Source organism: Rhipicephalus microplus, chromosome 2, assembly GCF_043290135.1.
Source record: "Rhipicephalus microplus isolate Deutch F79 chromosome 2, USDA_Rmic, whole genome shotgun sequence".
Lineage (NCBI taxonomy): Eukaryota > Metazoa > Arthropoda > Arachnida > Ixodida > Ixodidae > Rhipicephalus > Rhipicephalus microplus.
In genome coordinates, this window is record NC_134701.1 from 255,380,318 (window position 1) to 255,668,675 (window position 288,358).

General features: G+C 44.9%; 3 protein-coding genes and 1 long non-coding RNA gene across 10 annotated transcripts in view; 3 read left to right on the forward strand and 1 right to left on the reverse strand.

Annotated features, from left to right (window-relative positions):
* The window catches only part of LOC119169266 (cell adhesion molecule Dscam1-like), a 276,122-nt gene extending 273,238 nt beyond the window's left edge, over nt 1-2,884 (forward strand). For 2 of the 3 annotated variants that reach the window (XM_075880054.1, XM_075880057.1), the window contains exons 27-29: nt 568-672; nt 839-897; nt 2,514-2,884. In XM_075880054.1, coding sequence (XP_075736169.1) covers nt 568-672; nt 839-885 — 152 coding nt within the window. In that variant the 3' untranslated portion in view covers nt 886-897; nt 2,514-2,884. Of the gene's footprint in view, nt 1-567; nt 673-838; nt 898-2,513 lie in introns of those variants that run through there. The other variant, XR_012887527.1, reaches the window with a different exon arrangement.
* A 20,144-nt stretch (nt 2,885-23,028) lies between these two features.
* LOC119170081 (serine protease 27) lies at nt 23,029-33,718 on the forward strand. Of its 2 annotated transcripts, XM_037421118.2 has the most exons (7): nt 23,029-23,222; nt 24,468-24,648; nt 26,604-26,691; nt 26,788-26,968; nt 27,636-27,781; nt 29,199-29,366; nt 32,532-33,718. In XM_037421118.2, exons 1-6 carry the CDS (start codon nt 23,171-23,173, stop codon nt 29,355-29,357), a joined length of 807 nt encoding a protein of 268 aa, XP_037277015.2. In that variant the 5' UTR covers nt 23,029-23,170; the 3' UTR covers nt 29,358-29,366; nt 32,532-33,718. The 2 variants fall into 2 exon arrangements, with proteins under 2 accessions (XP_037277015.2, XP_037277014.2); XM_037421117.2 differs by lacking the exon at nt 32,532-33,718 and having other exon boundaries at nt 23,030-23,222; nt 29,199-29,649.
* Nucleotides 30,456-190,045, reverse strand: LOC119170080 (solute carrier family 35 member F3-like). 3 transcript variants are annotated; one of them, XM_075880063.1, is made up of 9 exons: nt 189,843-190,045; nt 187,224-187,417; nt 49,909-50,123; nt 48,783-48,910; nt 46,711-46,930; nt 43,226-43,354; nt 39,846-40,035; nt 33,804-33,893; nt 30,456-32,800 (listed from the first exon to the last, which is right to left on the reverse strand). In XM_075880063.1, exons 1-9 carry the CDS (start codon nt 190,043-190,045, stop codon nt 32,559-32,561), a joined length of 1,611 nt encoding a protein of 536 aa, XP_075736178.1. In that variant the 3' UTR covers nt 30,456-32,558. The 3 variants fall into 3 exon arrangements, with proteins under 3 accessions (XP_075736178.1, XP_075736192.1, XP_075736185.1); XM_075880077.1 differs by lacking the exons at nt 187,224-187,417; nt 189,843-190,045 and adding an exon at nt 71,169-71,685; XM_075880070.1 differs by lacking the exons at nt 187,224-187,417; nt 189,843-190,045 and adding an exon at nt 60,767-61,282.
* On the forward strand, nt 182,989-191,216 carry LOC119169264 (uncharacterized). 2 transcript variants are annotated; one of them, XR_012887535.1, is made up of 3 exons: nt 182,989-183,299; nt 187,237-187,476; nt 189,851-191,216. It is a non-coding gene; the product is annotated as an uncharacterized LOC119169264 (long non-coding RNA). The 2 variants fall into 2 exon arrangements; XR_012887534.1 differs by having other exon boundaries at nt 182,994-183,299; nt 187,237-187,322.
* Nucleotides 191,217-288,358: the final 97,142 nt, after the last annotated feature.

Below are 288,358 nucleotides of genomic sequence, written 5' to 3' on the forward strand. Positions count from 1 at the left end.
GTCGCGATGAGAGAAACTTCTACTGTGCGACAGACATGTTTTTGTCGCGTGTGTGTTCCATCAAGAGATAGCTGAATGGCTGCAACAGAAACTAGGGTTAATACAAAAAGAAAAAAAACTATTGTAACAATGGCCACTTGGTCGTCTCAAGGTAATCATCCTTGCGATAATGGGAGAAATCATGTGTAACACTACAGATACCTACTCACACAACAGACCTCACAGCAGAGCCTTGTGATAGACAACTGAGTAACAACATGTCGTGTCCCAAAAGAGGACATTACATTAGAATTTTACGTCCCCGTATTCTGGGGCATTTTTTCAACTTGCATTTCCCTTTTCTTCTTGCGCATATGGATGGCGCTTGGGATATGCACGCCTATTAATTGGCTTATGGATAAAGAGTTGATACTCCGTGCTTGGCCTTGCACTTTTTATTACTTTCTGTCCGCGCCGCATGTCAACATTTATATATGATTCAACTAGTCTGAAGGAAGTATTGTAGAAGTGGCTTAAGTATTTCTGCTTAAATTATTTTATTTTAATTACCGCTGTTGTTTTTTTCAGTGTTAAGTTCTTCAGCCGACGTGGGTGACAGGCGGGCATCGTCTAGTCATTGGAAAATGGCGACAGCGGTGGTTAAGCTCGACGACGGTCCTGAAGGTTTAGAGGGTGAGTTCTGTATCTATGAATCCTGTTTATCACCTTTACTGTTTTCGCTGCGTCTTCTGGAAGCGCTAAGCTTGCGATAAAAGAAGTGCCAATCAGCTTTGATGAAAGCTAATTCTGATTTCGTAACTGCCTCACACCTCATTCCCATCCTGTTTTTTTTTTGCAGTTAACCACTCGCCGTCAAAGCGGTCCCATAGAATGTCCCATAGGTGAAATGAAAACTAGGTGAGCATTTCTTCAAGCTACGTTTTTTTAAATTAAATTATAATCCAAACAGTGACTTTTTTACTCGTTTAGAGTGGTTGCATTAGGATTATTGGCTCGAAGTGAACAGCAGAGATTGGGAAGCAAAGAAGCCTCGTGTCACCATTGTTACAGGGCCTACTGGTTTTTGAGCACAGCTCTTGCGCGCCCGTTTTTTCGTTAGGTGGTGTCATGCTCAGTGTCACCGTGGGTGGCGTAACCACGTAAACGAGTACATGACACAGGAATACGGTGAGCCAACTATCATGTACAGCAGATCCAAATGGCTAACGAAAACAAAGTATGCGCCACTTCAATTGGGCAAGCAAAAGTAACACTGGTATAGGTGGCACTAAGACGTGCTACGAAAATTAACAGGCTCTGTGACCCAATGGGGACGACTTCAGGTTCTCCTACAAGAAACCCAATCCGGATACGATGCTAGCCGATGGGGTTCGTCGGTTGCAGTCTCACAAGCTCAAAACCGTCACTTCTAAGGCTGTCGCCATGATTGAGCAGCCATACTTGTATTGGTTTATGTGCTCAACGTTCGCTTATTCACCTCACATGCCAAGGACAGACATCACGATTCCTTTCTTCGGCATGCCTCTCTACTTTGCATTGCTGAAACCAGGACGAATTCCAACAAGCCACCGTAGTCGTAGACTACCAGTACTGGGGCACCGCTCGCCGAGACCCCAACCGATTGGCGAGTGTGGCTATGTTATACTTGCGTACGGGTATGTCTGCAGTACCCATCAAAATATTTGGTACCTCGGATGTAGTTGTTGAATTCTTGAACGTTGGAATATTGGCCACCGATTTGGACAACAACCAGCTGGTAGTGGCTGGGTACTACTCAGCCTCCGTGCTTACCATGGGCGTTGTGCACGTATCGCAAAATCAAAATACCTGATTAGCAGTGCTCCGAATTCTAATTAGACAGCACCATAATCGTCGGTGACTTCATTTGTTTAATTTCTTTGAAAGCACTGACACGAGTGAGCTGAGTTATTGCAACACTGTGTAGTTTGAGAAAACAATCAGCCTACATTCCTACATGGTTTTTCAACGTATGGGGTGCTTCTTCCTTATTGTGTACTAGGTACGGGATGCAGACCAGTAGTCATCTGGCGCTGTAAGCACTGTTGCTCAGAAAAGGAGAAACTAATGGACAGTATGAAGTAAAGAGGGCTTCCCACAGATTCTCTGAAGATATTGGGTTCCCGGAACGTGTGTGTATATTGCACAAGTGCAAGATGGTATCTGGCGTTTCTTGCGCTTTCTGTGAATTTCCGGTTCAATTGATTCATGTTGACATATATACTGCATGAAAAGAGTCGCTCGAGTGGAGTTACTGCCGGCAAGGTCTTCCATACCAACCATGCCCGAGGCAACACTGCCGCTACCTATCTTCACCCACTGCTCATAGCTTATACAGCGTCGATGTTCATTTACCATGCTGGCTTGTGTTACAATACACACCTCAAAACAAAGTTGTTTCCAGGAATTTTTTATGCAGAATTGATTGTTTTCCATCCAAAAAGACCACTCAGCTGAACTGATTCCGGCATTTTGTTGACATTATTTCTTTTCAGACCACGGACACAACGCTGTTCCTACTGCACCACAGAAGGCCAAAGGAAAAACAAAACGATACAGAACACTATTTTTCTCGACCAACGCCCATTTTGCGCGCCATGCTCAGAGACACTTTGTAAACGGCGTGTTCGGCGAAGGTCGTCACCGAAGGCAGGACGCGTGCTCACTGCGAACTCGTGCGCCTTTTTTCGGACTGAGCACGGGGAGCGAGTCTTGCTCGTGCCTCATTGCGTTCTGACGCCTCGCGATCCTCTCATCGTCATTATCATCGTCCACAATATTGAACATCGATGTGAAAGCAGCCTCCCCTTGCATACATATCTAATTGTGCAGTGTGATATAAAAACTCTTGTCAGCGCGAAAGCAATGTTGAACGCGTTGATCGTGCTTTCATTTTACACGTTGCCATGTTGTGCATGTCAGGTTCCCATCCGCTGTTGTTTTTTTTTCTTGAAAAACTGCCAAATGTGGTGTTTCAAATGTTAAATAGGCGTAACTGTCGCTAGACTTCATGCAAACATTGCTAATTATATACGAGCCCATCAGTTGAAAAACTGTAGAAGCCAAATGCTTCGATGTCACTGGTGTGAATACTCTAAGATAATACTGATTCTAAATGGCCCACCTTTACAGAATTGTCACAATAACATTACGCCAGAATAACTCGAGCGAAAATTCTATCGACTTTTCTACGCGTTTATAAGAGATAATTTTTAGCACTCAGGTGGTTAAACTGAAGAGGGTGATAAACTATCCCTGTCGTTAGGTTTAGAAGCGCTGTGCGTGGGACCGCACGTCACGTTTGTATGCTGGTAAAGGAATTTGGGGGATAAAACCGACCTATAGTTTAGGAGACAGATACAACCACTGAGAGAGCACACATGTTCGGGACTTTTCAGATAAACACGGTGGCTTGACCCTTCACTGAAAGGAACAACTGAGACTCGTGCTATCATTGCCAGAACCTTAATTTTTACCTCATGGTATCTACCTAAGATCTCCTTTCTTGTTTTCATCTGTGGCAGAGCCTACTGAAAACTGCCTTGCAACCTTTTATTCATCATCATCATCATCAATTAGATTTTTAACCTACCCAGAACGCGGCAGCAAATTTTTTCACCTTGATGCATAAGAGAGTAAAAAAAATTAAACTGGTGTTACAGTTTGGTAATGTAGTTTATGTTGTTGCCGTGATGAACATGTGATACAGTAAAGAGAGCGAAAATGCTTTAGAGTGGGCAGTGTGGGTGCCGAGCTGTGTTCTATTGGGCCAAGTGTGAAGCCCACTCACTGCCATATCGAATCGCCGTTGGAGGAAGACACAGGTTTACGTTTTCGAATGTGTGCATTATAGCATTTTCCTGACCCCTCTATGAACATTTTCATCTATGTATAGTTCCACATTTTGTTAAGCGAACATTCGCACTGCATCGACCACGCGTGTACATATGGCAAAGTTGTTACGATGTAGTGTGATGCTGTGTCTATGCATAAAGTGTTCATACGAAAACTTCCTTCTAGGAATTTACTTGTCTTGGCTCCTGCCTGTAAAGAACTCACTAGAAGAAGAATACGGACGCCTGCTACTAAGCGCTCCTCCTCCACGCCTTGTTGTAATCATTCTACTTAACTTCCTCTAACCAACATGACGTCAGCAAGATTTTCAAAAGGGTATGAAACTGAACTACTGAGTCTAGCTTTATGACTACAAAACAGCATGACAAACTACGACACAGAAAGAACAGACAGGCCCAACTACCTGTAGTTTCTCGTGCTGTTTTCCAGTCATAGGCAAGATCAACTTAAGAGAGGGGTGGTCACTTATACAGGCAATGAGCGCTATCTTCTTCTCATTGGAAGAAGATGCGAATGTGGTAGACAAACTTCTGCTCGATAAGCACACGTAAGTACACGCTCAATGGTGAACAAACACAGTCCTTCATACTATGTCGACGAGTTGTCGAACAAGAAATGAAGCTGCAAAATTTCGACTGTAGGACTCGTTTTAGTAAGGTACGCAACTGCCCTGACCAAGACAACTGCTTTTGTTAAAACGTTTACTTCACAAATACATTTCCTGTTTGATGGTTTTGTCACTCCAAGTCTTCATTCCTTCCTGCCTTATTGGGCGACCTTCATCAATTGGTACTAAATAAAAATAAAATTTGAGCTATGGTTTGTCAATCAAAAGGAATCGGGCATAACCAGCATTTACTTCGGAAAAGTGAAGAGCGTGTCTTCTGCTTCCTGTGCTGTTCAGGGTCGACCGTATCTAAGCTGAGCTCCTTAGTGGTATTCAATACATTGACGTAGAGACCTCAGTTTCACGCTTGTAGGCGCATATATATCACCTTCAAACCGTTTTGAACCTGAAAGACTACGTGCACTGTTAACAGCCACACCTGGACCATGGATCATCACCAGAGATTTCAACGCTCACCACCCACTATGGGGAAGTCAGAAGACAGACAGTCGCGGAAGGCAAGTATTCTCCTTTGCTCTGGAGCAGCAGCTGCTTTGTGTAAACGACGGAAGCCCAACGTTTTTACGGGGAACGACATACAGCAGCTGCCTTGACTTGACATTTGTGTCACGAAGCCTAAATGGAAAGGTCAAGTGGTTCGAAGACTATGAAACTCATGGAAGCGACCACATACCAACTTATTTGAAGATCAAGGGCCTGGAAAAATCGCCAAACTACGACACTTCAACTCGCATCGACTGGACAAAGTTCAGGTCACTGACGGAAAGAAGGTGTCAAGAAAATAAAGCGCCTCCTCTTGACACCCTCGAGGATATGATTAGAGGTGCTACTCAAGAAGCGACCTATCATATTCAACATACTTCAGATTATTGTCAATATCAAGCGGAATTGGAACGGCTCAGAGCGATCCGTCGTCGCGCAGAAAGAAGATATAGGCGCACTAAGTCCATTCACGACTTGAGGGAGGCAAGGCGCCTACAGAAAAAAATTCAGCGGCGAATCATTTCACTTCAATCCTTTCGCTGGAAACAACTGTGTGAATTTTTGGATCCACACAAGCCTTTGACGCAGACATGGAGGATTGTCCGTGGCCTACGAACATCGCCCCTTCAAGTGTCTTTCTCTCTACCAAGGACGCACCGAAATTGAAGTAGCAGAAGATTTCTGCATGAAAGTTGCCGGTCATGCGTCCGCGTGCACCACGCGCCACCTAGAAAACGTTCCAGTTTCCAGAGATTCAAGAATGGACACCTTTTTCTCTCTAGAGGAACTACAAGCGGCCTTGACGGCATGCAAACGATCTTCATCGCCTGGTCCGGATGGGATCACGTACATGGCTCTTTGCAACCTCGGAGAAGCAGCTCGACGGGCCCTTCTTTCCGTGTACAACGACTCGTGGAGCAGCGGATTTATCCCTCATTCATGGAAATCCAGCCGCCTCGTCCCTGTGCTTAAACCAGGTAAATCTCCTCTGCACTTGACCTCTTATCGCCCCATCGCGCTTCCCAGCTGTTTCGGGAAAGTGATGGAGAGGATGATTTTGACTCGCCTGGAGTGGTACCTGGAGCACCATGAGGTATACCCTCATGCTATGACGGGCTTTCGGCGTGGGAGGTCCGCAATTGATAACGTTATAGACCTGGTCTCATCTGTTCAGCATCAAAAAAGACTGAAACGTTTATCTGCGGCGTTGTTCTTGGACGTGAAAGGTGCATACGATAACGTATCACATGAAGCTATTCTGGATGTCATGGAAAATGTTGTATTAGGGGGTCGGGTTTACCAATGGATCCACAGCTATCTGAAAGGCAGAACTTTCTTTGTACAGACGGAGAATGGCACAACAACGCACCATTGCAACCACCGAGGTGTGCCTCAAGGCGGCGTTCTTAGCCCCACACTTTTCAATCTAGCGCTACTCGGCCTGGTTGATGCACTTCCAGAATCTGTCCATCTATCAATATATGCAGATGACATCTGCATCTGGGCGTCAGGCGTAACACGCCTTCATTTGCGTGCCCGGCTTCAGAGAGCGGCAAAAATAGCGACAAAGTACCTGGAAGAACGGGGACTAGAGCCGTCATCAGAGAAATGCTCGCTTATAGCATTCACGCATAAGGTTATGAGCCCATATGTTATTAAAATCAACGGACACACGATCAACTACGTGAAGACCCACCGATTCCTCGGAGTCATAGTTGATCGCGACCTCTCCTGGAGCCCTCACATCGCCCATATGAAAACTAAACTCACCATGATCACCCACGTACTGAGGTTTCTTGCTGGAAAAACGTGGGGTACATCGGTAAAAGCAAAGCTCCAACTCTACACTGTTTTGTTCCTCGGTTATATGCGATACAGCTTGCCCGTGCTTTGCGGGATCCGAAGAACAAACTTGCGCGTCCTCCAGTCGATCCAAGCCCAAGCCCTGAGAATATGCCTTGGTCTCCCGAGATGCGCGTCTACAGCAGCGACAGTCATCATTGCGCGTGATTATCCAGTCAACGCATACATCCGCGTAGACGCTTTGAGAATGCACATAAGACATTTCGCTCGGCTTCCATCTCATCACCTCGCCTCACTTCGAACTTCCAGGCCCGACTCAGCGTTCAGCGCAACTGTAGCTCAGCATTGCGCAGTGCTTCCATTGCACTTCACGCATGCAGCACAGCCGCCGATACCATTATGGTGCCTACACCCGCTCAAAGCCCTTCTTACAATTCCTGGCATCCAAAATAAGAAAAAGTCGTCGCATCTAGCCCTGAAACAGGCCACATTACTTTTCCTGCAAGAGAAGCACAACGGACGCCTTCACATTTACACGGATGGCTCGGTGTCTTCAGTAAGCTCTGCAGGGGCGGTGGTTATTCCCGCGAGGCGCATCACAATTAAATTCATGACATCGCATTTGACGTCGTCGACAGCTGCAGAACTTGCAGCCATTCGTGCAGCCCTGGAGTTTATAGTGAAAGAACCTTCGGGAATTTGGTCGATCTTCTCGGACTCGAAGGCATCTCTTCAATGTCTTGTATCACCCTTTCGCCATGGACCTAATGAACAGTTAGTAGCTGAAATAAGGCTTCTTCATCACCAAGCAACCGAAAAACAGCACAGCATAGTGTATCAGTGGATACCAGGTCATTGCGGTATATATGGCAATGACCGCGCAGATGAGGCCACTAGATCTGCACACGATGGTACCCAATACACAGCCACCCCGTTCTCAAGAACCGACGCAGCTACAAGACTTCGTTCACTTGCACGTGACCTCACACTGGTACAGTGGAACTCGACAGACTTCACAAACGCGCGCCTGCATAACTTGGATCCCGATCTGCAGCTTCGTCTTCCCCCAAGGATATCTCGAGCTGAGGAGACTCTTCTATGCCGCCTGTGGCTTGGAGTGGCCTTCACGAACGCATACTCTTATCTCATCGGGATGGCCAGCTCTCCTACATGCACTTACTGAACTTGCGAAGAAACCATCGCGCACCTTCTATGTGAGTGCACCTATTTCAACGTGCAAAGACAAGAACTCACTGCAGGTCTGGATAGACTAGACAATCGGCCTTTGTCGGAACAAAGGATTCTGGGTCATTGGCCGAGCCCATCCTCAGCCCAGGAGGCTTTGAAAGCTTTGCTGCGCTTTTTGCGGACAACTGGCCTCAGAGACAGACTTTAGTGTCTTATACTCATTGATGTTGCCTTTCCTCTGTCGCAATTTTTTTTGTAATTTCTCCCTCTCTTCGCAACATTTCTTTTTAACATCTTTCATTCCCCTCACCCCTTTCCCCAGCACAGGGTAGCCAGCCGGTCTAAGAGCTGGCTAACCTCCCTGTCTTTCCACTTAAACTTTCTTCCTCCTCCTCCTTGAACTAGAACGTTCATTATATTTCACGGTGTAAATGTTCGTTATATGACGTCCAATCAAAGTGTCAATAAATACCACACTGAAATCTTGCATTGTGCATTACACGTCAGAGTCTACGAGGTCCGAAATACCTAAAATGTGGGTGATCCTGTTCATTAGTAAGCGCAGAAGAGCAAACATTTAGATGCGTTGGAATTTTAACAGTTTGAATGGATTGGGCGTGATCGACGAGGACCGAGGTAAACAAGGCAAAGAACACCAAAAGCAACAAGTATCGTTCAGTTGAACTATGTTCAACTTCTCAATGTGGTCACTCCTAAAAAAGCAGGCTACGCTGCGGTCTCATCTACTGCGACATCTCCTATCTGTATCTTTATTACAGGCCGCATCTTTTACTGTGTGCACGCCCACATGCATGTGTATGCCCATAGAAGTCGTCGAAAATTTCAAACAACGAAGTACGAGCTACTATCATCTTGATTTTAAGACGAGACGGGTAAATGGGGTATACCGTGAGACCTCTAAACTAAAAAATATGTTGTTCTCTAGCAAAATGCATAGTCCTGTCTGTCAGGGCTTGAAACATTATAAGCTTCTACATAAAGCGCTTTCTCAAAGGCCAAACATGGAAAACTATTTGCAAGGTCAACCATCACGCGATGACAGACATAAAACAGTGGCAGAAATACAAGCATTCCTGACCATTGCTCAATAACAGACAGATTAGTACTGATTTTTTGTGAGCTTGCTGCTATAGTGTTTGTTGTATTCTTCTCGTCAATGTTGAATTATGTGACACCAACTATAGCTAAAAGCAAAGCACTGCTGGGAAAGAACGTTCCGCAGAAGAAAAAGAGAGGGAGACATCAGGTAGGTCAACCCGTTCAAATTTTCGTTGTACCACTGCACAATGAGAAATTTTGTAATTTAAGAGTGCAAAAAAAGTACAGACATGAAGCACATAATCCACGCCACGATCACTCACTGACAAGAATGTTAAAGTGACTCGCATGACGAATGTACTCGGCCTGCTAATTCTTCATATTTTTATTTCAGTACAAAAAATTTAAATGCCACCTAAGAAATTATTTTTACGTGTCAATTTATGAGGGTTATTGTCGCGAAGTGTGGTACTTGAAGTGCGTCGCGTCCCCGACAACGCGTAGGACGGAGCCAACGGCTGCACAGCGACACTTTGCACGGTCAGCTGCAGGGCCATCTAGTGAACGGGCCAGTAGTGAAAGTCCAATCACGGACCCAGCCATTCATCACTGTTGCCTGTTGGGACGGTGGCACTTGTAACCCTAGCATAAAGAGCGCAGTAGAAGGAGCTCCTGGGCACCACTATATCCGGTAGATTCACGTGACCTCAGCCAAACGCCAGGCTGAGGTCACGTCACTGGTCTCTACGGTGACCGCTTCTGGAACTAGTGACACTGACAAAGAAATTGGGAGTTCCGAACCTGATTGTAAGCGATGAGAAACCCCTGATCTCGCTGCTGACATTCATATAGAAAGTTCGGGGAGCGTCTGCTGCGCTAAGTGGCGAAAAGGACTGGTGGAGTGAGTGTGCGACACGCGCCGCGCAGCGCGAGCCAGGCCAGCCAAGTGGCCATTCATTATGCGGTCAAGATGGTGAAGCGATCGTTTCATTTGCCACTTTGACGGGAAAGGGCAGGGACAAATAAGGAGTGTGCGCACTCCCGGCCGGGAGCACGCACATGTTGTTCTCCACAGCTCTTCTTTACAGCTTCTCTTCATAAGCTCCTCTCCTTTTCAGCTCGTGAAGCGGCCAGTACCGTAGTCCCCTTCGTCTGGACAATTTATAGCGCTCAACTTCTCATGCGCTTCATGGCCACTCAACGAACATGACATACAGAGTGAGAAATGCCCATGAATTACCCGCAACCATCTCGCAAGGGCGGCTTGCCTTGTTCCCTCTATTCACTTCTTCTTTCATTTGCGCCTACTCCCCACGGTCATTCGAGTGACCTACCCGATTTTCCTTCTCCTCTTTCACCCTGTTGACGTCACCATCTATGTGACTAATTCAAGAACTTCCCATGAATGCAGCAACCCCCCCCCTTAATAATTTCATAATAGCCCAGTGATTACACCTCTTGTCGTCGCTCTATGTTGTCTTTGGACTGTGAAGCCCCGGGTTCGAGACCCATCTCACCAAGGCGGCTCCTTCTGTTTTTTTTTTATGTTATTCTCCTTTCACTTACGCTTACACTTCCTCTTAGCTGTCGATCAAGTAACCCATCTTATTTCTTCTCCACTCACGAAGCTTCTCCTTCTCCCATGTTCACGTCATCGTCCATGCGACGCATTCATGTGCTTCCCATGAATTCACGCACCCCTTAATCGTGGCTGTATAGCCTAGTGGTTATGGCTGTTGTCTCAGAACTGTGAGGTTCCGAGTTCAAGCTTGCTTAGCCATGTCTCCTTTCTTTTGTATGTGTGTGTGTCCTTTACTAACTTCTCCTTTCACTTACACCTCCACTCCATGGCCAATCAAGTGACCTATCCTACTTTTTCTCCACTCACGAAGCTCCTCTTTCTCCCATGTTCACGTCATCGTCCATGCGACGAATTCATTTGCTTCCCATGGATTCGCACACCCCTTAATTGTGGCTGTATATCCTACTGGTTGCTTGGACGTAAAAGGATGTTATTTGTCTTGGGGCACGCATTGCTTAATTTGTAAGATCGCCGAATCCATAGACCACGTGCTTTCACACTGCTAGGAAGGGGTTTATTTTTGTGATGTGCTACAAAGGGCTCCTAAGAAAGAATTCCCGTTGAAACCATACGGGATTCAGTTATTGAGTGTAGAAAATGAAGATGGGCTGCCATTCGACACAATTATGCTCATGGGCCTCCACTCGTTGTGGCGTTCAAGGATGGCAGGCTATCATTTTGATAAATATGCATGGCCTGCTCGAGCCTATTTTAGAGAGAGCGTTCATTGTTTTGTTGAGATTCACAAAGCAGGGCTGGAACCACCTGACTAGCTCTCAAGAATAAAGCCACTGGTCACGTTACCAGAATTTTATCCCGACGATACCAGTACCAGGCTGGTTGTCTGCAATTTCACCGTATGTATATGGTTCATGGAGTGGTTTTACCCCCAGTGTTGTTTGCGTTGTACGTTATGTACCAAATACAGGTATTAAAGAAAAAAAGTATAGCCTAGTGGTTATGGCTCTTGTCATCGAACTGTGAGATGCCGAGTTCAAAGCTTGCTTAGCCATGGCTGCTTTCTTTTATGTGTGTGTTCTTCTTACGTCTCCTTTCACTTACACTTCCTCTCCACGGCCGATCAAGTGACCTATCCTAGTTTTCTCCACTCAAGAAGCTCCTCCTTCTCCCAAGTTCTCGTCATCATCTATGCGACGCATTCAGTGCATCCCATGAATCAACGCACCCCCTAATCGTGGCTGTATAGCCTAGTTGTTATGGCTGCTGTCTTCCAGCTGTGAGGTCCTGAGTTCGAAGCTTGCTAAGCCATGGCTGCTGTTTATGTGTGTGTTCTTTATTTATTTCTCCTTTCACTTACACCTCCTCTCCATGGCCAATCAAGTGATCTAACGTACTCTTTTGCTCACACGAAGCTCTTCCTTTTCCCATGGTCACGTCATCGTCCATGCGACGCATTCATGTGCTTTTCATGAATTCACGCACCCCTTAATCGTGGGTGTGTAGCCCACTCAAGGGGACATAAGACCAGTGGCCGATGGTTAGCTAAGGGTCGGTAACCAGTCGGTGGCCACTTTAGTCGGTGACACAACCAAAAAAAGTGGTCGCCCCGTGACTGGCCATTGACCGGGTTGGCAGTAGGTTGGCCTGCGTGCTTGAGCCGAAGTTAGTCAGTATAGCATCTCTCAACGCCACTTGGGTTTAGTCGTAATTTTTAGGTCGTTCACATATGCAAGCGCAGATGATCACGCCTGTCTATTTTCCCGTCGTGTAAGCAGAAACGCACATCTTTAGTGCAATTGCCTCATTATTTTTTTTTAATATGGGCATTCACATTATTTTATTTCGGCCTAAATTGAAGCGTATGTTCATAAACATGAAGTCTTTTTAATGTACAGTATGCTGGCTAAGATTTTATTTTATGCATATATTTCAAGGATTGTACCAAAAGAAGGTAGTATAACTGCTCCACAACCATTCTTTTTTTTCGCTTTTTTTTACTACGCAACTGCGGCCTAGAAAAGGATACGCATCCGTGGAATATTAGTGGCGGCTGCAACCACCTGGACGGGTTGTGGTGTGACAGGTGACGGCAGCCAGCGTGTGAAATGCATGGTTCCCAATTTGGTGAGCATATATTCCAGATTCTTCGTAAAAGAAACGTTAAGACGACACAGAAAGCACAATGCCGTGTCCTGTGAACGACGTTAACCATCCATCACTGCAAAAGAAGCACGGCCGAGCCATTCCTCGTCCAGCGATCGTGTGAGGCATGAAGGCTTAAGGCTTAGAATGGCGCGTAGCGAAAATCTTCAACAGTAAAGGGTACAATATGCCGGCCATGCTTCCGTTCCTTTTTACTGCTAATGAGAGGTGCAAGCTTGGTCGTTTAACAGTCGAACTTAATACGAAACCACAGTTTGATTACTAACACCCTAACACCAACCTCGTGGTGTTTGTTCTCTAAAGAATAGCGCAGTTTTGTGTCGCAGTATCATTGCTCCCCTATTCGCGCTTGCGAAACGTGTACCACTGCACACAAAGCTAAATATGGGCACTACCTTTGAATGAGGGATCATCTTACCTTTTCGCGTGCTATACAACAAATTACCTTATTTTCAGGATGAATATGTTGCTGCGTCTGCTTCCACTCAATTGAGAGTTCCATTGCTTATATACTCTGTTCCAGAAGTTCCGTGCAGCAGAGCCAAGGCTACGCGATCCTCAAACGCAGGTTGTTTGCGAAGCGACATGTAGTGCCTCGTATACGTAGCCCGTTGTTTGTCCTCGTGACTTTTGCAAGCGGTGTCGTCAGAAAATGTTTACTTGAAGGCTTCTCTGCGTGTTGTAGCTGTAATTTGTATGACGATTTTGTCGCATTTTTTGTAGAAAACATTTTTTGTGGCTTCATGATACTGAAGAAAGAGTTCTTGCTTGTACGTGTCATAACATCCAAATGGCGAAAGAAATAACGCGGTTGTGGCTCGTATGTGTTGTGTTGTTACTTATATAGTACGAAGGAATGGTACCACACTGTCTAAACTTCTATCAGTAGTCCACACAGCAGGAGCATCCAGAGCGCTGCGGAGGACCCAGTCTTGGGTTGTGATTAGTCCGCGGTGGCAGACTCGGCCACTCCTGTCAAAATGGCGGCACCTGGTTTACCTGTGCGATATCGTTCCCGGATCAGCTTTTACGACAAAGGAGCGAAGCAGTTGGCTCCAAATGTGTTCGTAAGGAGGGTGGCAGAAAAGCAAGCATGAGCACTCTCATTAAGCTAACGGCTGCGTTCACCAACGTCAGTGAGCGTGCACTATACAAGTGGGTAGCAGAGCACGATAAGCACGGCGAGGCACCAGGAATAGAGCCATTATTTTGTATCGAACGCGAGCGGCACTTCGCATGCCCATAGGCATGCGTATACGAAATCTGATGAAGCGTGGTACTTTCATATTCAATTTGGCTAGTGCGGCGCTTTCCAGCGAAACATGAGCCACTGAACCCTATCCCTCAAATGTCTACGCGCAAGTATCTCAAAGACGCGCGCTTTTATGGTACCGAGAAAAATATTTAACTGCTTTCACTATTACTGCTCATCTCACTGCGCAGTTGCACACTGTCCCGAGACGCTCTTGCCACTTTCGCTGCAGCGCACGTCGCTAGCAGACGACAGGGCGCGGAAGGATACACTTAGATGTGCTCGTTCTCCTAATTGGTTGAGAAGGCTTGTAGCTTCCACAGTGCTGCACGGAACTTCTGGAACAGAGTATAGCTTGTAGAGCATCAGACATTTCTTTCCAAGGCTGGTGAGTAGTAATCCCACTGACGAAAAGCCCTATTTTTTAACCAATTTAGCTCTCTTCAGCTAAGGTAATAACTTTTACATTAGTGTTTAAAAAAACTAAACAGCTTCACCTGTGTTTTGCTTGGCTGTATTGACTGTTAGATTAATTGCTAAAGTAAGGAAACGAGCCTTTCAAAGTACTATTCACCTCCTGTCGTACCTATTGACTTGGCAGCATGTCACCTTCTTTTCCAAGAAATCTTTGAGGGGTGCTTCATAGCGTTGATGGCTGATCTCATCGCGAATTTTTCTTGTATTTGCAGGCTGTCTCATGGTAAACCACAATGGTGCAACAGTGCAGGACGTCTGCAATGTCGTCACAAAATGACTGGTTGAAGCCGAAGGATAAAGTACATGGCCGACCGTGCAGGCAGAGAGCATCTACGAGTCGTCATGAGAGTTCGCACGAATAATTTTTGTAAATAAAGACGTTTTAGGTCCACGTACCCGTGACGTGAGCTTCATTGATGCTCTTATAGTTCATAGTATGTATTAACTACAGTGGCTGCTGGTGGCGTGACCTGTAATTTTATTTGCAGGGGGAGGGGGTGAAATCATGCCTTATGCTTTTTCGTGCGTGTGTTTGTAGGTACCTACATATGTATACGATACAGTACACATGCATATAATAAAAAAATTCTGGAGGGGTTAAACCTCCACCCTCCCCGCTGGACTACGCCCTGGTAGCGGGCGGCTGGCCACGTACTAATTTTGTCAGGACCGAATGTGGCCTTGGAGAGGTTGGCACTCGGCCAGGTCGGCCCAACGTCGGTAACCATAACAGCGGTCAACGTGAGGCCAGTGACAATACCCATACGTGGGCGGACCTCGGCAGGGGACCTTTGGCCAACGTCGGCCAACTAGTCTAGTGACTTTAGGCCAGCGTTGTTCTGAGCACTTTGGTTCCATTGGGCAGTTGTTGTGGCTGTTGTCTTCGAACTGTGAGGTCCTGAGTTCGAAGCTTGCTTCGCCATGGCTTATTTATTTTGTGTGTGTGTGTTCTTTATTTACTTATTTCACTTGCACCTCCTCTCCAAGGCCAATCAAGTGATCTAACGCACTTTTTTCTCTCACGAAACTCCTCCTTCTCTCATGTTCACGTCATCGCCCATGCGACGTATTCATGTGCTTCCCGTAAATTCACGCAACCTTTAAGCGTGGCTCTATATCCCAGTGGTTAAAGCTCTTGTCTTCAGACTGGGTGGTCCCGAGTTCAAGCCTTGCTTTGCCATAGCCAGTTCCTTTTTGTGTGCGTGCTTTTTTATTAATGTGATAGCGTTAAAGAGGTCGTTTCGTGAAAATTCCGGCGTTGGTGTCGGCGTTGTTGGTTGTGAGGGAAAAATCATCTGATGCGTGACCGAAAAATTGAGAGTGATTCAATGAAATAAATAAATGATAAAAAATGCTATAGCAGAGCGGGCATGGAACCAGGGTTGTTAGGGTCGAAGTGGCGATCGAACCCCGGTCAACTGCGTGGCAAGCACATGTTATACCACAGATTCACGCCTCTGCTCGCAAAGTGAGAGAAATGAACTTCCTCTGCTTGGAAATGCAGTGAAAGTAGCTTTCATGCTTCACAAATATACGCGGCCTGTATACCTGCTTCATAATGCAACATGAAACACATGGTAGAATGGTAATTAGGCATGGTACAAGCGTCCATTGCCAATAGCCGTCAGAATATGCGATTATTACAATGGCTCCATGGTTGAAAGCCGATATCCCACTACAAAAGACACACACACTACTGCACCTACTCCCACGTAGTGAGTGTATAGCAAATTCTAAAAGGTTTCCCACAATAAATATTTGAGGTACGCACAGGAACAGGAAGTCGCTATGGCGTTCAACTCCTAAAGGCGTAGCTTTAGGGTCCTCTAATTTTTTTCACGGCTATAAGTTTTCTTGGAATGTTGGCTTCATCTCACTAGTTGAGAAGCCATCGGACATACCATGCTGAATGCGACGGTTCTCGTCACTAGTTGAGAAAAAGCAGTCGAAAAAGTTGAGGCCCTTATCAAACCTGATAAGGCTCAACTTTTGTCTGACGTCACAACTTGCATCGATGTGTCTGCTATACGTTTCTTTCAGAGCTGTAAGTTCCCCTGCAATGTTGACTTCACCTCACTAGTTGACCAAAATCAGCCGAAAAACTAGAGGCCCTTATCACGCCAGATAAGGCTCAGCTTTTGTCTGACGTCACAGCTTGCTGCGTTGTGCCTGCTATGCGTCCTTTGTGAAATGATGTTCCCCTCATACGTTAGCCTCACCTCACCAGTCACCAAATACTGTCGAAAATGTTTAGGCTGTTATCGCTTCCGATAAGGCTCGACCTTTATTTTACGTCACACCTTGCAGCGATGTGTGTGCTACACTTTTTTTTTTCAGGGCTATATGTTCCCATGGTGCGTTGGCTTCACCTCACTAGTAGACCAAAAGCGGCCGAAAAAGCTGAGGCCCTTATCATCCCCGATAAGGCTCAACTTTTGTCTGACGTCACAACTTGCAGTGTTGTGCCTGCTATGCTTTCTTTGTGAACTAATGTTCCCCTGATACGTTAGCTTCGCCTCACTTGTTGCCAAATGGTGTCGAAAAAAGTTTAAACTCTTATCGCTTCCGATAAAGGTAAACTTTTGTCGGACGTCACCCCTTACAGCGATGTGCCTGCTATACGTTTTTTTTTTTTTTTTCAGAGCTAACAGACCCTGGTACGGTGGCTTCCCCTCACTAGTTACACCAAAAGCACTAAAAAAAGTTCAGGTCCTTATCATCCCTGATAACTCAAATTAGTTCTGACATCACACCTTGCGTCGACGTGCCTGCTTAGCGGTTTTTTTTTTTTTTACTTCTCCTTTCATATACACTTCCTCTCCACGGACGATCAAGTGACCTACCCAACTTTTTCTCCATTCGCGAAGCTCCTCCTTCCCCCCCCCCCCGTTCACGTCATCGTCCACGCGATGCATTCATGTGCATCCCAGGAATTCACGCACCCCGTAGTCGTGGCTCTATATCTCAGTGGTTGCAGCTGTTGCCTTCGGGCTGGGTGGTCCCGAGATCGAGTCTTGCTTCTCCATGGCAGCTTCCTTTTTGTGGGCGTGTGTGTTCTTTATATACTTATCTTTTCACTTACACCTCATTTGCATGGCTGATCAAGTGACCTACCATACTTTTTTCTCCTATCACGAAGCTCTTCCTTCTCCCATATTCGCGTCATCGTCCATGAAATGCATGAATGTGCAACTAATAATTTCATGCCCCTCAAGCGTAGCTGTATGCCCCGTTGCTTAACAATGCTTATCCTCGAACTGAGAGAGCCCTTGTTTGAACCCGATCTTACGTATTTCTTTTTTTATTCATTTCTCGTTTCATTCACCCGTTCTCACCACGGTCAATCAAGTGAACTCGTTCATCTGCTCCCATTAAGAGGCTCTTCATTTTCCCCTGTGCCCGTAATCGTCAATACAACCCACTCGAGTGCTTCTCACACTACTTCTGGGGTCGGCACCCTCCGACAGCCACCTGAAATCAACGTTCCGCATTCTATATTCACCATGATCCCCCAAAAGTTCACTGGGTTTTTTATTGATTGATTGATACGTGGGGTTTAACGTCCCAAAACCACTATATTATTATGAGAGACGCCGTAGTGGAGGGCTCCGAAAATTTAGACCACCTGGGGTTCTTTAAACCGGGTTTTTAATGCAGCTTGAAAAATACTCATAGTGCCATATTCTACATATAATCAGACTCCTCAGTGAGCTCAACGTAACTAATGTAATATTGAGCACAGTTAATTTGCCAAGTTGGCCGCTGCATGGTCCTTTTTTGGTGTTTCCGGCTTGGTCAGCCTTCATGTTCATCCCCAAGAAAGTCTTACGTGTTTTAACCCTTTTAGACGCTATATACACAATTGTGTGCAACACTCGTTCTTGCTATTTGCAGCAAGTAGATGCTAAGGAAGAGAAAAATATGTAGTACTTTGGTATATATATTACTTGGTACTAGGTAGTTATTGTCACGGGGTCGTACATGGATGAATTGAGCAGACTGCTGGTGGAATAATTGTTTATTTTTACGTGGCCACAAGTTAGACTCGAATAAAGTCAGCTTACACCAAGACACTGGTACTGACAGCGGCGAGCAGAGCGTCGGCCGTCGATCAACTGACTAGAGCCGAAGCGTGTCGGCATTTACACACTCGTTATCGAACGTTCTAGCGTTATCGGTAGTGGTTACGTAGATTCCAGAATAATCTCTAATGCTCAAGACGTGGGCGTAATTTCAACAAAATTATCTACGGCAGCCGTGAAGCTTCTCGAACACTGTAGGCGCGGTTTGCGCTGAGAATCGCGCACAGCGTAACGGGGTGATAAGAAAAACTCGAGGAAGGAACGTGGCAATACATAGTACATCCTGCAAAATAAATGTGTCCTTATTCGATTTCGCTTTGCAGTGTGGCGATACATATTATCACTTTTCATAAAGCTACCACGTTGGACAAGTCGTGCGACATGCCACTTCTTGCAACCAACGTGAAAAGCATAATTTTTCTTTGTTAAAAATGGACATAACCAAAAATTAATTTGGCGCTATATTCCTAGCCTGACATTTTATTTTGTTAATGTGAAAAGTAAGCCGCATTGACTTCAGGGTAAAGAAATATTTAATGGCAACCTAATTAGTATGAGTCCTTACAGCATCCATGAATGCTACAATTATCTCATTATTCTTTTTGCAATAAAATATTGAGTGCCTTGAAGTAACGTTGTAGTGATTTGACGCATTTATAGACAGTTTTTAATAGGTTGCGCCTGAAAGGGCTAATAGGAGCCTTTCAAGCTCCGACATCCCCTGATGTGTTTGCTTTACCGCAGCAGTTGCCGAAAACCGGTGGAAAAAGCTGAGGCCCTTATTCCACGTGGTAAGGCTCAACGTTTTTCTGACGTCTTACTAAATGTCGTGTTCTGCATGAGCTATCGCAACCCGCGATATGCTTCCAGTACGCTCCCAGTGATAAAAATGGTGGTAGAGTCCCTCTAACAGCAACGGTGAGCCCCTCTCCACCAGTCATGACAGGAAGTTGGCTTCCCAACATTGCGAAACGTGGGAAGAAGTTGTGCGCTGTTTCCAATGCATTTGGAACGATAAATACGTGCACAAGGTTCATCATACCGAAATATGACGTCATGCAAAAGTTGAGAATTATCATGCGCGATAAGAGCCTGAACTTTTTTGACTCGTTTTCGACATGCATTGCGGGGAGGCAAGCTTACTTGGGTAGGCGAAGGTACAGAACACGTGTTCTTCATGTCCGCTTGCTGCAGTCACTAAAAACTTAATCAATAAACTTTATTGGTATAATTATTAACGCATTAGAGTTAAGGAGCTAGTTTCACAGAACATGATCGTCTTGTGCGTGACCGAAAAATAAAGATACAAATAAGGTAAACATAAACAATTCCGCGTCCGTGTGATTATCGAACCCAGGTCGATTGCGTAACAACCAGGTGCTCTACAGTTAAAATATACAGTTAAAATAACAATCATGTTTTACAGACACAGGCGTCCTTATACAGACTTCACAATACAAAATGTAGGGCAGGATGGAGTAAAATGCGGCAAAATTTTTTAAATAGTGGATATTTCTTTTGATTTCACCCCTTTACATGTAAACAACAATGCAGAAACTTTCCTTTGATTGCAAGGTATATGTGGTCCATAAACATTACCTAGTTGCCACCATTAAAAACATTATTTTGAAAATAAATAAAAAATGCTACAGATGTCTCATTTTCCCCAACCGGTGGCGCCAACAAGACACTGCGTGGGGCCAAACAATACAGCGTGGAAAAAAAATCAATACTTCAGTTTTTTGCACTAGAAAGACTTGAAATTTCCTCTGTGGGCTCTTACAGTCTTGAGGAGCCCTGTCCTTGAACTCCACACATTGAATCTAGAGAGAACGTGGTGTTGTGTACGTGCGAAACACCCTGTAGATCAAACACCGCCAGTCTTTCTTTGCGCCAATGTTGTCTTTTGGTGAACGATTGTACCTCATTGAATTATTCAACGATTCGGGGCTTGCTATGTTTTGACGTATCCTTTTCCCTCTTTCTGCTCTTTTGATGCAGAAGGCGTTTCATGGCTTTTAACTTCGTGCACCGGGCTATATGGGGAAATGAATGAACTGTGCTATATTCAGCTTTTTAGCGCTTGTTTTTTTAATTATAGTATTGGAGAAACGTGCCTAAGACTCAGTCCCAATACGTGTTTGTCACTGACTTGACTTGGAGGTTCCACCATTTTTATGCATCTCTTGAGAGCATCTTTAGGAAGACAGAAAATCTTTGATGCAGCGCGAATGAAATGAATCATGTCCTGAACGGCAATCAGTGCTTTGTCATCTGGTTTTCTTTTCAGGAAGCTCTATATGATATTTTTTTTTTAAGTACAAGCCCTCCTAAACAAATAAATATAGTATATAATGAGTATAGGTTTATAGTTCAAGTAAAAAGACACTCTCCAAGGCAGTTAGTCCTTTTTGTCGCGTTCTGCCCCTCTCACATGCCAGAATTAAAAAAAAATTACAGCTTTGTCCCCGGGCACCAAATAAACTAAAACTTCGTGTTATATAGCTTGTAGCATAAAGTAACAAGATAAATATTTACGGTGTTGTACTGACGCAGGAGTAACTTCATGCACAGATTCAAAAATTTGGCCGAGAAGAATTTCGCCCTTTTTTTATAGGTCACGAACACACTGTCACCTCGCAATTTTTCCCGCCCGAACGCTGTGAGCAATCATCAACTTTTGCACATGAGAATGTAAAAAAGGACCAGCACATATCGCTGAAAAAAATGGATATAAGTAGTTTTTGTGTTACCTACAGAGGCCGGCAAAATCAAAATGTTGCGTTTTGACCCGTGTTTCATTTTAGCCCACCCTACCCTAATGCCGCAATAATATTGAGTGGTGCAAGCGTATATTGTCATCGGGCTTCATAACATGTGACTACTATACTACATGGTTTCAAGCCAGCCACCCATTACAAAACTCACACACGTTACTGCGCGTACTGCCTTTAACACATATTTAGACAGTTGTCAATCAAGTGTGGTCAAGTACAAACATAGAGCGTGCATATACAATGACTGTCTGGCAGCCGTATTCGAAGCAGCGAAGTCCCGTAGCCGATGTTGAAGCCCCACACCACTGCGCAATGGCCACTAGCGAATTCGCAGTTCGTACTTTTGGACAAGCAAAGATCTGCCACCCGCATGTCACACTGCAAATAGTGGAGAAGGAGGAATAAACTTAATCATTCAGAAATGGGACTTGGAATGGGGGAAACCAAGTTAAATACGGGCTTGTGTTCCAGAGGACCGGGAACAGCGGTGTCGGCTCCTTGGCAATGGCGCGCCATCTGTGAACACTCAACGGAGCTGACTGGCGCTTAAAACAAAGAGAAAAGATGTATTGCACTCCCTGCACTCATCACAGATGTCGCTGAGAATTGAAGATTCGTATAGTGCGCAGTGCTGCTGTTCTGCAGACGCATGGTTAATATCAGCTCCACTGCGAAGCTTGTTAAAGATCTTAGGAGGCAGTAAACACGGTATTCAAATATTCACAAATTCAAGCAGCGATATTGAATGAGATTGCAAACGTAAACATGTCTGCCCCTTGGAGAAGTTTCTCAGAAAGAAAATGTCATGCTACACAGGAAACTGTTTTTCGAAAAAAGCTTGAAATAAAACACACTCATGACGGGAACATGCTCTGTTTAGCACTGACGTGTTTTTGTACATGATGTGTAAAGTGAAGCAATAAGAATACTTGCGAAATACACGCACAAATGTTGAAATATTCACAAGACCATGACTACGCTTGCAGTCTGCAGTGATTTCCTTATATAATGTTCAATCAATGTTGGCACCATTAGATGGTGCCAGCTACTCCTCTGTCAATGAATCTTGTGTGCACATATGTGTAATAAATCCCACATACATTACCTCTACAAACAAGCATGCATACATATATGTATGGCTTTAGCGCACGCTTGCGTGAGCGCCCACACGCACGTGTGTGTGTGTGTGTGTGTGTGTGTGTGTGTGTGTGTGTGTGTGTGTGTGTGTGTGTGTGTGTGTGTGTGTGTGTGTGTGTGTGTGTGTGTGTGTGTCGCACGCCCGCGCTCGGAGTAATCTGAGTTTAGGATCTCCAGTTATTACGCATCTAATTCTTCTACGGAGAGAGCCCTTTCTCAATCAACTAATATCAGTACCAACCACGATACTTGCGTGATACGCATGATAGCCAGGACGCTATCGTAACGAAACGATAGCTGATGTAGCCAAGTTTTCTTTTGGGCTAATATTGAGGATGCAATGCTCGAAAAGATAAGTAGTGTTACGAGAACTGAGCTCGTGCTCTTATGCGTGTAACCGTAAGGGGAAGGGACAAGGTTTATGACCCTGCCTATAAGACCTGAGATACGGGCACCGGCCGAAATGCCGGATTGCAGATTGGGCTCGCTGAAAGACTCTGCCTGCGTAAAGATAAGCAGGTTCCCCAGGGCTCTCATACATTGCTAGATTGCCTTGACGTTGTGTAAGACGTCTGCAGACGAGAAACGTGAACTCTTTCACATCCTGTTTGTGTCACATTTGTGTCACATTTGTGTCCAAGTAATGCCTCCAAACTAAGTCGGCAGGTACTGTAGCTCACCAGCTGTTCGGTGGCTGCACTTGCAATGGAAGCTGGATTACTCCTACTTGCTATTGTGCTTTGGACCACGGAAGCCAGTAAGTACACCTTGCGGTGTTCAAATTTAATGATTACAGCAGGCAGTTTTGAAACTGCTTTGGCTTTTACGCGTTAACGCATTATTTAGGTATGCAATTCTCGCAAGCATCTGCACCTCGAGTCCCCGTTATGAAGTGAAGTAAGGCTGCTTCCCCTTCCATTCATTCAACGACATATTCAATGTCAGCACATTCGTTTCGGATTTATCAACTAGTGAATGCTCTATAATTCGCGAGTCAGGGCTCGTTGGAATTACCAGAACCTGGCATAAATACCTCGTTGGCATGGCTTCAATCTATCTTTGTCGTTCTCACCGTTTCTCTAATTGTGCGCACAATGTTTCAAAACATGCTTACTAAGAGTATAAAAGGAAAAGCATGAGAACTTGTTGATAAGGCGTAGTAATAAACATATAGCACAGAAACAACACCAGAACGAAAAGAAGGGGCGCCTTTTTTCGACCTTGTGTCGCTTCAGCGCTAAATATCCATTGCGAGACTTCCCTCATTGGTTATTCACGTGACACGGTGTGCTATTCTTACCTGTCGATATCCCCGTCATAAGGGCACCACTTCCGTGTAGAACTTACGAAGGCAATGGAAGGGTAGCTTACATTCACCGTAACACCTGCACACCACCTTTTCTGTGCAAGTGCAGTTCATACATAATGTCACAAGTGTGCTATGGATCCAGACACGAGGTTAGTGGCCGCGGGTACAGCTATCCAACCACGGTGGCGCACGGTGCCATGACAGTAAACAGGCCTGTATGTTTATCGACAGCTTTTTGCACCTATTGCAAGGCTACTGTATTTTGTGACATATTTCATATGCAGAAATTGATTTAAGAACAGTGGCACGTCGTTCTTAATCTATAAAAAGCATTACTATGTTATGATTGATCGTCGAAACCGGCTCCAGCCCATAATAAACGTTGACGGACTATTACTGACAGAGCCAGACCTTCGGTAAGTACAGCTTACGGCAGAAAAAGGTTTAACAAAACTTGTCTTGATATAGCTAATTTACCGAATGTTCATAGGATCGATCTTTCAAGGGACCCATAGAGCGTACTTCAGACAGTCGATATTCCGAAAGCACTGTCTGTGAAATGTCGTGTACGAGCAGAAAATATATAAAAAAAACAAAAACTTTGTGAACTCGGCCTGATACTTGATTTCCTTTCAGCCTGCTGATAGCTGATAGCGGCAAATGCTTAACATGAATATATTTACTCGGCCCAAGCGTGGGCAGTGCAGTGTGGTCACCGGAACCTGCTGTACGACACCGAGCGCATCGTAGGCGGAAGCGACGCTGGTCCCTTGGAGTTTCCTTGGCAAGTGTCCGTGCAGGTGTTCAGCAGTCACCAGTGCGGGGGTGTCATTATTGACAAGTACTGGATCCTCACCGCTGCGCACTGCATGAAGTGAGCTTGGGTTTTATTTCATATGTCACTATTGCATGTTGCCTAAAGAGCATTGACGTATTACTAAAAAGAAAAAAAATTGGCAGCATATCCACTTAGTGAATGATGGAGAGTGGGGCGAAGCATTCGTCCGTCCATTCGTTCTTGCTTCCGTCCGTCCATGCGTCCGTCAGTGTGACGTCCATGCGTCCATCAGCCCGTCCGTGCGTGCGTCTGTTCGTGCGTCCGTCCCTGCGTTCGTCCATGCATCCGCCCCTGCGTCCGTTCATGCGTCCATCCATGCATCTGTCTGTGTGTCCGTTCGTCCATCTATTCAACACTCCGAGTACCCCCATCTCGAGTCTTTTCATCATATATTCCCCATATAGAAGCACCGCCATCCAGCGCACATTCCAAGGACTAAACGAGAGGTGGCACACGCACACTTTCTTACGGCTTGCGCTTCGGGTCTACTTCCCGCCTTTAACCACCTCGAGTTCATGGTATATACTAGTTCAATGTATTCATGGCACTGCGGCCCAACGCTCGCTAAACCTTTCTAAAACCAAGGAGGTTACACCCAGCGAGTATAACGTAGCAACCCTTTATTGTCAGAAAGTGCTCAATGTACATGCCAAAGGCTGCTAATGGGGATCGCAGCGTGCGCGTTAACTAAAAGCCGAATGCTCTTGTCTCTCATTCCCCATTAACAGCCATTGGCATGTACATGGAGCACTATTTTTTATTGTTCAACAACGCACAGAAGAAATCTCTTACCGGCACCACCTTGGAGGTCAAAATGTTATAGTTGTTACATACTACGAGGGACGAACGGGTGCCGCTATAAGGAGCTTCGCCCCTAAAAATAAATAAATAAATATACATGAACGCTGTCCTACCGTATCACTGCTGCATGTTGCTTGAAAAACATACATTCACTACTTGAGTCAAATAAAAACTAATGGCTTGACCAGCGCAACACTCTCCTGAAAGCCTCAGTCGCCCCGCCGCGGTGTTCTAGTGGCTAAGGTACTCGGCTGCTGACCCGCAGGTCACGGGATCGAATCCCGGCTGCGGTGGCTGCATTTCCGATGGAGGCGGAAATGTTGTAGGCCCGTGTGCTCAGATTTGGGTGCACGTTAAAGAACCCCAGGTGGTCGAAATTTCCGGACCCCTCCACTACGGCGTCTCTCATAATCATGTGGTGGTTTTGGGACGTCAAACCTCACATATCAATCAAAACTTCAGTCACTGAGTTCGTGCAGAACGCAAAGAAAACTAGTTAAGTGGTAGGTGGCTACTTAAACTGCTTGCAGGCAGCAGTATACAACTGAAGAAAGAGACCAATACCAAATATGCTGCTGTTTAAAAGAACAAGATGACTCCGTGTCTTATTCCTCTTATTTACAGTAGCTTTAGCCAATTTTTAACTGTTGTCAATAAAGACACCTTATTGCATCTTCTTCTATGCAACCATGCGCACACGATCCAATATGTTAGTGAGGAAAGTGCCACGTATTCTTATTGGAAAAATAATAAATGGTCTGTCTTACTTCAACGAAAATCAAAACAGAGAAGACTTTTTCAAGTTGCGCATTGTTAGACAATAACTTATCTGTGCAATGTTGATCCGTTAAATATTTTTACAAAACGAGTATTCTAAAAATTAGCAACAAATGTTTGCTGTTAATTACGTACTTTCTTCATATTTGGTACTTATAACTCATTTTCAAACATAAAACCAAGTACTGCCACCAGTTATCCCTTTTTTTTGCATAAGCTCCTTTATCGTCCCATCGAAAAATATTTCCTCACTTCTGCCTGACCATACACACTATGAACAGCGTGCCAATATCACTAGGGCGTGTTTCTTGAGGCTTACTGGTTGCGTCTGCTTTGCGCAAATTTTCGACTATTTCCAGTTTCACCTTCTACTGATATTGTGCCATTTGTTTTACGCTGTGCTTTTACTTCAGATACTCGCCGTTTTTTTACAAGGTCTACGTGGGCAAGGACCACTTGTTTCGAAAGGAATTGACGGAACGCTATTATTACGTATCTGAGGTGAGAAACGTTGCTAGCCTCGGCATATAAATGTTGTTTCTATAGTTCATGTTGAACGCTGAATGCTGCCGATACTCTCGTGTCATTTCTTCTCAGATTATAAAGCACCCGTACTACAGCGAATCTACAGTTGATTACGACATTGCTCTCGCAAGGCTCGACTTGCCGCTGGATTTCGTTCTTGACGATTACCTCAGCCCCATTTGTCTGCCAAAGCCATCCGCATATTTCACCGGCCAAACTTGCATCGTAACGGGATGGGGCTACCCAAGAATCGGTGAGTGCGAAATACGAGAAATTAGTTCACCTATGCAAGATAAGGCCTCTCTTGTGCAGTCAACTGCACGCATAAGGTCGTGTTTCTTGGTATTTTTCCCACACACACTTGACAAGCTAAGCAAGAGTTCACTACAATTTTATTTGCGCAGATTTTTTTTTTCATGTTAAGCTTGCATTTTATTTTGCCACCGACATACTAGGCATTTTTCAGCAGTACTTTTAAATATTTTTGTTATGAACAGTGATGTAGTAAGTTTCCTTGTACGGGATGCAACACAAAATTATGAAATACACTTTTGTACAACAATGATTTAAGTTTCCAAAACTACTGTAGAAACTATTGAACAGACCCAAGTAAATCACCTCATAAACAATAACGTAATAGCTAATGGTGCAGCATTTTCATGGTGGTATCACTACGTTTCTATCTTTTAGCTCCTTTTATATTTTTGTCAATTGCATTGCCTTGTGCGAAAATAAGCACGTCTGTTCTGTTGTTAAAAAAGTCTACTTTTTGAACACTTCTCTCGCATAATGTACAATTTTAGTGTTTTGTTATTGAATATTACGAAATGAATACAAAATTTGTCTTCCGAAAAAAGCCAAATCACTGATAAGTGCAGCATCTCTCCTCGACCTGAGTTGGTATCTTTATGTCTCTAAAGATGGATCAACGACGGACGTGTTGCAAAAGACGAGCCTCGACGTCTGGAAAGATGGCGACTGTCGAAAAGCTTACGAAGATGTGAACAACGTGACCGACAGAATGTTGTGCGCCGGCTACGAGGAAGGTGGCAAGGGACCGTGCAAGGTGACTCATCACCTGTTATTTTGACCGGGCCAAGTTGTGAATGCTTATACATGTGACAGTCATGCGAAATGTGAGAAACGCAGCTTTATCAAATGCTATGTACGCTGTGTCCTTAAAGACAAGGGTGCGCTTCTTACTGGTCACAGGAAGGTAACGACAAGATATGAATATAAAATGTTGATCAAATGAAAACTCCACAAGTTTTCTTAGTAGGATGTTCAAAGTTGTGTGCATCATACGCTGCACCGCGAAATGTGCAGCAGTGGATCAGTCCGTCCTCACGGCAAGCAACATGTGCGAGGTGCAAAGGAACGTTGAGTGCGTTCAGTTGGTTGCTAAATTCTGACGCCATCAGACTTCTATTGGTGACGTTGCGTGAGGCATCATGCGTACTGTGGAGGTATAGATGGCATTAATCATATTCAACAGGAAATAAAACACCTTATTCGTTTTGTTACACAAAAAATGTTCTTGACCGAGTGTGAGACTCACTTGCGTATCACACGCGTAGAGTAACAAATGGGGGCCCTGACAAACTGCACAGAAAACGTATAAAACTTGGAGTGTCTTTCTTTCTGTTTGGTGCAAACTTCAAACGTGTATCTTGTTCTGTTGATTTCCTGCGGCTGCTGAAAAATGCACATGCACTCCAGGAACACAGTGTAGCGTTAATCAGCATCGATCAGGTCGAACGTTTTTCTGACGACACGTTATCGTGAAGCAAATTCATACGAAGATAATCGGGGTTTATAGAACAATAGTTTAGTTAGTAACTCGGCCAATATTAAAAAAGAAAGCATTTTGGAGGGTTGGGCAGGACTCAATGCCCTCTTCCCCCGGCTTCGTCCGAATGAAACTCGCAGACTAATTTTTGATAATGCTTATTCATGCCAAAATATTTTCCTTAGAATAAATTTCTGGTAACATAAATAAAAGATATACAAGCATAACTTACAAACTATCATACGAAAATGTAATTGAGACCAATCCCACAATGAAACAATAATGATTTTCCCCCAAAATCAAACGGAGTTTGGTAAATGATACCCTGCTTTCTCGCATAAGAGTCGCACCTATTAATGTTGACTAACTATTCGTTAATGTTGCTGGGCGAATTAGCCAACACCTGTTCCTTGAGGAAACTGCTGCATTGCAATGTTCTTTTTTTTCTGATTTACTTGTTTCAGCTACCTATGCGTTTTCCTTTACTTCTTCATTTTTGTTTTCGGGTAACCCCATTATTTTCGCTGCATAACGTACAAAAATCACGTACCGAGGTTACATAAGACTCAATCTTTCCACAGAAAGTAATTAGAACATAACGGAACTGCCGCAACGTTTGTTGCATTAGTTTTTCTGATTAATTATGCCACTACGCATAGCTTCCTTGTGCTAACACGTAGCATTCTCTCCGCAGGGAGACTCCGGAGGTCCCCTTCAGTGCGTCCGAGATGATGGATCCTGGGTCTTGGCTGGAATCACTTCGTGGGGAATATCCTGCGCAGCACCGCACAGGCCGGGAGTTTTTACACGTGTTTCAGCCGTGCTTGACTTCATCTACCTCTTCACGTACTGAACGTTTTGCGTACGTAAGGATTACGTTTGCATGCACTCTTCATTTACGAACAGGGCATAAAGGAGGAAACGTCAAAGTCAGCTGCCACGAAACCAACGACCCAAAGGCTTGTCAGTACGCCCAGTTTGACTGAAGTAAACCCATCACTCCCATGAAGTGGATTCGATACGAAGGCAAATAAGACTGACCAATCATATATGTCGCAATACTCGCTACGCCGCCTTCTATTGCAGTGAGCTAGAAGCCGAAAATAAAATATACGCTAATAAAGACCAGTTTCACTGTTGACAAATGACACGTTTCTCATTTGCTCGTTGTAAGGTGTTTTTTCTCATTACCTTTTTTTCGTTTTGATTTGTTCGTTGAAAAGCAACTTTATCTCTCTGTGTCAACGACATTGAGTAGCCTGAGGCATGCTTATTTAAGTATATGCAATTTGGCCCTCCCTAAATATATAAACAATTGAAACTAAGAAAGTGTGCAGAGTTGCATAGCAATAGAATTGCTTTGCTGCTAACATTCATCACATGAAGTTCTAGTTTCTCAACTTCGTCATCACCTATAACCTTGTCCGCACCAAACCATGAGCATAATATGGTGTTTGTGTTGAAATACTACCCCTTATGTAACACCCTCTTCAGAGGACCTTTTATAAGGACAATAAACAGAGTTGGATTGTGGTTGATGACATAAACCGATAACTCAATTGTCTCTTTTCGCAACGACAAAGTCGTGCCACTGGCCTTGCATGGAAATAAAACAAGGTCGTTGTTTCTGTAAAACGACTATGTTACATGTAGGTGAACAAGATTTGCCTGTCACAGAAGCTACTGGGAAGTAATGTAGGTTGCTTTGGGGACTTGTATTGTTGAGTATTCTAAACAAAAACGCATTGAAGCTTTCTTACACTTACTGACGCTCTTCATTCAGCAAGTCCATGCAAACTAGGACTACGACCCTAGAGCGATTCAAAATACACAAAAGAAAACGTTATTTTCTTGTGTAAAAAGTACTTACAATATCAAAGCCCTTATTTTTCGTGCAGACAAGGGCAGCAATATAGGAATGTGGAATAAATATTGCACTTATTTTCAGTGCTTTAAGAATACTCTTTTTTTATTAAAAAGTAATATACTCCAAAGCAGACGAAAACAGATCGCGTACTATTTACGGCATCAACAAGCTGACGATATGTCTTCAGACCGATGAAAGAAATGTAGCAAAATTATATTTGCTTCGAATCCTAACAAGAAGACCAACAGGTAGCAGGTCACTTATAGTTAAGTGCGTAATCAGGGAATGGGAGTGTAAAGCAAGCTTCCAAGGTTCTTTGTGTAGAACTCAGACTCCGAGCTCGTCTGGACATGCATTTCAAGTCATGATACGTAATAATGTAGTGGGCAGACACAAAATATGTAACAGGACACCGGGAACAACTTTAGTCATGCTTTGCTAAACTGGTTGTGACTTGACCACTTACTTAATTTCCAACTGTGATGCTTCAAATCCAAACATTTATACTTCAACAGAGCACGCCGATTAGCTTCTGAGCTCGTCGATAAAGAAAAATTGTGAACTCTAGTGTCACACGGTTGATCACCTACTCTAAAGCGAAGATGCAACAGACATCATCACAATCGTTAGCACCTCATTTTTACGTCTCTGCTCCGCCCTTCCTCGCCATGGTCATTACGCCGTCGCTGTCGGGTATTGTGTTAATTTATACGAGGTTCCTTTCTTTGAATATATGGGTTGGCATTCAACGTGACGAGTAAATACCAGGAGGCTATTTTTATCACACATACTTGACCTATAGTTTTTACTTCAGCCGTGACAAATGAAACGTTATCACACACCTTGCTATGTGCACGAGTTCACTTCTGCCAACGTTCGGTGAACAAAGGAGTGTGAATCGTGAAAGCGGGTGAATCAAGCGTTATGAAAAAAAAATACATGAACCTAACCAGCTCCGAGTGTTTCTTACCATATCTGTCAACATTTCTGTGCTAGGTGATACAGTATGTTTTATTTAGAGTCATTCATTTCGTGAGAATGTGTCAGATTCATTCACCCAGTGACTAGCCGTAGAAAGCACTCACAGCCAATGATGTAGTTGAAGCCAGTTTTACTTTAAATGGTGATAGTAGGGTTCAATAAGGACGAACTGTCAACTCGGTGCAGGCACGATAAATAATAGCGTTGAACCATACTTCTAACTTTTGTGTCAAGTATCACCACTTCGACAAGAAAACTCTTTCAGCCACACAAATTTAAAGCGACAGACTAGGACATCAAACAAAGCGCTTCAGAGGTACAAGAAAAATCTTGTTGTGAGTGATGAGGCAGCACCAAAAGTGGCGTACAATGAATCAACTGACGCTGTTACGTTAACTTCTGCAAAAAATGCCAAGATGTAACTTGACTGAATCGACTCAGATGTGGGTGCCTTCGTGACATAAGTGTTACAATCACATTCCCGGAACTCTTCCACGGGTAGCAAAATAAAAGTGCCAGACGTTAGTGCTCGTGCCAAACACATCCCACTGCAAACCGACTTACTTGAACGCTGTGCGTTACGATGTGTGAAGACAAAATATGAAACCAGAACATCGCCATCGCTGCACACGCTCAACTATCTGTACTCACACTATCTCGTACTACTGATGCAACAACAAATGATCCAGCGTCAAAACTGGATCACCACGGCACGGACAAGATCTTATACCGTGCTGCTCGCTACAGAAACAGAAACAAGTCTAACATTCCCGTCCTTCGAGCCAAAGTTAGTACTTATACTATCAGCACATCAAGAGGGTATGGTCGTGATTGTGAAGTAGGCGCAACAAACACCTCTCAAGCGAAGTTCAGTGGCAGTAGCAACAGCCCCACAATTCCTTGTCAGCGTGATTGGCAACCGATGCGCTTTCTGCACAGAACTAGTTCGAGACAGCACTATCAGTACTATCGCATCCATCGCAGCAAACAACGTTGTTGTGTTCAAACGAAGAGAACTTCGCGTGTTTGCGCGCACCTTTCACTGTGCCCTCCCTAAAATATGTATTCGTGGGCTTCGCTGTCCGGAGTCCTCTGGCCACCGTACACTGTGTTGGCCATGTCGACGCTGAAGTGCGCCGTCTGCTCTAATCGCCTGTTCTGGATTTGAACTCTGAGCAGATCCCCGAGCTCAAACCCGTCCAAGCGCTACTTGATGCGACCGGACGGTGTCCTGAGGCGGGAGCGGTGTCCCGTGGCGGTGTCCTGCGGCGTGGGTTTCTTGGCGACGGTGCGGCGCCGGCGACTGCTCCGTCGATAGCGCAGGATCATGGTCAGGTAGTCGGGCCAGTCCTCCGGCAGCAGCACGAGCATGAAGCCGATTAGGATGAGCAAGATTCCGGCCAGCTTCATGCCTTCGAACAACACTTCGTAGATGTACACGTCTACGACTGCGCAGAGGAAGATAAAACGGAGATGACGTGTCAGACAGGATACCACGTGATGGAAAGAGGAAATTCTTAGCAACGTGAGCATAAGTTCATAGGCGTTATTCCGCAGGTTGTCGCTTATGTCATAAACATGGGTCCGCATAATACCTAGGATAGTTTTATCAAGTATTTTCAGTAGCCCCTAGTGTCGCTTTTGTAGTAAGTTGTTTGCCTAGCGACAATAGCAACAAAGTAAATTCATCTGAAAAAGGTCCCCCTGTGGGCAATATCAATATTTTAGCAGTGAAAAAGCCCATTTGAGCGTTATGAAATTACCGAAGCTTGGACATACTATTTGATTAAGACGGCCATTCATAGCGTTGTACTTTGACGTAGAAATCAATAGGCGCTGAATTTATCAGTCAAAAGCAGCCGTGCAAAGAACACAATCATTCTCCATTTTGTTTGAATTTATGTTGCTCTTGCACGTAACGGCCATAACTTTAGAGAATGGGTGCACATTTGTCATAACCGAGTCACCGCCATCTATTATCGATCGATTGACCTGTACTGGATCTGAGCCCGATTTCAATGGCAGTATGGCCGTCACATCTTACGTTTTACGAGCCAAAAGCTGAATATTAATATGCAGCACACCATAGCGGAGAACTCCCTACTCCTTTCCATGAGCTAGAGTTAATCACCTCATAACTTAAGCATATAAAGCTTTTCGCGAGGTTGCAAGACCCAAATCGCATAGCACAGCATCATTCACATATGAAGAACAGCTCCTGGCAATTCTGCGCTTGAAATGAGCCAAGTATATAACATGTGCCTCAAGTGAGCATCATTCAGCGAATAGCGCTGTATCAAAAAACACCAATCAGCCTCAATGTTAATAATGAAAAACATTTCTACAAGTATAAAGTCACACTCAAACGCCTTTGCATGTGTTCTTGATTGTTTTCATTTGAAATTATCGCTTATCCTCGATACAGCAAACGTTTAATAAAAGTTTACTTACTCGCAGAAATTGGCACAGCAAACGCAAGTCCTAATGTGAGGAATATTTCGAAAGTCCAGACGATGCCGAAATTTCCCAGCAAATTTGATACTGCAAAAGAAGAAAGCAGATCCATATCAACATTCACGCCCACGTCATAAATTGCAGATTAGCGAGCAAGAAATAAGCGATAGTTTCGGGCCAAGATAAAGCCAACAAAAAAGTATGAAAGATGGGCACAGACTTACGCGATCTGTTTTTTTTTATTACTTTGTGCGAGTACCACAAGATATCCTTCAACAAATACATACATATGAAATTTTGTCCAGGGCTCGAGGGCCGGCCAACAGCCTTCTATTAGGCAGATAACATGTACCAGGGAAATCGGTGTTAAGAGTTGCAACCATTGCACTTGCGCGACGCGTTAAGATTCACCAGAGTCCTTGAAGAACTCTGGAATGTCCACAACTTCTCACTAGATGCATCAGTAACCAAAAAAGCACGCTTTTATTGCGAGTATATCTTACAGTGGAACCAGCACGCGTTCGTTGCCGTTGAATTTCTAGCTTCAAGGCCTCATTCGACGCTAAAATTCACTCTATTAGAGCTACCCTAAATATAATTGAAGCTAACATCACTCTGAAGACGTAATCGATCTTAACGGATACGTTTATTCGGGTTTTACAGTTCCGGCGCGCACGGTTGAATTACGGGGCCGAGGCCGCTTCGATGTCCTCGTGCGGGTGACGGCGGCGCTTTTAGCGGTCGCACTTGTCCCTATATCAAACTTTCGCCGAAACTTCATGACCAGTAAAAGTATTGAAGGATTCTGGCATAACATCGATGTTGTGTTCTGAAATTTACGGGCCAAGACCACGACATAACTATGAGGCTCGCCGTTGCGGAGGGCTCCGGAAATTTTGACCGTCTAGTGTTTTTTAACGTGCGCTGACATGGCGCAACACACGGGCTTCTAGCATCCCGCCTCCATCGAAATGCGACTACCGCGGCCGGGATCCATCCAGTGACATGAATTCCTGCCAACTGGGTCAAGGAGAGAGAGAAGAAAAAATATCAGAAAGGTAGGAAGCTTAACTAGATCAAGTTCAGTTTGCTACCCAAGACGGGGGAGAGAGGAATGAGGGAGAAGAAGAGGGAGTGGAGGAGGTACACATCGTACATAACACGCACACCACACACACAATTAAGGTTTCATGGGCCGTCGCACAGTGACGTTGCCCTCGAGAATTGTAGAAGTGCTCGTGTGGCTTTCTGGGCTGACGTACGTGAAGGCCACGCTCCCAAGATCTTCTCCAGAGTAAACGGTCGATCATCCAGCCTCCTTAAGGCAGACTAGGTAGTTCGGCGATCTTCTTCAACGTCTGGACAATGGTACCGGAAATGGTCGAGAGTTTCTACACAACGGCAGTTATCACAGTTGGAGAATCATCTATACCAATGCGATGGCTTAATGAATTCGTCAAGGCAACACCGACCCACGAGCGATACAGCATTGTAGCGTCCTGTCGCAAAGTCTTTGATGGCAGCTATAATTGAAGTAATGAAGCCATGTTCGGTGGGCGTCGAGTGAAGATTAGTGAAAGATTCCAATGCATAAGTGTGGTATTATACACGATTTGGCAAAGTTATTTGGCGGAATCAATGCTTGACAAGGGTATGAGCAGTGTGGGTGCTCTGTCATGGGTACAACGGGCAGCGTTGTCGGCAAGGTGGTTACCACCAATCACACAGTGACCAGGCAGACATTGAAATATTATGTCATGTCCTTTGTTGGTGGCGCGATGACAGATTTCATTGATTTGAGATACCATTTGATGGTAGTTCCCATGTCGTAGACTTCGCACACATTGAAGGGCCCCCTTGGAGTCGCAGAAGATAGCCAAATTAGCAGGGGATTCTCACATAACAAATCTGATTGCGGCTAGAAGGGCGGCGAGCTTGGAGCCCGTAGATGTTGTGACGTGTGAAGTCTTGAACTTGACGGTGATTGACCGATATTTAATCACAAAAGTGCCCGTCGAAATTCCCGAGACTGAACCCCCCATATAGATATGAGTTCGTTTTTCATAAGATATGCAAAAGGTCCAATGATATCTGCATGAAGGCTGCAGATGACAGGTAAGCCTTTTTGGTAATCCCCGGAAAGAAGTGTATATTTTAAGGGCTCGTTTTTTTTTTTTTGGTTAGGCATAATACTAATGAGGTCTAAGAGACAATCATGCCAAGGAAAGTACGGGGGATCTTATTAGCTGCTGGCGGCGCTGAGTCACGCTCCCACGTTCAATGCAAATCATCATCATCAACCTGAATACGTCCACTGCAGGACAAAGGCCTCTCCCAATGTTCCGCCAGTTAACCTGGTCCTGTGCTTGCTACTGCCAATTTATACCCGCAAACTTCTTAATCTCATCTGCCCATATAAACTTCTGTCTCCCCCTAACCCACTTGCCTTCTTAGATAATCCTGTTAGTTACAATTAATGACCAGCGGTTATCCTTTCTACGCGCTGCATGCCCTGCCCATGTCCATTTTTTCTTCTTGATTTCAACTATGATATCCTCACCCCCCGTTTGCTCCCTTATCCTCTTTGCTCTCTTATTGTCTCCTAAGGTTACACCTTCCATTTTTCTTTCAATTACTCACTGCATCGTCCTCAATTTAAGCTGAACCCTCTTTGTAAGTCTCCAGGTTTCTGCTCCGTAGTTAAGTACTGGCAAGATACAGCTGTTATATACCTTCCTCTTGAGGTATAGTGGCCATCTACCTGTCATAACTTGAGAGTGCTTGCCAATTGTGCTCCACCTCATTCTTATTCTAGATACTTCAATCTCGTGGTTAGGCTCCGCGTTTATTACCTGCCCTAAGTAGACATTGTCTTTTACAAATTGAAGTGCACTATTAACTATCTCGAAGCGCTGCTCTCTTCCAAAGTTGTTGTACAATACTTTCGTTTTATGTAAATTAATTTTAAGACCCACCTTTCTGCTCTCGTTGTCTAACTCCGTAATCATGAGTTGCAATTCGTCCCCTGAGTTACTTCGCTATGCAATATCATCGGCGAAGCGCAGGTTACTAAGGTACTGTCCATTAACTTTTCTCCCTAACTGTTCCCTTTCTATGCTTCTGAAAAGCTCCTGTAAGCACGCGGTAAACAGCATTGGGGAGATTGTGTCCCCCTGCCTTACACCCTTCTTGATTGGTATTCTGTTGCTTTCTTTATGAAGCATTACGGTAGCAGTTAATCCCCTGTAGATTTCTTGCAGGATGTCTATATATACTTCATCGACGCCCTGGTTCCTCAGTGTCTCCATGATGGCTGATATTTCTACTGAATCAATAGCCTTCTCGTAATCTATGAAGGGTATGTATAGTGGTTGGTTAGATTCTGAGCATTTCTCTATAACCTGATTGACAGTATGACCATGGTCAATTGTTGAGTAGCCTGTTTGAAATCCTTCTTGTTCCTTTGGTTGATTGAATTCTAATGTTTTCTTTACTGTGTTAGCAATTACCTTTGTAAATAGCTTGTATAGTGTAGAGAGCAAGCTGATCGGCCTGTAATTCTTCAAGTCCTTGTCATCTCATTTCGTATGTATTAAGATGATGTTAGCATTCTTCTAAGAATCTGGTACTCTTCCCGTCAGGAGACACCTCGTAAACAGGGTGGCTAGTTTTCATAACACAATTTGTCCTCCGTCTTTAAGCAGATCTCATGTTACCTGATCCTCACCAGCAGCTTTGCCTCTTTGCATGCTCTCCAAAGCTTTTGTGGCTTGTTCTATCATTACTGGTAGGGTGTCATTTGGGTTACTGCGAGTTCTTAATAGTATTAAGGTCGTGCTCGTCCCGGCTACTGTACAGATCTCTGTAAAACTCCTCTGCTATTTTAACAATGTTATCCATATTGGTAGTTATTTTGCCTTCTTTGTCCCTTAGTGCATACATCCAATTTTTGCCTATCCCAAGTTTCCTCTTCACTGCTTTGACGCTTCCTCCGTTTTTTCAGATCGTGTTCATTTCTCTCCATGTTACACCTTCTTACATCGCATACTTTACGCCTATTAATCAGCTTCAAAAGCTCTGCCAGTTCTATTTTGTCTGTTGTATTTGACACTTTCATGCTTTGACGCTTCTTAATTAGGTTCTTCGTTTCCTGGGAAAGCTTGCCAGTGTCCTGTCTAACTACCTTGCCTCCAACTTCCACTGCACACTCCGTAATGATACTCGTCAGATTATCATTCATTTTATTTATGCTGAGGTTGGTTTCGTTACTAAGAGCCGAGTACCTGTCTTGAAGCGAGACTCTGAATTCCTGTACTTTCCCTCTCAGTGCTAGCTCATTGATTGGCTTCTTGCATATCAGTTTCTGTCATTCCTTCTTCAAGTCTAGGTGAACTCGAGACCGTACCATTCTATGGTCACTGCATCGTACCTTGCCAACCACTTCCACATCCTGCACGATGCCTGGAAGTGTACTCATTATAAAGTCTATTTCTTTCTTATTTTCGTCATTAGGACTCCTCCATGTCCACTTGCGGTTTTCTCGTTTTCGGTAGACGGTATTCAAAATCCGTAAATTATTGCGTTCTGCAAATTCTACTAGTAGCTCTCCTCTGGCGTTTCTAGTACCGACGCCATAATCTCCTACTGCCTGGTCTCCAGCCTGCTTTTTCCCTACCTTTGCATTAAGGTCGCCCACCACTATAGTATATAGTGTTTTTACCTTACTCATTGCCAATTCCATGTCTTCATAGAAGCTTTCAACTGAAGCGTCATCATGGCTGGATGTAGACGCGTAAGCCTCCCAGTTCTCCCACTCCCAGTTCTCTTCTGTCTGTCAAGCCCCTATAGCAAAGGACGTGCCCATTCTGTAGCACCGTATAGGTCTCATCTGTCCTCCCAACCTCACTGAGCCCTATCAATGCACATACGTACCCCATAACGGTGGGATCGTCGCCGTGGTAGCTCAGTTGTTAGAGCATCGGACGCGTTATTCAAAGGTCGCCAGCTTGGTCCCCGTCCACGACAAGTTATTTCTTATTTCTTCACAATCACATTACAATCACTTCTAATAAAATCCCTATGCTTTCTTTGGCACAATTGTCTGTTAGATCTCATTATTATTGTGTTAACAAAGTGCCCGCACAAACGTGGTGAGTTAGTGACACTAGTATGTTAAAAAAATTGGCCCGAATCTGCATGTTACACTGCAAATGTCGTGGAAAGATGATAGTATTGCGTCTGGAGAGAGTGAACAAAACGTTTATTTGATGTTCTGCGCAAGAAAATCGCTGAATGGTATTCTGGAGGCGCCGCGTTATAGCGCCTCGAGCCTGTAGCGGAGGCGAATGAGCGCATCGAGCCACGCTAGACACGAGCGCCATCTGGCAGTTATCTTCGAAAACGAAGGCGTGCGCGCCCGCGGAGAAAGGTCTCGGAGGTGATAATGTGTAGAACGCGAAGCAGCGGGCAGGTGCCACCACCATGTCGTCGTAGCAAAGCGTTTGAAACACTTACTTTTTTGAGCATCGCGTTGCACTGTCAGCGCAGCGCGATAAACGCTACAGTCCTTAGAGTTACTTGTGTGTGCCTCTTCTAGTATAAAGGCAGACATACAAAACATCGACGTGTTGTTATGGCGCCTCAGATGTGTGCAATAATAGTTTTTTTTATTGACAATCGCACAACTATGAACGCTAAACCTTGAGCAATGTTGGTGGGCGCTGCGGATGGGGTTGGCCGTTTGGCGCCATTTGAGGTATCGTTGGGACGTACAAACAGACAAATGTACAGAGAGACAGACAGACAGACAGGCAGACCAAACTTTTTTTGTCGAAGGTCCCCAAGAAAGACTATCGTCTTTAAGAACCAAGGTGCAATATTTGAACGAACCATTGCGACAATGTAGCCGAAATGATTTCTCTGGACATCTATGTCACCTCATGAGCATCGTCTCCTAAGTTGATCTGAAAATCAATCACCTTGTTTACCAGAGCTCCCGTTGCCACCCTATGGAAAGGTACGAAGCGGCACATGACTCACGCAATGAAAGAGCACCGGCGCCAGCCAGCATTCCCCACGGCATGCGGCTCCACACGATGGTCTCGAAGCGCAGCAGGTACAGCGCCAGCAGCACTGGCCACATGAGCAGAAGGTTCAGGAAGCCGATAAGGCTGAAGAACAGCGACAGCTGACCGAAAGTCACGTCGCCTATTAGCTTCTTGAACGTCACCTGCGCGAAAGGCGTCCCAATAAAACATTGCTTGCAGCAGCAATGCCTTTCGCTCATCTTTTGCATTGCTTACTAGTCCCATGAAACACTAGAAAAAAACGGGACAGAATATGGCAAGCCTACCTGTTGATGTGATACAAGGGACGAAAGTGGCGCGAAGTACGCCAGACAGTTTTGGCGCAGAAACGCACGAACAAGGCACACATTTAAAGCTGTGCTGACATGCCGAAATAAAAAAGAAACACTCCCAACTAGAGCTTACATGTCTGCTCATGCACGAAATAAAAGTGCGTGACTCATTAAGCTAACGGGCTGAAGTTGATGAAACGCGAGCTAATAAAAATCAAAAGAAAAACTTTGGAGTAGAAATGATAAAACTTAGAACTTAGTGAAGATATATTCTCAAACAGCGCTGTGATTGAAGAAATCTGCCCTTTTTATTCATATAACTGCACAAGAGACAATCTGACTGCATCCGTTCCATGCCTCACCTTCTCTGCAGCACCCTTTGTTGTGCCGCTAGTACCCCCCCCCCTTTTTTTTACACATGTAATAACTTCCGCTGCTGACATAAGCGTTATACGTACGCGCAATTTTAAAGTATAATATTTCATGTCTCATCTGTACACAACATTTTTTTTTATTTCCTGAATGTGACAATGCCATATTCAAAGTGTCATTTCTTAAGGTGTTTCGAATTTCTGTGCATTAAGTGGTCAAATTATGTTACCCTATAAATACAGACGGTATCGCAACAATAAGTTTGTTAGACGTAGCAACTTTTTGTCTCCGTGTGACTTTTTTTGTGTGTATGTGTGTTTTCCATGTGCTATTACTTCTCATTATATGGATTACCAATATACCCAACTGCCGCAAAGTTATGCTTATTAGCTTCTCATCAACATCAACCGAACATTCAAGCTTCCCTTGGTGTTTAGAATACGCCCACGTTCTCATATCAATCTTAAAACGTTCATTATTAAGTGGAATGCTTGCATATCTGTTGCTGATAATACTGCTCACGGCAGCGTCAAGTTTCGTATAGCTGCCAGGGCTGCCTTGCTAAATCTGCTGAGCTGCATTTTATTTGCTTACTGCGTTGCGCAAAGGGCAAAAACACCGAGAACAGATCATTACGGCATAAATGAAATGAACTTTTAAAGCTTTGTGACGACGTTCATGCTCACCGACTGCATTACTGCAAGGACTATGGGCAAATCTCTGCGCACTTCTTCCGTTTTAATCCTAAAAACTGCGGACCCATAAAAGCGATAACATCACCAAGCGAACCAGCTTTCAACACTAAACCGAGGTGGTAGGCTCAGTGTTTTCCGAAATGCATCGATCTGCCAACAGGAGCCAGGGTATCTGCTCTATCCACACGCTTCTATTGATTATTGATCATTGCAACGAAACTCATCTTTTGTGCAAATGCACGTTCAATTACTCTATGTGGCAACGCTGTCACAACCTTGGCCGCACTTTTCGCTTTCGTTAGCTTCAGAGTTGAAAAAAAAAGAGTGCTGGTTATGAAATCACGCGTGTAAGGCAACATGCAAAGGTATTAGAGAAAAATTGCCATGCATCGCAACGTATTCTGACACACGCCAAAAGAAAGCATATTCATCTGTTCTTTGTGTAAAAATTGGAAGATTTCCTGTACCTTGGGAATTGATGTTATGCGAACCCTACGGAGAGAAGGTGACCATGTTGTAATTTTTTATGGAACGACACATAGTGAAATGACGGTAAATATATTTACAAATGCTGCACGAACAGAGACATGTTAAACAGCTGCAGATGTTTATATAACCAGTCGTTGCGACTTCCGCAACAGTTTCAGTGGGAAAATAAGTTTTAGGAACGTTAGAAGTGATCACCTGATGTAAAGTGCTGCTGCTCGCGAAGATGGTAGCCCTGGAAACTGCTGCATAAATAAACTACAGTGAATTACGCCTAACTACAATTAACAGTAACCAGACGTGACGGCTGTATCACATGAGTACATACGTAATGTTTATAAAACTGGATAGCCAGTCATGCAACAAAAATTGGCGTTCCACATACACTAAGGTCTATTTCAAACGTAGTTTCGAGCCCTGGCGTAGCTGTGTGGTCGAATACCTCATTGTTACGCAAAATGCTGGGGTTTGATTTTTCTGGGACCCTGACATTTATTTTCGGCATTTGTCGGGTAAACTCTGACGATGTCGGTAGCGTTTTCTCTACAAATGCCGATGCCGATGAATAGATACTAAGTGTCAGTCACCTGTGGCAGCATCAGGCAGCATCTTCTTGCACGAAAACAGAAAACAATAAACAATCTGCCCCGTTAATAATTTCTACCATTTCACCAGGATGCGAAGCTTCATCTTACAAATATTGATATTTTGAAATGTATAGTCATATCAGCATTAACCACTAAAATGTGATGCTTTGATACCTAGTTTCCATGCGAAAGAAAAAAATTTCCTTTTAAAAAATGAAACGCATGTGCCGGTATCCTTTTGTATTTACTTACCCTAACAGCAACTGAACCGTAACGTAAAACACACACTCCCGTTTCTTACACTATAACTTACCAAAGAACGCCTGGATTAAACTTCTAATTTATCAAAACAGTTTGTGATTTGCACTTTCGCTAACCTTTTCCCAGAGTTATGCGCGGCAAAATATCTTTAAGAAATCAATACTGCCTTATTATATTACGGCCTATACATATATTCACTTAGTAGTAAATGTACGCTTACAGTCGCGACATCGCACGCCGGAACTGACGTTTCGTATGCCGGGCAACACAGGAAGAAAACGCGAATTCTTTCCACCCCTCATCTTTCTAAGTGCCATCGCTATCATACTCTCAGCTTTCGGAACACTTTAGAGACCGTGCCACCACGTTCCGAAGACAATACCGGCGCTATCTATAGATGCCATCAACCTCGCCGACAGAGTCTCTGAGTTGGCCTCAAAGGCTAATTTTATGAATAAAGGTGAAGCATTTGCACATTCTGATAAAACAGTGGCAAAGCTTGATGAATACCTGCCCTCGGTTATGAAGTCTTCCTCAGTTTTCCAGTGGCGTCACCAAACTCAACGTTACAGTAAGAAGAGAAAACATAACCTTAGCTGTAGAACGCGCATGCCGATCTAACAGATGCCAGAGGCGCCTGATGCACCTCAGTGTACTCACTTTGTACACTCCGGAGCCAGCAGCCGCGGCTGCCGAGAGCACCACGCCGCCGAGCGTTATGGTTCTCGTGACTCCGTCCATGTACGCCAGCAGCGCGATGCCCGTGTTGCACAGGATCACCGCCACAATCTGGTAAGCAAACAAAAGTGCATTTAAAACGCTTGCTGTGTTTACGAAATGTCACAATTTCTTGCTCGGAGAGCCAGAGTTGAAGAAGTCTACATGGGCCGGCGAACTCTTTGTCGCCACTAATAATGTTCACATATCTATACAGAGGCATAAACTTCTGATCTGATGCCTCTTCTATCTGACACGTGGGGTATTGTAAGAGCACCCAGTCACCTAATAGCTAAGAGCACCCAGTCACCTAATAGTTTATGTTATCAGAATTCTGTAACAGAATAATGGTATCCACCTAAATCAAATATGCGCTCTATGAAAACACGACGAAATGTGCCTAAATACTGTGAAAAAGCAGCGGTGGAATTTTCAGTAATTTAAATTTTCTTTGGCTTGTGGTTTGTACTATGTATTCATCTATTTGTTTCTAAATTTGCTTTACATAAAGCACCTTCCTCTTGAGCCAAATCATTGGTTTGCAGTATTTCGAAATGAAAAAAAAAATATTCGGCAGATCCCACAGACCTTGAGAATGGACGTTATGCGAAGCATGCGGTGGGAAGTGGGCCGTGTAGTAATTTCTTGTTGAGCCACACGTCATGAAATGACGCTGAATATCCTGAATATCTGTATCAATGAATATCTGTATATGAATATCTGAAATGAATACCTGTATATCTGTATAAATGAATATCTGTATAAACACCGATACAGTGGGTACACCAACAAATCTACCTGGGCGTAATCATCGATGATCGCCTTTCTTGGCGCACCTCTGTTAAATCTGGGAGGTGAAAATAGCTGTTTCTGTTCAAGTATGTATCTGCTTTGACAGCTAGGGGTGACGGAATCGATCAGAAGACGGCGCTACAGGTTTACCAATCAGCTGTACTCTCTTGCGTGATGTATGCCTTGCCAGTCTTGAATGTACCGCCGGCTTTAATGTCTCAGCTGGAACAGCATCATCGTGTTGCCCTCTGAGTACTGTTTGGCTTACCTTGTGAAGCACAATCCATCTCACTACTGACTGAAGCACACCAGTTGCTGCTAAGGCTGCAAGCTGACCAGAGAGCGCTACACCATTTTGAGCGTATGAACCGAGCCCCAGATGGCAAGACACTCGTCAACAGGCTGTTCCAGCGCCCACTTTCTCGGATGGGTAAAATGGCAGCTTTGTTCAATGACATTGCTGGCAATTCCGGCGAAACACCGACAGAGCACAGAGCATGTGCCTTTTTACCCATCTGTCAATTCCAGAAATACACAAAAAGTGTGACCAACGTGTTTCGGAACTATACCAATTAGCCCATTCACACTTATTTGAAAACTTCGAAGACTATGCAAAAGTATTTACGGACGCTTCTGTACGCAGCGATGGCCTGAGCACTTCTGCAGCTTTCTTCTGCCCTTCAACCGATATCAGGCGTTTTAAAATACCGGCCCCCTCTTTGCGGTGACGGCCGACAACTGATGTCGCCCTAATTACGTACAAGGGTTACCAGCATCGAAAGTTGTCATCCTCACCAACTCTCATGGTGCCGTTAGCAGACTCACCAGCAAGGAGACTATTCTAAACAACGTCATGGAATCCGTCAATAAAATTCTGTCACGTGGGGTATGCCTAGCTGCAAAGTGTGTACCTTCGCACATGGGCTTGGATCGTCTTGCTTCGTCCTGCAATCATGATGATTGTGACTGTCCGGGAATTCCATGTACGATGGACAATGCTCGCCTGCTTATACGCCGACACCTCCTAAAGTAGCACTCAGACCAGCGTGGGGCGAACGCACCGTTCCCTCCCCGTGTTCGTGGCCCTGGCTTGCCTCGCCGTTCCAGGGCACTGTTGTACAAACTAAGGATAGGCGCTGTGCTGGTGCGTGAAAGATTACGTCGTCGAGGGCGTGTGGAAAGTCCATTGTGCGCAGGTTGTGGCTCCTACGAAACACTTGAGCATCTTGTAGTTCACTGTCCCACGTTTGCTACGCAGCAGCCTTTGCTAATTAAGGATTGTAAATTCCTAGGACTTAAGTGCATGACCCTAGACGACTATCTCTTTCCGAGAGGTTGTGCTTCTCGACGCGACCAGGCCCACCGAGCTCTCCTTACATTTATGAACCAGCGGACCTGGCCACTCGTTTATAGAAGTTTTATTATTATTTTTAATTTTTATTTTACTATACTTGTACAAGTCTTTGTCGTTTTCTTTGTTACTTCCCTCTCTTTTTTCTCCTTTCTCCCAACTTATGTTTGTTTCCTCTGTTTCTTCCCTCCTCCCGAAAGATTGAGCAGGCGTTGTGCCCCTCCAGGTGGCAGTTGCCAGCTTGCTCTCTCCTTCTTTCCTCCGTGTCCTTATGTATGTGTATGCAAACCAAATAAATGAATAAAGAGATAGATACTGTCAGCCACCTGTGGCACATGCCCGCCCACAGGTAGGCGCCATTGTCCAGCGGGAAGTGTTTGACAATGTACGCGACGAGATTGTGACATTATTCACGTCTTACCAGCTCGTCATATTCGTCAAACCATCTTACCCTCCCATTCTAAGTTTTATTTACGCCAAGTTAAGGGGGTGATCTAGAGAACACCTAGAAGAAAGCGGATATATATACAAGTAGATAGCCGCCAAAAGTGCTTGCAGTACACAAATGAATGCTACACATTTAAATAAATAAACATTTCATTGAATTATGGCAAATATCAGAAAAAATGGAGTGAGAATGAAGTAATTAAAGAAAAAACTTGCAGCTGGTGAGGACCTAACCCATAACCTCCCCATTATAATTACGGGGCACTGTTAGGACATTGTTACTGAGCTGGATTTATCCTGTCCACTTTTTTAGAGAAACGTTTACGTCTTAATGAAACCATCACGTTGAAAGAATGGCCAAAAGTTGTGCGGGGGAGGTCCCATATACGTAAACACACACAAAAAATCTGGGATGAGGAACAGCCAACGACGTAGCATAATTGGCAGCGCACCGTCCATGTAGTGTGGAGATTGAGGTTTCGCTTTACGCTGACGGCAAGTTGTTCTTTGTTCATCGTCATTTCCCAATAATTCATATTTACTAAACTTCACTTAAAAGTCATAAATAACATGCTATGCGTATTCTTGGCTTCACCATTTGTTAGCTTCGTGAGGAATCGATGTTTATAAAAGTATTACGACGAGAAACTTGACATTTCATTTAAAGTAGCTTTAAATCGGCGTGGTTGCTTCGGGGGCAAGTTGTTTTTGTTAATTTATTTCTTCATCGCTTTAACTAAACGTGATTCATAAGTTCCCTGCAGCTTATCTGGCTTTGAGTCCTGTCAGCTTACTGTGATTGCAGGGACAGCACCGAGCGAAGTGAGTTATGTCTCACCCTGATACCGACGAACTGCTCGTGAAGGATGACCCAGGAGAGGAGGTACACGAAGGACACGTTTGAGGCATACAGTGCCAGCACGTCCGTAGTGTCTAGGATGCGTAGCGAGTGAACCAGTGCGTAGTTGGTCACCACCCAGAGGAGGCAGAAGAGACCGCACCGGGAGAAGAATTGGGAGAAGGTGAACTGCTTCTCCTGCAGCTGTGCAAGGGTCTCGCTGCAGCAAAGAAAAAGGGTGTAAAACAACCGAGGCACACACATGTGTTATGAATTATCGTAACATTTTTATATGCAAGAAGGTAGATAGCATTTTTTAAATGTGAAGCAGCTTAAGGTCGAGCTCAATCCGGTGTGCGGTGTGAGCACTCTTGCTGCGCATGCTCGCCCGCTGCCCTTCTCCCTTTCCACTTCTATTCTCCCCCCCCTCCCTCGCCTTGCAACGCCGACGCACACAGCGTGTGCTAGCGAGCTGTTTGATTGAAAAACCGACCGCTTGCGCTACCCAATCATTCACTGGCCACGCCGTATATATAGGCACTAGATCTGGACCTCTAAGGTATACAGTGCCGGTGGGAGATTTCTCCTGTTCGTTGTTCAACAGTAAAAAGTAGCAGCATGCGCGTTAACTAAAAGTGGACTGCGAGTGTCCGTGACAATCGGAGTCATCTGTCTCTCACTGCCGGGTAGCAGCGATTGGGATGTTCCAGTAGAAAACACCAGTCTATCACAGCGTGCTTTGCACCTCCCCAGGTTTCTTTCCTGCGCAACGCCAGCGTCAACGTCGCCTCCAGTGTAACCGTGTGTAGATTCGAAGCAGTACAAGCGTTAGCGCCTACTGCTTCGGATCTACACATGGTTACTTTTATCAGAATATTGTGTAATTCTTTTTCATTATTACCCGGGAAATGTTAACACGGCTTATTGCCTGGCTGGCTATTCCAGGTGCCGAGTGTTGATTTTGGTACACACAATGATCACATATAAACACATATAACACGTACAGTAACGAAACAAAGAAAAGAGCTATTCATAAAGTTTTGTTAAGGTGTGCAGTCTTCTAAAACAGCAACATCGCTTTTGTATTGCACGTCAGACCAAATTTGCTTTGCCACGATTTGTGCAAAAGCCGAAGCTCCCTCCAGCAAGTATCTTTTATTTGTGTTGATACGTGATGCTAAATTATCATCGCTTATGATCATCAAGCCATGCTTCAAATGAGATGCTGTCTTAAGTATCTGTCACTAGTGAACTTTATAGATATATTGTGTAGAACCATTACGAGCAGTTAGGATTGCGCGTTGTCATGAGCAAAAAAAAAACATGTACGGCTGATTACATGGATCTACAATTTACAGATGTTGATTTCGATGCTCATTAGTATTTTTATGTCAAAAGAAATATACACTAGGTGAGTCAAACAATGACAACAAAACAAAGAAGTTTAACGTGGACACGTGAAAGGAAACTACACGTACTGCTCGAAATCGATCACAGGTCATCACTATCGCCTTTGACAATCGCATCACTAACGTCTCTTTTCCCGTGCTTAGTATTTATACTGATGGCACTTAAGCAGCCTAAATGTTGCCTCAAAAATGTGCACCAACTAGCACAACAACAAGTTTTTCTATTTTGATTTGGTATATACTCCGTCTAGGTACGTGTCCGAGACCCTTTATTTAGAAGAACTTGTCCTTTCAGGATTCAAGAAAACTGGATGGCATGGCTTAAATTTTTAAGATAGATCAGTAAAGCAGAGTGCCGGGCCAGAGGGCATGTGCACTTTTTGGTAACCGGTATAGAACTAGTGGAAGAGTGGTTCACAACCCATGACCTGTCACTGCATAGGTGGCCTAATTGATGTGTACTTGATGTGTAATTGAAGTGTACGTGGCCACACTTAGCTTCACTATTCAGTATCTTTTAAAAGCTGACACTACGAGGTGGCCCCATGCAGTATCAAAATAAGACAGAGCCCTACCTAAAAGAACGAGAGAGCTTTCCAACGACAAGCTCTGTTAGCAAACCACGCTACAAACCAAGAACAGCCTCAAAACAGATGACCTTACATGAGCACATTCTTGGCACTTGTTTTCTCTGTCCGGGAACAGAGTCGCCCCATTAGAAAGATGGGAAAGAAGAACGTGTTGAAGCTTGCACAGACCCAAGTGGTGAAGAAAGGTGCATCGAATGTGACCTGCGAGCAATTCAATAAACATGGTTGAGCTCCGTTGTTGTGAATTTGTCCGAACGTAATGCATCAAGCTGTCCCAGCGGGCCCCACCAACTTCTCAAGGCCTTCCACAACATTGTTCTGTCTGCATTTTCCGTTGAGTGGTATCTGTGAACTCATACGGCTATCACAGTGTAGCGGCTGAACGACCACAGTGGCGCAGTGCAAATGTGAAGATGCCACCGATTAGCCGCTGTTACAAGCCTTGTTAACAACGTCGTACTCTCAAATGCTCTCATACTATAAACTGGACTGTTGGCTTATTACGCAAACGAACGTCCGGTAGCATTACATCACATCTACTAAGGCCAGAAATCTTGACAAAAGCAACAGCAATTAGTTACATGATGTTACCTGATTTTCGTGATTTGAATAGAATATACGTGATCTCACCTAACGTTTAGTCACGTAACAGACGCGTGCGTCATCATAATGTATTTCCCGCCGGACGAATCGGCACACGTCTTGTGGGAGAAAAGCGAAAGTTGATCAGGACGAAACGAGTGCGAAGCAATTCATTATAATGATCACTTCTGTTCGCACCACCTGGTAAAACAAGTGCTGAAAACTCCATTCTAAGCTAAGCTAAGAGCTTGCCTGTTGAAAAAAAAGCAAGCCTGGCCATTCAGAGTTTAGTAGAATAGTAAAGCAAGGGGTGAGGAAAAAAAAGGGCTGCGGCGCGAAATCCTGGTCAAGGCCCGAATAGCTAGGTACCCACGAGCTCTGTTGTGAGTAAGCCTTGCGCAACTTAGTGCAAACTGGGCACTTTTCTTTTTCAGTTGTGTATCAGTATTCCAATATTATTTAGTGCACAAAATCAGTTATAGATACGCGTAAACAGGTAACTAGCTACATCGAGCAGAAATTGATTATCTATTTTCAGCCTTTTCATCGAGCCCCAACCCGGGTAAAAATAAATGGGGATCGAGGTAGACTCATCCAGTCATCATACTGTCGTATACCTCGGTTACATTGAGTCGGCCCTCCCTGGTGAGCCTCTGGTTAGCCGGACTGTTGCTCTCAGCGAACGTGGCCTTGAGCATGTGCGCCGCCCCGACCCACGAGGCGGCGATGAGTAGCGTCATCACCAGACCCAGAGACACCTTGCGGCTGTTCTCGTTGCAACAGCGCCGGTCCGTCTTCGTTCCCGGCGGCACTCCATCCGCCGGGCCATCACCTGCGCACCATTCATACTTTATTGCTACTCCCTGCATTTCCTCTCGATGGGTCTTTCTCTACTACAATGTTTTTTGTTTGTTTGTTGTTGTTGAGAGCGCATATACAGCGGACCAAGAGAAAAATAGTGCAACGAATAGACTGGGCATTATCATCGAAAGAGACACGACACCTGCGTAGTGCTTTCAAAAATTACACCATGCAAACATGGAACATTCAATTTAAATATGTGGCTAGAAAAGATATAAGAAACAGGCAAATTCCTTGCGCAAAAATACATCATTTATAAAGCTATAGCGCACCACGACAAGGACACAAAAATAGAGACGCACACAGACACAGCGCCAGCTTGCAACTATTGTTTTATTTGCGATCACACATGCTAGTTATACAGTAACAGTGGACCGATAAAACCTGGAACATATCATGCTAAGATTTTTAACATATCATGTTAAGACTTTGGACAAATACAAAAAGCTCTAATTATTTATTAGCGCACCATATTTTGAATAAATGGTTGGTCACATTGGTAAGAGAAAGAGGGGACGACGGAGGTGTAAAAACGGGGAGGTTAGGCAGTCCTTAGCCAGCCTGGTTGTCCTGTATTTGGATATTATCCTAAAGCCAACAAAAACACGGCGAAAAGAGACATCACCGACAAGACAAAAAAACAAAAACGAAGAACAATCTAAATTATATGAATGCGGTGTAACGCAAAACAAACAGCCTGTAAAGCGTGACTCTAAATGCAATTACTCGTAAAAACTGCGACAAAGCGTCGTACGTTTTTTGTGCTGAAGGCGGCCTCGAGTAGTGTCCCTATATTTTTTCTCCACGTGGGGTGATCTTTAATATTGTCGAAAACCGTCCAAAGTTCTTTTTCGGTGCGCTTAAAGCGTGACAGTCAGTAAGATTGGAGATCATTCCTTCGCAAACACGATTGCCACATGAGGTGTGTTCACACCATAGAGAATGCCTGAGATTAATTTTGAACGCCTTGGACTTTGACACCTGGGACAACGCAGAAGTCTTCCATTACAGCGTTGAGCACACGTCATTCTCGAGTGGGCACTTTATTACATTATACGGGTGTTTTAAAGATCCTGTGTTTGTGGCAATAGCCAGACGTTCTAAAGAAACTCCATTTTCAAACACTCAGTACTCGCGAGAAATCGGGTCACGAATGTGGCTTCTCCGCAATAAGGCACAATAGGTGGAAAAGCCTGCTTCAGTCACTTTCTTTTTTTTTTTTTGTCGATATTAAGTTAGGCAGAACGCATTAGCGAGACACGAGTTTAACATGGTCATGACGACGCTAAGCTTTGAAATTGTGGAGGGAAGAAACAAAGTAGGAAGCAGCGTAATGACACGCTTTTTGAAGCCAGTAGCGCCGCCGTCTTGGTGACCCTTCACCTTTACCGCTTCCCATCAATTAGCCGGAACACATGGGCGCCAGTCAAACTTTCACTGCGATGACCCGCTACACATCCGACGCTCCTGAGAACTAAACTCATAAGGCTTCTGTGAGCCTTCCGCAGCCTGCACTTTTGCGTGGCTTGTTAAAGAATGTGAATACTGCTCTTGCAATGCGTGCATGACAAGAACTGCCGTAACCAAGAAGTGGCGAAGGTGTTCGACCCCTCCAAGATGCTCCAAATTTGCCTGTGTGAAAATACACGCACACGTACAAATTCACGGACAAACACGCCTAAACTGTGGTTTATCCCCTGCCCCGCAAAAGATTTCTGGCTAGGCCACTGTTGAGATGATACATGCACTACTCACTCACACTCACTCTGTTCGCTTATAGAATCCAAACACAATTGTCAAGGTTACTCACTCCCCTGAAAACAGTCTGTGTCGTAATTTGACATGCTGTGAGGAATGGCTGGGGAAACAAATATGTCCTAATCTTGTTTTCGGAAACCGTGAGAAAAGAGAGCATCGCAGGCCTGTTTACTACGAAGACATGCACGCTTGGGTCAGTATTCTAGTAGTCCTTTTCGACAAGATGATGTCCTTTGAGCTACACTTTTTTCAGCCCTGTTGCCCAGCACATGGTAGCCAGCCGGTCTGAGAACTGGCTACCACCCTGTCTTTCCTTTCTTTCTCCTCCTCCTCTCTCCATGACTGTAATGAACGCTAGGTTAGCCTAAAACTTTCCTGTCTGAAGGAAAGAAGTGTCCTATCAATCTAAAATGCAGATCTCAGAATTGCGTTGGAGAAAATATGAGACACTGGCATTGCCTTTATGATGAAGGTGGGACAAAATCATGACACAAATGTACACCTGTAGGTGTAAAACTAATAGCGTCATAGTAAAGACTACGAAATTACGGATATTATATTTAAAACAATACTGAAAGCTCTTCTCTTCTTTGTCACTGTCTCTTTTTCGTTTTTTCAAATATGGCATCATTATTACTTTAGTTTACCCTCCTTTGAGATACAGTGCCTGAAGCAAAAATAATGCGAGCTTTACCTAGATGACCTGGTTAACACTATTTTTAGTTACACGATCAGTAAATTCTTGTGCACTTCATACATGCATTTGTGTAGAAATACGATAAATTGCACAATAAGTGGAAACGCACTCTTCATGTCAAAATGTTTTACCTAACGCATTTGGCGACTAAGCATAACAGAGCCGAACTACGATATTGAACTAAGAAAAAAAGAATGGGGGAGAGCACATCAAATCATGGCTGGTAGATTGCTGATTTGATTGATTTGTGGGGTTTAACGTCCCAAAACCACCATATGATTATGAGAGACGCCGTAGTGGAGGACTCCGGAAATTTTGACCACCTGGGGTTCTTTAACGTGCACCCAAATCTGAAAGGCTGGTAGATTGCTACTATCCCTCAAGATGAAAGTACATAACAGCTGCATCTTGCTGGTACTTACCTACAAAGCAGAAACCTGGAGACTTACAAAAAGGGTCCTGCTTAAATTGAGGACGATGCTACGAGCGATGGAAAGAAAAATGATAGGTGTAAGCTTAAGAGACAAGAAGAGAGCAGAGTCGATCAGAGAGCAAACTGGGGTTAAGGATATCATAGTGTAAGTCAAGAAGAAAAAATTAGCATGGGCTGGGCGTCTAGCGCGTAGGCTGGATAACCACTGGTCATTAAGGGTAACTGACTGGATTTCCAGAGACGGCAAGCGGGTTAGGGGGAGACAGAAAGTTAAGGGGGCAGAAGATGTTAAGAGGTTTGCGGGTATGAGGTGGCAGCAGCAAGCACAGGACCGAGTTGACTGGCGGAACATGGGAGAGGCCTTTGTCCTTCAGTGGACGTAGTTATGATGATGATGATGATGATGATGACGATGCATAGTGGAGCGGTTTCTTACCATCACAAACGTTTTTTTCCCGCCGCGGTAGTCTAGTAGTAGTAGTAGTAGTAGTAGTAGTAGTAGTAGTAGTAGTAGTAGTAGTAGTAGTAGTATTTTTATTTACAGTAAGCCGGATAGAGAGCTCACTGCAGGGGCAAAGGGCTAAAGGCGAACAGCCTGACAAAGGCCCTTGTCCCTCCGCAGTCCGTGACAGTGCAAAGCTTAAACAATATATATATTCAATACATTGGTTTCAAGCAACCTGAAATTGTAAACACAAAATTCAAACATAAATAGCATAAGAAGTTTACATAACACATTTTAAGAGTTAGAGGTCACTCTCGTTATAATTCACAACTAAATATTATCAATGAAACTACTCAAAAACAGACACAAAATGCATGCGGATACAATGAATTCCGCTGTATACACTCGTATAGTTGACATAGAAGTTTATGAACAATTTAAGCATTTGCAGAGGCATGAGACTCCATTACGAAGTTTCGATAGTGTAGACCGGTGGTTATGAATAAGTTCTTTATTTGTTTCTTGAAAGTCGCACTACTATCCCTAAAGTTCAATTGATCTGCAAGGGTATTTAAAACCTGAGGTACCTGGTAAGCAATACTTTGTTTTCCATACTTGGTTCTTGTTCTAGGATCTCGTTTCTTTTGTTCTCGCAGACTGTAGTGTGGTCTTTCGGTGCAACTTTCTTCATATAGCTTAGTCTTTTGTATTAACTGAAGTAATTTAAAATGATATAATTGATCAATTCTGAGTATGGAATGTTTAATGAATAGTGGAGCAGTGCGCAAGTCTTGTAGATTCCCCCTGTAATTTTCAAAGCAGCGCAATATTTTCTTTTGTATAGTTATTAACTTATGGTAATTCCCTTGTGATGTCGTTCCCCAGACTAACATCCCATAACTTACTTTGGCTAAGGTACTTGGCTGCTGACTCGCAGGTCGCGGGTTCGATTCCAGGCTGCGGCGGCTGCATTTCCGATGGAGGCGGAAATGTTGTAGGCCCGTGTGCTCAGATTTGAGTGCACGTTAAAGAACCCCAGGTGGTCGAAATTTCTGGAGCCTTCCACTACGGCGTCTCTCATAATCATATGGCGGTTTTGGGACGTTAAACCCCACATATCAATCAATCAATCAACGTTTTTGTTTCTTGCACTGTACTGATGACAACTTATAGTAAATTGTACGAAGAACAGCTGTGCTGCTCTGTGTGTTTTCATAGAATGTAGGAGGTATTCTATAAGCACGAAAGTGCAGGTAGATTTGGCATAGGAGGCGTCACACCTAGGGAACGCTGCCGTTTTTTGTAAATTTTACGACGGTATAACAAAACTACACAAAAGTGTTTGTACTACTAAGCGGACTGCGTGATTCGGTTGAGCTTGTTGCTCAAACAATCAGACTGCTTTTCAGCGAAACGCCCATAGGGCAGTTAAAAAAAAGTCCTTGACATTCTTAACGAGTGGCGTACCATGCGCGAACAACGCGAACAATGCAAAACGTCCATGTAAACCAAAACGTCCTCGGAACGATAGTTATTCAGGCCGGGATAACCACTGGCTAAAACATGACCGTCAAACAATAAAAAAAAAGAAACCTAGATCAATTCAAGCACTCGGTCACGGCCAACCGCGTCTGCGTCCCTGGACCTAGTTTCGTATTTTAACGAGAATGTGTCCTTCTGTCGAAAGCCTCGTGTACTAGGGCACTCCTGGAAAGATGGATGCCCCGCGTATATTTTCGATGCATAAAAAGTAGCACTTGCTCAACGTCAGCGCATGCGAAAAGGAAAAAGGCGCGACGGCAAACACAACCACTAGCGAAGCAAGAAACGCTACGGGCGTTCTTCGGTTGGGCCAAGGTCAATCGATGCCGAAAAAAGCTGCACAGAAGCGTCCCTCGAATCGCCGTACTTCCAGCAGCCTGCCAGACAGACGAGCATCGGAGTCCTATATTTCGAATTGCGGGCCACTGGTCGATGCACGAGCTGAGTGGTGGGTCGGGTGTGCTTCGGCTCAAGGTCCCCCCGACGACGTCTAATATCTCGCGTGGCGTGCTTGAGTGCTACCACTTCGAGTTTATATATGGAAGCGAACGAAGGACCCCAATGTATCGAGCCCGGGAAACAAAAGCCCCCATATAGCGTTACAGCCATTCACTTATCCGTGGCCTTGCGACCCACAGGTACAATCGAATAATGACGACGCGAGCCCAGTCTTTAATTGCACGGTACTGACACCGCGTGCTGCTGTCACGCGTAAAGAACCGTATAGGCAAAGTTATCCGTATCTCAGTGATAGCTTGCATTACTGCGATGGCTATAACTGTGTCGTTGGAAAACACCCGACTGAATTTTATGAATGTGGTCACTCGTAAATGCAATTAGTGATTGGCAGAGAGTCACTGTGCTTGTCAGTGGTGAAGGAAAATACTATAACCGAGTGATCGGTCGATCAGAAGCGGTCGTTTCTGTGAACAGCCTAAGGAACTTAATTCTGGAGAGTGGATGCCACATCTGGCCGGTTCTCTCAGCATGGCGGTATAGAGTCGCACAACAGAGAACGTGCGCGTACAACGCTAAGCGACCGCGTCACGTTGTACTAACGCAATGTGTGTTACGACACGCTGCACAGAACGTGACTTGACTAATTAAAAAAACACTCAGAGGACGGGTTCTACCATGTGACCAAAAGAGGCAAGCTGCACACGTCTCCGCGAGGTTAATTTTATCTCATCGACTTAGTGAGGTGCAGTAGTGAGGTGAGTTGCTCGCACGGGAATGAGCTCGCGCTCACAAGATGTTTATACGCTAGAGTTGTTCGTAACTGCAGATAAAGAAGAGTAATCTTGGTGCCATAGGCGAAGAAAGCATGTCAAAATAGCGCCAACAAATAATGTCATCGCAGACCTAACTCTCGAATAACAGGATGCAGTCCTATCAAGAACGCAGTTTAGGACCAAGATGAATTGCCTTATCTCTGCGCAACCGCTAATTACAGTTCAAATCAAGTAAAACAACTATATAAGGTCATACAGCAGGCAACCCGTGCCTTTTTTTTAACAAAATGTTACAGAGAATGTATCCGACTTTTACGTTAATTGTAGAGCCTACAATTATTTGGCTCCGTTTGTTAATATATTGGTTTCATTAGTGCCGGTAGCCAGTAGTATGAACTGTTTCGTGAGCCCAGGCTCAGATAAATTATCTTCTATTTCTCGCTTTCTAGTGGAATTAGTTTATATTTCCTATATTTATTATTAATATGGTGCGTGAGACAGCAACAGCGCTATGTTGTCACGGGTGGAGATGGCACATTTGGCCTTTTAAAAAGCGAAATCTTGATGAATCAATTTGAAGGTTGGTGGTCAGGAAAACATCACGTATAGTGAAAGTCGAGTGAGATTATTTTCAAAGGAAGTGGAAAAAACAATAACACTATTCATATACTAAAAACAGATGCACTATACTTGATGACTAGAAAGAGAGAGCCCATAATTCACTCGAAAGTCACCGAATCTTTGTATAAGCCAATGGATATAACATAAGTCAGGAGCCATGAAGGCAGTCTTCTGTCTGTCTTAGCCATCCACAGTGATCTGCCAGTACCCTGAGCACAGTTCTATTGAATAGGAGTATCTGGCAGCGTGCAGGCGATCAAAAGCGTCGTCTGTATGCAGCACAGGACACACATTCTTCTTGGTAGTATGGTTGAGATTGCGGTAGTCGAGACAGAATATCCAGCTATCATCCTTCTCCCGACTCTACTTCAAACAAGTGCGAGAGGTCCCTCAGAAGCGAACATCTCGCAGACCAGCAATGGGCCGTTCAGCAGACCCACGAAGTGGCCGCCAGGTACTCCCTGTCGGTTCCTACATAGGAGACGCCCGCTAAGCGCTAAGTGCGTCTTGCGGGGCTAAAGTCAAGTTTTTTTTCATTTCATCATTCTTGTTAACCAGAATACTTGGAAAGGACCAGAGACTGGAACACTTTTTATTATGCCCTCATAAAGCATCTTATCTACCTCTATTTTTATAATACCACGCCCCGGAGTTGACACGATATGGCCGTTTGTGAGGGGGTACATGATCATCGTTATCAATTCGACGGGTTACCAGTTATGTCTCGCCCAAATTATTGTCACCTAAGTCAATGATGTTTTGATTCAAAACGAGGGTAGAAACTCGTTCCGAAGTGAACTCGTATGATGATAATCTGTGAAGTGGTTGGAGTAGGAACGTGACGATACTCACAATGGATCCCCATGAATGTTTCTTTTTTTTCAGTTAACTTCTCTTACAGTTATACTCGCCAGACAGCACAATGAGAGGCCCTTCAGCCACATCCAGCAGAATGTGCCCGAACGGTTAGGCTATAGTGCGCTGGATCTAGCGAAATTCTTGCACAGGGTAACTATTGTTGACACTGATTTTTTTAGCTAATGTACAAGAAACTCCGCATCACGTTGAAACAAATTAACATGATCTACTCTAACAGAATAAGGTGGTTTATATTTGTGGTATAGAAACATCGAGATTCAGGAATATGACCAACTCCGTTCTGTTGGCTGGTAGGTTGCTATCCTAAAGGTAAAAGATAAAAAATGGCAGCATATCCACGGGGTGAATGATGGAGAGTAGAGCGAAGCATTCGTCCGTCCATTCGTTATTACTTCCGTCCGTCCATGCGTCCCTCTGTCTGACCGTCCGTGCGTCCATCCGCCCGTCCGTGCGTCTGTTCATGCGTCCGCACGTCCATTCGTGCGTCCATCCCTGCGTTCGTCCATGCATTCGCCCCTGCGTCCGTCCATGCGTCCATTCGTCCGTGCAGCCATCCGTGCGTTCGTCCATGCATCTGTCTTTGTGTCTATTCGTCCATCTAGTCAACACTACAAAAACCACACCATTGCGCATCTTTTCATCATATATTCCCTATATAGAAGCACCGCCATCCAGCGGACATTCCAAGGACTAAACGAGAGGTGCCACACGCACACTTTCTTACGGCTAGCGCTTCGTGTGTACTTCCCACTTTTAACAACCTCGAGTTCATGGTATGTACTGGTTCACTGTATTCATGGCACTGCCGCCCAACGCTCGCTAAACCTTTATAAAACCCAAGAGGTTACGCCCAGCGAGTATAACGTAGCAACCTTTTCTTGTCAGATAGTGCCCAATGTACATGCCAATGGCTGCTAATGTGGAGTGAGAAACAGGAGAACTCGGCTTTTAGTTAACGCACACACTGCGAATTTTTTATTGTTCAACAACGCAAATGAGAAATCTCCCACCGGGACCACCTTGCAGGTAAAAGTGTAACACATGTTACGTACTACGACGAGGGACGAACGGGTGCCGCTTTAAGGAGCTTCGCCCCTAAAAAATTCCTAAACAGAGAGCCTGTTATATCTGAAGTTTATACAAGCAGGCTTGTCTTCTTGAAGCCTGCAATCTTGAAGAAGACAAAGTCTATTTCTCAAAACATTGCTTCCAGTTGATCACCTGTTTAAAAATTTTAATCTCTTCAGGCTTTCATTTTTTTCTGACAGCTGTGTTTTATGAATTGTGGTGAAGCCATACGGGTGGTATGGAAAGAAACGCCAACAGTGCGGAGCATGTGCTCTGACCTTCGTGGCAATAACAAGATGCTAGAATTCTCCTTGATTGTATGAACGGTGACTCTTCAGGTTTTATATTGATATCCAAGCTACGGCCGCTTGTAAGAAAATCACAAATGGCAGAGAATGTAGATGCCACACTGTTGCTGTTTCTTCCCGCTCTCTGTAGGTGGTTTGCAGAAACTGTCAGAGGATGGAACAACTGTTCTCTCTCTGTGTCGCACACGGTTACATTTAATTACTCGTATAAACACTTCTCCTACATAATGTATGCATGCATGCGCCGAGACCCCACCAGGAATCGTGTTGAACTTGCACGAACACTGCTAGTGTTCATCAACCAAACATAAACCTTGCGTTCATTTAATGACTAGCTCCCGTAAGGACTGACCAAACTGCATCTCCTTGGTTGAATACAACTACACTCACTATGGTATGTAGCTAAAAAACTACGTAGACTTGTTGGCAGAAAACAATGTCCCTCTTCGAGCAAAGCGTTCAAGCTACGTTATACATAGCCCCGCCGCAGTGGCCTGGGGGCTAAGGTACTCGCCTGCTGACCCGCAAGTCGTGGGATCGAATCCCGGCTGCGGCGGCTGCATTTCCGATGGAGGCGGAAATGCTGTAGGCCCATGTGCTCAGATTTGGGCGCACGTTAAAGAACCCCAGGTGGTCAAAATTTCCGGGGCCCTCCACTACGGCGTCTCTCATAATTTCATAATCATATGGTGGTTTTGGGACGTTAAACCCCACATATCAATCACTGAATTACGTCATACATATAATAACAGCCTGATTGGTGAAGCTATCGCACCAAAAGTGGATTGAGTGATTGATTGATTGATATGTGGAGCTGAATGTCCCAAAACCACCATATGATTATGAGAGACGCCATAGTGAAGAGCTCCGAAAATTTTGACCACGTGGGGTTCTTTAACGTGCGCCCAAATGTGAACACACGGGCCTACAGCATTTCCGCCTCCATCAAAAATGCAGGCGCCACCGCCGGGATTCGAACCCACGACCTGCGGGTCAGCAGCCGAGTACCTTAGCCACTAGACCATCACGGCGGGGCACCGAACGCGCAGAGCATGCAGTGAGCTCCGAGCAGTGCAGGAAATGTTTCTTTTTTAACTTGCATTGTTTCAACAAAAGTAATAATTTATGATTGTTGTAGTGCTGCTCTAAGGACTTAATAGTAGAGAGTTCAGATTACAACACACAAAGAATGTAGTGCGCATTTTCTCGTCGTGTGTATCGTTGATGCAGCCAGGGAAAAAATCTCTATCTCCCCCGACCACCCCCCTCCCCTAAAAAAAAACAGTTTGGGGCGATATATGCAGCAATATATAGACAAACATGTGCAAGCATGCGCACATAAATACATAAAGGTTGGTTGAATCTCCCTCTTCTCCTCCAAAAAAATTGTGGCGACGCCCTTGGTAACCATCCTAATTCGCTAAAGCTTAGCGAGGTGTGGACTGCTTGAAGTGCACCCTTAGTCGAAATACACAAAGTTTTTCTCTTTGTGACCCACACAAATATAAACCAGCTGGACAATCAAACCCGCAGTTCAATCGAACCCATATTCATAGCGTGAGAATGTCACGGGCCCACTCATAAATCGCGTCCCACTAGACCATTATTGCCAGAAAAGCACCCCATTTTACCTTCGTGTAGAAGCGGCAGCACGGAGAGCGAGAACTCCTCGCTAAGCCTGGACTCGTGCTTGCGACGACAACACTTGGGCCAGCTCGACCTCTTGGCCCCATGGTACGCAGCGGCTGCCGAGGACTCGGCCCCGATGGGTGCCAGCAAAGCACCCCTGCTACCGCGCGGTGAGTGACGACGACAGCACAGCAGTGGTTCGCTGACCGAGCACAGCTCTGTCTCGGAGCAGCTGCCTTCGGCGCACTGGGTCAGCGACAAGCTGAGCATGCTGCTCTCCAGAAGCACGGCTGCTGGCACGCACATCCCACCACAGTGCCAATACATGCAATGCCTCCTGGCACTGCTGCTGCTACTACTTCTACTACTACTACTACTACTACTACTACTACTACTACTACTACTACTACTAGCGCTTCACTTCCTGTACTACCACCTGGTCACGGTTGACACTTTCCCACCTAGCGTGGTCCTGAATTTTACCAGCGCAGACTGGGGCTCTGCAACGGCGCGCCACTTCCCTAACACTGCGGCGTACCGCAGAGACCCGCGCCGTGAGTCGAGTATCGACGGTTTCGCGGCGCCGTGAGAAGTGAGTTGATGAGAGGGGCGGGAAATAAAAAGAGGAGAAAGTGGACTCTGACGCGTGACGTGGCTTCCTGTTTCCGGTTCAGCCCTCGTCTCACCAGGTGAACCGCACGGTCATGCCACGCTTATCATCGAATAGTTCAGGTAAAGAGAGAGAGAGAGATAGGTGAGGGAGGAGAACGGCTGTCCCTTTGCTTAGCAACGTTGTTGTTCGCGAAAGACCGGTTGCAGCGAAAGCCGGCGAATGGCCAATCGCCTCAAGTTGCTGACCAGCTCGCCGTCGCTATGGACGCTGCGTGGTTTATATTGCCGAATGCGCGTTTGTTGCCTATCTGACTTCGTTTCGCCAAGCATTTTGTCGTGTTAATTTTCTCCGTTAACTTCATTCTCAGAGATCAGATAGATTATCGAGCGTGGTACAATGAAACGTAGTCTTCGCCGAGCGCGTATTTTCGCCTGTCATCGATGTGGAGCGACATTTGAGAGAAAGCCGAGCAAAGTGCACCGTTGTACAATGCGCGCACGCAACGATCCCTGCAGCAAAACCCCACTGTCTCTTAGCTGGGCAGAAACTCACAGGTCCCCTTATTTCTTCTCCCAAGACGGCTCTAAGTTGAATGTATTGATCCGTCCCTGGCTTTCCGCACCTAATAACTTTGTGCTGCATTTTAGATCAGAGGAATTGCGTACGATTGCTTCTGTGCGTGGAAAAGACAGACGCAATGTACACTGCTGGGCAGAAGCCAGGAATTTTTTTTTCGGGGAGGGTCAATTGCTGAAGAACTTGACTATTTTAGAAAAACACCTGTTTTCATTAATTGTTTTCGACAAAACACCCACTCTATCGCAATTTCTGGAGAAGGGAGGGAGGGGGTCTTTGTGGCAACTCCTGGCTGCGGGCCTGGTACCATGACGGTGCTTTCTTCCCTGTCCTTTTTTTATTTCCTGTAATTGATTCTTTTTTTCCACCTGTGTAGGGTAGCAAGCTAGTACTGGGCGTGCGTCTAGTTGATCGCACCGCCTTTCATTCATTTTTTTAGGGGCGAAGCTCCTTAGGGCGTGGGCTGTGCGTCCCCTGTAGCCTGTATGTAGCCACCTCTAGTTTAGTTCTTACAGTGTTCACTAGATGGCGGTACCGTCCCCTGTATGTAGCCACCTCTAGTTTAGTTCTTGCAGTGTTCACTATATGGCGGTACCGCCTCCTGTATGTAGCCACCTCTCGTTTAGTTCTTGTAGTGTTTACTAGATGGTGGTACTTGTAGCTGATGATGAAAAGATGCAAGATGTTATAAACTAGAAAGCGGTACTTGTAGTTGATGAAAGACGCGAGATCTTATAAAATAGGAATGATGTCACATATGGCGCGTGTCATTGGTTGAAGGCAATCGTTCGATTTAGTGCGGCGACGTACGCTCGGGGGAGCGATGTAATAAAATCGAGTGGGCAAAATGTACAGAGGATTCATGGTTTACCAGGTTTACCTCCGGAGCTTCGCCCACTCATCATCATTCACTTCGTGGATATGGCGGAATTTTTTTTTCCTCTTCGTCCTCTTAATGCCCCTAACCTTGTTTCGCATGGCCTCTCTGATCGGCCCATTTTAGACAAGCGACAATGTGACGTGATGTCAGTATGATGTCAGAAAATTTGGCCATTTGTGACGTCATGATGGCGTCAGGTGGTAACGTCAAGTGACAACTTCTTGCATCGCTCGTGTTGACGCCACCGACGATCAGTTTTCATGTTTGATGAGGAATGCAAGGCTTTCGCCTGAATAAAAGTGAACGTCTAGGTTCTCCGATCTTCGAAGGTGGAAGGATGGCTGTGAGACACACTGCGGAATCAATACAAGCATGTTTTTTTTTTATGTTGACGTTGTAAGGAACGTTGGAATAAAGAGTGCTCAACTCATAAGGGAGGGCGAGCACGCAAAAGGCTTACTTATATAGATACGCATTTATTCATTTATTTATTATTTATTTATTTGTGCAACCTACATCGCCTAAGTGGGCATTATTATAGGGGGGTTAGGGGAAAAAAGCAGTATTACAGTCGAACAAAGCGCACGTTCGTGCCGTCGAAAATGGGATACATTTGCGCAGCATTCACAAAAAGCACAAATCTTGTAGTGACAAACGAAAAGCATCGGATGGAAGATCAGCAACACACGGAACCAAATTGCTCCATTCGCGAATGGTAAAAGGAAAAAAAAGAATTGGCAAAGGCATCGGTACGACAGATGACCTTTCGGATTTTTTTAGTGATCATTTCTATATATGTGACACGTAGTGTGGGCTCATCATGTGTAAACTTTTGTTAATGCGAATTTCATTACAGAATATAGAATCGAAAAACATTATTCGCATGAATTTCCTGCGCTGCTCAAGAGGCTTCTATCCTAAGTTATTCTTAATGCAGGTAACACTGGCGTTAAAATTGTAATTATTACTGACAAACTGCACTGCGTGGTTTGTATGCGTCCAGGTTCATAGATTAGAGTTTGACCATGAGGATCCCACACTGTGTAGGCATATTCAAGGATAGGTCGGACATTTGCAACATACAAAGCCTTTTCAGACTTTTTGGGGCAGTCTTGAAATTGCGTTTAATAAAGTGTAACCCAACGTTGGCCTTGCCAGTTACGTAACCTATATGCTTATTCCAAGATAAATCAGCAGACAAGTATACACCAAGGTATTTAAAATGTTGAACGCGGTCAAGTTGTGCTCCTGACAAGCTGCGTGTTGAGTAAAAGGTTTGAGCTATCTGGCAAAGCTAAAGAAGCAACATTTTTTTTTTTACATTCAAACGCATCTTCCATTTCATACACCACCTTACCACAGTGTCAAGATCACGTTGTAAAGGACAAATGTCGTCCATACTGTGCATTGATCTATAAATGACACAATTGTCCACGTACGGCCTCACGTTTGATGTTAGCGTCTCTGACAAGTCATTAACATAGGCCAAAGGAGTAAAGGACCCAATACTGTGCCCTGTGGCACCCAGAAAGTTACGCTGACGTATGAAGAAGATGAACCATTTACTCTGACGTACTGTTTTCTAGAAGCTGAACAATCCCACAACCAACCAAGAACAGATGCAGGCAGACCTAAAAAACATAATTTATCTATATACTTCTGTGTTAAACTAACATCAATGCGTTTATATATTTTGCAACAAATAAAGAGTTGATTGATTGATTGATTGATTGATTGATTGATTGATTGATTGATTGATTGATTGATTGATTGATTGATTGATTGATTGAAAGGAGCGTGTAGAACGGTGTCAAACACTTTCTGAAAGTCTAGAAATACCGAATCGACTTGATTACCCTTATCTTATGAACTTAAAACATCATGAGAAAATTCGTACAGTTGTGTAACACATGACAGACCAGACATAAAACCATGCTGAAATGTACAGAAAAAAATATTTCTTTTCAAGTGCTTTAAACTACCAGTATATATAACGTGTTCAAGAGTTTTACAACATACACTGGTCGAAAAAATTGGCCGGTAGTTGGCAACATTATTTTTGTTTCCAGACTTTGGTTGGCACAACATTCACTAGCTTCCATTCAGACGGCAGTTTCTGACCTTCAAAGTGATTTTGTAAATAAGACGGCTAAAAATGGTGCTAGAACACTTGCACACCTCTTCAATACGTGAATGGCATCTGGTCCCGGAGCCGAGTTTGCTTGAAGTCGTTCAAGAAGAGTGCACACACCACTAGCCGAAATAACAATGTTATCCATAGATTCAAATTGTTGGGTTGTCGTATATGACATTTCACCTTGATATGGTTCGAAAAACACAGATTGATTGAAAATACTGGTTTAAGCAGACCACCTTCTCTGCATCTTCAGAAAAAGTTGTTTCACCGTCATTTATATCCGGAATGCCAACAGTGTCTATTCTATTTGATTTCACATATTTTCAAACTTCCTTGGGATTAGTAATCAGCTTTTTTTTTTTTCAGGAAAGCAAAAGAAGCTCTTTTGCTTGTCTTCTTTTTTTAACAGTAGACTTAACTCAGCGAGTTTTTTTTTTTTTGAACATTAGCTGTTCCTAATGAACGAAAACACTTGAAAGTGTGTTTTTTTTTTATTTACCTTCTTAGGCCTGCGGCAATTCAGGGTTTGTCAGCTCTCCGTTTCCCGGAAATAACCTTGGAAGGTACATGACTACTGACAAAACTAGCAAGGTCGGTTTCAAAAAGTTCCCACATACTGGTGATATTCATGATCGAATAACACTCTTGGAACTCAGTAAAAACGAAGTAAGCTTGGAGGATGTTGCTTCATAGTTACCATTTTCATCAAAATGAATGCTTCGCGGCGACATTTCTTTAACTTTAGGTTTGGGCAAACCAAGCTTCCAACTACTACCTCATGATCACTAATCAAATTCATAGTTGTAACTCACCATATGAAGGCGGCATGATTACAAAAAACAAGATCTAGTATGTTGGCACATTGCCCAGTGCACCTTGTAGGATATGCAACGAACTGATGCAATGCGTGTTCCCTAATGAGCTGTTCCAGTGCTAAGTACGGACTAGACAGTGAGCGCAAGACGGGAGAATAACTTATCCAGTCAATATCCAGAAAGTTATAATCGCCTCCTAGTAAAATATATTCAGTTCCTAACGTAGCCAATGCTTCAGACAAAGCTTCGAACGGCTGCGCACTGTTGGAGTAGCGCGGCCGGTAAAAACAGCCCACCGCAACGTGCTGTGCTTGTGTGCTGCGCTCGTTACACGTTCTAACGTAGGTTACCAGCCACGCACTCGCCGAGCTAATGCTGTCACGAGATGCATCGATTTTTACCTGGACGACATCATCTTCAACCAAAGTGAATCAACAACCAAAATTTTGAAACAATTTATTCATACCATCACGCATGCTCTGTAGCAATGGTACATACACCACGACTGAGCTTTCGAATTCGATTGCTGATAATGTAATTACCATTGCGTTGTTTTAATAATACATAAATTCATTTGAAGTGGGCTAAAGATGCGTTCAAACGAAAACCAGGAGATGAAGATAGCCCGGCGGGTGCCATCCAACAGAACGCTCCCTCTTTTCGCCTTATTTTACGGCATCTTGTAGTATATGTATCTTTGTTTGGAACGACTTAATGTATCAATCAAATAACTTAGATATCACTCCAATACATAATCTGTTGCTGTGATAAACCTAGGATGTTTCGTTTTAGTTGTTCTCTTGTAACCATGATTGATTCTTCAATATAAAAAAATACGAAAATCGACTACATAAATAAACACGTCCACGGACATTGACACTTTGCCGGCCACCATGCAGGTCGATCATCGCATTTCATGTGTTCGTCACTGTGCATTAACTCGCATCTCCTGTGGCACATACCCGCTCTAGAGCGGGGATGTGCCACCGGTGGCACGTACAAACAAACCCTGTTTCTGTACCTTTATCTATAGGATTGACTCGGCTAGATACCTAAGTAAGCGGGTGCAGAACATGACAATCCACAAGTGGCAGTCATCACAGTTCGCACATCATCGACTGTATTCTCTCGACCCATCTCTACGACAGCGGCTACCCACTGGTCTCTGCAGGGAGGAAGGTGCAGTGCTGTGCCGTCTTCGTCTGGATGTAGCCTTCACCAATGCCTACTCATTTAAGATTGGGATGGCCGACAGTGCGGAGTGCAACGACTGCGCCATCAACTTGTTGCACTACTGAACAACTCTTATGTTACTGCCCGGCATACACAAACGAGAGGCTTCACCTGCGCAGTATTTTAAATCAACTAGACAGAGCTGATTTCACGGTCGAGAAAGTATTGGGACCATGGCACTGCCCATCCCAATTCCGAAAGGGGACGAAAGCGCTGTTGCTTTTTCTCAAAGACACCGGCCTGTTTCTTTGTTTGTGATGTGAACCTGTTACGCGTTGACCCAGTCAGTGACTTTTTTCTCTTCCTCTATAACTTTTCTTCCCCTCTCCCCAGGATAGCCTACCGAGGCTCAGCCCTTGTTAACCTCCCCGCCCTTTTCCTTATTTTCTCTCTCTCTCTCTCTTTCTTTCTCAACAAGTGCAAACGAACACACAAAAAAAACCTGCTACCTGATTATTTGTTCATGAAGTCCCCAGTGTCAATTGGCATTACAGAGGAAAGTGGGTTGTGCAAAAGAAGGTAGCAAGTGCAGTAAACTCATCTAAGTAGACTCTCAATGAACTTTTGAGTACCATTAATAGTAATACCGTCAATTATTATTACGTTCCTTTCCTCTAATGTACGAGGTAAACATGAGTTAAATAAGGCGGTTGTGCTGCATAGTGAGATAATCACTTTGTGACAGCGATCAATGCCATGGTATACATGTCATGAACGAAGAAATAGTTGGCCGCATAGAAAAGAAGAGGGATTCAACTCGAGAAACAGGATTAAGCAACTTTTGTTTTTTCGAGATGCTAAAAAATGGAGTGCAACAAAGTTTTCATAGTGTAGACGCTCACAGTTATGCTATACTTAAACAGGGCAAAACAAATAAAGTTATTCTGGAAATGTTTTAGGAGAAGTCACTAGTTTGTCTAATATAGGGTTCCACACAACTTCACCAGAATACTCTAGTATTTACTCTATGGGCATGATACTCTTTAGCATAATGCTCCAGAATCTGTAATCTTAATACAAATAAGACAGTTGAAAAGTTGTAGCACAAATAGCCAAGCATGTGGTTGGTACGATTTCTTGCAAATTTTATTTGTAGCGACCATGTTAAATTGGTGGTGTTATAGCACATCTAAATGTTGTCACATTACAATGCATCATTGTTGTTGTACCTCGAAAGATAACACTTTCATGGGCAAACATACTAACAATAAAAGCGAAAATTGCTTGGAAATCCTTAATACAAATTAGAAACAACAGAATTGCTGAAACAGAACCATGCGGTTTGCAGCGCCCATAAATAATACTAAAATACAAGATCATTCTCACACAGCATTCCACATTCAAGCTGTTATGAGACCACAACTCAGGTCACGCGCAGTTGTCCACCACCGACGCCGGTGTCCGTAACAACAGCGCGCGAAGTTTGAGAGAAAAAAACGTAGCACCAATGACACAGTGTGGCTCAAACTGGGGTGTGCTAGGTGCCAGCCCAGTATTCTACCAGTGAGCTATCCCGGTGCTTGTGACATGTTGGCAAACTTGCCATGGTCAGGCTTGATGTCGAGGAAGCAATCGCGTTAATACGACGTATAAAGCGTATTAAAACAGTGAAAGAACTACCAGTCGTCGCACAATGTGAATAGCGTAACGAGTGGGCCGTCCAATGCTCGAATTTATTACAAAATTTTTGTTCTTGATCTTGATTACCTGTGGCGCATACCAATTTCATCCATAATTCCTCATCGTCATCAGCCACTGCATGAACAATTGGCACAAAGTTTTTTGCAAGTGTTTAGCGGATACCACGCTTCTCAGAAAAATGACGAAAAATGGCATATCGAATGCCGGCCTACTACCCCCCCCCAAAAATTATTATTAATTCTTTAGCGGATATAAAGCAAGTGTGCTTGCAATAGTTACCCAATGAGTGTTTTGAAAAGGCTCTGAAAGGTCGCTCTTCTAGCTTTCGCTGTGACTGTGCTGGACCTTTCACGCCGGCCTAGCGTTTTTTTTTTCGTAGTTGCCCCGAAAAAGCTGTTTGTTGTAGGGCTTTCCGTTGGCCACCCATGCTTTGGAAAATGGGACGCGCTTGGCACTCTCGATATCAGCGTGCATGGGTGAAACAGTGAAGCGTGTCGCAATCTTGCCGCTCCGACAGCCAGTCACTTGTGTCAATCTTTTTCCGTCGAGACTGTAAGCGCGACAACTTATCAAATCTTATACCTCTAAACCGAGACACTTATGATGTTATCTGCCATGTTCACATTATGCTTCCAGTCATGGTTGCAGACCCCACATATCGTCAACTTAATTCAGACTTCATTCACCAGCGCCAAGTGTGGCTTGAGATCACACGTTCAAGGAGCACATATCGCGAGACTGGTTTTCGAAATCACAACTGAAAGGGTGCACGTACCCGATAAGTTTCTGGGCCCACCAGGGAAGCGCCGTGGCATGACTATAGACATAACGATTTTCTCAGCACTACGGAAGGCCACAATCACAGAAGCCGTCAAGTGGAGGGCATTGACGTTATTTATTATATGACTGCGCAGATTAAGACACAAAATTGCTTTGAACGGGAACAAGCTATATCTGGTAACCACCATTACATAACTGATATTAGCTAGCCAAGCGTGGCCGAAGCCTATTATTAACATCTGGGGTTTAACGCCCCGAGCCACGATATGATTATGAGAGACGTCATAGTGGAGGGAACCGGAAATTTGGACCATCTAGTGTACTTTAACGTGCACCGACAGCGCACAGTACACGGGTCTCAACCATTTTGTGTCTATCAGAATGCGGCCGTCGCGGCCGGCCTCGAACCAACTACCTTCGGGTCGTCAGCCAAACTACGTAGCTGCTACACCACCGGGGCGGACGTAAGACAAAGTCTAGGATACGAACAAATTAATTTGTCCTGCCGGATAAGAACGCGCATGGACGTTATCCCATGCGCAGCAGGGCATCGGCTCTGAATCGATACGCGCCACCTGACACCACTCGGAGCAAAATAAAGCGGTTGGGTTCAATAGCCTGGGATATACGATCGTTGCTCACGTTATAAAATTCAACACGTGTGGTATATAAGGTAGGCGAGTGGCTAATAATGTGGATAGTTGGCAGACATGTAGTACACCGCTTTCTTACTAAGTCGCAGCGAGAGGGCGACGAGTGCACTCAGAGGACACCGATCGATAGTGGAAACAAGAAATGCTTCTCACGAGGGGAAGCCAGCTGATGAGGGCCTACATTAGGGCAACGGTGTCGCTTTTTTCCCCTCTTTATCACACGTATTTCTTTGTCTCGTGATCATGGCCTCTCTTTATTGCTATCGAGAACATCAGCGATCATCGCGTACCAACTAAACGGGGTTTTATGGCAGCGACTGCAGCATTTTTGTTACATAACTACTCTCTTTTCTTTTGCCAAACCAGAGGCTGCTTTGTGCGCCTTGAGAACCAGTTGGACGTAGATCTATCAACCATATTCGAAATTTTCTGGAAAGCAGAAGACAGTCATTCAAGCTGAAATTTATCGATTAATTTTGGGTACACAGCCCTTCGCCGTCAGTTTTGCGTCTCGGCGGTATCTTGCGCACTTAGATTTAGGTACATTTCCAATAAACTTACCAGTTGCTCGAGAATGTCGGAGCCCAGCACTACGGTGTCTTTCATAAGTATATCGTGGTTTTGGTAATTAAAGTCCTTAACAATGTTAGTAATAAACAGTACCTTTAATAATCTTGCAGAACATCTTCAATAATATATTCTGCCTGCTTTTAGTGATATGCGTTTGACACTTTTTTTATGCACAACAAGAATGTTCTCGAACAAGTATGCCCGGTGGGAAAAACGAGTTATTTTCAGTCACTTCGTAACAATGCCCCACGTGACAATCCGATGCCCAATGAACCTTTATGTCGCCGAATTCCCGGCTGACTAATTCGGCTTCAGCACGATAAGACGTTCATGTAGTGTGCGTAACATTGAGTGACCTGTTGTGCAATGCAGTGGGTCACAACTTCAGCCACCATCCAGTGCTTCCGCTATCGTGATGCGAGGCCCACAAATAGTAGTACACGCTCCAAAGTCTACCGGGGAGCTGCCGGACAGACTGTGACCGGGAGAAAGCATACCGCACTCACCGGTCGGCGTGTAGAAGCCAAAGCGGTTCACGATGCTAAGCAGCATCATCTAGCTAGGCCTCGCTGACGGGCTTCCCGCTGGGAGAGTCAGCAGCCCAGCCCCACCGGGAAGGCATCCCGGCTCCGATGGCTCTCGATGTATCCGCGTTCTCACAGCGGCCGCCGCCATTTATACTTCCTCCTTCTTCTCTGCCGGTTATCTGGCAGATAGCGGCACAATCGCGAGCAAATGATGACCATGCACCATTTCGATTCCGACATAGCGCACTGCTCAGACTCGGGGGCATTCTTCTCTAGAAAAGGGCAACGGCTCGCGGAGCTCAGACCGGGAAGCTCGCAGCTTCGACATGGTGGCGGGCCACCGAAAACGAGGGAGGGCGGGAGGTGGTTGCCACGGCAACGGCTGTTGCCGGGCAACCCGTGCGGGTAAAAAGGGGCAAAGAAAGGCGTGGTACGGGCGAATAAAAAAAAACAGAGGGAGAGGACATTGCCGCTTGATGGGACCATTGGCCTCTAGCGCGTGTCGGGCCGCGTGGTCACCGACTGAATTACGTGGATGGCTGAGACACCGTGTTGAAGGGTGTCGCGTGTGGTGGCGCTTCGCACTCTGCAGGCGGGCTCGATGAGACTGAATGCTTCCGGGTGTGAATTAACGGGTTCAAAAGGTAGCGGGCACTGCTCAACACTGCGATGCCGAGGGCGAGAAAATCAGCGTACGGTTTGCTTGGTTTCATGTCTTTTTTTTTTGCTTATGTAAAAGCGCATGAAATTCATAATTTCGTATCTCTATGCAGGTGATACTTCATTTAACTTGTTGATAATCACGTTTCTTGTGTCGCTACCGAGCATTTCACTTCAGCCGAAGAAGTTTCAGTGGGCTTAACTACAAGATGACAGATCGACGTCATGTGAGGACGGGAAGGAATAAATTGAAAAAAAAAGGGGGGGGGGGGGGGTCACGTGGCATTAGATAAATGCTGCGGTGTCTATAAGTTTTGCCAACCATGACCTTGGTAAATGACGCACATGCAGACTTACGTTGCGAAGTTTGTGACATGATGACATCTTATCATAACGATTCCGGCGAGGCAATGAAGCCTTTTCTTTTTCTATGCGGTGTTGGTGGATGCCTCAATGCGCCGTTCCAACCGCTGTAGTAAAGCAACACCTTTTAGCGCTCCATTAGCCAAGTCATACCACCATGTTCTCACCGTGCCATACTCATGCGCACTTGCTGTTTCTAAGAAATTGATTTGATTGATTTGTGGGGTTTAACGTCCCAAAACCACCATATGATTATGAGAGACGCCGTAGTGGAGGGCTCCGGAAATTTTGACCACCTGGGGTTCTTTAACGTGCACCCAAATCTGAGCACACGGGCCTCGACATTTCCGCCTCCATCGGAAATGCAGCCGCCACAGACGGGATTTGAACCCGCGACCTGCGGGTCAGCAGCCGAGTACCTTAGCCACTAAACCACCGCGGCGGGGCTCTCTAAGAAATCGAATGACTCGATTTCATCTATTTCTAGCTGATATATCTCAGCACATAGCACCCCTTCCCCCCCCCCCCCCCCCCCCCCCGTTTACTTAACGTGCACTGAACCACCTTATTTGATTTGATTTGTGGGGTTTCACGTCTCAAAACCACTATACGATTATGAGAGACGCCGTAGTGGAGGGCTCCGGAAGTTTCGACCACCTGGGGTTCTTTAACGTGCACCCAAATCTGAGCACACGGGCCTACAATATTTCCGCCTCCATCGGAAATGCAGCCGTCACAGCCGCGATTTGATCCCGCGACCTGTGGTTCAGCAGCCGAGTGCCATAGCCACTGGACCACCGTGGCGGGGCTGAATCACCTAGAGAAATACGAGTACGGGCATAGCTAACTCTGAGTTCTAAGGGACGTTCCTAATGCCCATGATTTCTCAGTGGGTCAAAAAGCACTTTGAGTGTTTCCATCTATCTATCTATCTATCTATCTATCTATCTATCTATCTATCTATCTATCTATCTATCTATCTATCTATCTATCTATCTATCTATCTATCTATCTATCTATCTATCTATCTATGTAGCCGCCTTTTTCTGGGCGCTGTCGCGATCGCCTTAATAACTTGGTGTAGACCGTAACTGGCATGAAAGCGTAAAAGTATTTCAAGAATATGGCTGTCTGGTCAAGACTTGAGCAACGTGAAAATTCTATACCGTACGTCGTCAAACCATTTTGTATACAAGGGCGTCATATACCCCTTTATGACCACGTCAAGTGGGCATAAACCGCAATTGATTGACAGACTACATCTACCCAGGAATGACGGGAGCGGATATTGATTCATAAAGTAGGAAAGTGTTAACAAAGACCTACGTCGCCAGCCTTGACTTAACGAATATAAAGAACCAAAATAAAGTTCCTAGCAGGAATCAAAAGCAAGCGTCAGGGCCATGCCAAGTTTAGAAACTACGTTTTAAAAAGACCCTATGCAGGTGTAATTGGTTGCAATGTCAATTGTGGTTGTAATGCTAAGATGTATTTTTTAACACAGCAACCTATGTATTTCTTTGATATAGGTGTCATGTCGGCTAAACGTAAACTGTGGTTCCAGTGTGTGCTCCGTAATTGTAGCAGTCTAATCAACATTACGTTTTATTGCTGTGATTCATCAAGCTGTGTGTGTTGCTCAATCACGCAAGATTACTCCACTGAAAGTTACGTATAATATTTTCATATACACACCGTAAGGTAAACTTCGTCTCGAGAGAGAGAGAGAGAGAGAGAGAGAGAAAATTTATTGCGGAAAGGCAGGGAGGTTAACCAGAAAACATATCCGGTTTGCTACCCTGCACTGGGGAAAGGGTAAGGGGAAAGGGAGGAAGAGAAGTACAAACACACATACACACACTCGCACACAGTAGTGTCACAATCGTTCAACGAGGCGGGTCGCTCGCAGAAACTTCATCAGCGCCTTCGTTGCTTTCTGGCGTGAAGCTCGATCTTTCCGACATTCCAAGATTGACTGCTCAGAAAATGGCTGGTCGTCGAGGCGAGCAAACACTGCTGAGAGGGACTGTCGCTGAGAGCTGTACTGGGGGCACTGACATAAAATATGTTCAATTGTTTCGTCATTGTCGCAATGGTCGCATGTAGCGCTGTCTCTCATTCCGATGCGGCAGGCAAAAGCGTTCGTGAAAGACACCCCAAGCCACATACGGCAGAGAAGGGTCGTCTCGGATCGGGGTAGGCCAGATGGAATAGTAAGTCGTAGGCATGGGTCCAGGCGGTGAAGACGGGTGTGGAGAAAACCGGGCGTATTCCGCATAGACCTTGCGACATCCTGCGCAAGCGTATTAATCTTTGCTGCTGCGTCGCTTCTTGATAGTGGAATAGGTTCCATCACTCCATTTTCGTGAGCATTCTTAGCTGCATTGTCGGCATGCTCGTTACCGATGATGCCGCAATGGCCTGGTAACCACTGAAAAGATATGTCATGCCCTTCGTCTATTAGGTGATGGTACAGTTGTCGTATTTCGAGCGCCAATTGATCTTGAGGTCCACGACGTAGAGTATTGTGTAGACATTGGAGAGCTGGTTTCGAATCAGTAAAAATGCTCCATTTTTGTGGTGTCTCTTGGTCAATCCTGCGGAGTGCGCTGCGGAGTGCCGCGAGCTCCACGGCTGTCGATGTCGTCTTGTGTGACGTTCTGAACTGGATGGTTTCGGCTCTTGCTGGGAAGATCACAGCTCCTGCAGATCCTCCAACAGTTGTCGAGCCATCCGTGTAAAGTTTGACATGATCTTTGTATTCTTCGTGTAGCATGAGTAGAATCATCTGCTTTAAAGCTGGCGCCGAGAGCTCCGCCTTCTTGCGAATCCCCGGCACTGTCAAGCGCAGTTTTGGTCGGTCCAAGCACCAAGGAGGTGTTAGTATCCATTCCGGAGGTGTGTAGACTGTTGGAAGGCACTCACGGAAAGTCTCGAAATTACAGATGTCTGTGCTGTAACGTGAGTGCTGATGTTACGACTGTAGGTTACCCTCTAAACGCCAGTCTAGTCGACGTTTCTGGTTAGCCCATGATGTTCACCATACTACACTTATACGAAAACAGGTCGATCCACCCCGTAATACTTGGCTCGAAGCCAAAAAATGCAGTATAAACAACTACTTGTCGACTGCTTTCCAAGAAACGGATTCTTACAATGCGTGGGATCTGCCGAATTTGATTTTTTATTATTTTTGTGAGTTCTTGACCTCTGCTTGTACTTTCTTGGTCATCTTTCTCTCTGACACACACACACACACACACACACACTCTCTCCCCTCTCTCACCTTAACGATTGTACTTCCCAACAACACGCTCACGTTTTCTATGTTTTTACAGCGACGTTTTTCTCTTGTCCAATATTTCCTTCTCCCTCCCGCATCTCCAATGCGGGGTATTCTACCAGCCTTATTCCCAGTTAACCTCCTCGCATTTTTTTCTATTCTTATTCTCTCTCTCTCTCCTCTAAATCTTTTTTTATTCATCAGCTGAAGATTCTCACGGTGTTACCCGTCAGCGCAAAACCAGCCTTGATGTATCGCAGAGAAAGAAAGATAACTTCCTCACTTACTTTACAACCTCGGTTAAAAACGCATTGTATGAGCGACAAAAAAAATACGTTTAACAATATATTATATTGATTGTAGTGGCGTACAAAAAAATAGAGCTTCGAGACGTTAAAATCCACATATCAATCAGCCTTCGTATGATATCGTAAATACTGGTGTGCAGTTTCAGCTTGGCCATATAGGACCATATCGGTGTGCAGCAGCAAAAGCGCTGGTAGCGACATTTTTTGTGGAGTAATGACTATGTAGGCCTACGCATAGCGCGTAAAGCTTCTATAACTTTTCTCGTACTTCTTATCTGCTGGCGCAATCTGTTCGTTATCTGCATACGATGTCAGCACTCTTTAAGGTTCTACAACGGTGACCCTTATATTATTGTCGTGTGGTTTCGGCACGTAAAACGCCAGACATTGTTGTTAATAAAATCTCCTTAAACACATTTCGTAAAAAAAAACAAGCACGCAACTGCACGAGCTACGAGTTTTCATCTTTATTCAGGAAAAATTTAATAAAACCTCTCTTATGAGTTTAAAAGGTCTTTAAAATATGAAGAGGAATAACAATTCCTGACCATTCCATGCTGGTTAAAATCAAAAGCCTAAAATTGCCTTCTTCAAAAGCATTCGCTGCAGCCTGGAATAAGAGTAGGACTCTACCCCTTCTTTTGTTTATTTATTGCTCTTTATCGCACGTCTACCTTTCTCTCCTCTTTAGTTTCCATATATCTTTCCCCTCCTCTCCCACCATATGCTATAATTCTGGTTGGCTTCGCTTCATTTGTCTTATTTTGTTATCTCTCTGCCTCTCTCTCTCTCTCTAGGTTCAAACCAGTACTTCTTTAGCTGATCAATCAGTTAAAAAAACAATGCGGTAAAACGCGAGAGTCAAGATAGGAAAGACCGCAAAAATAAGGTATTATTTGCCAACAGAAAGCGCTATCTACCATATAAGCAGCGATGATCACTTCTGCCCAAGAAGCACTTTTGTGCTCATATGCCGTGATGAATATCGGAAAATCGTACTGGTGCGAGGAAAGCTAAGTATTAAATTATTTGATTGGTATGCGTGGTTTATCGTCCCAAAATCACCATATCATTATGAGAGAAGATGCCGTAGTGAAGGGCTCTAGAAATTTCGACTACCTGTGGTTCTTTAACGTGCACCCAAATCTGAGCCCACGGGCCTACAGCATTTGCGCCTCCATCAAAAATGCAGCCGCCGCAGACGAGTTTTCATCCCGTGACTTGTGGGTCAGCAGCCGAATACCTTAGCCACCATACCACCACAGCGGGACGTAAGATATAGTAATAATAATAATAATAATAATAATAATAATAATAATAATAATAATAATAATAATAATAATAATAATAATAATAATAATAATAAAGTCACAGTTTTGCCACAAAGGCGAAGCAATCAATGCTTTAGCAACAAATTAGAAGGTCACGCAAAGAATACCAAGCAGATGGAAACGTGCCCCGCGTTTCTCACGCACACATGACGCACGAAACGTACTCACAGGTACAGATGAACGCGAATAAGCGTCACCGTTGTTGCTTAGCCTTGTCTGAGAAGCGCGCCTTTTTCGCAAACGGAGAATGCGCAACGATTGCAGTGACCTTTGGGCACCCGGTAACTACAACAGAATACGTACGAGACGTACGATCCTCCCCACTGCAAGATAAGGGTGCGCAATCGAGCATACACCCCCTTATTCTCTATGCGGGCCAAAATACGCGTGAGAGATGAGAGCCGCCGCGCGCTCACTGCGCCATCTTGCCGATAATGCTGACACCACGATAGTTCCCCTCCGAGATGCCTGCCAACAGCGGTAAGGGGTAGATATAAATAGCTTGCCGTTTGAACGTCCAAGCAGGAATCCCACGGTGGCTCAAACTAATAACGCCTCGCATTTACGACGTGGAGGTCCCACGTTCAATCACGCGCGCCGTAGTCTTCTTTCTAGATTTCTTTCTTTCTTGCGTTTCCTTATATATATAGATACGTATATGGTGCATGACATTGACGCCGACGCCGGCGGCTAAATCCAGTCGACAGTGTCCATATAATTGCTATCACAATAATAATAATAATAATAATAATAATAATAATAACAATAATAATAATAATAATAATAATAGCTGCACGACAAAGCTCTCACTTTTATGCAATGAGCGGTAGAAATAATTAAAAATAAAGAACGCCGTACAGAGATAGGAAGCTGAGGGAAGTGTCTGGGTGCACCAAGTTTAATACTATTTACAGCTTGGTAAGTTAACGGTAGAAAGCTATACATTCCAGATGGCAGTAGTGAAAAAAAAAGATGTCTGAAACCATTCCTCTCCCCCAACTTCCACAGTGCCGGTCTTGTCTGCACAGTTAGCGCATAATACCGGCGTATACATGAGCATGTAAAAATAATTCGCTGTTAATCCTCTATTATTTGTCATCAATCACGTTTCCGGTTAATCAGGACCAACTAGGACAGTTACCAGTCATCTGATTTTTGTTTCCTTGATATACAATGTACCAGTGCGCATGCGTTGTGCCTCTTGTTCAGCCCTAGTGGCTGTGTGGTCATATTGCTCTAAATGTATACATATAACTTCATTCATAAATACACGCCTACTGCGGTGGCAACCCCCAGAGTATAGTGTACTAGAACCTGGAGCGAAGAAGGACATTTCCAGCATTAAGCCGCGCGCACATCGATACACCCCGCGTTCCGTGGCTTGGTGCCGCCATCTATCGTCGAGGGAGTGAAAAGATCTCATTTTTCTGTTTTCTGAATCGCAACCGCTCCATTCTCTGAAGAGAGTGTGTGACAAGTCTTCAGTATACCATATAGACGGCTCTGGATGTTAGAGTGAACTCGATAACCATTTAGGCCACAATAGACAGACAGACAAAGAATTTTATTGGGTCCTGAGAAACGATACTCCTTTAGAGCAACGTCGCGGGCCGCTTTCGCGTAGGAACGGGGAGGCCTAGCCTCATCGCCGCATCGTGGGCTCTCTGGACAGCCCGTAGTTGTGGGAGCAACTCTGAACTTCTTAAGGCACAGTTTGAATCTTCTTCTGTGAGCCGACTTGGGTAACGTAACGAGGGGGCACTGCCAGAGCAAATGTGCTAAGTCATTAACCTCACCACACTTAGGACAAGTAGAGTCAAAAGCCTCTGAGGAGACTATGCTGAGGTAAAATAGGCTTGGATAGGACTTGGTCTGGAGCATTCTAAACGTGATGGCCTGAGGTCTATACAACTTGTTGTGTGGAGGAGCAAATGACCGCCTACTCAACTGATAGTGTTTAGCCACTTCACTGAATGTAAGTAAAGCGTCCCTCAACATCTCACTGCCAACCTGTGGACCTACGTCGCCCCCAGCGCGGAGGGTTAGTGAGTGCGCCCGGGAGTGAGCAGTGTCATTCAGATTTACTAGAGAGTCCTGTAGGGGTTCCAGATGTGCAGGAAACTAGGTAATGGTATGTTGAGAAAGTCTCCTATTTTCAAGTAGTTTAAATACTTCAGTACCGACGGAACCAGAGGCGAAAGCCTGACCACTGACCTTGAGTAGGAGAAGATTTGCGATCTACTGTCATCCAAAAGGGCAAGGGCTACAGCCAACTGTTCGGATGTTGAGGGAGTAGAGTACCTAAGTGACGCCGCATTGATAATAGAACCCGTATGATTGACGGAAATAACAGAAAAATTAGCTGAGCGACCGTACTGAGCGGCATCGACAAAACACACTGAATGAGGATCGTTCCTGAAGCTCTTTAGAAGCGTAATGGCCCTAGCCCAGCGCCTTCCCGCGTTGTTCTGAGGATGGACGTTTCGCGGAAACGGAGAGGCCAGGATGGCAGTACGCTGTTCATCCGGCAGTTGAAGACGGTGATCCTCTACGAGCGCCGGACTGAAACCTAGGCGGACAGAATCTTCCTACCAGCCGGCGTAGACGACAGGCGCATTAGATGTGCAGTCTCTTGGGCTTCATTGATCTCATCTAGGGTGTTATGAACTCCTTGCTGCATAAGCCGTTCAGTGCTTGTTCGCACGGGGATGCCCAACATCCTCTTTACGCTTTTTCTGATCAGAGTTTCCAGCTTCTTTTCGAATCCATACCAAGAGTGCCTGACAGTAACGTACGTTGTATGACTCATGAGGAATGCATGAAAGAGCCTCAGTAAATTGCCCTCTCTGAGTCCCCCCCCCCCCTTCTGTTCGCAACCCTATTAATCAACCTGATCATGTTCTCGCTCTCGGTTGAAGTCTTGACGATGGTTTGTTCGTTGTACCCGTGCGACTCGATAATCATGCCCAACACTCTAATAGGACATTTCTCGTTTTGATCCGCGCGCACATCGATACACCTTGCATTCCGCGGCTTGGTGCCGCCATCTATCGTCGAGGGAGTGAAAAGATGTCATTTTTCGGTTTCCTGAGTCGCAACCACTTCATTCTCTGAAGAGAATGTGCGACAAGTTTTCAGTGTGCTATATAGAGGGCTCAAGATGTGAGAGTGAACCCGATAACCATTTAGGCCACAATACTTTTTTTGTCATCGGCAAACCATCTTCAGTAACATTAACGGCAACTTTAATTACTAGCGCAGCCTCTTACAAACAGATTTAGGGTAATTTGTGAAAATTCGGCAGTTCCCACGTACCTTGGAAATCAATGTTATGCGAAGCATGTGGATGGAAGGTGACTTAGTTGTAATGTTTTTATTGAGCGAAACGTTCCGATATGGCTCCGAAGACATGTACAAATGCACGCACAGACACATGTGGACCAGCCGCATATGTTTCATTTCAGCAGTTGTTTACAATTGCGTAACGATGCCAAACAACATGGTTATTAGCAACACCAGAAGCGGTAAGCTGATACGAAGCGATGGGGCTCACTCGTATGGTAGCCCTGGACAATGCTACATAAATAAACTTCAGCAGATGGCACCTAACTACAACTGACGCTAACCCGACGTGATGGCTGTATCGTAGAAGTACTTATGTAATGTTCATAAAGTTGGATAGCCAGCACTGACCACAATTAGCGTTTTACGAAAAATAGGGTCTATTTGAAAAGTAGTTCTGAAACCGGGCGTGGCTCTGTGGTGGAATTATTGTTTGCCACGAACACTGCTGGCGTTCGATTCAATTCCTGCTGGAACCCTGACATTTATTACTTGCATTCGTTGGACCAACGCTGCCCATGCCAGCTTTTTCTTAACGCCCACGCGTTAAAATTCCCCATGTCTGTTCTCGCCGTTTTTGAATAAATATAATCTGTCAATAACCTATGGCACATACCCACCCACGGGTATGTGTCACACGGGTCTCGTGGAAATGGTTTGACGACATACACGACGGGATTGTGGCATTATTCATATCATGACCATCCAGTCATATCAAGCCATCTTTCCCTCCCATACTAATATTGTTTTATTCAAAACAGAAGAATATACATGCACCAATAAAAATCAACGCATGCGTGTGAAGGCAAAAAAGACCACCATGGCAACACCAGAAACCAGAACAGCGCGCTAAAACCACCGCAGCTGTACAATAAATGAATGAATGAATGAATGAATGAATGCATGAATGAATGAATTAATGAACGAACGAACGAACGACCGGACGGACGGACGGACGGATGTATGTATGGATGGATGGATGAATGGATGGATGGATGGATGGATGGATGGATGGATGGATGGATGGATGGATGGATGGATGGATGGATGGATGGATGGATGGATGGATGGATGGATGGATGGATGGATGGATGGATGGATGGATGGATGGATGGATGGGTGGATGCCCAAAGTGCCCGCAGTACGCAAAGAAATCCTTCGCATTTAATAAGCGCTACTGTGGCCTAAGGGTTGCGGTGCTCGGCTACTTAGCCGATGATGATGATGAATAAACTTTATTTTCGTATCCGGTATGTTTGTGGTCCGGGCTAGACCGCACAGGGAGGTACCGGGAGACCTTGTCTCTGTACAGCCTCCCTGGCCTGCTGGATGGCCCATTTTTGGTCTTGAACCTCCGAGCTGAGCAGCACAAGCCGCCACTGCTCCCGGAGGACCTCAGGAGAACTTTTTGATAAGTTGGAGCATGTTCATATTGTATGTTTGTGAGACGCCTCTTCTGTTACACATAGCTTACATTTATTGTCCGGGTATAAGTGTAGGTAGCTCCTGTGGAGGTGCGCGGGGTTCGGGTAGCAGTTCGTCTGTATCTGTCGGTATTCCGATGCTTCTTGCCTGTTTAGACTCAGGCGAGGTGCGGGAAAGACGCTCCTTGCTTCTCTGTAGTGTTGCATGTATTCTGTGTAGCTTCTAAATTGGTCCTGGTGTGGTATATCGGCGGTGCCAGGGGTGAACACCGAGTGGTGTGGTCGGGTTGTGCGGTGGGTTAATTCTCGCGACAGCTCATAAGCCAACTCGCTCGTATTGGATGTATCTATCTTTGTGTGCGCCGGGAACCATACGAGGTATTTGGGTTCATCTACTTTGAGTGGTTCTTGATTATTAACGAGGATTCGTTAATAGCCAAGAACCACGTTAATAACCAAGAATAATACTGAACGAGAATCGCTCAGTATGAATGAGTGTTTGTTGGAGGTGATAGCCATGGCTATGGCTACCTCCTCAGCCTCCTCTATATTGTTTGTTATGACAGAGCACGCATTAATACAAATGCCGGACGTGTCAATCACGACAGCAGTGTGAAGAAGAAAGTTTAAGCGGAAAGACAGGGAGGTTAGCCATTTCTAAGACCGGCTGGCTACCCTGTGCTGGGGAAAAGGGGGAGGGGAATGAAAGATGGTAAAAGCAAATGTTGCGAAGAGAGAGAGAAATAACAAAAAAAAATTGCGACAGAGGAAAGGAAACATCATAGAGTATAAGACACTAAAGTCTGTCTCTGAGGCCAGTTGCCCGCAAATAGCGCAGCAAAGGTTTCAAAGCCTTCTGGGCTGAGGATGGGCTCGGCCAATGACCCAGAATCCTTTGTTCCGACAAAGGCCGATCGTCTAGTCTATCCAGAGCTGCAGTGAGTTCTTGTCTTTGCGCGTTGAAATGGGTGCACTCACACAGAAGGTGCGCGATGGTTTCTTCGCAACTGCAGCAAGTGCATGTAGGAGAGCTGGCCATCCCAATGAGATACGAGTATGCGTTCGTGAAGGCCACTCCAAGCCACAGGCGGCATAGAAGAGTCTCCTCAGCTCGAGATATCCTTGGGGGAAGGCGAAGCTGCAGATCGGGATCCAAGTTATGCAGGCGCGCGTTTGTGAAGTCTGTTGAGTTCCACTGTACCAGTGTGAGGTCACGTGCAAGCGAACGAAGTCTTGTAGCTGCGTCGGTTCTTGAGAAAGGGATGGCTGTGTATCGGGTACCATCGTGTGCAGATCTAGCGGCCTCATCTGCGAGGTCATTGCCATATATACCGCAATGACGTGGTATCCACTGATACACTATGCTGTGCTGTTTTTCGATTGCTTGGTGATGAAGAAGCCTTATTTCAGCCACTAACTGTTCATTAGGTCCATGGCAAAAGGGTGACTTAAGACATTGAAGAGATGCCTTCGAGTCCGAGAAGATAGACCGAATTCCCGAAGGTTCTTTCACTATAAACTCCAGAGCTGCACGTATGGCGGCGAGTTCTGCAGCTGTCAACGACGTCAAATGCGATGTCATGAATTTAATTGTGATGTGCCTCGCGGGAATAACCACCGCCGCTGCAGAGCTTACTGAAGACACTGAGCCATCCGCGTAAATGTGAAGGCGTCCGTTGTGCTTCTCTTGCAGGAAGAGTAATGTGGCCTGTTTCAGGGCTAGATGCGACGACTTTTTCTTATTTTGGATGCCAGGAATTGTAAGAAGGGCTTTGAGTGGGTGTAGGCACCATAATGGTATCGGCGGCTGTGCTGCATGCGTGAAGTGCAATGGAAGCACTGCGCAATGCTGAGCTACCGTTGCGCTGAACGCTGAGTGGGCCTGGAAGTTCGAAGTGAGGCGAGGTGATGAGATGGAAGCCGAGCGAAATGCCTTATGTGCATTGTCAAAGCGTCTACGCGGATGTATGCGTTGACTGGATAATAACGCGCAATGATGACTGTCGCTGCTGAGCTTTTCGTTCAAGGTATAGGCTAGCATCTACAAAAAGAGATTTACTGTTTTTGCCGAGTGCTTAGAGCAGTGCTTTTGCTCGGTGTTTTCTGCGGTCCGTGTTAATAATGGGGTTCATGTTTTTTGGTATCGGGTTATACAAATGATATCGCGTCACTATAAATCTGTTTCGCTGCCTTCTACTGAACGCGGATGATACTGTTCTTTTCGTGGCTAAATATATTTCGCATTATATCTGCCAGTTAAACCTTCTGTTAGAAAACTGAATTCTTATTCAAGTTTTAAACCTTACAACATACGGCCTGCTTTCAAGGTGGCCTCACTAATGCATGCATTGCCTCTTTAGGGAATGGAGAACCACAGACATCACTGTCATGACTAGTTAACACGTGTAGCATTCCATGCACTGACGAACTCGATTCGATGCGTCGTTGTACAGTGTTGAAGCGACCATCAAACCAATTTTGGGTCAGAATTTGTGTTATGTACAATAATTCTTGTGCGTCAACAAATAATCTGGAGAAATTCTAGCATGCTTTATTTATATTTTAACTAGAGAAAGAGAAAATAATGATAAAAAAAGACAGGGATACTGACCAGGGCTGAGCCTGGTAGGCTACCCTGCAATGGAAAAAAGAGGGAAGGAAACTTAGATTGATTAATATGTGGGGTTTAACGTCCCAAACCCACACAATATGAGAGATGCCGTAGTGAAGGGCTCCGGAAATTTCGACCACCTGGGGTTCTTTAACGTGCTCCCAAATCTGAGCACACGGACCTACAGCATTTTCGCCTTTATCGAAAATGCAGCCGCCGAGTACCTTATCCACTAGACCACCACGGCGGGGCGATGAGGTGAGATGGTGGGGGCCCGTATACTAGCTGTGCGATGTCAGTACGCGTTAAAGGTCTCCGGGTATCAAAATTATCTAAATCCCTCCGTGCACGTTGGCGCCTCTTGGAGCCTCTGTCACGTGGTTACGTTAAGTTAATCAAATCAACCAACAAAATTATTCATACCCCAAAAGACGAACTTTATTGGCAAGAAATTTAACTCTAATTGTCGCTGTCATGATATAATCTCTCTACAAGAATCGCTACCATTGTGAGCACTGTCTGGAAGTGTTCATCATCCCCATGCATGTATGCTTACAAACGATCGTAGTCGTCCTCATTGTTTACGTCACCGGGTGTTTCGTCTTTGGCTCGCACGCCTGTTTTGTAAGTAAAAGCACCGTGCCATCGTACCGGACATCGACTTGTAAGAGTCAGTTGCCGCGCTAACAACTTTGTATATTTCTTCGGAGGCCGTAACTGACATGGCGACTGCGTCATTCATACTGACCACCGTTCACATTACGCACAATTGTAATATATCCCCTATGATAAAAGATCTTTGGTACTTATGCCACGTCAGCTTTTGAATGCATCTTTACTTGTGTATATATTTTCGTTTTTCTTCGCATAACTTGCTGAATCTCACACAGAATAAATGATTGCGTGTTCGATTCTAGCTCATGTGTGCTCAGGGGAACAATTTGGCTTGTGGCTTGCCAGCCAGTAAGCGCATTCGGCAGTAATTGGTTGCGGAGCAAAATAACGCCATTCGAATCACTCGCTGATGAGTCAAGCATAGTTTTGAAATGCGAAGCATTTCTTAGTGAACTTTGGCGACATTGAGCGTATCTATCTATCTATCTATCTATCTATCTATCTATCTATCTATCTATCTATCTATCTATCTATCTATCTATCTATCTATCTATCTATCTATCTATTCATCTATCTATCTATCTATCTATCTATCTAGCCACCTACGACTTTTAGCTCTCCTGGTCGTTTCCATAATGGTATCGATACGAAACTTGGTATGGCATAACATGACCGCAGGAAGAACAAATTTGACAAGTCCTACAATGAAAATCATGATATGTATGTCATGAATATCATAATTTACGTTTCTTGTTCCTGCGGCTCTTGCGGAGGTTTTGTTCGCATGTCATGTTGCAAAACTGGTATGCGAACATGATTGCATGGAGAAAACAAGCGACAGACCCTAACATGAAAATCATGACATGCGTGTCATGTAATAACATAACTACGTTCCAGGCTCAAGATGCGCTCGCGGTCGTTTCGCTAGCGTCACACATATCAAAATTGATATTACGGTACATGAATGGATGACGAAGGTATGTGACTGGTGCAAACATGATAATCATGAGATGTGTGTCATGTAACAACATGGCTACATGCCTCGCTCATGATGCGCTGGTGGTCGTTTCGCTAGATTCACTAATACCAAATTTGGTATTAGTGGACGCGAATGAATGACGAAGATATGATACTGGTGCAACACATGACAAACATGAGATGCGTGTCATGTAGCAACATGGCTACATGCTAAACTTATGATGCGCTTGCGGACGTTTCGCTAGCTTCACATGTACCAAACACGGTATTATGTGACGCCAATGGGTGACGAAGGTATGTGACTGATGCAAACATGATAATCATGAGATGCGTGTCATGTGAGATCATGACTACACCAATTCATTTCGACGTGACGCAGTGCACGTGCTCTCCGGCGTTCATTTCGTCGCGTCACACCGACGTTGCCACGCCAAGCACCGGTCCTGCCATATACTCGCAGGCGCCGCCACACTGCGTAGCGTTGACACATGCGCGTTTCAGTGCGTCCGGCGTCCCTATGTCACGAAAAGAGGGAGACGCAGTGTTGTCTGGGTAACGCACCAGCGCAAAATCGCGCCGGTTGCCGTGGGGTCGCGCCGATGGACACTAGTCACATTTGGCGTCCGACTATAGAGTGCTCGCATTTTTCCTAAAGTAGCGTCGCTTTTCCCAGCGTGCGCGCGTGTCAACGCTACATTGGTGTACATAGTGCCCTTCATGATGCGCTCGCGGCCGTTTTTTCTAGCTCCACATATGCCAAGTTTGGTGTTACGTGACGTCCATGGATGAAAATATATGACTGGTGCAAACATGATAACCCTGACACGCGCGTCATGTAGGAACATGACAACATACCACGCTCATAGCAGGCTCGCTGACGTTTCTTTTGCTAGCTCCGCATTAATTAAGTTTGGTATCAGGTGACGTGAATAGAAGACTAAGGTAAAGGAAACATCCAATAATGATAATCATGTACTGCATCATTTACCTCCACTTCGTAGCATTGTGCTGATTTTAAAGTGACATATCAACATTTCTCATTCGTGCTTCGCATATCAGCGATTCCCACTGTACGTAGGATCTGTTAATTTTTTTCGATTTCCGCTGCTCGATGCAAAGAAAAAGGAACTAAAACGGTGACAAGCATGACTACGCTGTTTATCGTTATCGTCCAACGCAGTCCAGACGAGGTCATTTCCGACGACATTTCCAACATGCAACCTTTCGAACTTCAGTAGACTAGATGGCTGATGGCGCAGAGGTGATTGTGCTGCCTAACGTTATGAATTTTCTAGATACGAGGGTCCTTCTTTCATGACTGCTGTGTTAGGCTGTACTGTCCAAGGCGATAATGTGTTCGTATTGCTTCTATATTTCGGTCTATTGCTTTAATATTTTTCTGGATTAAGCTACGCAGATATTGTGCCTCGTATGGAAGCCCAATAGACAGGGGTGTTTAAAAGGAAAACTGAGGAAACACTTCAAGGCATTAGTTGTGTGGCGTCTGGTTTTTAGATGCGGAGCATCTTATACTCGCGCCTTGTAGTGCGCCGTCCGCGCCGTCCGCGCCGTCCGCACCGCTTCTCGAACATTCGACAGCTGACGCGCGCGCATGCGCCGTCGCGCCGTCGCCCACTCTTCCACCATCTGTGCATCCCTTCCTCCTCTACACACCGCGCGCGCTTCACTCCTCCACCATCTGTGCACCCTTCCTCCTCTACACACCGCGTTCGACATCTACAATTCTCCTGATTCTTCAGTGGACGCGCATGTGGCGTCGCGCTTCGAGAACATTCAACAGCTGACAGTGCATGCGCCGTCGTGCTGTATATATACTCAAGGTCGGCGCTCGCTCGCTCAGTTGCCGCTCGTCGGTTGGTTTGTACGGCGCGTCGACGTCCAAGGTCGCGGTGAAATGAATTCCAACGAATCCACAAACACAATGATCAACGTCCCTTCGACCAGCGCCGCCCTTTCTCATACGTGTGTACGTGTTCACTCATTTAACACCCCCTCCTACAACCACGTTAACCAATTTAGCCATCGACCCAAGTAAGTCGCAATTTAACACCCCATTTCACAACCACGTTAACCAATTTAGCCATCGACCCAAGTAAGTCGCACTTTAACACCCCGTTAACCAATTATATGGTCCGCATCCTCCTCAGTGTTCCCCCGAGGGAAGCTGCGGGCAATTTTTTTTATTACGCTTCCCTTCGATGGCCTACAAAAACTGTGTATGTCGTGAGTCTATATACAAAATGGCTGTTTCGCACACATGATTATCTTCTCATTCACATAATTTAAAGTACATTGACCGATGTTATGGTTAAAACTAACAGACCCAAACCGCCCACTTAACATTCTCGCCATATCTAGGCGTAGCCTTGACATGACCTTTGAAAACCGCCTGGAATGGCTGACAGTGCTGCCTGTAGGAACTGTGGTTTCAGAACTTTGCGTGTGTGTGTGTGTGTGTGTGTGTGTGTGTGTGTGTGTGTGTGTGTGTGTGCGTGTGCGTGTGCGTGTGCGTGCGTGTGTGTGTGTGTGTGTGTGTGTGTGTGTGTGTGTGTGTGTGTGTGTGTGTGTGTGTGTGTGTGTGTGTGTGTGTGTGTGTGTGTGTGTGTGTGTGTGTGTGTGTGTCAGAGACAAAAGCTTGCGACTACGCCGATACGTATTGTTGAAGAGGCCATTTTAGAATGCTGACTTTGTATGCGTAATCAGTTTCGGCAGAGAGCTCTAGTAATGCTTTCGTGTGGTTCTCAAAACAAACGTGCGTTGACGAGCGCTTGGAAGGCTTATTGTGAGCTCTCTTGAGCAGTGTTTGTGCGCATGTGTTGCGTTTGCGCGTATTATGCTTTCCTTACCTGTCTTTCTAGTTCATTGTGCCACTGCAGATTGACAAAGTAGATTATAGTTCTGGTCAGCCTTTCCGTTTTCTCCTCGCTGTTTTGCTCTCTCTTTTTTAAGGGTTAGAAAGTTAGTTGGTTCAAACTTTGTTGGTTTCATTTGTACGAAGCGAGCATAAAAGAGGAGGTGAGTGAATTTTTATTTGTGGCACCAATTAAGAACAAGAAACAATGTGTAACTGGAAGGTGGGATAAAAAGTCAGGATAAAATCTGACATTTGCAACTTTGTCTTCCGCTTGTTTTTTCTCTTCGTTCTCAGTTTGCGGCACCAATCTTTCCTTCAGCAATGCACTCATTCGTCCAAGGCTATGTGCTAAACAACTGAGAGCATTGGGGAAATCGCATATTAATCGAAAGGTAGAACTGATAACAAAATAATATAAATATATAAAGAAAGAAAGCCAGACATTCGTCACATTTGAGTAAGATTACATTTACAACGAGCTTTATACCACTACTCACTATTTTTTTAAAGCGTCAGGCTCATCAGCCAAGCAGCTCTACGTGGCCGAGAGTGATACCTGTTCTTTGGGACTGACCCGAATAATCATAGTACTAGCGGTTTCTGAGCATAAACATGCGCGATTTTGAGAGCGCCAAGGCCGGTATTCAATCCCGCGATGTTTGGGTCACTGGTGACCGCCATGACCATTGAACCACCCTGCGTGCTGTGCACACACACATTGTTTCGCCACCATGGGCTGGCTAGATTGTTCGCAGCATTTCCTACTAGGATTTGAAAAGATTCGAAATCTAATGTGGTGGCAGTGATGGTGTTTCTGCAGGCGAAGTTAGCCTGGCAGACCTGGTCGGCAATAGCTCCGCCTGAGAATCCTTTCCTAAGGATTCTGTTTTACCAAGTGTCACTTACTCCCGTATTGAGAAATGCTGCTTGACTTGACTTGCCACCAACTTCAATGCAGCACAAGCAAGTTTCGAACGCGCTGCTTTTAAGTGGCACGAACGCACAGACGCGTTTCAAACGCGCTGCATTGAAGGTGGTTTCAAGTCAAGTTCAAGTCAAAGAGCGTTTCTAAATACGGGGTATAAGCTAGTCTCCCTCGGATACGTTCAAAAAATAGCAAGCACTTCTTTGCGATCCATCCGCCGATATTTTATAAAGCGCGATACGTTCAGGGCACTCATGCGGGAACCCTCGTTTTTAGGGGCGAAGCTCCTTAAAGCGGCACCCGTTCGTCCCTCATAGTCGTAGTCGTAGTGTGTAACAAGTGTTACATTTTGACCTGCAAGGTGGTGACGGTGGGAGATTTCTCCTGTGCTTTGTTGAACAATAAAAAGTTCGCGGCGTGCGCGTTAACTAGAAGCCGAATGCTTCTGTCTTTCATTCCCCATTAGCAGCCATTGAAATGTTCCAGTAGGAAACGTTAGCATAAGTGGTAAAACCCGACTTCAGCTGTATCAAATTCCCAGTAGCAGCCATTGTTTACATCCAAGGTAGTGCCTGGTGCGATTTCTCTTTTGCGTGATTAAACAATAAAAATTTTTTGTTCAAAACGCCGTTGATTGATGAAATAAACCAACGAAAGACGCCAGATGTTTTCTAAAAGCAAAACGAAAAGACGCCAGATGTTTCTAAAGCAAAACAAAAAGAAGACGCCAGCTGCTTAACGAAAGACGCCAGGTGTTTTCTAAAGCAATGGTTTTGTTTTATCGGGCGAATTAACGAAAGAAAATTTCACGGTACTACTTCCAGGAGCTTCGCCCAATCTCATCATCACTCACCTCGTGAATGTGCCGTCAATTTTTTGTATTTTTGTTTTGTTTTCTACTTGAGCTTCCACCATTCAGGGCAAAAGAGATTGCAGAGTCATGCTTAGGAGCTCATATCTTTCACTTCATTGAAATCGGTGCATAACAAAGCAGCAGCACCCCACACTTTGAACATCCAAGCAAAATGCTAAAACTCTCACCCTAAATATCAGAGTTGACAAGGAGCGGTTCGTCCTCTTATAACGCAGGACTCATGCGGCAAATTCCATCAGCAATCTCATAACTTCTCGATCTTGGAGACTTCATTTACCTTATGTATCGTGAATATCACCGTTACAGACCGATCAATTATTATTGCCGTGAATGTTTGTAGGGTTGGCGCGCTATATTTTATGATTGCTAGTGCAGAAAAGTCCGACCAGTATAAAAAATGATAGTCTACTAACAAAGAAATTTCAACAATTTTTTTTGTTTACTTACCATTCCTATCGCTCCAAATTAATTTCACTTTCCATTTGAATGAATTTGTATTTCTTTAACAATCATAAATACATTCGTAATAATAAGAGTAATTTATGAGGCTTAAAGTCCCAAAACAACTATATGATAGTGAGAAACACGCCAGGGGAGGGCTCCAGATGTTATTACCACCTGTGGTTCCCCGACGTGCACCTCAATCTAAGTGCCGGGCCTCAAGCATTTTTGCTTCCATAAAAAATGCGGCCACCCCACCCGGGTTCCAAAATACTCAGCTGCTAGCCTTACTTCACGGACACATATATAACAATACAATGTGTTGTAATCGCATGCACTGTTTTGTTCTTGAAGTGAAATTTGCACAGACCGTATACAGGGTCTCCCACGTAACTTCAGTCAGAGTTTGAAATTTGCCAGAACACGTAATTACGACGTGACCAAATGCATGTTGCTCACCATTGTCTAGAGATAAACTATTGTTTATATTCTCAAATATTGTTTATTGGATATGTTTAATTAAATAACTATTGAAGGAACGAACACGGATTAAAAAAATTGGCAGCATATCCACGCAGTGAATGATGGAGAGTGGGGCGAAGCATTCGTCCGTCCACTCGTTCTTGCTTCCGTCCGTCCATGCGTCCGTCTGTGTGACCGTCCAGGCGTCCATCCGCCCGTCCGTGCGTCCGTCCCTGCGTTCGTCCTTGCATCCGCCCCTGCGTCCCTTTATGCGTCCATCCATGCATCTGTCTCTGTGTCCGTTCGTCCATCTATTCAACACTCCAAGTACCACCATCTTGCATCTTCTCATCATATATTCCCCATATAGAAGCACCGCCATTCAGCGGACACTCCAAGGACTAAACGAGAGGTGGCACACGCACATTTTCTTACGGCTTGCGTTTCGGGTCTACTTCCCACCTTTAACCACCTCGAGTTCATGGTATATACTAGTTCACTGTATTCATGGCACTGCAGCCCAACACTCACTAAACCTTTCTAAGACCTAAGAGGTTACGCCCAGCGAGTATAACGTAGCAACCCTTTCTTGTCTTCTGTGCGTTGTTGAACAATGAAAAATTCGCAGCATGCGCGCTAACTAAAAGCCGAATTCTCCTGTCTCTCATTCCCCCTTAGCAGCCATTGGCATGTACATTGAGCTCTATCTTTTGTTGTTCAACAACGCACAGAAGAAATCTCTCACCGGCACCACGTTGGAGGTCAAAACGTTATACTTGTTACACACTACTACAACGGCTACGAGGGACGAACAGGTGCCGCTATAAAAAGCTTCGCCCCTAAAATTACTCTTCGATGCTCGCGTGGCTGTCCCATTGCGTTCTCCGCACTCTGTAGTAGGAAATTACGGCTAGAACTGAAGTATACGTGCCAATTTTCCCTTAGCAGCCATTGGCATGTACAGTGAGCTCTTTTATTGTTCAACAACGCACAGAAGAAATCTCTCACAGGCACCACCTTGGAGGTCAAAATGTTATACTTGTTACACACTACTACAACGGCTACGAGGGACGAACGGGTGCCGCTATAAAAAGCTTCGCCCCTAGAATTACTCTTCGATGCTCGCGTGGCTGTCCCATTGCGTTCTCCGCACTCTGTAGTAGGAAATCACGGCTAGAACTGAAGTATACGTGCCAATTTTCCCTTAGCAGCCATTGGCATGTACAGTGAGCTCTTTTATTGTTCAACAACGCACAGAAGAAATCTCTCACAGGCACCACCTTGGAGGTCAAAATGTTATACTTGTTACACACTACTACAACGGCTACGAGGGACGAACAGGTGCCGCTATAAAAAGCTTCGCCCCTAGAATTACTCTTCGATGCTCGCGTGGCTGTCCCATTGCGTTCTGCGCACTCTGTAGTAGGAAATCACGGCTAGAACTGAAGTATACGTGCCAATTTTCCCTTAGCAGCCATTGGCATGTACAGTGAGCTCTTTTATTGTTCAACAACGCACAGAAGAAATCTCTCACAGGCACCACGTTGGAGGTCAAAATGTTATACTTGTTACACACTACTACAACGGCTACGAGGGACGAACAGGTGCCGCTATAAAAAGCTTCGCCCCTAAAATTACTCTTCGATGCTCGCGTGGCTGTCCCATTGCGTTCTCCGCACTCTGTAGTAGGAAATCACGGCTAGAACTGAAGTATACGTGCCAATTTTCCCTTAGCAGCCATTGGCATGTACAGTGAGCTCTTTTATTGTTCAACAACGCACAGAAGAAATCTCTCACAGGCACCACGTTGGAGGTCAAAATGTTATACTTGTTACACACTACTACAACGGCTACGAGGGACGAACAGGTGCCGCTATAAAAAGCTTCGCCCCTAAAATTACTCTTCGATGCTCGCGTGGCTGTCCCATTGCGTTCTGCGCACTCTGTAGTAGGAAATTACGGCTAGAACTGAAGTATACGTGCCAATTTTCCCTTAGCAGCCATTGGCATGTACAGTGAGCTCTTTTATTGTTCAACAACGCACAGAAGAAATCTCTCACAGGCACCACGTTGGAGGTCAAAATGTTATACTTGTTACACACTACTACAACGGCTACGAGGGACGAACAGGTGCCGCTATAAAAAGCTTCGCCCCTAGAATTACTCTTCGATGCTCGCGTGGCTGTCCCATTGCGTTCTGCGCACTCTGTAGTAGGAAATTACGGCTAGAACTGAAGTATACGTGCCAATTTTCCCTTAGCAGCCATTGGCATGTACAGTGAGCTCTTTTATTGTTCAACAACGCACAGAAGAAATCTCTCACAGGCACCACGTTGGAGGTCAAAATGTTATACTTGTTACACACTACTACAACGGCTACGAGGGACGAACAGGTGCCGCTATAAAAAGCTTCGCCCCTAAAATTACTCTTCGATGCTCGCGTGGCTGTCCCATTGCGTTCTCCGCACTCTGTAGTAGGAAATCACGGCTAGAACTGAAGTATACGTGCCAATTTTCCCTTAGCAGCCATTGGCATGTACAGTGAGCTCTTTTATTGTTCAACAACGCACAGAAGAAATCTCTCACAGGCACCACGTTGGAGGTCAAAATGTTATACTTGTTACACACTACTACAACGGCTACGAGGGACGAACAGGTGCCGCTATAAAAAGCTTCGCCCCTAGAATTACTCTTCGATGCTCGCGTGGCTGTCCCATTGCGTTCTCCGCACTCTGTAGTAGGAAATCACGGCTAGAACTGAAGTATACGTGCCAATTTTCCCTTAGCAGCCATTGGCATGTACAGTGAGCTCTTTTATTGTTCAACAACGCACAGAAGAAATCTCTCACCGGCACCACGTTGGAGGTCAAAATGTTATACTTGTTACACACTACTACAACGGCTACGAGGGACGAACAGGTGCCGCTATAAAAAGCTTCGCCCCTAGAATTACTCTTCGATGCTCGCGTGGCTGTCCCATTGCGTTCTCCGCACTCTGTAGTAGGAAATCACGGCTAGAACTGAAGTATACGTGCCAATTTTCCCTTAGCAGCCATTGGCATGTACAGTGAGCTCTTTTATTGTTCAACAACGCACAGAAGAAATCTCTCACAGGCACCACGTTGGAGGTCAAAATGTTATACTTGTTACACACTACTACAACGGCTACGAGGGACGAACAGGTGCCGCTATAAAAAGCTTCGCCCCTAGAATTACTCTTCGATGCTCGCGTGGCTGTCCCATTGCGTTCTCCGCACTCTGTAGTAGGAAATCCCGGCTAGAACTGAAGTATACGTGCCAATTTTCCCTTAGCAGCCATTGGCATGTACAGTGAGCTCTTTTATTGTTCAACAACGCACAGAAGAAATCTCTCACAGGCACCACGTTGGAGGTCAAAATGTTATACTTGTTACACACTACTACAACGGCTACGAGGGACGAACAGGTGCCGCTATAAAAAGCTTCGCCCCTAAAATTACTCTTCGATGCTCGCGTGGCTGTCCCATTGCGTTCTCCGCACTCTGTAGTAGGAAATCCCGGCTAGAACTGAAGTATACGTGCCAATTTTCCCTTAGCAGCCATTGGCATGTACAGTGAGCTCTTTTATTGTTCAACAACGCACAGAAGAAATCTCTCACAGGCACCACGTTGGAGGTCAAAATGTTATACTTGTTACACACTACTACAACGGCTACGAGGGACGAACAGGTGCCGCTATAAAAAGCTTCGCCCCTAAAATTACTCTTCGATGCTCGCGTGGCTGTCCCATTGCGTACTCCGCACTCTGTAGTAGGAAATCACGGCTAGAACTGAAGTATACGTGCCAATTTTCCCTTAGCAGCCATTGGCATCTACAGTGAGCTATTTTATTGTTCAACAACGCACAGAAGAAATCTCTCACAGGCACCACGTTGGAGGTCAAAATGTTATACTTGTTACACACTACTACAACGGCTACGAGGGACGAACAGGTGCCGCTATAAAAAGCTTCGCCCCTAGAATTACTCTTCGATGCTCGCGTGGCTGTCCCATTGCGTTCTCCGCACTCTGTAGTAGGAAATCACGGCTAGAACTGAAGTATACGTGCCAATTTTCCCTTAGCAGCCATTGGCATGTACAGTGAGCTATTTTATTGTTCAACAACGCACAGAAGAAATCTCTCACCGGCACCACGTTGGAGGTCAAAATGTTATACTTGTTACACACTACTACAACGGCTACGAGGGACGAACAGGTGCCGCTATAAAAAGCTTCGCCCCTAAAATTACTCTTCGATGCTCGCGTGGCTGTCCCATTGCGTTCTCCGCACTCTGTAGTAGGAAATCACGGCTAGAACTGAAGTATACGTGCCAATGCACGTGTACTTCAGTTGAGCATTTTAGGAGCTGACAGTGTAAACCCTTTATACAGAATTTGTGGACAAATGTATCTTCGCTTTCCTAGTTTCGATGGGCTGATAAAGAATAATTTGATCAATACTCGTTTCTTTGTTCAAGGAATCCACCTGTGATGATGACCTTGAAGAAATGACACGTCGGCCCTTCATATTTGCTAATTGTATGCTTTTTCCTCCATCTAGACATGAGTAAGTTTTAAACCTAAATTTTCAACTTGCAGGTGGAGGTTTTCCAACAGCGAAGTCCTTCACCATTTGAATTGACAACGTTCCTCTAATGCACGCATCGAGTCCGACAGCGGCGTTTTAAGTGTTGTTCCTGGCACTCTACGCATTCAACGTTGCCTATCCAAAACGGAGAAGTCTTACCCTGGGGACAAAACTCAGAGGGGAATTGAAGCTAAATCTTTTACATAGTACTTTAGTCAATAACTCTAAGTTTGCGATAATATTTTTTTTATTTTTTTTTCATTTTGTTGCATTAGTCACTTAAACTGCCTTCATTCATTGAGATGGCTTCATTTGGTTAAAAGGAAAACAAAGCATTTCGGAACAAAATTACTAGCATTGAACCACGATCCGTTTAATGATGTGCTTTCTGTTTTAAGGTATACTGGCTACGAGAAACGCCAGTATACTGGCTATCAGAGCATCAGAAGCTTCAAGTTCAACTTTTAGTGCTAGAGAGGTTAGGAGCAATTTTACACCAATGTTGCGATATCATAATTAAAGTGAATGTAATTAAAGAGAAGATCCATTTATGCAAAAAGGTATATTCTTAATGAAGAGCAAGAGGCTGTATTTGTAGGTACACCGCATCTAACAATATTCTGGTAAATCTGCACCGATAAGCGCAAGCCTCTTCATTTTAGGTCAGCTTCCACTGTCAATACAGGAAGGGGCACAAAGGTTGAGCGGGCACGTAGGAAACAACACAACCTGAACCCGAAAGTGGCTTCATTGATTAGCACCCTCAAGGATTACGACTTTTGACCAACTTTTCACCATCCGTGCCGGCCAACTTGCTTAGTGTCTCTGATTGATGTCTGCATCTGGGTTCCTTGGGATAGTGAAGGAATATGCCACAAATGTGCCAAAAAAAAACCCTACCAGCCATTATGTTTTTGTTTCGTTTTGTTTGTCGTGGACCGAACGTCTCAGCACACATAGCACAAATTTCTCGTTCTCCAAGATCTGCACGTTCGCAAGTGCCTGAATTTTTATGGTGTACTTCAATAAGCATGTTTGCATTTCCCTTTATGCTGTGCTGAATTAACGAATTTGCGAGAGAACAAACACGCTATATAAAGGGGAAAGTGCTGATGCAAAAAATGGTTCTTTCGACATTTTCTGTTCTTGCACCACAAACACTTTAATTTTGCATAATCTATAACATTACGGAATACTAGAAAACTGACGTTGCTGCATGCGAAGAGTAATATAATTTCTAAAAGTTCTTGCTACATATTAGAACAGAAAACTTATTTTATTGACAGATACTTCCTGCACTAAAAACAAATAACTTTTGAAAGCATGAAAGATATCTGTACTGCAAATACAGAAGTGCAGTTATATTACAGCATATCGCTGTTAGTCAGAACAAAAAGTTAATTTAAAGTAACAAAAGATTTCTATTACTTATAACAAAAAATATGCGAAATCACAGACATTTTCTGCTACTGGTAACAGCAAAAATTAGTGAAATCACAAAAATTATCTGTTACTGAGAGAAAAGAACTATGCCAAATTACCGAAATTTTGGGGATTGAAAACAAAGTGGAAACAAAAAAACAAATTTTCTGTTGGCAGAAACAGAACAGCTATGTAAAAATACAGAAACCTAAAAACAGAAAACAGAAGCAAACAGAAATTTTCTGGCAGGCTAGCTGCCAGAAAATTTGTTTTTTTTTTCAGGAAAACTTTTTCACAGTGTAATTAGCAGAAAAACACTGATACCTAACAAATATAAAGTTCAAAACTGTCTAATCGGAGATTTAGCAAACCGGTCTACAACTTTCTCATTGAATTTTTTCATCTATGTTCTTTTCTCGAAAAGTTAGTTAATTAAACATATCTAATTAAAGAATATTTGAGAACACAAAAACTAGTCGAACTCCTGGCAACGGTGAGCAACGCGTTTGGCCACGTGGTAATTACGTGTTCCGGCATATTTTTAAACTCGTGCTAAAGTTACGTGGGACACCCTGTAGCCAAGTTCCTAAGCACGCTGAGATTCCTGGGAAAGATCTCGCTTTAAGAATGCTGGCTTCATTCACTATTAAGGAACACATTACCCGAGTCGGCTGCAGTCTTAGTAAGCGCAACTCGACAGCGCGTATGGCTCTATCACAATACGAAATGCTGTTTCTCTGCATACCAGCAGGAAGAAATGAGCAATCTGCGCACAGCTGCTCCCCGATAAAGGCGACAAAAATAAAAGAAAAACGTAATTACATACCCGCGATCCGGGTAGCTTTCACTCGCACCACCACAAAGGCCTGAAAGACCACGCAAAAGAAATCGATTTCGTCTGCGTGTGACGTCAAAGAAGCGATCTCGGTTTCCCTCCGAACGACGAAAGTGGAAGCTTTCGACGCGAGGCTGAAGTGTTGATAACCCAGTGGTTTATATTACGCCCAGGCATTGCAACTGACTCGCAATAACCCCTAGGCAAAAACGACTCACGTTGGTATTTCAAATTAATTCGCCGGTGAGACTCTCTTTACAGGAATTCAGACGGGTTTCCTGGTGTACTCTGTGCGTTCTCGTCGCTTCGTTTTTAGCTTCGGAAAATCTGTATGGATTATCAAACAACGCACTGTTTCTGCATCGACCCGAAGGTGTACACTGTTTTCATGCAAAAACTGAGCTAAAAGCAAAAACTAAACAAGATAAAGAAATGAGGAAGGGAGGCCCAGTTGGTCATTATTCTGGAAGATTGTCGGCCGTTTTTGTTGGTGTTTGTGTTCCTGAACATAGTTGCGAGTTGGGCTATTTCAATTGAGCTATTTATAATGGTTCTGAGCGCGAACGTGAGGCAGAGGGAGTGAGAACGAGGACATTCCTAATAAACTTTTGTTGGAATAAATCACTGTGCTCATGTTCCCTTGTCCTTTGTCTCGTGTTTGCGCTCAAGACCAATGAAAAAGCTTTTGCTCAAGCTTTGTTTTTTTATTTATTATTGTAAAAAGTGGCCTTTATCTTTTCACTGGATACAAGCATAGAAGGCATCGCGCATATTTCTGGCATGTGTCCTCAGTTTAAAAACTTGGCATTCGAGGTATTTATATGCACTGCACGCTTCCACACAGAGGCAAGATCATAAATATACTCCACACGGCCGCTGGCGTGAAAGTGCAATAAAAGGGCTCAGTGTTCTTGTTTATTCATGTAGAGTACGGTTTCAACGGAAGGGAACTACGGAAAGCGCTGTATGTAGCTCCATCACAGGGATGTAAAACCATTTTTATTTTTCATTTTTACGCGTTTTACGTGCCTTTTACGTTAGTGCGTAGCCATTCATGGTTAGCGCCAGAGAACGGCTTGTGGGAAAATGTCAGCTACCCAGAATGTTTGCGTTAGTATAACCTGTTTGTACGATCACCCAGGACACACGAACTAAATCTGAGCGCACCCAGAGTCGCATGCTTTTTTACGACTTGTTTGATATTACGACAGCCGAAATGGCTTCCATGGCTGTGGCGCTTCAACGTCGAAAACACCAGGCGTAAATCGTGAAGTGCCACGGTAGTAAGGTAAGAGTAATAATAACTGTAGGACGTTTACGTTTGAAAACCGCGATATGATTATGAGGGACGCCGAGATGGGAGGTTTCGGAAACTTGAACTTCCGCGAGTTCCTTAAAGGGCAGCTGAATCCAAGCACATGCATGAGTGTAGCAATATGTTCCCGTCAAATGCGGCTGCCGAGGCCGGGATTCAATCCCGCGACCTTAGGGTCAGCAGTCAAGACCACAACCAGTAGATCAACTCGGAAGGTTTACGGTAAGATCAAGGTAGTTCTACTTAGGAATTTTACTCATATTCTCGTGCGAAACGCTTCGAGGCTTTTTTTCTGCCAACTTAAGGTTGTATCATTGCATAGATTCAGCGCCCAATGTGGACTATGAAAATTGTTTCTTTTTATGTCTTCAGTAATTTGCTGCAACCAGTCATCATAACACTTATATATTAGAGGCCACAGTTACATATACCTCTGGTTTTCGTTTAAAATCAGCGCAGTTTAAGTGTGAAAAAACGCGCAGCATCACCGACTTACCGATGGTTCTGAGCTTATGTATGAGCGAAAACGTTTGAGCACACGCGGTTACAGTCCAGTATTTCTCTTTCGTTCGTGATAAAATGCTTGATAGTGGAGCTTCCTGCTGTACGTTGCCGTAAAAACGTCCGAGCACAGCCAATACGCTGAGAAACTTCCACTACTTCACTTTCTCGCGCTGAATTTCATATTTACATACAATGTGAGAACACCTTAAATATGAGCTGCGCTCACTCGAGAAGCATCGTGAAGCCGCAATCAGTATTTAACATATATGATGCGGTAGGATATAGTGCTTCACACAAGCGATAAGTGCTCGGCAGTAACGGATCTTACCATCAAACAAGATAAGCACAGTGACACCCAGGCATTCCCGACAAGGTTTGTGTGAAGCTTCTTCAAAAATTTGAAAGCGATACTAACAAAGCTATGTCACGCAGCGAGTAATCTTCATTTATTATAAATATATCATGTATTCTTGAGGCTACGACCAATTGAACACAGTACCTGCGGTACGCGAATAGCGTGCTTATTTAGTAGACAACGACTGTGACTGAATCTGAGTAATTATAAGGTATAGTATGATCCACTTATATAAATCGAGCGCGCGATACGTGCTTCCTGTATAGGTCAGAGGTCAGTACTGCATTAACGGGAAACTTGTGGCCATTATTATGTTGATCAGGTCATTATACTAGTTGAAAAGCTCGAACCATGTCACAAGATAACTTTTGTGGTAGCTGTGGTAGCTGAAGTTGTTAACATATAGCTGCACACTACATATGGTTAATCCCGCGCAAATATGATATCAACAAAATAATTCATTGATATGGGGGTTTAACGTTTCAAAACCACCATATGGTTATGAGAGACGCTGTAGTGGAAAGCTCCAGAACTTTCGACCGCCCGGGGATCTTTATCGTGCACCCAAATCTTAGCACATGGACGGGCCGACAGCCTTCTCGCCTCCATCGGAAATACAGCCCCCGGAACTGGGATTCCATTTTGCGACCTGCGGGTCAGCAGCCGAGTGCCTTAGCCACGAGACCACCGCGGCGGGGCTATCAACAAGTAATAAACACCGGTACTTGATAAGCACTCTTTCGAAGCGTCGTGAAACTCCGAGAAACGCAACGTGTGTCGTGTCTCCCCTCTATTCTAGCCGTGATTTCCTACTACAGAGAGCGGAGAACGCAATGGGACAGCCACGCGAGCGTCGAAGAGTAATTTTTTATATGTATGAATGCTGTGATCGGGAATCGAGCTAAAGCCGCTGCCTCGTGGTATGTTGAAAACTTAAAAAAAAAACTACGCTTCTATTGGAAACACGCCGAATCGGATGGTTGTAGCAACGGCTCACTGCCGGAGCTGATCGCGGAGGCCTGGCATTACATTACTCTACCACTTCCAGATGCCGACCTCATCCTGTGGACCAAGAGCACTGCCTGGGGAAAGTGGGAAATATAAAAGGCGCATTCATGTATCCTCCTTTGTGTGTGTAGGGAAAGTGGACGTCACACCTGGAGTGAAATCATTTTTCTTCAAATTGCACACAAGAACATTACCTGCCAAGTCATGGATGCAGGAAAAGGCTTATTCGTTCCTTAGCGAGATCATTGTTTTCTCTGCAGGAAGCCTGAGACAATCAAACATGTTTTTCTTGACTACTGGCATGGGGTATTTTTAGGGGGGGAGGGGCATTCTTTAACAAACTTCAAGAAAGTATTTGCCAAGCCATTGACGCCATAAAAATTAAGTATCATTCGTTGCAAATGAGCAAGAGATGGCATTCAATCTAGCTATTCAAGAAAGTATTTGCCAAGCCATTGACGCCATAAAAATTAATTTTCATTCGTTGCAAATGAGCAAGGGATGGCATTCTATCTAGCTATTCAAGAAAGTATTTGCCTAGCCATTGACGCCATAAAAATTAATTTTCATTCGTTGCAAATGAGCAAGGGATGGCATTCTATCTAGCTTTTCAAGAAAGTATTTGCCAAGCCATTGACGCCATAAAAATTAAGTATCATTCGTTGCAAATAAGCAAGAGATGGCATTCTATCTAGCTATTCAAAAAAGTATTTGCCAAGCCATTGACGCCATAAAAATTAATTTTCATTCGTTGCAAATGAGCAAGGGATGGCATTCTATCTAGATATTCAAGAAAGTATTTGCCTAGCCATTGACGCCATAAAAATTAATTTTCATTCGTTGCAAATGACCAAGGGATGGCATTCTATCTAGCTATTCAAGAAAGTATTTGCCTAGCCATTGACGCCATAAAAATTAATTTTCATTCGTTGCAAATGAGCAAGAGATGGCATTATATCTAGCTATTCAAGAAAGTATTTGCCCAGTCATTGACGCCATAAAAATTAATTTTCATTCGTTGCAAATGAGCAAGGGATGGCACTCTATCTAGCTATTCAAGAAAGTATTTGCCTAGCCATTGACGCCATAAAAATTATTTTTCATTCGTTGCAAATGAGCAAGGGATGGCATTCTATCTAGCTATTCAAGAAAGTATTTGCCTAGCCATTGACGCCATAAAAATTAATTTTCATTCGTTGCAAATAAGCAAGGGATGGCATTCTATCTAGCTATTCAAGAAAGTATTTGCCTAGCCATTGACGCCATAAAAATTAATTTTCATTCGTTGCAAATGAGCAAGGGATGGCATTCTATCTAGCTATTCAAGAAAGTATTTGCCTAGCCATTGACGCCATAAAAATTAATTTTCATTCGTTGCAAATGAGCAAGGGATGGCATTCTATCTAGCTATTCAAGAAAGTATTTGCCTAGCCATTGACGCCATAAAAATTAATTTTCATTCGTTGCAAATGAGCAAGGGATGGCATTCTATCTAGCTATTCAAGAAAGTATTTGCCAAGCCATTGACGCCATAAAAATTAATTTTCATTCGTTGCAAATGAGCAAGGTATGGCATTCTATCTAGCTATTCAAGAAAGTATTTGCCTAGCCATTGACGCCATAAAAATTAATTTTCATTCGTTGCAAATGAGCAAGGGATGGCATTCTATCTAGCTATTGTACTGGGCCCGCACAGTATATACGGGGATCCAGAATGGTCGTGGACCATACTGATGTTAATGCACGTCTATTTCGGCAATATTTCTTTTAATCTATACGTTCGTTTGTGAAAACACATAAAGGCAAGAGCGTCACAACCGCAGTTCGAGATGTGCTGACTTGCATGGAGTTTGGACTACTCTATGCCCTCCCATAGTAGAGTACTATGTTCTCTAACTCGTTAAACACTTTCGAAAGACAAGATGTATATCAAGTAGAGAACCTTCGTCAGTTGATGGTATTTTGAAGGGCCTGTAAACTCTGATACTTGCGTAGCTTTTCTTTTTGTTAGTACATTCTTTGGTGCATATGTGTTTGTCAATACCACAAGTATTTACAGGCAAATAAAAAAAAGAAAATCTGCCGGTGGCGCCGTTGGTTGAGCATCTGCCAACCACCACCTTCAACCGAGAGGTCATGGGTTCGACCCCTGTCACCAGAAATACGCCCTGAAGGTCGTGATGAAACAAGACATTACAAAGCTTGTGTTGAAGTGTTATTCTGTAGTGGTTGGCGTGGTTAGACCACCCCAAACTTCATCTACAACGGTCATTTCCAATTAAGAAATATACACTCATTAGACTCAAGTATGCGATCATCAATGGTTGTCTTTTCCCAAGAGGATGTGCTGCTTGACGTCGGCAACCTCACAGAGCTCTGCTGACTTTCTTGAATGAAACGTATAAACAATTTACCCGCTCTTGTACCAATTGATGCTCAAGTCCAATTTTATTTACTTTCACTTTATCTTATTTTTCTTTCCTCGTACCTTCATATTCTCGGTTTATTCACGCCTCTCGAAAGAAAAGGCAGGCTATAAGCCCCATTTCGATGCATTTGTCAGCCCACACTCTCACTTCCACCGTGCCCTCAAGTGTTTTTCTTATACAAGTTAAATAATAACGATAACTTGGACATTCGAGAGCTTGCCTCGTGAGAAACGCTTCACTTTTTTTCTTAAATAGAGCGTCTCGTTCCCTTTTCTGAAGCATTGCGGTTTTCGAGCAAGACATCGAAAATGCCGCTACCAAATTCGCTGCGCGAAGGCACGACGTACGTTTCCGCCAACTTCGACCCGTATTTTATAGGCAGGGTGTCTTTGCCATGAAAGTATGCGGCGCGGAAATTCCGCGAAGCTAACGACCCATTAGAGGCAGCCGGCTCCGTGCTTTGCATACTGTCCAGCACGAGGAGAGGCACGCCCTCGTTGCACAACAAGGCTTGGTCTGCACACCAGCACCGGGTTCGCACACTGCTCATTTATACCTCCGTACGCAGAGAGGCTTTGCAGGCCCCGAGGCAAGTTCGCTACAAATCTGGCTCACATTCAATTTAGATTATCATCCTCTTACTGTGAATGTGGTGGTGATGACAGCGCGGCTAATCTGCGGCTCTTGTTGAGCAAAGCTAGTCAAACGACTCACGTCAAGAACAACTTGCGCTATAACGATCACAGCGCAGGCTCAGTTATAGGGCGGTGCACGGTGTTTTTATCGCGTGTGCACTCTCGTTCAACGATGAAGCAACTGCGTGTCTTTGCGAGTTTGCCTATGAACAAAAAAACTGTACGAATAAACGCCAAACACGCGTCGTTAAAGATTTCGTGACGTAAAAGGCCGTGGCCTGGTTGTTAGCATTAAAGCGTGAACTGCAATGTATCTGAAGATGTCACTGCGAAAACTGGAATTGGTTAGGGTATAAGATGTTCTTTCGAATACTTGTGTTTTGCGAGGCTTGGTATGTAGCTGATATTTCACGGTAGGTGTTACTGACGTGGACCGTAGTGAATAGCCGAGTCCACCTCGGTGCAAAAGTGGCTACGGGCCTCGGCTACTCACCCGGAGTTCACGGTTTCAATCCCTGCCGCCACGGTCGCATTTCGATAGAGGGAAATGGCGGAGACCCGTGTACTGCTCTATCCTGTCTCCTTCTTTTTTCCTTGCTAATATCCGTTGCGCCACCATCATTTTATTAAGCTGTGCACACACTTGTTCAACGTCGCACTCTGTTAATGCGCCATGTCCGACGTTAAAGAACACTAGATGGTCAACTTTGCTGGTGTCTTCCACTACGGCGTCTCTCATAATCATATCGTGTTATTGGAACGTAAAACTCCAGGCATTATTATTTGTAATGAATGGTTGGAGCATCGTGTGCAGTTCCAAGACGTTTACAAGAACCTATCCAGCCTGGACGCTTTTTTTTCTCTTAACATTGTTATCCCGCAGGAATTATACCGGTGTTGATGATTATTTGAACATCGCTGCTTAACGCATTTTACTATGCACCTGATGTGAAGTAATCACGCAGTTATGAATACCGTGTTGCCACTGCTTTCGGTTTCACACCAAGCACAAACCAGCAGGTTTGAGCAAGTGGGCCACCATGGTCTAGTGGCTATGGCACTCGGCTGCTGACCTGCACGTCGCGGGATCAAATCCCGGCTGCAACGCCTGCATTTTCGATGAAGGCGGAAATGGTGTAGGCCCGTGTGCTCAGATTTGGGTGCACGTTAAAGAACCCCAGGTGGTCGAAATTTCTGGAGCCCTCCACTACGGCGTCTCTCATAATCATAAGGTTGTTTTGGAACGTTAAACCCCACATATCAATGATCGATTGAGCAAGCGGTGTACTAGTGGCTGTGGTGCTCAAATGCTGACTCGAAGGTTTTGGGACCTAATCCCGACCACGACAGCCGCATTTCGGCCGAGCTTCGTGTGCTTAGACTTTTGGGCAAGTGGAATTATCCGAGGCGATCAAAGTTTCCGGAGCCCTGTGTATTATACTGCGTATCTCACATTGATAGCGCGGTTTTGTGATTTAAGATACCACCAATTATTCTTTCTATAAGCTGCGGAAAATGCTGCGCTTTTTTTAGTGGAGCTTACGTTCAGTTTATGCCATCTTTCCACGCACGGACTCGGTTGCAGGTTCTACAGCGCGTGGACGCGTGTATTGACTCACTTAGAGAAGGACACGTGCATGCGTTCAACTTATCGTTCTTTTGGTTTATCCGCTACAGTCAAACATTTCTAGCCTTTAAAAAGGTTTTAAACACACACTTGAAGCATGAATGGGGCAGCGCAAGCTTTCCAGTAAAACAGAATATTGTAGGATAAAAAATTTAGCAGCGAGTCAGGAGCTCGGTATTGGGGAGTGCCCTCCCGTGAAGGAATTTTTCTAGCGACCTTTCGCAAGTATTTAGTACGTATCTTCTGAAACAAGTGCTCTGAAGGAATGATTCATTAAATTTTCACTATTGATACATGCCTGTATCAGGCATGTTTTCAAACGCAGCAACGCAGCAACAGCAACGTTTTCAAAGGACAAACAGTAAGCTTAATATCGATCAACTGTGCTAAAATACTAATAGTCGCGATATGCCACTACGCAACAAATAATAGTCATTATAAGATACTTCTTAGAAATGAACTGCTGAAATTAACAACGTTTGGTCTTATAACGAGAATAATATATTTTAGGGGTTTTACCTGACTTGATAGTAACGTGCGCCATTGCGAGGGGCTCTGAAAATTTTCGCCATCTGTTGTTATTTACTGTGCACTTATATGGCGCAGTAAACGGGACTATAACACTTCGCCTCCATCAAAATGTGACCCGTCGTAGCCGGGATCGAATCCGCGACCTTTGGGTTAGCAGATGTGCATCGCAACCACTACACCACCGCGGTGAGCTTGCCACGTGAACAAAACTGCTCTTTTTTTAGGTGGACAATCTCATGACTACAGTGCCAGCATGTTTCCTCGTTCTCGCCTTGTATTGCTGAGGACGATTTCTGAGCAACATAACTGATTTTAAAAAAAGTGACAGAAACAGAAGCCAATAAAGGGTGTCTGAGAAAAACGAAATTGTCAGGAATTATTTGACACCCCAAACGCAATGCAGTGCTACCCCCGACGTAGCTCTCTGGTTCGTTAACATTGCCGTCCACCGAGTCACTCAAACGTCCACGACATTTCATCAGCGCAAGTAAACAAGTATTCCCAAAGTGTAGTTCCACGTGATTCAAGTTCGGTCACCTTTAAGTACCTATCAACGTCTAAATCGGTTAATCTCTTCCTCCAATCTTCAATTCAAATGCTTTTTTAGCCCCAAAGTTCCAACTTGGTTTTCTCACTCACCGTAACGGCTGTCAAAAGAGTCACCTCCGAACAGGTAGCTGATCTCGGACGGGCCTCGTGACAGCGGCGGTGCTCGACTCTGTCCGCTTTCCATGCCTTATAGACCCGGGTCGACAGCGTGAGGCCAGCGTACGACAACGACGCTAGGAATGAAAGAAGCACTTGGACAGCGTCGAGCGAATTTTCCCGCGAAGTCGCCGCCGGTCAGACAGCGGGCCGGCGTTCCGGCCGCGCACGCCTCACACCGCGTTGTACGGTGCGCGCGCGTTCTGGGCTCCCCGCACGCATGATTAACAGCGACAACGGCGGCACAGCCGAAAAGGAGGAGACGACACGACGTCAACGACGCGCTGGCGCATCGATTCGGGAAGTTGTCGCCCCCGTCGCTGTTTCTCCCTTCCTCTTTCTTTCCCCAAGTCCGGGCGTTGGAGGGAAGGATCACCATTGTACAGCCGTTCGTCCTTCGCGGGCTGTGCGCATGCGGTGTGCCTACCTGAAGGCTCCGCTTGTGTGCCGCACGACGGACGGGCGGAGAGCGAGCAGCGCACCGCGACGCGACGTCAGCGCGTTCGGGATAAAGTAAGGAGAGAGCGAGAGGCAGCTGGGGAAGTCTGTAGGGGAGAGGAGGCTGAGTCTAGACCCCTGTTCTGACCACGAGAGAAACTAACGCACCGCTAGGGAACGATGGGGGGAGGAGAGAGTTCTAGAGAAAGAAAAGACACGCTTGTACTCAAGTCTGGTTCCTGTGCTGGCGTGAAGGTGTGTTTCCTTCGTTTTTTTTTCTTTACTCCTCAGCGCCAGCGTATGAGTCCATAGTTGGGCCTTTCGCCGCGTGCTTCTTAAGTAAAAGTGCATCGCAGACGTCACTCTAGATCAGAGCTGCGATTCATTTCATTTACATTTGTTTCTTTATTATTTGTTCTTTTTGGTGGCAGGAAACAGTTCAAAGCGCCATGGGAAGAACCGGAATGCGCCGGCGACGTGCGCTAAGCAAGAATGAATGGAATTCCCAGTCTGGTGCCCGGCCATATAGGAAGGCAGGGTACTTGCAAAAAAATTTTAAAAATAGGAGACTGAGATTTCAAATGTCTTGTTACTGTTTGAAATATTCGCCTCGCATTACGCCGCCTAGGCAATGATTGCTTTTTGATCCACAGAATTATGTTGAAGCGTGATCAAAGCCATGGTTCCAATCTGTCAAGCGTTATGCGAGGATCACAATTACCATAGTTAATTAGTAAGCGAAACTTATTTATGTTTTTACGCAATTATTCACATTCGATGTTATATTTCATCATTTTCGCCCATTTTGTGTAAAATATGCATGTGCTTTTTAATGAAGCATCAAGAACTCAAGCTTATAGTAGTCGGTGCTTTCGAATAATAATTATTCTTGAATTTCTTATTTTTTTCTTCTTAGTTATGATGCATAAACGTACGTCTGTGGAGTGTTAAAGCTTGCAACTAGCTTAAAACATGGGCTTTTAAAAGTTGCGACTAATTTCAAAATATGCGACTAGCTATCATGGGCGAAGCAGGAAGTGGACGCCTACTGCAGAAAGCAATATTACAAGAATGCAGTTATAGACACATCGTTACGACATCAAATCAAAGCCTTTTTTTTTTGTTACGGCACCCCTGAATTACTCCAGCAGTGCCCCGAACGGCGCTAGTTATTCATATTCATAGTTTTCTTGTATAGCGTTTTGTTCGAAAAAACAAACACGCATGTGAAATACTTATATAGTAATTGTGGAAAACTTTTTTTAGAAAAGGCAGAGAAAATTATCGCTCAAGCAAGGCTATAAATAATGTGTAACAGCATGTATACGCCTTTTTACGCGTTCCAGATTTTCCGCAAGCTTCACGTTTCACTCATATGACTGGCCATTCAGCAAGATATTACAAGAACTCGTATTACTGAAAGGAAGACGAGCCAACACGGAAGCAAGAAAAAAAATCACTGCATATCCACGGAGTGAATTATGATGAGGGGGGCGAAGCGCTAGAGGGTTTCATCGCTAAACTGTGAACCATTCACGAATATACATCATCAAAGACACAAGAAATTTTATTATCCGTAAGTGGTAGCTATGCTTCGCTTCCATTCTTCCTTCATTATCACGGCTTTATGATCGGTGAAGTGGTGGATGGGTGATGGGGCGTGGTGGGATGTTTGCAAGGGCGAAGTAGTGGACAGTTTGCAAAGGTGAATCTAAAAGCACTCACGTACAATCAAGCGATGGACACAGTGGGACAATATATGGTTCTTTAACGCACACCAAGCTGTATACAAGTACACGACCATCTTGCATTCAATATTGGCTACTTCTCAAAAGTATTTGCTTTACGGTCGGTGAAGTGTTGGTTCGGTGATGGGGCGTGGTGGGATGTTTGCATAGACGAAGTAGTGGGCAGTTGGTAAAAGAGGAATTATAGGCACTCACGTACAAACAAGGGATAGACACAGTGGGACAATCTTTGGTTCTTTAATGCGCACCTGGATACAAGTACACGACCATCTTGCATTTCATATTGGCTAATTCTTAACAATATTTGTTTTATGGTCGTTGAAGTGGTGGATAGCTGATGGGGCGTGGTGGGATGCTTGCAAGGACGAAGTAATGGGGAGTTGGTAAAGGAGGAACTATAAGCACTCACGTACAAACAAGAGATGGACACAGCGGGACAATCTGTGGTTCTTTAATGCGCACCTGGATAAAAGTACACAACCATCTTGCATTTTATAATGGCTACTTCTTAACAATATTTTTTTTGTGGTCGGTGAAGTGGTGGATCGATGATGGGGCGTAGTAAGATGTTTGCAAGAACGAAGTAGTGGGCAGCTGGCAAAGGAGGAACTATAAGCACTCACGTACAAACTAGGGATGGACACAGTGGGACAATCTATGGTTCTTTAACGCGCACCTCGATACAAGTACACGACCATCTTGCATTTCATAGTGGCTACTTCTCAACAGTATTTGATTTATGGTCGGTGAAGTGGTGGATCGTTGGTGGGGCGTAGTGGGATGTTTGCAAGGACGAAGTAATGGGCACTTGGCAAAAGTGGAACTATAGGCGGTCACGTACATACATACAAGGGATGGACAGATCCATGCCTATAGGAGATTTGCCCTAAAAAACACTATGAACACCTGCTATATGGACCGCATGGTAGTGGAAAAGGAAAAATGCAAGAACCTCGTTTGACGTGGTATTGATATCCGCATGTTGGTTTCATTCAAGCTATCTTTTTGCCGCAGAACACTCACGCAACGCAGTACACTCTGGCGAAGCACACAAACAGCGAAAAGAAGAAGACACAGTTTTACAATGTGGATACTTATTCGAGCATTCTCGATAACATACTGCAATGAACCGTTAGTCACACTATAGCGTGCCAGCACTCGCGAAACTTTGCGGACATCGCGTGAACAGAATTCAACTTATGGCATATCATCAATAACGACAGTGCAATCGATTATTTTTATCGAATAGGATTATCCATGCTCGAACGATTTTATCTCGTGAGTACACGCTCTCGTGTATGACAAATGGCTTGTAGCTGCTTTCTCTTGCGCATGCTCAGATCAGCTTCGTGTCTTCATTTACTCTATCGAGCAATATTTTTATATTTATTCGATGTTTTCTTTTTTTTTCTTCATTTTGTCTCTATAAGCATACCTGCATCTGCACCCTTTATCAAGAACCATCAAACCCCGCTAACTTTATTAATTGTACAAAATCGATTTAACCTCGTGTTTGTAGACATTTTTACATGTGGCCACTTATTTCTGCTCAAGTACGCGTTATTTCTTGTTCTTATTCTTCTTGTTCTCTCCTGTTCTTTCCTCCTATCTTAGTTTGCACTGTATCTCTCCTTCCCGCATGAGCAGGCCGGCGTTATTCTCCTTTAAGTGGCAGTTTTGACTGTTCCCTTCGTATTTCTTGTGTGTCTTCGTATAGCTACGTATCCAAACTAAAGGAAAATGAGTGAACGAATCAATCAACGAAGTCGTCGAAAGAAATACATTCAACATGCATTACATGTCCTTAATTAACGTGATAGCGTTGTAGGTATTGCCACCGAATATTATTGGTGACGCGTACAGAACTACGTAGATGACTGCACGTTGATAGTCTTTCGAGTGTGGTGATAGGTCACTGCTGGAGTTGAAGCCAATAAAGAGGAGCCTTTGGGCTCGACAAAAATATTCAAGGAAGATGTCTCGGTTTCAAGCCTATCCATGACGTTACTCTTCGTTCCATGCGTCTTCCACATGCCGTATGCTCCACTTCCCTCTCGTGCTAAGCAAGAAACAGCTCCATCTACTCAGATCATGAAACGCTACGTCAAGAGAAATTTTTCTGCTAAAAAAAGGGGGGGGGGGGCACTTCTTTTTCTAAGCTCAGGTTTTAGAGCGAGCCCAGAAGAGATATCCAGGCTTCGTTGCTTCGCTGTTTCAGTGTCTGGGAACATCGTTCCTTTGTAACTCCCTCTAGCCTTTCAAATGCAATGATATAAAAAAAGTGATAACAATAAGTGGCGAACAGGTAGAACATTTGCCTATATCACCAGCAGCACCAAGCATGGGCCCGCATCCTACAACATTCAGCCTCTTTCTCTTCTTGCTCATACAATTTGAAGATCTAAACAGAGCTTAGTATTTAACACGTCTGGGCACGATATCACCATGAGGCGTGGCTACACGGGCTCCCCGAATAAACTCTGTCAAAGTGTGTTGACGTGCACGTGAGAATGTGCAGGTGCACGCGAGCCGGCAGAAAAATGCAATTGCGGCGGTCGGCAGGCCACCCGCGAGATCCGAGTACGGCGGCGCTACGCCTTAGCAATTGGGTAGCAGGTGCGTGTTTATTCTCAAAGCGCGAAAACATATAAAGCCTAATGAGGTAATTGTGCACACGTATCGGTTATTGTTCCCAGCTTTATCTTCACACATTAAGACATGAAATGATTACTACTTTAATTTTAGTCTCAAGTAAAGGCTTTCCTGGAAATTCAATAGAAAAGCACGCCGAACCCGAAGCAGCGGGAGAATTTCAGACGCCACGCATGAAGTAACGTAATATAAAAAGAGAGCCCCAAGCTGCTAGTTTCAGAAAAAATAACAACTCATAGTACTTAATACTCTACTATAGGAGAGCATAAAGAAGTCCCGTCCCGCCGGGGTGGTCTAGTGGCCAAGGTACTCGACCTGCAGGTCACGGGATCGAATCCCGGCTGCGGCGGCTGCATTTCTGATGGAGAAGAGAATGTTGTAGGCCCGTGTGCTCAGATTTGGGTGCACGTTAAAGAACCCCAGGTGGTGAAAATTTCCGGAGCCCTCCACTACGGCGTCTCTCGTAACGATATGGTGGTTTTGGGACGTTAAACCACACATATCAATCAATCAGTGAATCATAAAGAAGTCCCATGGGCCCCGGACTGTTCATGTTACCATGTTTCTTGGTGATATATTGTCGGTGAAGCCAAGCTGCTACAACGCAAAAGTCACTGCAGCGGCAAAATTTAATCAAGTATATTCGATGCCTTGACTTTACTAGGTCCTCACCATAACCTAAAGCACCCTACTTTCTCTTCGTCTTAGTTCTCATCTTCTTTCTCTTACCCAAGCATAAGTATCTATCTATCTGTCTATCTATCTATCTATCTATCTATCTATCTATCTATCTATCTATCTATCTATCTATCTATGTATCTATCTATGTATCTATTTATCTACCTATCTATCTGCAATAAAGTGAACACCCATGCTCCCCTAACTCCTTAAAATTAATTGGTCGCCTGAACGCGCATAAGTTATTCAGTGGCAAATTCGGGAGTCAGCGCTTAATACTTTAGAAGTTCTGCTTGTCTGGCCCTCTACGTTATACCGGATAAGTGGACGAGGTTCGTGGTACGGCTCAAAACAAAAAGTTATTACGCTCCGATTTTTTTGCGCATGTGAAAGGGCAGCTTGATTAAATATAAAAAAAGATAGCCCGAAGCTCTACGTTAACTATTTCACGTAAAGTTCAGCTTTCTCGAAAGTTTCAAAACTTAACGACCTGGCACAAGTTTTAAACCTGAGCTAAGTGTCTTTTTTCCACGATGTTTTCTAATTATGCCCGTTCTTGTTCTGCCTCAAGAATACTGTGAAATTCTTCTAGTAGTAAATGCTAGTAAATTGCAGTGCTCCATAGTTACAAATACACACAAACGTTTTCGTACGGGAAACAAGTTTTTGCCTTCCGAAGATTCCAAATTAGGTTAGTGTGAAGAAGAACGGTGGCCTCAATTCAGCCACGATGTTATGTTTGAATAATGAAAGCTATAGGGTGTTTGAGACTTACTTTCTCTATTATCATGACACTTCTATGCGTTCTCTAAGTTTTGTTATGACTCACTTTAAAGAAACTATTCTCACATGTGACATTAGGTCGGAAAAGAAAAGAGTGACTCACTGAAGGTTTATATCAAATATTAATTTTAGTTCGCGGAGTTCTGTGCAAAAGTAAACGCTAAGTTAAGCTTTGAGAAGGAAACTTTTATCTCGTAATAGAAAGTAAAATTTTCAACAGCGATGAAATCACTCGAAACTGCAAGTGAGTATTTCTTCATTGCCTTTTTTTTTAATGGATGTGATCATTTAAGTTGTGCTCGCTGTATATAGAACCGGGAAGAATTTCGGTGCTTTATATTTTTGGGAAAACAGTAATTTTGGTACGTTCTAGGCGGACAAATTCTACTGTCGTCTTCATCTGAGTCAGTGGAAGCTTCGCATCATAATTCAGAGTCTCAGTTGCTAATATATAAAAAGTGAAGTTTTACATTATTCTGAATATATCTCCAGACTTAAGAACACGTTCGGTGATGGAAGCTGTATGCGGTATCCGAAGGAATCCCCTTCGACCTTTTATGAGCCAGCGTGACCAGTCTTCAGAATGGTTTACTCTTTTTTGGGGTGTAATAAAAAGACCACCACCACCACTTGGCACGATCATCTAAAGTTCAAAACTGTTCCGGTTAACTTTACGAAAACACTGATGTGTGCATTGCTGCTCAAAACTTGTTTAACATAAGTTTGTACTCTACTTTGTCAAAATTATGAGAATAAATAAACTCTACCGAAACGTGTATATTTCTGAAACGTTCAAAAATTGCGAGCTACATTTATTATATTTCATTACTCTCCAGAGTAAATAACTAAATAAAAATTAATAATATACACTAACTCGCTAATTTGTTGATTAGCCTCTACTGCTTACGAGCCCAATGGTTACAAGACGCCAGCAGTGGCTTCAAGGTTAAAGCCTTTACTGGCCGTTTTCAATCAGTTTGCATCCGCAATCACACTAAGTGTGATCGAGTTACTCTTGAGGCTCTCCCATTTTGTCACCCCGCATAAAGGTCAGCGCGAGCTCTGCCGGGAACTCCGCGACGCGGACTTGTAATGCGAGCAAGGGCATATGAATAAAATATGCGAGCACGCGCTCCCTGTGCCCTTCCCGTCACATGCCGCGACGAAAAAAGCCGTGTACTCATAGAGGCCAAAATAACCCAGTCGTCGGAGGTGCTAATACCCTGAAAGAGAAAGAAATGCGGCAAAAATACAAACACAGCTCGCGACAATCGCCGAGACATATAGCGTCTTTCCCGCTAAGTATGACGTCACTGGAACACGGCAAACAGAACGACCGTCATCATCTTTCGTCTGTCGCTTTCATCGCACCTGCTCATTCTCCGAGAAGGCGGCGATGAGCCGGGTTTCTCGCAATGGGCCCACGTGGGCGCGAGTTTAAACACGCTCTCTGTCACCGCACCATTTACTCTCGTGTTGGAAGTAATCCAACAGAAAGAAATGATGTAGCCACCGACGTGCACAGAAGACGAGACACGCCCCATCCCGACCGACCTTTGCACAGCACAGATGTGGCGCAGTTTGTCCGGCCAAAATTTTTTCCCCCGTCCTCTCTCTTTTCGCGTACGGTGCCGCTCAGCTCGCGATCTCCTTCCCTTGCACTGCGCTGCTAAATACATGCAGTGTCGACGAGCCTGCAGTTATGAATTGTAACATTGTTAAGAACAAATACTCGCAATGCGTCACTAGCTGGTGAGGCCGTGCAGGTGAGGAAACTTATTGAAGCCGCATTAACAACTTGACAACGAATAAATTTTACGTGGTCAACTTTGAATTACGTGTGTAAGTAGTTCTGTTTTTGTTGTCTCTCTCTTTCTTTCTCTTTTTTAAAGACAGATGTCAGAGGAAGATGGAAGTTTGAGCTGATAATTGGTTGAACACCGGGTGTCGCTGCCACCGACGTTTCTACAAGCAGATTTGTGTTCTTCAAAGGTGTAGTTGCTGCCTTGAAGAGGACAAGTCCGCTTGCCGAAACGTCTATGCCAGCGACACCCCGTGTTCAACGAATTCCTCGTCTCTTCTTCTTTGACTCTCAGGCCCCTCCTCCTCAGCTCTTCAGATACCGGCGGTCATTTTTCTTACTTTACTCATTAAAGGCGAAACTCCTTAAGGCTTAACCTTGTGGGCGTCCACGTTCGTTACGGTGAGATCCATTAAAGTGAGACACAAATTTGAGACTCAAAAAAATGTTTACCAATAGACTAATATCAATCATAATCGTGATAGACCGATACAAAACACCTAGATGCACAAATCCTGTTTTCTAGTCAGTGACTTCAGCATAATGAACCTTATGACCTATCTTTGTCGTCAAAGCTCCCTGGTCAGTATCATGGTGGTTAGAAAACCGTTGCTATATAGTCGAAATATGTGTGTATGTAAATAAAAACAAGGTTTACGATAAATGTGCGACATTTATAATTGTGAAGGAACGACATAAAACACAAGCACAAACTCTTTAAGGTAGCCGGCAACTTCGACGCAGATATTATGGGCCTAAATGGTGTAGCTTCGCCCACTCGTCATAATTCCCTTTGTGGAGGTGCTTAGATTTTTTCAACGTTATTTACCAATTAGTTCGTTTAGAAGAAGCAATGAACAAGTGTTACGCAAAGATTTGAGTCTATCTATAGCGTTGCAGCGAGGTTTAATTTCACGGAAGCAAGCATATAGGCACAAATCGTGAAAGAAAGAAAGAAAGAAAGAAAGAAAGAAAGAAAGAAAGAAGGAAGGAAGGAAGGAAAGAAAGAAAGAAAGAAAGAAAGAAAGAAAGAAAGAAAGAAAGAAAGAAAGAAAGAAAGAAAGAAAGAAAGAAAGAAAGAAAGAAAGAAAGAAAGAAAGAAAGAAAGAAAGAATACTACAGATAAGTGTGGCCAATGCGTCAAGGACGCTTTCAAAACCGTTTTCCAGTTACACCGCACAGTAATACCACACTTACCTGCGCGCAGCGGTGAAGTACTTTTTTCTCTATAAGCGCCCATAATTTTGAAAAAAAAAACTGAGAAGCGAAGCGTAGGTACTCCATCATAGCCACACCTGACAGATACGTGGTTTTGGATGTTCTTGTTATGCCTTCCTGCACAGGGAGCACGTAGTTACGATAAGAAACCTTCCTCTAAATCGATGAACCGGTTGACCTAGTGATCAATCAACTGCTCCACGTATCTGACAATAAAAAATTTTATAGCTGCTGTTTTGGAGATCACACAAGGGCACAGACGGAGAGCAAGAGAATAAGGAGGCACGGAAGGCGAATGCTTAATTCTATTGTTTCGGGAAAAATCAGTCGAGCAATACGGAGTTTTTTTTTTTTACACGTGGTGCATTTTACATATTTATATATAGATTAGATATCATATAAATGCGTGACTTTCTCTTTATTTAAGTTCAAATTGTGGAACTGTTCATAAATCAACTTTGTGTCTTCACTTTCAGGGTGTAATTTGATAGACTGACATCAGAATAGACGAGCAGTCGCTTGGATGTGGACTCAACGACGTACCTCTGAATGGTACTTTTTTGGTTCCCTTCTCAAATGTTTGAATTCGGGTATAGGCCGAAAGTGTAGACGACGACTACTTCAAGTACTTTCAACACACAATGACCCTCCCTATTTTGTACCCAATTGCCTTTTTTCCTTTAAACAGAGGTTAGTAATGGTGTTGATTCATTCATGGGTTTGTTCGAGATAAAAAGATTGCATGAATGAAAGCACCATTTAAATAATTCCGACTGGATCACTAGCTAGGGTATTACAATAATTATTTCTTCATTAAATATTGCTTGATTGATTGCTTTTTAAATAACCCAACTCACAGTTAAGTGTTATACAATCACGCATCCGTATTAACGTTCCGGACAAATAAACAACCACTTTGTCTCAGATAAAATGTATCCGCACACATGAACCTTCAGTACAAACAGATTCACCATATTTACAACAGCAAAAACGATGCTGCCCTCCTGGGCTTGCACGAAACCTGTGTCGTTCCTGGGCGCGGTCGGTCCCCCGCATATGTCAATGCACGCAACCGGTGACCTTCCTTCTCTTCCACCTTCCACTACCTCGTCAACCTGCCAGACCAACCCCGGGTTTCCAAAAGTGGACGGGTCCAGTAGTGGCGGCTTTGTTTTCTCGCCGTCCTTCAGGAATGGGAGGCTCTGGTGCGACGGGCAAGGCCAGCACCGGACATCGGCCTGTAATGTACGCTCGGCGAGATGAGGCCGCAGGCACGCGACTTGTTTGCCGTTGCCGGAACGCCCTTCCTTTATTGTGCCCCTCCCGCCATCCCTATTGTCGGGCCTTCCGTCGGGCTTCTTTCCTCCAAGACTCCTTTATTTACCCCATCGTACTCTCTTCCTGAGGAGTGTGACTTTCTCTCTGCGTGTGCTTTCCCTCCCCTCCCCCCCCCCATTGTTCGGAAACTTCCGAACTTCCTTATCCATTTATCTAGTGTAAAGTAGCGTGCACGTTCCCTCAGCGATAGCCGTTATGATATCACAACACTCGATTTTGCATGGTGGCGTAGTTGTCCGCTGCTGCCGTCGCCTGATGATGATATATAGGGGCGAAGCTCTTTACGATCGAGGCTTGTCCGTTGTCCGGCGTTGGTGTGCGCCGTAACTGCCGCTGACGACGACCGCGATGAAATGCAACCGCGTTCAAAAGCACACATTCTCTCTCTGCCATCATGGCACAGCACATGCAAGGCACTCACTATACACCATGACGATCATGCTGACACTGATCAGTCAGTGATGACCTTGAAGATGATGACAATGATGATCACAGACGACCGGTTTGTGCAGTAGATGAAGTCTCGATATGTTCTACGTCGCATTTCGCATGACTGGAAACGACCACCAGGGGAACGTGCCCACATCTCGTCTTCGCCGATTTCAGGCTAGATCATATACCACATATACCGCAAAACAGTACACATAAAATTCAAGATTATACATATTAATTATAAAAAATGATGATCATTACAACAAGCGCAGAAATTATCAGTTAAATATTCAAACAAAGCTGTTCCTTAGCGATGAATACAAAGACATTATCAGCACTATTAACATATATTGAAATAGATGCGATTTGTGTGTATATGGGAAACAATGATAAAAATCAATGATTACAACAAATATATTTCATACATTACTTATCTTCAGCACACGCACCCTATAAGAGGGTTTGAATTATTACATTCGTAATTTTCTTTTAAATTTTGTAATGTTTTTCGTCCTCCCTAGCTTATTTTATTACTTCAGGAATCTTGTTGCACAGTAAAACAATTTGGTTATCAATTGACTGTATGCCATAGTTAGTCCGACACATCGGTCCCACCAACGCAACAGTACGTAGATTGTGTGCGAGATCTCTGCTTAAGTATGTATCAGAAGAACTCTGAAAGTTATTCTTAATTTTTTTATAGATTAACATGATTACTGGTACCTTGTAGCACTCTGGGCATAAAAATGGTATAACACAATGGTACTACGAGATTACTTTTCAAAAGCCACAGTGGCTAAGTGCAGTCGACAAGCGCATGAGTGTTCATGTCACTAAGTTCGATACGCCCCATTTATATCAGCAGATTACAAGTAATCGTTGCATAAACATGAATTAGGTGTTCCAGCTCATAATATTGACACGAGGCGTTACGTAAAAATGAGGCGAGGCGTGTCTATTTAGAATCTATATTGAAACTGATGCATTATCATCGACTAAGATGGAGGACAGCACGCACAACTGACAGACCACTTCCTCATTGTCGTCTTCTGACCCCTGATATGTCAGCTACGTAGCTATATAGTATGTTTTCACCTCCTTGTCCTTCCTCATTTATTCCTCCTCCTCCTCCTCCTTGACGGTATCAGCACTGCGACATTGCGCATGCTGCTTAAAATGCTACATCCGCTTCAGATACTCTGGTACCCGGGTGGTCGAAATTTCCGGAGCCCTCCACTACGGCGTCTCTCATAATCATATGGTGGTTTTGGGACGTTAAATCCCACAAATCAATCAACAGATACTCTGGTAAGACGTACACACTGCCCTGCGCTAATCTTTTCGCTTTTCTAGCGTGCAGATACATGGAGATTATTTCCCATAGATGCAGTACTGTCGATGTGAAAACAGTGAAGAAGCAGCGGCGTGCTCTTCTCACGCCGCGGTCCCACCACAGCCAGGGCGCCACTAAGCAGCTGGTTAGCTCGGCGATGACGTACGCACTTTTCCCATTGTGCTCCACCCACCCGCGAGGCGCTTTGGGATTGCTTGGAAAAGGTCTAATGCGTGCACTTGTGGCAGCTTCCCCAGGAGAGACTTACGACAGGCTCATGAAGAGCTCATAGCGAGAGCTCTTCATGCTCTCTCTTGGACAGCTGCGTGCACGGCTCAGGCCTGGCGTTTTTTCTAGACTAGTTAACATCCCTCACGGCGTAAATGTAGCGCGAAAAAGACACGGGCGAGGAAGTGTACACGACAAGCGCTTTGCCCTGTCTTCATGCCTGCCTTCCCTCTTTCACAAAGGTCACAATCTGAAGGTGTTGGTAGTTCGGTTTTATTGATTGATTGATATGTGGGTTTCAACGTCCCAAAACCACCATATGGTTATGAGATACGCCGTAGTGGAGGGTTCCGGAATTTTCGACCACCTGGGGTTCTTTACCGTGCACCCAAATCTTAGCACAGGGATCTACAACATTTCTGCCTTCATCGGAAATGCAGCCACCGCAGCCGGGATTTGATCCCGCGACCTGCGGATCAGCAGCCGAGTACCTTAACCACTACACCACCGTGGTGGGGTGGTAGTTCGGTTTTAAGAATGGTAAAAGCGCACTAGAGACAACGACACCAACAATGCGCACATATGCAGGAACAGTGCTAAGATTGTGCGTGTGTGCGCCTTCTTTGTGTCATTCTCTCTAGTGCACTTTTACAGCCCTTTTTTTCGATCTGTCCTCTTCGTTCCTTGCTACACTAAAGCGAATCACGCCATGGAATTCAATGCCTTGAATGTCTGAAGCTCTCCCGTGAAACTGCTGCGAATTTTTATTCAAGACACGTTTCTTCATAAAAGGGACCGACAGCGTCAGCCCCACCTTGAATGAAAATCTTAGTGAAGATTTTATTATTTTGAAGACTTGTTTATAAAATTCAATTTCGAAATGTAGCAAGGGACAATGTGAAGTAATAGAACATCATCCCATGTGATAATGCAGCTCTCGTGAGCGTGCCCGGACTTCCAGTTGAATCAACTCTTGCCTGAGGCGAAAGAAAGTGCCAACATCAAGGAGTGATTCTCCGGTGCCTTTGCCGATATGTAGCGCTAAAAGCGACCGCCATAGGCAATAAATGTAAACGCGCTGTTGTAGGCTCGCCCATACCGAAATTCGAAGCACGGAACGGAACCAACCCCTTGATGGCGGACAGCGCCACGTCGCGAGCGCGTCGTAAATGCTTTGGGGACAATCCGCCCCAAGTATTGTCATAAAGAGTGGCATTTCTTTGCTGCTAGGTACTGGCATTCACCGCTTCATGAATACCCCGTTTTGTTCTACATTTACAGTAATCATTAAAAAACACTGGTGTTTTACGTGGCAAAAATACTCCTCAATCGTAAGCCACCCGGTATAATACGGGGGGAAAGTAGGTGGTCTGCTTCATTTTTGACACAGCGGGCTTATTGACCATGCACCTAAATTTACCTGAATCTAAATACATAGTTTCTTTTAATTTTATTTTTTTCCGTTAGCCTACATTTAAATGCAGCCGCCATAACCTGCACATGAGACCACGTACGCGTGCTTATAACGGCTGGGGTATAGCTGTTATGGACGCCTGGGTGCCCCGAAGTCGACTCGGGGATGTCATCGTTTGTGACATTTTTTTACCATAGATGTAGAAGCACGAAATGGGCGTGTGCAGTGCTTGCCGTTGAGACAGGGGGCGAGGTGAAGTCACGTTGCAGCCCCTCCCTCTCTTTCCTTCATGTTTGGTCGAAGCTGATAAAAAACAAGCTTTGCAATAGATGTAAAAACAAAAAAAAACGATCACGTGCTTCTCACAATGGCCTGAGTAAAGGTATAGGGAAGCAAGCAGTTATTAAAATGCAATATCAGGCATTTTCTGTCGCCATTATAGTCAAAAACTTACATAGCTATTATTTGAGCCCTTTAGATAATGACGACGCAGGTCTTATACTGAGGAAAGAAAGAGAGATAAATAGAGAGGAAAGGCAGGGAGGTTAACCAAGCTATACTGAGGAAAGACACGGGGAAGACTACGCACATTCCTCAAATGATAGGAAAAGGCACCCTCTCCCTCCACTACCTCCCTCGCTGCTGTTCACGTCTATGATCGCAAACCCAGCGTCTCCCTTTATTTTCGGAGTTGTTTTACGAGCAAGATAGGTTCGTAGCGCTAGTTTGATGACGCTCAAAGATATACCTCTGAAGCAGAAACACGGCCTTGTTAAATGAGGTGCCATGCGCTGTCGCTACATGCGACACTGCAATCTCAAACTCCTGCTTCCCTTTTCTACGTTCATTTCTTTTTTCTCTTTCTCATTTATCCCTCTGTCATTTTATCTCACTCTCTCGCTTCGAAGCTACGCCGCTGTAAACACGCTACTGCATGAAGGCCCCCAATAAATAAAACAGTAACTAAAATAGAAACCAGGTAGCGGCGTGCATGTCATGTCTGGAGCCTTTATGTGGCTATATTTGGAAGTAGGCGCGGTCTTTCATGCCGCCAATTTGTTGCTGTCATCTACGACAGGACGTTGGGCAACATTTCACGCATGCACCGATCAAATAACGAACATTAAAACGTGTCACTCTCTACTTGCTTTTGTAATTTACAGTTTCATTCCGTCGCATTTTCTCACCTTTTTTTGTGTCTCCAACGTCGACTCTGGTTTGCTTTGTAGAAGGAGCGCATTGCTTCGCCGCTAAATATACACTGACATTTTCTCCAGCCCTTCTTTTTATTTAAGTTTTCACGATTTCTTATACTGCGTGGTGAGTATCCAGAAAACTGCCCTCTATTGCATAAGCGTGACTCTTGAGCCACCTCGGCAACGAAATATATTGAGGGTTTCTTAATGACCAGGTCCTTTTGCGAACCTCGAAGATACATTAGGTGGCTGCGTGTGTCCAGATCAAACACTTTTTTTATAATTAACGAGTTTTCATGGCAATTTATGGGTACCCGAGACTTGATGGCGTCAAAAGGCTTCATTTACCGATTACAAGGCATCACAGCTGCTGGAAGTGTGAATAATTTAACAATGAAAAGTGCTGCAGTTTTTTTTTTTTTGCTATAATGGTCGTAAGCTTAACGAGTTCCTTGATCTGATCCTTAGAATCAATATATTTACTTTCTGTATATAGTTTGCTCGCTCTACCGCGAAGATCATAAGAGCGGGAGAAGGAAAGGTCGGAAAATCTACCAGACGTGTGTTTGGTTTGCTACCCTATATGTATATACATATACTGAGAGAAAGGCATTGCAGTATTCAAAGAAAAAAAGATCTGAGAACGCACTATCAGGGTACATGTGCGCCTATCCATTACACGCCTACAAGCGCTCGCTTAGTCTTGTCGATTTTGAAAACACTATCAATGCCCACGTCCCTTTGATGGCCTGCGACGCGTAAAAGTCTGACCATTCGCCACCCATTGCAGCGCGTCAGCGCGTGGCTTTTTGACGCGGCACCGTACCCTCTCTCAATGTAGAGAGACAGAGAGCATGGCTACAAGGAACTGCGCGTCCCTTTCTCAACAGGGAGAGGACGTGGCGCCGCGTCAAAAAGCCACGCGGGGACGCGCTGCAACGGGCGTGTGTGGTCAGACCTTAAGGCTTTAACCCCACGTACGCATTGCAACGCATCTACGTGTGGCGTGCCTTCTCTAATGCACTCCTTTTCTCAATAGAGGGAGAGGACGTGCAGCATCATGCAGCCGCGTGCCCTCTCTCTCTATATAAAGAGGGCGCGGTGCAGAGTCTAAGCGCCTCGTACGCGCCGACGCGTTGTAACGCAAACGTGTGGCTATGGTTCAAAGCCATGATGCGAGGATCTTCACTTCTGAAAACGGCCTGTCGTATAGTTCTTTAAGGGCGCTGCGAAGAACTCCACTCTCAGTCCTAATTCGTCACAAAACACAGCCGCACATGATTCACAGAGTCCTATAATTTCTTAAAATTGAAGGAGTCCCATATGGCAGTTTCTGCAAATGCTGTGTGACCCAGGTATGCTTTCGTGAAAGCCACCCCAAACCACTAACGTGATAGTTCCAGACACTGGATTCACTCCGCCGATTGCGACATTGTTTCGGCAAACGTTTAATTACTCTGAAAAGCTTTCAATGTAAGATGGAACGAGTAACCAACTGAAAACATACTGGAAAAATTAGCTGATTAATCCAGAGGCAAACACCTGCAAGCTTTCGAAGAGAATGTTTGGGGAAAATAGACGTTGACGAAGAATTCGAATATGCTTTTCATGTTTTGTTAGGGTAACCTGCGAAGCCGAGGCGTGACGACATGCTCAGTCTCTGTTATGGGTAACAGTAATCTCTATTTCGTGGAATCTCTATATGTAATCTCTATAGGCTCAATCTCTATTTTGTATCATAGGAATAGTTGTTAAATGTGTATGCGCAGCATACTCATAACGAGAGACACCTTTCTGTTCTGTTCTGTTCTGTTTTAACTGTTTAGCTGGGGAGAGGTTGAGGTGCCTATTGCCTCGGCTACTCCATATCACAAAGTTCTGCAGCGAAAAATAAAATAATATTACAGAACGGTACCCGAAAATTAACAATGCGGAAAAGAAAAAAAAACATAATAGCACACTGAAACCAGTTCAAATATCATGCCAATACACAGTTTTCTTCACGCAGTTCACACAGTCATAAACTACATACACGCACACCTTACTAATCTAATGTCAGTATATACATGACCACATTTTATGTAATACCCATCTCTGGCTGTCAGTCATAGGCGCTTGTCCAGTCCGGTCTCCACTAAAACGTCTGTCAGGAAGATTATTGCCTTTTTCTGGAGATGCATCTCAGGCCATGGTCCAAGTAGTTTCTTTATTGTGAGGGGCCGTCTGTTCAAACTTGCTAATTTGTTCTTTAATTTTGTCTTTCATTCACGTATTTAACGCACTCCAAAAGAATATGACGAACATTTTCTTCTGCATGACCACAATGGCATTCCGGTAAGTTGGATCGATGTATCTTGTGCAGGAAGCTGTTTGTGTATGCTACTTCCAATCTAAGTCGGTGGATCAATGTCTCTAGGTGTTGTGGGAGGTCTGTCGCTATTGAAAATTTTCTGTGTAGATCAACTTCATAAAGTACCGTTTCCTTTGACTTAGGGCTCTCAAACCACTTCTTCATCGAACAATGGTTAGCTCCTTGCGATATGAAATGTCGAATATCCGCCCCAGACATAGGGATTGCGCAATCCCGTCCTTCCTTCAATGCTTTTTTCGCGAGACTATCAGCATTTTCATTTTCCTTTATTCCAATGTGGCTGGATATCCATTGGAACACGATGTTGTGACCCTGCATGCGATGAGGCATATTCCACAGTTTCTGCGATACATTGTGCTATTTCACCATTTTTGTAAGGTGATCTCACATTTCTGATTAGCTGAAGAGCAGGTTTGCTATCAGTGCATATCACCCATTTTCGTGGCTCAGGATTCTCGCAGATAAGCTTAACTGCTTCAAAGATAGCCTCCAATTCTGCTGTCGTCGATGAAGATTTGTGCGATAATTTGTACATCTTGTTTTTCTGAATTTCGGGTATAAAGACCACACAGGCTGACGCTTATTCTGTGCATGATCTGTCTGTATATATCTTCGTTTTTTCATTATGCATTACATGAAGCTGATGAAGTACCAACTGTGCCGCTACTAGAGGTGCCATGTCTGCTTTCTTCTCTATGCCATCTATTTCACGGATAACGTTGAGAAGTGGCAGCGTCCTAGGTAATTTTGAAGGTTTCCATTGTTTAAATTCTGGTACCACTGCTTCCAATGATGATATAGTATCTTGTAGTCTCGTTGCCGTCCTTTGTGTTAGTGCACCAGATAAAAAATGACTTTCATGTTGCGTGAAAATTCTAAATAAATTTCGAGATATTTCTTTAGTTCGGAGTACTGCCAAAGGTGGCTCTCGAGCCTCCGCATACACTATAAAGCACTGGAAGTTGACCGTGGTAAACCCAGACATACGCTCAAGCTCCTTGCCAATAACAAGTGAAGTCTCCTTTCGATGAAGGCTGAGAGTCCGTGCAGCAGAGGCAGTGAGTAAGTTACGATGGGACGTATCCAGGCTACATGTAGGGCTAATAACGACTCTGTAGTACCACCCCATTTGGCCCCGCAGAGATGCTGGAGGATCCGAATGGCCTGATTCACTTTTTGTTCAAGGGACTGGACATGAGGCGACCATGTTAGTCTCCGGTCTAAAATTACTCCCAAGAATTTATGAGTTTTAACCATTTGAATAGGCTGATTTTGCAGAATAATCTGGAAATTTCCAGGTCTTTTTTTTATGTAAACCGAAGTATGGCTGTTTTAGCTAGGCTCAGTGCCATACCTCTTTTTTTTAGAAAACGGTCTACATAATCCAATGCTTCTCGTAGAGTTTGTTGTACATTCAAAAACGATGGACCAGACGTCCATATACTTATATCATCAGCATATACTGAACATCTGATGTTAGGTGGAAGACACCTTTCGAAATATATGTAAACCCGGGGTCACTTTTAATCATGATCGAATTCATTGCGGACCAAACGTTTTCTTTTTTACAACTTGCGATAATTGCTGCTATTTGATTCTACGATGCACATAGAGTTCTGATAAGTTGTAGAACACAACATCTTGCCATCCATCGATCATGCAAATAAAAAAACAAGTTTAATTTCAGTTCGCAGTGTATACACAGTAGATCGAGGAAGACTGACCTAAAATTGTTCTAGCACATTTTACAAAGGTATATTTATGGAGGTAGAAGCAACTATTTATTTTTAATGGTGTTTCAAGAAATGTGCACTTTTCAAGACAGTATTATATCATTTGTCATAAAAGGCTTGTACGAGCAAAGAGTTATCGTCTGTTGATCGCAGGTGATTTTCACACATTTACGCTGTCGTGTTTACAAATTCGGATTTGCAAAATACGCATGAAAACGGATGTGATGAATCGCAGTAACATTTGCTCTGGGCTGGGGCAATATGCCGGATATGAAAACTCTCGACAAATGAATTGGGCTTTCGGAATGGGAAGAGACTTCAATTGACTATCTTCGCAAGGTCGTAAAGGTAATCTAAGGGTGGGATTACTTTACTTAATTTTTACCAAGAAAGCAGGGACTAATAGTTCGGATTATTGAAAGCCAGCGCAATGTCAGCCCTCTAGTTTTGATCCCAAATTTAAAGTGTACACGTTGATACGTTTCCAGGATTGATCTTCTCAAACATTCTTTTTTGAAGGCGATTACCATATGACATACCTTACCAGCCGATTTTGTTGGCTGCAAGACTCTGGATTCATTCTATGAAGGTTTGTGCCGACCGCAATAATGACTACAAGGCACTGTGGGTAATGTTCTAAATAAATAAAAATATTCGGGAAAATGTTCCAGCCTTTCTGCCTCAAAGTATGTCTCTTTGCTCTTAAAAACTTTTTTATGTTTTATTCAGTTGCAGCCACTTTGTTCTCGTTCTTTTCGCACTTGCTTGCTATCACGTGGAGTTAACGGCTGCAAACGTCGTCCATATCATGACTGTGAAGTACGATCACGATGAGTGAATTGTGATTCTTTTCCTCTGTACTGCCATGCGGGCGTCCGTAATAGGCGTTCTAGGCCGCGTTGGATGCGTTGTATTGGCATCAGCTGTAAACACATGTGTGGTCAGGCAGACAAGCGTGTTTTAGTGTTTTAAAATATCAGGCACAGCACCCCCCCCCCCCCCGCCCCCATATGAAGTTAGGCTGAGCACATTCATAACTTCTGTAGGGCACTTTCAGTGTCCTTGCTAAGTATGCCAATAAAAATAAAACATGCACTCTCCTGCTGTACGCAGTTTCACACTGCAATAGTTTTTGTATGTACTTATCTCGGAAATTATGCCATGCGCAATGTAATCTGCGTTGTTTTGCTTGCCTCATTTTAGTAGGCCAAAGCTTCTTGTTGGGCTAGTTGGTGTATGTTACAAGAAAATTAGATCACGCAAACCACAGGAGGAGAATAGGCGAAAACAAAAACTTAGCAGGTGCCGCGTACCTGAGAATCGACTTCACGCGATGCATGCGGAGGGAAGGTGACCGTGTTGCAACTTTTTATTGAGCGACAGGTCATGAAATGACGCTAAATATATATACAAATGTTGCACACACAGACATATGTTGAAGAGTTGGAGATGTTCGTACAACCGGTTGTTTGCACCGTTCCGCAACGATGCCTACAGGAACATGCGTATTAGCAACACCAGAGGCTGATATGAATCATTGATGCTAGCGAGGATGCTGGCCCTACGTAAATCAGCTTCAGCGAGTGACAACTAACCACAATTGACGTTAACCCGACGTGACGGCTGTATCGAAAGAGTACATATGTAATGTTTATAAAGTTTAGTAGGCAGCACTGCAATCACTACTGACGTTTCACGAAGATTACCGTCTATTTGAAAAGTAGTTCCGAGACGTGGTGTAGCTCTGTGGTAAAGTGCTTCATTGCCACGCAGTATGCTTGGATTCGACTCCAGTTGGGACGCTGACATTTATTCTTTGAATTCGTTGTGTCGACGCTACCGATGCCGGGTATTTTTCAACGCTCGCACGTTAAATATTCCCGTGTGTGCTCTCGTCGTTCCTGGGTAGATGCTAAAGGTCAATCACCTGTGGCACATACTCGCATACCAGTGGCACATACCCACCCGTGCGTATGTGCCACTGTCTGGTGGGAAGTGTTTGACGACGTACGCAACGGGTTTTTGACATTATTCATGTCTTGACCAGCGCGTCATAATGGTCAGACTATCTTACCCTCCCATGCTAATTTTGGTTCACGCCAAGTTTAGGGGGTGACCGCGAGAGCACCCAAACGTAAGCAGATAGATAGATAGATAGATAGATAGATAGATAGATAGATAGATAGATAGATAGATAGATAGATAGATAGATAGATAGATAGATAGATAGATAGATAGATAGATAGATAGATAGATAGATAGATAGATAGATAGATAGATAGATAGATAGATAGATAGATAGATAGATAGATAGATAGATAGATAGATAGATAGATAGATAGATAGATAGATAGATAGATAGATAGATAGATAGATAGATAGATAGATAGATAGATAGATAGATAGATAGATAGATAGATAGATAGATAGATAGATAGATAGATAGATAGATAGATAGATAGATAGATAGATAGATAGATAGATACGCTCGAAATCGCCGAAGTTCGCTAAGAAATGTTTCTCATTTGAAAGAGCGTGCACTCTCACAACTTGATTTATTCTTGCAGAACCACCACAATATACGTACCATGCCACGCATGCACGTGTGTGGCATGGTGCGTATAGTGCGGTGGTTTTGCAAGAATAAACCTAGTTCCGAGTTCCCGCTCTTTTAGGGGCGAAGCTCCTTGAAGCGGCACCCGTTCGTCCCTCGTAGTAGTCGTAGTCATAGTCGTAGTGTGTAACCAGTCTTACGTTTTCGCCTGCAAGGTGGTGCCGGTAGATTTCTCCTGTGCGTTGTTGAACAATAAAAAATTCGCAGCGTGCGCGTTACTAAAAGCCGGCTTCTCCTGTGTCTCATTCCCCATTAGCAGCCATTGACATGTATATTGAGCACTATCTGACAAGGGAGGGTTCCTACGTTATACTCGCTGGGCGTAACCTCATTGGTTTTAGAAAGGTTTAGCGAGCGCTGGGCCGCAGTGCCATGCATACAGTGAACTAGTATATACCATGAACTCGGTATACTGGTTAAAGGTGGGAAGTAGACACGAAGGGCAGGCCGTAAGAAAGTGTGCGTGTTCCACCACTCGTTTAGTCCTTGGAATGTCCGCTGGATGGCGGTGCTTCTATATGCAGAATATATGATGAGAAGATGCGAGATGGTGCTACTTGGAGTGTTGACTAGATGGACGAACAGACACACAGACAGATGCATGGACAGACACATGGATGGCTGCACGGACGGACGCAGGGGCGGGTGCATGGACGAACGCAGGGATGGACGCACGAACAGACACACGCACGGTCGGGTGGATGGACGCACCGACGGTCACACAGACGGACGCATGGACGGATGGAAGCAAGAACGAATGAACGGACGGATGCTTTACTCCACTCTCCATCATTTACTCCGTGGATATGCTGGCATTTTTTTTTGCTTTCGCCTATTCTTCCCCAGTGGTTTGCGCTGGCTAATTTTTTTGGTCTGTGGTCAGTGTTTGTTGTCGATGGTTGTCTAATATTATATATCACGTCACCCGTTATCGTTTTTCTGAAGTTCTTACAATTTCGTCGCTTCGCAAAATTTTCTTGCACCTGAATCATCATCATCATCATCATCATCACCATTATTATTATTATTATTATTATTATTATTATTATTATTATTATTATTATTATATTATTATTATTATTTATCCTCTATGAAATTAAGTGCTTTTTTTAGTTACTACATGTTGCTATTGGACCTGTTTTCTGCGTTTGTTTCAACCTTATTTATTTTGTATGCTATGTTTACAGAAAATGCCATTTCAGTATATTTTGAGAGCTTGTTTCAGTTCATTTGTTGTCTTGAGTTATTGGCTGTTTCGAACCTCATATCACCTGTTACCAAGTTGCCTTAACCGTATTTGTTTTGCTCCTTTGGATTAGTACAGGAGGTTGCCTTGCAGCGTAAAATGTCTGGCACCTTCCCCTGTATGTTACGTTGCTGTGTAACAACATCATGGTTGAACTTATAAAACTCTTCTCCTTCTTCTATACAATAAGAGTCAGTTCTTATCGTGATCGGGAAAAACCATGTGACAACATGGAGTGTAACAAAAGCGGACGTCCCTAGCGCTTTGCGAGGTTAACAGAAAATGAAGAAATGCCCGTAAAACAACGTTAGCGGCTTTGCGGGCGCTTAGCGATACGCTGAATGCGCGCTTCGCGAGACTGACCTCGCCAAACGGACCGCGCCCCATTCACTGAAGCGATTACGCCGAGCATTTCATGCAGCCGACAAAACCTCAAGCGTTGCACGCCACGTCATCACCTCGCTCGCAACACTTTTTTTGCGAAAAACAATGAGCCTTACGTTGTTTTCTTGGGAACGAATTCTTCGCAAGAACTTCGCTAAGTCTTGTGGATGGCGTGCAGGGTATTCGCACTAGACCGTCAGCCTGTTCAGCGGGATTGCACGTGTCACGCGAGTGGGCAAAATTATATTTTCAAAGCAAAAGCAAAGCCATTCAGCGAAGTCAAGTCCACGCATTTAATAATTTATTGGAGCACCTTCAGCGTACCCGAAACGCGCATTTGTTGTGCGAAGCAGGTATGATTCAATAGCTTACTCGGTAATGCAGGTTACGAAGGAGCTAATGTGGGCCAATTACGGATCTGAATCATCTATAAGAGGTGCTAGCTGCGGTGGCTTCATTGCAGCTCTCATTTTCATTGAGCCATATAACCCCATGTACAGGATTCGTCAGAACAGGCGAATTCAAATAGTAACACGAAACTAGAAAAAAAAAAACATGACGTCAAAGTATATATATATATATGTTCTCCTTGGTGTTTTCTCCCAATAAAAGGGGGAGGGAAGAGGGTTAATGTTCGCACTAAGCCGTGAAGTGCTCGTTACATTGCTAGGCTGATTGCTTTCATCGTTATTTATTGCTATATCTCGGCAAAACTATCGCTTAAACTCTTGCTTTTACTTGGCTTGAACTTGACATTAGTGGGGTTGAACTTCGTTATCTAGATGCATGAGACCGATCAGTTGTGTGGTTCCAAGCAGGTGGCATGGCGCTCTCAGATGCGAATTCCATCCACAGCCGTTCGCGATAGTTTTCTAAGAGTGTGCACAAATTTATGTCGCCCCTTTCAGGCTTGTCCCATCCGACTTGAATAAAGTTTTTTGTACGTATGTATGCCCGTTTGTTGGACTATATGTTAGCTTCTTCATTATCAGTGTACCAGTGAAGAGTAGCGGGACCTAACCGATTTCTGTGGCCTATAGCTGTCCATTATGATGACAGTATTTTTTTTTTGTACAGAGTGAACAAGGAATTATGAGCTAAACAACTGCGCTCTATAAAATATAAGGAATTGGGTTATTTTTTAGAGATGTTCGGAATGAAGTTCTGTCTGTGCAAGTTTTGCACCGAATGTTGTTCACCAAACGCCACTTGACTGATAATCTGTGTCATGCATGAACATTGCTTGCTTGGTAGTCTCCATAGAATTTCATCTTCCTTAGTCTAGGGTCAAACATCGATCAGCGCTGGGCTATGGGCGTCGTTATCTCCAAGCGCAATTAAGCTTGAATGCCGACAGAGCTTGCATCGATCGATAGGCCCTTCTGTGTTGCCTATTAAGCCCTGTAAGGTGCATCCCACGTACTCGGGGTATTTCCGTGACTTGAATGGCCCCAATCGCCAAGGTGGTATAGCTGGGACGGTGTTAGAGCGCTGGTCCGAAGGCCGTGGGATTGAATCCCGGCCGCGGCGCTCGCATTTCGGTGGTGGTGGAGTGGAGGCCCGAGTATTTGGATGTAGGCGCACATGATATCATTGAAATGGTCCGAGACGTCTGCTACAGTGTCCTTCATAATAATACCTTGGTTTTGGGATGCAACATGTCAATAATTGTTGTTATTCATTTTGATGGTACCGGAGAAATCGCAAAGCAACAAATATATGCCAATGTTTCCATTTTAGTGTTATACTCGAAAACAAGTAACGTGGTTGTGTAATAAATCAAATAGCGGTTTACTTTAGCAGTCTTGCAATGCTCCTAATTTTATGTTTAAACCGCTCGACGAAGCTTGTCGTCTTCTTCTTGTTTTCTTTTTGTTTTCGTCATTGCTCGACATTTCGATATTCTCAGCAATAGTCAGCCAAGCATTAAATGAAGTCATCCATAGCCAGCTTCAACTGACTCCAGCGGCAGTGTCAGCGCAGAAAACTTACGCTTGGAGGCGGACAATGAGAGGAGAGAGGATGAGAAAAAAAAAAGCGATGAGAGAGGGAGGGTAGAAGCTAAAATTAACGTAGTCTTCTTTTTTTAGGTAGCCGCGCCATCTCGTAACGAAAAGGCGAACGCGCAATCGATGCCTCATGGGGTCAGACGTCCGCATAGTAGCGGAGTCTCGGAGGTCTCAAACGTTGTAGTGTTGCTGCACCACTACTCGGCAGGTGGCGTTAGTTCACTTCATACGCAAAGAATTGGCCGAATAATCGCCGGGGCAGCACGGCAGCGAAATGCGGTCGTCACAGGTGCGCTGGTGAGAAGCGTATTTATACGACCCATTTGGCACACTTTGCGCCCGATTGGCCACTTTTTGTCGTGTTTGGCGACGAAAATTTTCAGTTTGCGTCATGGCTTTTACTGGATATCTTTAAGTTTCTGCCTCGGCTTATTCAAAACGGTTTTAAATGTTCATTAATAGTAAGGACTCTGTTCATAACAGCACTCCAGTTCGATTTGGCGATGATAATAATAACATGGGCTACATTTCGCTTGAGTGCTGCCGCTTTTTCAATTACACCCAACGGCAATTCGGGACGCAATCTCGATCGTGGACTTGTCAACAATCTGCCGTTACTCATGAAGCGCAGCAATGCGTTTCCGGCATATTTCACATCGCAGGCGAGCGTTGTCGTGGCTCCAAGATGTTCCTCTTCTAAGCGCGAAGCACCTTACAGGGTCTCGGCTCGCCGGCGTGTCATGTCGTCGACGTGGTCCGTTAAACCGGTATGTGCCAAGAAAACTCGGTAAATCCCACTACTTAATATGCCAATTATGGCTTAAAGGTTCGTCGTTACTTCGTAAAACATTTTTTATATACAGCGGTGTGAGACTCGCCGATGAAATTAACCAATGCGCTTAAGTTTCTTATCTAAAGCCAAAACACAAACCTGCATCTCTACTGCAATGTCATCTAATTGACAAGAAAGAGATAACGCGACTCTAACGTGGGAGGACGCCGCTGTTGTGCAGCTTCTTGTTCATGCTCCACTTGGTTCTGCTGGATCGGCTAAGAATCGAGATATAGTAGCACTTCTCTTATACGCTATTTGCGTTTTTTTTTTTCTGCAAAGCTTGAACCCTTCAGCTAACTATAATGTCTAAGAACTACCCTGGCAGAGGATTTTCCCCTTGGTCAGCGTCTCTCCTATCCAATGGCCTACCTTTGGATTTTTTCTTACACAGTGGAGTCACAAGTATTCCGGTGGCCTTGGTTCCTTCCAGCAGAGGCTCTATTCGTCTGAACAACCCTCAGTCGATCCAGGAATCCCTTCATCCTGCCACTCTGTTATATCTGACGATAACGCGTATGTTAGACAGTACGCTCGAGGAGGCGCTGTGTGCAGGTTGCCAGACCAGGCCTGTGTTGCTGATTTACTAAGATACACTACGTTCACAAAAACTCCGGTGAGTGCATTCATTCCTCCTCACCTCGCCTGCACCAAGGGAATCGTAAAAGGTGTCGATGCAAGTCTAACTCCACAATAAACACTAGAGAACTTATCTACAGCTGGCGTCATTGCAGTCTACCGCTGTAGTAGAGTGGTTGACAAGACCCGGGTGCCTACTGAGTCAGTCATTGCCATTTTTGCGGGGAAAACATGCCCTTCAGAGATTAAGGTATGGTCACTGGTATTTAGGGTGGATCAACTAGCACCGCGTCCACTTCAGTGTCAAAACTGCTGGCGATTTGGTCACAGTGTAGGCGGATGTAAATCATCCCCACGCTGCTGCGAATATGGGAAGGACCATGCCCAAAATTATTGCACCTCTCGAGATGAGCGATGTTGTCTGTGTGGTGGGGATCACGCCACTGATTATTCCAACTGTTTAGCTCGTGCCCAAGAAATACAGATTATGAAAATAATAGATACAAGGCGATGTTCTAAGAGAGAAGCGACAATCACTGTAAAATGAAGGGCATTTGGATATGCAGGAGTTGCTGCTAAACATAATGTCATCCCAGATCAATCCCTCACACCATATCATTGAAGCAGCTGTACTAAAGCAGTAGCGAAGGCAATGAACCAGCTCTTAGCAAACCTAGGAGAGAGTATTTTACAGGCTATTAAAAAAAATAATTCCGTTATTCAGTCTGTTGGTCAGGGGGCTGTATCCTTGAATCCGAAAGCAACACAGTGTATTAATGAGAAAAGACGTCATATGCCCATCCTCGAGTGTAAAATTGCCCCAACAAGCTCATCTTCTACCCCTATTTTTGAAAACCAGCCCATCCACGATATGGAAATGACAGACGTAGAACATACTGCTAGGGCTCAAAAGAGAGCATGTCGTCCGCTAGCGAGGACTTACCCTCTCTTCCTCAATCTAAATCAAAGAAAAGTCAGCGAAATACAATTCTAAAAGAAAGTATACTAGAGAAGGCAATTTCGACTGCTGCAATCTCTTCACCATAGAATCATTGAAAGTACTTCAGTGGAAGTGCCGTTCTATTTTTGCACCTTCCGTAGACTTATTTTGTCTTGTAAATCAATTCAATTCAGATATAATATTACTACAAGAAACATGGTTAAATAGAGAAACATTATTTCATTTAAAATCTTACAGGTGCTTTCGATTGGACCGACCTACTAAAGGCGCAGTTATAATCACATTTATTCCGGGTTCGATATGTCATATGGCGAAAACAATTTTTCAATTTATGGATCCCAACTGTCAAATTTTTACCGTAGAGCTAGTGCTTCCCGGATGTTTTTCGATATATATTATAAACACTTGCTTCTCTAACGGTCTTTCGGGGTACCAGCCATCTTGACAGGGCTCTAAATATTTGTGGGCGTGATATATTGATTTCTGGGGACTTCGATTCTCATCATATTTCTTGGTGTTCAAAGACAGATTCCCAACCGGCTATCGAACTGTTTATTAGACAAGGACTTCTCTTGCAAGAACTCCGGCGCCTACACAATCGCGAGAGGTCTAGCCTGCTCTATAATTGATCTCACATTCTCTAGCAGTAGTCTCTCTGTATCTTCGTGGTCGACCATTGATAGTGCTAGTAATAGTGACCATCTTCCTTTAATTTATGGTATTGTTTGTCCTGAAACATTCACTGCTTAAAAAAGCTAATACTTTCATAAACTACAGCATATTCAAGAATAACTTGGTGTCAACTATTTCTTCATTATCTGATGCTTATGACGAAGAAAAAGCAAATTTGTGATTTTTAATAACTTCTAGAAAAAAGTCGGAATTTATTGTTCAATCAAAGAAAGATCATTCGTCAACACTTGGTGGAACGTGGATTGTTTACGCGATTATAAGAGAAGGAAAGCAGCCTGGAACAGCTTACTACATAACCAGTGTCCGAAAAATTGAAGCGAGTATAAATTCTACCGAACTATATCCAAACACACAGTAACTAAAGCATAAGAAGCGTATGAAACTAAACATTATGCTTTTTTTATCAAAAGCCAAAAATGAGAGCACGATTTTCAAATTTCTCCGTAGTGGGAAAATCCTTCCTAGTCAGAACATAGATTTATCAGTTTTAACTAACGAAGAAATCAAACAAGTGCTAAACAATATAATGAATGGTCTAGAAAACATTTTCTCATCTCTCTTATCTCCTTACACTAAATGTATAACACAGAGTGATGATTTCAGTGAGGTATCAATGGCTGAGCTGGCCATGATTGGTCAAAGATTTCCAAATACGGCTCCAGGTGGTAACGGAATCACTTAAAAATGTTAAAAATCCTTTTCAATGAGTCTCCAGATATTTTATTAACTATAAATAACCATTCAATGAAATTTTTATGGTTTTCTTATTGCTGAAAACGTGCTAAATAATTCCAGTTCCTAAAAACAACAAGACAGGATACACCCTGGACAATATCAGACCCATTGCACTAACATCCAATTTGGTTAAATTAGTAGAAAGAATCATTTATGCGTGTCTCATTGAATTAGTAAGAGACAAGGACATTCTGAGCCCTTCCAAATTGGTTTTAGACCTGGATGTTCTATTTGGCATGACCATGTTGACTTAGAGAGCCAAATAAACTAGCGCGCCGCCACAGACAAGTAGCAGCTCTGGTAACATTGGACATCTCAAAAGCCTACGATAGTATAGAACATAGAATAATAATGGATCAATTAAAATATCATGGCATTCCTAACTACATGGTGAGGTGGTTTCGTAAATTTTTAAGTGGAAGGGTGTTTTATTGCTCACTAAAAGGACATTCTTCAAATATACATTACAGTCACGAGGAGTTCCACAGGGAGCAGTTACTTCGCCTCTTTTTTTTTTAATATATAACTAAGCACCATTCCCAGCCATGATGAAGTATACACATATGTGTATGCAGACAACATAGCCTTTTTCGCTTCGGATACGGATATACATTCATTATATACTTGCTTACAATCGTATTTGTATACCTTTGAAAAATGGTTGAAGGCTGCTCAGTTATGTCTTAATGTTAAAAAAAGCGCAATTATTGTTTTCCCTTTGGATAACCCAGTTATTATCAGATTAACTTGCAACCTGCAGAATATACCACAAAACGACTCATTAAAATATATGGGAGATATTTATGATAGCAAGTTCCTTTGGCATTCACACATCGAATACATAGCCAAGAAAAGAGTACGGGTGCTAGGAGTCTCACGAAGGCTATGCAACAGTCAATCGGGGTTGCGGAGAGATTAACTAATTATGGTATACAAAATGTACCTACGCCCCGTTTTGGAATTTGGATGTGTTTTATATTCGGGTGCTCCAGCTTATAAATTGCGTCCACTGATACTCCTGGAAAGAGAGGCCCTAAGGTTATGTCTTGGATTACCGAAATTCGTCGCCTTATTAATAATGTCCTGTACTTAGAAGCAAATTTGCTCTCTTTTTTTGTGCAGCTTTAGAATACTAACAGTGCCAACATTTCTGAAGTTTGATGAGTGCCCTATAAAACTAAATGTTATTTTTATGCACCAGCCAGCGTTATTTCTTTTAACTTATTCGCCTCGGTTTCAGACTCCACAGGTGGGATACTTACAATCACTCGTTGGTCCATTAGATGTTAAACTGTATGAAATCCGTTCCATTAGCAACGCAAGGCACAATCTCGAAATCACGTTAGACAATATATATCCAAATCATACAAAAAAATTGTCGACACATTTGTTAAATCACCTTCTGCAACCGCATTTAGAAGAGATAAATATAATAAATATCATAGCTACAGATTCCTCGCAATCTGAAGTGAAACCTGGCATTGGCATTTTCTCTGAAACTTTCAACTGGTCCTTTTCACTAAGACAACCCGATTTCTTGTCAGTATTTTCGGCAAAACTTATGGCGGTGATTATCGCATTACGAAAGCTCAGCCCCCCAGCCTCAAGTGTGGCCATAGTTACCGATTCGTTATTTTTGTGTTCGGCACTCGCCTCCAATACTGACTCGTATGTATCACGCACGTTCATTTTTCTGGTCCCAACTGATATAACTGTAACTCGATTCATCTGGGTTCCGGGACACAAGGTAATAAAAATGAATGAAATGGCGGACACTCTCGCGACAGCCGCTTTCAGTGGTCCGAAACTTTCGATTGTTTCCGCATCAGCACTCGTAATACGTGACAGATTTCGAAAGGCGTGCCATAATTTAAGACTCTGGTAAAACATTATTCACTCACCTAAAGGAATATCGACACCTTTTGTTCACTTGGCGCAGGACGTTCTGCTCGACTCGCAAAGAAGAAGTTATTTTTACGAAATTACGCTGTAGAGTGCCAAAAGTAAATTACTAGATGCATAGAGCTGGTCTGGTGTCTTCCCCTTTTTGCTCATTCTGTAACAAGGATGAAACAATCGAGTATTACTTTTAATCTGGTACTCGCTTCAAGTCACTGAGGAAAAACATTCTTAAAGCTGCTTTCAATCGAATTAGATTGGATTTCATTATTTCTAATAATCTCTCCTTGGGAGCCTCCCCAATAGGTCATTGTCACCGGGATATGTATTCTGCTTTACAGAGATTCTTAATCAAATCAAGGCGGTTTTGATTGCAAATCTCTAAATAAGTAAAATTTCATTTATTCTAACATTTTTATTTTAAAAAATTGATTAGATTTGAAAGTAATATGTGATCCACTATCTAAATAATCATTTCTTGGCCAATTTCCGATAGTGGGTGAGAGCCATTCTTTTAGATCGTCATCATCATCATCATCATCATCTATAAAGAGAGTGGCAAATCAGGACCCCCGAAAGCAGTCACACTCACAAATTTCTTTTTTCTTAAGGTGAGGGTTTCCGAAAATCGCCCCGCCGCGGTGCTCTAGTGGCTAAGGTACTCGGCTGCTGACACGCAGGTCGCGGGATCGAATCCCGGCTGCGGCGGCTCCATTTTTGATGAAGGCGAAAATGCTGTAGGCCCGTGTGCTCAGGTTTGGGTGTACGTTAAAGAACGTTCCGGTGGTCGAACGTTCCGGAGCCCTCCACTACGGCGTCTCGCATCATTATATGCTGGTTTTGGGACTTTAAACCCAACATATCAATCAATCAAGCAGGCTATCGACAAAATTCACAGCTGAGCAAACACTGTTCGACTGCTAGTACCGGTCATCATTGCCACCCACACGCGCAAAATCTGCCTCCCTCAACAGAAGCATGTTGAATCGATTCCGCCGGTTAGTATTAGCAAAGTAATGTTACGCTTTCAAAGGGGGCGGTCAATAAAAAACGAGTGTCAGCAAAAATTATCATTCTTGCTGAATTTCTACGCTCTCATATCATCGAAGATGAAGCTCTATAGCCTTAATTTTATCCCTATTGTGTTCGCCGCTCTCTTGAGAAGGCGGGGGAACGATCTGCGACCACTCGCATGCTACTATAGGTAACGAGAGAGAAGGCCACAGAGTCCACACATGTAGCGTTCAGAACACGAAACGGCGCTGCTGTTGCAAAACCCTGAACAGAGTCTCGGAGGCCGCGAACGACTGCATTTAGTCCGAAAGGCTACCTCTAGTCGGCGCCAGCTGGCTTATCGACCACGACATTCGCGGCCGTCAGAGAGCACGCTTGCTCTTGAGTGCAGCTTCGGAAGTCCGCCTACCACATTCATTCATTCATTCATTCATTCATTCATTCATTCATTCATTCATTCATTCATTCATTCATTCATTTGTTTGTTATTTGGTACCAACTTTGCCTTTGGAGGCACACTTGGAGAAATAGGCGTCGCTTGCAGTTCAGATGCTATGCTGAAGAGAAAGCGGTGCTGATCCACCTGAGAAGTACTGGTCTTTGCTATCTTGCTCTTTTTAAATGTCTTGACTAGCGTTTATTACCAAGTTGTATAAAGCTTCGGGATTTTTTTATGGAGGTTCTGTTATGTAAGGCTACATTTATCGCTGAGCTACGTCATGACAAGGTAGCTTTTTTTTATTCATTCATTCATTCACTGTTTATTCAGACAAAAACAATGATTGCCTAGGTTGAAGGGACTAAAGGTAGATTACCTCTGCCTGACTAAGGTCCCTCCACCCATACATTTGCTCAGGTGAAGTGGAACAAAGGATACAAATTTCATTCTGCTTTTGAATAAGGGGACACAAAACTCAAATTCAACAAGTATAACAGACGTCGACGCATACATTTTAAAATTACACATTACAGTCATCACCAATTTGCAGTACCAATATATATAATATATATATATATATATATATATATATATATATATATATATATATATATATATATATATATATATATATATATATATATATATATATATATATATATATATATATATATATATATATATATATATATATATATATATATATATATAAACAACTAGGAGAAATTTCTGACAGAATGACTAAGTACCATAAAGAAATACATTTGAAAAGAAAGAAATTGAGCAATTTACATCTAATATGCAAAAGCACGAACGACACAAAAGAAATATTTATAATAAATATTATAATTAAGGCTCCTTACAAGAAAGGAAGTACATGTTAACTTTTTTCTTCACACTGTTTTTAGTGTTATGTTCTAATCCTCACTTATATTTTACACTGTCCCTTTCCCTCACTCTCACACCTCTCCTCGTCTATTCATATTCATCACTCTCTCTATTTCGCCGGCTTAATTATCTCTTACCTTTCTATCCCTTGCGGTACTTTCTCCACACCTCCTTTCTCTTTTTCTCTCCCTCATTGTTTTTCTTTGCAACCACCTTGCTATGTCATACCACGCGAGTTTATCATATGCTCTGCTAACGTGTATATATAGCCTATGGTTATGACGCTTGCCTTGGGATCGTAGGAACGCGAGCTCGATTCCCACGTCACCGAAAATTGCTTGTCGTCAGGAATTTCTCTGCTTCTTTTTCATTGTTGCGCATGTCAGTAGAGGCTTATGACGAAAAAAGCGCAACTTTCACGTAGGCTCACCAGAAAAAAAACACGGGTCGGATTGCATACTAACAACTGAAAATTTATATTCAGAAAAGAGAGCTCTCATTCCTTTACATTGCTTTCTTTCCCTCTCTTTCGTCCTTTATTCTTTTCTTTTCTCCCTCTGGAGTCTTTCTCTCGCCAATCAGGAATACTGCGGGCCGCGCTACACAAATCGGCGCACGTGTTCTGGCATCAAACAGAAGATGACAAAGAGCAAGGATAGAGCGCATCCCGATTGATGATGATCATCATTTCTTTCCACACGTCACCGATCAATGCTCGGTCTAAACGGTTCCGCTGTTAAGAAATGTTCATGGCTCAGAGAATAATTTAGTCTACTCTTCAACGTCTAATCTCCAAAGACAACTCAAAGCTGAATGCCCTATTATTTTTGTTCGCTGCCATTGACCCTCCCCTGCGCCTTTTGAAAGCTTTCTTACCAAACGTGGTTTTGCACTGCCTCAAGGATCGGAGGCAATGCAAGCGTTCTGCCCCTCGCTTTGACAGCACTGCCTCCCTGACCGGTCCACGTTTAACCCGGCGACGATTTCGCTTCTTCATGTCATCGTGTGACGCCATGGTGGCGTTATCATGACATGACACATTTGTAAATGTGTGACGTCATGACTACGTCATCAAGTGACTATTTCTGCTGCATCACTCGCGATGACGCTGCCAGCTCTAACGACGCCGACGGACAATTTTCACGTTTTATGAGGCACCTAAGACTTCCGTCAAGCCGTCCGGCTTGAAGGTATGCTTTGATAGTCGTCGTAGTGTTAAGAGAAGTAGTCCTTGAAGGAAAGGAAAAAAAAGAGCCAATATCTGTCTGCCTAATCTGGCGACATGGCTAAGCTCCTTGTAGGGTATGGAAGCGTAGATACAAGCAGTAGTTATTAAAATTAATTAAATTATTAGTAATAATTAATAAAAGAGAGAGAGAGCACTCGATGCACAGGAGCGACAGAATGAAGAGAGAAGATATAGAAAAGATTGGGGACTTGGTCGAAGGAATCGGAGGACGGGGGTACCGATTGGTGAAAGCTACACGGCACCAGGAGATCGCGGTCGGCGAGCCGGTCGGTGGGAGCTACGCTGGAACCATAGGGATCGCGGACGACCCAACCGTTAGCACGAAATCCACTGAGCGAGTCCCATTGTAGTTTTAACAGAAACCGTAAACAAAATAGGGTTCTATTCACTTTACTATGACAGCGCTACGTGGTAGCCTGAATTGAAGAAGGGAAGCTTCCTTGTGTAAGGTACATGTAACTTCTAGAACTGTGTATTTGGAAAGCGTGGTTAATGGTTTAGAGTACTTGGTACTCAACTATGGAAGAACATACAGCCGTCTCACGGGTCTCACATCTCAGATCTTAAGCGAAAGTGACTTGACACGATGTCTATACAATGCCTGTGCATTATTTAAATAAAGAGAACGTGCGTTTAGAAAAAGTGTTTAAAGACTTCGAGTGTTCGCACTAAACTATGGGAGATCATAAAGTCGTTCCCGCGCACAATAATTCTTCATAAATGGTTGTGTGAAGGAACTAGATGTGTCTAGAAACGATGGCTAACTTTTTAAAGTACTTCGTACTCTACTATGGGAGAGCATAAAGCCATCCCATGTACAGTTTCCAACTGATGTCTTAAGAAAAAAGTGTTTAACGATTTCGAGTACTTCATACTCAACTATGGGAGAGCCGTGAGCCATCCCGACTATACAAAATTAGCACGGAGCGCCGTCAAACAGATGGGTGTTTAGAAAAAGTGTTTGACGACATCGGGGAAGGGGGGGTAGAAAAGTGGTGAATTATTTAGAGCTTTTAGAAAAACGTGCTTGACAATCTTGAGTACTTGGTACTCGACTACGGGACAGCATTGAGCCGTCCTGATTGATAAACGATTCAAGTAACCAAAGCAGGGTAAAGCCATTATTCTGGCACACGTTTGAAAATCTTTACAGCAAAAGCTGTTATGTGGTCAGAACACTGGTCACGTGTGGCACCGTAGAGTTGTCCGCCGCCGCCGGTGTCCGTAACCAGTATTGCAAAAAATAAAAAAATCTCAGTAAATAGAAACGCAGAAAAACACAGTTGAATTTGAACCACGTCTCCTGCGTACCAGCCCAGTATTCTGCCGCTGAGTGACGCTGATGCTTGTAGACTTTTTTTTTTTTTCCAAGCTGGCCTTAGGCAGGCTTCACGGCTTCACTTGATGTCGGGAAAGGAATTGCGTTAATACGAATAATAAAGCGTTTATTAAATCAAAGAAACAACCAGGCGTCCAACCCATTATGAAACTCGTTCTTGATCACCTATTAGCCGGTGCACATACCCACTTCAGGCGTGATTCTTAATCGTCGTCAGCCACTGCACAGAAAAATTCACAAAAACTAGCAAGTGTGTAGCGGATACCACGCTTCTCCGAAGAATGATGAAGGATAACATGGTGAATCCCTACACAAAAATTGTGAATATTTATAGCGTAGTGGGTACCCAGCAAGTGTGCTTGTCGCAGTTACTCAAAGAGTGTTTAGAAAAGGCTCTGAAAGGACGCTCTTATAGCTTTCGCTGTGACTGTGCTGGGCATTCCGAGCAGACCTGGCGGTTTTTTTTTGGGGGGGGGGGGGGGGAGGGGTGGCATGATGGAAGGCGTTGCTTTTAAAAACAAATACTGAAAGCTTTTATGCGTGATTTCTCATTTGCGAAATGCTGAATCTAATGAATAGTTTCCTCCATTTGTACTAGTTTTCGAATAATAAATTGTGTCATACAGTTTTGAACCGAACCATCGTTTTGTCACCAAACACGACAATTGACCGTCGGTGTCGGTGGAGTCGGTGGGAACAAGAGTGATGCGAAAAAAAAAATTACAGCATATCCACAAAGTGAATGATGATGAGAGGGGCGAAGCGTTCGTCCTTCCGCGAGTCCGGACGGATGAACGGCAGCATGGACAAATGGACGCACAGATGGACGGAAGCACGAATGGATGGACAGACGGAAGCACGGATGGACAGACATATGGACTCATGGACGGAAGCACGCGCGGACGGAAACATGGACGGATGGATGGAACGAAACAAGGATGCATGGACGGACGAACAGATGGATGAAAGCACGGACGGAAGCATGGACGGACGGACGTACGAGCGGGCAGACGGATGAAACGACAGACGGGCGGACTCATGAACGGAAGCACAGGTGGACTCACGGACAGATGAATGGATAGAAGCACGGACGCATGGACGGACGGATGGAAACATTGATGGACAGTCAGACGGATAAACGCACAGACGGGCTCACGGGTGAACAGAAGCACGGACGCACGGATGTACGGACGGAAGCACGAACGGGCGGTTGGCTGGGTGAACGGACAGACGAATTTATTTATATATTTATTTATTTATTCATTTATAATTTTTATACATACTGTCAATCCCTGAGGGATTATAACAGGTGAACAATCTAATACAGTTATTTAGTACAGTCAAAATGGGAAAAATACAATAAATGCAAAAGAGCATACCAGAACATTTTTCAAAACTACAAACATATTGTTACTTTGCTTGGGTAAAGAAAAACAAACAAACAAACGTAACACCCTATTAAATTTGAGAGGCTAACAAGTCGCTTCCTACTATTTTTGGAAAAAGTAGCTAAGGATGTGCTACTCGTAATGGAGGGGGACAGGTTATTCAATTCTCTGATCGCAAGTGGGAAGAACGAGAACTTGAAAGCATCTGTGTGAAATTTTTAAGGGGCAAGGGTATTAGAGATATTATGGCGGGTAGTTCTAGCTGCGGATAGCCTTATGTAGCTAGACTTGTCTATGTTTACATGACTGTGTAATAGTTGATACATTAGCTCTAAACGTGCCAATTTCGCCCGGTTTTTCATGTAAGTATTCTAGCCTTCTTGAGCGATTCTGTAGGCGAATCTGTCAGGTTAAATTTGCTGAAAATGACCCTAAGAGAAGTTGAACACCTTCGAGCTTGCCGGTAAGTTTTTTTTTTTTTTTTTGTGTGTGTAGGGTAACCAGGCAGTGTTTGTGTACTCCAGCACGGGTCGAATAAGTGTGTTGTAAGCGAGTAACTTTTTGTCTGGTAGTGATTGCTGCAATCGCCTTTTTATAAATAACAGTCTCTTTAGTGCAGATGACATGATGTAATGAATATGAGTGTCCCATCGTAGGTCATGTGACAGAATGATACCTAGATACTTGTGATTGGCGAGTTTAGAAAGAGTGGTTGAATTAATGACGTATTTCAAATTGGATGAATACTTTTTCCTAGTTATATATAACAGCGCGGACTTTTTTTTTCGTTTATGTGCATTTGCCAATCATTGCACCAAGCAGAAACTGCTTCTAAGGCTGTATTTAAAGGGATATGGTCATCGTAAGAGTTTATTTTTTTTTGTACAGGATGCAGTAATCTGCAAATAGCCTGTATTGAACATTGACAGATGAATGCAGATCATTAACAAAAAGTAAGAATAATACCGGCGCCAAAGCGCTACCTTGCGGTACGCCAGAAGATACCAGCACGACTGAGCATTGGACGTGGTTGATTTCTACGAACTGTGAACTGACTGTAAGAAAATCAGTGATCCAGTCAAGAATTTGATTCTTGCCAAGAGTAAGTCATAGCTTGAAAATAAGTTTGCTATGTGACACTCGATTGATTGCTTTCAAGCAATTCAGTAGATAAAGATCTATTTGTTTTTGATGATCAATGCTTAATGAGACGTCATGGACCACTTCAATGAGTTGTGTTACTGTGAACATGCCCTGGCGGAAGCCGTGTTGAAAAGGAGATAGTATATCGTGTTCTTCCAGGTGTTCCATTATGTGCTTCAAAATAATATGTTCGAACAGTTTACCAACCGTGCATGTTAATGAGATAGGTCAGTAATTAGAAGCTAGGTTCGTTTTTATTTCCGGATTTATGTATGGTAATAACTTTGGCTTTTTTTCAATCCCTTGGTACGGTATGCAGCGACAGTGATCGGTTAAAATGGAGACATAAGTATTTTGATATCCACTCAGCATATCTTTTTAAGAAATGGACACACGCACGGACGGACAGACGCTTTCCCCACTCATCATCATTCACTGAGTGGGTATGCTGTGAAAACTACTAATGCCATCTATTTCTTTTATTTCCAAGAACATATACACGCAACACCATCTATTGAGCTTCTCATGAACTATAGGCGCCTACATACTACTACTACTACTACTACTAGTACTACTACTACTACTACTACTACTACTACTACTACTACTACTACTACTACTACTACTACAGAGGAGGGACCAACCCACGCTCAAAGGAGCTTCGCCCCTAATATGCATCACGCGAAGACGTCGCCTTATCACATCACCAGGATATCACAGACCGCCCAAATTTGTGACGTCGTCATAATGTCACAGTGACGTTACATATGTGATGTCACGGAACGAGGTCATCGCGAAATATCATCGCTTGGTCAAAGGCGGACTTATCAAAAACTCCGTGCAAAAGAGATGATGCACAGAAAACTTTCAATGTTTCCGATACAGGAGGCAGTCGCTTTAAAAGCAAAAGCTTTCAGGAGGGGGCGGGGTAGAATCAATACATCGACTGAGAAAAAAAAAACAAAGAGGGGTTTAGTGGTCTACGTGTGCTACATAAGAACCATGTTAATATTTTTATTCCACTTTTAAGTGAAGGAGGCAATTACAAAAAAAAAAGGGGGGGGGGAAGGAAACGACTAGAATTAGGCTTTATCCGCACTCTTTGCCCTTTGCAGGATTTAAGCATATGGTAAAGAAACAGAAAAAGAAATGTTCAAGGGTAATCTATAACTTGAACATCCCCCTCTACCAACGTCCAAAATCTGAAAGCTTTATCAGCCTGACGTGGTTTCGAATGGCCTCGATAATCGAACGCATTAGAAGTCTTATGCACTTCGAATGAATCCGCATCCTCTGTGACCGGGCCGTCTTTGGCCAAATGATAGTTGTTGGATTTCTGTGAGAAGTTCCTGCCAAATACGAATCAAACCACCTTATTACGACTCTTAAAGGCGATAGTCTTTCTTGGGACCTTCGACAGAAAAATTTTGGTCTGTCTGTCTGTCTGTACATTTGTCTGTATGTTTGCCCTTAACGATACCTCAAACGGCACCAAACGGCCAAGCCCATCCGCAGCACCCACCAATATTGCTCAAGATTCAGCGTTTATAGTTGTGCGATTGTCAATTAAAAAGCAATTATTGCGCATATCTGAGGTGTCATAACAACACGTCGATGTTTTGTTTGTCTGCCTTTATACTAGAAGAGGCACACACAAGTAACTCAAAGGACTGTAGCGTTTATCGCGCTGCGCTGACAGTACAACGCGATGCTCTAAAAGGTCAGTGTTTCCAACGTTTTGCTACGACGATATGGTGGTGGCACCTGCCCGTCGCTTTGCATTCTACACCTTATTACCTCCGAGACTGGCGCGCATCTCTCTCCACGGGCGCGCACGCCTTTGTTTTTGAACATAACTGCCAGATGGCACTCGTGCCTAACGTGGCCCGATGCGCTCGTTCGCCTCTGATACACGCTCAAAGCACTCTAACGCAGCGCCTCCAGAATACTATTCACCAATTTTCTTTGGCAGAACATCAAATAAACATTTTGTTCACTCTATCCAGACGCAAGTTTATCGTCTTTCGACGACCTTTGCAGTGTAACATGCAGATTCGGGCCAATTTTTTTATAGCATATCAACAAACTCTCAAGTATGTGCGTCTAACAAATCCATGCATACTCGAGTACCGTACGTAAGTGCACAAAGCGTTGGAATTCCCTCGGTTTTCCAAGTAATATCGGCCAAACAGTTTTCAAGTCAAGCCCAATATACATGTCATCGTATTTTCTTATATTCACTGGTATGTCACATCCACTTAAAAATTGATAAAAATACACCATCTGAATAAGTGTGTTTGTTGCTCAGTGCTACCAAATGAAATACTTGGTAAGTAATTTCGAGATGTATAGGAAGATGATTAAATAAATTAACACAGTTTATATCATTCAGTGCTATTTCACATTTCCGCCACCGAGGTGACACATTGTCAGGGTCAGTCTGCACGCGTGCTCATTTATTGTAAGAATGTAGCACACTCATCTGAGATCACTATAAACATTTAGGCAACAGACGTCAATAAATCACTAATTACAACGAAATTACTTTTAAGAATGAGGTTTGGTGAATAAAAAGCCGCGTCTTTAAATCTGTTGAAGCAATTGGTTCCCTAGTTACATTTTGTATATTTTGAATGCCGTTTGATTTGATAATTTTTTTTCAATATGGCCTCCTCTCTCTTTGGCTTTTTCTTACGTTTAGAATATTAATTTTTTTTCACTCTCTTCTCTTGCTTCTTTTCTTCTTGTTTGTTTTGATCATAATTGACCTGAAAACGTACCCTGTCAGCGATTCTCAAAGTAAGCCACCTAAGAAGACATTTGTGTACAAATTATTTTTTGCGTGGTCTCTTATGCTTTCACCATTACAGGACGACTAAAAATATGACTGTTCAGCTCATGTGCCTCCTCGATTGGCCCACCGATTACTAATCACGATGTAGTGCGATGACGTTCTCATGTGACGTCACATGGTGGCACCATCACGTGATGATTATTTCATCACTCCTTATGTCACCAACGCCAGTCACCAATTCATGCCAGTCACAAGTGCCGAGAAAAGATTCGGCTTATGATAAGCCACGATGATGCCATAGGGTGACGTTATCGCATGATGATGATTCTTCGTATCAGTCGTGTTGATGCCGATGTTGGTCTCCCACGATCTGTAGGTCTCACCGTTTCTCGAAGGCACTGACTACGATGGTGAATTTTGAGTTTTATGAGGCACCTATAAGGCTTTCGCCCTAAATAAAATAAATCCACTTATTTGGTAAACTTAAAAGGTTACCGCACCAAGGGGGAAGAAACCAACGTTGGAAACTAGACTGTCGTCTTCACTTTTAAGCAGTGAATGTAATCTAACGTTGTAATGTATTACTTTAATTTTAAAATCTAATAAGAAAATTTACGTGTGATTGGAAGTATTGTATCATTAATTTGATAATACATAGTTATCACAAGAACACATCAAGAAGGATTGACTGACAAGCAACAAGTAACTAATCCTCCAGTGGAGGATTGGGTGATATTGATTGTTGCCATCTTAATAATAGCCCGCTTTCTTGTACATTGTACTTAAATCCGAAATTAGTGTATGGTGGACATCTTTCATAAAGTCTGACTTCGAAGTCCGTGGGACGACTTTAAGCTCTCCCATTGTAGAGTACCTTGTGCCCTAAATCGTTACACATTTTTTCTGAACACAGTGTGTGTACCCACTGCCCTGTTACTGGAATGTTATGAAGCCCCTGTGTTCTGTACATACTGTAAATAATTTTTTCTAAACATTTAAAAATTTGTCATTTGACGCCAAAGGGACGGTGATGAAAACCAAAGCATGCGTATACGATTTTTATATCGGGCGCATTGCACTCATACCCAAACTTTTTTCGAACTGCCTTGTGGCGTTGGCTGGAGCCTTCCTATGGGACGGGACGACACCAAAACTCAACAAAAGTTTCTGAAGCTTTCGAAAGTTTGTGGAGGACTTAGTCTGCCAGATGTTGCAACATTCACAAAGGCACTTGCAGCTAAAACAGTTTACAAATTATTTCAGGACAATAACTATCCTGGTCGTAATGATTGATATGTGGAGTTTAACGTCCCAAAACAACCATATGATTATGAAAGACGCCGTAGTGGAGGGCTCCGGAAATTTCGACCACCTGGGTTCTTTAACGTGCACCCAAATCTGAGCACACGGGCCTACAACATTTCCACCTCGAACGGAAATGCAGCCGCCGCAGCCGGGATTCGATCCCGCGACCTGCGGGTCCACAGCCAAGTGCCTTAGCCACTAGAACACCGCGGCGGGGCCTATCCTGGCCGTAGCTTATTGCTATATTGGACCGGAGCTCTTCAAGCCGCATTCCCGTCGGAAAGGATAAGGGGGCCTCAAACAGAACACCCGCATGCTTTTTATAGAGCAGCAGATGGCCTCAAGCGTTCGGTTGACGGCGACGCCGCCGAAGAATACTTTGCAAAGCTTGCACCCACACGCATTAGCGAAATGTTAATCTGTCGCTCGATTACTGACGAGGAAAAATCGATATAGGCCCAGCAATTGGAAGAAATGGCGGAACAACCACGTACCGGAAGCAGTTAGAGAATTTGATTGGCTGCGGTGGTGGGACGCGTTGCCCACTCGTCAGGGTTTGTCAAAGTGGGGCGTCGTTCCGAATGACCACTACCCCAACTGCGGCAAAAGAGAAACGATCCGCCATACGATGTTTGATTGCGTAGCGGCCAAAGTCATTTGTCACGTTGTGCGTCGTCAGTTCGCAGAGTGAGTTCCTTCGGGCGGACCGCGCAGCAGAGGCTTATTCGAACAACTTGTACTTTACGTCACGATGTTCGTCTCGCGGCGTCGGTGCTGTATAGCCGAAGTACGCCGATGATCAAAACGAGCTGCATATCCAGCGTTAGATTAGAATGATCATGGTTCGGTACATTACCGAACAGATTGAAACGCAGGGTGAAGAAGCCTTCATGCCACGTTTTTTTTTTTTTTTTTGGGGGGGGGGGGAGAGTTCGGAAGGGAAATATTGAATTTCCTTTACTGCCGTTTTAACTCACAGGCTTCCTTCTCGTCGTACATCATATGTGAATCTTTTCCAGCTTAGTGCTTTTTGCATTTTCTTTTATGTTTCTTTAGTTATTCGCGATTTGTGAGAATATTGAAGTGATGTGTGTTGGTTGGTATGTGGGGTTTAACGTCCCAAAACCACCATATGATTATGAGAGACGCCGTAGTGGAGGGCTCCGGAAATTTAGACCACCAGGGGTTCTTTAACGTGCACCCAAATCTGAGCACACGGGCCTACAACATTTCCGCCTCCATCGGAAATGCAGCCGCCGCAGCCGGGATTCGAACCCGCGCCCTGCGGGTCAGCAGCCAAGTACCTTAGCCACTAGACCACCGCGGCGGGGCCAAAAAAGTGATGTGTGTTACATCGTGTCTATGTTCTCTTATTTGTACACGCCACCGAAGTGATTTCGTTACACCAGACAGTTGTATTCACCTGAAATATTGTTACCAGTTCGCAAAAAAATTCCTTGTCTTAATTCAAGCAAAGTATTTCGGCTCTGCGCTCACAGCTTATCACTCTCGCGTAGTTCATCGTCGAGGCTTTCGTAATTTTTTTTTTTTCGATGCGGCCTCATTAAGTGTGAGGCCGCAACAAGACAGGTAAATACGTACGAAAATGGAGAAGCATGAATTGTGAACTTTTAGACGATATGAATGATTTTGCTGCCAAACCCACATATGTCAAACTTCTAACAGAAAAATAAATGGGACTTCGTTTTATATAACGCATAATGTGAGACAATACTTTGAATTATTTAGCGGTATTTTTAGATCGAAATTTCGGTGGGCAAATTTACTTCCTGGTACGGTTCAAGGATAATGAAAGTAAATGGCATCACTGATATGCGGGTATTTTTTGTTTCGTTTTTCTTTTTTTCGTGGTTTGTAGTTGGGGGGTGCTGGCTATATGCAGGGTAGGGTTACACGCGAGAAACTACGATATCGACCTGAGCAGAGCCTCAACATTTCCGTAGGCAGCCGTGCGCACTAGTCTGTTGTCGGAAGTCATAGTCTGCCTTGGCCCTAATTTTGGTCTTGTTTTTCGATATACTCATGTTGCTTCTTGGGATTCTTTAGGCCACGGGGACGTCAAACTTCTCTACGTTCGACTGTGCTCATTTAGCCTTACGGAAAAAAGCCAAGTTTTACCGTAGTCCCTGCGTTGAAAGAGTAAGGGGAGAAGCGAATGGCAATCGTACACGACAAGCTGGCGGGCACGACGACGAGGAGTCATAGGAAAACGCACACGATGGTCAACGATTCTTTCTACTCGCTCATCACGGTGGCTCTCGTTAATCACTGACCCTTCCATACGAATGCCAGAAGGATCTCTTTCTGTGAGGAAAAGACCAGTTCTCGGTGTGTTTCGCACTGGCCCATGTTCGATATATCAATTGTTCTGACAATTTTTGTTCCGTATAGCCGTAGAATATGCGAAGCAATGACTTGCAAGCATTGCTGTGTTCAAAATATTTCAATACAAAGGTAAATTTGATTTACCCGAGTTGCATACAGTGGGGGTTCGACTGTATACCTATATCAACCGGATGTATACTGATATCGGCGTCATGTCCCATCTTCAGGGTTCCATTTATTGATTATAATCATATAGATGCTGATGATGATGATAACCACATATGAATGGCGCTCACCCACCGAGGAGGATGAGCCAGAAACCGGGCGGCAGGATGTCCCATTTATAGTGAAGCAATGGTAGCTCAGGCTTTGTGAGGGATCAAAATCTTTCTCACAATTAGTAACAGGCGAAAAAATAGGACCGTATTGCAGAGGCAAATGTTCGGACATTGACCCACTCGTAGTATAAATTTAAGTGATTGTTCCCGACGACTGATATCGAAAGGAGGGCGACAGTGGTCCAGTGATACTTTTCCTCGGGAATTCGTATTGTTCGACTCGTTGCTATACTGCATTTACGGTGTTTGGATGCTTACTCAAAAAGCACGGGTTCGACGTCAGCTGCTGCGGACGCATTTTCGATGATCGAAATAATAACGCCTGACGCTCGTGTGTACTAGGTGATGTCGACATTAAAGCCCATCAAATGGTCTAAATTTCCAGAACCTTCCAACCCGGCGTGCCTCATAATCATATCGCGGTTTTGTCACGTAAAGCACACATACTGTTATCGTTAAATGAACGTTCGACAATTGCTTGTTAGAAATTTTAAGTGGGGCTTGCTCAGAACTTGGCATTTGTTCAATGAAGCGTTCACTGCCTGCTCATATTAGCATAACCATATTATAGTTATCGTTCGGTTTTTGCGTACAAAAACCATTATATGGTTAGCAGGAACGCCGTACCGGGGACATCAGAAATTTTGACCCTCAGTGGGCTCTTCGAAGTGCACCCAAATATATAGGTACACAAACCTCAAGCATTTCGCCTCTGTCGTAATGCGGCCGTCACGGCCGGACTTCTATCCCGCGACCTTCGGAACAGCAGTCCAACATCATGTCCGCTGGAGCGCCGTGGCGAGTCTCAGATTAATAACCACGCAATAGCTATAAACAAACGTTTTCCTCCACCGTTAAACGGGCAAAGTCTGAGCAGCCACTCACTGTCTTATCGCATTCGTAAGTCCTTCTACGGCTTGTAATGAGTGCGCTTGTATGAAACGAGGGCGAGCAAGGAACAATGAGTGATGAAGCGTTACGACACCGGTGCAGCTAAGAAGGCGCCGATGGCAGCGCCGTGCACACGCTGATGACGCAAGCGGCGGGCATGCACTGGTATCCGGATGAGAATTCAGGTCTGTTGGCTCGGGGGCGATTGCGAACAGCGCTGCCGAGTGAGGTAACGAGATGCCCGGAAAAACGTCGTCCCTGCAGAGGGGAAAGAAACAAGCCAAGGTCGGCTGCTTAGCAAATCGACGCGCTGCTGTTTCCAAAGGCGGAGAAAGGAAAGCCCGGTCGGACGTGTCGCCGCATCGAGCATTCCCGACACGCGTCGCACTGCGCACAACTGCGGTCGCCTCATCCAGAAAGCACGGGATCATCCGATGCGGCGATTGCGAAAGGGCAGTCGGGCGAACGCGACATGTTTGCGGCCGCCTCGTCTGGTTTTGCTTCCTGTACCTTTAGGTTTGCGGTCGTGGGTTCAGTAGTCTTATTCGATCGGCGTGATATGCGATGCAAAATTCGTCACTGGTACCTTTGCATAGGTCGACAGAGACGGGAAACTTGGAGTTGTATCTGATTTTGATACAGTTACAGGAGATAATTTTGTTATAGTGTACTAAGTACAGCTCGCTGCTACAGCAAAGTGTGACAGCGTTCGCTGTTACAGAAAAAACGCGGATGCACGGCTCCCACTGAGGTATTGAAATTGATTTATATGTGGGGTTTAACGTCCCAAAACTACTATATGATTATGAGAGACGCCGTAGTGGAGGGGCTCCGGAAATTTCGACCACCTGGGGTTCTTTAACGTGCACCCAAATCTGAGCACACGGGCCTACAACAACTCCGCCTCCATCGGAAATGCAGCCGCCGCAGCCGGGATTCGAACCCGCAACTTGCGGGTCAGCAGCCGAGTACCTTAGCCACTAGACCACCACGGCGGGGCTGAGGTACTGAAATAGCGCTATGCACTGTGAAAACCAGGGCTGAATCACTCGACAAGCATCTAGGCCAGTGTGTGCGTCACTAAGCAAACAACGTGTGAATATCAGATGTTTCCAAGAGAACTATTCAACTCGACAGCGTGCGCTGTGTAACATACAGGCTGCATGCAATATTTTTAGTGTTCCAAAACACCAAAAATGTGTGAGTTAACATGGCTGTATAGTTCAAAAAGTAAAGCGCTCAACTGGCTGACCAGGGGGTACGAATGCGCGCAATGCTTATAAAACGTATCATATTCATTGTTATAACACCCTGGTATCTTGTAACAGTGTTCAATTAATTAATCAATGGAATGACACACTATCATATTCATTGTTATAACACCCTAGTATCTTGTAGCAGTGTTTAATTAATTAATCAATGGAATGACACAGTTTATCGGTGCACTCAATCTCATTTTATTGCGATGGCGGGACGTTCAAATATTTTTTCGCCTTAGCTATTCCCTTTTAATTACCTCGAAAATGGACGGAAACCAACACACTCGTCCCTAAGCTTACCAGAACAATTTTATTCCATCGAAGTACGACTCATTTGAAGCTATCAACCACGCTCCGAACACTATCGCAGTTTCTGTCGACACGCATCTGATTGAACCGCTTCACCATTCCTCAGAAATTACAAAACCGTTAAAGATGCGACTCGAATTCTCAGGTTCCCTTTGTTTCATTTCTGTTTCCCGCTTAAGCACGTCGCGCCGCAATAGAAAGCTGAGAACTATATACGTTGATGGCAGGTAATAAAAGTGGTCAGAGAGCGACAACATTCGATAAAGGCGAGACGACACTAAGCTTCATCCAGTGCAGCGCGTACGAGGCACCGTTCCCCATTAATATCGCCACTAAAATATTAACGAGGCGTGGCAAAACGGCTGCGACAGCCATGGGCGCGCTGAGAAGTACCCAGCAAACGGGTTTAACGCGGGCCTGCGGCGATAGAATACCTTGCCGGAGCCGAGACACCGAAAGTAATGAAGAGCGAAGAACTGGGAGAATGGAGAACGAACAAAGGAAAGAGGAGTTGGGCTGGGCAGCCGATTAATATATTATGTTGCGGCGGTCGCCGTCGCGTTTTGATAACCCATTTTTTCACGAGGCCACGCTCCGATCCTAAATATAGAGCCCAAGAAGGCGTTTTTTGTCGCGTAGTTCTAGCCTCCTCGCTCCTCTCTCTCTCTCTTTCTGCTCCTCTGTCACGTAGAGTCCGAACCGTGCACCGCTTATTCTCCTGTCGTTTGCCTCGCTGGAGACACGCGAACTATAGCTGGACGACGTGGAACTTTAAGAAAGGCGTGATCCATGCATGGGTGATGTAGTTGCGTTGGGAAAGAGAGGGCAGTTTTGTGAGAAGTAGTCACAGGGTTCGTTATGGATTGGCCTAAGATGACCCGAAGACGACAGCTAACTTCTTCCTCTTCTCACTCGATGCATCGATCTTCCCCTGCCCCTCTCTAAAAAGCTGTTTGCAACTAACCTGTTTTTTTACTGCCTTTGTACTCGGCCCACCTTTGACCAAGGAACCATGTCACGGAAAAAGGTCATGTGGCGTTATATCGAAGCCAGAGTGAGCTCAGAATATTTGGCGATGTGTTGCGTCATGACTACTTCACTGGGTGACGTTATTACGAGATATTTTTTATTGCGTGACTTCTTCAATAAAGTCGATAGCTGGGCAAGTTGGGTACTGGTAATTATACCGTATGGTGAAGTGGCGCACATTTTTGCGGGGACAACTGGGACAAGGAAGGTATGGCACTCGCTACTCCTGCATGACTCGTGTTGACACGACGGCGCCGACGCCCATGGTCAGTTTCCGCGTTCTATGAAGCATCTGAACTTTCCACCTTTAAAAAAGTGCACAGGCCGGCTTTAGATACAATCTTCCATTTGACAACTTCAATTATCTGAATGCTTGTCGGACTTTTTCTGTACAAACAAATGTTTCATCGTGTTGCGGATATTTGACGTGGTCTCCTCATTCTTTTCTTTTTTTGCCATCGAGAAGTCGTCTTGCTCAAGTGCAAAAGTGGTCTTAGAAGTGCTACGTACCGAGAAAAGAAGGAAAACTGTAATTTTTTATACTGCGTTGATGATCCACGACAGTTACAGCCTCAAAGGCAAGGCCTGTATCGACGTCGTAGCGATTGCGTATACCTTGGTTAGCTCGTATTGACAAAACAGACCGCGTACAGACACTCGTTTGAGCTGAGCAGTGCAATGATGTTTTTAGGCGAGGTGGAAAAAAAAAACAAGCGGAAAATCCTGAATGACTCGCCGCCTGCGAACGCGGATTACGCAGACTGTAATGCGTTCTTGCACGGGAAACACGGGATCTCTGAACAACATTTCAACACTTGTGTCTATGCTGAGACGAGCTCGCTGAACTAAGTCCGTGAGTGTATGTGATGTGTCCATGCTCTTGTCTGCTTTTTTTCTTTATTTATTTCTGGCTTTTTCTTACCGAATATATTTTCCTTCGGAGTAACTTGACTGTGGAAGAGCTTATTTCAAGTTAACGACGATGTTTAGGTATGTAGAACACTTTACATACGAAATCCGACAAATACACAAGGAAGCATTTACTACTGAACAAGCTGTTCTGCGATGAAGGAATGGCGTCACTGCGAGCTATAACTGAGACATTGTTATGATCGGCCTCCCTGGCTTGGCGGTGCTTGGACGCGTGAAACATTGCGGCTGAGCCTACCTTAATTTCTTCCGGCTCAGCACTCCCAGAGATGCGCCAGAGCGGCGACAACCTGAAAGTCGTCCTTCGAATTCACCAGGGCCGTCGGCGCCACTCGTTAAATTTTTTTGAATACACCTGGCCGACTGACGGATTAGGAAGAGCGGTTGACCGTCAAAGCTGCCAGCATTGTTCGTCAAGGTGCCCCGGACAATAAGCCAAGCTTCCGAGAACCATCCACGGAAAATGTTCCCACGTACTCCATGGTACCTTAATGGCGACAGTTTTCCACAAGCCATGACCGGCCCGGCGCCGTAGACCACAACTATGAGTCAACGCTGCACCTTGAATACACAAGTTGATCTGCGTGTAGGACCCAACGTCTTAGCGCAGTGTTGCGTCGCGCGTCTGGTTCCCTTTCCGTCGTTGCTGAGTTAGAAAGGAGGCGGTGTTTCGCTTCCCCCTTTTGGGGGCGGAGGTAAACACGACAATGCGCCTTTTTCGGATAGGTAGTCTGCGCATGCGCGCTGGCCTCGAAGAAGCATGCGGCATTATTTTTGGTGGCCGAAACGGGACGACACGCGCGGACCAAGCGACATCTGGCGTCACAAACAAGCAAATTTTCACCCCAAAGACTAAGAAGAGGTGCAAATACAGGCCGCCGAGATTGCCTACCGAAATGCGGTGGACGATTTGGGGAGCCCAAGAGCCACCAGTTTTGATTTCGGCGATGTCCACTCGGGGTGCTATTCGGACTAGGAAAAGCCCTATTCCATTGGACTTTCCTGGCTTCCATTGTTTTTCCCAGCAGGAAATGCTCAGAAGACCAGGCCATAAAAACAAGCTCCCAGAAGCTCCCTTGAAGCTTCCATCGAGAGCTTCCATGATCTATCGTGTAGCAACGGTACCATCAAAATGTAAATATTGTAATTAATTGTTCCTGCTACCAGCTCAGGCTACTCTCCTCGACATCTCCCGAGACTTTGGCTGGCTCTGGTCTGCTGGACAGACCCCCGACTACATCAACATTAAGTAGTGATACCATGTGAAGGTTGACGCGCAAAAACCCTAACATGAAGATGGGGCAAGCCGTAAGAGAGGACTCCGAAAATTACAATCGTTGGGTGTACTTAAAAGTACGCCGGCATCACACAGTACACGGGCCTGTGCCATTTTATCTCAACCAAAATGCAATCACTATGGCCTGTGTCGAACGCGCGACCATGGGTCAGCAGCTGAGCACCGTAAGCACTGATGCATAGCCACGGGCAGTCCTTTCTTTTTGTGGCTTTTCTGGCTTGCCGAGCTTCTTGGAGAAGGTGAAGATGTTTTAGTATTGTCTATTGGTAATGTCACTTGTGGCACATAAGCGCCCTCCTGCATACTGAAAAAGTTCTGTTGGGACCACTACCTTGTCATGAGCGCGATATTCTGAAAGCGCTGAACAAGTTTTTACGAGAGACAGAACTCGACAAGTAACTAAAACTTGATCGAAGCTCTTGCTTCATCGCCACCTTCATCATCATCACCATCAACAACACCTTCTCTCTGCTTTCTTTTTCATCCCCTCCCCTTTCCTAACACGGAGTGTATAGCAGTCCTGAAAATGGATTCAGGCCAACCTCTCAGCTTTTCTGCCACTATAAACACTTCTCTCTCCGAGCGGCCCGTGGTATGCGGTTATGTGCCACATGCGTCTGGAGAAAAAGATTTGACGGCTTACGTGACAGGACTTCTTCGTTATTAATGTCGTTACCCGACGCTCATATTCGTCAAACCTTATTATCCTCCAACACCCATATCGGTGCATACCAGCTTGAAAGATGCGATCACGAGAGCACCCAGATGAAGGCCACAAATAGATAGATAGATAGATAGATAGATAGATAGATAGATAGATAGATAGATAGATAGATAGATAGATAGATAGATAGATAGATAGATAGATAGATAGATAGATAGATAGATAGATAGATAAAAAAAATGCCGCCACATCCACGAAGTGAATGATGATGAGTGAGCGAAGCTCCGGAGGTAAACCTGGTAAACCATGAATCCTCCGTACATTTTGCCCACTCGATTTTATTGCAACGCTCCCCCTAGCATACGTCGCCGCACTATATCGAACGATGACACGCGCCATATGTGGCATCATTCCTATTTTATAACACCTCGCATCTTTCATAATCAACTACACGTACCGCCGTCTAGTTTATAACATCTTGCATCTTTTGGACGGACGGACGGACGGACGGACGGATGGATGGATGGACGGACGGACGGACGGACGGATGGATGGACGGATGGATGGACGGACGGACGGATGGACGGATGGATGGATGGACGGATGGACGGACGGACGGACGGACGGACGGACGGATGGATGGATGGATGGATGGATGGATGGATGGATGGACGGACGGACGGACGGACGGATGGACGGATGGACGGATGGATATGGCTGTACCCTTTAGATCGGGCGGTGGCTAGCGTAATACTACGCTAGCCACTATATGTAGCCGCTGTATGTAGTCCCCTGTATGTAGCCACGAGAGGTGGCTACATACAGGGGACGCACAGCCCACGCCTTAAGGAGCTTCGCTCCTAAAATTCTCAAAGTGTCTGCAGTACGGAAATAAATGCTTCCCATTTAGAAACCGACATCAGCATCCTTGACCCGATGAACGCAAAGAATAATTGTTATGGTCCCAGCAGAAATCAAGCCGAAGCATTCGGCGTGGCAATAAATTATTCCATCGCGAAGCCACGCCAGGTCTCGAAGCTGTTTTGGAAAAAGACTTATAGCAAGCGTAATGTTGGTAATTTGCTCTTGTAGGGCTGGTTATCTAATTTTATAAACATTAGATATGTACGTACTCCTATGATACAGATGTCACGCCGGGTTAATATCAACTGTATACTTAACGCCATTCATTGAAGTTGATCAATGAAGCACTGACCAGGGCTACCATTCTCTCACAAGCGGAAACACGTATCAGCTTAAACTTTTGGAGTTGGTAATGCCCGTTTTGCGGTTGTCATCATTACGCAACTGTAAACAACTGGTTATTTAAAGGCCCACTCCCCAGGCTCCCAAAATACAAAAAAGAGCGCAATATTCTTTCCTCAAAATTCTCGTCCTTGGCACACTACTGTGACGTAGACAGTAGTTCCCGTAACGTATACATCGTACATGCTCTCGATTCATGAATATACGCGAAATGTCACACGTGATTTGTCTCCTGCACTGCTTTGCCTTGCAGCTGCCCATCCGTTCTTCTTTGTTTCGCATGAATATTCCCTACAATCAACCGATCAAGCTTTATTTTGTGTGTTCACAACTGCGCAAGCGGCGATAACAGCGTGGAGCCGAGAAGCACGAAATCCTGATAGGGGGGGGGGGGGGTGATTTTAAATGAAAAGAAGAGAAAAGTGAGCCCCGTAACTGTCTCTCAGGGGGAGGACACCTCAACAGTAGCTCATGAGGGATGGGGGTAGAGAAGGGAATAAAAGGATAGGATTAAAAGTTAAAGAGATAGAGAGGAAGGAGAGAGCGAGGCGCAGGGACAGCGAACGACGGAAGTAAGGAGAAGCCAGGAAATATGGACATGGTTGCAGGAGTCCGAAGACAGGACACCACTGGCGAAAGCTCTTGTCGACGTCATGAGATGGCGTAGGGCAAGTCCAGTAAGCCAGAGCTACGCTGTCGTCGAAGATCGGCGTCAGGAAATGACGTAAGGCGAGCCCAGTCGGCCAGAGCTACGCTGACGCCGGAGATGGCGAGGGCACAACCGGTCGGCACGAAATCCAGCGAGCGAGTGGCCTGATAAGCTCTAGCGCTTAGTGGTTATATTGTTCGCGTGCATTCAAGAACTAAGGGGTGAGGAGGATGCATCGTGTGTATGAAGGAGAGGAGAAAATCACCCCCTCGTGTTTCAACGCGGGGTGGTGAGTGGCCCTTTAAAACATGTGCGACTGTTCAACATTTATGTCTCAGAACATTTGCGCATATCGTCAGCATCATTTCGTAGCATTTCGTCTGACAAAAAATTACACCAGTCACCTTCCCTCCACATGCTTCGCATAACATCTATTTTCACGGTACACGGAATCTGCCGAATTTTTTTCAATAAAACTCAATTTTTTTTCTTTGTCCTTCTCTATCTACGGTTCCTTTATGAGCACGGCCTGATTACTATATGTTGGCACTAATTATTCGTCGCAACCTTTCCACATTTCTGAAACCGACTACATAAATGCTTCAGTAGCGTAGACAGATCAAGATACGCCAGCGCAACCAATAACCATGTGATTAACGGTGTTCCCGAAAGGATATTAAATTATGAAGTGATACACAACCGCCAGCCCGTAAATATGCTATAGTTGTTGGCATAGCGACGACACGAAGAAAACAACGCTCAGCGTAGAGACGTAGATGGCAGTGCGGACGGAGTCGCGTGATATGTGGGCTGTATTTGCATACATTTAAAGCGCACACACCTCCTACAGAACGCTGGTTTCACTATGATGTTTGCGTCGACAAAGCATATACAGTCCTTCGTACAGGGTGCGTTAATTCATCAAGCTTTAATTAGCGTTAACAGCAAACCTAAACTAGCAACTACGGTGCTAGTTCCGGAGCTCCTATACGTAGTTCGAAGTTGGTTAAACTGGCCAAGCTCATTCAGGAGTCCGCAGTGCATACTCTAAGCGCCGCACGGGAGGTAATTACGTTCGCCTCGTTTGCGGCGCGCAATGCATAAGATATGCGGCGCAGCTTGCAGCAACCTCACTGGTGCTGTGCACTCAAGTACACCTCCAACACAGATGCGAATATTTTTTCGCGAAAGTCTCGTACATGGGACCACACTGCATGGGAAAGATAGAGCCCCGCCGCGCTGGTCTAGTGGCTAAGGTACTCGGCTGCTGACCCGCAGGTCGCGGGTTCGATTCCCGGCTGCGGCGGCTGCATTTCCGATGGAGGCGGAAATGTTGTAGGCCCGTGTGCTTAGATAAACTTGAAAGATTAACCCCCGTATTCAGATACACTCCTCGACTCGAATTTCATCCTTCACTCGAGTCAGTTGAGCACTACGCCGCTGCTCGAATGAAATTGACGCTGCGCTTCTCAAGAATCGCTGCAGAATATTGCCGATATGCAGTGACATGTTCGGCCAAGAGACGGCGCTCCCGTCGACTTTTTCGAGTCGAGGAGAGCGCTTGAGTGAAGGAGCGTTTATAAATACGGAGGTAAGCCAACTAAGCATGTAGGGGTGGTGTCAAGGCAGGAAATGTTTCTGGAAGATAAGAACAGCGACAATAAACAAACTTCGGTCTGCCCGATACAAACGGCGGAAGCTTGTACGTACGTATAAGTGTTCGTTGTTTATAGGCCATGTAGGCTAATACATTTCAAAAAAAAAAAAAAAAGAAAACTTGGGTGCGCTTTCCTCCAATCGTTTGAATTCGTTATCTGTGCATGTACACTGTAAGGAAGCCACTAAATTGGCGCGAATGTAAATAATATATCGGCGTGCTGCCCTACGATATTGCCTTGAATGGTGGTACGCGTCGTATGGCCTTTTCCTGAAAAGAATCTTTTCTGTGTTACGATCATTTTAAAAAAAATTTTTGAGGAGCTTAACCTCTCAAAAACGGTTGACGTGTTCTCTTCTTTTTCTTGGTTTCATTACTATGTACTGTGGTTGAATCATCTTCTATTTTCTTGTGCACGTTTATATTCGGCACAAGGTTCCAGATTGCTGCTACAATTTGTTTTAAATTATTTAACATGCTGATGATCTTCTGATCTAATTAAATAAGTTCTCGAAAGTACATCACGCATTTACGTTAATTATAACTGATTTATAAAATTAGCTGTCGATTGGCTGAGTGAGTGGTCGGCATAAAATTTTGGCCCTATATTTCTTATATCACATCTGAACTTGTGAGCGAAGTAGTTTACGGCATGTACGCTTTTGGCATTCGCTGTCGGTGACAGAGCCGTTGTCATGTGGTGAGAACTCAAACAATATACCAGAGTATTCTGCTCACCAAGTCTGTTTTCTCTCAAAACATCCTCTCAGTTTCGTGAAATGGACAGCTTTACGAGCGCAGAGAAACGCCACTAATGCAGTCCTTGCTCTGTAAACACACGGCATCCTCTTTGACTTTCATTTCTTTTTTCTTTCTTTTTTTCCTTGGGGTGTTTCTTGTTGGTTTCTGCAACTGTTCCTCGTCACCCTGCTTTTGGTTTTATTTTGAAGCAAGCAATCATTAAGAAAGCTTGGCTCTTCCAAGAACGGCAATGTGGAGAGCAAAGCAAACGCTAAGAGGCATTACAAAACCTTAGCTGGCCATCAAACGCCTCTAATCACAAGCCAAAGCTGTTTACACTATGCGCAAGAACGAAAACCTAAGCCTCTCTTTAACTCCCGCCAAGGAAAGAACCAAAGATACACTCGTGTGGGTCCCGTTTATGAGCTTAGCGCAGCAACATCGGGCAATGGCGCGGCGCGTGCGTGCGCCATGCACATCGAGCGCGTCATCGTTCTTCCAAACTCAGCCACGGGATAATAGCGCATCTCTGCTACGGGTGCAAGAGGCCCGCCAGAGCGGAAACCTTGTCGCCGGCACCGAGACGTATGCATAAGGTACGCGCGTATGCGTACGCCTTCCTGCATGCTTCATCTTACGCGTCGTAACACGACTCCGCCGTCGCTCCCCTATCCGGTGACTCGCTTCAGCCTCCGTTTTACATCGGCTCTCTGCAACTTCCTCTAAACGGAACCGCGAGCCCGTTACAGGAAGTTTATAGCTAACCCTCGCGAGGCACGGCTAATAAAAGAAAAAAAAAAGTCTTGTTCCGGCCGTATTGAAGATTTCTTTTTTTTTTTTCGCGTAACACCTTCCCCGTAACGTCGGGGAGCTTGACTGAGAATCACCGTGCGCCGGGTTGTTCCGATACTCGCAATGCCTTTCATTGGAGACGTAGCGGCTTCAGGAAAGTAACGCTTCGGTGAGCACCAGTTTCGATGCCATCAATAGCAGCAGCAGCGTTTTTCCGATCGCAGTTTCGCAAATTTGGCTGGTTAGCAGAAGAAAGAAAGAAAGAAAGAAAGAAAGAAAGAAAGAAAGAAAGAAAGAAAGAAAGAAAGAAAGAAAGAAAGAAAGAAAGAAAGAAAGAAAGAAAGAAAGAAAGAAAGAAAGTGCATCTCTGTTTTTACTAGACTGCAGTATAAACGGCACTTCAACGCGTGCGCTAAACCTATGACACGAAAAAGTACTTTTGACTATGAAACTCGGAATAACCTACAATGTAGATTATAGCTTTCCTGCTGTCCAGAATTATACTTAGTCGCATGAATAGTGATGTACAGAGGGAAGAAATAAGCAGAACTTGAGTAAAGAAGCAAGGGGGAAAAGAGGAAGAATGAAATAAAAAATAGCAAAACAAAACAAAGAAGGAAGAAGAAAAAAGGAAGGAAGGAAGGAAGGAAGAAAGGAAGGAAGGAAGGAAGGAAGGAAGGAAGGAAGGAAGGAAGGAAGGAAGGAAGGAAGGAAGGAAGGCAACTATGGATTGTTATCAAGACTTGCATACTGTGCGGTGTAAAATAAGCTGGGAAATCAATGAGTAGCCAAGAATAGAGAGACAAGTGGTATTACAGGCGGCTCTCGTGCATTAGATGTGTAAATTACACCGAAGCGCTTAGACTCTGCATCGACGAGCATTTACCTCACTGACATCTCTTATTCTACTGGACTACCACGTGTTCAAACAAACCCCTCTGAAAAGGCGCATTAATCAAATGATAAATTTACTCCTATTCTGTGCTTCTACAGCATCTATAGGATACCGTTGGTTAGTGTAAGATTACATCCTGAGAACGACTCTCGGGTTGGTCGACAGCTCTATTTCTCGTAGTTCAGTGATAGTGACGCAGAATGTATAACACATCGCATGTGTCGCGACGAAACATATCTACGCAACATGAGAAGCGTTGTGACTGACGACGCTTTTGTCGAGATAAGCGCAATAGTTACACAAGCGAACGTAGCCCAACAAATGCACAGGCAAACGTCATGGCAGTGACATGCGGTACTGGTGTTCGAATATTAGTACTTGCCGAGGCTTTGGTTGCAAGAACCACGTTATGATTATAACGCACTTCATAGACAAATGCTCCGAAAATTTGACTATGTGGCGTTCCTTTGCGTTCATATAAATCTAAGTACTTAGACGGGTTCCTACCATTTCGCCTCCATTGAATTGCGACTACCATGGCCGCAACAAAACCTGCGTCTATTGGGTCAGAATACGAGCAGCGTAACAATCACCACGGCAACTTTTCTTGTGCTCTAGACTAGCCTTTTCATATACACTATACGCAAACAGGTTGGTAAGTGTGCTCGCGCGCACGTGTATGTATGTGTGTGTGTGTGTGTGTGTGTGTGTGTGTGTGTGTATGTATGTGTGTATGTATGTATGTATGTATGTATGTATGTATGTATGTATGTATGTATGTATGTATGTATGTATGTATGTATGTATGTATGTATGTATGTATGTATGTATGTATGTATGTATATATGTATGTGCCCGCGTGCGTGCGTGTGTGTAACTTATTTCATGACCTAGCCTTAGAAGTGCAGGACAGAAGTACTGAATGGAGCACATTCATGTGTGCATGTGCACCCGTTTCTATACATCATTGTTGTAGCCCTGTCCTCGCCCTTTGACCCTACACTGACAGAGGAAACACTGCTATAGTTCTGGTCTGGAGTTCCCTACCTCTTCTATAAATCTATAAATACTATATCTTTCTCATCTCTCTCTCTCTTTCTCTCTCTCTCTCTCTCTCTCTCTCTCTCTCTCTATATATATATATATATATATATATATATATATATATATATATATATATATATATATATATATATATATATATATATATATATATATATATATATATATATATATATATATATATATATATATATATTATGACGTCTGGGTTGAGGGGCAGCGTTTATTCAGCCCAAGGGCTCAGCAACAAACGGGCAGTCTGAGACCGAGCGTGCACACACCCGATGATGATTGCGGTGACCCCCAGTTAAGATGAGGACAAGGACCCAGACGGATGATGATGATTATGATTATGCATATATGAGAAGCGCATAAGGAATGCCCACACTAATTCCCCCCACATCGAAGCGGCCAACCTGGCCGTAGCAAATCAATGTGACAGAGAACGTCGCCTGAAAGGCTTTATGCGAGACACGTGCACGATCTCTGTGGAGCGGTGACGGTGGTCTGTTGAGATGACAAGTGGGGTCACACGATAATTAACGGGCGAAGTCTGCTCAATAACTATGTAAGGCCCAATGAAGTGTGGCTGGAACTTGTCACACAGACCAGGTGTACAAATAGGTGTGAACAGGAGCACCTCGTTACCAGGTTGGAAGCGTACAAGGCGATGGGATGCGTCATAAATGACTTTTCGATCTAGCTGTCGCGCTTCCGTGTTGATGCGAGCATGATCGCGACACCGAGCTAGTCTTGAAATGTATTCCTTGCTGGAAGACGGAGACGAGTCGACGTTACTGTTGAAAAAGGAAACGTCAAGGAAGAAAGTAGGGGAACGTCCATAAACAAGGTTGAACGGCGAATAGCCGGTGGTGCGCTGAACGGCCGTGTTGTAGGCAAAAATGAGGAATGGTAGGAGAGTATCCCAGTTTTTGTGATCTGGACTGATGTAGACGGCTATCATATCAGCAAGAGTACAGTGAAACCTCTCGGTGAGACCATTCTTCCGAGGATGGTAGCTTGTAGCTGTCTTGTGTGTTATTCCAGAAGCGCGCAATACTTCATTTAGCACTTCTGACAGGAACACCCTTCCACGGTCACTCAGCAATACACGAGGGGCACCGTGGCGCAGAATGATGGCGTGCAGAACGAAGTCAGCAACTTCCGAAGCAGAGGCAGTTGATACAGACGTTGTCTCCACGTAACGTGTCAAGTGGTCTACGGCGGTCAATATCCATCGTTTGCCAGTGGATGTGACGGGAAGAGGGCCGTAAAGGTCAATACCTACAACCTCAAATGGCGTTGTGGGGCACGGAATTGGCTGTAGAGGCCCGGCCGGTGCAGTTGTCTGGATTTTACGACGCTGTCACTGGACACAGGAACCGACGTAGCGCGTGATGCTATTAGAAATACCGGGCCTGTAGAAGTGACTTTGAAGGCGATCGTGAGTTTTTTTGAATACCAAGATGTCCGGCAGTCAAGTTATCGTGGAAGGCTTTAAGCACGTCAAGTCGAAGAGAGTGTGGTAACACGGGGACCCAGCGATGACCATCAGGGTGGTAGATGTGACGGTGCAAGACCCCATTTTCCAGCTTAAATCGCAAGAGTTAACGACGATGCCGCGCGTTAGATGGATGGGAAGCTCCCGAGAGCTGGTCCATATTTCGTCTACAGTACGGATCAGACAAATGGCAGGAGTGAAGTGTGCGCTTGTCGTCCGATAATAGCTGGTCTATTGAGGCGAGCGTGGGCGCTGCAGTAGAAGTGATGGCCGAACTTTGACCGATGCTGAGTTGGGTATTCGGTAGCGGGCAGTGCGAAAGGGCATCAGCGTCTTGGTGTTTTCTACCTGACTTGTAAATGATATCGATGTCATACTCTTGTAAACGTAGAATCCGCCGACCCAAGCATCCAGAAGTAATCAATGCCCACAATATATATATGAGGACAATAAGTGGATACTTGAAGACTTGTTCTTTCGTTTTTTGACAAAATAATTATGAAAACTAACAGACAATAAGGCCAAGGAAAGTATAGGGGAGGTTATTAGACCAAATTGTAAGGAAAATGTGAAGAAAGAAAAGTGGGTGAAAAGATAACTTTCCGTGGGCAGGAACTGAACCTGCAACCATTGAATAACGTGTTCGATGCTCGACCTAGAGCTACCACGGCGGCTATCTTCCCAGCCACTTTATTGGGTATATGTGTGAATTTAAACGTGAGAGTGTCAGTCAGCGCCATCTGTAGCCATGGCGGCGAGTGTGGCGCACTTTTTTTATGAGCCTGTGTGGCGTCACGTAGCACGTGAACTTACTACGAGCTGACAGCTGACCAATAGTCACTTGTATATATATATATATATATATATATATATATATATATATATATATATATATATAAGGCAAACGAATGTATATTTAAGGGCTCGTTTTTCGTGTTTTACACAATATTGGGGAAGTTATTAGGCCAATTGTAATGTAAATGAGACGAAATAAAAGTGGGTGAAAAGATAACTTGCCGTGGGCAGGGTCTGAACCCCTGCGACCTTCGAATAACGCGTTCGATGCTCTACCACTGAGCTACAACGACAGCTATCCCCCCCCCCCCCCCCGCCACTTTATTGGGTATCTATGTCAATTTAAACGTGGGAGTGTCTTCTCCTTTCTTTCTTCTTCGTTTCGCTCATCGTACCACCGCTACGGGTTTAATGTCCTTTTATTGATAACCACATGCGAGACGCCGGGGTAAAGGCCTTACTAAGCAAGCTCTTCGTGTCTTCCAGTTGTCATGGCAACATACTCGAACTATTGCACGCGGATCCTGCCCACGGCAAGTTATCTTTTCACCCACTTTTCTTTCTTCTCATTCTCATTCACATTACAATTGGCCTAATAACTTCCCCTATACCTTCCTTGGCATTATTGTCTGTTAGATCATATATATATATATATATATATATATATATATATATATATATATATATATATATATATATATATATATATATATATATATATATATATATATATATATATATATATATAGTGTGTGTGTGTCTGTGTGTGTGTGTGTGTGTGTGTGCGTGCAATTGTTCGAGTACGTTGCCTTGACAAGTGAAAGACATAAAGAACTTGCTTAGTAATGCCTTGACTACGGCGTCTCACATGCGGTTATTAATAAAAGGACGTTAAACCAATAGCGGTGGTACATTAAGCGAAACGAAGAAGAAAGGAAGGACAAGAGCAACAAGAGAGAAGGCTAGGAGGTTAACCAGGCATATGGCCGGTTCACTACCCTACGCTTCGGTTAAGAGAAGGGGGAGGACGAGGACGGAGCTCCAGCAGCATCTGCACAGCAAGTGGCCGATCTTGCAATTGTCGCAATGAATCAGAAAGTTTTTGTCTAAACTAAATGTGGCTGAAGAGAACACGAGAAAAAATTGCCTTGCAAACAACAGCTTGCACTCACAGCCAACAGCTTTATTAAAGTTTTCACTTGTCGAGCACTGAACACAGATCTCTTATGCTTAGTGACAGGCATCGGCGTCTTGGTGTTTTCTACCTGACTTGTAAATGATATCGATGTCATACTCTTGTAAACGTAGAATCCGCCGACCCAAGCATCCAGAAGTAATCAATGCCCACAATATATATATGAGGACCAAATTCGGTATGTATTGGTATATGTAAGGTCATGACGGCATTCAGAAACGCATACGCTTCGTTACAACACAAGGTACGAAAGGAGCAAGTGCTGAAAAGGAAACAAGGAGATAAGGAAAAAGTGGCATAAATAATTAGCATTGACAGGCTCGTTTTTATAGATATGTAAATTGTAGTGCACCTGAAGACCGGGCTTGCAGATCAGGTCTGCGTAAAGGCCACATAGGCTTAAGTTTACCAATGCTTCCATATAGGCGCCTCCTTGGAATTCAACCTTCGTCGAAATTCGTAAAATGTCCCAAGAAGTTCAAAACAGTTTAGCAATATAGGGGAGCAAGAAACCGCTGCGTTAAAAGGAAGGTGTACAAAATGTGTGAGCTGAATATAGCTTACCCAGTAACAAAGCAGAAATGTATGAAGCAAGATACCTGTCTAAAAGAAAGAGAAGGACAATAAAAAAGAGAGGTAGGAAGATTCGTGTCTCGATCCCGAAATTAAGTTTCCTGGAATTTCACTTTGTTTTTTACATCTACTACTGTACTATCAAAGTGAGAAATTCAAGTACGCTTCCGGTGACACTTCTGAAATGGAATTGGTCACCATCGCGGCGCTGCAATTCAATTAAATAAGAAGTGCCACGCATAAGCGATGCATTTTTATTGTATTTTGTGTGTGTGTGTGTGTGTGAGCGTACATACTCGAATACAGGAAGGACATTCATTATACGCGTTTATCATGCATGCCAAAGTCTGCCAGATTGCTGAAGTAATTCTTGAAATCTTTGTACTTTAGCGTGTTTTGACTTACCGATTGGGCCGTGAACGCATTCCTGGTAATCTCCTTGCTCATTTCTTGTCTTCAATCTTCCCATTTCTTCCCTCGCCCGGTGCCATGGTAGTTGACCAAACTTCGCCGCTCTTTTCGCCATCTGCTTAAACTCCTTGCCTCTGCTATACCTAGCAGGCGATTCGCAAGCCGGGCATATTATGAATGAAGGTGGCTTGTCGACAGCGAAATGTATTAAAATATGAACAACCTGGCGAAGGCAGTTTACACCTAAAACCAGGTGAAACCCGTTCGCGCGTTTAAGGACGCAGAGTAGAAAATGAAGAAAAAGAAAGTGCTTCGTTACTACGTACTGATCATTCAATGAATGAATCTACCACACGTAGTAGAAATATAAATATATATTTTTGTGAACTTTAAGCTTACACGCGACAGAAATGCGTGCATTATTCAGTGAACAGCTTGTTCAGTGAACGCCCTGTTATCACTCCATCAGAGGGATTTTATATTCTTTAGATTTACACAACGAAGATGTTTAGTCTTTCTGACACTATTTTTTCAGCAATGCCGCTTCTTTACGGTCGATTACGTTCACGGCATCATACAAAAGCTCATACTGGCCGAGCACATCCTTCAAAGATTCACGCATTCTGGCACATGCCCGGCTATACGGCAAGCGACCAAGCATGCTTTCAAGCCAGCTCCACGCAGTACCTGCTACAATGTCGACGCATAGCTACATTTCTGTCTCATTTTTCAATTATTCCCTTCTTTCATGCTACGGCAATTCAGATCCGAGAACATGAATGTGCTACGGATTTCGAATTCGTTCGTGGCATACAGGACGAATGTTATTACTAACCTCTTTCGAATGCAGCTGACAAAACGTAATATGTACCAGCTGAAAAGGTGTCTAGTGTAACAATCGCAGAGGAAAATTGCTGCACGGCTCCCAGTTAGCACCGACCCGACCAACGGATATATTTAACGTAATTTTTTTCTTGATTTTCCAACTTCTCCTAAAGAATTTTTTGACTATCATATGTTTCTTTACGCGGAGCCGCTGGAACACTGACTATTTGTCGGTTACTTCCAGATGCGTTAACGTCGACGCCCATTTTTTTTCTATTTTTAGTTTAAGTTATTACAGAAATATTCCGCGCAAAATTTCAACTCGTGCAAGAAGCACAGTGTAAAACCAGTACTCAAATCACGAATGCAGTTATCTCAGACCACTCATGAGGAAACTCGCGTATACAACTATCTCAATCCACTCAGTCAAACAACCCAACTCTAGATGACGCATCGGTGAAGTCATCAATTACTGCTGCGCATCAACTACCACGCAACAGGCTAACCGTTCTGTCTGACCACTCCATCATCACACCTTTCGCTCACGCACGGGTATTTTAAGAGCACTCAATCCACAGAATGATCGAGCGTGTGGTCATTGCGAACACGCGCTATTCCGCGTTGTCCAGAGCCGCCCTATATGAGCACTATGGCGACAATGACTCGGCCAACGAGCGGCAGGACATTACGTCCGGGTGTGCCTCATTAAGCACACTCACGGCGTCGCTTTACTTCCCACGCGTCGTGTTATTTGCGGGAAAGATTCAACAAGGCACGTCGCTCGGATTAGGAAGAGTTACCCTCTCTCACCTAATACACAGTTGCTTCACCCAGCTACGCATTCCACCTGAGGGCCTTAACTTTACGAGGTAGTTTATACGGGGTGTACAGGGGAGAAATCGTCGGGGATGAAACGGGAATTGTGGATCACGTAAGAGCGGCGTCACGGATTAGTGAGTGGGGCACATACACTCGGTAATCTCCGAGCGGCTATACGGAGGGGACACAAGAAAAGTTGACACACAACAGAGTGCCCTGTTGGGCTATACTGCTCACGCAACGCTCTGTTGTGTATGAAGCTTTCTTGTCAGCCGTCGATTGGTAGCGTTATAGAAATTACATGTAGGCTTCGTCAACACTGTTAGTCTTCAGCCGTAGCATAGAACATACGGAAGAGAGGCGTAATCTGTGGTTTTGACCGCAATAGAGTCCTGTAACATCTCTCGACGTACCAGCAGCCTGGCACGCATGGTGTGAGCTCCTTATCGCGCTACCAACACGAGGAATTTAGAAATCTCATCCCCTCGCAACAACCGTGATTCAGCGAAGGAAGCGTTTTATATTTTCGGTGGCTCAAAATACAATGCTTAGTGGCTGAATGCACCGTGGACATGACGTTAGGGCGCATGCCCCTTGCATTCAGCTGCATGACGCCTAAAAGTCGGGCATTTAGGTTCAGCTCTCAGTTAAACTGGGTTTAAGGGGCAAAGCTCCTTAACCCGGGGGTCTGTAAATGCATGTCTCTCTTGGTACGTGACCGCCTAGTTTTACGACTTACTCATCAGGTGTGGACGTACGGACGAACGCACGAACGGACGGACAGACAGACAGAGGGAGGATTCGCGATTTACCGATAAACCTCGGCTCCGAAGCTTCGCCCCACTCATCATCATTCACTCCATATATATGCTGTAATTTTTTATGTTTTATTCTCTTTTTTTTCTTCACTCTTTATAATGGTTTCCTGCGTGATATCACTCGCGAATCATTTCAAAAATGCTTATTCCCGTTCTGAGTCCTGTTAGTCAAATGCCGGGTGCCTCTTTTTAATATTCTATCTTTTTAGTGAGTTTCCATGGAAGGACTACACGTTTAATGTTGACTTAGGACTCACTTCCCGTATATCCCGCATATCGGAGGGGGCACTGTCATGCGTATAGTGGCATGAGAATACAAGCTGGTTGCTGCGCAATACGAAGTGCGCAGGATTCGAGAGCCAAAAAGAAAACAAGCCCACGTCGTTCGGGCTACATGTTCACAAGCTGCGCAGTGCAAACAACGCACATGTTTTCGCAAAAGCAGCTCCGTGCTTCATTTATTCAAACACGGGCGCAGGCACAGCGCGGAATCTTCTGCGCGCAGTGTCGCCCCGCCCATCGCTTTGTTTACGCTCAAAGCGTCCGCGTCACCTGCCGGCGCAGAGACGCTTACAACGATGCCTTCTGCCGAAATTTCAGACAATGGGGGGCGGGCTTCCTGTGCTGCGCATGCCGACGCGTACTATAGCTTGATGGATGAAAGACTTGTGCATCGATCACTCAATGAATCAATCAATCAATCAATCAATGAAACCTATAACATTAACCCACATAGACTTCTCATTATACAGTCTCAATAAAAATTGTGGAATAAACCTTTGAGGAATGAAATTCAGTTGGTTGTTCATCATAGAGGCTTTAGGCGCGCCTTTCCATGCGTTTTCTTTTATCGCGCTGCTCAACTTTCACATGTCTCCCACCAACTTGGCCAAACTAAAAGAAACCCGGTAGCTCAAGCTGCCAGCTTCTTAATGAGAACTGACAGGTATATTGTGGAAGGAATACTGAGGGCTTCCTTGTATAAGCAATGTACGGCAACACTTCGTGGCCTGTGTCATCACTAAGACGCTGTTGGCTAACGATAGCGAACGTTTGGCTGAAATCCCCCATCAGTCGTCACACTATAGCCGACATACGCCATCACTCAGTCCCAACCAGGCAATGCTCACCAGTATTGACCATAATTTGGCAAAATATGGCCATGCTTGCTAGTATTTCTGATAAACTTATGATCCATGTACATCTGGTTCTTCCAGTGTTAACCACCACTTGTGTGAACCAAAGTGCTGTGGACAATCCCCAAATCTGAAATAGCTCACAGGGTCTCTTATGCATCCACCTCAAAAAACTTTGTTGTTGTTGTTGTTGTTGTTGTTGTTGTTGTTGTTGTTGTTGTTGTTGTTGTTGTTGTTGTTGTTGTTGTTGTTGTTGTTGTTGTTGTTGTTGTTGTTGTTAGTGTGTTGGGCATCCCGCGCGACCCTCCCAAAGCTTTCTGCAACTAACGCGGCTTTTCAAATCCTCCAAGATCATAGGCATTGTATGATTTCTTCACTCACTGTAAAACACATGTGCACGGCATCCCGAGTCGGCACAACTTTGATAAAGTGATGATGCCATGTGACGGCGTCACCGTGCCATGTTATGTGACGTCACAGCAACATAATTATGACGCCTACAATGACGTCATAAATTCTAGTGATTAAGGATGTCATGATGACTTCGAACGGTAACGTCATCACGTGATGACGATTTTTTCCATCCATCATGTGGACGCCACTGACGAGGGACGACGACGTGGGACGCTGGTAAATTTTGGTGTTTGGGGGTGCATTTAAGGCTTTCACCTCAATAAAATAATTATTGCTGAGGTTCACCATGCCAAAACCACGGTATGAATATGAGGAACGCTTTCATAGAGTACACCGGAAATTTCGACCTCCGGGGGTTCTTTAGAGTCCACCTAAGCACGTTAAAGAAACCCCAGGTTGTCGAAATTTCCGGAGCCCTCCACTACGGCGTCTCTCATAATCAGATGGTGGTTATGGGACGTTAAACTCCACATATCAATCAGTGTCTACCTAAATATCAGCACGCTGACCTCAAGGGATTTCCCCTTCATATCAACAACACCTTTCAGAACATGCGGGCCTCAGGCGATTTCGCCTCCATATCAGCAACAGCTGTCACAACAAACAAATCTTCGCAAATTCTGCTCATTCGTTCCCATGCCACGCTTCTTTGACGGCGCCTGTTTTTGTGTTTTCAAGCGCACGTGTGTTCCTGTATCTGCGTGCGTGCAGTGGTGCGTACGCGAATGTTACGGTTTCACGCGCCAACGACTGCTGGTGCGCTCGTGCGTGTCAAGAACTGTCCTTTAACCATGCATACCTAGGGTATATAACGTGTTGCGCCGCGATATTCCCAGCTAACGTGAGTATAAGTTCAGTCAAAGTGCGTGATAAATTTCTTTATCTTTTTATTTCTCCCTCCTTTATATTTAGACTTCCCCCAGCGTAGGGTAGCCAACCGGATGTCTTTCTGGTTAACCTCCCTGCCTTCTCCCTTTTGTTGCTTCCTTCCTTCCTTCTCGACATCACTGCAGCTTTTCAACGCTGATTTTTATTATGCATTGAGCACGTTTCAATCAGCAAGAAAGAAACGTTGACAGAAAAAATAAACTGCTATTTCTCTGGGCACTGTAAGCGACTACGCGAGGCGCGAGAAAAACAATAATAATACAAAAAAACAGCTGCCGCCCCGTTGTGCTTGAGATAATGCGGTTGTTGGTGCGTTTTGTTTTCGGTGTTCCGCCTTTCGGCTCTGCACGGTAGCCCGGGTGACCTTGGTGTTGCAGCGACGACCTTTAGGAAGCTCTGCGGACTCGGGTGACCGCCGTGTGGTGGCAAGGTAAGTTGAACAAAAACGCAGAAAAGGCTTGATGTGGCTGAATTTTTAAACAGTAGCCTGTACCACACCACAGGCCTTCTTCTTTGAGCGTGCCACGGAGAGGTGAATGCGTTATGTTCTTTTGGTTTGATCTAGTTATGTGTTTTTTTTTTCTTTTAGAAGAGACGAAAGTGGGGGCGGTGGGAACAGTACCATGAAAACCATTGGGATGCTTTAGCCCGCATGCCGACGAGAACTCGAGGTTGCTCGCTCTCGTTAGAGAAGCACCGCAAGAAAAAAAGTTTTTGTTAAGCGCGCGGGCTGGAAGATAGGGTACCTTTTTTTACGTTATTTAAATTATCGTTTCATGCTCCTCATTACTGTAGAGCACGTCAGTTTTCACACACGAAATCGCCTCTCAGCTGTGCGCACACATCTGCTCGTAAAGCCGTTACGGTAGTCTGCGAGCGCTATTATTCTGAGCGTGAGATACTCGGTGAAACTCGAGAAGAGACGTTATGTAGCACGCTTTCGCGCCACGGTTCACATGTCCATCAGGTAAGAAGCGCAAGACGTTTCCTCCCGTGTTATTTTTTTTCCTTCTTTCGTGGCTTTCTTTGTTCGTTTGCGTCTTTCCGTGTATCTTATTGTTTCATAACTATTATTTCTGTTTTCGGAGCATGTACATAATAGGGCCATGAAGAAACGAGAAGCGTTCCTATTGAAAGCGTAGCAAAACTTCATAACATAAATGTAGCAGAGGTAGCTTTGTAGTAATTCTAGGACCATTGCAGATGGCTCATATCTTCGCTAAAGAAACATTCATTCAGGTATTATAGTGGTCTTTCGAAAAAGAGGCCATTGTGTGGATAATGTACCAGTTATCTGTATTTCATGCCTCGACGTTTTTTCGTCAGTTGACCAGGCGGAACTCCCTTTATGTTATCGCGGGTATTGGCCTGTCTTGGGTGGCGGAGAACAACAAAGTACGTAACAAGAACAACAAAGTGCCCGCATTGTGCCATTGTTTATAGAACTAAATACAGCTGATGACCTTGAGCTAACTTTGTGATGTTTTTTTTTGTCATCCATAATAGCCATTTTGCATCCCATGACCCAATGGTTATAATTTAAGCATACGCCTGTTTTTTTCGTTCACTTATATCAATATTAAGAGCAGATGATTGTTTAAAATAAGCAATGATTTAACAAAGCAATCTTGAGTTTCTGTTGAACTTTGTTGAACTTTGTTATACCGAGTATTGGCCTATATAGGTAACATGCGGTGTCGCTTACACCACAAGCCAAAGTTTATGCCATATGTTCTCGTCGTCGTTGTCGCTTTTATTTATATTTGTTAAGATTGTTGTTGTTGTTGTTGTTGTTGTTGTTGTTGTTGTTGTTGTTGTTGTTGTTGTTGTTGTTGTTGTTGTTGTTGTTGTTGTTGTTGTTGTTGTTCGAGATGGCCTTTGTTTAGCCTTTTTTCTGACGGCTCGTTCCTGTGATGGCTACAAATATATAGATAACTCTGTTTTCACTGACCTTTCAAGCACCCATCGATATAGCCTCAAAAAAACAGTAATGATCATAGGCTGCTTAGGTATCGCTATGTCATTATTATCATTAGGGCAGTCGTTTTTTTTTTTGGTGTTCTCAATAAATGATTGATAAAACGGCTCGAGGAAGCTGTGCGCGACGACTCTGCCGAAAACGGCGGCTGATGAACGGTTATCACGCGATAGACATCGCTTGACCTTTATCGTTCGGCTATATCGAAGCATTTCGGCCTCGCTTGGGATGGCCTGATCGCAAGCCATCTTGGATCCGCACCCGGGGCGTCATCGTTTTGACCGTGCTCCCCGGACCGAGAAGTGCCATCGTCCGCACGCACCTTTTGCCGTGCAGTCATGGTTCATACGTCTTCTATTTTTTTTTCTCCCGTGCTATCGTGCACGGCGTGAGTGTCAGGCTAAAGCACTGTAGTACATGTTCCTTTGGACCGAGCTGCGGAAGATGGAGCGCTGGAAAGAACCACTACATAGTGGACATTGCTACACTACATAGTGGAATTCCACTACATAGTGGAATACTATTCCACTACATAGTGGAATACGTTCATCAAGCCCCTATAAAAGACACCAATCCAGATATTTCGTCGACACACGCATGTGTGCGAGTGCGTGCGTTCTGTGCGGCCTAAGAAGCCAAGTTTTTTAATCTTAACAGACACACAAAGTGTGTGTGTGTGTGTGTGTGTGTGTGTGTGTGTGTGTGTGTGTGTGTGTGTGTGTGTGTGCGCGTGTGCGTGCGTGTGAGTGTGAGTGTGCGCGCGCGTGCGTGCGTGCGTGTGAGTGTGAGTGTGCGCGCGCGTGCGTGCGTGCGTGCGTGTGAGTGTGAGTGTGCGCGCGCGTGCATGCGTGCGTGTGAGTGTGAGTGTGCGCGCGCGTGCGTGCGCGCGCGTGCATGCGTGCGTGCGTGCGTGTGAGTGTGAGTGTGAGTGTGCGCGCGCGCGCGTGCATGCGAATGCAAGTGTGAGTGTGCGCGCGCGCGCGCGCGTGCGTGCAAGTGCGAGTGTGAGTGTGAGTGTGAGTGTGTGTGCGAGTGTGAGTGTGAGTGTGAGTGTGTGTGTGTGTGTGTGTGTGTGTGTGTGTGTGTGTGTGTGTGTGTGTGTGTGTGTTCGAAATTTGTGACATTCTACTCGCACGTCAAATTGTTAAGCCACGTAGAAGCTGTAGGTCAAACGCGCGCCATTTCTCTATCTAGCTTACCATGGAACAAAAGGTAACGCGATCGCCATGCAGCATGAACCAGCCTCGTCGATAACATTTCATGCTTAATGGTAGTAATGTAGGTGACATCTATTTCAATATATTTAGCGTAGAAACGCGCCCGTTGTTATGAATCAGACGGCTTAACAGGCCCATCAACAGGCCACAAAAAAACTTGTTCACCACGGGTGGCGAATGTCTGGTATATATAACCTTTAAAAAGAAGTCATTCGAGTTGTAATGCCGCATAAATTGTTAGACCAGAAACGCGCCTAGTGGGAAAGAACGTCACGCAAATAAAGGCACATGGCTCATAATTATAGAAGTAATTACACTTTCACTGGAGTTTGTTCATTGGGAACTGTATAATGTGTTCTGATACACACAGCTTTCTTTTTCGTCGTAAGCGCTGCTTGACATTGGTCGGTGCGACACGCTAACGCTATGTAAAGCAGAATCGAGTTGCTGTTGTTCCTTAGAGAAGCCATTCGATTACGCTAGACGTATTGTTAGCTCAGCATCCTATTACCAGCAGTAATGTATAGGACGGTTGTGTTCCATTTATAGAAAGTGGTATAAGTGCGTATTTTTCTCTGGTGGCATCAGAAATATAAAAAAAGAAAAGGAATTCACTTTCAACTATCCACTCCCTAAAAACGAAGAAATAGAAACGCAAACTCGATGACAGAAAAGGCCACACGCATTTCTTGCTCCATATATATGAGCTGACGTCTTGCACTGATGGAAAGCTTTTACGCAACAGTAAAAAAAAAATGCTATAAATAAGTGCTGCAAGTGAAAATGATGCACTTGCTTCACCAGTTTCAAAGTGATCGATCACAAAGAGGCGTAAAATGTGTATCCAAGGGCGTCTTTTGCACGTGTTTAAATGGAAAGTACGGTCTCGTATAAGTAACCGAAAGAGGGACGCTACTACTCACTGACTCGTTTTCTAGTTTTACCGATTTTCTTTTTTTACTGGCAAGAGAGAGAGAGAGAGAGAGAGAGAGAGAGAGAGACGTGATGCGAAAAGGCAAGGAGGTAAACTGAATAACGCATATCTGGTTCGCTACCCTGCAGTGGGGAAGTGGTAAAGGGAGACAGAAAAGTAAGGATAGACGGGATATGCCAGCAGCAGCAATACTTCGTGCTCAAGCAGTTGGTTACTATGTATTCGTAGTTTCCCGTTGTTTTCTCGCCAGTGCGGGCTTGGAAATAAAAGCAATGTCCTCCTTACACAGGGTGCTATGCACCTTCATTTGGGACTCTTCTGTTTTTCGCCCAATGTAAGTATACCTTTTATGCTTACTACATGTAATGGCATCTCGAACTATGCATTACGACGAGAGATCCAGTGAGCGCAAAATATGCGCGCGGTATGTATTTCCGCGCTCTGAAAAGACCGTTTGGAATCCCTGCAGCCCGCTGCTCAGTAGCCTCTCTGTACGTAGCATGACGATAGTTATAGCACGAGAACAGAACGATGACAAAGAGACAAGAAGGACACGAGTGCTCGTGTCCTCCTTGTCTCTTTGTCGTCGTTCTGTTCTCACGCTATAGCTATCGTCATGTCATACCAACTAGCCCAAACTGCCACACTTCTAAGCTCTGTAGGAACCACAGAGCACGTCAAATGAATAAATTCCGCACTCCAGCGCTCATCACGTTCTCACATTCAAGGAGTGGAATTTTGTTCCCTAGCTTCGCCAGAACTTCGCTCGTTTCGGCGCAAACGTTCGCGTGCTGCGGATCGAAAGCATGTTTCGACTGGCGCAGAACGCTACCGCCTTCGTCTACGAAGGGAGAGACCAGCTTCAAACAATGACGTCAGCAAAACACGAAAGCGCTACTATGACGTCAGAGAATCGCGGAAACGCTATCTGAGCTTTCAGGTACGCAATGAGTAAACACGGTGCACTCCCCTTTTGCGGAACAAAATGTACGCACTAAGACCATATATATTCAATTTAGGCGATTATCTGTTGAACGCTATTGAGAGCTTATAACCATTGATTGATATGCGGGATTTAACGTCCCAAAACCACCATATGGTTATGAGAAATGCCGTAGCGGAGGACTCCGGAAATTCCGACCACCTGGGGTTCTTTACCGTGCACCCAAATCTGAGCAGACGGGCCTACAACATTTCCGCCTCCATCGGAAATGCAGCCGCCGCAGCCGGGATTCGAACCCGCGACCCATGGGTGAGCAGCCGAGTACCTTAGCCACTAGACCACCGCGGTGAGGCTGAGAGCCTATAACCAGTACACATGTATTTTTTCGCAATGATTTCGCTAAGAACTGCGTTATGCGCCAGCATTTCACACGAAGTTCAGCGGAGTTGAAATTCCGGCTTGTTGGTAGACCATTGTCAAAAAAAATAGTTTAATTCAGGAATAGTATACTACAAGGACAAAATAACAATCGTGTCCTTGTTCAACCCACGCTATTCTTTTTTTTTTCTTCAGGTGGTATCTATGAAAATCGCGTTTCACAAAATAAAAATACGGAGAGTTTCGATTATAACATAAAAAAACACACAAGTAACAGTTTCGATTATAACATAACACACAAGTAATATTTGAAAAGCATGCACTTCTAGTTAATAAAGTGAAATAAAAGAGGAAAAGGTGTAAACGTACACTAAAGGATTGAAGGAAAGGTAAATTATTACCAGGCTGTCATAGAAGTTAAATAGTTTTGTGTCAATATAAAAGGTATAGTGTGATCACGCATAAAACAAAAGCACGACGAGCTCGCAATCTCTATCATCCTTCGCAAATTTTGCATGCATTTATTCTACGGCCACCGCAAGTTATGACAACGCGATTGTCCGCGTACCACCCCATACTCTTCTAGGAACACCGTGGCGCAACACGTAACGCTAGATAGCTTGCCAGTAATCCATCATTACGAACGGTATCACCAAATCCAGAAGCCAGACGTATACGATGCCAACCAGCCACGTCACTTTCTACATCACACCACTCCGTGCTGCTTCTCCTTTCCCGCTTCATTGGTCTCACCTTGTCATCCACTCTGCCGAGACCATATGTCTTCCAACCATCGAAGCGCAATTATTGGAACTTTGTGAATATATCGCCTTGAGATACTTTGGGGAATAGACAAGGCGCATATTGCGTGCTGTTGCTAAGAGAGGCCACTTCCGCGCTTTCATATTACAGTGTATTCGATTGGTCGACATGTGTTACAATATCTGACGGCCATGCATAATGAGCAGTTTCGGAACCACATCCTGAAACGACAGCTAGTTCTTTCTGAGATAACAAATACTACTCTCGAAGAGTATGCATTTGTGAGCTGCAGGCGCCGTAATCAACGCAGAGAATACAACACGCTTTCTGTGCTCTTTTGTATTATAGCAATCACGTATCGTTTTGTGTAAACTGACCGTCCTTTTAGAACAGAGATTGAGTCTCCCCACAATAACAGTGTTCGTAAACGATGTCTTTTCAGAGACGGCTGCTGAAGCAGCACGAAAAGGGCACATCGAATAAATAAAATGGAGCACAAGTGCAGGTTACGTTAACAACCTCGCCCACAACCTTCGTTAAGTAACCTCCAAACGCCACACAAAATTGCTCGCATCGAAACGAGGAAATGTGAAAAAAAAAGGAAGTTCGCACGTGCGAGGGCCCGAAGGACGCAAAGATAGAAGCACCCGTGAACGAGAAAAATAAACGCGCGGACCATCCTCGTAGCGAGGAAAGTTGGGGCGCTGTCGCTTATTTGCGCTTTGTTCTCTCTGCTGGGGACACGTGCCCTTCTATACGCACGTGCATTTGCGTGCGCTTTCGTGCAACCGCGCGTGTGAGTGTGTGTGTGTCCGCGCGAAGTAAAACAGTGAGCGAGCGTGCGCAGTAGCACTTGCGTACGGAAACACTCCCTTCGCGCCGTCACTGGCAGCTGCGTATGCGACGTAGAATGTGCGTTTGTTTTCGCCACCCGTCCGTCAAGTGACGACCCCTACGTTTCTGCTCGCGTCTCTGCTCCGTTCTCTGGAGACTTGGACGAGCCTGAGGCCATTCCAGCGCATATAGGAAGTACCCTAGGGGGCCGCGCCAGTTTTGCCAGGTAATTCCGCGGGGAAACCGCGGGAACCTATGGAAGTAAAACTCATCGAAGACCGTATGAAAGGTTTCTAAATATGTAAAAAAAACAAAGAAAAATGCTGAAGAAAAGCGTACTAACGTGTCTTTCGAAACTGTTGTCAAGGTCGCATAACAAATGCGTACCAACTCAGGAAAGATAAAGGGAAGTCATTTCCACGGATCTCCGCTTTCCACTTCACGCACGCTACATCGAAAGTGCTTTCAGCTGCACTCCCGTTTGCGCCACGTTTTGTGTAGCGCTTCACCTCGAATCATTGCTTCCTCCAATCACGACTCTCCCGCACCGTTACTTATCATTTTGTTTTGTACAAAGCTATTGATTGATGGATATGTCGGGTTCAACGTCCCAAAACCCCCATATGGTTATGAGAGACGCCGTAATGGAGGGCTGCGGATATTTTGACCACCCGGGGTTCTTTAACGTGCACCTAAACCTGAGCACACGGGCCTACAACATTGTACAGAGTTAATGTGTACACTGTGGCTTTCTCTTCATTTCGTTCTCCTATTCCTAGTGCCTTCCACTCCAGGGGGATAACGAACCATACTTCATCTATGTTAATATATATATATATATATATATATATATATATTAAACCCCCTTTTGGTAACACCAGTATTTCACTGCCTTTCTTCTTTGATATCATCTTCTTTTTTTTCCGTTTTCTACGGTGTGCTAACGACAATGAAATACATGAAAGCTGCTATTTTGAATAGACAGCCATTGTTCCTGCGTCCAAAAAAAAACTGATTCAACATTATCTCCCCCAGAGTACTGAAAAGGTGCGTTATATTTCGTCGTTTGAACTTCATTGAGCGAATAATCAAGTTAAGTTTCTGGGAGACTGTTTTATGTCAATTCTGTGATTATAAAAAAATTAAGCTCTGCACGAAGAGTACGTGGCTCCCTCTTACGCAAGTAGTTTACGTCTGCCGTCCTAAGACAAGTTTTTTTTTTACAGGATCTAAACTGAAACTTGCTTTCACAAAATTCAGTGTTCTCGCGAAACTATGAAATAGATAGGCGCAAATATATTCTCTAAAGCTCACACGAGAATTTAAGTTTTTTTTAGTTTATTATAGTTGTCTTATCGCACGGGGCTGGAAATTCAATTAGAGCCACGAGCGCCGCTGGCGGCACGTCTTTGCTTTAGTCGTCTAACATGCGGAGGCGACGTTCGCGTAGCATGCCGAGAACAAAATTACTATAAGACGTCCTTCTAACGGGCAATTCTTTGCGCGTATACAGAGCTAGATCATTGCTGGCAAATTGAGTTACCTCGTTTCTTACTGTTGGTTAAAAAAAAAAGAGCCATGTAGAAGAACACAAAAGTGAAGTATTGTTAGTAATGTTTCTTTCTGTGCCTGCGCTTCCTACTGTGATTCATTTGGGTGCCATTTTTTTTTCTTTTTCATGTCAACTCCCTCCATCACGAAGACCCATCTATTGCTCATAAAAAGAATTTTCTAGCTCGTGAAAAAGAAATCACGTTCTTGGCAGAGCATAACGTCGGCCCCCACAGCTGTCCTGCTGTAATGCGGTGAAAAACAATGAGTAGTTAACAGCTTATCTTATCGAATGTGAACCCACTTTGCCTGATTGGAAAGTTTTACCTATAGTGACTACGAGATATAAATAACGTTGCGCAATGAGAGTAAGAAGTGAAAAAGACCTTGAATGAGAAATACGAGCAGGGTTTCTTGAATGCAGGTACGCTTCATTGTACCTATGCGCACTTAGGGCCTCATAAAACTGTTGGTGCGAATGTTTTCCGAGTGTAGCCAGTGTTTTGATGTAATTCTGTAATTCCATGTTGTTTTTCTTTCAAATTGGAGTAGCGCCTGCGACTAAAAAGTGCCCATAAATCTCCAAAAAAGAAGAACCTAATCCAGAGGAGATGGGAGGGGCATTTTTTTTTTCATTTAGATTTTTACTAGCCCTCGCCCCTACATACACCGTCTTCTCCTATGTCATAATACTAAATTATTCCTCCCCTTCTCGCGCGAAAACTTAGCCTAGCTTGCAGTGGAGGTGCAATGGTGAAAACACAGCAGAGCTGATGGGCGGTTGCGAACTAGCCGTGAGCCTCAAGTATGTGTGAAGCTGGGTCGCCTTCTTTGTTTTTCTTCATTTCTCTCTTGATTTCTCCTTTTTTTTCTCTGTTTTTTCTGTTTTGTCTCTGTTTGTTTATATTCCGTTTTTCTCTCTTTCTTTCCCTCGCCTCTCTCTCTCACTCTTTATTTCTCCCTAGCTAGACCCAATGACAATGACAAACTAGACACAATGAAGCAATTGGTCACCACTACCACTCTCTTCCTTATCTATCCCACATAAACGCCGTACAGAACACTCAGAGACAGTCACATAAGCCACAAATGCGCTGACCGCCCACACAAAGTGGACGGACCAACTCACAAAACAAACGCTTGTATCATTGCCTTGGTAGGCCCGACCTTTTGAACTCGATGGGGGAAGCCAACTGGCAACCCTAGACCAGGCCCGGCGAGCCGAGGCAGCCAAGGGAGACCTACCGGTGGGCACCAGCCACCACAGAGCCACAAATACTTCTACCGAGAAAGCTGTTGTGATAGCGTATAATCACGCCCTTTTTTGGTGCCGTAGTTTTCCACCACCGCTGTCTGTAACCGTTATTGGGCAATGGGGAAAGAAATACGGAGAATCGAGCGGGACTTCAACACGAGCCCTCTACACGACAGTCCGGCACCGCCGAACCAAGTCAGTGCTTGAAACTCCGTCGCGAAAACAGCTTAAAGAGGCGTCATGCTGAGCAAGAAATTACGTTAGCATATAAGGCGTGGCCTATGAATAAAACACCACCAAAGGTCACACAATGCAAACCACGTAACCAGTGGTTGGTCTAAAGCTCCCCACCTGTTACAGAAAGATCATCCATAATCTTTCATCGTTTTCGGCCACACACTCAACAAAATGGAGACAATGCCTCACAGACTCGTAGCGGCTACCTCACCTAACCGCAGAATTATAAATGATGCCACAGTGGGTACTACCTCTACTTCGCAAAATTATTATTATTTATGATGTCGTGGGCACTTGGCAAGTCTACCGTCAAGAGATGTTTTCAACGGGCTCAAAAAAGGCCATTTCTCCCGTTTTCACTGTGATTGGGCTGCGTGTTATGCGCAGGCCTGGCGTTTTTCTCTTGCACACGTATGTGTGTGTGTGTGTGTGTGTGTGTGTGTGTGTGTGTGTGTGTGTGTGTGTGTGTGTGTGTGTGTGTGTGTTTGTGTGTGTCGCACATATTTATTCTACGGTCACCGAAAGTTATGGCAACGCCATTGTCCGCGTACCACCCCATTGTCCGTGTACCACACAAAGGCCTCTCTCATCATCCGCCAGTCAACTCGGCTCTGTGCTTGCTGCTGCAAATATATAACCGCAAACTTCCTCATCTCATCTGCCCACCTAACTATGTATCCCCCTTACCCGCTTGCATTCTCTGGGAAGCCACTCAGTTATCCTTAATGACCAGTGGTTATCCTGCCTACGCGCTACATGCCCCACCCTGTCGATTTATTATCCTTTATTTAAACTATGATATCCTTAATCCCGGTGTGTTCCCTGATCTACACTGCTCTCTTCTGGTCTTTTAAGATTAGGCCTATCATTTTTCTCTCCATCCCTCGCTTCGTCGTCCTCAATTTAAACTGAACCCTCTTCGTAAGCCTCCAGGTTTCTGCTCCGTAGGTAGTACCGGCAAGATGCAGTTGCTTTATGCCTTCCTCTTGAGGGATGGTGGCGTGTGTGTGTGTGTGTGTAAGAATAACGCGTATTCTTCTTTATCTTCTTCCTCCTTTTCCCAATATATTTTGGGGACACGCCGATACAGCCATAATATTCACTTACCCGAAATGCCCAGGCAGAGGTCGATGCTGCTGCCGGTGCCCGACTGGTCCTGGACCACGGAGTTCTCGCGCGATCTCATCGGAAAGACCTGCACCCGCGGTGAGTTGGAGCCTGAACCGGTCGCACTGTACACACCATTCACCTTGGAATCGGCCGACGTCGTCGATTCTAAACGCACAGGCAGCAGAGAGTCTCTGTGTAGAAGAGGTACACAGCGCCGCGTGAGAAGTGGTCAGCTCTTCCGGTAGAACGGGTACGACAAACACTGCACATTACAGTTTTCGAACTAAAAGTTTTTTTTTCTTTTTGGTCTCCATGAAAAAATGTGGGAACTGACTGATTAAACCAGTCAGTTGCAGTTCAAACAAGATCTGTGGAATCTACACTTCAGAACAATGGTATCATAGTGCTGGCAAGTAAAGAACGAGAGCTGTGAATAATACTGTGAGGTGCACCGCACTGGGGGATTAAGAACTAACTGCGACCACGTGGGGTTTTTTAAAGGGGCTCTAAAAAATAACAGTTGCTTGGTTTATATTGACAAAATGCACTCTGAAAACTTTAATGCTACACGTTTCACTCTCATAAGCTCATTATTAGCGAAGAACATCCAGGTGGAAGTTTCATTTTTAAATTTCGCACTGAAATGTCCGCGCGTGACGTATGAAATTTTAAGACGTATTTGCGGTATTTTCGTGGCATTGGCTCGATGAAATTTTCTCAAACTTCGTACACAACGTCTATGGCATGAAAATATTACAATTTAGTTTGTTTTTATTGTTTGGAAGCTACGTAAAACCAAGTAGAGGCCTTCGAAATTTCTTATGGCACGGTGTTTGGTGCTGGAATCTCAAGGTGGCGTCACCTCCCACATTTTTTTTCCACTCGTTTTCTCGCTTATTAAGCTTCGTGTCGTGGTAAGGGTTGTGTTTTCGAGATCACGAATATTGGGCTTTACTAACACGCAAAAAATGGTTTTGCTCTTTAGTATTCTCTTAATATGCACATATATATCTAAGCACAAGAGTGTTCCTGCATTTTGCCATCTTTGAAAAACATGCAGCATAGCGGTAAGCATAGCAGCGAATCTGCCCCAGTGAATTATTTATATTTTTCGAAGGCGACCTTCTGAACTTTGAATAATTAGCTTTAAATGATTCGTAGATAATGTCATGTGGAAGCAATGACATGATCACTATTACGAATTACGCTCTGTCGGTAATAACCAATATATACCTTTGCAAAATTCCAGCCTGCCTTAACAAAAAAAAAATTATTTTCCTTTCGTCAGCCATTTGTGAAGTTTTCCTACTACTTACCAAGGCCCAACAAGAAACATATACTTTAAAGGAAGCCGGCTAACGGTAGATACCTACTTAAAAAAAAACGATATGATGATCTGGCGTTTTTGCCCCTATATTCTGTTAGACCGTGTTTTCGTCCCAGTTCAGTCATTTTACATTATGAAACCTTTATTCGTTACCTGTTTTCCGACATTAAACGATGATCCCAACCTGCACTTCGCTACAGGCTGTATTTTGCAAGTGTCATATAACCGTTTGACGCACACCCACCCACTTCATAGAACTTCTCGTTCTGAAATTGTTAGTGCGTCTCAGACGAATTATTCTGAAATGTTTCCAAGCCACTGTCTGCTGTGCACGTATTTGTATTCATACGCAGAACGCAAACTCCAGTTATTTTTCTCTTTCGCTTTCTACAGATGTTTGGAGTGAAATACTGCTATTTTAAGTCCATACGAATAATTCAGCTAATAATAACTGAATTTCACCCGAACCGAACACAAGTCGTTCCGTACTTTTCTGACGAGTTCCGGCAGTTTGCAGGTTCCTGTGTCATGAACATTCAAGCTCAAGTGACAGAATTATAGCCCTTATGTAAGTGGAAGAACGAATAGAAAAATTCATATATAGATTTTTATGGAAAAAAAATCAGCAAGGCGAGAGATGCATTGACATCGCAAAATATTTCGGAGTACCGCTTTACTTGCGGCCATCTACCATGCAGCGCATTTGTGATAAAAAAAGGAGTGCCCAAGAAAACCGCAGCTTTAATGAAAGGCGCTTACCAAGAACTATAAAAAGTGTTTCTACGGGTGTCATATAGGTAGCAGCTGATATGAACCAATGAAAACGAGGAAATGGACGTCAGTTTTTCAATATATGTGTTTATTTTTCTCTAGTATGAAATCGAGTGGCTAGAACAAATCAATCTTTTAAAACCTCCTCGCAGTATATACACAAACGTATAATGAGGGATAAGTATCGTGGATGCACCTTTTCTCAGAGTCCTTGCGCCAACTTTCCAGTGCTTTGCGTTATAATAATGCGTACGATTGACACTAAACGTTTATTGACATGTTCACACTGCTAGTACTTACTCAGATTGGCAAAGTGTGCCTAAATGAGTTTGTGCGCATTTGTATTTTTTAATTTAATCTCTAGTTTCATCTTCTCTTTGGTTCATTGCTCGATGGATTATATTTATTTATTTATTTGAGATTGGTTGATTGATTGATTGTCTAACAGATTGATTGATTGATTGATTGATTCATTGGTTGATTGATTGATTGGTTGATTGATTGATTGATTGACCTACCTGTGCAGGGACAGTCGTCCTTTGGCCAGCGTGGGCGTAGTGGCAGCGACGGGCGTTGTGACGGGGCTGGCATCCACGGTGAACGGGTCAGTGTCCAGCGTGATGACCACGGCCGGCGGCGGAAGATGCTGCGTCTTCGGCTTCGACATGGCTCGGAACGCTGCCGCCAGATTCGAACGGGAACTTTCGTCGCCTAAACCCATGCTCCTCGAGGCCTAACCCTCAATCGGCTGTCCTGTTCACGTTATGTCCCACAACAGATATTTCTACGACTGAATTCGCTGTCACCTTCCATCAACCATTGTGATTTTCATGTATACTGTTTGATTCGGTGGAGGTGGTTACAGCATGTGTTTATTTCTTGCCTTTCGCGGGATTTCTTTTTTTCTTTAGGCTGTATACCTAGTCAACTGGATGGTAACCAAAGTATACATACCAGAAGCTTAACTGCTAATAACACTGCCGAGTACCATGTTTATCATTCCTCCCTTTTTACACTGACACTTTTGTCAATATGTATGTAGGGGAGGCTGTTGCTGGCTTATATATTCACAAACACTTATCAATAGCTTTTTTGGGGGGGTATCGAAGCTTCGTGATGTGCCTGCTTGCTCTCAATATGTTCACTAAGTTGTGTTTCAAAAGCCGTGGATGGTATTGTGCATAGTTACATTATTATATAACTGAGCTATTATTGCAAGGCTAATTCCTTCGTTAAGTAATTCCCAGCGTCTTGCTTTTCTTTGCGGCGTCTAAAAACTTGGTACACGCACCTGAGTTTATCTCTTCTCATCTAGAACCTATTGCGCCGTGTGCTCTTATGGCTTGAACGTATTGTTTAGCGTTTAAAAATGAGGCTTACCGATCACAAAATTTTTATTTTTTTATTTTATTTTCAAAATTCCGCTTAATGCGTAGGGTTTCCAAATGCAGTACTCACTGTGTAGATAGCCTTTCTAAATAACCTGATCCACATGTAAATTATTGCTTGATATGCAATCAGTACACGATGAACTATTATTATCTGTGTTTTCTTTCGAATGATAAAGAATGCACTTCTTCAAAACTTGAAAAACATATCATTCGAGTCACCTGGCTAAATCTTTTCAGCTACCTAAAACCTAACCGCTGAATGCCGTTTGATACAACACATTTCTATCAAAACATTGAAAATTTTCAAGCGTACTCAATGATCATACGTCGGCAAGATTTTACCAAGGCATATATACCTCAGTATACGACATAACTGAACGCTTTAGCGAATGTAAATGCAAAATCTGTGATGCATCCGTTCTTTCCCAGTGATGTTCTTTGACATAAGTCATAGTTGCTGCAGTGTCCGGAATAAAAACAAAAAACGGTGTGAAAATCTCATTCTCTAGCCTTGCTTTCCATCAACCTACATTTGTATAGCGGACTGTCAAAAAAACATTGCACTTCTAATTCAACTTGTGGTAATTTGTGCCAAATGCTACTACGCAAGTTCGCTCATTGTTAAAGCTGTCTTCATGTGTGCCGTGCACAGTGTGTGGTGAGTGTAAGCTTAAGTTAGGTGTGATGTTATTTGTATAGTTGACTCGGCTGTCACTTTCGACTTTAGGGATAGCTCGAATTTGTCTAGGCTTTGACTTGAGTTTGACATCGGAATGACTGCGACGTGTCGCATTCGACAAGGTTTTGCAAGTAGCCTATGGGGGCGTTGATGGCGAGCGCGCATTCCGCCTCTTTTGGCGGATTTGGGGATCAAACTGCCGTATAGGGTGATGCTTTCACTGATTTGCGATATATCTTCTATGGATCACGGCACGTGATGCTTGCACTTATAGTTAGCCTGCAAATGAAAAGAGAGGGAGGAAATATAGAGAGACAAATCAGTTAGGAGCACAGTCATTCTATTCATTAAATATATTGTGACGGTTAATTTAGTGGTTCTGCAAAAAACAAGAAAAAATATGAATTACGACGTGTGAACGTGAACTGCGTTATGTGTCGTCGTACTTTAGCTCTGTCCTCGATAATTTTTAGTGCTATACTCCGTTTTCTTTCCATAAGCGAATACGAGAAATCCTGGAATAGATAGGCTACTTTAACGAACGAACACCTCGCACATTTTTTTTTTACTATGTGCCACGCCAGTGCAATAGATCACATTTACATTCGGAGGCTCAGTTCGCAGTCTCACGTTCTTTGCTTTAAGGAAACTTACTCTTGTTCCAACGTACTAGGGTACATTTGTTCGCACATTCGTTAATTTTGTTATCGCGATACATTCACGCCTTCTAGCGGTAATAAAAACGTCCACCAGACCTCTTTATTACCGCTAGAAGTGTTTAGCATCCGGTTGTACCATCTCTAACAACAGTAGTAGCAGTCAGGTGCGTTATTAAAACAATCGGCAGAACCCACCTACGTGGGAATCGACTTTATGCGAAGCATGCGGAGGGAAGGTGACCTAGTTGCATTTTTCTTTTAACAACACTTCATGAAAAGACGCTAAGTATATGTAAAATTGTTGCGCGCACAGACTTATGTTGAAGAGTTGCAGATGTTTATGTAACCAGTTGTTTGCACTTGCGCAACGATGTCAATTGGAACATGTGTATTAGCATCCCCAGAAGCTGATATAAAGTGCTAATGCTCGCGAAGATGCTGGCACTGGAAACTGCTACATAAATCAACGTCAGCGCATGGCACCCAACCACAATTGGCGTTACCCCGACGTGACGGCTGTATTAAAGGACTGCATATGTATCTTTATAAAATTAGGTTGGCAGCACTGGGACCATTATTTACGTTTCGCGAAGATTAGCGTCTATTTGACAAGTAGTTCCGAGACCTGGCGTAGCTCTGCGGTAAAATGCTTGACTGCCACGCAAGAGAGAGAGAGAGAGAAATAAATAAAAGGAAGAGACAGGGAGGTTAACCTCGACGAACTGGTTTGCTACCCTGTACGGGGGTGGGGAAAAGGGTCGGAAAGAGGATAGAAATAGAGAGATAAAAATAAATTAGAAAAAAAAAAACACATGCGCACACATTCAGGGAGTTCCGATCACAGTCGTTTGGACAGGCCGGTTGAACGCAAGAAGCGCAGGAGTGCCTTCGCAGCCTTCTTCTGCGACATAAAGTCCTGTCGGCAGCGCAGGATTCTTTCTTCCGAAAGAGGCTGGTTGTCCAGTTCATCTAGTGCATTGCAGAGTGACTGTCTCTGCAAGCAGTATTGTGGGCATTCACACAGAATGTGCCAAGTTGTTTCATCACTGCCACAATGGTCGCATGCAGCAGTGTCAGCCATTCCTATGCGGAACGCGTGCGCATTAATAAATGCGACGCCCAACCATAATCTGCACAGCATAGTAGCGTCTCGTCGGCGTAATTCCGGAGGAATTCGAAGACTAAGAGTTGGGTCTAAGGTACCTAACCGTGCATGGATGAAATGTGACTCGTTCCATTGTGACGAGGTGCGCTTGCGAGCAAGCATGCGGAGTTTCCGTGCAGCGTCAGTTCTGGAAAGCGGAATGGATATTTCATCGCTTTCAGTATGGGCAGAACGGGCAGCTCGATCGGCCCGTTCATTGCCAATTATTCCACAATTACTTGGGAGCCATTGAAAGGCTATTTCATGTCCTTGCTCAATGAATTGGTGAGTCCTTTCTGCAATCTCAAATAACAGCTGTTCGTACGGGCCGTGGCGTAAAGGTGATAGAAGGGATTGCAGTGCCGCCTTTCGAGTCGCTGAAGTTCGCTGAGAAATGCTTCACATTTTAAAACTAGCCTAACAGGATCCCTTCGTAGCGCCCGACTGAATCCATCTATAGCGTACAATGCTCGAAAACAACCAGCCGTTGACGGCATGCAATGCGGCAACAAAAGTTCATCAGCGACTGTCCAGTCTCTCTATGCGTTCTTCCGGCCAACTGAGCTATATATGCTTCCTGATTAAGGTGGTCTACTGCGAAGGATCAAACCATATTTTTGCGTCTCCAAACGCCACCTGCATAGTGTAATAGAAAAGACATTGGTTTTGCCGAATGCTTGCTGTGCTGTCCAAACCAACAGAGTCAACGACACGCGCTTTTCTGGTTTAGATAAGTTCGAGCAATTTACCTCGGTTTCGACGTGTAGAACACGCTCGGTAGCCTGTCGATTTTGCCATATAGCACGCGAGCACATATCTGGTTTGGAAGTTTGAAGATGAGGCACAATTTTTGTATAGAAAAGACAGCTTCGAAAGCATTAGTATTTGACGATTGATTGATTTGTGGGGTTTCACGTCTCCTGACCACCATATGATTATGAGAGACACCGTAGTGGAGGGCTCCGGAAATTCTTATTACCTGGTGTTCTTTGACGTGCACCCAAATCTGGGCACACGAGCCTACAGCGGTTTCACCTACATCAAAAATGCACCTGCCGGGATTCAATCCCGCGCCCTGCGGGTAAGCAGCCGAATACCTTAGCCACTAGACCACCGCGGCGGTACAGCATTAGTATTTGACAACTCAGTGTTGCGATGGAACACATGCGTGACTATTCAGCACACCTGAGGAAAGGAAAATGGCCATAATTATGTGTGGTGTTCGATGGTCTGAAGTCAAGGTATGGTCTACGAGTTTCAGAAAAGAGGGAGTTTATTAAAGAGTTCATTATGCCGAAAATAGCAAGCAACCTCTGTCAAAGGGTGATGTTCTTGACGCATGCTCTGACCACGCAAAAGAAACATACCCGGGTATCATAGGGCTGCGCGAGCGATTTGGGCCTTTATTTGATGTCGCTATATAGTGTCCACTCATCACCTCATAGTCATTCATCAGTATCTTTTTATCATCTACCGTTTTCTGTAGAGTAGCAGTTTCGAAATACAGGTCCTTCTTGTGTACATAGATCTCTCGAATTCTTCGCGGTGTCATTGATATAAGGTAAATCAATTATATATGAGTACTAACTAAGAAATAAACCATACCAATCAAATGTGACGTGAGAATAGGAATCGTAGAGAGAATACAGATAACGAATTTATGAAATTGAAGTTATTCTTTGAAACTAAGACAAGACCAATTGCAAATAAAGAGTAGGAGATATATAGAAACGTTTGTCCGAATTTGAAATATCTTCGACTCTTCATATTGTCCCTAAATCTGCTGTTTTGAAAATATGCGGCTCGCGTTTTTTTTTTGTGTGTGTGGGAGTTTTATCGGTTGTTCCAGACCACAGCACACGGCACGCTGCAACGAAGACAAGGAAGAACTACACCGCGAGTCCGAATCGACTGACCCCGTCCCGATTCTTTGACCGCATGGGTTTTAGTATACATGACCCTTCGAATAAAAGTGATAGAGGGCATAAGACACGCCGCCTCATTCGAGAAACACGAGCGCGTAGAGGGGCAGTGCTGATCTCCCGATCGGTGTACGTCAAACGTCCATCAAGAGAGAATGGCGGCCTTCCTCTCCTTCTTCCTAAATCGATGCTTCACACACTAGTAGCCCCACCAGCGTGCAACATGGATCGAAGAGGCAACTGTCTATTATTAGCCCTACGTTTCCTTCCCCTCCACCTCCTTCCACACAAAGCACACCATGATGGCATATTCTTGAGGTTGTCTCTTCGTCTATGACTTCCGCTCTCCCTCTGGCCTCGGGCAAGTGGTAGAGCTTGATGTCACCTGACGCGCGTAGCTTTGTCTTTCCTTTTGGCAGATGGTTCCTTTTTTCCGTAGCAGCAACATGCGGCTGCCGACACGATCGATAAGGAGAACCCGGAGGTGTCAACGCAGACCACGACTTTTCGACATTGCTTCACTTCATCATCGTCACATTTCACGCTCGGTTGTGTGTTTAGAAAAAGTGGTTAACGGTTTAGAGTACTAGTTACCCTACTATGAGAGAGCCGAAAGCTGTCTTTGTGTTTAGAAAAAATTTATTTACAGCATGTACACAACACAAAGGCTTCATACCATTCCAGTAACAGGGCACATACACTTCGGCACGTCTATATTTCACGACTAACATCACTACGATATAGTGAAGACATTTGCTCTAATATACATGACAATGTTGGCATATATGTACACAAGAACTCAATGCGATATCATGATACAATGGTATAACGATACAATAGATGCAATGAAACACAATATGTAACAAATGAAATTATATAAAACAACTCAACGGGCGCTGCTTAGCACCAAGTCGGTCGAAAAATGAGTTGTATCCTTTCGTGTTCCACCTTGACGAAAGGGCACGACCAATGCCGCAGAAACTCTTGCTCCCCAAGGAAGAAAAGCTCCTCGGAGAGGAACGCGAGTATCTCTCGTCTCATTCTCCCCAGTATCGGCCACAAAGCACGCCGGCGGCAATTGGCAGCTACGGCCCCACATCGGTTTCTCCAAAGGCTGAACAGCCCCGCAACTATTAACAGAGCGGAGAAGCGGCTACGCGGAAATCGGCCGTTGGACACGAAAGTTCGCACACCCTGTCCCCGAAAACCAGCATTAACCGCACGCCAAAAAAGGCGGGAAACCACACATTCAAACGTCGCATGTCGATTGGTCTCTACCATGACGCAGTGGGGGGAAGTGGAAGTGCGAACCACCTGCCATCGCTGCAACCGATCTCGTGTGGGGAGCAAGCCCCAGCCCAACCTCCAGACAAAGTCTCTGAAATGCCCTGGCAACACTGCGGCAGTTATTGGTTTCCAAGCGCGGTTCATTACAGATTGACGATGCTGGGGCACCAAGGGCCGTAGAATGGCGGCCATTGTGTCCACCACTTTAGAATCCGCCGCCTCTATCTCTGGGCACGTAGCTGCCAAACGTCGGTGAAATGCCAGAAGGGCTCGATATAAAGATGGTAATTAAGTTGATTGGAGACCTTGGTTTATTTGGCTATCCGGCAAGAAGACACGTAGTGATAGCCCCAGATGGTAGCGAGCCAGTGTCTGAGCGGGCGTGCCATCATTCCTTAGTATTCGCAATAGAGTGCGGAGGCACAATGTAGAAGCTGTGTTTAGAAAAAATGTTTAACGATTTCGAGTACTTCGTACTCAACTAGGGGAGAGCACTGAGCCGTCCCGCTAAAAGAATACTTGTTCTCTCTTCATTTATGTCCAGCCCATGATCACTTGGCACCTTCGCCCTTCCGGGCTCAAGTGCTCCTCGAGTAAGTCAGAACTTTTGCTTTATCGGACTGCACGCCGGGGACCGAAGCCCAGGGGATGGAAGCCGTTCAATCAGATAGACATCCATCTCCGTACAAATCAAGGGGATGCCATCCAGAGGGTCGACTCCATCAAAGTCCTGGGAATGCTGATAGAGTCTACCGGCGCCAACAGCAAATCTATAGCCAAGTTAACTCGGAAAACAGACAGTGCGGTGCACCTCATACGCAGAGTGGCCAACAAAAGAAATGGGATCAAGGAAGACAACCTCATCAGGTTGATGCATGCGTTTGTTTTAAGTCACTTCACATACGAGGCAGCAATGCACAACTGGTCAAGAGCAGAGTCCGAGACACTGAATGTGCTCCTCAGGAAAGTTATCAAGAAGGTCCTGGGCCTACCCATACATACCAGCACCGAGCGTCTGCTTGAGCTTGGCATTCACAACACGCTCGAAGAAATAGCAGAAGCCCAAGAGAGAGCACAGTTTGCAAGGTTATCTACTACAAGGTCGGGGAGAATGATCCTGCAGGAGCTGGGCCAACACCCAATAGCAATCAGACGCAATTACAATGATATCCCTGACAACATCAGGGAGACTATCACGGTATCTCCTATACCCAGAAACATGCATCCAGAACACAACGTCGGAAGAAGAGTAGCGAGGGCCAGGACTATACTTCGTCAAGTCTCAAATGAGGAACGAGGGGTCGTATTTGTTAGCGCGGCTTCCTACGCCAATGGGAAAGCGTTTGTGGCAGTGGTAGTCGATGGGGCTGGCCATGTCGTCAACTCAGCGACGGTCAGGACGAAAGACCCAATCATTGCGGAACATGTGGCCATCGCCTTAGCACTCAAGATGGATAACATTGAAGTGGTCTACAGTGATTCCATGGCAGCACTACGGGTGTTCGCCAAGGGGACGGTCTGTGAACAAACGCTGAAAATACTGCAAGGCAAGAACATAACACATCATCTTCTGAGTTGGTTCCCAGCTCACCTTGGACAAATCAACGATTCCCCTCCGAATCTCAACGAAGCAGCACACGAGGCGGCGCGAGAACTCTCCAACCGCGCCTCCGCGGGGATGCGTTCTACCGGTGAAGGGGATAACCGGGAAATTCTTACAACATATAACGAGCTCACTAAACATTTCTACCTGTCTAGAAGGATTTTCCCTCCACCTCACAAAAATCTAACCCGGCCCTAAGCACTTACATTAAGGCTTTTGCAAACGCGGATGTACCCTACTTTGAAAATGTTACACATAATGTACCCTGACCTATACCCAAGTAATCTTTGTCCACATTGAGGGGAAATAGCTTCATTAGAACACATGCTCTGGCAGTGCACCAAATTCGCTCATTTATCGCACATCACCTCTGCCAGATGGGAGGCGGCAATCCGCAGCTCGTCCTTGGCAGATCAGCTCTGGGCTGTCCACCAAGCCCGCGAGGCGGCTGAGGAGCTTGGCATCTCAGTCCCCACGTGGGAGCTGCCCGCAACACAGTGATCTGTGTTTTGGAGGACCAAATAAAAGTTTATCCAATCCAATCCAATGATCACTTGGCTTCTGCACGCTCTACCGTTCTAAAGACATGTGACCGAATCGACAGAGACGGTTTTTCGTAAGACCACTCTGCTATTTACCAGCTTATTCGTCTTCGCTTGTGATATGCCCAACGTCAGGATAAGATGAAATTACATTTTGCGAAATGCTTCTAACATAATAGGTTTTTGTGTATACGGCACGTGGTTCACGGACTTAAAACCCCATATACATTCAAAGCAGCGTCATTTAAAAACTGTCCGTTAAATAAGATTTAAAAAATCACAGCATTTCCACGGAGTGAATGATAATGAGTGGGGTGAAGCGTCCATCAGTTCGTTCATGTTTCCGTCCGTCCGTTCGTTCTTGCTTCCATCCCTCCGTGCGTCCGTCCGTGCGTCCATCCGTGCGACCGTTCGTGTGCCCATCCGTTCGTCCATCCATCCACGTGTATGTCCGTGCGTCTGTTTGTCTGTCCATCCGTCCATCCATCCATCTATTGAACACTCCAAGTACCGCCATCTCGCATCTTTTCATCATATATTCATCTTATATGAGTACTGCCATCCAGTGGACATTCCAAGGACTAAACGAGAGGTGGCTACCTACTACTACTACTACTACTACTACAAATAATAATAATAATAGTAATAATAATAATAATAATAATAATAATAATAATAATAATAATAATAATAATAATAATAATAATAATAATAATAATAATAATAATAATAATAATAATAATAATAATAATAATAATAATAATAATAATAATAATAATAAATACATCGGGAACGCACGACCCACAACTTAAGGAGCTTCGCCCCTAAGAAAAATCGTATTGAGGTCCATTGGAGCGTGAGCTAGCCTGTAGCGGGCCGCTCCCACATCGGGATAGATAGGTTTAGCTTCTTCGCCACGTCGTGAGCCTTGAACTGCCCATAGTTGCGTCCTTAAATCCGGAAGTGCAGCATCCCGCTTGGACGATGTAACGTCTTCAGTCTGTAACGCAGGGCACCGCCAGAGCATCTGATTTAAGCCGGAAGTCTGAGCAAATTACGCATATGTTTGACTTATGAATTTTGGATAAACTTTGTACAAGAGTGCGGGTTTGGGGTATGCCCGGACCTGCAATATTCCGAGAGTCAATGTCTGAGGACTGTTCAGCTTACTGTGTGGTGGCAGATACCTTTGCCTCCTCAGATAAATGTTCCTAGTAGGCTCATCGTACGTCGTTGGGAGATCTTTGTTATGTTAGAAATATAGTCAGGCTGCTGAGGCTGCAAAATCGCTTAGGAAAAAAAAGCCTGAAAATTCTTAATAAAAAAAAAACGTCGTTTGACTAGTTCGTTCATACTGTGCAAAATGCATCAACGCAACGCAAAGCCACGAAGTCTGTAACTTTCATACAGGTTGCCTCACTTTGCGTTGTATCTTTCTTGTACTTCCTGCATTTAGTTATTTCTTGCTCTTGGGAATTCAGTTTATGCGGCTATTTCACAACTATTTTTCTTTGTCAGTGTCTTGTTTGTTCCTGGCTGTTTGCCACTGAGATGGAGGCTTAGTATTTCTATGCCCAGCATAATAACCAGATGAAATTTTTCTTTTTCAAACACTTTTTTTTTTGCAGATAACCTTTGTTTCGTCAGACGAGTCTAATGATGTTACCGATTGTCGTTGGGTCTATGCGGAGCGAGCAACAAAATAACTAGTACGAAAAAAAAAGCACGACGAGGCTATCAGAAAAGAAGGAACGCAATCGACAAAGGCTGTGCCTGGTTTCGTTGATTTTCGTGCAAGCCTTTGTACACGTTTCATTGCGCAGTTTTTACTTGATGCGTCAGTGTTGGCTCAATCTTGTATAGCGCGTTATAGAAATAAGTGAACACATTAAGCAGGAAAAAGAGCTCACTAGGAACAAAACACTGATTCTAATTTTGTATTAATTTTGATGAAATTTGTTATTTAAAAATGCTGAAATAAACACCTTACCCGTCAAAAGCATACGCATCAATTGTTGTTTTATTGTTTTATTCCCTACTGATTACCTTTATGATCTATCTATCTATCTATCTATCTATCTATCTATCTATCTATCTATCTATCTATCTATCTATCTATCTATCTATCTATCTATCTATCTATCTATAATCTTGATACCACAATAGTTTTGAGAATTACCTCCATTCGACGATGCGCTTGATTTGTTCTGTTTCGCGCACCACGCACAACAACGCGAAGAAAGTCAACGCGCCACTGGGCGATGCACTGGCGGGCAAATAACGTGAAATTCGCCGTTTTCGAGAACATAACTACGCTCATCCGAGCGCCTGCATGAGATTGTTATTCAAAACACAAAAATCGTAAAATAACAGCGCGACAAACGACGGACTAACAAACGGAGGCAAACGAGCGACAAATAGCGCTCGTTTGTCTATGTGTGTTCGTCCGTCATTTTTTTCGCGCTGTTATTTTACGATCAAGAATAACCAACTAGCCCGATTTGGTGCTATTGTAAATAAAGGAAAAAAACTGCTAAATGACGAGAAAAAGGTCCATCACTCTTGCAGACGTCGACGCAAGTTGCGAAAACCTACGCAGAGCTAGCTTTTTTTTCTTTTTGTTCTTTTTCTGCATAGTGCATGTGCCTCGTAAGAGAAATAAACATCTGTTGAAGCGGATGCTATCTCGGTCTCTCTCTCAACGCTCGTTCTCCGCGTGTCTAGTGCTCAATATTTTATTGCTCGAGTGCGATGTTGCACGGGCATTCTTTTCTTTATTTTGGCGGTCTTAAAAAAGCCATTTGCTCTCAGCAAGTTTCTCAATACTCTACTTGTTGCAAACAGCTTCTTGTCCTGAAAGCACGCAAACTGTTTTTCGTCGGCACCACTGCCACCATTTACTCCCCCCCTAATAAAAAATATAACAAAATATTGGTATATATACCTTCATAATGCGCGGTTCCTCTTCAAGTGTGCATTCCTGAAGTAGTGAGCCTAAAATATATTGCATCTTGCACCATCTAGAACCTTGTCGGCATTCCTCATTGCCAACGCCACGACAATTCCCGCTTTACTTCTTTTTTTTTCTTACGTTAAGGCTTCAGCTTTTGATGAGAAGAACTGCGTATCTTCGCACTTTGGAATTGCGAAACACAAATTTTTGCATGTTTGTATACCGCGAGCACCATCGTCTTTCTCTTCATAGATTCACTTTGTGTGCTCGCGCTCGTAGTGAGCAGAAGAAAGACGAGAGGGGAGCGGTTAGTTTAACGTTTTTCTCCTCGGCTTTAGTATTGAAGAGATTATCGATATATGAAACGTCAGCACCACATTCGGGGAAGTTAGAGTGCCACCCTCTTTTCCATAGTAGCTTTTTGATATTTTTCACCTATGTTTCTCTTAACATTTCTCTTATTCTAACCTAATAAATTTTATTTTTGCGTTAGAAGAAGACTAACACTTGCCACAAAAAAATCAAGGCAGAATGACGATTTAAACTGCTAAGTTACAGGATAAAAATGAACTCTGCACTACAGGGTGCAGTGTCTTCGTTTCTTGCGCACTTTTAAATAGGTTAATTTTCTTGATTTAGTCTCTGTCGCTTATATGTATTATGTTAGATATCCGAGCCTGTACCCACGCGGTAACATAGTGGTTACAACGCGCAGATTAAGAATCAATGAATGAATGTGTATTTCAATGAGACACATGAAATATGTCTCGAGCGAAAAGCTTCACGCCCCAGTGAATGTCAAAAATTATATTGTGTTTTGGTAAATGACATGAAGTAGAAGATATTTATAGTCTGCTTTATCTTCAAAATAAATACAAGCTCTGCCCACAGCCGTCCGTGCTCCACCCACAAAAGTTTGTATATATGCCTCATTCAATTGTATTTCTTCATTTTCGTGACGTCAAGAATTATACACGTATTTCAGGTTGGTGCCCTTCTTATAAAGACTCGTCTTTATGCCGCTGGTTTTGGGTCCAAAACTTGAGCTTCTTGACAAATGTAGGCACAGATTCCAGGAAATGCGATATCTTGAGTACAGTGACGAAAAGTTTTTATCTTCAGTGTGCGTAATATTTACATTAACAGATGACAACCGAAACGCTTTAGCACGACGTTGCTGTACACATTAACGGAATGCAAGGAACAGTTTTGGGGGCAGGGCTTGTGTTTCTTATAACGTTTTAACCGAGCATAAACGCAAGGCCCATTTAAACAGGCTACGTGCTCTGTGACGACCGCGGAAAATACGATAATCAACAGACTACAACTGACGTTATACCGAAAATTCTCGTAAAAGAATTTCTCAAGCTACAAATGGCACTCGCACAAATCACGTGCGGGCGTGCTTTGAATGCTATCACCAAGTTGAGGAATATTTATTTTGGTAAAATAGTAAAAGGCCACCAGAAAACGCACTGTGAAATTCGTTAAACAACACTTTTTCGCAAGCATTTCATATTGAAACACATCGGCGCCGTTTCGAAAAAAAAAACTAATGAAATTGAGAGACATCCTTTGAGAGACTGTTTTTCATCCCATTGTGGCGAAACGTCGTATGTCGTGCAGGGTAAACGAACCGTAATGAGTAACTCCCCTTGAAAACATAAACGTATACGCACATTGGTGAATTAGTGTTGCGTTATGGTCATCAGTATGAGAATCACTGGTTAAAAAATTGCCGTACAAGGACAACGCAAATATGATTAACCAGCAAAGTTGAAAGTGCAGGAGTGGTGCTTATCACTAGCTTATATTTGTGTTCGGTCTATGCTTTTGATTTCTCTATAACAATATCTAAGAACGTGTCCTTCAACTTAACGTTAGGCGGTGTTGAGCACACTTAATCGATTTCGTGTGTAGCCATTCGTTTTGCGATGGGCATCATTGCTGGCTAAGGACGCTGACCAAATCCGCATATAAACAATCGCACGGGTGAAGACCCTTGAAGCTACAGAAAATTCTAGCATTGCCTCTTCATTATAGTTTCAGCACACTCATAGAACGCCACATAAAACGTGACGTGGACATAACTTGCTGGCGCTTCTTCGATGCTGGCGTAATACAGACACATCACTAGAGTATATCGTTCGCATAAACTCATCCTGCCATCCTCACTTTGTTCGCAAGTGCCTACTTTTTTTAATCTTATCACGCAACAAAACCTATCACGCGCAAAAGGCAGCCTGCGTCTTTGATACAGCAACTAATCGGTCCTTAACATGTGGCGTATGTACCCTGGTATGCCAAAGATGTCAGGATGGTAGCTTTGAAATGTTTCTAAATCACACTGGACGAGGAACTTCGCTATGAGAGCCCCAGCATTTCTAAGCATGTGCTTGAGACAAAAAAAAAACACTGCGTAGCACTCCAAGCGTACTCTCGCACTTGTTTAATTGATCATTGAAATGTGCAACTACCTTACTGCTAAGACATTATGACAATACGGAAACAGTCTCAATAATGAAATGAGTAAGCCTCTACACCACTTCCATGAATGAAATCAGGAGCCACAAGGCAGAGCCCCACACATATGTTCCGCGTGTTCTTAAACGGCTGCACTGAAACTCAGCCTTTTTTTTTCCTTTTTCCTTTTCTTCTTCGTGCCGTGACTCACGAGTGGAAGCTTGCGCGTTGCAGTGTAATGCGGCAATCATATGACGTCTCATACAGCACACACTCTCTATTCGACATTGGGCCAACACTCTGTGAATGACTCGACAAAAACCACACAGTTAATGGTAGAGAAAATGAGACTAGGTTAACGAGATTATATATTCGGTTGGCTACCCTGTACTGTGAAGTAGACAAACATTTTGAAAGGCGAGAAAAATTTTTGGAGTAACGAACTGAATTATTTTGTAATTACTGTGAATTAATGTGTGCAGACGCTGCGAAATTCTGTGAATACTCAAGCGCTACGCCGTGTTTCGCATTTGAAACATTTCACTGAAACCTAATTTTTTTAATTAACCCGTCCGCGGTACAGCTTACCTTTTGAAAAAGTTACCACGTAAACAGAACAACTACACCTTAGCTACGTCGTCTGTTTTTCAAAGGCAAGTCGCTTTCAAGGACCATATCAAGGGCATTAACTAATCCCAGAATTAGTAACGTTTGGAAACGTTAACTGTAGCCAAATAACGTTTACAAGCGCCAGAAACTATAATACATATAATTGGTGAGGTTCAACGTCCAAAACCACAATATTAATATGAGATACGTCATAATGAAGGGCTCCGGAAATTCGGACCACCTGGAGTTCCTCAACGTGCACCTAAATGTAAGTACATGGCCCTCAAGCCTTTTAGCCTCCATAAAAGATGGACTGTCACGGCTGGTATTCGACCCAGTGGCCTTACAGTCTGCTGTACAACAAAATAACCACAAGATCATCATGGCTGGTCCCTGAAAATAACTGAACTATATGAAGGATATCACATTGACGCTTTCACGTATCTTGCGTCGCTCGAGTTTTGTATCCCACCACCACCACCACCTTTTGTATCCCTTCATGTGTCCATTTGTTCGGCCCAAGCGTAACTAGGATGGCGAACTGCTTCTAACTAGATGCCCACGTCTTATTTGAACAAGCTCCCGTCAACTTCCACAGAACTTGATGTCGGGGAACCACTTCGAAAAATTCGAATTTTTGTGAACTGAATTTTTTTTGGAAAATTCGCATAAGTCTTCTTTGTGTATTTGTTTCAAGTGTGCCCCGCCGTGGTGTTCTAGTGACTAAAGTACTCGGCTGCTGACACGCAGGTCACGGGATCAAATCCCGGCTGCGGTGGCTGTATTTCCGATGGAGGCAGAAATGTTGTGGGCCCGTGTGCTCAGATTTGTAGGCACGTTAAAAAATCCAAGGTGGTCAAAATTTCCGGAGTCCCCTACTATGGCATCTCTCATAATCATATGGGAGTTTTGGGACGTTAAACCCCACAAATCAATCTATCAATAATTGTTTCAAGCGGGTGGACGCCAGTTCTCCTTTCGCAAGAGAAGTTTGTGCTATTGGTATTTGACCTGAAGCCAAGTGCGCGGGCATGACTCTTCCTGTTTTGGGGGGAGTTAGCAGTAGCATGGAGGCAAGAAGCTAAGGTCCACGCCTCTTTCTTGCAACAAACATTCTTCTCTTTTCCTCGGAGTTTATCATGCTGAGGGCCCAACTTGGGCCCTCAGAATGGTAAATTATCAGAATGATGAATAATAATCATCAATAATTTTTTTCAAATAGATTTCAGATAATAATTATCAACCATTAATTGTTAATTTTTCAATTATACAGTTATTCTTCATAATTTATCAAGAAAGAACACTTACGAAAAACATTGTGTCCAAGAGAACCTCGCAGCCAGTACGGCAAATTTAAAGGCAGATTGGCAGCGCCATAGAGTGCTTTGTTACTTTTTTTTTAAGCCTGTCCTTCGCTTAGCAATAGATGGTGTCCAACACCAAACAACTGTCATTGTTTCCGAGCACGCTTGGAGAGCCCGCGCTGCATTTGCGAAGAGAGTAACCGCGGAGTTCGGATAGCGTTGCCAGAGACGAACCTTTAGTGAGGGTGTGAACTTTGGCAACAGCGTATACACACGGGGCTTGTGAAAGCACAGCCCACGCCTACAACATCGGCCTCAATTCATACACGCCGGTCGCGCAGCTTTCCGCGCACACGAGGCGATGCCGTTTCCCAACTGGCGCCAGCCCGGCGCTTGCACAACGAAGCGACAGCCGGGTAAACGACAGTGCATCAGAGCGAACGCAATACGCTACGCATTGTTTTCCTCCGGCGCGGAGGGGCGTAATATGTTATTTGTCCGCGGCGTTTCGAGACCGCTGTTTCCTCACTGCGGTGCCGAAGCGAACTCTACGCTGCATTCGCAAGCTTCGTCCTCTCATATGCATACTCTTCTGTACAGTTCTTTTCTTTTATTTTCCAATTTGGCGTTCCCACGAAACTGAAGATTTCTTCACTGCACCGCGGCTTTCGCTCGCTGCTGAAGATGTTGCGCCGGAACAAGCGATGTCAAGTTTGCGGGGAAAAACTGCACCCGTCCAAGTTTGCGCATTAACGATTTTATACTGCGAGGCTGCAACCCTCCGTATACATTATTCAGAAACGCCTGAGAATAGTTGTTCATGCATACTGAACGCACGAGTTGTTTTGGCAATGGTTCTGAGCTCGGAGCTTTACCCCATGTCCTGTCCTTGCCCCTCTTTGCCAGTGGTGTTTCATAAATAAGGAGCATAAAAAGTCTGAAGCTGTTGACTTTCACGCCTTAGCGTGCTTGCCTAACCTCTGGACCGAGCGCACGCTCAATATTTTAAACGCTTGCTTATTTTTAATTACTTGATGCTGAATTCACCTAGCTTTCCCTTCACTAGAAATGCATTTCATTTGATGGCCTTTTTGATGATATACGTACGTCGTGATTCGCCAGGCCTAGGAAGAAGAAGGAAGCAACAAAAGGGAGAAGGCAGGGGGGTTAACCAGAAAGACATCCAGTTGGCTACCTTACACTGGGGGATCATGGAAGGGGACAAGAAAGATGAGAAAGAGGGAAGAGAGGGAAAAGAAAACAAAAAAAGGGGGAGGAGACTGCCAGTAATTTCACTGCAGCGTGTAGAACTCTACCGCATGTCAGAGGCGTTCACACAAGCCTGTCTTTCTCAGGAAACACAGCAGGGCTTTCACTGCCTTGTGGGCTGTCGAGGTATGTGGACGTTGCTGTAATAGCACCTGCACAGAAAGAGGCCGATCATTCATCGCCGCATTGCGTTGGCAAGGACTTGCCTATCTGAGGCAAATCGAGGACAACGGCACAGCAGGTGTTCGATATTTTCGTCGGTGCCGCAAACATCGCACACCGCACTGTCAGTAATTCCGATGAACGTGGTATAAACTTTCGTGAAAGCAACTCCCAGACAAAGGCGATAGAGAAGCGAAGCTGCACGTCTATGTAGGCCGGGTGGAGGCCGGAGTTGTAGTGAAGGGTCGAGCTCGTGCAGTCTTGTACGTCGTATGCTTGGTGTGTTCCACTCAGTCAGTGTAAGACTGCGGGCCAGTTGACGAATCTGCCTCGCCGCATCCGCTCTTGAAAGCGGAATCGGAACACTGTTTGCTTCTTTATGTGACGTGCGAGCAGCATGATCTGCAGAATTATTGCCGCCTATACCACAATGCCCAGGTAACCACTGAAATACGATGTCATGGCCTTTTTGTATTAACAGGTGGTGAAGTTTCACGTTTCGGTAGGTCAACTGGTCATGGCATCTGCGTCGGAGAACTGATATCAGACACTGTAACGCTGGTTTTGAGTCAGAAATCACAGCCCATTTACCTGGTCTTTCTTTCGAATTGATGAGTTCCAGTGCATTGCGCAAAGCCTCGGGTTCTAGACGTTGACTTTGTCACATGTGAAGTCTTAAAACACTCAGTTACCCCTTGTGATGGTATAACCACTGCTCCACCTGAGCTAGACGGCGTAGTAGAGCCATCTGTGTAAATGTGCGCGTGGTTACTGTAGTTTTGTTCCAGTAGGAATAGACTCAGTTGTTTCAGGGCATGTGTTGGTAAGTCCGATTTGCTCCTCATTCCTGGAATCATTAAGTGAACTGGCGGCCGGCTCAAGCTCCAAGGAAGAAGCAGTGGTTTTGATGCAGGTGCGTACGTCTCAGTAAACGATGAACGATGCTTGGAGATAGTAGCGCCGTATGTCGTGCGTGGCCTTTCAGCAGCTAGGCACGCCAGGTGCTAAGAAGGGGTCCTGGCATAATGCCTGAGGTGCATGCGCATTGTCTCGGTAATAATATGCGTCTTTATCGAGCGATCTTGAGTGATGGCAATAGTTTCAGCCGTTGAAGCACTGCGGGGTAATACAAGGCATATCTTGAGTGCTTGGGCTTGATTGCTCTGAATTGCGCGCAGGTTGGTCTTGCCGGTGTTAGATATTGCAGGTAAGCTGTACCGTAAGAATCCGATAAACAGCACTTTGTACAGTTGTAGCATGGATGGTATGGGCACTCCCCATTTCTTTCCTGCAAGGAACTTGAACATGTGGCATGTTGCGATCAGCCGCTTCTTCACATAGTTCACGTGCGGAGTCCATACAGGTTTCTGTCTATTAAGGCCTACTTTTTACAAACAGTTATGGGGTAAGAGGTGTTGCTAATGAGCACAGGCATGCGTAAGTACGGGCCGAAATTCCAAGCACGCTACCACAGTCAATAAAGTTCGCTATCTGCATAAAACTGAGTGGCACCCTTGTTGGCACGCCTGAGAACATCCAGATGCCCTTGATATGTCCTTCAGCATCAGGTCACGCAGGCCTACCACTTTTCCAATTCCGATATACACGCGTGCGACATTGAATTCTTCGTGCGTCTTCAAGAGGACTATGTTGCTTCTTCGAAACGCCTTTTTATATTTACAATCAATCATCACCAACAAAAACGTACAATTATAACCTTTTCTTTATTGTTGGTTTTCGTACATGATCTTTCACTGTAACGGAAATTAGTGTCTGGCCGCTGCAACCATGTCAACAGAGACAGATCAGTCGTATGCGAAAAGACGGGAAGCTGACCAGGCTGAACCCGGTCAATTTTGTTGCAGTAATGAAGGTGAACAACTAATGAGGGGGAGAAAGATAGAATCGTACACATCGCACAACCCATGCATGCAAAAAAAAAAAACTCGCATGGTCCCTTATAGATTTCCTTAAGACAACATGAAGGCGAAAGCCTTAGTTTGGCTGAGCGGTGGCGAGCCGCCCTTCTCAGCCAACGTGCAGTGGACCAAATCTGGGCTACCAAGCGAGCCAGGGCTATCGCCGAAGACATCGCATGATGCTCAGTGGACGACAGCTCCTGGAGGCCTAATCTGGGCCAGTAATTCTTCGTTGGATCCTAATAAAGTTTATTACCGACCTACTTATTCTCTGGTTGTATTGATCTCTTCTTCACTAAGGCTTTGTGCACTCAGTGTAGTTTTGCAAGGCACCCGGGATTGAAGGCATTTGAAGCTTTCTGCATTTAATTTAATTTTGCAGTACCTTCCAGATCGGCCCACAAACCAATGATGTCAATGGAAGACGTCGGCATGCAACGTCGGGTTATATTACGTGAAAGGGACCTCATGATGACGTCGAAAATTATGAGAACCCGTGGCGTCACCATCAGTGACGTCTTCATGTAATTTTTTTGCATTGCTCGTATTGACGCCGATGGTCACTGAGCGTTTGAGGTAAAAGCGCATATCGTCCAACTCGTCACTAACTGTATGCTATAAGCTAGCACTTTTCAAGAAACGTAACAACGCTTTTAGAGCAGTCATTCGTTCATGTTAGGACATGCAGCGCCGGCAAGTGGCAAAGGCTTCATATACACAGCTGTTTTAAGCTTTGTGGGGTGACGATGTAGCCGCCACATAAAATAAGCACGGGCGAGACCTCAAGGAAAACTGGTTCTGCGGTGGAAATACGACATCGCACGCCTTGACCTTTCTTTTTGTCTTTATTGAGTTTTGGGCAATGTTCAGATACTTATATACGCTGTGTGTACATACCAACGAACTAAAGACGAAGATTCCTCGCAAAAAGGGGCGACAAAAAAAAAGGGAGACGGCACCATCCTTCTCAAAGCTTTATTGAAAGAAAGCATTGAAAGAAGGTGCAGGCGTACCAAGTGGATTCGTGATATTAGAGTAACAAGGCGTATGCAGAAAATGATACAGCACAGAATAGATACGCTGCAGGATCAAATATGTAAAAGCTCTTGCGAGTCAATCGACCCTTGCAAGCCACTCTCTCGTGTATGGAGAACTCCACAGGGTCATCGCTCATGCGCCCAGCAACGGTATCCCTTCAATGTCCTTGCACTCTGTCAAAACCCCCGTGAGATTGACATTGCAAAGATTTTTTTTCTACAAACATCACCGGTGGGACAATCCTATTCAGCGATATGCTTTTATGCGATATCCGCACTCCACGAGATATAAGTATGGATGCTTCATTTTCTCTGAAGGAGCTATAAAAGCTGCAATGACACTCTGTAGGCACTCCTCTTCACCAGGGCCCTATAAAATAACTTACATGGCTCTGCGTCTCTTAGGCCTAGCAGCTAGACTACAACTGCTAAGCATATTTAGGCGGTCATAGGAAGAAGGCGTCGTACCTCAAGAAAGTAAACGCAGTCGTCTAGTGCCACTTCTAAAAAAAGGAAAATCCCTTCTTGTGCTAGCACCATACCGGCCTGTAGCTCTCGCCACCTGTGTGGAAAAACTCAAGGAGGGCATGATTCTCTAGCGCTCGCGTTGATTCCTTGAACGGCACAACATTTACCCTGACTCCATGGCGGGATTTCAACGAGGCCATTCATCGATTGACAACATCGTCGTTATAGTGTCATCAGTAGAGCAGCAGAAATTCAGGAAACTATACTAGCATTTGCGCTCTTTCTTGAATGTGAATGGTGCCTATGATTACGTTTCCCATCAAGCTATGTTACACACACTACTGTCGATTGAACTAGGACGGCGAAAATATCGGTGTATCCGAAGCTACCTGACATGAAGATCTTTTTTTATATATATACTGAAGGTGGTCTGACTTCAGACAACTACACGTGCCATGGCGACCCGCAAAGCGGCGTTTTGAGCCCAGTTCTTTTCGACATTGCTCCGCTTGGCCAGGCGAAAGTTCTCCCGGAAACACTCCGTGTTTCGATATACACTGAGGACATCTGCGTCTGGACATCAGCAAAGACACCTTTACAGGCTCGAGCGGGGATACAGAGGACTGTGTCATAAGCTTCTGACTATCTTCGCACACAAGGTCTAACAATATCAACAGACAAATGTGCACTCGTGGCCTTCACGCGAAAAGCGATGACCAGTTACCCGATATGAGTTAATGGCCAGTCCATCTCTTACAAGCGAGGTCATCGTTGTCTAGGTGTCCGCTTGCAAGCAAGACTAGTGTCTTTTGCCCACGTCCTGAAATTCGTCGCTGGAAATAGATGATGTTTATCATTGAGTTCCATGCTACAGCTATATCAAGCACTTTTTATCAGTCTACTGCGCTGCAGCTCTCCCCTGCTAACTAAAACTTGCAAGTCAAATATTAGAACAATTCAGAGCGTGCAAACACAGGCACTACGTGTTTCTCTCGACCTACTACGAAGCACCTCAGCAGCCGGAACAGTTGTATTGGCTTGGGACAATCCGGCTATGTCTTACGTCCCAACCAACGCGTTGAGAGCACATATTTGGCACATTTCACACATTTCGCGAATGGTATCCCACCATCTGGCGTTCCTGCCAGAACAACGACCACAGGCGTCGTTCTTCATTGTCGTCAGCTCCCACTGTGCTTTGCCACCATGCGGTTTCACACCCTCGGCGCGTTCACCGTCCGCCTTATGATGTCTACGAAAACCCGATGTGCACCTTTCCGTCCCAGAAATAAGAAATAGAAAGTTGTATGGGCGAAAGTTCTTATGGTCTAGGACGATTCCGCGTCCCTCCGGCGTAGCCAGCACAGACAGACAGACAGACAGACAGACAGACAGACAGACAGACAGACAGACAGACAGACAGACAGACAGACAGACAGACACTTCGACCCACTTATCATTCACTCAGTATCATCATTCCCTCAGTGAATAGATACACTGTGATTTCTTTCTACCTTGACCTTGAAGCAAGCAGCTCTAAACTGTTTGCACAATTTCTATGCTGACAGACTCCACGTATACATGGATGGCTCTACCACCCACAACCTACAACATCACCTACAATTTTTGTCACGTGAGCACATCGACTGGTTCGGAGATTGTTGTTCTGCGAGGTTCCATCGATCATATCAAGCAACAAACGGCCAATCAATCAGTAGTATTCTGCGACTTAAAGCCGGCTCTACAATGTCTTTCGTCAGCACTTCATAGCGGGTAGTACGAACAACTTGGGCAGATTTGAGGAATGCTGCCCTATGCGACCAAAAAAAAGACAAAACGTTGTGTCAGAAATGCACACGTACAAACATACCTTGCTTTTTATACCTATCTAGCATTCACGCTGCTGGATACTTAAGTAAGCTGGCACAGAACATGACACTCTGGAAATGGCAATCATCGCAGTTTGCACATCATTGAATGTATTCTTTCGATCCATTCGTACGAGTGTGGCTACCCCCGGGTCTTTTCAGGAAGGAAGGTACAGTGCTGCACCGTCTGTGCTTGAGCGTAGCCTTCACCGATGCCAACTCATGTAAGAATAGGATGGCTGACAGCGCGGAGCGCAATGACTGTGCCTTCGATGCGACTATTGAACACATTTTGTGTTATTGCCCGGCATGCGCAAACAAGAGGCTTCACCTCCACAGTGTTCCAAATCAACTGGACGGAAGGTATTTCACTGTCGAGAAGGTCTTGGGACCATGGCGCTGTCCATGCCAGTTCTGAAAGGTAACGAAAGCTCTGTTGCGTTTCCTCAAGGACACCAGTCTGGTTCATTTTTTGTGATGGGAAACGCGAAATTGTTAAGTGTCGGACTTTCCTTCCCCCTCTCTTCCCCAGTGCAGAGTAGCCTAGCGGGCTCAGCCCTGGTTATCTTCCCCGCTTTTTTTCTTATTCTCTCCCTTCAATGTTTTCTACTTCCCGTGCAGACAACGAGGCCAGGAGTGAAACTTTTTATACAATCATCATTCCGTCGGTTTTCTAAGGTACGGCTTTCATTTAAGCGCCTTCCAAGGAGCCAGCTGCCGTCGTCAAACAGCAGGCATATGGCAAAAGGTGCGAGTGGAGAGCGAGCGTTTGAAAATGAAACAAACACAACAATTTCTCCCACGCGCAAACGTATTGTCGAGTCTGAAAAGAACATTTATTTCTTTATATCTCTGATGGGCCCAACCCGACTGCAGCACCAAATGCGGCCCTGGAATGAGAGACCCTCTGAGAAGTCGCAAGCAAATATTCTTGCAGATCCCACGCATTCTGGATATCGATAGCATGCGAAGCAGTCAGTAAGTGTCGATGCGGAATTTTGTTTTTGTTTTCTTTCAGCCACAAAGTGGGCTTGCCACGCACGTCGACTACACTGGCGCCTAAAGCGTTCAACCCAGGTCTGGCGTAACGCTGGTACGCGTTTGCGTTCAGACGCCAGCTTTATCGAAAGAAAGTGCACATTGTTTATGTGTGTACATACCTTCTTATAAAAACAACGAATACAGTTTTCTACGGCTACCAAAGGACTCCCATTTGATGTCAAAAACTTCTTTTGCTTTTGGTACATGCCTATTTGCCAAGTGCGGTATGAACTCTATTCTTTATGAACAGCTTGTGTATTTCAAGGTCGTTGGTGATCGAGGGAAGCGCTGTTACGGTTACATTGGTAATCCGTGCGTTTCGAGCCATCGTCTGGGTGTCGTGCATCACCAGTCGTCGAATGTGCCTCTCTCTCCCTCCGCCCCAACCTTCCTTCCACCAACTCTCTTTTCCATGGCAGCACTTCGCATGCCGCGTTGGCACGGCCATGACATTGCCGCGATTGCCCATTTGCGTGAAAAGAGCAGAACTTCACGTTACGCCGCTGCAGCCGCAGCTGCAGCGGTCGATACACCGGCGATTCCGCCCGGAAAGAAAATTTTGCGCCCGCGCTTTTTGCGCTCGTCGCCTGGCTGCTTTGTTTCTCTTCCGTCTAGAGGTTGAGGAGGCGAAAACAACGAAGGGAAAGGGTTGGCAAATCGTTCATTCACGTATCGTGTATTTTTACATGCGCGTTTCTCTACAGCATACGCTACGTCCCGCGTCTCCCGTCGAGTGCGCACCAAACAATCGTCTTTGTTCTGTGTGGTTGACCGCGCGCAGAGGCCGAACGCAATTGACTTTGACCTTGCATGAATGGCGCGTCTCTGTCGCATTACGATTGCCGCACGTGTCGCCACTGCGCAGCAATAGCGAAAATGCGTTTTGTTTTCGCGCGCTCCTTCCGGCCCTTCGCTACACTTTTCTGGAGCAGATGAGCGTGATCGGAGTTCTGCGCTGGGAACGGCGGAAATTAAAGGAACTGCTAGTCGGATCACGCACGCAGCCTTTTACTCCGCGGTCAATTGGGTTTTATAAATTGCTCTTTAAGTGAATATGTGTTTCTCTTGCTGGAGCCATTTGGTATACGGTGACATTAACGTCGTAGCTGGGAAGGTGATTTTTTTCACCGAGCAAACCCAGCATTCATAAAGCTGCATTCGGTCTCTTTTTTTGGTGCTTTAGCGGTAAAATATATCCAATGGACCATGACGTTAAAGCGAATAATGCACCAAACTGTAAGATGCTTTATAATAGCCGAAATTACCCTAGAGTATACGTCTATAATAAGTGTGTGTTTCTACACTTATCTTTGTTAATAATCCTTCATGGAGTTTGACATCCCAAAATCACCACAAATTTTCTGAAAGTCGCCGTAGTGGAAAGCTCCAAAATTTCGACTACCTGGAGTACTTGAACGGGCACCTAAATCTATGCACTCAGGCCTCAAGCATTTTTGCCTTCGTGAAAAATGCGGCCGCCATGGCCGGAATTCGATCCCGCGACCTGCGGGTTAACAGCCGAGTGTCTTAGCCACTAGACCACCGTGGTGGGTTTAATTATCTTCGTTTTTTTTACCAATTGCGTTGCTTACACTTCTAACGTAGTATAACCCTAACCTATGTCAAATACAGCAGGGATTGTAGTGAATGTAGCTGAAAATATCAAGCCATGTGCCTCGTCGAAATCGCGTTGCGCAACACAAACAAGAATGTCCAACAATTGTGTCGGGCTTGCTTATCTTGTTTCAACAACTTTTACAAATGGTTCTTAAACTCCAGCACTGCAAGCATGTGTCGCCTTTTAACAGCCTCGTACACTACGACATATCGCATCGCCACCGACACACAGTGACTTGGCCAAGAACATCACTTATGTCGACACTGCAGCCTTCGTATACTTGTCCAACCGAACATTATTTCCAGCAGCACAAATACACGGCCTCTTTTCCGAGAGCAAACTCTTACAAACACACGTTTCGCAAGTCCGCTCGTTGAAGCGGTGGCTACAGTGACCACCGCTCTTAAAACATTTTCATAAACGCAGGCCAACGTAGAGTTCGCATTACATAATGTGCAAGACATGATTCAATCCGCTGTCATAAGGCACTGCTTTTCAAAATATCGATCCAGCTTCTATCGTCTACACGTCGTACAAAGATGCACGTTTACGCTCTATGTCGATCCCATCCTATGCGTAAAAAAAGTGCTTTCCTCCCAGAACCTAACTTTCTTTAGATGCGGAGCATCTTATACTCGCGCCTTGTAGTGCGCCGTCCGCGTCGTCCGCGCCGTCCACACCGCTTCTCGAACATTCGACAGCTGACGCGCGCGCATGCGCCGTCGCGCCGTCGCCCACTCTTCCACCATCTGTGCATCCCTTCCTCTTCTACACACCGCGCGCGCTTCACTCCTCCACCATCTGTGCACCCTTCCTCCTCTACACACCGCGTTCGACATCTACAATTCTCCTGATTCTCCAGTGGACGCACATGTGGCGTCGCGCTTCGAGAACATTCAACAGCTGACAGTGCATGCGCCGTCGTGCTGTATATATACTCAAGGTCGGCGCTCGCTCGCTCAGTTGCCGCTCGTCGGTTGGTTTGTACGGCGCGTCGACGTCCAAGGTCGCGGTGAAATGAATTCCAACGAATCCACAAACACAATGATCGACGTCCCTTCGACCAGCGCCGCCCTTTCGCATACGTGTGTACGTGTTCACTCATTTAATACCCCCTCCTACAACCACGTTAACCAATTTAGCCATCGACCCAAGTAAGTCGCAATTTAACACCCCATTTCACAACCACGTTAACCAATTTAGCCATCGACCCAAGTAAGTCGCACTTTAACACCCCTTTAACCAATTATATGGTCCGCATCCTCCTCAGTGTTCCCCCGAGGGAAGCTGCGGGCAATTTTTTCTTCTCGAATTCTAGTACCTATAGATTCCAAGAAAACTGCATTCCAAGCTTGCGACACTGCTGAAAATTTCTCGGGAAGACCTTCCCCAGTTTGCTTTCTCTTTGCTCTTTTGCGTGGGTTTTTATTCTTCGCTGCGATAAACTGAAAACTTTCGTTCGTAGTCTCGAGTATTCCAGTAAAGCTTCATTTTCCTTCGAATCTCCCACGCTATCCGCTTAGCTTAAACAATTCTTTTTTCTCCCGACTGCAAATATTGGACCGGCTTCCCTTCCGCATTTCGCAATTCCCGAAGTTCCTGCGAATTGCGAATCCTCAGATCCTCTTATTACCAACTCGAGCGTCCACTTGCATTATACATTGAAGCGGTGCGCTGCGACTCAATCCCATTTGCTTGCCCTTGCTCCTAGGAAGGACCAATGCGAGGCTATTGTGCGCACAACAGTGAGTCAGGAGGGGTTAATCTAAACACAGCTGGTATAGCGCTGCCCGTGAAGGAGAACCACATTCGTTTTCAACGAACTTTCACCGGAAACTTCCACGCGTGATCCTATGAATCGATTTTCACAAAATTCATAGTGTACGTAGACAAAGGAGATAGCCAGCACCTAATTTGTGTGCCTGAAAATATTTTCTACCAGATAAATAAAAACAATTTTCGTAAATAAGTCATTTTTGTCATTTGCCGGCAACTTTCGCTAATACTAATGTACAGCACCGTGATTGGCTAGAATTTGCTCCTGAGAGCGGTTCCAACATAAGAGCTTTTTCTGCGGACAGAACATAATGGCATGATGCACATGTTTACAAAGTAGCACCAGTGACGACCATTGCCTTCCGCATCGAGTGCGTTTCTTGTGGACGAAGTGTAAGTACTGAACTATAGTGCAACCTCTATAGAGCGCAATAATATTGTTGTTTTCCTTTCGTCTAGCTCGCGTGATCCTGATCGAATAGCTCACAAAGCAGGCCTGATGCACACAACTATATGCTACAGCGCCATATGCTACAGCGCCTTCCCATTCGTGCGCACTTTGTTGGAGGGCTTTCAACACATTTTAATATTCTCGCCGAAATCCCAATTGCTTTCTATGCGATCGCCTGTGGAGCCTCGCACCACAAAGAAGGGTGTCGATAATCGAACGAGAGACAGAGAGAACGCCCTTGTTTCTTTCGTTTTCTTAGTAGCAGCCAGCAACAAGCGGGTAGAGACCGCCGCGAAGGACACAAAAGGCCAACCTTCTGAAGGTGCGAAGAAAATAGTTTCGCATGCATTTTGTGTTTTTTTTTTCCTTTCTTTGCTGTCAAGTTCTCAGCAAGAAACCGACCTGTCCGATCGATACGATGGTGACCCGTTTTTAGAACTACCCTTCTCCAGCCATTTCCATGCGTCAGTGCCGCATCGGTCTTTCATGAAAATCCCGTGAGTTTGTAGTTTGTAATTGGTTCCCGTATCGTGCCAGGCGTCGACCGCAAGTAGAAAAATACGCTCTAAATGTAACCAATTTTTTGCTCACTGTCAGAGCGAGTGGTTTTAATTAGTTTTGTAGCGTTGTTTTCGTAGAAAATGTCTTTCTCTCTATCTCTCTTTCAGCTTTTATATTTTCGTGTACTCATTGAAGACTGAAGTTGCGGAGGTCTGTATTACCCTCAACTCTACGGCATTGACAACAGAAAGCATGAAGACTGTGATGAGTGAGTGAAGATGTGACGTCTCGTTCTGGTCACAACAAGAACCGAAATGCCCTACGACGTGAGTGCTAGCGCTCATGTTTTTTTCGTGTTTTTTTTTTCAACTGGATGACTTTCTTCATAGACAAGATGTTGAAACGCCGGCATCACCGTTATGGCAGCGTGCAAGATCACTACGGTTTCTTGCGTTCGTACTTTATTTCATTGGGATCGACGTCTTAGTGCAATAGTCGCCTTTGACCCTCCGACATTTTACATGCACCGCGCCCACATGTGTGCCTCGAAGATTTTTTTTTATCTTTCTATTCTCTGATTTGGCTTGCAGCATATCTTTACTGTGTGTGTTTTCTTTACTATATATATTCACCAATTTCTTCAATTTTCATATCCTCTCTCTTGCGGTTTATTTTAACATAAAGTGAATTGTTATAGCCTTTTTCTGAAGGTTGACGTAAACAACAATGTCAGAACTGCACTATATAATCGAGATGGGGATGAGGTCTGACGAGTCTAAATTGGGTTTAACGTGCAACACAGGGAAAAGTGATGCATAATATTTTTTATTCTATTCCCTTTTCTTTTCCCTGCGCTGCATGAATTATGTACGATTAAAAAGTGGCCTTTCTCACCCCCCCCCCCCCCCCCCCAAAAAAAGCACCCTACCGTTGAACTAAATTGACTGTCAAAGTACAAACTTGACTCCTGAAGTTACAGCCAGGCTATGTGAAACGTGCATGACACAAAATATAGTCTATCACGCTCATTTTTACGTGCGAATGCTACTGCGCATGCTTCGTGGCCGCCCAACCTATTGTGCTTTTTTTTTTCATTGCTTCCTTGCTGTACAACTGCGACAATACCACCGAAGTAAATTTTCTGCTTCTGTCAACGGAGGCTGTAACGCATAACACCTCGGCCAGCATGGGTATGATGGGTAGTACATGGATTTACAAGAAAGTTCAGCAGTCCTACTTCCCCACCTTGACTCTTCTGGGCTCACCGATTCAAGAAGAGCAGGAGTCGTTCTTTTACTCCAAACAGAAGCCAGAATACTACCATAATCCATAAACCAAGCTACTAGTGCGTTCGAAGTTGCTATCAAGAAAAAATAGACAAATCCATGTACAAACTATGATACTCATGGTGTCTGAACGATGGCAGCGTCAAAGTTCCCTCTCGTAGACATTGTAGGAAAGTCAATGGCTTAAGGAACGTACCGGGGAGCCAATGAATAGAAACAACGGCTAAATAACGGTAGTGCGCTGTCAGGTATTGTCGAGTGCATACCCTCTCTTAGCAATATTTTTACAGCTTTCTATGTCGTGATCCCACCATTCAAGTGGGCCGCTGCCAAGGGCAGGATTATAGAAGGCAAACAATCGGCGAGACACGCCACAATTGCGCATTTCCCTTTTCCTGGTTTTCCGTATGTGATTTACAGCCTTGGCCACGCTTCAAGGAGTTTGCGAAACTTGGTGGGGGTTTTCCTGTTTACACGAAGTGGTTACGCGCCTCCCGAGGTCATTGTTGCGTTGTACGCCACTGCGTCGGGAACAGGGTAAACGCATTGGCAGACATCTCCGTGAACGACGACGTTGACTACGTAGAGTTTCCTAAAGTTAACTAGAGGGGCTTCTGGCGCTGCGATCATACAGCGACCATGGGAATGATGGGTAGTACACACATTTGTCTAGTCTTCGTACTTGCGGGCGGCGAATCGTACTTGCGGCTTCGTTCATTGCTGTGTTTCGGTTTTGTTTTTAAATAAAGATTCAACCCTTTTGAACTTCGTGATCCAATTTGGAAAGGTAAGTCTAATATAATGAGGTGGTGAAGCACAATCGCTGAACATTTGCTGTTTTTTTTTTTGTTTCGTGAGAAAACAGCTCTAAGCCATTCGAACACACACTGAGCCAAAATCAGGCCAGAAGTACGAAGTTTAGACAAATGTGTGTACTACCCATGGATCATTCCCATGCTCGCTGAAGCGCCGTGCGTTGCAGCTCCCGTAGACACTAGTGCCAGAGTTCCCTCTTGTGTATATTAAGAAACCCTATGGTTGACTAGGTATACGCGTCGGTCACGCTTTTGATCGTTATTTCTTAAATACAGCCTAGTATTGCTTTCCTGGCTTGGCCAGGAAAGCAACTTGGCCCTATAAGGGACAAGTTGTGAGTATAGTAGGCCGTACCCTATTGATGTGGCACGCAGGGGATGTAGCCAGAAATTTTCGCCTTAACGGAAAGAAAGAGAGTTCTATTACGGTGCTTGGCTGCTGACCCGATGGTTGGGGGTTAGATGCCGGCCGTGATGGACACATTTTGAAGGAGGCAAAATGGTAGATGCTCATGTACTGTGCGATGTGAGTGTATACGTTGAAGAACAACAGATGGTGCAAATTCACTCCTCCGTCGGCGTCTCTCGTAATTATATTGCGATTATGAAACGCGAAAACTCAGATATTATCATTATTATTATTATTATTAGTGGTAGTAGTAGTAGTAGTAGTAGTAGTAGTAGTAGTAGTAGTAGTAGTAGTAGTAGTAGTAGTAGTAGTATCTTTGTCTTTCTCTGTACTTGTTCACTCATCCAACAGGGTTACAAAGGACACCGTAGTGGAGGCCTCCGCGAATTGTGACCTTCTGGGGTTGCTTAACATGCCCCTACATCTTATACCTCGCAAAATATTTTTCGCACTCGAAGCAGAATACTTGAAGAATGCACAACTATCGGCAGCACCACCTAAATGCGTTGCGATGATACCAAGTACCAACTGGACTTCGCTGGAGCTTTGCTTTGCCGCTTATGGATAAGAGTGGCTTTCACGAAGTTATATCCGTTTCGGATTGGGATGGCTGACAACGCCTTTTGCGATGCCTTCGGTAACGATGAGAGACTGAAGCATATATTCCGCTACTGTCTCGTTACGCTGTGCATAGACGATCCCTCTTATTTTCTCTCGCTCGTGTGGACAACGGAACGATGACACTAGAAGCTCTTCTCCAATGTCATTCCGAAAAGTCATCGTGAATTCAAGAGAGCAAGGCACTGCTGAAATTCGTAAGGACAACAGACTTGCACGAAGGGCTGTAGCTTGTGACGCTGTGCACCACCCAAGACCTGCAGCCGCTCTGCGCTGCGACGTTATATGTGTGCCTGTATGCTCTCCCTCGCTTTTTTTGCTCTTCTTTCCATATCTCTCCGTTCCTTTCCCCTGTGCAGGGTAGAATACCGGTTAAGCCAAACTGGTTAACATTCGTGCCTTTCCTCTCACTTTATTTCCTTCCTTCCTACGTCTTAGCGCGCGGGCCTCAAGCATTATCACCACAATTCAAACTGTGGCGGCCGCCGCAGCCGGAATTCCATCCAGCGACCTTCGTTTGAGCAGTCGAGTAACATAAGCACCACATCACCAGGGCAGCTGTCGCGCCGCCAGAACAGGACATAAACGAAAAAAAAAATACAAAACGATGAAGGGAAAATAAAGAACATGAAAATGAACGAAAAGATCTTCGCGATTTCAGATGGTACCGCCCAAACAAATAAATAGAAAAGGGGAAAGAAATTTTCAATTGTATGAAAACGAATGATAATATGTGAAAAAAAAGATAAGAAACCTTTAAAAATCGATGTAATGAATCGTTTGCAAGTTTGCGGAAAAACATGTCTCCCTCAAATTTTCTTTTCGCCCCACCGCGGTGGTCTAGTGGCTAAGGTACTCGGCTGCTGACCCGCAGGTCGCGGGATAAAATCCCGGCTGCGGCGGCTGCATTTCCGATGGAGGCGGAAATGTTGTAGGCCCGTGTGCTCAGATTTGGGCGCACGTTAAAGAACCCCAGGTGGTCGAAATTTCCGGAGCCCTCCACTACGGCGTCTCTCATAATCATATAGTGGTTTTGGGACGTTAAACCCCACATATCAATCAATCAAATCAATTGTTTTTCACTTACTGTCAAATGAAAATACGCGTCCACCTGCGCTCACATTTCGCATTATGGGCGTTTCTCATTATTCACTTGTTGCTTTTTCGATAGAATAACGTAAAATTTTCCGCGTGTTTTCTTGGCTTTGCGTTCTTTGTGACTTGCCTACTGTACGCAATGCTATATTCTTTTCTCTCACTGATGACGCTAGCTACCTGACATGGCTAACCTGCCACACTCCGTTGAGCAACTCCTAGCTGAAATCAAAGCTGACCGACTTCAGAAGCACGTGTGCGCATAATGCAATAAGCTTTGGCGTGTCTCCGCCAATTAGTACGGGCGGTTAAAGATGGCCCACACGTTCATTATCGCTATCTCCCAACAAGGTTCGAACAACGCACAGACAAAATGAGAGAAAAGTGTTAACCTAATTACGAAAGTGTGCGAAAATAATTTCATAGTGAGGGTGCGCATAATCTTCGCGCTCCCTTTTCTTCCTTTCCCTTCCTTATCGGGCCTTTTAGCAGAGCGGTTTATACTTTAGGCAGGATAAGGGATAACTAAACGCGTGTTATAAGTAATAACAATTCTCTCCCATCCCCTCTTAATTGTGATCTGTACCTATACTCAGCTAATGGCTCAGACGTGCAGATTTAGACAACGGACCTGAAAGATAAGCGCAAGTGGTGCACCCACAACGCACTCAGAAACACGAGAGCCGCTTGTTATGCATAGAGAAGACGTAGACTTAAGGCATTGCCAAATTTATTTAAGAAGGTTGAATTCCCCCTTGTTTCGTTAAAAAGAGTTGAGTAACGCTCGCACTATGGCCTTTTGTCGAGTTTTAGAATTCCGCTCTTTAATGTGTAGTACTACTTTTGTTTTATTCTGGCTGTTTTGTATGTTTCATCCACATACCTTTAGCTGGTCAGATTATTATAAGGAGAAATATTGGAGACCAAAAGGCGGTAGAGCTGACCAGAACTGGGGAAAATTCGGTGTGCTACGTTCCGCAATGGAGAGCAGAATGAGACAGGTTGGAAGTTAAGAAAGTAGAGGGTAACAGATAGACACGTGGAGTAGAGGCATACTACTATATAAAAATTTGTCATTTTTGCCTCCAGCAATTGCGACGTAATAGCACGCGTATATCGCATAAACCACCCATACCGACTAAACACAAGTAATAAAAACAAAGGCACATTAAACTGCGAATCTATAGAGTCATTATTGACATCAAACTAAGAGAAAATCATTACAATATTGTTTAGGAACCGCACAAAAATGTTTCCTATGTTCTTGACTTAACCATCTGTCAGTTGCACGAGTTGCGTAAAATACAAAAAAAAATTCTTGGACTATTCTTCTTGTTTCATGCAATGCCAAATTAAGATACATGCGCAGACATCTTGTAGCACTTATAGAGGCGTAATAGTGATTCCGGCGAAATTTAACGATGAAGGTCTTATTTTGGCTAATGACAAATAAAATGAAATTCGCGGCAATCACTGATGCTTAATACAAAAACAAGAAGGTTGTTTAAAACGACGAGAACAGTTTAAGTAAGCAAAACAACAACAATGCTCCGTTGCTAGGATCACTTCGATTAAATTATTATTCAAATGGGGCATATATTTACGCATAAGAATGCGCAGTTGAAACTAAAAAGTAAACTGTTGCTCCTGATTACATTAAAATAATTGAATAAGGTGTAAATTGCACACAAACGAAGAAATATAACGACTGTAGAGTATCTCAATGTGTACATCGCAAAAGCTAACTGTAAAATATCGCCGTCAATACACTTGTACAGATGATTAAACACCGAAACTGAAACGCGCTCTTTGGGGGAATCGGGTCATTGGGGGAATCGAGATGTTTCACTAAGCTGCTTCTCAATGACTGTTTACGTCTGCGCATAAATCTTCACTGTTCTTTGCCACCCGTGCGTCAGCTTCACCTTTAGTGGACCAATGACCTTACCGATTTCCGTGGCACTAACATTTACAGCGCACGGACGACTTTTTTTTTTATCCTTAAAGGGTCACTCACCACCCCGCGTTGAAAGACGAGGGGGGATTTTCTACTCTCCTTCATACACACGATGCAATCTCCTCTTCCCTTTGTTCTTGAATGCACGCCCTATCGAAAAAAACAGCGTTTCCAGTATCCCCCAGTGCGTTTCAGCGCACTGGGTGACGCTGGAAACGCTGTACAGTGTGTCCCAGTGTACTACAGCGCACTGAAATGCACTGGGCCACACTGTACAGCGTAGCCAGTGTCCTAAAGCGCGCTGAGAGGCACTGGAACACACTGTACAGTGTGGCCCAGTGCGCTGAAACGCACTGCTGTACAGCGTCGCCCAGTGTCTTAAAGCGCGCTGGGAGGCACTGCTCACGCTGCACAGTGTCTACTGCACACTGATAATCTTAGCGGCACATTGGCAGAAACTAGGCGTGATCGGTGTACTTTCTGTACGCGTCGCGTCGCGTCGCGTCGTTGAATCGCGTCGCGTCGAGCGTAAAATTTACCGAATATGATGGTATTCCCATCTAAGTGCTACACATAGCTTCAGTTTTCTTAGGCAATGGATGCGAGTACGCTAAAGCATTCATATGTTGATCGCGCGGGTCAGAGGCGCTGCCAGGATTTTGTGGGGGGGGGGGGGGGGCAAACGACAACTTTGTTCCTGCAGGGGGGCAGGGAGCACAGAATTTATGCGTCGTGTTATACCCATGCTTGCTTCTGGAGGTGAGGGGCAAAGGAGGAGCATGCAAGAATTTCGGGAAAAAAAGTTCTAGCCCACCCAAAGATGCCCCCCTTGGTGCGGGTGCACTTTCCTTGAAGTTTGATTGAGTTTCGTCAATGTATTTCATAACCAGCATCGATAGAACTGAAAATTCGCAACACAAAATGACAGTAGTATCAGTCTGATAATCAAGACCAACCTGCTCTATCAGTGAGTTGTTGCGGCTCGTACCGTAGAAAGCCGCATGTCCCCGGCCGCAGTTATCCACTGCAATGCTAGATCTTGGTGTTTTTAGCTTCCGATTTGTGTAATCGAAGGTGAAATTATGACTATTCAAGGGTCAGTTATAATCAAAACTACATTGTAACGATTATTAGACTCTTTCTAACTGAATATCTACGATCTTCACAGCAACCGTGGCGCAAGAAGTACAGCCCTAAGCCTAGTGGTCGTTTCGGTTAGAGTGAACGGCTGCGGCTGTCGTTCGCGGAACGTAAACGAGGACAGAAAATACTTCCAAACTATTGAGGGGCGAAATCTAAAGTGCTCAGCGAGCAGTTCATATGAACGCTGCTTTATACGTATGTATGACTAACCGCATAGCGAGTCACTATACGATTGCCATAACACATCTGCAGCTACGCTAACAAGCTTTGCGGCAAAACGTGCCAGATGGATGTGATCCAAGGCAACCCGCAAAGAATGAGCTAACAATCGCAAGCTTGGCGTGAGCACAAAGAGACGAAACACTGCGTATGTAAACGACAAGTTCAAAATATTGAATACCTGAATTACTTTAGAGATGAAGAAAAATAAGGACATTCTCGTGTTTTACTGGTGATAATTTCATTAATTAAAGAAAAAAAATTCAGGTGTGGTGTAGCGTGCAGCGTGTCTAGCTCAGAATACGTAATGTGTTAAGGGCATAGTTTCGACTCCGGCTTATTCAGTTTTTATTTTAATTTTTTTTCTTTTTTTCTTTCTTTACTGCGCGTGTTTCAGCCTTAATTACGATGTGCGCATGACCACAAATTCTAAACACAATTTAAAAGGCAGATTTTGGCCAATAATAGGTGTCCCAGTGTGCAGCGCCAGCGTGCCTCGTGCAGCGTGCAGCGTGGCACTGTCCCAGTGTCAGCGCCACACTGAACACTGGTCCAGTAATCAGGTACGGCACTGGGCGAGTGCCACTGGATTTTACAATAGGGCGTGAACAATATCAGCACTAAGTGCTAGAGCCTATCAGGATTTCGCGCTTCTCGGCTGCACGCGCAGTTGTAAACACAAAAAAAGCAAGTTTGGTCGGTTGATTGTGCACGATATTCATGCGAAATAAAGAAAGACGGATGAGCGGATGCATGGCAAAGCAGCGCGGGAGACAAACCACGTGTGATATTTCGCGCATATCGACGAATGGAGAGCGTGTACGCTGTATACGTCACGCGTGAACTACTGTCTGCGTCACAGTATAGTGCGCCAAGCACGAGAAATATGTGGGAAGAATATTGCACTCTTTTTGTTTGTATTTTGGGAGCCTGGTGAGTGGCTCTTCAAGGGACAAGTTGTGAGTATAGTAGGCCGCACCCTATTGACGTGGCACGCAAGGAATGCAGCCCCAAATTTTTGTCTTAATGGAAAGAAATGGGGATTCTATTACTGTTTATAAATGCATGAGCATGCGTCTTCATGTGTACAGTGATACCCGCAGTTTCAAGTCTCAAAACCACGATATGATTGTGAGAGCCGTCGTAGCGGAGGGCTTCGGAAATTTGACCATGTTCTGTTTTTTAACACGCACTGGCATCACACGAAACGTCGGCTCTAAGATTTCACCTCCATAATGATGCTAACACTGTGGCCGTGATCGAACCTGCGAACTTTGAGCCAGCAGCCGATCACCATAACCACTACTCCACCACGGTGGGGTGTTTGTATGTGAGCGTGCGTAAAAAGACACATGCAAATTTGCAAATTTCGGGCAGGGTTCGCTACCCCCCCCCCCTCTAACTCTGACCTGCATCTGTCTATGTAAGTGGGGCATACCCTGGCTGCAAGCTCTTGCGTGCATCAAAAGGACGAATTGTGGTTTCACATAGCCATACATAGTTCATCTATAAATGGCAAGCCTAAATGTAGGCAGAAAAAGAGGGGGCCTGCACATACAAGCGTAAAAGTATTGGAGCAGCTTAAAATGTTGCCTTCGAAGTCCGAAGTGCGCAGAAACAGTAGCTCGCTGCGCACAATTGATCAGACGTTACTTTCCGATGCCGTTATATAAACAGCGAAAGGACTTCATGTACCGGGCTTCACTGCTGGGGATATTTGCAATGCAGCAAAACACTCCGGTCTAAAAAGAAGGAGGAGAAGAAAGCGTTAACGGGAATCGGCCCATTCCGCGTACCCATCGACCCGCGACCGACAAAGGCCACTGAGCAAATTTTTCGCCTCGGGCTCTCTTGGCTCTTCACCATTGCCTCGTATCGTTTCTTTCGCTATCGTTATTATTTCGTTGCCCCTGCTAAAAACGGCGCCCCACCACCGCCAACACACGGTCATTACACGCGCATTAAACGGTACGACCTGCTGGTCCGACCACTGGTGACGGCTCGATGCACACACCTAGTTTGATAGCCAGTTACTTCCTTTCACTCGTTTCTGTGGTTCGGTAATCGGCGACCGGAACATCAGGTTCGCGGTTAAATGCGTTTTTCTCGCTTGACTCCTAAACAACTTAGGCTCTCCTGGTTCGCAAGATTTGACAGTAACTTTCTTGTCTTTTTTACGTAACGAGAAAAGCAGAGAGAGATACCCCTTATTAAAAAAAAGATATATTTTTGTCGGGGTGTGTAAAAACGCTTGTACTTTGTAAAGGAAAATCGAATGATTCACTATTTAATATGGAAAACCCTTGCTATACCTGATTTCGCCGTAGTTAATATTAGTATCAGGTTCGCTGAACCATTTGATATTTGTTTATATTTTTCTTTGTTCATTCTTTAAGCACATGTGTTCATCTAAGACACCGAACGAGTTCGCTGAATAGTACTGGGCAGTCTTCTTGCTCTTAATTTTTGCAAGAAACATCGTAGAATCGAACATCTGATTTTGTTCTCCGTGCAGAAAAAAAAGAAACAAAAAAATGGTAGAGCTGACCTGAGCGTTTTAACCACACCAAGATTCTCTCTTAAGCTAATATTATTCAACGAGAGTTTGCGCAATACGTCAGTCTGACGGAGAACTTGCTCTTCTATTGAGCTTTATTGAAACAGGAACACGGATAACACGATATCCATCTGAAGTTCAGATGTCTCATGGAGCAGCACGGCTGGTCCTTTATGTTTTTTTTTTCTCTTTTAAAAGTTTCGTGTATACAAATTTAAGGAGAGCGTATACTGAAACCAATCGTTCCAGCGAAGCGACTGTTGTTTCCTCCAATGTAACGAGAACTCTGTTGAATAAGTTTCTTAACTTCAGTATCTCAGCTGTAGCCTTTGGGTGTCTTACTATAGTCCAGCAAAAACTTAGAGGATGCTTGAGCTTCGCTTTCAAGAGCAGAAGATAACAGCGTAATCGGACGGTGTCCACATCGCTTTCCCAATGGCTAGCCTCATTTCTATACTTGATAAAGACCTAAACCGTGCCGCAAGGAAAGCCTAAGTGCGGCCGCTCCCCGGCTTCAATGCCATGCATGAGGCGCGATGAAACAAGGCCACACGATAGGGCAATGCCGCTTTAAAGCCCCGCTGTGTGTCCTTTGCTCCATCTCGTGGGTGATGATCAAGCCGCTGAAGAACATCCGAGATGTGCGTCTTACCAACTCGAACCAAATATTTTCCATTCTTCATTTGGATTTCGAAGTTTCGCTCACGGACAAAGCTGAATTCTCAATCACAATCAAAGACATCAAAGCCGCCGACATGCACCGGAATTTGTGCGAAACGAGCTGTTGAATGCTATAACGTTAATAAAAGTCAATCATAGTAAGCGTTGAACTGTCTGTGCGCGTGTAAAGTTAAAACGAGTTTTCCTGGTAACGGGCATTGTTTGGTTGCAGTTGAATGAAATGCTTCCGAAATACGTTCACAAAAAACAAGTATTGCATCAATGCCTTCGCAATATTTTTTTCCAACTATTGTAATGTCCGCGCTTTTTCTTAACAATCTTGATGACGTGCGACTCTTACCCGGGGCCGGGCTATTCAGCCTAATTTTTCCGACTATGGGATTGTAGTGCACCGTAATGTCGCTTATATTCCTCAGTAATCGAACTTTAACAAGTGCTAACACATTTTTGGCAATAAATTCATTACTGCGTATCGCGCAACTTATTCACCATCAACGTCATCATCATTACGAGTCTTTTTTGATAAGCGAAGTATTTCTTTATTATTATTGCTTACAACAGCAAGCACTAATGTTGTTATTCAATTCTTTCTTGAAGTTAATGTACATGTAGTAATTGACTCTATACAGCACATTATATGAATAACACAAACGCGTCTCTTGCATTGAGCGCTGTCGGCAATGCGATTGCGTTAATGGAATAGCTAGTCTCAGTTTCGTTCTGGGCCTTCATTCTAATCGCTTTTCGTCACGCCAACTTACACGCCATTTCTGTAATACCGACTGATCGGTGGGTTATCCACAAGAAATACTTCTTGAAACTCCCTCATTGGCTTAGTTATTGATAAATAATTGTTTTTTTTTGTATTACAACAGGAAAGTGAGTGGTTGGTAACGATCAAAATTAAAGAGCAAAACTTAATCAAAATTGTAAGATGCCCTTCCGCCCTCATCGGTTGAGTATGACAGAAAATCAGAATCTTGGTGGAAGCAATGGTGTACGTGCTGCTCACAACTGCCCGTTGAGGTTCAACCATATCTTACGTATACTCGTGCGTGCGTTTGTATTAGTGCGTGTATATGTGCACATGCAAAAGTGAGAAATTCAGGGGGAGCAGCTGAAGCCTTCTGGCTACGACAGTGCAACAAACTGCCCTGGGTCCCTATCTTATTGGTGGTTAAGGTAGGAACCGTGCTTGGAATTCAACATGAAGGGATCCTCTACCACTACTATATCGTCAGGAACTTGGGCGGCCAAAACCCTGCACACAAAACAATGACATGACCGATCTGGCTGAGTGCAGATATTCTGCTGGCTTAGCGCCCATTCTGAAATAAAGGAAGAGCGTGGCTATTACCCCTCCCTGCTTCTTGATCTCCATGCGCGCACGCCTATGACAAATGAAACAACCAAAAACACCTCATTTTTTGAGGATTTAGTGATGCAATGCACGGGTAAAATTTCCTCATAGTTGCACGTTCAGTGATCGACACGTCTCAGTTCGTCATCGGTGTAGGTCTCTTTCGGGCAGCTGTGCGACGCTCTTACCGCCACGCGTAGCAACGCACTGGCCCGTAGCATTGTGCCGCGAAGTTTCCTCTTGGTTATCGGACAAGCGGAATTCAGTTCCCTGTGCGCTGCTAAGTACTAAGGAATGAATGCATGAATGCGCAGGACAGGTGCACACTCGGCGGTATCAGTCACGAGTGATAATGCGCGACCTTGTCAAGAAGGCAGCCCGTTATACGGAACATTTAGCAAGATAGCAGTTTTCCTCTTATCTGTTCTTTTATCGAAGTGGAGGTGTTGCCATCCGTCTGGCCAATGGATAATTCTCGAAACAAACCGGACGCCCGTCAGTTCGACCTTTCTGCCTTTTATTTCTTCCCCTCCTACTTCTGTTACCGTGACGAGTTCCTTCTCTTATCGAGGTCAGATCAGGAGTGCACCGGTATGTTTCCTTGTCGTCAATCCACGCAAGCATTTCAAGTCTTGGTGCAACATTGAGCGACCTGTAGGCCCGTGTGCCCAGATTGGGGTGCACGTCAAAGAACCCCAGGTGGTGTAAACTTCCAGAGCCCTCCACTACGGCGTCTCTCATAATCATATGGTAGTTTTGGGACGTTAAACCCCAAATATTAATCAACATTGAGCGACGCTTGTGGCCGAAATTAAGAAGATGCCAACTTATAAACCATTTTGCGGACAGGTTACGTTGCTGCCATATTGGAATGTTAACCTACCCATTTAGTGTGTTTAACTAAGAGGACACTGTCTAGGTAGACGCATGCGCAAGAGACTGGTTGGGTTGATCCGTTCGACAATTCATTACCGCGTTCATTCATCTCGTTATTCACCAAGATAAAAAAAAAGCATTTGTGTTAACAGCGAGAGATGTTACGGACGCTCACATGTATTACTTAATGTATACCATTGAATGCGTCTGACATTTTTATTATGATGTTGATGCTGGACAGCAGATACCTGCTTGAATTATACTCCATACCACAGTGCATGTTCACAAAGTATACCGTCAGTAATTTTTCCAACAACATTTATCAAACGCGAAGCATTTCTTTTTCAAACTGCAAGCACTTTTGGCGTCTATCTGAGTATCTCTCTTCTCTACCTATCTATCTAGCCGCTTACGTCTTGGTGCTTTCGTGATCACCCCCCTAACTTGGCGAGAACCAAAATTAGTATGGGAGGGTAAGCTGGTTTGACGGGTATGACTTGCTGGTCAAGACACAGATTCTGTCATAATCGCGTCACGTAATTCGTCACATCATCATCATCATCAGCCTGACTACGTCCACTGCAGGACAAAGGCCTCTCCCATGTTCCGCCAGTTAACCCGGTCCTGTGCCTGCTGCTGCCAATTTATACCCGCAAACTTCTTAATCTCATCTACCCACCTAACCTTCTGTCTCCCCCTAACCCGCTTGCCTTCTCTGGGAATCCAGTCAGTTACCCTTAACGACCAGCGGTTATCCTGTCTACGCGCTACATGCCCGGCCCATGTCCATTTCTTCTTGATTTCGGCTATGATATCCTTAACCCCGTCACATACTTCGTCACATACTTCCCGCAAAACAGTAGCACATACCCATGGGCGTCTATGTTCCACTGGTATGCGGGTATGTGCCACAGGTAATCTCCTACACAGGAGCGACGAAAATACACATGGGAAATTTTAACGCACGAGCCTTAAGAAAAAACTTGATATCGCCAGCGTTTACCCGACCGATTCAAAGAAAATATGTCAGCATCCCATCAGAAATCAAACCCAAGCATTCTGCAGTCATGGCAATTAAGCATTCTACTCAGAGTCACGCCGAATCTCAGAATTACTTTTCAAATTTACCTTAATGTCCGTAAAACGTCGATTTCTGTTGCAGTGCTGGCTATCCAAATTTATAAACATTACATATGCACTCCTATGAAAAAGCCATCGCGTCGGGCTCAAGCCAAGTGTATTTATGTGTCGTGCGCTGAAGTTGATTTATGTAGCAGTTTCAAGGGCTACTACTACACTCACGAGCACCAGTGCTTCACATCAACCTATCGCTTCAGGTGTTGCAGACATTCATGTTCCTCTTGGCATCGTTGCGCAAAATGCGAAGAACTGGTTGTATAAACATCTGCAACTCTTCCACATACTTTTGTGCGTGCGACATTTTTTCATATATTTAGCGTCATTTCATGACGTGTCACTCAATAAAAAAATTCCAACACGGTCCGTGGGATCTGCCGAGTATTTTCTTTGAGACTTTGTAATATCGAGCGTGCATTTATCAGTCGTATCACCTTACCTTGATGATGTGAATGTCACTTACTTGAAACCTTGTCATTAAGTCCAACATTACCCTCTCTTCCGTTTGCTCCCTTTTTTGTGTGTGTTTGCGTATTTACGACATATTTTGCAAGTAATCTCGCCACTGGCTGGTGGGCTTTCACCTATATAGAAGTTAAGTGTGCAATCAGTAGCACGAACTACATACAGAGGCTCTCCGGTGATCATTCGCTTAAACTTGAGGTGAATGGCGATTCTTGGGGTGATTGTGTGACATGATGAGAGACGCCGAGGGTGAGCAGTTGGCAGCCAGGTGTCCTAGGATAACACTGCTCGTGGCAACTTCATCACTACTACTACCATATAAACCTGACTCTTTTCTGGTGTCCATGTTGAGTTATGTTTTTCGCAATACACCGATTATTCAATTGGTCTGTCGATTTATTGTTCTTTAAAACTTATTCTTTGAAACTTGTTCTTTAAAACTTTAAAACTTTATTCAACCAAGAATGTATATTGGGACGGGAAATATATACTTAAACCTTAACAAATCAAATATTCCACGTCCCTGTGGGCCTCGACAGCTGGTGTGGTGGCGCTGCGGCGCTTGATTGATGTCGTGACGGATTCACGCTCACGGCTACTACTGGCTTCGCTGATGGAGCACAGATTTGCAATAATAGCAAGCGCTAAAAAATTAAAAGCGTCTGCTTATCTCACACATTACACCACCCTTATCCAACGCTCTCACCGCCTTCTACGCAAGTCTATACAACTTTATTTTTTGGCAGCTGACCCGCAGCTTACCGGTAGCGTTGCTGCAGATGTTATCAAAGCCGTACACGCAACGCTCCTGTGTGATCGCGAATTAGCTTGGTCCTTTCGAACTGCTATTTTCCTGCCTGCGCAGCCACTCACAGTCGCAACTGATTAGCAGCGCGCCGCGCCGTGGAACGGCGCCACTTGTTCAGTGAAAACTGCAGCGCACTAGGCCCGTACCACCCCATCGCGATGGCCTGCTTTGTCCATGCAGTCGCGGGATAAACTCTGGTGACCACGGGAAGGCGTGCCAAACGACATCACCGCGCCATCTGACGGTGTCATGGCTAACTTTGAGTGTGCGTACACCGCCCAAACTTCTTTTTAGATGCGAAGCAGCTTATGGCGAAGTTCGATCCAGTGTGCGGCATGACTACTCTCACTGCGCATGCGCAACACCTGGCCCAAGCGCTGCCAGAACGCGCTCACGCGATAGCGCGTTCCGGCCTGTGTAAGGCGCCGAGAAAAACGCTGTGGCCTCTCCCCCTTACACTCTCTCAGCAATCACGTGATGGCGTCTTGGAACGAGATTCTGCAGACTCGCGATGAGCACACGCGCTCCCGCGTGGTGTGCTCGATTGATTTGTGGGGTTTAACGTCCCAAAATCACGATATGATTATGAGAGACGCTGTAGTGGAGGACTCCGGAAATTTTGACCACCTGGGGTTCTTTAACGTGCACCCAAATCTGAGCACACGGGCCTACAACATTTCCGCCTCCATCAGAAATGCAGCCGCCGCAGCCGGGATTCGAACCCTCGCCCTGCGGGTCAGCAGCCGAGTACCTTAGCCACTAGACCACCGCGGCGGGGCCGCGTGGTGTGCTCCAACAAGAGTTCGGGAGGAGTTACCGCAACAGAAACTACTGTGAATTCACGGCGTGCTTCACTTGCAAACACGCGTTGACTTCGGGCAAGGTGCCCGGGATGAATGGAACATTAGGTCGACCAGTGCACTGATTCGCGTGCTCCCTTTAGTGTGAGATGGTGTACTGTTTTCTACCCGCCAATGTGGTCGTTTGGTGGATCCAACTACGTAGGAGCCTTCATGTGCGTAGGCAGCGCGCACATGAAGGCTCCCTAGCTTGAAGCGTGTGCGAAGTTTGTCGTAAAACCATCAGAACCTCAAAGGCCGTGAAAACAAGTGTCAGGGGGCGACGCAGTTCGACACGTGCTCTCTGGAAATTCGCACGCCATTGTATACGTGAGTAAACACGTGATGGCTTATGCAACAACGCCACGAAGAATCACGTTGTGAAATTAAGTGTAACTGCAGAACAAAGGTGCTCGTCGAAGCGACGCGGTACGTGGCGCATCGCGCGAGCGTCACGCTATACAACGACGCCTTGCGACGGCCTGAAGAGAGCGATGTAACACCCCACCCGATGTCGATATGTCTCCTGGACGGGCCACTGATAACGGCGCAGCGCAAATTCTCGGAACTTGTCATCAGAACGCGCCCCTCTATCGGAAGAAAAACATTCAAAGCGTATGATAGCCGATAGCCTGTTGAAATTGGCGAAGCGCTGATACAGGGAAGAACGGCTTCAGGGGCTATTCATGAACCATATCCGCTTTGCACGCGACCACGTCATATGCACTGATTGGTGCTGTTTCTTCAAAAATGCTTTTGCTGTCGCTGGCTCAGCATCACTTGAGGGACATTTACCAACAGGAATCTATTTCGACAGTATTTAGATGAATAACATTCCCCAGACTTCAGCGGCCGTTAAACCTATTCGCTCAGGACGAACTCACCGTGAAGGCCACATGTTGTTACAGTGGAAGACATGATTGATTTGTGGGGTTTAACGTCCCGAAACCACGATGTGATTATGAGAGACGCCGTAGTGGAGGGCTCCGGAAATTTCGATCACCTGGGGTTCTTTAACGTGCACCCAAATCTGAGCACACGGGCCTACAACATTTCCGCCTCAATCGGAAATGCAGCTGCTGCAGCCGGGATTTGATCCCGCGACCTGCGGTTCAGCAGCCGAGTACTTTAGCCACTAGACCATCGCGGCGGGGCTACAGTGGAAGACAGGGTATATCTGAGAACCTGTCGGAGGTGGTTGTCGTGTCCTCCTAAGCACATGTTTGTGGTTTCCGCTGTGGCCGTCGAATTTGACACCGCTATCGGTGCGTATAGGAGGGGGGGGGAAGAGGGGTCAGAGTTTTTGGAGTTGCATTTTTCGTTCGATGATGATGGTGCAATATAAATTGAGAAGGTGAGCGGATGACATTGTCGACAGTACATGAAGACATGGCTTCACCGGAAAAATACACAACACGGGAAACATTTGATTCGGAGAAGCAGTACTCGGTATTTACGGTTTCCAAGCCCACTGAAGCACACAAAAAAAATTACAAGGCACGGACATCGAAGTGATCTAATAGCGTCTCCATATGTAGAAAGAGACCAAGAAAACAAAGTGGGGAGAATAAGGCTGACGCCCACAAATAATTCGGTTCGTTAGCACTGTACATTTGAAGACAGTCAAAAAGAAAAGGTTGTCTAATAAGTGTATACTTTCATAACCGTTAATAAAACGCTACTGCGCCGCCAGGTTACCCTTAATACTCCAAACATCACCAATTCAAAGGAAAATCTCCACTCACGCCACTGTACCACGAACCAGTGGCTAATGTACTTCAGGGGCTCGAGACCTTGAGCTAATCAGGGTGTGACGATAGGTTGCAGTGCAAGGCCGAATTCATCACCAACACGAGAGTGCTCACGGTATGACGCACCAACAAATTCCGCGTATGGCTGCAAAGTGCAGCATTATTCACGAAAAAAAAAACGAAAAATCCTCAGCACCCGGCGGTTGTAGTCTTTTTTTTCTGCAGGGTCCTGCCTAATGAAGTGTCTTGTCTGACAGCGTGCTGAACAAGAGCTCTTTGTCCAGCAGGAATGAACTCGAAAGAACGAGAAGAGTGGCGAAAGAAGTGCCGGGGCCAAGCAGTGCAGCTGGCGGCGTCGGCAGTGTAAGTACGTGCGCGCACAGCCATAGTTGGAGTGGACACATGAACGAACAAAGCGGTCATTATCACGCCATCCGAAGGCGGCCACCTGGTTACCCTGACCCGACGCCGCCGCGGCCCAGATAGCGCTCCGCGCCGATCCGCAAGCGCCACAGCACAGCTGAAACCCGACGGGGTGGGGAGTGGTGTAATAGGAAGGCCCGTCTGTGTACGGCAACATTGGTGTTGTCGTAACTATGGTGACGTTACTCACCTGGTTGCTCACGGGGAACAACGATCACAATGCATTACAGCCACGGCGAAGTGCTACAGTGGTACAAATGGATGTAGCGCACAGTTTTTGCGGTCGGTGTTTAAAAGTAAGGACCCGTCGTGCGAGCTAACTTTGCGTGTGCCTGAGCATGTGCTCGCAATCGTGTGTTTCTTTTGTTTTTCAATTGTCATCATTGTAAGAGACTGTGAACGTGTGTAGCCTACCTGAGTTTGCGATTCCCGATAATTCAGCGAATGCTATAGAGCACGCCCCTTGCTGGAAACTCGGCCCTTCTCTTTGTGATGTGGGGAAATTAGGTGCGAAGGTTCAGTGCGAAGCACTGAACAAACGGTAATTGAATGGGAAAAGAATATCGATTTCTTGCCGCCCGCCAAAAAGCTTCGACATTGGCGAACCTTTTTCAGTCATTTAGAAGATGAAAAGGTGTCCGCGCCTCAGTGTGTGTAACGTTTTTCTGCGTAAATAGGGCGCTTTGAGCTAAGTGCGCTATGAAGCATGGGTGCGCAGAGAGGAATGATATGTGCGCAAAAAAGGCAGCGAGGTCAATGCTCGGGATTAGCTACAGCCTATTTGCCGTACGTCAGTAATTGCATGCAGTGCAATGGGTTTCAACACAGTGTGTGTGCGCGCGTGTGTGTGTGTGTGTGTGTGTGTGTGTGTGTGTGTGTGTGTGTGTGTGTGTGTGTGTGTGTGTGTGTGTGTGTGTGTGTGTGTGTGTGTGTGTGTGTGTGTGTGTGTGTGTGTGTGTGTGTGTGTGTGTGTGTGTGTAAGACCGAGTGAGACTATAGTTTTTTTGTGCTTAGTCTGGTTTCAGGGTGCACATGTGTTCCATTGCGTAGCTGCGCTCTTAACGAAAACTCAAGCGTCATTCGGACCTCCCTGCTTTTTTTTTTGCGATGACTGAAAGGCATATGATAACTCATATGATCAGTAAATGGTTTTTCACTGTGTAGCCTAGCAATCGAAGAGCTTTTTTTCCGATTAAAACAGGCCTACCTGTGTCAATATGTCCACGAAGGCCCCGACAATGCGCTAGAAACAGCCAGCAGATAATTTAATCGAGCGCAGTCGTAGTGTGCCAGTTTCGCGAAACCCGTATATACAGTTACACCAGTCTGGGTAACGAACGACGATTTGCGAAATTGGTTACGGTAACCTGCAAGCGACAGGCACGCCGGCGACAACGGGACAGATTGTCGTACGTTATGTCTTTGTAGAGGACAATCAATGTTCGGCGTCGGTGGTTGGGTCTCGTTGGGAAAGCTTTTACGAAACTTCGGTGTAGCACGTGTCGATTGAGGCGCATGCGGCATACACTGAACGACGGGAAACCATTAGCGATGGTAGGGCAAAAGCTCGGCTAACTGTATACGACGACTGTTGCGAGATCACCTTCGGCTCAGTATGACGGGGAACTGGAAGAGCTACACCGACTGCAGCACTCGAAACATGTGGAGTGTGGAGATATGATGCAACGTAGGCAGTTTAAACTAAACCCCTGTTCATCACCTGGAAATAGTTCCTCGTTTTTTTCTCTCTAAATTGATACAGTCTCAAACGTAATTGGCATAATCGTGCCATGAAATGTGATAAATAATTGTTGCTAATTGTTGGGGCTTTCAGATCTTTAATTCCAGTTCAAATGCTCTAATTTTTTCTCGAATTACGCCAAAGAAGGCGCAGAGTTTGTAAGTATGTAAATACCTGATAGAAACTACTGCACCGATTGCACAAATATAAAAGACTTCTAATACGAGCGTCTTAAAAACGCGATATGATTATGAGGATAGGGGAGGGCTCTGAAAATTTCTACACCCCCTCCCCCCTCTGGGGTTCTTAACGTTCACCTAAATCTAAGTACACGAGTCTCCAGCATTTCGAGTCCACCGAAATGCAGTCTGCATGGCAAGGATTCAAACCCGAGACCTCTGGGCCTCTGGGTCAAGAATCATAATTCCAGTTAGTTCTATGCAGTGCAAATGGTTTTTCGACTAATTCATTTTAGTTTACTTGTCTGTCATTACTTTTTTTTCATTGCTGGGCTGCACTTGCCAAACGCGACGTGATTATGGGGGTAATCCTATTTAGGCCTTTTTCTTTATTGAATCATTTCGATCATTAAGGTTGTTTACCATGCGTTGTACAAGGACGTTCTCGCATTCCCCTCCCCCTCCATTCAAGCGCGGCCAGTGGGGGCCGGGAATTGAACCCGATTGATATGTGGGATTTATTCTCCCAAAACCACCATATGATATTGAGAAATACCATAGTGGAGGGCTCCAGAAATTTTGACCACTTGGAATTCTTTAACGTGCACCCAAATCTGAGCACACGGGTCTACAATGCAGCCGCCGCAGACGGTATTTGATTCCGCGATTTGCTCGGCAGCAGCGCAATATCTTAGCCCCTAGACCACCGCGTTGGGGCATGAATTGAACCCGCGACAACGTGCTAAGCAGCGTGAAAGCAAACTCACCCCTGTGGGTCCCTGTCATTGATTCAATAATATTGACTTCAAAAAAGCAGTTTTTTAAAAGCTTACAAATGTTTGGGCATCATTCAGAATTTTAACAGCCTGATAAATAATAAAGCCTAGGGAAGTTTATCAGCTGTATAGGTATTGACAAATCAAAGTTCTTTAAGGCGTTGGTCTAATACGCCACGCGTGATTTTTACGTTACTTGAAATGTTGTAGCGGAAACCAGCCTCACGAAAGAAGCGGTCCACAAAGTTCAACTTTCTTAGAATATATATATATATATATATATATATATATATATATATATATATATATATATATGTATTAACATCCATCTGTTCGTGTTTCAATGAGCGGAAGATAACGAGGAGAAGAAACGGGCATTGCACCTGCCACGCGCCTTTTCCACCTTTCTTTCGTGTTCGGCTTTCCAATTATGTCCCGACAAATGGCCGGCTTCGTGATTGATGACGCCTCTCAATAATGCCCTCAGGGCACGCCGAAACGGTCTTCCATAGGTCGAGGTGAATTTGAAGTTCGCTACTCTTACGTGAGCTTCCTTAACCTTTATTTATTCGCTTTCAATCTTTATTTTATGCTCCGTTTTGTTCCCTTTCAGTGCTAAACATAATGCGCATGCTTTCGATAAACATTGACCCTTACGTGATCGAACGCTCGCGTAAACTTCCGTGCAGTCACGCCACTTTCCAATGCTGTTACGTTAGGCTGTCAGCATGCGTATATGAACATAACGAACGCATACGTTCCCTCTTTTGCTCTTCAAAGGCGGTCACTCAAATGTGTTTACTGGCACGTTATTGCATGTTTCATATTTCATTTAATAATCTTAGCAGTTTCTTTATTTTAGATTGTTAAGCCACTTCGTCTTCATCTTCCCAAACAGCACTGAAAAAAAACAGATCATTCGTTTATTTTTGTAACGCCACGCACTCATTTTTTTTTTAAATTGTACAGGTAATTACTCGGTGTTTAAACGCACCTGTTTTTGTCTCGTGTCAGTGTATGCTTTGAAAGTGAAACACACCATTTGCATTTTAGGAGAGTGCTTCTGAAGGTTTTGTTTTGTGTTTGCCCAGTTTTTCCGGTTGCCCGCCTGTGTCCGAACACATTAGCATGCAGCCTTAATTGCCGCTGCACTTTGTTCTGGATATGTAGAGAAGTGCTGGAACCAGGCTGCACACACACACTTCTAAGTATCGATTGCAACAATTTGTGTGTCTGTCTGTGAGTATGTACGAGGCTCTCAAATCACATTCAATCTAGCCTAATTGGTCCCCTTACCCCAACCCATCGAATGGCAAGCCTGACTCCGTTGCTCCTTTCTTCATCTACCCTTTTTTTTCTCTCTCTCTCCCTTGCTCTGGCAAATGTTATAGCTATCACCCCATGATCACATCAGTGATAAAAATACTCTCTGGGCAGGTAATGCGCTATTATCTAATCCTTAGAACAAAAAAGTTCAAGAACATAGTGTGTAAAAATAACCATGATATCCCCACTTCCCCGCACCTGCACTTGGCTGAACGTTACAAATGTGCAATATATTTAGTTGGAAATCTAATACTGGCATCTTACCTTTAAAAACCATCATCCGATTATTGTGCGGAAACCAACCCTGAATGAACGGCTGCGATTAACCTTTCACTACCATTTCCGATGGAGGCGGAAATGTTGTAGGCCCGTGTGCTCAGATTTTGGGTGCACGTTAAAGAACCCCAGGTGGTCGAAATTTCCGGAGCCCTTCACTACGGCGTCTCTCATAACCATATGGTGGTTTTGGGACGTTAAACCCCACATATCAATCAATCAACTTTTCACTACTCTTAACTTTCTTTAACGTAAACCACCTAGCGTTCTTGCCGTGTGTGTTAATATGAATGCGGCTGTCACGACCGCGATTGAAACCGCTACGTCGAGATTAGCGTGTAGTTATATACTACGCTATACCACGAAAAATGTCGCAAACTTCTTTCACTTTTTTTTCTTCGTTTAAACCCTGCTCGGTAAAATAGGTTTTCAAGCGCGACAAAACTCTCATATGACTAGTGAAAGGAGTGATGCATGTGCGGGCCCTTCCGCGGAGGTATTAGAATGTCTCTTTCCTCAAGGTTAACGCTGCCGTCTCGATAACGGTTGAATTTACGCCACTACAATTGCTTACTTGCTCATCAAAATGGTTTTGCGGATGCTTTCAGTGGTTTTCGAACTCTGTTCATTCTCACGTCACTGGAGTGCGCGGAAATTGACGAATTGAAGATCGCGTAGCAAGTCTCGGGCAGACAAAATAAAAATTCTCTATACCTGCCGAACGCCTCGACTTATATACCTAACAAGTATTTACGAGTGCTTACGCGTGATTGCTCGCTTTTAATGGCGAGGCTGTTTAGGCTATAGCCGTCATTAGTGTCGCGAAGAGTGTTTGCCATGCGGCCTGCGCAAAAACTATGACCGTCGTAAATCAGTATAAATCGCTCTACTCAACAGTTATTTACTGAAAATTAGGATCATCATCATAAACGAGCATGTTCATTGTCATATCGTCACCAAACGGGTATCTATCACTCTGCGACTCTCTACTCTACCAATTCCCCCATACGCCCACCCCCACTTCCTCCTCTCCTCGTATTTCTGTCACCCACTTCTTTCATAGTCAACCTCTGCCAAGTCAAAATTCTTCAATGAAGGAGTTTTACATTGTCATGTAAAATATCTTCACTGTCATTCTTAAGCCGTACTAACTAGTCGTTAACTATAAGACACTCACCTTCAGACCGTGTATACGTGGGCTCGAACTTCGACTCGATGAAACGACAATAATTTATCTCTTTCCTTCTCACTCTATTTTTTTCTCTCTCTCCCTGTACTCATCCACTCGCTCATCACATCTCACGCCGGACGAATGGACGCATGGGTACTGGGAGCGAAGCAGACAAGAAAGAGGGGGACGAAGAGATAACGTGCCGGTTCCTGATTAAGATGTTTTATATTTATAACACACGGCAAGCCTCAGTGATAACAGTCAATCAGTCATTCAATTAGTTAAATTTTATTGGGCACAACACATATAATCGCGGATTGTTATACACGTAAGACCCGCTCAGTCAAGGGCTTTTGAAGGGTCTCTTTTCAACAGTTTATACTTAGTACAGAGCTACAGAGCAAATACGTATATGTAAGTACAAATAAATACAATACGTACAGAGGAATATAAACAAATCGTGGTAACGTTTATAAGTATAAATATTACTCTTGTAAGTTACGCAGATGATCACGAGGGAACAGTTTATAAAATGGAATAACAGCTCTGCTGTGAAACGCAACCGGCCCGTGATGTTGATAGCCTTCACTGTAGACTCATTAGAAGGAAGTAAAAAAAAAAAAAAACAAGCGGAAGGACAGTGAGGCTGGCCAGTTCTCAGTCAGGCATACCGTGCGCCAGCTAAAAGGGTAAAAGAGATAAAAGATCATAGAAAATTTATTTCACGTTAGAAGAGAAAACATAAAAAATGGAAGGGGGAGGGGGGAGAAATGAGAATTACTCGGATACTAGTTGTCTGCACGAAACTCAATTACATTATCAAAGCCTCTCTTGTCGAGAACGAATTCAGCCAGTGTCCCCGCACCCTTTGCTTCGAAAAAGGGCGAGTTCAGTATGACTGATGTTTAACTCCAATGGCAAATCCAGATCAATTTTTTTTCTACCCTGAGCGGAGCAATTGCATTCCAATTGCGGATCGGGAGCGTGAATTGTGTGTTACAATGGCAGAATGAGAGCAACCGCAGATCACGGATTGCTCCGTTGAGCAAGAACTCTCGCTCCGCCGAAATAGGCGGATTTGACCGGAAGTTCAAGTAACGTATTTTGTGCGCCCGCCTTTCATTCAATCAGTGATGGATGTCCAGAAAACGCTTCTAACGCGATAGCATTAGAGAGCTCGTGTCACAGAAAACCCGCCGCCGTTGTCGGCCCTGTCAGTTGTGAGTGAAAAATCGTCTGTGCGTCTGTGACCGAAAAATCAAGGTACCGAGATAGCCACGGGAGGCCGCTATTTGTCCACGCGTGCACGCGCGACCACACTGAAAAGGCCGCGCGTTCGAAGACAAAAAAAAAGTGCTCAAGGTCACGAGGCGCGGTAGTTTCTTTGCTCTGCCACCCCTTCCTGCTTAGCTTCCAGTGCTTTCGTCGGGACGAAACAAGAGATAATGCAATTGCAGCAGGCGACAAATCTTTGCAACTCCACTCGCACAGGACGGATTCTTAAAGTTTTTTGGTGTCGAATTTGTGAGGCATTAAGCTCTTCTAGTAAACTTATTCTATAGTTACTTGAAAAAGTGTTTCAGGGCCCCTTTAACGCATTTTGTTCGACAGGTGTCAAGACGAAAACGAGCCCATTCGGCGATAATAGCGCGCGCTGGTCTAATCTACTGTGTGCGTCCTTGTGTGCGTGCATGTGTATGTAACAAAACATATTATTAAGTATGCACTTAGCAGTTGAAGGGTGCACTAGGGGCCGGATCTCATTATCGCGTGCTGCTGACCCGCAGGTCGCGGGTTTGAATCCCGGCTGCGGCGGCTGCATTTCCGATGGAGGCGGAAACGTTGTAGGCCCGTGTGCTCAGATTTGGGTGCACGTTAAAAAACCCCAGGTGGTCGAAATTTCCGGAGGCCTTCACTACGGCGTCTCCCATAACCATATGGTGGTTTTGGGACGTTAAACCCCACATATCAATATATCGCTATCGCGTTCAACTCATAAAGGCGAAGCTTGAGGGTCCCCCAATTTCGCACTCCCTCGCACCCGCTCCCTCGCTAGATTTCCGCTCACCAACAGCTACCGTCGAGACGCTCTCGTTACAAACGCAGATTAAGGCGAGAGCAACCCGCTCGGACCTGCGCTATCCCTTCGCAATCCGGCACAGCGCTCGCGATCTGCCATTGGAATTCAACGTGAGCTTCGAGACATTCATGAGCCCATGCGAAGCAAAGATCCTCGAGGTAGTTGCACACCTGCGCTCAATGATTTAGTACAGAGACTTCACGTCCCTTGACGGCAGAAACGCGGACGTAGCTCGGTTTCGCCTTTTCCCGCATCCTGTGCAATACCAAACTCGTGGCGGTTGTTCACTTGCTCGGGCTGCATCGGAAACGCCGATCCGACGCAAACAATTCCCCTATAACCGCTCCGGCATGCGCGTGTTTCGCCGTTTCCTCATTCAATGATTTATGACCCTGAAAGAGCCGCGCATTTCACCACGCCGTGTGTGTTTGTACGGCGCATCGCGGAGCCTAATCACTGCCGACGCCGGCATGGGGCAGCGCATAGGTGCAGCGCGAAAGAAGTAATAATAAACTGCGACTACACAACAAACTCGAGGCAGTTGTGTATGAGGACGAGAGAGAGGGGGGAGAGGGGGGCGTGACTGGGCGTAGCCTGTACGTGGCACGAGACGGAACGTCGGAAGGCGTGACCACGGGCGTTGTTGTGAACGATCTGCCTGATTCGCGAGGTTGCGGCTTTCGCAATCTGTTGTCAAGCGAGCGGGTATCTCTATAACTGAGCTTTGCGTAACATGTGCCTTCATAAACGCCATACTCCGTTCGTTCCGATACCTTCGACGCAACGCAAACAACGCATCTCCACTCTTCCCGGAATGTTTCCCCTCAAGCCATTAAATGTTGCGGGCTTCTTCCCGATCGAAATAGCGCTGATGGTGAATCGATATCGACATCGAAGCATCGTCATCGTGTCATAACCATAGCTTAGGCTGGACGCAAAAACGTCACTATTATAGACTCTCCATAGATTTTGCTCATAGGCTCACTCGCTTAATGTGCTTTTTTTTTGTTAGATATCCATGTCTTTTGACATTTACCATAAGGTTGAAAGGTCAGAGGCTGCGTTCATGGTGACACCTTTCATCTGACCCAAACATCCCCGAAACATTCCGCGAGATCGTGCTTGTGCGCTTCAGTGACTAAACTCCCGACGTGCAAATACCGCTTATTCTTACAGCCCGCACCCCCTAACTTTCTTTTTCTTTTAACGTCGCTGTACTTCACGTTCAAACATGCAGTCATTAGTACTTTCGTCGCTTACATAGTAATAGAACTCGGGAACTATATATCGGCACCATGCATGTGTCGGTGGTATATTAGCTAGACGGAAGTTGATAATAATTTCTGGATTTTAATGTCACCAAACCAAGATGTGATTACGAGGCACAGGGTAGTCGAGAGCGCCGGATAGCTTCGACAAGCTGGGTTCAAGTGCACTGACATCGCTTGTGGTGGCAGTTACATTACGGGTCACCCATTCCCGCTTTGTTAACACACACACACACACACACACACACACACACACACACACACACACACACACACACACACACACGCACGCACACACACACACACACACACACACAGACACAAACACACACACACAGACACACACACACACAGACACACACACACACACACATGCACACACGCACACACGCACACACACACACAGACACACACACACACACACATGCACACACGCACACACGCACACACACACACACACACACACACACACACACACATGAGTGACTAAGGCGCTCGGCTGCTGACCCGCAGGTCACGGAATCGAATCCCGGCCGCGGTAGTTGCATTTTCGATGAAGGCGAAAACGTTCGAGGCCCGTGTGCTTACATTTATTGGTGCACGCTAAAGAACCCCAGGTGATCGAAATTTTCGGAGTCCTTCAATACGGCATCAATCATATGGTGGTTTTGGGACGTTAAAACCCAACAATTTCTTATATTACACACACGCACATTAATGTTAATGGTGATGGGCGCAACGCAATGATAGCGCTCTATGATGAAAATGAGTGCGCCTTTGTGATCTTGATTTGAAAGTATGTCCACATCCACTCGATCAAAAAAGCTTCTTATACTGTTGTGTTTGCGTCACAGAAACGTAACTTTATTGTTTGTCGGCATGTTTTCCTTATAATTCAGTGTCACACTATATGCAGCAATGGGGAGCGCATTCCTTTTCCTGCGCGTCACGTAGACAACCAGGAGTCCCGAGCAAGATAACAGGCCGATAAACAGGGCTGGTATAACGACGAAGCACGACGAAAGAGGCGAGACTATAGATAACAGGAAGCAGTAAGAGCGAGGCCCACAGTTTAGGATCCTCCTCTTTATGTCCAGAGAGTGCAAACATCGCCATGAAAATTTAGTGTAGTAAAATATGCATAGACATATAATAAGTATAGATAGACCATAGGGGAGGAAGAAAAAGACGAGAAAGGAAAGGTGGGCATGTTGACCAGTCTGGAAGAAGTGGTATGCTACCCTCTACTAGGGGGGACATACACTTCACAAAGCACCAGTGGACGTAGAAATGATAGCGGCAAGAAGCAAACAAAAATCAAAAGCAGCTGTCACAGGGGTGTCATAAAATCGGTCTCTGCCACATTTTCAGAGATGTTATTGCAAGCTGGTCGGATAGGTCGAGGTGTGGTCTGCGACAGTAAACGCCAACGGGAAATGAGAACGCCATAATAGGCAAAAGTGGTTGTTATTCCTCATTAGCTGCGAAAGTACAGCGAACCTGTGTGCTACATAGCCGGCTACGTCAAAGCCGCAGCTATACATAGAAAAGAAAGAAATAGCGAGGCACGTGTAGGAACGGGCAGGCGGAACAAATGAGAGACTACCGGAACGTACAGGCATACACACAGACATGGCGTGTTTTTGTACAGACATGGTGCGCTATAGAATCTATCAGACAAAGAAAATAATGAGATAAGGAATCATCAGCTAAGAAAAACAAAAGCAAGTCAGCATGTCTTGGTTGTAAATAAACGAGCTTGGTCAAGCTTAAATATTATCTCACTGTAATTCGAGGTTATTTTTATAGGTATGTGTATAGAGCATTATTCGTTGCGTTCTGTGCTTCAGGATGATGAGACAACATTCTTATGCCTGCAATGTAATGTGTAAATAGCTGAAAATAAACAATCGAGATGATAACTGTAAACTTTGATAATTAATTCGTCGGTTGTTTATCTAGTCAACCAACTTCATCACGTGTAAAGCACATCATAAATCTCATGTAGTACAATAGGTAATTGCCTCAATGAATAAAGGACATGGGAAAGCGAACATGAGAAAACAATCACAGCATATCCACGCAGTGAATGGTGATGAGCCGCGGGCGAAGCATCCATCCATTCATCCGTCCATGCGTCCATCCGTCCATTCATTCTTGCTTCCATTCATCCGTCCGTGCGTGCGTTCGTCTATGCGTCCACCAGTCCGTCCAAGCTTCCGTCCGTCAGAACCCGTGTACTCAGATTTGGGTGCACGTTAAAGAATCCCAGGTGGTCGTAATTTCTGGAGCCCTCCGCAACGGCGTTTCTCATAATCATATGATGGTTTTAGGACGTTAAACTAGAATATTAATTCATCATCATCATCATCATCATCATTATTATTATTATTATCAGCCTGATTACGTCCACTGCAGGACAAAGGCCTCTCCCATGTTCCGCCAGTCAACTCGGTCCTGTGCTTGCTGCTGCCACTTAATACCCGCAAACTTCTTAATCTCATCTGCCCAGCTAACTTCCTGTCTCCCCCTAACCCGCTTGCCTTCTCTGGGAATCCAGTCAGTTACCCTTAATGATGAACAGTTATTATTATTAGTTTATATTATAGTTCCAGTTATTTTCGTAAAACTGCGGAACGTGCTTGCACCTATGCAGGCACGATCGATGAGGCGCTCAGCAATCTTCATAGGCGAATGCCGAGATAGAAATCGCTTCCGGCTCGCCGACATAAGGAAGCGACTTCAGGAAATATCGAGCGCTACGAAAGAACATTATTTTCATATAACTCTGCGAAAGTAAGCAATGGCAAAGCAGTGAAAAAGAAAACCGTAACGTTCATACTTGAACCGGAAGTTCAAAGAACAACACGCATCTCTTTTCGCGAGCACGTAGTGTTCGCAAATGGTAAAAAAAAGTGAGAATTTTTCATGTTTGACGTATATTCAATTATTCGGCAACGTGTTCTTGCTCGCACAAAGGAAATCCTTGAACGCTGATTTTTCATTTCATATTGACTTTGTTAATTTTGCTCTTTTTTTTATTGCGGGCTGCGCGCCTGTTAGTGTAAACTTAGAAATATTTCGAGGACCTCGTTCATTCTCGTTTTATCATATTTAGTGCAGCAGCGCCGGTTGAATAGGAAGTCTACGCAATGTCAATAAATTGTGGAAAACGCTCTCGCTGTGAATGGTAGTATTCGATCAAAGCGAGCAGACACAGCTGAACCCAATGCCGGCACCGCTTCCGGTTAGGCCGAAACTTATAAATGGCATTTCAGGCCACCCCAGAAGAACAGCACTGTTTCTTGATCATATCTCCGTTTTGCTGCAGCGTCGCCTTCCGGGAAATGAGTGCCTATTCGAGGCGGCTGTAGTAATTTTGATCTTAAGTAGCGCAACTGAAGGAAGTACACGAATGAAGACAGAATGGCAGCTATAGATGGGCTATATACTATTTCAACGAATTCATGATGAAATAAGGTAAGCGTGCAAAAACGGGCACAAAAAAAGAACAGATAAGACATCACAATTAAACTGTGTCTAAAGCACTGTGAGTTCAAAGACAGGAGAGTACTTTTTTTTCGCCTTCGCGCCTTCCCTGTGCTGTCTCCTGCTCGCCACTTAGTTCTTCGTATAACGCGAGGAAAATGATCGATTGATATGGGGGGTTTAAGTGAGTTCAAAGGCGGGAGAGTACTTTTTTTTCGTCTTCGTCGCCTTCCCTGTGCTGTCTCTTCCTCGCCACTTAGTTCTTCGTATAACGCGAGGAAAATGATCGATTGATATGGGAAGCTTGAGTGAGTTCAAAGACGGGAGAGTACTTTCTTTTTCACCTTCATCGCCTTCTCTGTGCGTTCTCCTCCGCGCCACTTAGTTCTTCGTATAACTCGACGAAAATTATTGATTAATATGGGGGGTTTAAGTGAGTTCAAAGACAGGAGAGTACTTTCTTTTTCGCTTTCGTCGCCTTCCCTGGGCTGTCTCCTTCTCGCCACTTAGTTCTTCGTATAACGCGATGAAAATCATCGATTGATATGGGGAGTTTAACATCCCAAAACCACCATATGTTTATGAGAGACGCCTTAGTGGAGGGCTACGGAAATTTTGACCGCCTGGGGTACTTTAACGGGCACCCGAATCTGAGCACACGGGCCTACAACATTCCGGCCTCCTCCATCGGAAATGCAGCCGCCGCAGGCGGAATTCGTTCCCGCAACCTGGGGGTCTACAACCGAGTACCTTAGCCACTGGACCACCGCGGCGGGGCAACGTGAGGAAAATGTCAGGAGAAGGAGGAAGAAATTTTAAGCGGAAAGACAGGGAGTTTAGCCAGTTCTTAAACCGGCTGCCTACCCTGTGCCGGGGAAAGGGGTGAGGGGAATAAACGATGTTAAAAAGAAATGTTGTGAAGAGAGATAGAGAAATTACAAAAAAAAAATGCGACAGAGGAAAGGCAACATCAAAGAGTATAAGACACTAAAGTCTGTCTCTGCGGTCAGTTGTCCGCAAAAAGCGCAGCAAAGCTTTCAAAGCCTTCTGGGCTGAGGATGGGCTCGGCCAATGACCCAGAATTCTTTGTTACGACAAAGGCCGATCATCCAGTCTATCCAGAGCTGCAGCCATCTCTTGTCTTTGTGCGTTGGAATGGGTGCACTCACACAGAAGGTGCGCGATGGTTTATTCACAGATGCAGTCAGTGCATGTAGAACAGCTGGCCATTCCAATGAGATAAGAGTATGCATTCGTGAAGGCCACTCCAATCCACAGGACAGGTGGCATAGAAGAGTCTCCTCAGCTCGAGATATCCTTGAGGGAAGATGAAGCTGCAGAGCGGGATCCAAGTTATACAGTGAAGTCTCTTGAGTTCCACTGTACCTTACATTAGAAAATGTGAGCACTTTGCGTTCAGACTATCACGGTTTCTCTCTGTTTTGCAGCAGGTGATTGAGCTAACGAAGTTTAAAACATACAAAACGAAGAGATATCATTTGATTGCGCACGATAGCAAGGAGAAATAAGGTAGAATTGGCGTGCTACCGCACGGCAAAGCAGGAAAGGAAGCGATTCATAGCTGATATTCAAACTATGAGATCGAAAACTCAATACGTCATGACTTGACGAGGACAGACCACTGGCGTCACGAATTGTGCTGTAACGACAGGAGACTGTCAGGAGAGCGTAATGCGCTCGTTCTTTGTATTTTCAGTGGTCGTTCGGGGATGCTTTAAGGGCGCACGCTTCCGTGGTCTCGATCTCTTCCTTGTGCTCACATTTTTGCGTCTATACCTTCTTTTAACACCCGCCGCGACATTCGTTGCTCGGGGTGCTTCACTGCTGGCACGAAGGTCCCGGGATCGAATACCGGCTGTGGCGGCCGCATTTTGATGGAGACAATATGCTGGAGGCCCATGTGCTTAGGTTTGGGGCCCTTCAAGGAAGGCTAGGCGGACGAAATTTACGGAGCTCTCCACTGCGCTGTCCCTCGTAATCATATCGTCGTTGCGAGACAAAAAACCCTAACAATTATTGTTATTACCTTGTTTTATCTTGAAGTGAGGCACACCAAGCACAGTGTGTGTGTGTTGCTCTTATTTTTCTTGTGTTTTGTTTGGTAGCACTACTAGCATTGCCATCAACTTAACCGACCGTTACTCTGTTCCATTAGGATATGGCGGTGCATGGTTCAAACAACACTATTTTGAGAAAAAAATGAATTAACCTCAGTTAACTGGTTTTGATCAAACAAGAACCTGCGTTCGTTGTAGCACCACAGCTATAGTCACACAAATGTTCAGTGTGAATGTCACAGTTCTTGGTAACATCAAACCCGTCGCCGCGGAAAAAAAATTCTAAAGATGAAAGCACTTCATTCCACGCACTCAAAGGGACAGTAGTGTACAATGAGAAGGGTAATTGTGCAAAGGGCGCATTTCTTTTGTTAGCTACAACCTTATAAACTCCACAAAAAATTAAACGAAGCGAAGTGCAGAGCACATTATTCGTCATTTTTAAATGTAGCGCAGTAATTATTGCACAAATGGCAAAAATATTTAAATGTACGAAATAACTCTCTCACCATCAGCGAAGCCCGAACCCGTAACCTTCAGTTTACGGTGGCGTTCTCGACAGCGAAGGCCAGTTCTGAGCTCTGGTGCACGTAAATTCACTCGGTTGTTTTCAGGCCCTGGCTGCTATACGTGATGCGAAGCACTGTATTGCTCCTTAAAGGACACTTAGCGCCGGCAATGAACATGCCGTAGAAGAGTCTGATGTATGTTGTTACGTACTTTGAAAAAAAAAATAATAAACCGATGAACCAATGCCATGAAGCACGCATATGGGAGAGGAGGAACACAAACACTTGGTATTTTTTCTAGCGCCTGTGTTAATGAATTTCCTCGTTCCGTGTACGCGTCGTTCAAGGCTGAGATAATCGTTATTTCAAAATCGAGCTTACAGTCAACCACAAAAGTTTGTGGACCATGCGAGCACGTTCCAAATAACTTTATGGCAAACTACCTGTCCTCGCCACCTAATGGTGCGTTATTTAACCGTCGACCAGAGTGCTATAGGGTGAAAACGGTTCTTGTTATTCACTGGCCTTTGTATTTTCTGCCTTTGCGCAGCGCGTTGCAAGTTCGTAGTTTTGACGCGAAGCGCTCATTTACAGTATGACCATCACATTTCTATTTTCATAGCAGTATCAGTGCGATCACTGTGTGCCTCGAACGGCGTTCCGTTGGCTTTGTATCACTTAGTGATCAGAATTGCGACTTATAGCAGTTGTGCGCATAAACTGCTCTCGAGGCAGAAGCACGTAGGCGCAGATGCCAAAAATTATGTCGCATAAAACAGTGAAAGGTGAGAAGTATTTGTACAAAGTCAGAGAACAGACAGGACATAGATTAAGGGAGGAATGAGTCTCGGGAGTTGCGGTGCGGTCGATGGCCGCTGACGCAACAGAAGGGTCGCGGAGAGGCTTTTGGGCAAGGCGCTCGTGTGGTCCGTAAATATTTATGGTCGACTGTACAACAATGTGCCACTACAAGTTTCTTTCAACGTACTTGATCAACCGAATATCCGCCTCCCTAACCAATTTTTTTTAATGCGGAGCAATTCTTTACGTAGTGCAATCACTTTTGCGTCTATGTATATATATATATATATATATATATATATATATATATATATATATATATATATATATATATATATATATATATATCCTCTTAAGTCTGGTTGCTCTCACTCTCTTCAGTTGGCGTGAACCAATATTAGTATGGGAGGGTAAGACGGTGTGACGAATATGACGCGTGGTCAACACATGTATAATGACACAATCCCGTCGCGTACGTCGTCAAACACTTTCCGCATACCAGTGGCACATACCCGTGGGTAGGTGTGTGCCACTGGTGTGCGTGTATGCCCCACTGGTTATTGACACTTAGCATCCATACCCAGGAACGGAGAGAACAGACGTGGGTAATTTCAATGCGCGAACGTTAAGAAAAAGCTGACATCAGCCGCGTTGACCAGACGAATGCACAAAATATTTGTCAGGGTTCCAGCAGGAATCGAACCCCCAGTATTATCCGTGGCAATCAAGTATTCTACCACAAAACCACGCCAGGTCTCACAACTACTTTTCGAATAGAGCCTAATGTTCGTGAAACGTCAATTGTAATTGCAGTGCTCCTGCTGTCCAGTTTTATAAACATTACATATTGTCACAAAGACACAGACACGTAGGTACAAAATAGGGCGTTTACTTTCGTAACGCAAGGGCCAGAAACGCGAACACCAGAGCACGCGCACACAGAACTACTTTATTGTCCTCTTCAGAGGCTGGCTACTATAGTTGCCAGCCTACCTTGCGTCAATTCCCCCCTTTCAAGAGCGACCGTCCCGGTCGATTGACTGAGATGCTAGAGGTGGCCATGACAGAAAAAAAATGATCACGTCAATGAAAAAAAAGCCCATGCTGTTGTGGATAATAAGGAAAAAGTTCGAAGTGTTCATAACTCGCGGGCGTGGTATGGTTTCATCCGTACTACATGGACTACTTCTGGACGTGGACGTCTACGGTTTAAACTGGTGTCGGAGCTTTGGGGAACTACCCCGTAATTCACGTCACTGAGGCAGCGCACAACTTCGTAAGGGCCAAAGTAGCGCCGCAATAGCTCCTCCGTAAGCCCACGATGTCGAACTGGTGTCCACACCCATACATAGTCACCTGGTTGATAGTGGACGCTCCTTCGGCCTTGGTTGTAACGGCGAGCGTCGATATCTTGTTGCGCGCGAATGCGGTTCCGTGCAAGCTGGCGGGCTCCCTCGGCTTTCTCAACGAAGTCGTCAACGCTGTCATTTCCGCTGTTGTCCTGGTCTACGGGGAGCATAGCGTCTAACGGTGTTGTGACGCGACGGCCATAAAGAAGCTCAAATGGTGTTAGGTCTGTGGTCTCTTGCACAGCGGTGTTACAAGCAAACGTGACGTACGGAAATTTCATCCCACGTTTTGTGCTCTACATCAACATACATAGATAGGATGTCGGCCAATGTTTTGTTTAACCTCTCCGTCAAGCCGTTCATTTGGGGATGATAAGCTGTTGTTTTCCGGTGGTTGGTGAGCGTCAGCTTGGTGACTTGTTGCAATAACTCTGCCGTAAATGCTGCTCCGCGATCGGTTATGAGAACAGCAGGTGCACCATGGCGCAAAACAATGTCGTGGGCAAAGAATCTGGTGACTTCAACTGCAGTTCCCATAGGCACAGCTTTGGTTTCTGCATAGCGAGTCAGATAGTCGGTCGCGACAACTATCCACTTCTTTTCTGAGGATGACGTTGGGAAGGGACCAAGAAGATCCATCCCTACTTGCTGAAATGGTGCTCGAGGTGGATCTAAAGGTTGGAGGAAACCGGCGGGCTTTGCGGGTGGAACTTTACGCCTCTGACAGTCATGGCAGGTGCGGACATAGCGCTGAACGGACGAATACAGCTGTGGCCAGAAGTACTTCTGTCGGATGCGCGCAAATGTCCTAGCAAAGCCTAAGTGACCGGCCGAAGGATCGTCGTGGCACGCCTGCAAAACTTCCTCACGCAGTGCCATTGGAACGGCGAGGAGGAAAATTTCCTGGCTGCTCTCAAGATTTCTCTTGTAGAGAACATTGTTCCGCAGGCAATACGTAGTCAAACCACGCGAGAGTCGGTGTGGGACGATAACGTCTTCTCCTTGAAGATGCTGGATGACAGGAAGTAGCTCAGTGTCCTCACGTTGAAGCTCAGCCATCCGCACCACATCGACGATGCCAAGAAGCGGTAAATCTCGTTCAGTGTCAGATGACGTCGGGGAAATAGGAGCACGAGACAGGCAGTCAGCATCTGTATGCTTATGTCCTGATCGGTAGACCACCGTTATGTCGTACTCTTGAAGGCGGAGGCTCCAGTGGGCGAGGCGGCCTGATGGATCCCGTAGATTGGCAAGCCAACAGAGCGAATGGTGGTCACTGACCGCTCGAAATGGCCGGCCGTATAGGTAGGGTCGAAACTTGCTAATGGCCGCCCAAACAACTGCTAGGCACTCTTTTTCGGTGGTAGAGTAATTAGCCTCTGCTTTTGTGAGACTGCGGCTCGCGTAAGCGATCACACGCTCTGCGCCGTTCTGCCATTGAACTAGAATGGCTCCGATTCCCACGTTGCTGGCGTCTGTGTGGATCTCGGTGTTGGCAGTGTCGTCGAAATGTGCCAGCACTGGAGCTGTCTGCAGTCGCTTGCGCAGCTCTACGAAGGCTTGTTGTTGTTCTTCCGTCCATACGAAAGGTACATCTGGCCGTGTCAGTCTCGTAAGAGGTTCCGCAATTTTCGAAAATCCTTCGACAAAACGGCGGTAGTACGCACGAGTCCGAGGAATCGCTGAACAGCCTTTTTGTCTCCAGGATGAGGGAAATCGGCAACGGCTGCCAGCTTCTCCGGATCTGCTCGAACACCCCCCGGGCTAACCACGTGGCCGAGAAACTTGAGTTCCTGATAGCCGAAGTAGCACTTTTCGGGCTTGATGGTAAGGTTCGCTCTCCTTATTGCAGTGAGGACACTTTTTAGCCTTGAAAGATGCTCGTCAAATGTGGTTGAAAACACAACGACATCATCCAAGTATACAAGACACGTCTGCCACTTTAGTCCGGCTAGTACAGTATCCATCATGCGTTGAAACGTGGCGGGAGCGGAACAGAGACCGAAATGCAGCACTTTAAATTCGTAGAGCCCGTCAGGCGTCACGAACGCGGTTTTCTCACGGTCGCCCTCGTCAACTTCAATTTGCCAGTACCCTGACTTGAGATCTAGTGATGTGAAGAACTGAGCGTGGCGTAGACGGTCTAAGGCGTCATCAATCCTTGGCAGGGGGTAAACGTCGCGTTTCGTGACTTTGTTAAGCCGTCGATAGTCGACGCAGAAGCGTAGTGTGTTGTCTTTTTTCTTTACTAAGACAACCGGTGACGCCCACGGACTTGTCGAGGGTTGGATGACGTCATCATTCAGCATTTCTTAAACTTGACGCTTAATCACCTCTCTTTCTTTCAGGGACACACGGTATGGATGTTGGCGAAGAGGCCGCGCCGACTCCTCGGTAACAATGCGGTGTTTTGTAACGGTGGTACGCTGAACTTTCGATGCTGTGGAGAAGCAGTCCGAGAATTTCCTCACAAGGTTTAGCAGCCGCTCTTTTCGTGAATCTGGCAAGTCTGGATTAACGTGAATGCGGCTTCCCAGGTCATCACAAGCTTTTGCATGCGGTGAAGTCGTATCCAATGTGCCGATATCGAAAAAGTCGGCGATTTCACTGAGGAAAGTGACAGTAGTCCCTCTAGGAACGTGCTGAAACTCATTGCTGAAGTTGGTCAGCAGAACTCGAGAGCGTTTATTCTCTAACCGAACAAGGCATCGGGTAATGCATATGTTTCGTTTGAGCAGCAGCGGGATATTTGCCTCAGCAATACCTTCATAGTCGTTGAATTCGTCAAAAACGTCGCAGGCTACCAAGGTGAACACGCTACTCTTCGGCGGTAACGAGACGTCATCGTCAACAATTCTCAAAGCATTGACGTAACTGCCGTGAGGGTTGCGCGCCAAAGCGTGTGCCGTAGAAAATGTCACTTGCGACTGTTGCAAATCAATCACGGCTCCATTATCACGCAGAAAGTCCAGTCCGAGACTTAGGTCCCTCGAGCAACTCGGCAGTATTACAAAATCTCCGAGATACGTAAATCCGTGAATACTGACTCGCGCTGTGCACCACCCCACCGGAGTAAGAAGATGGCCTCCTGCCGTACGTATCTGCGGCCCAGCCCACTGGGTAGAAACCTTCTTCAGCCTGCAGGCAAGACCCATGCTCATAACGGAAGTGTCTGCTCCAGTGTCAATTAGCGTCATTACTTCTTCGTCGTCCACAGTTACCGCAATGTTTGATGTCACCACTCGTCGCATCACGTTTGACTGCGTCTGTACATCTTTTTGCTGCTGTCACTGTCGTCGTAGTGGAGGATCTTCCGTAGAGTCAGCGTCAGCGGCCTCACCTCCGGAGGTCGCTGAACTCAGTTTTCCCGACTTGCAGGACTGGGTGAACGGCGTCTTGGAGCGCCGCGTGAATAGGCTGGGCTCGGTGACCTGTAGCGAGCAGGCGACGACGAGCGAGGCTCTTGTGACCGATGTTCGATACTGCGACGATTCGAGATGAAACTCTCTATTTCCTGTGGTCGCTCGCCAGGTCGTGGACGAGGGGCATTAGGCGAAAATCCACGGAGACCCACACGACGGTATGGACATGTTCGGTAGACGTGTCCGGCTTCCCCGCAGTGGAAACAAAGGGGCCTGTGGTCGGGTGTACGCCAGATGTCACTCTTTCTCGGTCTTGCTTCGGCGATCAACGGTGAGCTGCGAGGGCGGAAGCCTACCTCCATTTGCTGAGCGTGTCGCTCATTGGGGTAAAATACGCTGGTTGAACTGCACGATGGAGGACGTCGCACTGCTTCCGCGTAGCTCATCTCGACGCAGTGCCTCTGTTGTGGCGCCTCGGATGGTTGCGGAGCGTGAACGGCTTGCCGTAGCTCGGCGCGTACCATCTCCGCAATGGAGAGCTGCTCTGCAAGTGAAGCAGTCACCTGCATCTTTTGTAGCTCTTCCTTAATGAGAGCTCTGATAAGCTCTCGCAACGCGCTGATGTCATTGCCGAGAGTGACAGAAGCGACCTCACTTGGGTTTACACCACGGTTATACTGCCTGGCACGCTGTTGAAGGGCCCTCTCCATGGCAGTGGCTTCCTCATGGAACTCCGCAAGTGTCGCAGGCGGGTTGCGAATCAGGCTGGCAAAAATCTCTTCTTTAACGCCACGCATTAGGTGGTGAACTTTCTTGGATTCGGACATAGAGGGCTCCGCACGCTTGAAAAGCCGATCCATGGCCTCTACGTAGGTCGTCACCCTTTCGTTAGGGCCTTGAACCCTTGCCTTTATAGCACGCTCCACTGTCTCTTTCCTGTCCTCTCGGGCAAATGCCTTGAGGAACTGCTGTTGAAACTCATCCCATGACGTAAGCGCTGCTTCATGGTTCTCAAACCACGTTTTCGCGGAGTCCTCCAGGAAGCAGTACACATAGCGTAGCTTACGCTCTGGGGTCCAATCGTTGATGACGGCGACCCGGTTGAAATGCTCGAGCCAGTCGTCGGCATCTTCAAAAGCAGCTCCGTGAAATGTCTTCGGCGTCTTGGGCTGGTTGATAACCAGGTGCGCTGGTGCTGGCGCGGTGACGTTAGGCGGTGTTTGATTCATAGTCCTCTGACGTTAAGGCAGCAAACCGTGCTGTGGCTCGAGTCCCTGGAGACGACGGCTGGAACGTACGTGCACAGGGGTAAGCTCGGCTGAGATACTCGATGGACTTGCGTCAGGGGTGCTCTCAGGGGACCGTATTACTACCGTACCCCGCACCTCCACCAGAAAATGTCACAAAGACACAGGCACGTAGGTACAAAATAGGGCGTTTACTTTCGTAACCCAAGGGCCAGAAACGCGAACACCAGAGCACGCGCACACAGAACTACTTCATTGTCCTTTTCAGAGGCTGGCTACTATAGTTGCCAGCCTACCTTGCGTCAATATGTACTCCTATGATACAGCCGTCACGTCACCTTAAAATCAAGTGTACTTAGGCGCCATCTGCTGAAGTTGATTTATGTATCAGTGTTCAGGGCTACCATTCTCGGGAGCACCAGCGCTTCGTATCAACGTATCGCTTCTGGTGTTGATAATATACATGTTCCTGATGGCATCGTTGCGCAAGCGCAAACGACTGGTTATATAAACATCTTCAAATGTTCAACATATATCTATGTGTGTCACATTTTTACATACATTTAGCGTAATTTCATAACGTGTCGCTCAATAATAAATAAATACAACACCGCCACCTTCTCTCGGCATGCTTCGCATAACGTCGACTCCCAGGTACGTAGGATTTACCGAACTTTTTTTTATTGTCTCAACTTTTTTGACTGTGATATAGAAGGTATACTAAATGAAGAGAACGAAGAAACAAAAACAAAAGAGAAAAAATATGGGACGAGCACTCGTCCAGAATATTTGTTGATTTTATATATGGCTTTTTGTTGCCCTGCTGCGTATTATGTAGCCGCAGTAACTAGCCCGGTTTTTCACTCTACTGGTCTAAATAGGAGGTATTCAAGTGATGTCAATGTATGAACGCCATTCCTTTGTACAATTCGCAGATTCCACTGTACGTCTCAAAATAGACAAACCAAGATATAACGAGGTTCAGAAGGCTTGGGTTGTACAACAAAACCGCTGCCTCAATGACGTCATCATTCTATGGTACCTAATCCATTTTTCTTTCGTGTCGCAGAACAAACAGGATAAACGTTGATCAACGCTGAAGGCAGCTGCGACTCCAGTTAATATACGAATCCTACCAACCGAGACGTCGCAGTGGCTGCTTTATGTCTCTGTTACTCAACTTGAAGCCTTCACTTCGCACCCACTGCGAACCTCCCCATCCTTCTCTCGCTCTTTCATTGAGAGAGAGGAGGTAAGGCCTGTATAAGAATACTGCTTCGCTCGTAATGTCTGCGCAATGCCACATGTCCTCACTGTCTTTGTATACTTGAGACGATAACGCAGAACGTTTTGCAATATACTCTGGCTCAAAAAGCGGCTTTCTGTTCTTTTTTCCGTTTGCAGCTATGCAGTGTCATTTCTTTTTTTCTTTTTTCCAGGCGTCACATGAAGTGCTGCGCCTCTTAAGACGTCGTGCCTCTCGCACTTGTTCTGGAGCACCTGCCAGCGCTCTGGGAGTTGCGCAGGAATGGAAGACGGCGTTCATTTGATATATAGATATACGAAACAGAGCTAGTCGGACGATGCCGTACTTAGCTGTTGCGAAATGACACGTTCCCGAAAATCAACCGTTCCGACAGCAAAACGCGCGAGCGATGGAGAAGGCGCAGAGGAAAAGAACAAAAAAAAAGATAAGCGGGATCGAGATATATCCTGGTCACTCACCCATTCTCTCTCTCACTCCTGCATTGCGCAATCCTTGAGCACGTGGACTCGAGCCTGATCCGAGGTTGGCTTTTGCTGTCTCGGGAACGAACTCTTCTCGGATGCTGTCGACACAGGAGCAAGGCGTACTTTGCCTCGTTCCGAGCCTGCCCACGTGTCACGATTGGGCCGGACGACTTCGTTGGTGCCTTCTTTCTTTCATTACGCCCTTCGTTGACGACCGAGAAGCGAAAATTTTACTGGCATTACATTTTTTTTTTAGTTGGCCGCGGATTCACTTGATGCGTCTCAAAGGGGCTGATAACACTCAACTATTTCGTTTTGTCCTCTCTGTTTTGCAGACGTTACGGTGTTGCGACACTGTCGTTCCACGTGGCGTTTCGTCAGCGTTTGAAGGCGAGCGTTCACGTTCAAATCGACTTCAAAAGCGACGTATTTCGGAATGCTTTTTCGCCAGTCGTGTCTGTGTGCACTTGCGTAAGACTAGAATCGGTGACGTATGCACACACCAGTGACAAACAATGCAGTCCGGGATCGAAAGGAAAGCGTTCCTATTTATTTTCTATTTTGTTAGGATCTCTCCAGATTTCGCTCATACGTGAAGTTCGGATGCGTGACACAAAACGCATTCGGAGATGAAATGGGAGGAGGGTGCAGCTTACGCCGAGTCGATATTGTTTGCTGAGCTAATGTTAATAAAAAATCGAAAAGATGTGGGAATCAATTTCTCTGCCTCGAAAATACACGGTTTTGCGCTTTTCAATCTGTGAACGCTTGCATTACTTGCGTAACAATGGCCAACAACAAAACAAAGCTGCTTTACTCCTTTTTAGTCAGAGGGAGAAATAAAGAAGACGTGACTGAACGTAACCGGGTGCAAAACGGTGCAACCAGAGGGGGCCGTAGAACATGGAGTCTATTCCTCTGTGCCGCTTCTCTATATTACTACATCTTTGTATTTTCAATTCGCATCCTCCGCGTGCCCTTTTCCTTAACGAAACTTGCGCAAGTTTGACTGGGTCTGTCGGTCGGTGGGTCCATCGGTCTGGCCGCCCGCTTTCCAAACGAGATCGGCATGCAACGCCCCACTAAAAGAGAGCCAAAGAGAAGAAGAAGCGGAGGAGGGAGAAGACGATTTCAAAACACGGATTCCCACGCCACCCCCATCCCACACAGGCCGCACAAACACGCACGCACACACAGAAACACACCGAAGCGACCCCGACGGCCGGGCGTCCACACAGGTTGCGCAAGCGGCCGGCCGAAAACGCTTTCCCCCAGTTCTTGGCCGGCGAAGTCGACTTGGGGGCGAGGAGTGCCCCGCCGGCCGCACCGCACGTGCGACCAGGGCGATACAGCGGAGAGGTGGTGGCGGCGCACTCCTTCGCAGGCAGACGCCGCGCTCGAGTCCTGGGTTCTCGTTCGCAGAAACGGACCGACGCCGAGGCCCCCCCCTTCTTCTCTCTCTTCGGGACCCCGGGCCCCCCTCTCGTTTTCGGGCCGGATCTGCGACGTATGAGCTCACGCGCCGGCGATCCCGGCTGCGCATGCGTTTTCGAGGGCGGGACGGCGGAGACCACGCGTGGCTCGGCCCCGGAGGATCGATGCTGCCGGACTCCCGACGTCAGAGACGGGCCGATGGTCTGTTGTGCCCCGAACACGGTGTGCGAAGTGTGCGGGACGCGCGTTCGAAGAAGGGTTGAGTAGATCGCACCGAAACATCTTGCGCCTGCAAGAGGACGCCTGCCTTTCTGGCATTTTAGACAAGAGTGTACAAAGTCTACACTGAACATGGATTGCTCGTCTTACCATCGCGTTGTCTTCTCATTTACAGGAGGAGCCAGGAGCTCGGTCTCTGGAACATAAAGATTGTTCACTTCCTGGTCGTATGGATTCAATCGAGTTAGTGTCCTCTATTCCAGAAGGAAAAAAAAAGTAACGAGAAAACATGAAGAAATAGTATAGTGCTCTCATTATAGTACCATTAGAAACTCTTTGTCAAAGGTTCCACGGTCGTTTAACTTAGTGTCACGACATTCTGATCCACGTTCAACGCACTGGTGGGCGTGGCTCTGGTCCGCTTAGTGGAGGACCACCTTCGGTTCTTCATCTTACATTTGACAAGGACTTTTCTCTCCTCTATTTTTCTCTCTCTCCTAAGTAATTCATGAAGTGCACTGATTTGATATCAAATATAGGCGATGGTGAGAGCGGGCCGGAGAGGGATAGCACAGTCCAACGTTCTTTTATTCGTCTAAACATAGTACCCAAACATTAGATGAGCCGGCCTTTTATCTAACAGGCGTGAGCAGCGAATGGGTTTCGTTCTATCACTTAGCACATTAAGTGCGACAACCAGCTAGTTCATCGCATTCCTTGCAAAGGCACGTCTAAGCGCAGCCTCAATGAAGCCGCGACGCTGCATGCTCGCGAGCGTAGCTAACAATTAAGGAACGCCGTTACTGGTTAATAGAGACCTATGAATGTTTAGAGAAATTTATTCTCACTGACAGTGAACATCAATTACAATCCAACAGAACATTTCGAGGGAACACAACATCCACAGACACACCAAAAGTTGTTACATAAAGATATGTGTACATATGTAAACGGAACACTACATACACAACTTACCCAACTACAGAGGAATTGTTACATAAACAATATCTACATATGCACAATACATCGTAAACGAAGAACAGACAAATGAAATGTAGAGATCTATATGTCAGATATTGCACGCACTAGGTGAATTAAAGTATGCTTAGATTTGACGAGCCGGGGAGACAAAGCACCTAGTCACAATATTGCTCCCGTAACAGTGCGCGGGTTGAAAGTTCTTCATGTGTTCGTGTGTACGCGCTGTTTGAAGTTGTAGCCCCAATCGCCACGGTGCCCATAAGACAGCAGCGCAGCCAGAATTTTTCTTTTTTTCATAAGTAGGGTTGGGGGGGGGGGGGGGGTGGTGTCAAACATTCTTTATGTATGTTCGTGCCTACGTTTTTATGCTTGCCTGTATTCACTCGTGGAAAATTGCACACACATAGGAATTGAAAATTTTTGGACGGGGGGAGACCTCCCCTCGGCCACGCTAGTGCCGTAAGGCATGTAATGTGGCCGCTTATAATATGTAGAGCAAAAAAAAAGCTTTATGTAAGGTCAACCTACCCGATCGCTCACTCTGTGATACAAACATCGTCGCGAGGTTTCTGGTGATACGACAAAGCACAAGTGCCGGCACAGTACACAACACAGCACATGCCTAAATGGCCTGGGGTGTTCTTCGCAGTCAAGGCGAACACCGAAACTTGATTGGTTGGTTGATTGATTTGTTGATATGTAGGGTTTAACGTCCCAAAACCACCATATGATTATGAGAGAAGCCGTAGTGGAGGGCTCCTGAAATTTCGACCACCTGGGGTTCTTGAACGTGAACCCAAATCTGAGTACACGGACCTACAGCATTTCCGCCTCCAACGGATATGCAGCCGCCGCAGCCGGGATTCGATCCCATTACCTGCGGGTCAGCAGCCGAGTACCTTAGCCACTAAACCACCACGGCAGGGCGAAGACACCGAGCTTTACGCAGCCACAAAAACGCTCTCAGAAGTACGTGCCAATTTACTTCTGAGAAGTGGTTGGGCCTAATCATTCCATGGTCCATTAAAGGAAGCACAAATTCATGACAGCGGCGTGATCTACTTATTGAGGCAGCCGACGACAGCGAAGGCCGAAATTACAGATAGGCAGGCAACGCCAATTCTCGCTTTAAATATGCGACCAATGTACGACTGAGGGTCTCTTATCCGGAAGTATACGTTTCTTTTCGCTCATCAGCTTTGCTTCTTTAAACCGAATGAACTCTAACTTGGACGTATTGAAGGTTATACTAAATACCAAATTTTTGTGTAGGAAGAGGTTTTGCGAGTTATCATCCGAGCCATGCAGCATGTTGTTTTTATCAGTGTCTTTATCAGCTTCCACGCGTAGAGCTCTGACCTCTCGGTGAGAGCTCGTGGGAAGAACGCAGCTGGGCTTTCGCGCTGATAATGGCACTCCCCATAGTTCCGAGTTCAAAATTTCACTTTCCTATTTAAACAAAACTGATTGTTTTGAAAGTAAAAGACCGCTTAACGAACACTTCGAAGTCATGACTCAAAATATATCATTGTCGGGCGATTAGCAGCTACCCCTGAATAAAAAATGTTAATGAGTTATTTAAGTAGAATAAAATATGTTAATTAGCCCCGCCGCGGTGGTCTAGTGGCTAAGGTTCTCGGCAGCAGACACGCAGGTAACGGGATCGAATCCTGGCTGCGGCGCCTGCACTTTCGATGGAAGCGAAAATGCTGTAGGCCCGTGGGCTCTTATTTCGGCGCACGTTAAAGAACGCCAGGTGGTCGAAATTTCCGGAACCCTCCACTACTGCATCTCTCGTAATCATATGGCGGTTTCAGGACGTTAAACCCCCACATGTCAATCAAAATATGTTAGTTAGCCCACTTTTCCTATTTGTTAACTATTTGGCTTGAAACCATTGCGTGCTCGGCACTTTTTGAAGTTATCATTTGTTACTAATTTGTTCCTGAAGACATATGGGAAATCCTGCCTTTTTAACAAGCAGTATTGATTCTTGAAAACAATGACAGCTGTCATTGAAGAGTTCCGTTTCAAGCATACTGGTGCGCAAAGACGAATGAGACTTTTCGCAATAAAAACCACATCTCAACACAATGGTGTATCACTTCGCATCGGTTTCGCCATCGCCAGCAGATGGACTTGTCATTCATCGCTACACCACTACGCGTGTAATGCTTCCGGGAACTCGACTACACACTTCCCGCTCGCGATGCGGAAGTGTTGCACGCGCGTACAAACGCCGTGCTGCCGCCCAGGCTTCTCGCCGCTTTGCCACGAGGTCACGCGCCCGATTACTGACCGCTTGCTGCGCGGCCCCGTTTCGTCGCTGAGGCGCAATGCAAACGAGTCCGCGAGCTGAAACTTCGACGCGCACCACTCTAAAGCATTCATGAAGCCCCGAATGTGTTCTGCATAGCTCCCAAGTGCTGCGTTTCGATCAGAATTTCCTCGGCGTCGTCTGTTCCGGCGGTGATAGACGCATGATTAGGGACCCCTTCAAGCAGCGTTAAACTCTTCGGACACAAGAGTACCTCGGGAGGTCAAAATTCTGCACCTACAAGAGGGAAAGCAACGAAGACTTAGCTATAGTGCACTTGAAATTGACAGTCGTCTTCGACATCTTTTTCACTTCTATTGTGCGCCCTCGAATTTGCGCGCGACTAATGGTCTTCCTTCCTACCTACCGCACTCACTTGCTCAATCAATCCATCAATCAATCAATCAATCAATCAATGTTTAATGAACGTCATCTGCATTGAGATGTAGTAATTGCAACTAGCCATTGATTCTTTCTCGGGACGAAGAAGCCACTAATATAGGTTGGCGTTAGGAAGCGGTCCTGGTATTCGATTATGAGCAGAGAAATCACCCCTCCCTTACCTACCAACATACATCTGGACACTGACTCATCTTGAAACGAGCGTTTCAAAATGACGTACCCGTTCATATCACCACCGAAGCAACCGTCATGAACTAATGTAAAACGTTTGCCGACTTCTCCCATGCGAGATTTCAGTGACTCACTGGGCTAAATCGGATAATCGGTGCAGCTGCATAGGCAAATGTAATCTGCGTGCGCGTGTTGTCTTCAAGCCGAAGTGAACCGAAACCAAGTGAGCGTGTTTCATCGGTCTTGTCGAAGACGTCAGATGTACGCAACGGTAAGCCCATCCTGTCGGCTGTGCGGACAGCCGGCTGTGAATACAGGCACGGGGCTCTGCAACGTGTATTACATTTGCCTTCGCTCACAGGACGCTACAGTGGAAAAGCTGGCTCCCGCACCTGCAAACATCGACAATGATGGTGGTGTTAATAATAATAATAATAATAATAATAATAATAATAATAATAATAATAATAATAATAATAATAATAATAATAATAATAATAATAATAATAACTGCATTTTCATGAGTCAAAACCAATATATTATTATGAGGCCTGTCGTAACTAAGAGCTCCGGAAACTTCGACCATCTTGAACGCTCGCTGACATGGCACAGCATACACGGGCCTCTAGCGATCCCACAGCCGAAATCGAACCCGCTATTTTCGGGTCCGCAGCGGAGCACGACATAAATCAGAACGCAGCCACTGCCAAAAAGCGTTTTTTTTTTTTTCGCCCGCGTTGTAGACCGCGTAATGGTCAAAGCTACGAGGACCGCTATGGCCTATTTAATCGACAATTTAAGCAGATTCTGTGCTGAGTGCCTATTTTATACACAGAAGCTTTCATTTTGTTCCGATTGTTACCTTTTCGTTCACCATTTTCATCCGGTTTTCTCATTACCCAGAGTGAAATAGCAGGCCCAAATTATACACGGTAATATTGCAAAATTCTTTTATCTTCCCATTCAGATAATGTACGCGAATAACGCAATCAGTGTTGGCCCTTCAGTGGTAGAGACATGAATACGGACCGTTTTACGACTACATCTACCGAATTTACGCATTAACGCAAAGTTTCGGTTTCCTTTGCTTTTTCTTTTTTTGGCATAAATGAGCTATCTAATGCAACTATAACTTGTTGTGCTGCTCTGTACTTCAACACCGGAAGAATTTTCAGGAACACAAAATGAGGCACACGTTGGAAGAGTAAGAGGGAATTGAAACTAGAGCAAACTCTCCCAACAATAGAGGTCGCATTTCACAAAGGTTCTGCGTCAGCAAATGAGAAACTGCGTAAACTTGCACCCTATTTTGTATAACAAAGCGTTTCAACTCGTAGAATTTGAAATGTACTCGGACGCAAATATACACTCAGTTAAAGCACAGACGCCACAGTTTTATCACGTCTGCATGATTTTTTTTGTTTTGCATTAAGAGTAATAAGCGAACGGAAGTAATTAACTTGTTGTTCTCATCTCATTTCAACTACGTTCATTCGAGCGAACGTAAATCGTCTCAACTCTTCATGGTGGCTTCACATCGTTGTCATGAGGCGAATACATCAATCCAAGCGTCTGTTTCATCTTCATTTAATTACTACGAAGAGAAAGAGAGGTCACACCATGGCGCACCGCAGAATTCTCTCTTGCAAAACAACCTCGCACACGTATAAGAAAAACAAAAGGAGGAGGATGAGTAGCGATGAGGTAGGAGTGACGGCGGAAAATAATAGAAGAGATAAAGTTGAAAGAACTGCAATACGCAATTGTCTCATAGGTATCTGTATCTAAAGCCTGTGTCAGTTCGCGGAAAACAGGTGGTGTTGTGACACACTGAAGCAACTTTGACAAAGTTATGGGGGACAAAAGGCTAGCTGGACTAGGACGGCTTTCTGCTAACCCATAGTAGAGTACGGAGTACTCTAAATTGTTAAACACTTTTTCTTAACGCACATCCAACCGACCTCGTGATGAAAATGTACGCTATAACCAGCTACACCATCGTGACGCTAACGAGAAAGAACGAACTGTGCCGCAAAGGGTATAAAGTGGTTTTCACTCAAGGTTCTAATGAACCACACCAGTAAATGAACGCCTGACGCGTGACAGAAATAGCCTCATGCGAGAGAAGGCTAAGTGAAGAGACTGCCACGCTCGTGACATGAATAGGGACGCAGTTAATTGCGGTGCAAAGTCGCAGAGACGTTGCGAAATATATGTCATCCGCTATACCAGCCATGCACCTGCACAGTAGTTACAAGTGCCGTCTACTAAGAAAGCTGTGTATTCTTTCTTGAACCTGAAACATCAACATACCTTCAAGCGACTTCTTGCAGAACTAAACTCTTCTTTTGGCGCATATGAGAAGCGCTCTTCTAAGGTGACATGATAGCAACACTTCCATCTTCCTTGATCATTATTGGGGTCATCAAGGAGGCCAGTAAGATCAGGACGAGAAGCAAACTCGTTCGGAAATTTGTTCTTTTGCCGCGAAAGGAGAGCGATTGAACAACGAGAGACCGGTGGAATCCACCTAGATTATGTATTTTTGACGTGTTTTTTTGTCACTCAATGTTCTTTTTTAGGAAATTAGATGCGCGGAAATGTCAAATAGAGAGCTCAATGATTGTTTTGTTACAAGAAGTGGCTCGTTGGTGACCTATGAACGACGTCTAAGTAGTGCATAAATACGCGTCTCATTATGCCTTGTATGGAAATGATCTGCTTTTTTTATTCTCTTTTTAGAGGCAGAGTACCTTAGGGTCTAGGCTCGTCAATTACCCGCTGTCCGGTGATGACGATGAAAAATAAGTGCGTTCCTTACCACAGATTATCTTTCTGTTCTCATGGTATAGCACATGCAAGGCACCGACTACACGTCATGACGATTGCATGACGATGGTGACGATAAAGAATAGGCGCGTTCCCAAACACACATTCTCTTTCTACCATGTATAAAAACGATCGTGAAGGCGCTTTCGCAAGTGAAAGGCAACGCGGCTCTGCTTCCGACCGGGCTGCAGAAATTAGGCACCTGATTCATTTTCTAGCCACTACACCACCACTTCGGAGGCGATAGTGGTATATAAGCTATCCCTAGCTTATACGGGCAGTATTGCGAAGAGACACTGAAAAAAAGTCACCTAACACTCGGCCAACCCCCTGCATTGGGTGGTAAGAGCCATGAGAAGAGGTGAAGAAAAGAACGAGATGACGCCGAAAACAAGAAGTCTACCGAGACCGCAAACTACCGCGTAGGTAGGCCCTGCATGGAAGCAGCGGCAAAACGGCAACGCCGATATGCTGCTACTGCAGAGTTACGGGCTCGGGAAGTGGCGGCTCAACGACAAAAACACACTGTATATATATACTGTACAAACCCTCTATTACTCAGTTACATGTGCGAGTGGGCAATGGGACGGGTGATTTACGGTAGGAACAATACCCAGTGCTTCGGCCACTTGTAATGATTCACTTCGTAGATAGGCGTAGATTTTTTTTCCCAATGTCATTCAGTTTCACTCTCAGTCTCAATTTATTGGTTTAAAAAAAATATTACAAGATGAGCAAATACACAGGTGAGGTATCCATTTGGTTGAAAGTTTCATTTACGTGCAATTAAGGAGCTATGATTCTGACTTATTCTCTTTTATGTACAACAACAATAATAATAATAATAATAATAATAATAATAATAATAATAATAATAATAATAATAATCTTTCTCTGTACTTGTTCTATCATCCACCAGGGTTACGAAGCACACCATAGCGAAGGCCTCCGCAAATTTCCACCTCCTGCCTCCTGGGGTTCTTTAACGTGCCCCTACATCTTAGCCCTCACAAAGCATATTTTGCACTGAGCGCAGAATACTTCAAGAATCCATAACTATTGTCGGAAACACCACTTAAATGCGTGTGTTCTGATATATATATATATATATATATATATATATATATATATATATATATATATATATATATATATATATATATATATATATATATATATATATATATATATATATATATATATATATAATATATATATATATACATATACATATATATATATATATATATATATATAAATATATATATATATATATATATATATATATATATATATATATATATATATATATATATATACATATACATATATATATATATATATATATAATATTAATGAGATATAACAGACAGTAATGCCAAGGAATGTACAGGGGAAGTTATTAAAACCAATGGAATGTAAATAAGAAGAAAGAAAAGTGGATGAAAAAATTCGAAGGTCGTAGGTTCGATTCCTGCTCACAGTTGGTAATTTTTTCATCCACTTTTCTGTCTTCTTATTTACATTCCATTGGTTTTAATAACTTCCCCTGTACATTCCTTGGCATTACTGTCTGTTATATCTCATTAATATTGTGTTAAAACACGGAAAAACGAGCCCTTAGGTATACACTTCTTTCGCTTATTTCATTGAACGAGGGTCTCGTACTGGCAGACTTGGTGTGTTTAGGTTGTATAAGAGGGACAATTAATCAGCTGCCCGCTCATAATAAGTTCACGTGCTACGTGACGCCAAACATGCGCATAAGAGTGTTTTCACACTCGTTGTTTGGCTTATAGATGGCGCTGACTGTCGCTCCTACTTCTAAATTCACAGATAAACCCAAAAAAGTGGATGGAGGGAGGGCCGCTGTGATAGCTCAGTGGTTAGAGCATCGAACGCGTAATTTGAAGGTCGTAGGTTCGATTCCTGCTCACAATTGGTAATTTTTCATCCACTTTTCTTTCATTCCATTGGTTTTAATAACTTCCCCTGTACATTCCTTGACATTACTGTCTGTTATATCTCATTAATATTGTGTTAAAACACTGAAAAGCGAGCCCTTAGGTATACACTTCTTTCCCTTATATATATATATATATATATATATATATATATATATATATATATATATATACACTGCCTTCATCAATTGGTTTCTGCTTTACTTCAAAGAGGTGGCACTATAGCGCATGTTCGATTACGTTACATCAGAGCCATCGCGTGCGGTGTGTACACAGCGGGCACACGCATGCGCGAGGGACGAATGCAAGTTCCGGCCCCGGAAACACGTCCGCGTGTAACTCTCTATTATCACCACGAGCGCTACAGGGTGTGTCTGCATCGCTGGGGACGCCGCCGTTGAAGGCTTAAAGGCCACTACTCCGTGTGAGACCGGCAGCCGCCGTCAGCCGAGTGGGCAGCCGTGGGCGACCCGTATAGTTCGCCCCGGTCCCGCGACGTTGTCCCAAGCGGCTCGTGCCTGCGCACGATCCGACCGCGGCATCGCGATGATGGGGGCTTCCGCCCTTCCGGTCCTGGGCGTGGCGTCAATTGGGCCTGTCTTGACGCGAACGTGGACCCGGTCTTAAGCACTGAACGCGGGTGTGTGTGTGTGTTTGCGCTACATATACGGCGTGACAGGAGGTGAGATGCCTGTCCTGTCCGGTGGGCAGACGACGGCCCGGCAAGTTTTGCTATCCCCCTCGCGAGCACGCCAAGTGGGAGACGAAGGAATGCCTCACTTCGAACGGCCGCGCTGCGCAGGAAGTTGTGGGCGAAAGTGCGTCGACGTATGCGCGAGCGAATGACCATATCTGTGCCCTTCGACCGATGGAAGCAGTTATCGATCGATGCATCACGTGTGCGGTTTAGAGTGCCTCGGGATCAGAAAAGAAAAACGAGCAAAATAAACCTTACGTCTTGCTTTCTGTTAAATACTTTAATGCGTCGTCTAGTCGTCATACAGCATTGGTGAAGTAGCGCGCAGATGTTAGGAAACGTTGCGCTGCAGAGGCAATACAGAAAAAAAAACATTAACGGAAGGCACGGGAAACGCAACGTTGCTGTGTTTGACGTATTTTCTGATAGTGTTTTTTTTTTTCAGTAGCATCTATACAGTGCAATGACCCCCAGCCTGTGTTCAACACGGACACGCAGGTTGTGAAATCGAATCACGACCTCCGCGTTGGCATTTTCGATGGAGGCGAAAATGCTTGGGGCCCGTGCGCTTAAATTTAGGTGCACGTTGAAGAACCCCAGATGTTCGAAGTTTTTCGGAGCCCTCCACTACGGCGTCTCTCATAATCATCTCGTGGCTTTGGGATGTTCAACACCAACAACCAAGCATCTGTTCTACATGTAACAACTAGGTCAATGAAGTGTTTTATGAAGCAGCGCACTCTGACAATAATAAAATAGACAATAAAGGCATGCCAGGTGGTTCGAGTAGCCATGCTGCTATGACGTCTATTCGCCACTTGTTCAAGTTGACGTTGGCGTCGTTCGAGGCTCGAATACGAGAAATCATGGTAGAGGAACAGCAGACGACTGCTTTAATAAGAATCCGCTGTTGCGGATACCGGCAATAAGGCCGTTACTTAGAAATCTTGAAAAACGAAGAAAAAAGAAGGTTTCCTTGTTATCAAAATGGCAACCTTGCTTGATATTATTTTAATTATTTCTTCCGCAGGAAGCTTAACGCTTGCGTGGCACTACTTCGCTTAGGTCTCCAAGTCAAGTGGCGTCTGGGAGCCATGCGCGATCAAAGGGAAATGAGGAGACGTGACGTTCTGCGCATATCTGAACTGCTGCTTCGCCACTTCGCATAGGTTAGCGTCTCTTCCTTGTATCGCTGACGGAAAAAGAAAACGCGACAAGTAGCGCTGGCCAATAGAACATAACCAGCAGATTCGTTCACGCACGAGTTCGCAGGTAAGTTGACTTGCCGAATGCGCCCCAAATTTAACTTCTTTCTGTTAAGCACATCAAGTTAGGGTTAATGTGGTTAGGCTTGCCGAAAGAAATGTACGTACACGAAACAGACGGAGAAAGGAGGAGCGACGCGGCTGCACCGGCTTCGTGTCTGAAGTATACACGCGAAACGCTGGCGCGATGTCATCAAAAAAGACACGTCGACCCGCACTCCAGCTGGTGCGGGAGCCGAAGCACAGCGACGGCAATTCGCCGAGTGCACGCACACTTTGAGTGGCGGGAAAGGGCGCCATGCTCGAGAAAAGCAGGGACGCGCATATACAAAAATTCGCCGCCACATACGAGCGATCCTAAGCGTGCGCTTTGTGTGAGTAAGATCAAGAAAGTGGTCGGCGAAGCCTAATGGAAAAAGCAGTGTTACGAGGGAAAGCTGAGGGGAGTTGGGCAGACAGCGAGTGCTTTTATTGGATGAAAGACACCTACCCCTGTGTCACTGCTTTCACCGTCGTACATTCTTTATTTATTTTTATTTTTCTGCGCAAACGCGGTAATGCTTGGCGATCGTGGTGAGCTTCGCAGGCTTCTATCGTGTGTATACGGCTGACTTCAGGGGGATCGTAAAACCTGCCTAGCTATCTAGGAGTGAGTGGACATGGAAGCTGTTCTGGTGGGCGGAAAGAGGGGGGTTTAGAAGGATGGGCATCTCCCTTAGGAAACGACTTGGCAATGCCGCACCACGGTTATACGGTCACCAGACGAGCGACGAGGGCAAGAACTACATGGAGAAAGAAGAAAAGAAGGAAGGAATGCCAAACGCACACACTTGCGCTGCAAGCAAGCAACATCGCCCTTTCTCCTACAACCCCTCGCTACCTATCCACCCATTTCGAGGTGACACGGAGGGTAACGGAATAGAGAAACGCCGGATTCAGACGAGAGTAAAACCAAAGGCCGTGCTCCTCATAAAGAATTCATCCTGCCTGGTCAGAAAGAGGCATCCTCGCTCCATCTTCCGTAGGTGCTCGCGGCAGGCAGGGCCGGGAAAAGCCTATACCAGGCGCGAGCGACTCCTTTACAGCTGTGTGGATTCGCGGCACGTACGACGCAGTATGACCAGCACCGTCGTGTCTTCTCGCGACGCGCTTTATTTCTTTAGTTTTGTTTCTGCGTATCTTTCTTTCATCTAGTTTCCTATATCGTTGTCGTGGTACCCCTATTTCCCGATGCGAGCACGCTTCGCGAAATTGAACTCGTCGATATCTGTACTCGCTCCGCGCACATGCGCGCCATTTCTTTTGCTTTCTGACGCTACTGCAGATGTGTGCGTGTAGCAAGGTATTCCGTCACTGTTGCATCGCGGAAAGAAGGTGGAATAATGCTCGTACGAAAGGAAGCGGGTAATGAGGGTTGCGCTCGCTTTCGTTAAGTCTGGTCGCAGCCTCACACTTTATTTACAAGCTTTCGTAACCAGAAGACTCCCTGCCACTGCTGGCACAAATATATGCAAAGAAACGTCCTCGGTGGTGTGGTGCCATACTTGCGCATACACCCGGAGCGGCGACACCAGTGTCGAAACGGGCGTACTGCGCGCTTCCGTCATCCCTTTCTCACGCCTTCCTGCTTCTCGATTTCGCCGTGCCACGTCGACCTCCGCAGCTGGCGGTCAAGGCGTGACTGAAATTAATCGACCGGCCTACGTGGTGTCCGTGCGAGGCGGAAGTGGTGGGAAGCGTAGTAGCGCGGGGCATTGTAGGGAGCCGTTGCATGTGACGCAACTACTGAATAAAAGAACAAGAAAGCGGTGAGCTAGTTGTTTCACGTCCGGCCTAATCGTGCGCCCTCGTGCCAAGCCTTCGGGTAGGAAAATACCGTAGAAAGTTGGGAGACTGGCAACGGGTGCAGGAATAAGTAATCGCGTTTATTGTACGACCAGACGTGTACTGCTAGTATTTGATAGGCATATACAAACACACGAGGACATAGAGGAAATAGGAAACGTCAGTGAGAGAGGGACATGACGGTTACCCACTGCCTTGAAATAAATAAAGAAGGAAAGGTAATGAGGAAAAAAATAAATCACGCCGGCCCAGACGTCATTAAATTCGTAATACGGAAAATGCACTACACGTGAGAGAATTTTGTTGTCGAATTCCATGATGCCGCATAGAATAGGGCTAACAGTCTCATTTTGAGTGAGTCCTCGAACAGTACAGTATCTGGGGTTTTACGTCTCAAAACCAAGATATGATTATGAGAGACGCCGTAGTGGAGTGCTCCGGAAAATTTGACCATCTGGTGTTCTTCAGCATGCACTGACGTAGTACAGTACAAGGGCTTCTACCGATTCCCCTCCGTCTAAATGCGACCACTGGTGTCGGGACGGAACCAGCGACCTTTGGGTCTTCAGCGAGCACAATCGCCCCTGCATGCTCCACCTCGGCGGACGTGAGTCTGCTAAGGGCACCACGAGATTCTGTGAGGAACCTTCGATGCTGCTTGTCTTTCTTGCGCGTATTTAAGGGTGACATCAATCGCTGCAAGTTCAGCAGTCACCGACGATGATGTGTGCGGTATTTCAAGCAACCGCCTGATATCTGTCGAAAGACAAAAGGAGGCCGCAAAACCATCTAAGCCTTCTCTTGGAATCCAGTCATTCACCCTCAACGACCAGTGGTTATCCTGCCTACGCAGGGTTGCGTACTTTAGTCCAATTAGTCCACATTGCTTAATATGTTATACTTGTCAGGCAAGCAGTGAGGTATACTGTAGAATATGTACCAGTAACACACAGGAGCCAGAAGACGCACATGACGCCCCATCCACGCATCCTTGACGGTGTTAAGCATGGCACAGGAGTCATAGAAAAACAAATGCCGATAGAAGGAGGTGTATAGGCACTAGATATGTTTGTTACCATGCAAAGGCGTCTACTCAAGCTACATTTGGCGCCAGTTCTGGTTAACAAAGAGCTGCTCCAATCACCTATCACCCCCGCGAAGACAATGAAGACACACATCACAAGCGCAGACAAACTCTGTCTGCATCATAGAGACAGAAAATCCGATCTTGATCGCTGTGCGGCTCACAACAGCAGCAATGCAACGCACAGTGTCAATTTTTATGAAAGAGAACACGAGAACGCATTGCCTGCGCGCTACGGCGGCTGCTGGCAGCGCGTTCAAGCGGGAGCAAGAGCAACCACTCACTCTTTTCGCGTCATCTCGCGGCGAGGAAAACAACCATTTGTTGCTGATATGAAACCAGTGGCAAGATTGCAATCCCTTCCCTCTTCGAGGCGATTACGCAAGTGCCAGTAGTTGCCTTGAAGGGAGAGGGGTTGTAATCTTGCCGTTTGATATCATCAACAAATGGTTGTTTTGCACACCACTCAGCAGAAACACAACCAAACGATGAGCCTCAGTATATGCATCCAAACTGCGATGGTGAACGTGGCCAGTGGCCCCTGGATTGTGATGTCACAAGGCATCACAAGCGAGAATAATAATAATAATAATAATAATAATAATAATAATAATAATAATAATAATAATAATAATAACTTATCCCCAAGACCCCCATAGCGGGTAATACCTGCCTCCACAAAAAAACTACTTCGACTAGTACTGCCACTACAACTGCTACTACTGCTGGAATTCACCACCACCACTACCACCACCACCACCACTGCTACTACTACTACTACTACTACTACTACTACTACTACTACTACTACTACTACTACTACGCTTGCTGCTGCTGCTCTATAGGTATGTATGGGAATATCTACGGTTATAAATTGAGTAATTGATTGAGTGTTCCACGAAACGTACAATTGTCACCGATTCCTTTCTTACAGTTATTTGATCTAATCGGTTCAACATTTTTTTAGTCAATTTACAAAGACAGCGAGCCCAAATTAGTATTGAGCGCGATGCTGTGGCGAGTGCGTGGTGGACAACTGAGAGCGACAATTTAGTGTCGACTGTTTTCACGAATCCCACGTCATGACGCAAACATCGAAGTCGAGTAATTCGCACTCTCCTCCATGTCACGTCTCGTTCATTACTTCACGCAGCAAGCCATGGCGAATAAGCTGTGCTTACGCGTTGTTCCCATACCGTATCCATAAAAAATATTTGGTTTCGTCGATCTACATCGATTTGTTCACCTGTGCGAGAAAGCTAAAAAAAATTGCCCGCAGCTTCCCTCGGGGGAACACTGAGGAGGATGCGGACCATATAATTGGTTATCGGGGTGTTAAAGTGCGACTTACTTGGGTCGATGGCTAAATTGGTTAACGTGGTTGTGAAATGGGGTGTTAAATTGCGACTTACTTGGGTCGATGGCTAAATTGGTTAACGTGGTTGTGGGAGGGGGTGTTAAATGAGTGAACACGTACACACGTATGCGAAAGGGCGGCGCTGGTCGAAGGGACGTCGATCATTGTGTTTGTGGATTCGTTGGAATTCATTTCACCGCGACCTTGGACGTCGACGCGCCGTACAAACCAACCGACGAGCGGCAACTGAGCGAGCGAGCACCGACCTTGAGTATATATACAGCACGACGGCGCATGCACTGTCAGCTGTTGAATGTTCTCGAAGCGCGACGCCACATGCGCGTCCACTGGAGAATCAGGAGAATTGTAGATGTCGAACGCGGTGTGTAGAGGAGGAAGGGTGCACAGATGGTGGAGGAGTGAAGCGCGCGCGGTGTGTAGAGGAGGAAGGGATGCACAGATGGTGGAAGAGTGGGCGACGGCGCGACGGCGCATGCGCGCGCGTCAGCTGTCGAATGTTCGAGAAGCGGTGCGGACGGCGCACTACAAGGCGCGAGTATAAGATGCTCCGCATCTAATAAAATATAGCAGCTGTTTCTCAGTGGCACTAATATATGGAGTAAAACAGCTTGACACACGCTCGTCGTACTTCACACGCTTTGCGCCGTCCGCGATGTCTTCTCTTCGAAGACCACTCGCCTATCGAGGCCCCGTCGGCCCGCCGCGGTGGTCTAGTGGCCATAGGGTACTCGGCTGCTGACCCGCAGGTCACGGGATCGAATCCCGGCTGCAGTGGCTGAATTTTGATGGAGGCTAAAATGATGTAGGCCCATGTGCTCATATTGATTTTGATGATTGATATGTGGGGTTTAACGTCCCAAAACCACCATATGATTATGAGAAACGCCGTAGTGGAGGGCTCCAGAAATTTTGACTACCTGGGGTTCTTTAACGTGCACCCAAACCTTAGCACACGGGCCTGCAACATTTCTGCCTCCTCCGGAAATGCAGCCGCTGCAGCCGGGATTCGATCCCGCGACCTGCGGGTCAGCAGCCGAGTACCTTAGCCACTAGACCACCGCGGCGGGGCGATCGTCGAGCCTGCTTTGGTGCTGTTGGGGGCACGATGCCATCTAGTGAATCACCTGTAAGAGTTCCGTACTCAAACGCTCACCTTCCGAACAATCTTGTTCACACCCTCGAAGATGACGCCATTCATGTTTCACTTTCTTGACAGCTTTGTAGCGAACTTTGCGATGGTTGCGACAATGATGCTGCACAATGCGCCAAGAAATACGAGGCTCATTTATGGCTCATCGGTGCTCACTCGCGTTACAAAAAGGACGATTTAGAATGACAAGTAAGCAAATGCTGGAGAACATGTGGTTTATAAATATTCGGCAGATCCCATGTACCCGGGAGTCCACGTTATGCGAAGCATGCGGAGGAAAGGTGACCGTGTTGCAACTTTTTCATTGAGCGACACGTCATGAAATGACGCAAAATAATGTACAAATGTCGCACACGCCCACATATGTTGAAGAGTTGAAGATGTTTATATAACCAGTTGTTTGCACTTCCGCAATGGTGCCAACTGGAACATCCGTATTAGCAACACCGGAAGCTGATGCTCGTGAAGATGCTGGCCCTGGACAATGCTACATAAATGAACTTCAGCGCATGGCAAGTAACCACATCGGACGTTAACCCCACGTGATGGCTGGCTCAAAATAGTACATATGTAATGTTTTTAAAATTGGGTAGGCACCACTGAAACCACTATTAACATTTCACGAAGATTAGCGTCTATTTGAAAAGTAGTTCCAAGACCTGGCGTATCTCTGTGGTAAAATGCTTCATTGGCACTCAGAATACTTGGGTTCGATTCCAGCTGGGACTCGTTGGGTCGACGCTACCGACGTCGGGTAGCACTCGCGCGTTCAAATTGTCCATGTGTGTTCTCGTCGTTCCTGGGCAGATACCAACTGTCATTCTCCTGTGACACACACCCGCATACCAGCGGCACATACCCGCCCGTGTGTACGTGCCACTGTCTGGCGGGAAGTGTTTGACGACGTACGCGACGGGATTGTGACATTATTAATGTTTTGACTAGCACGCCGTATTCGTCAAACCATCTCACCCTCTCATGCTAATTTTGGTTCACGCCAAGTATATGGGGTGACCACGAGAGAACCCAAACGTAAGCGGATAGATAGATAGATAGATAGATAGATAGATAGATAGATAGATAGATAGATAGATAGATAGATAGATAGATAGATAGATAGATAGATAGATAGATAGATAGATAGATAGATAGATAGATAGATAGATAGATAGATAGATAGATAGATAGATAGATAGATAGATAGATAGATAGATAGATAGATAGATAGATAGATAGATAGATAGATAGATAGATAGATAGATAGATAGATAGATAGATAGATAGATAGATAGATAGATAGATAGATAGATAGATACGCTCAAAGTCGCTGAAGTTTGCTAAGAAATGCTTCGCATTTCAAAGTGGTTAAATGATTTAGAGTGTTTGGTACTCTACTATTGGAGAGCATATACCGTCCCGTGGGCCTCATACTTGATGAGGCCCTGTCGACGAAAATTCGTACAGTGATCCACAGTCGTTTCTGACGGAATTCTGATCGGTTCGGTTTGGGAGAACTTTATTCTGAAAGTCCAAAGGCGTGTGCCATAGCACACGGCGGGCCGCTCCCACGACGACACAGTATGGACGACATGCACCGCCGCCTAGTGGGCCCTCTGGACAGCCCAAAGCTGTGATGTGATGGCTAGACTCCACAGAGCGGATTCCCACTTGCTGTTCAGAAAACGTAGTTACCGATTCAGAGTACTTGGTACTCTACGTACTCAACTATGGGAGAGCACTGAGCCGTCCCGCTAAAAGTTCACCCAGGAGTTTGGCCGGACGATGGTGTATTCGTGCCGCATCCAGAATGGCCCTCCGAGAACATGTGGTGCAAGGTGGCTAAGCCTAAGCCTCCAAGCTAGGTCTGGTTATTTCGCTGAGTTCGACTGCCTGTACGAACATATTTATTATAAATTAAAACAATGGAAATATTTTCAAGAAGTAACTGAGGTTTCAATATGATCTTTTAATAGAATGACTACAAGGTAAGCAAGATGCTTGTAATAGTGTCGTTCAATTGTCACGAATTCTTTCCCAAGCAAGGGCTGCAGATTAAACCAAAATCTTCTTTGGCACAAATAAGGGCGCTACAATGAAAAGCTGGTCAATTCATCAATTACTTAAATAAATAATTAATGCGTCTCCAACATCCCCACAGACGCCGCCATCAGCTACTATTAAAATGCGAGTTTTGTATTAATTTTTCGCAAAGTAATATTTTTTTTTTGACGCGTACAAACATCTGTGTCGACTCAATATCAAACCCCTATGGCGACTTTTAAACGCGTAAATGTTTGTGTGCCAACTGAACGAGAAGACCATACGTCCCGTCGTCATGTAAAACAAAGTGTTATATTAAAATTAAATAATTATTAATAATGGTCCTCATTTATAGTTTGGCAGTTTCCTTCTGATGAGGCGAGGAGAAGAGAGGATGAACCCCTGTCCCATCCCACTCTCCATCGATGATGTTGGCGGTGGCTCAGATGATGGCTTGAAGTCAGAATTCCTCATAGTCGTCAGCCACTGCATGAACAATTGGCACGAAATTCCTCGCATGTGTTTAGCGGATACCACGCTTCTCAGAAGAATGACGAAAAATAGCATAGCGATTGCCGGCCTACTTCCCAAAAGTTTTCATTATTAATTCCGTAGTGGGTATCAAGAAAGTGTGCTTGCAGTAGTTACCCAATGAGCGTTTAGAAAAAGCTCTGAAAGGCCGCTTTTCTAGCTTTCGCTGCTAATGTGCTGCGCCTTGCGCGCAGGCCTGGCGTTTTTTTTTTCTTCACCCGGTTGGGCTTGAACCAAGGCTTAGAATCTAATTGTATACAATCAATGTGACGTTTAGTTGCGGCATTCATTGTTCCACATTACACAACAATAACCCTCTTTCTTCGATTACCTTTATCGCTTTAAGGATTTTTTGTTTGATCTTTCATCATAAGTTGTTCCTAGTTTGGCTATTTGTTAGCACCAATTATAATTAGCATTTAGCAAAGTAAATATTATTTATGAAACATTTACAAAATCATCTTTTTTTATTATTTTTATTCCGCCTTCCATACACATAAAGAGAGCCTGCCCACTATTTTTTTTTTTTTTGGAAGGTGGAACTCTATAGCCTGAGTATGAACATAGACGTGTTTCAGCCTTTCTAAACGGCCACCAAAATATTCTTCAGCTGATTAATACGCGAAAAACTCATCCATAGGGATTCATCGATCAGTGGTAGCAGACGGTAAACAGTTGAACGGTTAACAATTAATTGACCATTTCTATACCACCCCTGCTACGATCACTACTGCCATCACCTAAGGAGACGTTGCGTGTTTTGGGTGAATTTAGTCTTGAGACTGAACGGGAGGCTTGTGGTAATTAGAGTGAACCAAGCAGCCTTCTGTAGTAATTTAGCAAGTATTACGTTCGGTTTCCAGCCGAGTGCGTAATTTTTTTACTACTGTTGTTGTCTCGTTTCTCGTCCACTTGCATTGATTTCATTATGAGTTCATATTAAACGACAAAAGCTTTCTGCACCTGATGTGCTCCTTGCACGGCCTCCGGGATCAAAGGCATTGCAAGTGATCTCGCCTATTCTTAAACTGCCTCTGTGATTAGTCTAGTTTTGACCAAAGGATGATGTCATGGAATGACGTTGAAGTGACGTTGTAATGGCGTCATGGTGACGTCATAAAGCTTGGTTATTTGTGACGTCCTGATGACACCGCATGGTGAAGTTGTCACGTGATTCCGAATTTCTGAATTACCCGCGTTGCCACCGGTGACACCTATGGCCAATTTTCGCGTTTATGAGGATTGTAAGGCTTTAGCCTTAAAAAGAGAGAGGGAGAAATCACTCTGCTTTACAGCACCTGTACTGTTATGCTTTCAGACAGCCAGCAGTGGTGCTTGGTAGTTGAAACGACAGCCGTATACAGAGGAGGGTCCTGCCGGGAGATAAGTATCTCTGTTCATGTATGAAAACAGGTGCGTGTCTTGTAATACGAAGCAAGCCTCGTAACGAGGGGCGTTTAGACATGGCGCGAAATAGGTGCATTAGAATGCAAATGGAAATTTATTACGGAACGCCCCTGGGGCAGCAGAGCTACGATAGAGCAGCTGTACGTTTACTCGAATGAGTCCGCCATGGAGCAACGCGCAGGTAACGGATTATGGACCGAGTTTTATTAGACGCGGTGAAAGAGAAGAGTGGTAGTGTTGCGTCTTCTGCAGTGTTCCGTAATATCGCGTATATAATGCGTAGACTTGTTCAGAATTCCGGCACATCAAACTTGCTGCGTGCACTGCATACAAGTTCAATATTGATACTTGTATGTAGTCTTCACAGCAAAAAAAAAAAAAACATTTAGAAGCACGGGATATGAGTTTCTCTTCTTTCTCTCTCTTATTATCTTTATAACTTTTGGGCATATTATTCTGTGTAGTAGCCTTGAATCTACACGTAGCTTAATGGTGTATTGAATCACGACATCGTTATTTCAAGTATTGCGACTGCTGTGACTTCTTGCTTGTGATAACCACCATGTTTCTGGGCCTGTGTGATGGCTAAACCCTATAGACATTGCTTATTTTAGTGGTACAGAATTGTGGTTCGCTTACCTTAAACAAAATCATTCTCTCTCCCTCACTTTGGCGCAATATCTTCAAATCTGACCACTAGAGGTAATGATGCACTGATGTAGATGTTCGAGTAGAAAATATGCCAACATGGCATGAACTTTACAGCATACGTGCACTGGTTAGCCCTAAATTTTCTAGTTAAAATCCACAACAACCGTACGCACAAGGTTTTTTACAAGTGTAATGAGCATTTTTTCGAAAAAATAGATTCATCGACGGAACCTGTACTGATGGTTCAAATTCTTCAAGATACTTTGCTCCTGCCTGGTATACTTCCTTAAAGTCCTCAGCGGAAATATATTTCTGGAACGTTGTAACATGCATTTAGATGTTTCCACGTTCGCCCAAATATCTTCTTTTCGGATCTCTCTTCAGTCGGGGAAACAAAAATAGTTGCACGGAGCTAAGTCAGCACTACAGAGGTAATGAGGCATCGACAGGGTGCTGCTCCGGGCCAGGAACTTGGTAACGACGAAAGACCTGTAGCTGGGGGTGGGGGCATAGTCACGGTGGAGCGTGGCCGTATCCTTGATGTCATCTCTCACGCGTACGAGACTCCGCGTTTCAATTTCTCGGGCCGCTACAGTGAAAGGCCGTTTTGAGATCTTCTCCCTACGGCATAAACTCAATTCGCTGGATGTTCAGTCGACGGTGGGAACGCAAAATTGTGCGCAAATGATCCACGTTTTTGAGCGCCCAGAATGGGGCTCATTGTTGACCTCATCATGGCCCTCCTTGAACGCTTTGTGCCACCTCCCGGGCTGTGACCTTGAAATGCAGTAATCCTTGAAGGTCTCTTGAGGCATTTGGAATGTTTCGGTTTTATCCTTTTCCAAGCTTCACGCAAAGCTTGACAGCGTATCACTGTTGAAGCGAACCTTTCATCACGCCTCCGTGTCCACCTCGGTAGTAAGTGTCTGTGGTGCTCGGTTGCTGACTTAGAGGTCGTGGGTTCGATTCCAGTCGTGGTGGTCACATTTCAATCGAGGCGAAACGGTAGAGGCCCATGTACTGTGCAATGTCAGTGCACGTTAAAGAACATCAGGTGGTCCAAATTTCGGGAGCCCTCCACTACGGTTTCCCACGCAATCATGTGTTGATTTTGGGACGTAAAACCCCAGATATTATTTTTATTAGAGAGTTTTCGAACAGGGGCACCAAAAGTTTGGGGCCCCAAAGCCCTTTGCGTATGCACGCTTTGGGTCAAGCAGGAGCGAAGAGTTTTCGAATGTAATTTGCGGCGCTTGGGATACTCATCCAATTATTGGTCATGCCACTTCAGTGGGTACCATCACGTTTGTCTGGCACAAAGCTTTTGGAGCAGGCTTTGGGGCTCCCGCTAAATTCGAGGATAGCGTCCCCAGTCGAAAACCCAAACGCGGTTTGGTTCTTGCACATGCGCAGTGGCCTTGACGCTATTTATTTCGAAAACTCCCTATTATTTTTTTATCACACCGTGTTAACGCCTGACCACACGTACCGTGAAAATGCCGAGCAAGTGCCCTTCTCCCATTTTCGGGAAATCTGAAATAAGCGCCATAAACAAGTCCACGACCGAGCAAGCGCTTCACTCCCAAACCTGGTTGGATTGTCCTCCCCCATTGGGAAAGTGGGAGGGAGGGAAGGCGAGGTCTTTTACTCGGCATTCTACGGTACATGTTGCAGCGCGTCGGCGCATGGCTTTCTGGCGCGGCGCCGCGCCCTCTCTCAATGAAGAGAGGGAAACTTAGCTTCACGTAGCAACGCGCTTTCTCTCCCTAAAGGGAGAGGGCGCGGCGCTACGTCGAACAGCCGCGCGCTGACGCGCTGCGACGCGTACGTGTGGTCGGAGTCAGCGCTTTACAAAGTGTTAAACAACCTTTCACGCGGAGACACGTCGTTTCGCTTACACTGCTTGAAATAAATTGGCGACCGGCTGCGTTGGAAAGGCAGATTCCCCGCTACATTTCTCCGTCGGTTTTACTGCGCTTACATGGATAGCACGTCATGATGAACTCATGCGCATCACTTTCGTAAGTGACTTTTATGTGACTTCTACTAATATTAAACGCATATCAAGAAAGTAGCACAGGAGTCGAGTAACGCAACAAAAGCATATGAACAAGAAAAAAATATCAATGCTATAATATCTAGCCTTCATTCTTGCACAGTTGTTTTTTTTTCGTGCTGCCCCCAGAACGTGTAGTGTCACCAAGGAAGGCTTTAGCTGTAGAAGAGCGATATTTTTTTCGAAGCCATGAAAAGGTATAAAAAATAAAGTACGTCATTTGCCTACATTCTGTACATACTATTATACGCATTTGTTTTATGTGTTAATGTAGCCGTATCATCAAACTGTGATAACTGCGAACTCTAAGGAAGTTGTATCCGCTATCGACAAAAACACTTAGTAAAAAAACTGAGAAAAGTATTGCCTATGAAAGAGCTACGCTGTACTTCTGAGCCCTGATATAGACTAACGGAATTTGTCATGTGTAAACAGCGCGCTTCCATATATGTGAACAACGTATATTATTCACAGGAAGTCATCCGCATTCTGTTTGCATTGGCAGCGAAGGCAGAAAAGTAAACAACATACCGGCGTGAACTCAAGCCAAACCCCAGCTCAGCGTCTCTGCATCCTGATTTGCAAGGGTGGATGGCGAATATTTTCGTTTCAACTCCCATGTTTTGTCAATAGAGCTTGTCCGATCCAAGTGCCTGCCCGACCTGCTGCGGAGCAAGCTTTGATTTTATCAACCCTCTCGTTATTTTTTACTGGGTGACGCAGTTAAAAGATTGATAACTGAATTCGCATTGCTGTTTGCATTGCCGTGAAATTTTCTATAGCTCTTTGTTGTCGTGTAATCGGTGGTCATCACCTCGTCCTCACTTGACTTAACCAGTTACAGCAACTAAAAATGATGCACATACTTACTCAATCAATCAATCAATCAATCAATCAATCAATCCTTGTGCATCCGCGTTTTCGCTGCCACCTTCTTTTATTACCAATACTTACCAATTGCCTCAACCTTCAGTCATCCTTAGATTATATTAAAATTATAAAAACGCAAACTGAGTGAACGAACCAAAATTATTTCGTGTAATCAACAAATTCCAGCACAGCTCTCGCATTTTTGCGACTGGCGTGGAGCGTATGTTTGGGTCTCATCTGCCTTGGCTTTGGGAGCTATTGTTACGCGGCTTGTGCATATATACTCAAGCATGTTTGCGCAGCCTCCTCACCGGACCCCTGCCGCTGTCAGACAAGCCTGCGCTGACGACTGACTTGCCTGAGCGTCTGCGTTTGCTTTTCTTACGCGACACTATAGCAACACAGCTAGTCCACGTCACCCGTGGACGGGCTGCAGAGACACATTATCTTGTTAAGGGAAGGACAGAGGCGTTGAAGTCCAACTATCAGTTCACTGGTCGCCTCGCGAAAATGAAATTGAGCCAATAACAAGTCATGCGTCTGAGAATTCGGACACCAGCGAATCTGGCCGAATCTCTCCAGAGGAGCAATATTCACTCTGTTTTCAAGCAGCGGTCCTTCCTGACAAATGTAAGCGCTGTAACGATGACTTTCCTGATTTGCATATACAAGTAATTAATTTTGCAAATGTGTCCTGTAACGACTGCCTGGGTATTCTGCCTCGCTCATCACGACTGTATAAGTTGTATTACGTGCCGAAGGGGAGGCATCTGAAGACAACGTTCTCACACGAACTTCCTTTTCAAGTGGCTATAGCTGAGCTTAATGTCACCTGGCTTCTGTGTCATCACGCGAGCTAGCTACCACGTTCAAATATGCATGCCATTCCTGCGCGATCTCAGAATTAAGTGCATGCGTGCAGGTGATATAAATTTCCGGAGCCCTCCACTACGGCGTCTCTCATAATCATATAGTGGTTTTGGGACGTTAAACCCCACATATCAATCAATCAAGTGCATGCGTGCAAAGCCTCGAAAAAGTGCAAACCATTGAGTATATACGCGGCTTCTAGCATTGCTGTTGTTGTCGACACAGCACGAACTAACCATACGATAGTCCCGTTAACGTCTGTAATGTCCAATATATGTTCGAAGATGTAGATGAAGAAGAAAGAAACTATTTCTACGAGAAATTCTGCATGGCTCATTCTTGGGGGGTTCTATGTTCATCTATAGATTCCCCTTGATTGTAATGCGTTGCGATATACAGTACGATCAGCGTAAAACACAAGTGGTCTTAAAGAATAAGTGAAATTAAAGAACCAAGGCCTCCTCTTTGAAATAATGAATCCGAGACACATGAACGGAATCAGCCCGCTCTGTCGACATTAAAACTCTATATAGAGGTTCTCAGTTTTTCATGAAGCAAAGAGGCCGTTTGCGCAATATTCTGCTTCAGTGAAGGAATGCCTACGTGCGCTTAGCAGAGTGTAAGACACTGCTTTCGCCATGTAAGCTATAAGGAGAGGGACCGAACGAAGCGCTCCTTATCTCTACAGTGCCCACACGTGCGTTCGTATTGTTAGGGCCCTAATCTCCAGGTCATAAAGGAGACTTTCCCGTTTGTGGCTAAGAACCGTCTAGACGGAAAGACGTTTGGAAACTCTGAAATCTCTCTACATGCGCTATCTCGAGATCGCATGAATGAACAACGCTTGCGTTCGGTCTCAGTCGGTTAGGAAATTTGCTTCGGGCAAAGCCCCCGAAAATCGTAGATTGGTGGTATTTGAGACACATAAAACGAGTGCAAGCTTGCACGTCATTAGTAAGGAGTACGACTATTAATTATGCATAAGATATTACTTTAAAGAAAGCTGTAAGCGAAATATGACGTATATAGTAAGCGGGCAGTGTTCACGTCGGTCATGTCCACATAACAAAGTTGTCATAGAAATAATTTACAATATGAGAGACCAAAAGCCTGACACAGAATCAACTTACGTGGATTGATTTAGCATATTACTTGAATTATAAAATGGCTTATCAAATGCTACGCGCTATTCGTATGCGCTGTCCCGTATGATATCCTGCGTGGGAGCATACAGAATATCAGCGCATGTGGGATATTAGGCAAAATACTGTATCGCTTGAAGAAAGCACTAGGTAAATATAAACTATGTGAGAACCTCCGTACATTGGCTTCGTATGAAAGACTTCGTACACAGGCAGGTATACGGCTACCCTATACAATTTATTTCCGCTTGTTCTTGCGCGTATCGTGCACTCGATTCATTCAACATTACAAAAGGAGTGAAACAACAGGAAGCCACGTTGTTTTAGGCTCTTCTCTTGCCATCACCTGCTCAGTGAAGAAGAGTTAGTCGTCTAACTGTTTATCTCCCTGTCTCGCCTGCTATTCATATTAATTTTTGATCATTTATTTCTTCCAGTTTTTCCATTGTTCAGCAGCAAACCAAGACAAAGTAGACTAACCTGGTTAGCGCAATGTTCTTTTTCTTTCTTTTTTTCTTCCCCTATCTTCGTTTCCCACGAACACATTCGCAATCCCCGGCGTAAACATGCCACCAGCATTCCGAATCTTTCTAACACCAGCGCCAAAACAAATACGAGACGTTGACGTTGCCTGTGTTTCAAAAAAGCCATCCGTTCAGTGGGAAGAACAGTATTGTCTTGGCGAATCCGAAAGCCAATGGTATATTCGGACAGGCAGTAAGTTACATACCATACCAAAGAAATATATTTCAGAGCTTTGTTTTTATGGGCGCTCTAGTTAGCTATATGGACGCTACAGAAGCGCAAATGTTACCATGTACTGCATATAACTAGAAAGCGGTTCTTTCTTTCCCGCCAACAAGATGTGAACGTTCAACTCATCTTGTTCGCACCTTCGCCGACAAAACAAGCGCGCGCTTTTAGAGAGAAAGAGAAAACGTATAGCCACACGAAAACGTATACGTAGCGCCGAAAAAATTCGAATATTGTCTGTCTTAACATCGAAGGCTTTTCGTGTAAGGACTGTATATGTATATACAGAGATATATAGAGCAGCAGCGAGCGCAGCAGTGCAGAAGACCAATCGATTTGGGGAGCCCTCTGGTGTGCCATATTTTTTTCGCCTTATTGAATGGCTGGCCTGTGTCCGCGGGCACTCTTATCTAAAGACGCCGAAAAAGGATCGAACTCAGGCGCGGGCGTTGCATAAGCACGCTCACCCGCTTCCGTTTTTTGCTAGTCC

What these genes read in the sequence shown, in the direction of transcription:
- LOC119170081 (XM_037421118.2), top strand. Translation starts at nt 23,171, where the DNA reads ATGGAAGCTGGATTACTCCTACTTGCTATTGTGCTTTGGACCACGGAA. An exon ending in ATGGGGCTACCCAAGAATCG is followed by an intron (nt 26,969 to 27,635) that starts GTGAGTGCGAAA and finishes ATGTCTCTAAAG; the next exon opens with ATGGATCAACGACGGACGTG. An exon ending in GTGGCAAGGGACCGTGCAAG is followed by an intron (nt 27,782 to 29,198) that starts GTGACTCATCAC and finishes TTCTCTCCGCAG; the next exon opens with GGAGACTCCGGAGGTCCCCT.
- LOC119170080 (XM_075880063.1), bottom strand. Translation starts at nt 190,045, where the DNA reads ATGGGTTTAGGCGACGAAAGTTCCCGTTCGAATCTGGCGGCAGCGTTC. An exon ending in GCCGACTCAATGTAACCGAG is followed by an intron (nt 48,911 to 49,908) that starts GTATACGACAGT and finishes AATTGCTCGCAG; the next exon opens with GTCACATTCGATGCACCTTT. An exon ending in AGCAGTTCGTCGGTATCAGG is followed by an intron (nt 43,355 to 46,710) that starts GTGAGACATAAC and finishes TTTGCTTACCAG; the next exon opens with ATTGTGGCGGTGATCCTGTG.